The sequence below is a fragment of the Podarcis liolepis genome (genome assembly GCF_965112155.1).
Source record: "Podarcis liolepis genome assembly, chromosome: 11".
Classification (NCBI taxonomy): Eukaryota; Metazoa; Chordata; class Lepidosauria; order Squamata; family Lacertidae; genus Podarcis; species Podarcis liolepis.
In genome coordinates, this window is record NC_139565.1 from 43,358,322 (window position 1) to 43,613,338 (window position 255,017).

General features: G+C 40.8%; 2 protein-coding genes across 8 annotated transcripts; one reads left to right on the forward strand and one right to left on the reverse strand.

Annotated features, from left to right (window-relative positions):
- Positions 1 to 12,738: 12,738 nt before the first annotated feature.
- Positions 12,739 to 28,296, reverse strand: SNX18 (sorting nexin 18). The gene is made up of 2 exons (XM_083465977.1): positions 26,168 to 28,296; positions 12,739 to 13,865 (listed from the first exon to the last, which is right to left on the reverse strand). Exons 1-2 carry the CDS (start codon positions 27,849 to 27,851, stop codon positions 13,612 to 13,614), a joined length of 1,938 nt encoding a protein of 645 aa, XP_083322103.1. The 5' UTR covers positions 27,852 to 28,296; the 3' UTR covers positions 12,739 to 13,611.
- Positions 28,297 to 29,783: 1,487 nt separating this feature from the next.
- Positions 29,784 to 218,422, forward strand: ARL15 (ARF like GTPase 15). Of its 7 annotated transcripts, none has more exons than XM_083466264.1 (6): positions 29,784 to 31,038; positions 46,246 to 46,338; positions 119,484 to 119,628; positions 123,077 to 123,136; positions 126,777 to 126,985; positions 214,421 to 218,422. In XM_083466264.1, the coding sequence occupies exons 1-6, from the start codon at positions 30,991 to 30,993 to the stop codon at positions 214,571 to 214,573; spliced, it is 708 nt and encodes a 235-aa protein (XP_083322390.1). In that variant the 5' UTR covers positions 29,784 to 30,990; the 3' UTR covers positions 214,574 to 218,422. The 7 variants fall into 7 exon arrangements, with proteins under 7 accessions (XP_083322390.1, XP_083322393.1, XP_083322394.1 ...); XM_083466265.1 differs by lacking the exons at positions 29,784 to 31,038; positions 46,246 to 46,338 and adding exons at positions 64,006 to 64,498; positions 80,631 to 80,687; XM_083466263.1 differs by lacking the exons at positions 29,784 to 31,038; positions 46,246 to 46,338 and adding exons at positions 64,024 to 64,498; positions 110,311 to 110,498.
- Positions 218,423 to 255,017: the final 36,595 nt, after the last annotated feature.

Sequence of the window (255,017 nt, forward strand, 5' to 3'; positions counted from 1 at the left end):
TCAGACCATATTTTGCACTCTCCTCTTTCACCCTTATTAAAAGGTTCTTTAATTCCGCCTCACTTTCTGCCATCAAGGTTGTGTCACCTGCATATCTGAGGTTGTTGATATTTCTTCCGGTGATCTTAATTCTGGCTTGGGATTCATCCAGTCCAGCTTTTCGCATGATGAATTCTGCATATAAGTTAAATAACCAGGGAGACAGTATACAGCCTTGCCGTACTCCTTTCCCAATTTTGAACCAATCAGTTGTTCCATATCCAGTTCTAACTGTAGCTTCTTGTCCCACATAGAGATTTCTCAGGAGATAGATGAGGTGATCAGGCACTCCCATTTCTTTAAGAACTTGCCATAGTTTGCTGTGGTCGACACAGTCAAAGGCATTTGCATAGTCAATGAAGCAGAAGTAGATGTCTTTCTGGAACTCTCTAGCTTTCTCCATAATCCAGTGCATGTTTGCAATTTGGTCTCTGGTTCCTCTGCCCCTTCGAAATCCAGCTTGCACTTCTGGGAGTTCTCGGTCCACATACTGCTTAAGCCTGCCTAGTAGAATTTTAAGCATAACCTTGCTAGCATGTGAAATGAGTGCAATTGTGCGGTAGTTGGACCATTCTTTGGCACTGCCCTTCTTTGGGATAGGGATGTAGACTGATCTTCTCCAATCCTCTGGCCACTGCTGAGTTTTCCAAATTTGCTGGCATATTGAGTGTAGCACCTTGACAGCATCATCGTTTAAAATTTTAAATAGTTCAGCTGGAATATCATCACTTCCACTGGCCAGAGTACCAGTGGTATGTTAACATACCGGAGTATGTTAACTCTATTTCTCCTGATTCTTCTTCTCCTAGCTGTTTACCACCCAGTCCTTCCCAACTTTTTTCTTCTGAACTATGTCCCTCTGCGAACCAGTGTTCCAAATCTATACTGTCCCACTGTTTCTGGGAATATTCAGGATCCTGACCAGGAGCAGGGGGAGGGGGAGGTTCCCACCATTCCTCATCTGTGCAGCCTGCCTCAGCACAATCCCTGATATCTGAGCACAACAGCACTGACCCTCCCTGTGGTTCCCAGGAACTGGTATTCAGAAGCATTACTGCCCCCAACCACAGAGGAAGAGCATTGTTGTCATGGCCAGTTACCATTGACAGCTTTATTCTCATTGATTTGTCCAATCCTCCTTTAAAGCCTTCCAAGTTGGTGGCCATCACTGCCTCCTGTAGGAGCCAGCTCATTATCTTATGATAATGAAATCGTATAGTTAAACGTTCCAAATATCTGGTATATTTTTACGTTTAACCTTTACATGCATAAGAGTTCCCAACTTACAGCATGGCTAACACCCTCAAGTCATTACAGACTGTGATCTGAAAAGCTTCCGGGGATGTATTTTAGAAATATTTAATATAGCACTGGGAGATAAGTTGCAATTCCGCACAGCTGAAAGGTTTTTTTTTTGTTTTTTTTTGTCACAGAGATCAATCTCAGTAGATGGGGACTAAGCAGGAGACATTGAAAGAACCAACCCTAAAAGCTGCAGGGTGTCTCCCGAGATCAATGCCCAGGCCTCTAAGTGCTGTCTATGATACTTTCAGCAGATGGTAGAAACAGGTCAGCATGTTGAGAGGAAGAAAGGGTGGGGAAATAAGATCAATAATACGCATTCGACTGCTAAATGCAAGAAATGCCATCCAGTGTAGAGTTTGTGATTTTCTACCCTCGGAAAGAATTTCAATCTCATCCCTTCATTCATCTCAGAGGCTCTGATGGTTCTGTGTGGCCGCAACTCCAGTTTCCTGTTTATGCAGTGCGACTCGTTTCAATGAATCAGCATTTCATCCACTGCTTATTAGACTCAAGAGAATTACACAGCATGTGGCTTCTTTGGACATAATGTTTTTCACTAGCTGCTGGATGTGACCTGTTCCCCTCCCCCCTTAGGGGTTCATTCTGACCCTATGTTTGCTGCAGTTCTTAAGACAGATATTTTATATCTGCATGGGATGCTTTGTCAGGAGCTCACGTTGCATAAAAGCCTTGCTTGGCAGAAGTGTAGCATGGGGCCCCAAATGGAATACCAATTACCACACTGGCATCGCTCTCCTAACCCTACTTTAAGATAGCTTTCAAAGTGGCTCACTCATAAATCTCTTATCCAGCTGCAATCTCTGACTTCACCCAAAGGCTATCCACACAACATTTTATAGATTAGCTGATCTCATGGCTAGATCACCTGAGACCCTTCTTAGTGATCTAACCATCTGCCTGAGTCACATGATAGTTTTGTAAGTCATCCTTGCATGACTGCATCATGCAGTGTTCGCTTTCCCCCCACTTGTTTTAGATAGAGGGAAAGAAAAGATAAAAATATTGTGCTATGAGTAACTGGGAGAGAAGTTAAGAAAGTATAGTACTACTCAGACTACCCTGGAGAGGGGAACTGTTTAATTTGCTATTAAAAATATACAATCCCTCATCTCTTCCGACCAGTGGCGTAGCGTGGGTTGTCAGCACCCGGGGCAAGGCAAGTAATTTGCGCCCCCTAACCCGTGGATTTGCACACCCTAACCCCCATATGTTGCGCCCGGTGCGGCCGCCCCCCCTGCACCCCCCACGCTACGCCACTGCTTCCGACCAAAGGCTTTTAAATGCATAGTGCTGTATTATGTCCATAACTCAGGCAGAAATCCTATGTACACTTAACTGTGAGTAAGCCCCATTGAACACAATGCAACTAGTGAGTAAACATGAAAGAATCACACTGTCATTCTTTGACCCTGTCGTGTCAAGCTGTTGCCTGTAATCTTGCCATGTCCTGTAATACAAGATAGTTGTGGTGAAACAGAAAACAAAACAAGTGGATGCTGTAATGTAGTGACCAATTCTGAAGTACATCCCGTTTTGATTGTCACAGCCATGCCGCCTCACAACCACACGCCTTCTGAGGTTATACAACGTTCTAAGATTGTACAATATAATAAACTTATAATTATACAGCAATAGTAATTAAGGATGCATTGCAATAATCAATGTACATCCCTATGTGTTGCCTTTCAGCTAGATTTACTATGGGCAAATGATTTGGAATGCTCCAATATCTTATTTTGGAATGACTTAACTTCTGCTTCCCCTGAAGTTTCATTGAATGTGACAGAACTTGCACACCATTCTCCTGAAAGTGAAACACCTTCAGGTATCTAAAGGGCTGTCACATGGAATTCTCCTGTTTTGGAGGGTAGGACCTAAACCACTGGTTTCAAGTTACAAGAAAGGAGATTCCAACGAAACATTGGGAAGAACTTTTTGACAGTAAGAGCTGTTCAACAATGGAACGGACTTCCTTGGGAGGTGGTAGAGTCTCTTTCCTTGGAGGTTGATAAGCAGAGATTGGATGGCCATCTGTCATGGATGCTTCACTTGAGATTCTCGTCTTGCAGGGGGCTGGACTAAATGACCCTCAGGATCCCTTCCAACACTACACTTCTATTATTCTATTTTTGAAATCAGTTTCATCTATGTATTAGCCAGGGCACTGTATAGGGGGTAACTTAATATGGTGGGTGGCCACCATGGATGGGAGCTGAGCTTGACTCCTCTTCAAAAGCAGCACTGACACCTACCACTAAAAAGTCTGGCTGGGAGGGTGGTGAATGACCGTGCAGGCTTGTCTGCCCTTTAAGGGGTCCTTCTAATCCCCTGGGGCCCTTGGCAAATACCTAATCTGGCCAACAGCTGGCACCAGGCCTGCTCTCAGCACAAAATATTGGGCCCATTCACATGGTTGACGAAAGACTGCAGTTTGAGATGTAGCAGTCTTGACATTTGTGGAATCAGTCTGTACTTGGAAATTCTAGCATCCAAAGGAAAGTAGTTGCCTTGCTTCCAACACATTAGGGACATTCTTCAGTTGGAAAGGCAGCAGTGCCGCAGCTGTGAAGCTCATCTATTGTTTCCCTGTAAAAAAAGAAAAGAAAGAAGTAGTGAATACTTCTGTTCTGAACCAGCAATTCCTCATCAAAAAGAAAAGGGCAGTCAAAGTTAGTAACAGTTTTAATATTGCTTTGATATTAGTTATACTTTCTACTGTGATCTGCATATGCAAAAGCATTGGCAAAATTACTGGTAGACAGACCTGGGACTTGGAATGCCTCAGGCAGGGCTGGCTTCTGTTAAACTAACCAAACTTTTCATTTAGCAAATTCCCCACTGAGTTCAGTGGGACTTACTCCCAGATAATAATAGTACTGTATCCTTAAAGCACAATCCTGGCTACTTCTACTGAAAAGTAACTCCAGTTGTTTGCTAAGTATTGCAGCCTGAGGCTGCAGTTCTAACCCAATTCCCTAGGAGTAAACCACAGTGAATTCAGTGGGATTTACTTCCAAATAGACATGGTTAGGATTGCGGCCTAAGTAAATCATAAATCTTGACCCATGGGATTGTCTCCCAAACCTAAAATATTTGTTAGGTTCTTTATTTATGTAAAACACTGAAGAAACCGACAACACTTTCTTTTGAAAAGAGAAAAGAAAAAACCAGGATGCAATCTATCGCTTAAATTATGTCATCATAAAAAAAACCCACAGTGTTAACAGGAATGTACGAAGGCAAAGATAAAGGTTTAGTGATTTAAAAGATTAATCTAGTTCTTCTAAGTACTGCAATTTTTCCTTCCTGATTCTATAATCCTACATGGAATAGATCCTCTTTTTACATTCTTTTTGATATCACAAAGAACTCATTGTAGTGCAATATTTATATTCTCCCGAGAAGGTGAAAGCAAATCCTATTGTCTTTTAATGTTATCTCCAAGTGCAACAGAACTGTAATGAATTAATGTGCAGGAAAGGCAGGAAAGTGGTTATTGATTGGTAGTCATCAGGCACAGACTGTCCTGTAGTTTTATTACTTAGCATGAGTAGAGAACCTCTTTTCTGTCTCTCTGATATTGCAGATATATGTACCTCATTTCCATGAGAGCATGGGATTTCATACCTGCAAATGATGCTGTACTTAAAAGTCTTTCCAAAGCATGCTTCCTAAAGGAAGTAAGTTTTGTGTCTGCAGTATAACCATGGTGGTCACACTTTATTTATTGTTAGAACCCTAAAGTCCATTAGTTGGAGCCAGGTGTAAATTAAGGGGTGTGTGCAGACAAATACAGAATTAAGGAATATGCATCTCTGAGCATTGTTTTTACGTCAGAACTGAATGTGCACCATGTTTCATTTCAACAACATTCCTTAGGTCAGGGCCTTGTTTGTTTGTTTTTGCTGTTATAATCAGTGGTGTAGCTGAGGTTGGATCTAGGCAGCCCTATCATTAGGCAGAATGTGCCAGCTGCCTCAGGCATCAGATGCTAGGGGGCGGGGAAGTGTTGAAAGGCAGAGCTGTGTATGCTAGCTTGATTTCTCAGATATGGTGCAGGATGATGCCCCATCACCTGCCTTGAACTATGGTTCCACTGCCAGGCCAATAGGCTTCTGAAGGGTGAGGCCATCATATTTTCTTTTTCCTTAGGTGGTACAGTGATTTGGAGTAGCCTTGGGGCTGAGGTATAGAACCCCCAAGCCCAGAGCCCCATCAGCTGGCTGTCCAGAGAGCAACAGATGATGGGGGAGTGACAAACAGATCCTCTGCCAGCATTTGAGGGCATGGGCCTTCGATGCTGATATTGGTCACTGCAGCATTCTTTCTTACTTACTGAAAAATACAAAACAAAACAAAACACCTTCAGTGGCATGCACATAGTTCCATGTGGTGATCTTATGATCTTTTTACTTTAAACATATATTATCCTCCCCTACCACAAAATGGTGTCCGGGCAGTGAAACTAACTGGCAGTACTGGGGTAACATGATGGTGATATTTGGTTCTAGTGAGCAGTCAACTGGGAGTCAGAAACCATTGCCAATCTACTGCAAGTCACCCCCAGATCTACCTTCTGTCTGCCTTGGAATATGGGAACAGATGGAACAAATATCAAATGCATACAAGCATGTTCAGCTTGTCAAGCGCTCAACCTACTATGTTTACTTATATCACCCCATAGTCAGCATCACTGTGGCTTCCACAGAGATTTGTAAGGAGCAGTTTTATACGATTGTCTGACTTTTCCCATCAGCATTTGAATATAGGATATCAAAAACCAATACAGATTGATGGAAGCTGTGAAATGTTTAGTGCTTAAAAAACCCCCTGCATATTCCTACACTAGTGGAGGTCAGCCCAGTAAAAAGCTGGGTCCTTGCCTACTTTAAATTATATCCTGTTTTTATTTTGTGGGACCACCAACACCAAAGTGTTATTTGTCAAAACGTATTTGGGGAATATTTTTATGGCGCTGCTGAGATTTTAACACACACTGAGGCTCACCAGAAGCTGGGCACAAATGACTACATTAGATATTACATAGTAAATATGAGATTCCCAACAGCAGTTTTGCAGGTGGGTGGTGTTTGTTGCAGGGGATTGTCGCTCAGTTCTATTAAGATCAATATATACCTGTACAATCCCAACCCCATTTACTTGGGAGTATGCCCTGCTGAAATCAACAGCAAGCACTTCTGAGCAGATGTGGTTTGGATTGCACTGTAACATACAAGGTGTGACCGGAAAGTTTGATGAATGGTCACAGAAATCAGAATATTTGAACATACATACCTTACATACAGGCCTTCAAAGTAGCCGCCCTCTGATACAATGCACTGTTGACAACGTTCGTAGAACTGTTGGAAACTTCTGGAAAAGTCCTCTTTTCGTACTGCTTTCAGTTCCCTCGTCACAGCAGCTTGGACGTGTAATTTCCGTTTTGGAAAAAGAAAGAAATCCAGTGAGGCCAGATCGGGAGAATAAGGAGGGTGGGACAACTCAGTAACCTCAGTAACAATTTCATGAAGAATATGCCATTCTTTCGCCATCATTCGGATGGACAAATGCTAATCCCGCATCAATATCTCACAAACTCTGTTGACATTTGCTGCCGTTCTGCTCATTGACGGCCTGCCAGACCGAGTCATCTTTGATGGTTTGCCGCCCGTCATGGAAATGCTTAAACCACTCATACACTGTCTTTCGAGTTACAGCTTCATCTTTGTACACAGTTATGAGCATTTTGTGGGTCTCCGATGTCGATTGCATGTTCAAATATTTCTTGCTGTCCGATTTCCGTGACCACTCATCAAACTTTCCGGTCACACCTTGTATTTAAGTCCCATTGATTTAAATGAGCTTTAGCCTCCCCCCAGCTTTTATTGGATTGCCCACCATTGGCATTAAAGTGTTCTTGAGTTTTACTGTGGCTCATATAATTTCTGAAGCATGAAATGCTGACCATGAATCAGGATGAGGAATGGAATCATTACTTTGGCACAGCAGGACCCCCATAAAGACACCAGAAACATCTCTATTGTTTCATTACATAAACCTGAACTCCCATGCAAACCCCATTAAAATGTAGTCTATAAAAGCAATATAAACATGGGCACACTCAAAGTTTTGAAACCTTCCCATAAGGCTGTGCTGTACATACTAATGCAATACAAAACTATATGACTATTTACTTTGGCACAGGAATGAGGGCTCGGCTGATGTCTACATAGTGAAATCTCAGCAAGTTGGTGTTATTGCAAACACTTCCACAGCCTTGGCTGAAAAATGTGTGAGGCCTGCGATGATTGCTTTGTTAGAGCACATACACACTTGTCTAACCTCAACTAATTAACACAGCAAAGTATTTAAACTGTGATTCTGGATCAACTTTATTTGTTGCACTGCAAAAGCCCCAAAATTTTCAGAGCAAACTGCTGTAATCAAAGTGTTGAGTTTTCTGTTTCGTGTGGGAGGTTGAATTTGGAGAGGTGCCAACAGCAGGAATGCAGGAAACCAGACAGTGTGTTGTAAGAGTTGCTCTTTACTGCAAGGTTAGTGCTAACAAGGTTCCTGGTGCATGAGTAATCACAGGAGAACACAAAACCTCGTGTTCTCTTTAGTCATCAGAAAGTGTCAGCACAATGAAAAGATGTCTTAACAAAGGTCAGCTGTAAGAGGCTTTAAGCGAACCACTGTAGAGTCACGTGCCCTGCTAGTTACATGAATCAGGGAGTGTTCAGATGGTTCTTAGAAGTCTGCCCTGGAAGGTCTCCAGCTTGCCAGGCATTTTTCTATCTTTGCTCCATTTCCCACAGGCTCCGACTTTCCACAACTTCCAAGTATAACTCTTTCCATTTAATATTAGCTGAACTATTTTTTTGGGTTTGGCTACTTCACCATTCCAAGAGATCAAGCTGGGTAACAATGCATTTAAAATAAAACAAGGAGCAGACAATATTGCTATGGCTCAATCAAAACTACAATGAAACTGCAACCTTCCACTTGGGAGAGCTCTCAGAGTGGAACCTTCTGTTTAATGACAACAGTTCAAAATAATTAAGGTTGCAATCCTAAGCACATTGATTTGGGAGTAAGCTCCAGTACAGTTTACTGTCGGACCAACATACATAGGATTCAGCATTTCATTTTGTCCCACTAGTGCCATAAGACTTGAATGGAAAACAGGATTTTTGTGTGCATTTTATTGCTACCAGACAGGCACACCAACTCCTTGGTGCCCTAGTCCCCTCAATATTTTAAATAGGGGGGGCAAGACACCCACAAAGTGCTGAGGTAGCATGAGCACATGTCCCAGTGATGGCATGTGGCCCCAGGCACCCACAGTCATAAGGGCAAGCTGTGGCTGCTGCTACCAGATACGGAGATGTCAAATTAAAGCACAAAGTGTGAAAAATTACAAAAACAAAAAAGACCAAAACAAACACAGCAATTTTGCCACTGCCGAAAAACAACCAGAAACTCCCAAAAGACAAAATCTGGAGTGAACAAATGTTGCTCATTAACTTCTAGTTCACTGGCCATTGCTGCTGTGATGTCACAGATGTCCAAAGATCAGAGTTACTTTGGCTATAGTGCCAGTGTGGTGTAGTGGTTAAGAGCAGTGGACTCGTAATCTGGTGAACCAGGTTCGCTTCCCCGCTTGTCCACATGCAGCTGTTGGGTGACCTTGGGCTAGTCACACTTCTTTGAAGTCTCTCAGCCTCACTCACCTCATAGAATGTTTGTTGTGCGGGAGGAAGGGAAAAGAGATTATTAGCCGCTTTGAGACTCTTCTTCTTCTTCTTCTTCGTGTATTGAAACAAACCATAAATGTGTTTTAAATGTGCCCATTTGAAGGAGGATGTTCCAAGATAAGACAGGGCAAAATGTGAGAATGATAACTGGTCTGGGGGGTATTTTTTTTTTGGTCTTGTGGATTTGTTATTTACCGATGAAAGTTCTTTAATTCTGATGTGCAGGGAGTTCAATTCCACTTGGTCACTATCTCCTGCCACCCCGATTACATTAGAATAAAGATGTCTTCAGGGGTGTTCACACGTTACATGCAACCATCGTACAATCTGTGTACCTGTGTATACTGACATCTGAGCTGTGCACTTGTAGTTATTCACAAATGTACCAAATGTACAGTTTGCATACCTATGTACCCACCAGCTGATCTGTGAAAATCAACAAGCATATTCTCTTACACACGAACACTCATACATCTGTACAGATTGTACCTGTGTTCAGTGTAATGTGTGAATGAGTCTTCTGAAAGACTCAAGGGCTTGCTATAGCATTGTAGCAGGTCAGTCCACTAAAAAGATATAAACACAACTGTCTGAAATCCAGTCTCTCCCCTACCATAAGATGTGGAAACAGCACAACCATGCACTGAATTCAGCAAAGCAAATCGTATAGGCACACTTCAGTGTACTTAAGAAGCCACATCTGTTCTTAGCACGGTACAGTGGTACCTCGGGTTAAGAACTTAATTTGTTCTGGAGGTCCGTTCTTAGCCTGAAACTGTTCTTAACCTGAGGCACCACTTTAGCTAATGGGGCCTGCCGCTGCTGCTGCAGCGCGATTTGTTCTCATCCTGAAGCAAAGTTCTTAACCCGAGGTACTATTTCTGGGTTAGCGGAGTCTGTAACCTGAAGCATCTGTAACCTGAAGCATTTGTAACCTGAGGTACCACTGTATCATTCAGTGTTTAGGGAGAGAAGCAGCTCAACATGAAAAGTTACCCATTTCCCATTAAAAGAAACAAGAAGTTCCGAGCAACAGTTAACTTGTGGTCACTGGCAATGGAAAACATTCCATTGAAAACAGTAACAAGTTGCGGAATGCAACCATATGAACAGTTATCCCTAAGCTAAGTTACATGTTCACTCCCCTTCCCTTGGGTTTTTAAAATCTGACTATCATCCTAAATTTGCTGGGAAGATCCAGTGACAACACTTACTAAAATGAAAGCCACAGTGTTACTCAGTGCCCCATATGCATACATAACTCATGGAACAATCTATTTGCTTGGCCTTTATCACAAGGAAAGTTCAAAGGAGAGTGGGGGAAAGCCCTGAGTTTTTATGCAGAGGGAATGCTGCTAAAGTCCCTTCAAACCTGTTCTTCAGGCCTCTTTCACTGTGTCTGCAGATCTCATGGAAGGAATCTCTTTTCAGCTAAAAATAATGTGTTCCCACTTAAAGGACGGTGCAAACATGTCTGTCCTGGACACTGGAGAACGAAGCAGAGGTTCTGAGGAATACTTAAGGAATACTGACCCTCAACGCTGCATAATTGTATACCAGTTTTAAAGAATTGTCATTTAAGGACTGGTTGTCTTTGTATCAGAATCTTTTCAGAGAACTTTTTCTCACAACTCAGTTAAATTATGAATTTTGCTTCCACAAGATGTTGAAGACAAATTCATTAATGGATATGAGCCACAACTGCTATGCTCTACCCCACTGTCAGAGGCAATATTACTGTATACCAGTTGCTATGAATCCTAAGTGGGGAAGAGAGCTGTTGCTCTAAAGTTGCATGTGGCTTGCCCATAGGTATCTGACTAGTCAATTTGAGAAGAGGATGCTCAACAAGATAGGCCTTTGGTCTGATCAAGCAGGGCTCTTATGTTTATTTTAGTCCGGCCTATGTTTTATTATGCTTAAGGTTAAAGGGTTTTAGTGGCAGTTAATACTGCTGCTACTGATGCCTTTACTAGCTTTGGTTGTTGATCTTATGATGTTTTTATAATTTTGAGTTGTGCCCAAAATGATGGCATATAAAATGGCTGTTATAAATAAAAATATAGAGAGGTTGATTTGTGCACCATCTTCACACATCACAGCAACTTTGGCCTGCTCTGTGTAATGGCAGGCCTGCTAAACATCTGAAAGACATGCACTCCTAGTAAACTAGATTGCCCCATAATCTGTTGGGGGGGGAGCAAGACTAAAGCTTTGGAGTCCGCACATCAGTTTAGCATTAGAAGTTAATTTTCTTCACCTTTTCCCTGTATCCGTGATGAATCCATGAAAAACAGTGATGAAATACAAACATAATATACGTTGGATAAGTGTCCAATAAAAGAGCCAGAAGCTGAAGGATTGTTGCATAAGGAATTAAAGAACCTTCCTCGGCAAATATAAAATCCACAAGACCAAAGAAAAATGCCCCCCAAACCTAGTATGCATGTCTGAGCATGGTAGGTTCAAAGGCTGTGCTTCATCCTCAGCTTGTTGGTCACAGGACAAATTCCTAGTAGTCCAGGTATCCTATATACAGTAGGATGCATAATGTCACATAGATTTGTTTCAGGATACTCTAGAATGGTTTGAAAGTGAAAATATGATAATGCACAATGTACACATATGTATGGAAGTACTCACATTATTTCTTTACTTTAAATCATCAGACTTAGTAGGTAACCCCATTGTGTGATTAGATGGGGAATTTGTCTTGTGACTGCATTTTTTTTCTTCCTTGGTTAAAACCAGGAAATGAAACAAAAAAACAGCGAAACCAGGAAGACTAGTGCCATGGAACAACTACTATCTCATCTTACAGCAAAACTTACAAGCTTGACTTTTGTTATGTCAACATGATGAATTGCCATTACTCACTCTCTCTCTCCCTCTCCCCTTTACACAACATGCACATACATAAAAAATGTAGTTAATAAGAGAAAGAACCTGGTAAATTTTCTTGTATGGGTGATATTGTTCCCACACCTGTGCTACTAGAGTTGCAAAGTTCCATATTAGCAGTTGCTTTAAAGCTGGAAGTAAGCTTGTCCTATGAATGCATGGGGCCACACAACCACAAGGATTTTTGCTTTCTTTTTTGTTTGCAGCAGATCTACTTTTAAAACTGATTAAAGGAGTTGCTGGTGTTTGTTTGTTTGTTTCAGTACAAGTGGTTGTTATTTAAGGAACTAAAATCCAAAGCCCCTTTGGCTTGCAGAAGCAGTTGGGTCCTTCTGTGGATTAGTTAATTACATTAAAAGGAAACAGACCTATAGGATAAAGACAGTATTTCAAAATTATTGTTATTTGACTTAAGAAATTACAATTAGGGGAACTATTTTAAAAAAATAATAATTGTGGGGCTTAGGTAAGTCCTTAGGCACACTACAATGCCGCTGCTGATATTGCAGATGGCCAAGGCATATTATGCCACAAAGCACACTCCTACAGAGGCAGTTTTAGGATAGTGTGACTGGTTTGGCCGCACTGGCAAATTGTGATTTGCAAGTTTCAGTTGACAATGTAACACCAGGTTTATGACCAAATAAATCAGCTGCCATGCTAAGCAATTCTCACAAACAATACATACATACAAATATGAGCCACTGATCCTCTATTCTTATCCCACTGATATACTTCAGTATTCTTTTATTAGATAAGTGGTCCAAAGTTTCTATTCAAAGACATGTTACAGTGAAATATTTTACGTTGTCATGTTAAGAAAGGAAATGCAGCAGTGCTGATTTCTTGCTTGTAGATTTAAGATTCTGGTACAAATAATAAATAGTATTTTTAATCAGCACAAAGTCTAAAATGATTTTAAATCCTGGGTTTTTTCCAGCCAAAATTTATCATAATACCTAGGTGTGCAAGTTACATGACAAGTTATTTTTCAGTCACTGTGAGGTTTGAAATCAGGCCCTATCAGAGGTGCCAACCCTTCATTCAATCAGTCATAGAAATGTGGTTTACTAGAAAATAATAATAATGAAAAACTGTAATTCTAAAGGCACAAAATCGCATAGCTGCTCTAACAGGAATTTGTAAACAGAGAATTGGCTGAATTTAAAAATTCATACCGAAGAGAATTTTAAAAAGGCATCTGAAGCAGGCTTTTATCTAACCAACTTCCTTAAAGACCCAAAAGGTTTTGAGGTCTACAGCATATTATGCACTAAAATACCGTATTTCAAAAAAGCAGTAAGGCAAATAGTATAATCATTATTTCAAAAACATTACAATGGTAGTGTAGGCATTTTGAGTATAACTTAGTTACAATGTGTAGTACAGTTCTCCACTATATAGGCATAATTATGTCCTCCTTAGGCAATTTTAGGTTCAGTTGGACTCCAGAACAGATTACAAAATCATCCTTGTACACCATTCCAAAAGGTGTCAAGAGATACTTGAGAGTGGAGTTTGTATCCGTTGTTCATTCCATCCACAAGCTTAGAAATATCCATTATTTAAAGTCCAAGAATTAAGCATATTAAACACTGTCATACTTGTGAAGAGCTTCTTCTAACTTCTGTGTCACTTTTTGGAAAAAAAGTATTTGCTGTTGTAAGAAATGCTGCATTTGTGATTTGAAGTCTCTCACTCGAATTTTGTGGAAATGGTGAATTTCTGCCAGGGTGGCAAAAGAAATAATGTTACAACGATCCTGAATGCCATCGGCTTTCTGAACCTCCATCTTCCCTTCTTCTACATGCCGCTTACTTTCCTTCACTTTGGTAAGGGCTCCTGCATAATGAACAAAAAAGATATACTGGAATTAAAAGATGACTGGAACAAGTCTAATTAAAAGCTATACTGCTAATTACGCTTGCTGTTCACAGTCTAAAGAATTCTGAAATTGTTCCTATATTCTATGACATAATAAAACCTTTGCTTAAGAGATTTTCTCTGCAATACTTCATAGTATAACCAGTGTGCGTTCTGCATGTAGCACCAAAGTGCTTACCATACCTAGACATGGTTTTGAAATCTTTTTTTTAAAAGATCGATTGTAAGCTGCCTTACATCACTTTGCTGCAAAATACAAGAGATGACTGAACTCAAGGGTGATCATAGCTTTTGTTCTGCATGATTACAGGTTAATAGTTGATGACATTATCCTAAGGTAACACCTTCAACATATATATATTACATTTTCACATTCAGGGGTAAACCAGAAGTGAAAAGTGAAGAAGAGCTCCTGATTGTTAATTCAGCTCTGTTCATTTCATGAAAAGTAATATTATAAACAAGTTTAATGAAGATATGTGAATTCTGGAGTGCTCAGTGTGGCCACAGAAAGTGAGCAAAGAAGTGAGACTACTATTCCCGCAATTCTGTGTTTCTGTAAGACTTTCAGCCCAACAAGCCTGAATTTATAGCCACTGCTCAAGTAAATAAGACAGATCCAATTTTACAAACTTCTAGATTCCAGTTGTAATTTCACAGCAATCTAAGTAATTTAAAGGCAAAAACAGACTTTAGAATTGTCTCCATAACTTACATACAGCTCTCCTTGTAAAACTTTCAGATAAAAAAGGCATAAAAGAGGTTAAATGTTCAACACATTGCAAACATATTTTTGTTTGTTGCAACGGAATTTGTACATTTCCAAAAGGTGTACACTTCACAAAGTTCTGTCCAGGCGTGGCTCAAGTTTTCTTTTCAGCACCTTGGGTGGGAAAAGACACAGGCAACCTCATATCAACAGTGTCCCAGAAGGTTGTATATCCTCACAGAGAATTGTGGAGAATGCTGACAGCATCGGACACGCTGAGGTCAGGGGGAGAGACCATTGTGGCAAATACCCCTTGAAATGGGGACCCCTAAGCAACTATCTACCTCTATGGTCAAGTAAGTCCCATACTAAAACTTTTGTTTTCTTTTTGTACAGTAAGTAGCTACAGTAGGATTTTAACTGGCAGCTCTATACAAGGATGATTTGGCCAGCTTGGTTCAAAAAGGATGCAGCTGCCACCAGATTGGCCTAAGCCACTTCCTGAAAACATGTGAGAACCACATGCACGCCAAATCCAGTTTTAGAGCACTTATTTTAAAGCTTTTAGAATCCTTTCCGCACCAATTTATCTGCTGAAGAACCCTTCCAAATTGCAAGGGATTCTAGAGCATGTTCTCCTATGCACAGTGAGTTCAAAGTACATTGACAATTCTCAAGAGTGCTTTTGGAAAACACACTCAATACTCCCCTAGGGGTATGCATAAAAGGGAAAAAACAATTATGGTGGAAAGTTGCTTTCCAGGGAACTTTGCCATTATTGATTTTCTCACTGAGAAGCCTAAACTTGGAAGGAACCCTAGGGTCCTGAGGTACCAGAACAGTCTGAAAACTACTGCCTTACTGGAATGATAGGACCAAAACATAAATCTAATGAATGAATGAATGAAGAAATGAATAAATGAACTGGCTAGGTCTGGCAAACAAAGAAGAGTCCTAAATCTGTAAGGTATATTCAAAAAAAGCAAACAGACAATGGATGAATGGGTTAGATATCACTTGCATATTTTCCATTACCACTTCTGAGTCGCACGGAGTCACAGAGAACTCACAGGATCTTTAGCGAGACATTACTGAGAGATGTGTAATTTTGAGTCACTTGACTGCTTTAGTTGCACATTTTCAAAACAATTGTGGATCAGAACTTCAAAATCCGATTAACACAAAAGGTGAGCCATCTCCCTGAATAAAAATGTTTGTTTAACTAGTAAAACAGATTTAGGCTACGTTTGACATACATACAACATCTGGTTGTTGTCAGACAAAGAGTAAGCCTTATTTGTTTTGAACTTTTTTCATTTTAAGTAGTAGACATGCATTTCCAATTATTTATGCACAATATGCACAAGTAATGAGAGAATACTTCAGCTAGGATAAACAATGCAAGCTTATGGCCCTACGTACCCTGCACTGGCACACAGAATGAATAAAACTTACCAACTGAAACAATGAGGATTTTATCAGAACTCTACCAACTAACTTAAGCCTGCAATAGCTTTCCATCATGGATCGTGGACCACCTGCTTGCAAAAAGTGAGGCTACATGATGTATACACAGCCAAGACTCAGCTATATGATCATAGTAGAGCTATGAGCAGCATAGGCTACAGTGAAGCTTCTACATGCACAAGAAGAAATGATGCAATTGGCTAAAAATGCCTCCTCTTGGCCTCATGACATTCCTGTTTCCCCTTGGCTGTTGCAAGCAGTGTTCTGTTTTAAGTATTTCAAGATGTATTATTCTTAACAGCAGTTCTCTTTTTAAATAAATAAAAACTAACATCTTTTCTTGTTTTCTGGCTTACTTGATCCTGTAAATAATACTTCTAATAGTTTTCAGACCTGGATATAGCTTGGCTGTATTGCTGTAGAAGCTAAAAATGTTTTGGCTGGCTTTTCATCAGAAATGTAAAAACAAAAGTCCTAATAAATATACTGTAGCAGTGCCATGCCAACTGACAGTGGATCTGAAGGAGGAACTAACAGAATCATTAAATGAGCTTTTGAACTTGCAAATAAAATTGCTATATTTTAAAAATACATAAATCAAGAATGTTAGTATATTTCCTGTAGGCTGGCTGAGGTGACATAACCTGGTTACCAGCACTTACAGGCTGGAGAGTACTACTTCTGTGTACTATAAACTCTCTACCAATCCCAGCAAAAACTTTCTTATGGCAGTCAAGAGTAGAAACAAGTATATGTTTTGGCCCCAAAATGATCTGTTTCATAAATCTGATTTTAACATCACTAGATGCAAATCACAAACTGCAGGACTCTTAATGGATTACAGAGTACGACACCTGCCTCAAGGAACAATTTGAAGAGGACTCTGTGCAATTCTGTTTGTCCTCCATCAGGCATGGAAGTCACTGAATGTTAAAAAATATATAGTAAAGAGTTTCTCTTCCTGAATTCTACATCAAACTATGTAAAAGCAAAATGCAGGTGCATGTATAGGCACACCAGCTGAAGATATGTACTAATCTTACCTCAAGTTATGAATACTTACTTATTAAAAATTTAAAAACAATAATTATTTGATGGAGAACCCCCACTAGTAAGAATCTCTAATCTATATAGTGGAGTAGGCTAGATACAACAGGTCAGGATTTGGACCAAACCGTGGTAGGCAACCTGTGCCCCTCCAAATGTTGGATTTCATCTCCCATTTGCCCTAGTCAGCATGGTTAAGGATCAAGGATGATGGGAGCTGTAGTCCAGCAACATCTGGAAAGCCACAGGTTCCTCTTCCCTGCTGTGCAGCAATTTTATATGACAAACTTTAAAATCCTAGGTCCAAGCAGGCAAAATCAGCCACCTTCATTTAGAATCTTTAAACATTCCTTTAAACCAAAGGAAGAACATTTATGGCTTTAGATTAAAAACACTGAATACTGCTATACAAATCACACACTTTACTTAATGCAGAAATACAGTTAACACAATTGGAAATGGAATCAAAGCTGTGAAGTCAAATTTTCATTTACTTAATATTAAAGGGGTTAAGATCAAAGACCAAATCACTTTGAAATAACACTTCCAGTTAGCCACTACACTGTGAAAAAAATATGCTAAAAGTGACAATCGCTAATGGTGTACCACAGCCTTCCCCAACCTGGTCCCCTCCAGTTGTTGGGAGTACAACTTTTGTCATCTGTGACAATTTGACATTCCAGCTGGTGCTGATGGAGGTTAGAATCCAACAACATCTAGAAGGCACCAGGCTGGGGAATGCCCGTTCACCCACACAACAATTCAGATGCTGCACTTAGTATTATTGAATAGAAAATTCTGGTGCTTCTGCAGTATCCTAGCCAGCTGAATCATAAAGAGCAATAGTCCTATTGTGTTCACTGAGACTATCCATGCCAACTTACAGAACACTATGACTCATACAGGTTTTGTGGCAAGATGGTTACCTTAACTCAAAACAAGTAGGCTTATAAAAATGAAGTTGCAGCTCAACATTAGCTTTTTCCTTCCTTCCTTCCTTCCTTTTTTTTAAAAGGAATGGGAATTGGGAAGTTTCACAAGGATATCATTAATGACAATGGATGACACCCAACTGTGCTGGACCACTTGCGGAGCAGATTTGCTTGCACTACAGGAGTTCCCCTTCCCCACCCACTATGTGATCTAGGTTTGGGGGACCCTGTAGCAGGGATATAGGTGGGGATGGGAGCAGCTGGGAGGAGGGTTAAGTCATGCTGAATCTACTCATATAATGTACTTTATCATTCTAACTTTACAGCATTTTTAGAGTCACTCATTCATAAAAGTTGAAATGGAAGTGAAAAGTCATAGAATAGTTATCAACCTCTATTTGCTACAATGTTATTTTTTCTTAGAGATTTTTATTTCCCCCCCCCTTTAAAACACAAATACCCTTCTTTCTTATTCAGCAAATTTTAAAATATAAAAAACTCAGAGTGACACATTGCAAATTCTACTATAGTGGACAGTTTAGACTGCCATGGGCATATGCAGCAGTGTAAGGGAGCTAGTGTAAAAAAACCCTGTGTTTCTATTTTAATTTTTGGAACAAACACCATCGTAAATTTTTTATCCTGTCAATGCAAGTTTTTAAATGTACAGTGGTGCCCCGCAAGACGAATGCCTCGCAAGACGAAAAACTCGCTAGACGAAAGGGTTTTTCGGTTTTGCGTTGCTTCGCTAGACGAATTTCGCTATGGGCTTGCTTCGCAAGACGAAAACGTCTTGCGCTTTTTTCTTAAAGCCGCTTGAAGAGGCGCAGTTGCGACGGACCGTGCTTCGCAAGACGAAAAACATCGCAAGACGAAAAGACTCGCGGAACGAATTATTTTCGTCTTGCGAGGCACCACTGTACAGGCTTGAGAATGGAAAGCTAAAATCAGTGGGGGGTGCAGCTATTTGGGGTATCTACCAAGTTGCTTTTATTGTAGCACTTCTACTTCAGAACCCTTTCATCACAGAATTCAGAACGTACTCCTTAAAACCCATGAGAGTTCAAAGATCAGTGTGCATAGTCTGTATTTATTATAGAATGTAGTCTGGTTTGAGAATAATTTGACCAATAGTGTACACACACCAGTAGGAGTTTTTCTTTACTTTCCCCAGTACCAAATCCCCCAAAGGGCATTGTCACTGGTGTGCCTGTATACAGTATCCCCACCCTTGCCCCAAGATCCTTTTTTAACTGCTCTTGTGCAATCCCCAACTGCTTTCTGAGCTTTTACAGAGCAGTTATGACATCAGTTTCTGTGTGTGCTCACTCCTCTAGCTACTGGCCACCAACCTGAGCTTTCAGGCTGCAAAGAAAATAATGGTCTTTGATGTTACAAAGTAGGGGCCAGATTACTTGCTCCTTAAAGAAAGCCATTCAGTATAAGTGCTTTTGTAGTTTGTTTTGTCTCCTGATGACTGCAATTAGTGTGGGACACATTATCTGCATAAATCTGAAGGCAGATGTAGAACAACAACCTTGCATCAAACAAAACTCGAGTTTGCAGTCAGGTTCTGTGGATGAAAATTCAGATCAGAGGTTTCCACTTTTGTGCTGAAACCTGATCCATGAAATTCATTATCTTTCAACTCTGGCAAAATGTCACACTGATTTGAACTTTTTAAATTATCAGTTGCTTCAACATATATTCCAGCTTTAGTAACAGACAGTTAAGAATTTGGCTGACAGGTTGTTGTTTTTTAAACAGACATGCACTAGGAATTGTAAATGTATTTCCTAATAAAGTTGTAGGTGGTGGTTTCTGGCTGAAATAAGGAAACACTTTCATGTTACCACTTATGAAGAAACCCCTTTCCTTCACTGCAATACCATCACACATCCTAGTCCACTACTTACAAAACTACACTCCATGCAAGAACAGGTACAAATGCTTAAGGAACCTGACTCGTAGTTACGCAGAAAGAAACAATGCCTGTGGGAAACAATCATTAGGAACTTAAGCTATTTCAAAATTGACACACAAGGCTTTCGTAGGCCCAGTAGCAGAAATGTACTTATTCAACTGGACTTGCAGCTTGTTTCACCCTAGTGGATTGTGATGGGCAACCTGTTAATCCTTTTGTGCTTTTATGCTTTCCATGTGTGGTGGTGCAAACTGAATTTACAGCCTCTCTAGTTGGCAAAGCAGAGCTGGGAAAAATTTCTGCCTAAATCCCTAGAGAGCCAGTTTGAAACCAAACACCAGTCTAAGTTAACAGTGCTTAGTGCAAATTGATTGAAATCATTATCAAGGTACTCATCGTGTTTAGATTTCCATGTTTTTCAATGTTCAAACTACTGCAATTGGCTTACAAGGTGAAAAATCTAACAATTTCCCTCAATGCAAATTATTTTGGTACATAATAAAAACTCACAAAAACAAACATTTCAGGAGTTCATGCCTGCTTTAATTGACCATATGTGAGCTGCTCTGGAAGCTTTTTTGGCTCAAGAGCGGGGCATAAATGCTCTAAATAAATAATTTATTATTATTATTATTATTATTATTATTATTATTATTATTAATTGAATTTATATATCTCCTACACCTGGGGGTCTCAGGGTCTCATTATGAGTAACAGGTGACAAACCAAGATTTATCATGAGAGTAACTTCACTTAACTTACTTCTGAGTACACATGCATACTATTGTGCAGTTGAGAAATTTACCAGACTTTGGGAAAGTGTTTCACCCCAATACATCAAATGTTACTGGATACTTTCTTGCGAAATGTTAGAACAGTATTTTTTCCCAGCTTTTTCACTACACACAAAAGGACCAATGCATCATTCTCAAAAGTTTGTAAATTTTAGTTTAGCTTTCTAGCCAGCCCTGATATATGCTTGTCAATGACCCCTGTGCTTATGTCAGAGAACTTGGAGGACAGGAGCTATGGCACAAAATCAATGAGAGCCATATTTGTGTGCCTTCTGCCTGATACAAAATAGATGAGAGATCCATCTTCCACTCCCCACCCTCCCCCAGTTGGTAAAGAGAAGAGTAGGAGGGTCCACACATGTGGCACTGCGGATGGGAATTCATCCTTGCTGTGTGGGTATATGGAAGGCTGCTCACTTCCATTAATAACATTGCAGGGGTGGGGTGGGGAGTGGAATGAAAAGGAAGTTCTCAGAAATATTTTCACACAGGCAATGCATCACTTTTGGCAAGCTAAAACCCTGAGAGAATGTTTCATTGGTCTAAACTACATTACAGTGCTAAGCATGGGCTTTAAATCAACTTTAGTCTTTAATGGAGTTTGTATCTATATGAATGGGCTACCAGGATAACTGGAAGAGAAACTAGCACATTATCTATTAACCTTTAAGATGCCTCCTATTGTGCTGTCATGTATGTGAGCAAGCATGGCTTGCTTCTCAATTCTATACAAAATTTCATCAATGATTTGATAAACTACGCTAACTTAAAATAGATTATTACCATATTCCATTTTCAGCAACCACATAAACACTTTCACCCACACCACAGCTGGCATTTAAAAATTCATTTAAAGCTGTTTACTTGCTTAACTAACTATACTGATACACCCTGTGACCAGTCACATTTATTGCAGACATAAGTGAGGGTCGTAAGGGAAGCTCCTGGGTACCTGGTGTTATTTCCTTTAACTCTCACAACTTGCACAAAAAAACGGTCTAGCTGTCATGTCCCCTAAACTATGGACAGAGATGCTCACAACAGCATCTTAATGCACAGATACATATGGAAAAGGGTGATCCTTCAACCTTGCTCCTAAGTGTAAAATGTTTCACAGGTCAAAACTTGTACAGTACTTTGAATTGCACTAGAAACAGACTGGAGCATAGTGGCATAGCACTGGCCTAAAATGCTCATAATGCCCAATCCAGTTACAGATAGGTAGCCGTGTTGGTCTGCCATAGTCAAAATAAAAAAAATTCCTTCCAGTAGCACCTTAAAGACCAACTAGGTGCTACTGGAAGGAATTTTTTTTATTTTGACAATGCCCAATCCGTTAGTGAGCTACCAGCCACATTTGTACAGGCAGCAACCATTTTGCACGTGTTCAATTGGCACATGACTGGGTCATTTTGGACCTGGAAAATGGTGTAACACGAGTGGGGCATAATGGGGGGGGGGGCTTATGCATGCTCTGCAGACATGCGCAAGGGCCAGGAACTCTACCCCGGATGCCTGTACTAAGTGCAGGTTCTGTATTGTCTTCAAAGGCAGCTCCACATATGAGTAGTGCATTAGAGTAGTGCAGCTTGGAGGTCACGAGAGCACTGAGGCCATGCTATCTCTGGACAAAGAGGGTTGCAGCTGGCATACCAGCCTAAGTTGGTAAAACTTAAAAGCAACTTGCACTTCTAATGACAAATTTGGATCAAGCAGCACCTGTAAGTGACAAACCTGTCCCTTCAGGAGACATGGGACCACATATAGCACAGGGTGAACACTGCTCCCCTATTTGGTGACTGACTCAATTCAACTGTGATGTCCTAGACATGGTAGATGCCAGCAATTTTATCCTTGATTTGTTTTTTTTAGGTTGTGCTAAGTTTGCAAACACATCACAGTGGACTTCCAAGAGTTTAACATTGTCAGATGGGCAGAATGCCCCACACCATCCCAAAAAACTCCAACAGACAGTAATGTGAGGATATATAACAGTGTTAGAAAAGAACTGCTTCTTTGCTGTCATCACAGACACCAAGTAGACTTAATAATGAGCTCTAACACTGTAGATTCACTTCAAGTCTTCTACCATTTGCACTCTAGCCATCTTCCTACTTGTTTCACTGCTCCAAGGAATACCAAGGAGCTTACTGAGTTCTGCCCAACATAAGTACTATTGCTAATAATAGTAATTATGTGGTCATGAAAGGCTCTACTGATTTTATTACAGGTTGTATTTATTTTATATTTACACACTACCCTTCTTTTAGAAGGGCACAGGGCAGTGTATATAGGTTTAATCCATTTTATCCTCACAACAACCCTGCAAGGGATTTACTCAAAGTCAATAAGTAAACTCAAATCTGAGCAGAGCTCTCAGCCTCTCATCTCCAACTCCAGAGCATTATCCACTATATACACTCCATTTTGATAAACAGCATATGGCTTATATACTTAGAAAATGAAACAAATATTTTTGAGAAATTGTTTAAGCAGTAGCATGCTATGTAAGGATTTGAGTGAAACACTGTAAAATGCTGACAAATTATTGAGGAAGTGGGTCAGACATGCATCATCTGTGACTCAGCAAGCCAAATGTAGGTCGCCAGGCATGTATACTAGCCTAGCAAGATCTCAATAAACCTCCTGTGGGTTTGGACTCAAACAGGGCCTTCTCAAACACCTGGCAGGTCACTAAACATGACCAGTAGGTTGTGCTTAGTTTGAAGGGGCACAGGTTGTGCTGGCATAATCTAAGGTACTGCATCTTGAGATAATGTCAGCAGAAAACTCTGCGGTGGGTTTACATCTAGGCTGATTTACAGTATTTAGGCACACAAGTAATACATGTAAGGTGGCCAAGGAACAGCTTGATAATATCTGCACTACAACTACTTCCATTTTTAACTGGCTTAGTGCCTGCCAACACGAATCCATGGCACACATTAATTCTACTCAAATGGGCTGACTTACAAGCCAATCTTTTCAAGAGCTGGCAGGCATCCATTATTCCTTTTTCCTTCATAAGACAAACCCTTACCCCTATCCATGTAAAATAACTTGTATTTAAATCAATAATCCAGCTACAATTACCGCCCCAAGCGAAAGCACTTAAATGATAGTGAAAATGATAGTATGTTTTCATATTTTAAATGTTTTCTGAATTATGATGATAGTGCGAATGAATAGCATCCACCATGTCCTTTATTGTAGCATGATTGTAAAGGCACACAGCAATCACATTGTCCCTGAAGGTGCAGGCAGCATTTCAAATGAGTTTGAAGAATGGCACTGTAATGCAATACATAGCCTATAACCTGATAGAAGCAGGTATTCCTTCAAATGGCAATTTTTGAAAAGTTGTCTATATAAAGATTAAGAATCATGAAGCACTTGCATGTTCATGGTCCAACTTGCATTTTGCTGCAACTACTGTGAGAAATTAGTGTTCAAATGTGAAACGTAGATTAATAGTATTCTCAGAGTGTCATTATCTTTTATCATCCATCATTTACACAATTGGAAAACCTCGTACTATAATCCATTGACAAAACAAGTCAACCTCTATTAAGGTCAACTGCATTGATTACAATGTATTTGGCATTAATATATAAATGCAACCATGAGAGCATTTATCAATACACTACCATCAAATGCTGAAAAGGTTTATTAGCAATGTATTTATAGGCTCCTAGCATGTAATACTCAAGTTACAGTTGATTTCAAGAATAATTGTATATTCCTGGAAGACCTACCTCAACAGCTTTGAATGTCATGTGAAAATTCCCACCTCTCTTTTCACTGTGTTTTGTTATATTAAGTTTTTCTATCTGGATGAAAAATAGTCCTGACTGGAGTGATAACCAAAAAGGATGACATTTTTATCCTTGGCCCTTGATATGTGGAACACATTAACTGATTAGAGCTGCACAGAGAAATTAGACACCAAGGTGATGAACACACTGTCAAGAATGGGTACTAACTTCACAGCTGTATCTGCACAGAGGAAGTCAAACCTCATCACATAGCTCTGAATTGTATTAGATTGTATTGTATTGTATTAGATTTCATTTATGTAAACTGGCCTAAAATCTAAAATAGAGAAACATTAGATCAGTAGAAAACCAGGTGCAAGGAAACAAAGAGAATCCTACATGCCTTTGAAGAAAATCCACCCTGGAAATGTTAGCTACTTATGTACTAGATGGCTGTACATCTATGACCGAATCTTACAAAGTGGTTATGGGAACAAAGCCCAAGCATCCAAATCTTACAGGGACTGAGAACCTGCAGCCCTGCAGCTTGTTGTTCAACTCCCAATTCACATCAGCTGTACTCAGCAGGGCCAATGGTCAGGAGTGGTGCAAGTTGCAGCTGAAAAATGTTTGGAGGGTCACAGGCTCCTCATCTCTAATGTGAACCTTAAATCCAGACAGAGCAGAGAGTGTATTTGTTTTTTCTAAAAAGCTCCTTTGTGATATACATTAATGTTCATTTAATTAATGATCCAAACAACTCATATGTGGCTTGAAATTAATTAAAGTGTTCTGTGGCTGAATTCGCATTGCTAAAAGACCCTGAAGCTACTCACAAGGTACACAGTAAGCAATGGTCTCTCTGACACAATTAAACAAGTATACTCTTTTAAAATACTGCTCAGTACCTCACTACACTCCTGTTTTACAAACAAACACAAATCCTGAGTATGATAGGCAAGTAGAATTTCCCGCTTGGGGGAGCAGGGTAGGGTAATAACATACCATTAAGGGTTCGAAACAAGCATCCTTAAATGCAGCACTTCCTTAATAACTTGAGTCTATAAATCCTAGCAGAAGAGGCTAACTTCTGAGGCAGAATTGTCTCCAGTGTTTTACCAAAATAAGCATATTGTGCCACCTTAAAGACTAACTATTTTATGCTGCCATAGTCTTTAATAAATTTATGGCCCAATCCAATAATGCTTACTCAGAAGTACTGCAACCAGTGAAGTTTATGGCCAGTAGGTGTGCAAAGGACTGTGGCCTAAAATCAAATCTAGAACCAAATTTGACATGAGGTTATCTTCAATAACTTGGCCCATTATATATACATATTGGTACAAAGAGGAGAAAAAGGCAAACATTGGGGGGCAAAAGGCAATGTAATCCTGATGGCAGAACCTATGACATTCCATACAAAGGTCAAGTGTATACTGTACAAGATTAGCACAGTGACCATTCATTATTCGTCTTTGAGGTGCTACAGGACTGTTTAGTTTTGAGGCAACAAACTAACACGGATATTATACTCCTCTGGAACATTTTACTACAATAACTCAGAAGTCTAACTTCTATTATACAAATTTAATTGGTGAAAGAGGTAAGCTGATATAGTTAAAACTACATTACCTTTCTGGACATGGATTATGTCTGGGAAATTGGCCAGATGTCCTTGATACAGAGCTAACAAATCCATCACTGGATCGAGGTCCTGTCTGGGTTGCTCCGCAAAGAGTTCACCAATAGCATCATAAGCTTCCCCAGTGAAGGCAATGGCCTGATTGAGGCCAACTGAAAAAGCCTGCTGGTCCATCTCAAAGGCTTGGCTGAGGCCCTTGAAGGAATGCCCCACTTTCTGGTACTCCTTCTTGAAGCCAGTAACCTGCTTGCGAGCAAACTCATTGACTGTCTGGTTCAGCTGAATGGTGCTGTCATCCATCTTCTTGGTGAAGCTCTTGAAGCCATCGACTTTACTTTCCACCTCCTGCAGGTCCAGAGCAGCAGGACCACCAGCAGGCACACTAATTGTGAGGAAGAAGTTAGCACCCACCATCTCGTCCTTCTCAGCCTTCCGCTTGCCCTGCTTCCAGGCCTTCTCATCGGTGCTCGGACAGGTGAGGAAATGCTGGAAGGCATCACACTGCGCAAGCACCGGGTGGCTACACATATGGTCCATCCACCAGGCCAGGCCTTTGCGGCGTTTGGAGATGAAGTCCTCCTCAAAGCGCCCCGTGGCCTGCTTCTCCGGCAGATGCGGCACCGAGATGACTGGAAACTTCTCCACCAGGCGCCCATAGAGCCAGTCAAAGTGCTTGTAGCGCCGGTGCACCTGCTGCCCAGTGTGGCTTGGCACCAGCTTGTAGGCGATGTAGCTCTTCATGCCCTTGAATTTGGTCTGCTTGGTGGGGTCTTCGATGGAGCACTGGAAAGGGTAAGGGTTCTCCTGCCACTCAGGCCCATAGGTGCCCAGCACCACGCACAGCTTGTCGCCATCCTTCACAAAACCCGACGCCTCTCCGAGCACGAAGGCCTCGCCACCAGATTTCACAAACGTGGAGAAGCGGTTCAAGTTGCGGCTCACCGTGGCCGAGCTCTTGGCGCCACCGGCGGCTGGGTGGTGCAGGTGAGCACCGGGCTGGCTGCCCCGGGAGCTCAGCGACAGGTCGGAGCGGGTGGAGAGGCGGTACCTGCCAGAGGAACCACCGGGGCCTCCGACCCCCATCCCTGCATTTTCGTAGTCCGGGTACGAGCTGCCCAGGACGCCCGGCTCGTCCGCCACCGTCGAGCTGTCGTCCCAGTCATCGTCCCAGTCGTCGTCGCTGCCTTGGCTGGTCTGATAGGAGGACCCTCCGTAGGAGGGAGGCACCGCTTGGAAGGAAGAGAAGCCCGACGTGGCCGGTGGAGGAGGCAGCAGCTGGAAGGGCTCTGCCGGCGGAGGGAGCTGCTGGTGTTGCTGCTGCTGGTGGTGATGGTGGTGGTGCTGCTGGGCCGGCGGAGGGTTGCTGAAGGCTGTGGCGGGCGACGTCGCCGCCACCACCGCCGCCAGGGGCTCGAAGCCTCCGCCGGGGACATTGGCGTAGCGGGTCGGGGCCGGCACGGGCAGAGGCGCGGGGGGCTCGGCCACGGGCGCTCGGATGACCTGCACGTAGGAGGCCGGGAAGAGGCCCCGGTCTCCGCGGCTGTTGACCCCCTCGAACCAGCCCTCGATCTCCTGGTCGCTGCACAGGCTCAGCACCTCGTGCTCCCGCAGGGAGATCTCGCCCGGGTTCTCCGACTTGAAGTCGTACAGCGCGCGGGCCCGCAGCAGCGCCATGGTCCCGCCGCCGCCGCCGCCCAGCCGGGGATGGGGGACGCGGGCGGGCCGCCCCACAGCGCCGCCAACCAAACGCAGCTCACGCCCCCCAACCCCCCGGCCCGCAGGTCCTGCCCGCCCACTCGGCTGGCGGCGCTGCTCCCTCCGCCTCGCCCGCCGGGACCCTTTTATTCTCCTCACGATTCGCCCCTGCGAGTTCTCTGCCTCTCTCTCTGGGACGCGGCGGCGGGAGCGCCTCCCTTTCTTTCCCAGGCCGTGTCGGCTGCTGCCCTCCCTCAGCGACTGAAGGAGGGACGAGGCAGCCCCGTCACTGGTAGCGCCAGCAGCTGGAGTCCCCGCTTCACCTCGTCCGAGTCGGCTGGCTGGGCGGAGGGGTGTGCGCGAGAAAGGCAGAGGGAGGGAGGGAGAGGAGTGCGCGCGCCCGCGTGTTTGTGTGAGTGCGTGTGTGTGTAGAAGGGGCCGGGCCCGGGGGATTGTCCCACGTCGCCAGTTTTGCTAATCCAGAGCCGAGAGGCAAGGGCTGGGGAGCCGAGCGCAGAGCCTCCGCCCCCATCGATTGGGCCGGGGGCGAAGAGGGAGGGGGCGGGCTGCCGTTTGGGGGTTGTGCTTCCCGTGGCCCCCGCCTGCCCTCTGGCGTTTGCCTTGGGAGAAGCCGCTGCATTCGAAAGGCTTGAGGGAAAGAGAGCGCGCGCGAGAGAGGGAAGAAGGCGGGAAACTGAGGAGATATTTACTTCAGGAAAAGAGAGACCTAAATGAGGCGGGTAAAAAGAACAAAAACAACAACAACTCACCAACATGAGCTACGACCCTGAGTAGGGAATGGCACACACGCACCCCTCAATCCCCCACAACATAGTTCAATTTACTTACGGGTAAATTTAGGATTGGGTTATTTGGCTGAAATTCAGAGTTGCGCAGTCCCACTGAGCGCAGTAGCATTCCCTCGACAGTAAACACTCGCAGGATTGTTTTGCAACTATTATTATTATTAATATTAATATTTGCAGCGTTACATTCAAATTGCTATTTAAATCAATATGCTTACAGTTTCACATTGCTTTATAGAAAATTAGGACAGAAATGATTTATTTAACTAGTTACTGGAGTTATGGTATGCTATACGTGTTATTAAGCTACAATTTTTGAAATAATGTTTAAAAACAAACAATTATAATCTCCAAAACAGCAGAACCTTTACTGGGGGAGGATAATCTATTAGGTTGGTCCTATAACCTCAGTTCCCTCCCAGCTGCCTTCTTACTTATAACCATCTTCGTGGGTCTCCCTGTCTGATAGTTTCCTTCTCCTTGTCTCAGGTTGCCTTTCTCAAACTCAGTAGTGAGAAGGATAGGTAAAGGTAAAGGGACCCCTGGCCATTAGGTCCAGTCGTGACCAACTCTGGGGTTGCGGCACTCATCTCGCTTTATTGGCCGAGGGAGCCGACGTACAGCTTCCAGGTCATGTGGCCGGCATGACTAAGCCACTTCTGGTGAACCAGAGCTGCGCACGGAAACACTGTTTACCTTCCCGCTGGAGCGGTACCTATTTATCTACTTGCACTTTGACGTGCTTTCAAACTCCTAGGTTGGCAGGATCAGGGACCAAGCAACGGGAGCTCACCCCATCACGGGGATTCGAACTGCCAACCTTCTGATTGGCAATTCCTAGGGTCAGTGGTTTAACCCACAGCGTCACCCGCGTCCTCTAGTGAGAAGGATAGACAGAGACAAAGCTAGAATTAGTTGGCTGTGCCCTTCATGGCATCTGGCCCCACCTTCCACTGGTCTCTGTGCTTTCCATCCTCCTAGACCCAAAAGGCACCAGCCACCACTGTGAGTAGGGCATTCCGCTACGAAGAATGCCTTGACTTTCATGGCTACTGGCTACACTTCAGATGACGGGGGAGAAAGATGCTCAAGATGGGTGAAAAGATAGATCAGGGATAAGACAGCCCATTAGGAGACTGCAACTCCTTTAGGGCTGTAAAGAACAAAAACAGCACTTGAACTGGTCTGGAAAACCCACTAGGAGCCAATGAAACTGACACAATGCTGTCGTGTTATGCTTGAAGTAGTAAGCTTCTGTTAAATATTCTTGGTGCTGCATTCAGAACTAGTTTAGCCTGTGAATACTTTTCAAAGGCAGTCCCCCACAGAGCACACTGAAATAGTCTGAATTGGATGTTATTAAAATGTGAGTGAAAATGCACATATCATTGCTAACCAAGAAAAGTTTCAGCTATCATCACAGACCTAAACTGGTAAAAGACACCAGATGCCCCTGGCAGTTGAATATTCACAGACAGCATTAGAGCCAAGACTACCTTCAATCTATGAACCAAAGCAGGCTGTAACCTACTCCTAGATCAGGTGATTCCCCAATCATAAACACCTCTCTTATCCATATTACCATAAGTTTCACTCTATTTGCCACCATCCCTAAATCACTGATCACAACCTTAGTTCTAGTTACAGGTAGGTAGCAGACCAACACAACCTTAGACTCAAGACACTAAATGCAACCCAAGGTGTGATGGCCAAGAGAAGTGGAACCAGGTGTAGATGACACTTTACTCCAAATTTCCTAGGTGACTTCTCAGTGGTTTCATGTAGCTGCTAAATAGCATGTGGACACAATGGATCTGCTCAGAATTGGGACCCACCTTTAGCCCAAACATGAATTTGAGTATGCAGTTCTTAATTGTTTACAATATATGTGTATGGTGGTAGCTGCATAATGTTTTTGTAGTCTAAAGCCTCTGTGGCTGCCTAACCTTCAAGTACCCAGGGGGTTGTGGTGCATCCTAACTGCTTGTTCTGTCTAGTCCCTGCCTAAAGCTAAATCACCAGTTGTGACAATATAAATCGAATACAAAAAATCAGAAATTGTGACGAAGAAGATAGAAATTCAGACCATCAAGACTAGGAGTGGGATCTGGGGAAAATACCAATCACACATACCAGCATAATAGAAAAAAACTTCTTATTTTTCTATATCTAGGCTTGTACATGGGCAAGCATGAAGCCACACTGAGCCTCCTTTCTGCATCCTACAAATGACTGAATAGGAGGAATTTCCTTAGTTGTCTTGCAAGCATGTGCTTCCCATAGGCCAACGTAGGACATAACCAGGATTTCTCATGCACTTTCCCCCACTGTCCAGGCAAAACATGAACTCCCACTTCCAGGTAGGAATTGTTTTCTGTTACTTACTGAGTCTCTTCCAAAGTACAGGCAGCAACCATTTTGTGCACATAAAATTGATGTTTGACTGCCAATGTGTGGGTTTTTTTTAGACCAGGAGGAGGGCTGGATGGGTAGAAAATGTTTGCAGAATATCTGAAGAATCGTGTTAAACATGTTAAAATGTCAGCAGGGTTGGAGTAAATTCAGCAGTTTAAAGTATATGAAAATATAATGAGGAGGGAGGAGAATAAAACATATGGAATAACCAGAATATGCAGTTGTAATGGGTAAATATATAGAGCCATGGAAGGGGGGGGAGTAGGTGATTATGATTGTATGTGAAAAATTTTAATAAAAAAAAGTGTGTGGGCGGTGTCAGTAACGAAACTCATGCAAAATTGTCACTGCCTGTAGTTTTAATAGCAAAAGCTATTAATTATTTACTCTCATCACAGAAGTTAGGACACTTCTAAGTTGGAAGGCCATTTACAGTATATATGTTTCATTATTTTTCTTTAGTTATCATTGCACGGCACATTTTTTTCAGGGGTGGGGGATTTGCTTTATAGGAAAATTGTGGGGTCTGTATTATCTGCATTATACTGTATTATATGATGCTCGGGTTCCTTAAAATTTCCATATGGCAGTACATTGTACCCTGCTTCAGTCCTTGAATTTTCAAGGGTTGGGAATGTGAATTGCTGGTGTTTTGCATTGTATAACACTATGTTGCCTTTAACTGACAGTTTCAGTAGCTGATTATTGGGCTTGTCTGACTCAGCAAGGATTAGGATTCATGCGCCATTATTAGTTGCATGGAATGCTGCTATCAAGAGATACTTTTTTACTGAACACTGCAACATTACAATGATGAGAAAAGCAATACATACAGAACTTTAATGTTTTTAAACTAGGGATGTGGGGTTTGAATATGAGAACTTTTTGCATCTCTAGTTCAGTGCTGTACCATTAAATCTGAAACATGGTTGGGAGCATGCCATCATGACACTGACCTTGGTGGCATACAATATGCCACCTATATGTATTTATTTGGTTTGTATCACTCTGTTCTTCCTCCACAGGAGGTCAGGACATCTTATAAGTGTCAGCTGTTTTCAAACTACTCTCTGGGCTGTACTGTTACCTCTATTTACAAAATAAAAGAAAAAGGAACTAGAAAAAGTTCAGTTTCAGTTCCCTAGTGGCTTGTGGTGTTCAGATGTTCTAAAGGATGTCTTGATTCATTCTATTTTAGTAAATCTACTGGATTGCATTCTTTAATTTCATTTTATAGATACTTTGTCTGAATAAAGCCCGCAGGTTAAGATTTTTGTACAGTGGACGCTTGGGTTGTGAACGTGATCTGTGCGGGATGCAGGTTCGCAACCCGCAGCGTCCGCAACCCGCAGCGTTGTGTCTTCACACGCGCGGGTTGCGATTTGGTGCTTCTGTGCATGTGCGACTTCCAAAACCCAGAAGTAACCTGTTCAGGTACTTCTGGGTTTCGGCAGTCTGCAACCTGAAGAAACACAACCTGAAGCGTCTGTAACCCGAGGTATGACTGTATTTGTTTTTTTGAATGTTGAAATGTGTATATCTTTATTGTTTTAAAATAGATACATTTATGCCAGGAAAGCAAACAAACCAACATACAATCAAATATACAAACTATAAATTGACAAACAGACAGAAGCAATATATGAAACAACACAATTCTTATAACTAACATCCTTTGTACTCCCAATGATGTGAATGATTGTAAAAATTGTAAAACAATAAATTAAAAATGACTTCCAATTAGTCTCGCTGTACTTTATCTGTTGATTATCTTATACCGCAGAGTTACCGGTACATATTTCTTATATAGAGATTTTTGTATTTGTTTACAATTTCTTTTTGTAATGCAAAAATAATTTTGACACTGTTATTAGTATAAGACATTTAATTTGTATTGTATTTTGGAATTTTTATTTTGTTCATCCTCAAAACTCTGGTCTCATATACTCTTCCATTTGTGTAGTAAGTATAACATTGGTTTCTGTGTGCTGCGCTGGTGCTGGCTCGCCAGCTGTAGCTTCGTCACGCTGGCCACGTGACCCGGAAGTGTCTTCAGACAGCGCCGGCTCACAGCCTCTAGAGCGAGATGAGCACGCAACCCTAGAGTCGGACACGACTGGCCCGTACGGGCAGGGGTACCTTTACCTTTATAACATTGGTCACTGTTTCCATATGGCAATGCAGTATGTCCAACTTCAGTCCTTGACTTAAAGGTGGGGATCAGAATATATGCATAACCAGGATAAAAAAGGGGACAGAATGTATACATAACGAAAAACAGTAGTAGAAATTATAGAAATTATAATTGGTTGTGGAGCACAGGAGAATATGTCTGTATTTGAGGATGATTACTGGCAGTAAGGCAGAAGCAACAGCTTGGTTTTACTATCAAGTCTAAGACTCTGCGGTGGGAGAGTGCTTTCTGATTCTGTGCACTTGTACGGTTCCAAGGGTGCCAATGTGGTGGCAACTCTCCTGATTTAGTCTGGATGTACACACGTAGAGTCAGTGCAGTGAAGAGGTTAGTGATGGGTTTAGACTGGGTTCAAATCCCATATCAGCCACAAATCATGTTGAGTTACATGAGCTAGCTACCACCTCTCATCCTAATCCACCGCAGACGATTGTTGTGAGGATGAAATGGAGGGGACGTTGTATGCCACCCTACTTCATTAATACTGTGTTGTACTGTGTAACGGTACAACATAACAATTTCAGAATAGAACTCTGTATGCAATAGACCTGCCTGCGTGTAGATACATAGTTATACTCTGGTTTTTCCCCCCACAAATGTAAATATTGACCACCTTAGAAAAATGTTAGAGGGTAAAGCTGCAGAAATAACTGTGGATTGGAAGGATTGGGTTGGAAGGATACTGAAAATGGGCTTTGAGTTTGCACTCTGTCCATAATATAAATAGGCTTCACTGATATGTTAAAAAGCAACCTATTTTATTTTTTTATATATATTTTATATTGGAAAACCTCAGTAACACCAGTGATATAAACTTGACTGGTCATGTGTTTTATATGACCTTATCATGTGTATTTGCTGTTGTTGTCAGAGCACTCTCATGAGTTTTTTGCTCCAGGGGAAAAATAATTAATGGGCTGCCTGGAAACAGATAAGCAAGTACCGGGCTGAACAGGGGAGCACTTGTTAATTTTGGGAATTTTGTTCTGTGTTCAGCAGTGCTCTGAAAGTTGTGTGAGTCTCAGCAAGATATTTGGTGCAGGGAGAGCTTTAAAATTATGGAATACATACAAAGTGTTTCTATGGAAGGTCTCCAGTACAGTACACCACACAGAAAGTTCAAAGTGTTAAAATCAACACAATATATTCCTTCTGTTTAAAATAAAAATCTTTAAGCTGCAACTCTCAGCCTTCATACTTAGAACTATGGCATTGAAATCAGTGGAATGTAGTTCTGATAAATACTTAACATCTTGCTAGGTGATTTGTGGAGCAAAGGACATTGTCCATCCTCTGCAGAGTTCATTTTAAAACACCATGTAATGAGTAAGAGGTGATAAAAGGTAGGTGCAATAGGTGAGGGAAGGCAAAGGTCAGTGCAACAACAACATAAAAGGTACAAGTGGGACCTGCAACAAAAAGTTGCACCATGGAGTACTTCTGTTCAATTAACCATGCTTTTTTGTAGGCTGTTCTACTCCATTTCCCTTCCCAGTTGTTTTTCTGCCCCCCACCCACCATTCCATTGAACATGCTCATTCGAGACTGGGATTTTTTTTGTTTTCCCTCTCCCCTAAAGTTTTGTGCATTTCTGCAAATCATGGATTCCAGCAAGTCTGCTGATAACTCCCTCTTCTGTCTGGGTGGTAGTGTTCTGCCATTCACCCCTGAGCTTCCAAAATAGCAGGACTGTTAACAAGATGATACCATAAAATATTAATTTGCAATTAGCAGTGAGATATTTAAACCTATTTCATTTATAGAGAACACAAAAGAAATGTTTTTAATGGATGTTCCCAACGAGGTGTCAAGGCCTTTGTGAGCAGATGAAATAGTTTTGGTAGCCAGACTCAGGGTAAATTCAGATTTGTATGTTCATTGCTCAGGGTGGAACTAAACTTTAGTTATTCACATTTTTTGTTCTTGTGTAGATAATAAATAACTTGGGGGCAGCAGCTGGTGATAAACTAGCATGGGACTATAAGGAAGGGGGATTTTAACTCATCGTTTGTGCTTTAACAAAAAATTGGAGCTCCCCTCCCCCAGAAAGAAACCTGTTTATAATGCTACACAGGACCACGACATGGGCAAAGAGTTAAAGCTCCTCTTCCTCAGGACTGGCCAAATACATTTTACTGCCTGAAGCAAAGTAGCAAATGCTACGCCTCCCACCAAATTAAGGAACAGAGCATCCAAGTCAGGCTAGTTATTTGGGAACCTGAGGCAGAAAATCCAATAAGCATCTCTTCCCCTCCTTGACAGCAAAAATACAGTAATAATAAAGCTCATGAGCCAAGACACTACCGATTCATTCTTTCTCTTACAGGATGGCCCTTGGTTTGTAGCCACTAGCTACACTTGTGTGCTACAGTCTTTGTTACTACTGTTCCCTTTCCCCATGTTTTCTCCACTTCACATCTAGCATGTTGCTGGGGGTGTAGGAAAAACAAGGATAAATTGTTGGCTTGAAACATCACTTTATTTACCCGCTTGGAACTTGAAGAGAAATGAACAACCCAAAAGTTGTGTGTGGCTCCCAAGTCGCAGGATAGCTACCACCAATCTGCTATACCTCTGAATTAATGGAATCAAATAATTCATCTATAATATTTCAGTTTTGTGATAGGGTAGTATGTTGTTGTTGGTTAATATTCTGTGATAGGCTACTGTGATAGATGGATTGTGTGTGTGTGTTGGACAAGATCAGTTGGGGAAACCATGACTCTTGTGCAACTGCCTTAATTACTAACCAGTGTCCATTTTTCTGGAGCTGGAGTTCCTGCCTGACTCTTATCAGTGATCTGGACATAGACTTGGGGGCTGCAGGGGCACCAGATGGGGAACCATATCAGGGTCAGAGCCAGAGCTGACTGCTGAAGATAATGAGACCATTGCATCTGAGGCTGTTGGAAAACAGACCCCAGAAAAACCTCCCAGATCACTGGATCTATAGGGCTAGAGCCCAGCCCTGCACAGCCACCTTCCCCTGAAAAGCCAGACGTCTCCCACCATATATCACCACTCCAGCAGTTTAGGGAGTGCACCAGAAGAAAGGCTCTGATACACAGGGAGAGTGCCCGTCTTCATGCAAGAGGATTGGCCCTTAAGGCTCCGGAGTTCTCTACAGGGTGGTGGAGTCTGGAGGAAGTAGTCTGGATACAAAGGCCTCAGGCTACTTCCAACCCTTGTTGGAATGAATTGCTTACTCTGAGCTATCTGTGGTTTGGGTGCTTAGCCTTGCTGCTCACCCCCATCCTTGCTGTGTTCTCTGTGGGATTTGGCATCAAACAAGTATGAAACAGCTCCTCATCCCTGGACTAGATGAATTCAAAGGAAGTAGTGCTACTTAAAAAGAGCATGATTTAAACTTCCAGGAGAAACAAAGTATACTTTCAGTATATTATGAATTGCCTTTCTTTGTTTTAAATTATTTTATTTAGCTCTAATTGTATCAGTATTTCATACAGAACTTTAGAAACTAATGTACGTAATGCCACTAGGGGGCACCAAACGTTTTAGAAAATCAAGCTACCAGGCTAAAAGCAGAGAAAATACCGGTATATACTGCACCGTAATACATGGTCTTTCAGCAATCAGTGAAAATAAATGCTGAAATATATTTGATCACCAGTAATTTTTTATCTTATATACATTTGAATAGAACTTGGATTTTGGGGTTCAGCTGAACATGAAAGTCTTGATTTTGAGAAATAGCTATAGCTATCCTTGTAACTTTTAACTTTCAGTTCTTGTGAAATTTATTCTTTGTGTAAAGAAATGGCTCTATCCTGGTGATACTGCATGTATTGGATATAGAGGCAGGGAACTCAAAACCTCACATGCTCCTCCGCACTACTGCTATTTCTTTTTGCTTCTGCTGGCACTTGATCTTGCAGTTGTAGTGGATAGCCAGAGGAAAATGTCAATGCAGTGTGCAGCAGCTATAAAAGCAATAAATTCTATGTTAGGGATAATCAAGAAATGGATTGAAAATTAAGCTGCCAGAATTATAATACCATTATACAGATCTGTGGTGCAACCATACTTTGAATACTGTATTCAATTCTGGTTGCAAGTGGAGATGTGAAGGAGCAGGAAAAAAGAACAGAAAAACCGAGAAATTTCCCCCAATTTTTCAGTTTCTTTCCCTGAGCCTTCTTCACATGTCTAGCCACCACACCTCATAAAGGATATTGCAAGTCTTGAAAAGGTCAGCCAAAATGATCATGTGATGGGAACAACTTCCCCATAAGAAAAGATTACAATATTTGGAGGTCTTGAGTTTAGAAAAATGGTGACTAAAATGGAACATGATAGAGGTTTATAAAATTACTGATGGTGTGGAGAATGTGGATCAATAGACTTTTCTCCCTCTAATAATACTAGAACAGGGGACATCCAATAAATTTAAATGTTGGAAGATTCAGACAAAAGGAAGCATTTCTTCACACGGCACATATTTAAACTATGAAATGCCCTCTTACAAGATGTAGTGATGAACACCAATTTGTATGCCAGGGAAGAGGAGTAGCACCAGCCCACTCCTGTCTGTCCCTGCAGAAGCAGGGCAACTTGCTTTCCATGGTGAAATCCCACTGATACACACATGTAACATGAAGTCTAATAGTCTAGGCATGTGAGGAAGTATCGCTTTGAGACTGGTGCAAACAACTCCAACAGCCAATTTTAAGAGATTTTATTAAAAGGGTTAAGAAGGCAAAAGGGAATGGATGTATGGGACGGCATGTTCCCATTTCACCACATGAGGCCCTGCGCTCCCCCCCCCCACACTGCTGAAGCATCCCTTACCTAGGTTGTGCAGTGGTGGCATGAAGTGGTGATGATGCTAGCAGGTTCTGGTGAGCTCTCATGAGATCTTGTCTGAAATCAGTGCTGCTGCCAGCAGCTGTGGGCACCCCCAGCTGGGGACCTACAAGGGGGCTGCCTTGGGGGTTTCTGCTGCCCGAGGCAGCTGCTTCACCCCACCTCATGGGTGGGCTGGCACTGGGTGTATGAAAATAAACAAACATTTCAATTCTACCTATCCTAATATTACTACTTACAAACAGTGTTTCTTCGTGGACAATGTAGTATCTTGGGTGGTCAAATGGAGGTTGAGGGACAAGGAAGCTCCCATTGATGCCAATGGAAATGCATCTCTAAGTTTCTTGAACCTTTTAAAAAATGCAAACAGCAGCTGCAGGGCAGGGTAGGGGCAGACAGGCTCAGGATTACAGGGAGAGGGTCAACACTTTCCTCCTTGTTGTGGTCCCTTTGAAAATCATTGCCCCAAAGCAATGGGAGGAGGGAAAGCTGCAATTTGCATCAGGTGCTATTTGGCCCTGAAAACCCTTCTGAGCCAGACTCATCTTTGAGGTGTCAGAAATGAAGTTATGAAACTATTCAATAAAATACATTTTTACGGATTGTAAGCCACCTTGAGTACTGTAATATGAAAAGGCAGTTTACCAGTGAAAAGCAAAATACTATTTTGCAGACTTAGTGCTGACACACACACAGATCATTCCTGAGTTCATTATAAATAATAACTCAAAGTATAGTTTTCACTGTATTTTATGAGAGGTGATTTGCTTTGCTCTAACCACATGCTTTAGAATTTTGAAAGAGTAACAACAGAACATTTCCCTGGAAACCAGAGTTACCGGTTCTGCAGATATTTTGAACTTGGATAAGTAATTTCTGTTGAGAGTTGATACCATGTGTGGTTTTGAGATGAGGAGGGTTTAAAAAAGTGGAAGTACATCAGCATTTCTCATCGTACAGTTCTTCTAAGACAGTTGTCCAGTATCAACTGGTAAGTTGTCCAGTTATCCAGATGAAATACAGATTCTAATGTGATGTAAGAAAGAGGGTAATTTATTTGACTGAATATGAAAGTAGTCAGGGCTTATTTTCAGCTGGAACTCACTTCTGGCACCTCTCAGGTGGGTGCCATTGCCATTATAAGTGAACAAGAGAGACGTTCATGATGAGTTCCAGCATCTCTTTTTCTAAAAAAAAAAAAAAAAAGCACTGAAAGTAGTAATACAGTTAACTTTCTAGCTTAGAAATCTAAGTGAAAAAGAACTTTGTCATGGACTGGTTAGATGCAGAGGAATGATGGGAGAAACCAGCTGGGGAACCAACAAGCGAAGAAGGCTCAGAGCTTGGCAGTGGTGGAGGAAGCCGCTTGGGCGCCTGGGGCAGCATGAGCTACCCATAGGGGCAGGGTGCACCGCGGGGCCTCCGGAGTCTGCCTCCTCCCCCCACTCAGCCGCCCTACAGCTGGGGGGAGGAAGGCAACGGGTGGACCGTTTGGGCAGCGCGGAGCCTGCACTTGCCCAAGCCACCGCGTCTCTCCCAGGACAGTGATGGTGGGACAATGATGAGTGATCATAGGGAGAAGTGGTAGAAGACTGGGTAGACGAGGTGTCAGAAAGCGAAGAGGTAACAGCATTTATAGACCTGGGAAAGTCTGTGGCAGAGAGAAGTCCAGAATCAGAGGCAGAAACTGAAGCAAGGAAGGAGGAAGGTCAAGAGGCAGAGATGGGTCAGGCTGGTGAAGAAATATGGTTCATTTACACGTATTTACACCTGAGTTGAAGGATGGAGTACATCTATCTTGTTGTTGCCCTCATAGTTTCAGCAAGCTTGGGCCCAGAGCAGAAGACTGCCATGCTCCCCAGTCTGTGTGTACAGCCTCTCCCAGCCAGCCCCACATGGAGTTCTGTCTGCCCCCCTTTCCAAAACTCCTTTTTTAAAGGCCAGTTTTCCTTCAGCCTACACTACCACCCACTGCCCACATGGAACTCTCCCTCCCAGGTTACATAATCAAACACTGAAATCCTAAATATGCCCTTTGCCTCTACTCATCATCCCCTCATGGGAGGAGGGGCTCACGCTCGCACAGGGTAACTGTGTCAATTGCCCATTACTTTCCTTGTACTACATGATGGTTTTTCTCCCCAGGCAGTTCCAGGCCAGGAAACTGATTCAGTCTGAATTTTTACACTGCTAAGTTGTCTCACACCTGGGTGAAGACTTCAAGTATTTAGTAATCTTCTACATTTACTAAGTCTAGAAATTAAGGGAGGAGGAATCTGGTACCCAGGACTTCTAGGGGAATCTGCCCCCCAATTCACAACAATATGTTATTAAGTGCATTTCTGCTCACAATGAAGCGTTATATGTGATTACATTAAAGCTAGCAGTAATTGTGTGTGTTGTGGGGGGGGGGGAGTCCACCACTAATCTATAGTTTTGTTGTAAACAAACCTATGTTGATACATCTGTTCTTCCCACTAGTATTCCTTTCATATTTTTTTTCCTGATAAAACACAGTGCGAGAACATACTAGCACATGTCAGAAGGGAATGGTACTATAAGGGAGGTAACACATTGTACATATTAAAATTTTGCTACCTCTGTTGCTAAATTGCTTCATTTGTACGATTGCTATTAAGCAAATTCTTACCACATTCTAAGATTTAAGTTGCATCAATCAATTTCTCTGGGGAACTGTGAGCAGCTGATCTTTCTTAAATGTGAATGAGGTACTGTTTAAAGCTTTTTTAAAATAATGATTGTATAGCTGTGAAATATGTCAGCTGATTTACTTTCATTATCTAAGAATTACAAGCCAAAATGTCTGATGAAATACATTTAAAGTCACTTCCTTTCCCATGCTAATCAGATTAATATGTGAATTTTGCAGATAACACGAGCTTCAGTTCCAAGAATCAGAACTGTGAAAAGGCTTGATTTACTCAAAAATCTGTTGTGAAGTATCTTTCAGTTCAAAGTGCTAAACTCATTGATTCAAATACTTAAGTCTTGTATGCAAATAATTTTGTTTGATTTCTATGAATAGATAGTTAAGTTAGTGGAAGATGGAGAAACAAAACGAAAAACATCTTCTTCTAAGTTATCCACCTTCAGGTTTTTATTCTACCAATGTAGATTTTGGTGTCAGGTTCTCTTTGCCACTCTGCCCCCACTTTCTCCAAGCCAAATAAGGCCATCCCTTGGGGAAAAGGGAGATGGGGGTAACAGATGACAGGAGGCAAGGCTCTCAATAGTTGTGAATAAAATGTGAAACTTTAATTAGGTTAAGTACACAATGTTATGTCTTTTAATTTGAAGGGAAACCTCATGTGATCTACTTCATGCTGAACTTAAAATAGAAGTGCCTTGTAAACATTTTGCTCACTGGGTGGTTTTGGCTATCTAATCTTGCTGTGGATAAGGTTTGAAGGATGATACTTTTGGATGGGGAGCATTATTGTTCATTGGCCTTAAGAACTTTAAAAGAAAATATTTTCAAATTGCTTAGTATAACATGCAGAAAAAATATACTGTCAGGAACAGTTTTTGTGATTGCTTATAAATATAAGCTGCTTAGGAAGTTTAATATGGCTTGATGACATCTGCTTTGCAATGTATACAATGGCATCCATGGGCCCAGGCACTTGAAGAAAGCAAACAGATACTTTCAAAAGACTATCACTGTGTCAGACTGTGCCTTAAACTATGTATGTCATGCAGTGATATGGAACTCATAAAATCTCACAGTACTACTTAAGAGCAATAGTGGTGCTTTTTGCAGACCTCTCATAACTGTGTCTCATCAGATTAGAAAGTGTCACATGTAGCACTTATTCTGTAATACAGGCACATCCAACTCTCAAGAGACTGTGATCTACTCCCAGTATTAAAAAACTGACAGTGATCTACCCATTGTCATTGGAGGGAGGAGGAGTGTGCGTGGGGTGAGTGGATTGCCCAGAGTTGTTGAGCTTTTTTTGGATTAAAAAAAAGGTAAAGGGACTCCTGACCATTAGGTCCAGTCATAGCCGACTCTCGGTTGTGGCACTCATCTTGCTTTATTGGCCGAGGGAGCTGGCATACAACTTCCGGGTCATGTGACCAGCATGACTAAGCCGCTTCTGGCGAACCAGAGCAGCGCATGGAAATGCCGTTTACCTTCCCGCTGGAGCGGTAATAATAATAATAATAATAATAATAATAATAATAATAATAATAATAATAATAATTTATAGCCCGCCCATCTGACTGAGTTTCCCCAGCCACTCTGGGCGGCTCCCAATCAAGTGTTTAAAACAGTACAGCATTAAATATTAAAAACTTCCCTGAAGCCTTCAGATGTCTTTTAAAGATAGGATAGCTGCTTATTTCCTTCACATCTGAAGGGAGGGTGCCTATTTATCTACTTGCCTTTTGACGTGGATTGCACAGGGTTTTTTAGCTCCCCCCCCCCGTAACTTTATGTACACGACAAGGATCCCACGATCTACCAGGATCAGCCGGGGATCTACTGGTAGATTGTGACCTACTGGTTGGACATTCCTGCTGTAATATATCAACCCTTGGAAATCCAGTTGCAGATATTTCATAAAATGTTTTGAGATTATCATTTAATATTGGTCACCCCAAACTGTAATGACTTATGGAAATACATAAAGAGAAACAAAGAGGGATCAAAAATGCCAACTCTGATTTAATCCAGATTTTTCCTTTCTGAAGAAAATAATTTATTTTTTTTTTAAAAAAAGTTTGCTCCCAACTACCCATTTGTGATCTCTCAACAACCTGTTAAGATTAACCTGCAGATCAAGTCCCTGCTTGGAAGCACTATAGTATTCTCTACTGTTTCTTGTTGTTGTTACTCTTAAGTTACTCAGTTGCTTTCCCCATTTTGTATGGTTCCAGATGCATGTTTGCCTTCATAAATTTTGAGCAATTTGCAGATCTTAAACTTAAAATTAACCTGATCCAGCTAATGATACACAAAGAAAGAGGTGTTTATATATGCATCATCCTGCTGGGAGTGTAAAAGGCTGCTGAGCTGGAGACAGAATAGAATTTCAAGGCAGCAATCAGTTTGCAACTGTGGTTCATTCCAAGCATGCTTCCAAATCAGTGACAATACTGATCACCTCATAGATATGGGGATGTAGTCTTGGGGGCTGGTTTAGGCACTCCTTTCTCCTTCCCATCCCCCCAATTAAGTCCTGCAACAGTGCATGTAGCTGATGGCAAGAGCTGATTTGGCATTCTTTTGCATCAACAGTCTTAGTCCAGGTAATTTAATAAAATTAAAAAGCATCTAGATAAATTGCAACAATATTTTATCTTTTAATGTTTCCAAATGACAGGTGCCCGTAATGAGAGCCTGTATTTAGCTTGGCTCTTTCTCCTTTGAATTCCTTTACTATTCATAGCTCAGCAGTCATACTTATTTTAACTACACTTGAAAGGAGCAGACTTACTTACACAGCTGCTGTTCTCCCAAAAGCAGAATGTTGAAGTATTTAGAACAGCATATATAACAAATCTTTGCTGGAGAAAAAACACTTTGAAGATCAATTGTTCAATACAGTATATTAATATATCTGGGACTGAGAAGTTATTGTTCAGTTTAGAAATTGATTTACCTCTTCAGGAGTAGGAGTTGTTATAGTTGCTATAGGGCAAACTTTAAAGAGAGGTCCACCTGTCTGGTTGGTTTACTTATACACAAATTACTTCTTCGGATCATGGCCACAGTGCTAATAATCCAGCAGTTTCCAGCATGAAAATCCTATTTCAATAAAAAGTATGCTCTAGGCTTAAATCTTTTGCCTCTTGAATACAAGTGCCTTAAGATTCCAAATGCAGCTTCCTGTTTCTGCTCTTCTTTAGTAAAACCTTCCCTTTACACATTCTTTTGCATCCATCTTGTACATCTTTTCAAGCCTTCATGCTGTTCTGTCAGATAGCCTTGTTATGAATGTCCGTACATCAGCAGCTGTTGGGAGCAAATACTGTCTTTCACATCAAACAATCAAACTGGGTAAAATATGCAAAGGCTTGTCTTTATCTTCATTGTAAATGCAGTTCTGCATGCAGAGCACCACAGTACATAATTGCTTAAGCTATAGTAGGAACAATATTGTCTCACCAGTAACAAAAAGTCTATAATTCATTTCTTGCTCAGGGTCTTAGTTTCAATAACCAAAATGCCATCATGACAGAAAAGAGCATTCAGATCTTTTGTTTCAACTCTGTCTGGCAATTTGTATTGTCTAGTAAAGCTTCTGGCTATAAAGCCATGTTCATCCATCCTGGGTCCATGCTGAGCTTTGATCAGGAGCCAGCCTTCAAAGGTTTGAATGATAACATCTTCAGGACGGAACTGCACAACATCTAGTAAGACTTGAAATTTAGGCTTTTCTTCATCTGTATGGTTCTGCTCTTTTTCAGCAGTACTCTTGACTGTATGTATATTCTTTGTCTGAGTGGCTGAGGCTGGGCCTGGCAAGGCATACAGAGAGTGGTTTAGTTTGCACGCATCCAAATCTTGATCAGCAAAATGCTCCTGATAACGTATTGGAGTTTCCACCCAATGCCGTATAACTACTCCTTCCATTGCTGAAACAATGTTGATAAAGCCGCTGCTTTGTTTTGTTCAACTGGAACAGAACAGTCTTGAACAGAGTAGTGTACCCTTTCCAGTTGAACACTCACTTACAGACTAGTTTATCAGTTGAGATAGTGTATTATTTTTAGCTCTGGCAGAGCTTATTGCTTCACTGGGTGTGACTCAAATCCAGAGGCATGCTGCATCTTTTGACAAGCTGACAATTGACCACTATTTATAGGACTTGCGCTTGAGCTGCTTTGAAGGCTGTCGTTTTCATTAGTTGGCATTTGTATGGCATTATTCTACACTTTCTCTTTTTTGTTATGATTCAGGGTACATCAGTATATTGTGGTATATGCCCCCCCTATTTATTCTTATTTCTTTTAAAACTATACTGTTACAGTGAATGCAAGTTGTTTATGCTGTTGCATCATGAGCAATAAGTTGATTTCTCTGGATGTTTTCTTCAAGTACAAAGCTTGAATCTGTTTATTGAATGGATGTATAACATTGCCACTGGAGGCTCAAGTGACCTTGATGATGTGGAGTGCCTCTTTCCAGCTCCATCTGATTTGCTAGCTACACCCTCTTTTGGATAGAGGTTTCCTGGTCACTGTAATTTATTATCTTGTAACTTTCAGACTGGAGTATTATAACATGCTTTACATGGGGCTGCCCTTGAAGATGACTTGGAAACTTCAACTGGTCCAAAATTCAGCAGTCAGGTTATTGAGTTTCCATTTAAACTTGCATAACCCCTGTTTTTTAAAAAAAGATATACCCGTTGCTCTTTGCTTCTGGGCCCAATTAGTGTTATAGATAAAAAGCTAAAGGACCTCTGGATGGTTAAGTCCTATCAAAGGTTACTATGGGGTGTGGCACTCATCTTGCTTTTCAGGCTGAGGGAGCCGGCGTTTATCCACAGACAGCTTTCCAGGTCATGTGGCCAGCATGACTAAACTGCTACTGGCGCACGGAGGATTGTGTTATAATCCTAAATAAAATAGGACCCAAATATCTGAAAGATTGTTTCCTTCCCTGCAGAATTTCTCATGTGTTAGAATTGGCAGTGGAGGCTCTCTTAGTAATTCCACCACCCTCCGAAATCTGGGGGCAGCCTAGGAGAGGACGTTCTCTATGGCAGCCCCTAAGTTGTAGAATTTCCTCCGCACAGAGGTGCGCTTGGCACCTTTGTTATATAGTTTTCATCGTATGCTTGACCCTGGCCTTTGGCAGCTGAGATATATATTTTAAGATCCATACTACTTTCTTGACTGTAATTCAGTTTAACTGTTTTAACATTCTATTTATAAATTGTTATAACCCATCAGTCCATTGGTATCAGCAGGGAAATTGGTGAGTTCTTTTAGCCCTAGGAGGTGAAGAGAAGAATCTGTAGATCCACTGAGGCTACCTGGGTCTCAAGCACTACAGGGGAAGCCAAGATTCCAATAATTTGGGGGTGGATAGGTTTTCATCACTAAATGCAAGACTAGAAATACAAAGATAATTTATTTTGCTTCTTATGGTCATTAGGATGATGATGGAGATCTGAAAGGACCTGAAATCCTGCTCTTGTCCTTTGCCAGTCTTCCAGAGCCTTCTTCCTGGCTTCTGAGATTTTGCCAGGTATTTCTACTACATGGGGGGGGGGGGGGAGAGAATAAAATAAAAACCCAAACGAAAAAAACATGCTTGCTAGATTGTATCCTTGCTATCCTCACATTAAAGAACCATGCAATTTATAAAGCTGTGTTCAGGAGATAACAGTGTGTTAATTGCATAGAGGCTTTACTCCAGCTCCTTTGCTCTCAGTACATAGATAGTTTGAACTTAAAAGGCCTGGTGAACCAAAGGAATTTTTACATTCTTATAAAGAAATGGAAAATATTTTCTGTTAACCATTATTTGTTAAATTACCCTGGCGAAGATTTTTGTCACGTCAGTTACCTGGGCTATCAAATGTCACAATCTTATAAAAAGAAGTCCCTTTTGAAAATGTGTGTTAACATTATTACTTACATTAGCTCAGTTAACCGTAGCTTCACAAAAACTGAGAGGTGCCTTTATAAACAAACTGGGAGACTGGTTTGATTCTACAGATACACTGAAATGCATGATATGATTTCTGAGTCATATCAGCAATGTATTAAATCCTATTTTACTTATTGTCGCGGCCATTTGATTAAGCAATAAATCATGTGAATTGCAATCATGAAAACCAAGATTTTCAAGGTTTGCAGGCCACAGGTTGGCTGGACTCAGTCCATACGCAGAAACCATCCCACCAACAATATTGATTTGCCCCACCTAGTACTTAAAAACAAAATAAAACCAGACTTCTACATTTGTAATATATTCATTTAAAGAATAGCTTGTTTTAGAATACAAAAAGTTCTGGGTTTTAAACACCAGCGGTTGCAACCACCTTCCAAAAGTGGTACTGCTCCAACTCCTCTCAACTGACTCAGGGTTGCCCACCAAAGATTTTCCCCTAAGGGTAGATTTTTTTTCAATATCACTTGGGGGGAAGAGGTAATAATTTAAGGAATATGTTAATTGTAAGTAGATAAAAGCTTTTGAACTTAAAATACGTATTCATTTTCAACTTAAATGTTTCTAATGCACTCTTACACTTCAACCATGTGCTTATTTTTCAAAGGTTAAGTCCCAGTGTGTTCAATGGGGCTTACTCCCTTCTAAGAGGATTTTGGAGTTCATCCCAAGGGACAATAATATATATAAATACTTGGAAGTGTATCCAATATTAGTCATATTCAGAGTGGACCTATTGAATAAATGGATATGACTGATTTCTGAATAAAACTCACTTGGATACAACCCTTTGGGTTTGGTGACAGGGTTATAGGTATTTTGGTGTGAGGAAAACACAGATTTTTTTTTACTCCAGCCAGCTGAAAATGTGACAGCCCCTTCCAGTGACATAGGCAATCTGCAGCGCTACTTGGCTGCTTTTTTCACTTCTTATATTTGTTGTTGAGGCAGAGACACCTTTGAAGTACAGGACAGAACTGGTACTTAACATCTGATAACAAATAGAGCATGCTGCATGCTCATAGAAAACTGTAAAAATAACTCTCTCTACTTTTGGCAGTCAGCTTGCTATTTCAAATGTTTTAAAGAAAAACTGTCAACATCAGCACCATCTAGTATGTCCCACAGGCTGTCCCATTATAGGGCTTAATGGCATTTTGAATGTTTTGTCCAAATTATTTTAGCTTGAATATGACAGTGATTGCTCTAATGAACTCAAGTAGCATACCGTCTTGCTGCTCAGAAATCCTTGAGAGCAGATAGCACTCTGGAAATTATTAACGGGCAGGTCTGTGCAGGCCACAGTAAAGCACTGAATCTGGAAGGAAAAGTATCCAGATGCCAAATCTGTTTTGTGTGAGACATATTTCTACAAGCTAGTCATGCAAAGTATTGCAGATTTCAGAGTCTGATCATGAGTTTATGTGCCCTAAAGGATGATGTGATGTAAGTTTCAAAATAAGTTATATACATAGTAACAATACTTTGTACTTAAAACATTTTATGTGCTTTGCATACATTTCAGTAATCCTTGCATAAATGCCGTACTACAGTACTATTATAGCCCTATGCTGTGTGTTGTGAGAGACAGAGAAAAATACAGAAGCTTAAGGCCACCTAGTAAGATATGGAAAAGTTTTAAGCTGGGTTCTAGTTCATAGCTAGTCTCTCAACCACCATTCTCAGAAACATGAATCCTTAAATATATGAATAATGGCAAACACTCTGCATTTCATTTGGGAGAAAGCTCAGGTGATGCTGGAAAGATAACTGCCTAGGTAGGAAAAGTGATCAAAACTTTAAAATGTTACGCCATTAAGTTGGATTTGTGGTGCAGAGGGGTTCTTTTGTGCTTCTTGGTTCAGCACTTTGATTTTTTGGATATTAAGCACTAGGCCACTCTTCCTATGGTGAATAAACTCCACATGAGTTTACTTGTGCTCATCGGTAGCTGCCAGGATTGTGGAGTAATTGATATGGAGATGTTCATAATGGCAGCGAGTCATGGGTTAAATTGTTATGGCTGGAGCAGAGATCATTCAGTAGAGAGGCCACTTCCATTTAGCTGAATTCCTGTCGCAACCAGAAATGCCAAGCCATACATGACAGTTGCTGAATCTAGGATCTCTGATACTCAAGGTGTAAGAACAGGTGGGGTCCAAATTAAGGAGCAAAATGAGTGCACTAGAACCTTATCCCTTCCATAGCTTACCTCCTTGTAGTCCATTGCCTGAACTCCTTCTCCTCCCTCACAGGCTTCAGGACTGGAAGTGAGCCCTTGGAGAGAAAAACATCAAAGATAGTGGGCTATGGGGAAATAAGTTGTGGCTGGTCAGGGTTCATTTTCCCTCACCCATCCACTCATTCCTTCTCCTGTTAAGTTCTCATCCTATCCCACAACACATAACCCAGCATACCTGAGTTTTAAGCACATGAGTCTGCAGCCTTCTTATCTAGCATTAAAAGAAGATTTATGTATTCATGATTGATAAGTCCATCAGTTGCTATTGGTCATAATGTTATGTGGTGGTTATATGGCACTTCTATGTCTCAGAATCCCAGTTGCTGGACAGCAATAGGAGGAGAAGCTATTGTCTTCATGCCCCATTTGTGGACTACCATGAAGCATCACCTTGCTTGCTTGCTGTGGGAAGTAAGTGCTGGACTTGATAAAGCTATGGTCTGACCTTGCAGGACCCTTTATGTTTTATGGATTGCAGTTTAAATGGCTAAACTGGCCCTAATATAAAGCTGAACCGAGAGCTCAGATCTAAGATATTGCAAAGGGATTTTCAAGGCAGTTTAAAATTAAGAATTAAGAATTTTAAACTGAGACAGCAGCAATGAAATATCAATAAAACCCTACTAAAAAGCGCCACCTCAAAAAGAGCAATGTAGGTGTGGTGGTCAATAGAAGCCCTTAAAGGCCAAGGAGCTTTCTAAACATAAAGGTTTTAAGTCTATATAGGGCAAAGTTTATCTCTCTGGGGAGAGAGTTCCGAAGTCTGACTGCTACACATTTCCTTAACTGAGATTTTCAAATGTTCGCTGATATATAAGTGAATTATTTACTTATACTTTCTTGAAACATGTATCCATAGCACAAGTGATCAAGCACATGCCAGAGTTTACTTTCAGTTTCAGTTGATTTCTTGTATTAGGAAGTTGCCAAAGGTATCAGGGAAGGTCAGTTAACAGTTATCCTCCTTAATAATGTGGCACCTAAGTCAGGGTGGTGAGTGCTGCAGGAATAAATAGGACATATATTTCTAAATACCACTCCAATTCTAATAATGTTTGCTTAAAAGTGAAAACTCCTGATTTTCATGCAATTTGGGAAATCATGTGTGCTGAAGATTGTAACTGAATTGCATTAAGGTTTGGGATGTAAAGAAAAATGTGGTTACAACAGAAGCACAATTTATTTGGAGAGTAGAACAGACGGACTCAATGATCCGCTGCCCCAAAATAGCTATAGTAGACATAACTGGTGCTGTTTGTACCAGCTGCCTCAAGGTCCCATGAGCCAAAATGCTACTTGTCTGGCCTTATGAGTGGGATGAAATGGCCCTTGTATGGCTGTGCCATGCAGAGACTAGGGGGAAATACCAGCACACTAGAAGTGTTGTAAGTTATCTCTTTATGCATTTTCCAAGAAAGTGTATTTTTGGCCTGACAACTGGTATTATGACACACACTTATGATATACAACAGAGATGGTAAATATTTGCTTCATGGGCCAAATCTAGCCCGCCAATCCAGCCTATGGCACTCTCCCTAGGCCACATTCCTTCCTCCTCACTGAAGGCTGCATTCTGCCCCCTTCACAATTGTATTAGCAAGTGAAGCTTGTATATGTGTATGTGTGAATAGATCAATGAATGTATAGTTCGATGTTTATGCTTTGACTCCACCATCACTGATACACGACCCCAGTCACTTCTCTCTGAGAAAGTCTGGTCCATAAGTGCAAGAAGGTTCCCCACTTCTAGTGTAGCATTAGACGAGAGACATTTACCATATTTTCCTGTGTATAAGATGAAGTTTTTTTGCTAAAAAATATTAGTAAAAAAATTAGGGTCTTATACACGGATGGTGAATGCACAGGGGTTTGGGCAGGCAGTCTGGGCTCAGATTCGGGCTCAGGCTCTTGAAGTATTGTAACCCTAACTTTGGGTGACCTCTGCAAAAAAAGCTCAAAGTTGTTCTGTTTGATATTAAAAATATTGATTTTTTAAATTTTGGGTTCTAAAAAATAGGGGTTGTCTTATACATGGGAGCATCTTAAACACGGAAAAAAACAGTAAGTGGAACTTACCCTATGAAACTGAATAACAGAATCAGACTGTTAGAAACATCTTCTCTGACCAATATTTGCTGCCTTTGATTGTTTACTGTTCTTTTGTGCCAATGGATTGTAAATACATCACATTTTGAAAATAAAAAAAAGGATTTAAGGCTTAAATGAGAACTGTAGTAGGGCTAGAACTGGGGACTGCAGGAAATTTGAGATAGATACACTAAAACAGATTGACATCAAATGACCTCTGTACTTGTGTATCTCTTGGTATGTAAGCAGTATATAAATAAGTAAATAAATAAATAATACTAACAATTCTCATCTAGTGATGTCATTCTTAAAAGGAATGTATTTTGTTCCTTTACTCAAAAAAAATAGGCAATGCAGATTACAGTTTGGCTCCTCAGCTAAATACAGCCACCGTTCTGCTGCATTAGTATAAGAAACCAATAGAAAAAAGACAGTCACGGAACTGAGAAATTGCACAAAACAAATGAAATACCGTGAAAATCCCTGAAACGAGAAGTAATCGATTAGAAATATTATCTTGTGGAAATCAACTAAATAATAAAAATCAAAAAGCTTAAGGGAAAAAAATAGAAAAACCTAAGATAGAACAAAGCCTTAACGGGATGCCGGCTACAAACCTTGTTTCACTGAACTATTCAGTTTCCTCAGAGGGAAATAGAAAAATCATAAACTTAAAATGACCAAAATTAAAACAAGGGTAGAACCCCCAAAATTCTGATGTATTATAATCCTAGCTCAACCTAGGTAAAGCAAAGCGCAGTAATAAAGGATTAAAGACTCAAAAGTACAGTTTCTAATACTGAATTTACAAAAAAGGTTTGAAAACCTACCGTATTTTTCGCCCTATAGGACACACTTTTTCCCCTCCAAAAATGAAGGGGAAATGTGTGTGCATCCTATGGGGCGAATGCAGGCTTTTGCTGAAGCCTGGAGAACGAGAGGGGTCGGTGCGCACCTGTTGGGTTCCTGCCGGGCTCCCAAGGCTTGCGGACAACAGCCTATATCCCGAAGCCTGGGGCGCGCTGAGCAGATATCCCGAAGCCTGGGGCTTCGGGCAGATATCCGCAAGCCTGGGGAGCCCGCGGGAGTTATAGGGCGAAAAATACGGTAAATGGCAAGTATTAAACAAAGTCAAACTTGAAGAAGGCAAAGCACAATAATAAGGGGTTGAAGACTCAACTGTGAAAATTCTAGTGCTGCTTTTACAAAAAGGTTTAAAAATCTAAATGACACAAATTCAAAGAAAGGAAAACAAGATAAAGCTGTTTTGGGTTTTGAACAAACTCGAGAACAGGGCTGAAACGCTCCCATTGTCTAGATGTTACTGCTGATGATCCAGCACAGATTCAGTTCCTGGAATAGCCAGCATAGCTTCCTGGTGAAGTAATGACCTAAGTATGGGTCATTGAGGTAACAAAGGAAGTGGCTCTGTGCCAGAGAGCAAGTTGGTGGGCCCTCTCCCTCAATTGTCTGGTACTTAGAAAGACAAAAGCCAGTGTTAAGATTTGCGCTATGTTAGCTGGAGGCTGGACAGCTGGGAGACGCAGCTATATCTGATTTCTGTTGGAATCCAAGGCTGTGGCTATGGGAGAAGCAAGGCACTTTTGGCGTTTTAATGCTGTGTAACTAAACCATATATCATAAAGACACCACAGTCTCTGCTGTGCCTTATTCTGAGGAATCCAAACCCAGTGTAAGCGCCTGGAACCCTGGAATCTTGCACCACTCTGAGATTGGGATGGTGTGCAGCAATATGTTGCAGTGCTCAGACATTCTTAAGATAGCAATATGCATGTCTTACTGATGTTACCCGTCAACTTAGAACAGCACTACCAAGATTCCTGGATTCCAGTATATTGAAAACTTGCAGATGCAGTAATGTACTTGAAATGTAGTACAAGTTCTAAAGGGCATGTTAGGATATATAAAATACCTTTATAAGAAAGGATCTGTGGCATACAGAAGAGGCATGGCCTGCAAAAGGTAATAGATAATGAGTCTGTGTTGTTAAATTTTATAGCATTACATTGCTCTGCAGCCTTACTCCTTAAAAAATCAAAACAGAACTGTAAGCATAGACAATACAAGTTGAATGGCACCCTCAGAAATAGAAGTTTATTGAACATTCAGTCTGGAGAACAATTGTGTATTATTTGAAAGTTCACTCTTCGTTTTAATGTTAGTTGGCCTTTATAGAATGTAATCCCAATTTGGAATTTTGATACTGTGGGACCTGTACAGTTACCAAAAATTTTATCTGTAAATTCTAAACACATCCCCAGGAAAATGTATTATACTGACACCTTGTGGTTTGGAAAAAATACCACAGGAATACTTTAGCTTTCAACCTTTTCAAGTCCATGGCTCCATTGACCGAATACATTCTTTCTGCAGCACCCCTGTAGGATTCAGGTGCCCAGTTATGTCTCCCCTTTCCTGCAGAGCTGGCAGCCTCTCACCTTTTTTCAAACACCCTCCCTTGTGGAGTGTTCCCTCAGCCTCCTCTGCTCTTCTTGGGAGTCCTCTGGGCAGCTGCTGCGGCTGTTGCTGATCTCTGAACAGCATTGCTCCCCTGCCCCAAAGAGAGATACCCCTTAGTTACACTGCCCCACATGGGCCTGGGACTTGTCTGTCCATTCCCATCAGCAAGGGCTGGCAGACTAACTGGCTGGGCTCCCTCTCCCGCTTGCTTGCTTGCTTGCTTACTTTGATGCCACATCAGCTCCAGGCACCCAGCATCTGCTGGCCGGCTCCAGACGCACAATTTACCTGGGGAGCTTGTAGCCAGGGCTACTGCAACAAATAGCTATGCAAGCCTTTGGGAGGCAGAGGCACGAGAGGGCATCAGAGAAGGGAGGGAGGGAAGGGAAGAGGGACAGAGGCCAGTGTTGCCTGTGGCACCCCTGACCATCATTCAAGACACCCCAGGGTGCCATGGCACACTGCACTTAGCTGTATCTATTAAATTTGTTTTGTATTTTGAGTTACGCACAAGGAGACACATTTTCCTGTAATAAGATTTCAGTATGGTGTAATTAGGCTGTAGAATTGTGACTTTGGGCAATTTATCTTTAAAAGACTGCTGTGGAGAACGAGGCTAGCAATATCTTGCCATTTTTGTGTGAGTTGCTGCAGCTGCTAGTCAATAATATTGCGGCAAGCCTACAGATACAATTTCATTCTTGCAATTCATTCCTAAAAGGGGGACAGGGTCTGACAAGCACAGAATTAATTTTGCCTAATATGAGAATGGTATTGTGAAATCACAATAGCTTTGCAAAGACAACATTTAGTTGTTGCTGACCTGCCGGTAGGCATGGAAAACTGATTAGCTTTGCCCACAGGCTTTAAAATTCCTAGTAGGTTGCAGTTAGCTTGTGGCCTCCGGTCAGATGTTAGATTCCATCAGCCCCAACCAGCATGGCTGATGATCAGGGCTGATAGGTGTTACAGGTCAGCAACATCTGTAGGAACACAGGTTCCCTACCCCTACAGTAGAGGACACAATGTTGCTACTCTTAAGCTAATTCGACAGTCTTCTTAAAATGCGGTGCTTAGAACTGGACACAGTACTTTAGATTTTGCCTGACCAGCACAGAACTGAGGGCAACTGTTACTGCTGATCTGCAATGTATGTTTCTGTTCATGCAGCCTAAGAGTGTGTGAGATTTTTTTAAAGATAGATAAAGTATAAGTAAAACAAATGCATAAAATAAACTTCATTGGGTTGGATCCTGAAAAAGTTAGTCACACCTAGGGCAGATCCATACCATATATTTAAACACATGCTACACACTTCAAACCATATGACTTCTCCCAAAGAATCCTGGGAACTGTACTTTGTTAAAGGGTGATGTGAATTGCAGCTGCAAGGAGGAAACTTGAGTTCCCAAGACTTTTGGGGGAAAGTCTGGTGCTTTGTATGGTGTAGATCTGCCCTTAGTATGCAATCATATTCAGCAATTTTCATTTCTGCAGCAAGTATGGAACTTAAACAAGTCAAGAGTACAGTTGTACCTCGGAAGCTGACTTCTGAAACGTCCGACTTCCAAAGCGCAGCTTCTGATTGGCTGTAGGAAGTTCCTGCAGCCAATCGGAAGCTGTGGAAGCCCCGTTGGACATTCGGTTTTCAAAAGAGCGTTCAAAAACTGGAACACTCACTTCCGGTTTTTTATTGTTCAGGAGTCGGAATGTTTGACTTCCAAGGCGTTCAGGAGCCAAGGTACGACTGTATCATAGTTTTCATAGATTTTAATGGGAATGAAGTAGGTCTTATGCATGCTTACCTGGAAGATAATCCTATTTCTAAATGACGCATACTTCTCAGTGGATATGTATTGGAGTTCACTAGTCTGGATTGAATCCATTATGTTTTTTTGGGTTTTTTAAGATAAATTTAGATTTATATACCACTTTCTTACAACAAAAGATTTCCCCACTCTTTAGTGCTCATGGGTAACCCTTTTCTCTCTCCCTTTCTCAGAATATCACTTGGGATCCTTCCATTTCACCACTCTAGAATAGCGACACTTTGTCACTCACAGTTTGTAGTGGAAGAGCAGATTGGGGTAGGCCTAATATATGCCATTCCTGAGGCAAGCTTGCTCTCTTGACTCCTAAATTTGCCACTGTTTTCTCATTAATTTGCATCAGTCTGATTTTTGATCTGTTCATTCATTCAGAATTGCTCTTGCCCAGTTCCCAATTTATCTACTCTGTGCTAAGTCTCTTTCTCCCCCTGTTTTTCTCTTCTTGAGATCTCTCTTCTGCTTTTAATGGATCATGCTCTTTTTCACCAATTGTTTAAGTTTCTGTTAATGGTTCTATGTTTCTATTTTCTACTTTTTGTTGGTGTTCCCCAAGGTTCCATTTAAGTTCACTTCACCCTCTTGGCTTTAATACGTTTCCAACACTGAAAATCTTCCACTCTTAATGTTCTTTGCCTGATCTCATTCCTTCCTTAACTAAAGTGTATTATGCTTTTTCTGGAGAATAAATCAGAAATCTAATTTGTATATGACAGGTAAAAAATGGTTATGGTTAATGACATTTATACCATGATATATATTTATTTAAATTTATTATTGGCCATGGTTAAAATCTTATATGATATATTATTGATTTTATAACTTTTGTTTCAGTTAGTAGGTTGTTCTAGTCCAAATGTGAGTAAATCCAAAGTAAAAATACCTTTTCATAGAAAAAAGGAAAAATACACTAAGATGCTGAGGTCACAGTCCAGCAACTCTAGTGCATGTTTGGAAGTGAGCTTTGCATGCACAAACATGTACCGTAATGCCCTCAGGGGCTTACTGTAATATAGGAAGGAAGACATCACATGCACACAAATTGAGAACTGCTGCATGCATGCACACATTTTCCATAAAGAGAAAAGAAAATTCCTGAATGAGAGGGGCTCTAGTTGAGCTATTAAACTAAATTAATATCCAGACATGACTCTTCAGAGTATTAAATTAATGAGATAATTTTCTCAATGTGGCCTTTGCTTCTGCTACAGTAGAAAGTAGCAACTTACAAAATATTGTCCCACAATTAAAAGCTCCTGTTACCTTGAGAGTAGAGGAACAAACCATACTTCCTAGTTTCTTGCCTATAATTGAATGCACTGTGCCTCGTTAACACCCATAACTCACCTAGATGCCACAGTTGTCTGCTGTTCTTGTTTTGCCTAGGGCTGTATTCTGCTTGTTGCTTTCAGAACACACCATGAATTAAAAGACTTTACATAATGCAACAAAAATTTAAAATGTTACAGTAGTCCTTTTATCAACTAGTTTTCAAGGATTCCTTTTGTCCTTCCCCCTGACACTGACACTGAGAAGCTAGGAGAAATAATTGCCCAAATGATGAGTTCTAGTGAGTGAGGTGTCACAACTGGGATGCCGACAATTTCAACTTGGTATCATGATATAGCCAATGTGTCCTAATCAATGGTACTCCACTAACTGGATGCTCCTGCAGGAATAGTTCCATACCCCCCCCCCGCCCAAATCTGCTCTGGAGGATTGTTGGATCATCTGGGAAAGTGTGGTAGGTGGTACAGAGTACAGCAGAATACAGCAGAGGGAAGTGGGGGATTGCTGAAAATTGCTTCCTCTTCCTTCCCACTAGTGAGTCCAGTAAGCAGACTGAGAGGCTCTGCTAGCTTGGAGTTTTATTTACACATGGAAAGTGCCCTTCATTGACAGAGGGAGAAATATGAATACAACCCATTATCTTTGCCACAGAATTTTGACTAATGGAACAAACGTTGGCTAAAGTACTCTGATTTTACTTAATTGATATCAACTGAAGCAATATAACTCAGATAAGCAGCAATGCAAATGAGAATATTTAGACTGCAAAGTAGTGTTCCTGGAAAGGAACAATACAAAGCTAGGCTAAACAATGGAAGGTCTGTAGACTCAGTTCCAGCTGTGTTTTAATTTAGAGTTGCTACTTAGCCTGAGAATGGATGCTGGAATTATTATATTATGTTAGAATGTTGGACTAGTTCAAATCCATCTTCAGCCCTTGTCCTCACTGTGACCGTGACTGTGACCATAAGTATATCTCAGCCTGAGCAACCTTGACAGGATTGTTGTGAAGACAAAATCAGGGTGGGTGGATAAGGCAAAGGGGAGAACAAGGTGTACTATCCAGAGCATTCTTGGGGGAAGGGTAGAATGAACATGTTATTCATAAATAAAATATTGCAGACATTAAATATGGTAATAACATATTCATACATTTCTGAAGCATCAATGAGGACAGATAGATGAAGGTGGGAAATTGAGGAAATGGTGTTTCTGTTACTAACAGGGGGAAAAGATGCTTGCCACTATCCAGCATGGTTAAACATATTTAAAACCATTGAAATAAATAGGTTTAAATGTGCCTAACATGTATGTGCAACAATTCAAAGTGGGCATGGATTCTGATTTCATTAATGCAATCAGTTGTGAAGAACACATAACTTGTTGGTATATTGCCCATTTTATTAATGTTTCAGCAGTGATTTAGATTGCAAATCACAATGTCCTGGAAAAATATTTATATCACCTCATTCTGCCGTGTGTGTATTGTGCATACATGCCATATTTTGGACAAGGAATGAAGATTCAGCTTAAGATATAACTGAAAGTCATTCCACATTGACCTAGTTTCTTCTTTTTTAAACCCTGATTATGTGAATTGGCCATTAGGGAGGTGTCCTAAGGAACATCTACTGCAAATGAAATCTGCTTACAACACAGACATTATGAATGTATCATATGCATCCAGTGTCATAGATGAGAGGAAGTTGAACTTGACTAGCAGCATTCTTAGCTTGACATACAGTTGCTTAATCTGTTTTCTTTTTTCACAATATGTCGAAAATGTGTATAGGAGGCAAGCTTGATGTATAAATAAATACTTTCAAATACTTTCATCAAGTGATTTGAATTTATACACTTTGTTAGGCATTTAACTACTGGAAGCAGATTTTTTTTGTCTCAGTGTTGTTGTCTCAGAATTGCTCTCAGAGAAAACCCAGATGCCTAGATCAGGTTCAGTGGCCTGACTCCAAAGAACATTCTACAAATATTGTGTTGGCGTCCATCCACCAGGGGTGAAGTGAAACCACTGGATAATCACAGCACCTGTTGTGACTGAAAAGTCTAGTAACTCATAACTGCTGTCTCCTGAATTGTTTTTGTTGCATTAGCAGCACCAAAGTGACCTTTCTGGGATGCAAGCCTGGGTAGTATGTACAGAGGTCCTGGGCTGCCTAGATGACAAGACCTCAATGATGTGGCACCAGCTAGGCTGCAGGAGTTGCCAGAAGGAGGCGTACAAGACAATATTCAACCATCTTAGGACTTCACTCCAGATTTTACTGATACTCACCATGAAGTTGTTACAGTAAGTGCCACACTTTTTAACCAAAAAAGAGAGAGGTGCTGGGACTGTGTACTCTTGAGTACCCCCTGAAAAAAGCACTAGGTTTATTCCTTAGCCTTTTCCTTTCCTGAAGATGTCCTACAAGACAGCAGGTACAGATTTTTCCTCTGTGTTTACTCCCAAAGCCTTTGTCACAAATGAGTATAGCCGCAAGGTAGTGAGGTTTAGGAACAGAGTTTCTTTTTCCTAGTGTAGAAAAAAGGAACTGATTTATATTTCTGGAGTATCAAATTGAAAGAAATTATCCATTTATAGTACATATTTCATTCTCTAGTATCTTATCAGAAACGAAAGTGGGTGAAAATGATGTATTATGAATATTACAGACTCTTAAGCAATAAAAAGCTATTTGAGCACTTGCTGGAATTCCACTCTAACACTTAGGAAAGGTATAAAAGTGGGAGATGAGGTTTGCTGACTCAGTCAGCATAACAACCAACAACACCTTTACAAGTATTTGAGTCCTGCATTTCTAATGTTTCTTCATAATATTGTTGCATGCCATCCCAATCTCCATGAGGATCACAGCTGTATCTGCATTTCCAATTTCTCAGTTGAAATGGTAAACTTAAGGGTCACCAATCAAATGACCTGCTAATGATAAAGCCTGAACCAACAATTTAGACATTCATGGGACTAAAACTTTTCCCCAGTTTGTTGAGCAATAACAGAGTTTGATTAATTTGACTAGTGTGCAGACCGACTGCCCCTGGTAACTACAGCAAACAATGCAGTAATAATAGCAACTTGCACTTACTCTTTCTTAAAACACTGGGGTTTATTTTGTATGAGCTGTTCTTCAATGCTAGAATTAATCATTATTCACTTGCTATGGCTGAGTATAAAATCTGAGCCTCTCATATATTTTGGCCTCTATTTATTGAACCCTGTTTTGTTTTTTACATTTCCTGCTGTTATTCTGTTATTAAAGCCAAACAATCACTCCAGGAAATGTGGACAGGGAGGAGGGTAGTTTGAAATGAAAATGCTTTCCAGCTTCCTTTTTTTCCACTTTTCTGTTCTTTCCGCCATACCCTGCCTCAGATAAAAGGGGGGTGTACAAAGCCAGGAAAGTTATGTGGAGATCCTTGTGTGGATGGGATCTGTTTGACTTAGTCTGAGGCAGCATCACCAGAGCTTATCTCCCAAACATGTATTTTAAGGCTAATGCTCAGCCCTGGAACATGATAATGATGTGAGGCATGTATAAAATACTAATAGGTACCCCAAACTTGCCCCACACCTGAGATTAAAGAGTTTCTAAAGCAGTTAAGTGATTTTAGTGCCAATTTTGGCTCTAGTACCTTTCAGAAACTGAGCACTAATTCCGAGGAGAAAAGGAGAGGTTAAGGCAGAGGGCCTTCTTGGTAGTGGCACCCTCCCTGTGGAACGTCCTCCCTTCAGATGTCAAGAAGTTAAAAGAATTGCACAACTTTTAGAAGACATCTGAAGGCAGCCCTGTATTGGGAGGTTTTTAACGCTTGATGTTTTTATGATATTTTTAGATATGCTGTAAAGCTGTCCAGAGCGGCTGGGGAAACCCAGCCAGATGAGCGGAATACAGTGGTACCTCAGTTTGCGAACTTAATCCGTTCTAGAAGTCCGTTCTTAAACCAAATCCATTCTTAAACTGAGGCACGCTTTCCCTAATGAGGCCTCCCACTGCCGGTGCCCTTCCACCGTTCAGCTTCTGTTTGTAGACTGAGGTAAAGTTCACAAACCAGAGCACTAATTCCGGTTTTGCGGAGTTCGTAAACCGAATAGTTCGTTAACAGGACTGTTCACAAAGTGAGATACCACTGTATAAATAATAATGTTGTTGTTATCTTCCTGTATTTGCCCTTGTACCATGACATATTCCATTTTATGGAAATTATTCCTTTACTATTCTTGCATGTTAGAACACATTGAAACACACGTGTAAAGCTTTCTTTAATACTTTGCTGCTCTCAAGTATCCTAACTAACTGCTGTGGCAAGCCTGTCCAAGTTACTTCTGTAAACAACAGCTGTGGTTCAAGTGCAGTCCTATGTCTTCTTGGTAGCCACACCACACCTAATATTGTGGGACTGTCTGAAGAAGGGCCTCAGCTGAAGTTCTTAGCGTATGGGCAGGCACATCTGAAGACAGTCAGTCCTCAAATTATACTGCATAATTTTACACTTCTGATAATTTTTTGTGTCTTTGTGCATACACAGATTTGTAGTTGATGCATGCCTTGGATGTATAAGGTTCCAGGTGTATTCTCTGGCACCTTTCGTTAAGGAGCCGGGCCAGCAGGACTGGGAAAGATCCCCACTGGAAACCCTGGAAAATGAACAATTCTTGATTTTATGGACAAGTTAACAATATAAGGCAGTCTCATCTATATGAAGGGAGCCCTTCCCTGCACTTTTACAGGCCAAGTGCACATTTTAAAAAGGCAGTAATGTAGAATTGCTTAACTCTGGGTGTGTGTTTTAAACAATTATGTACTTTTTGTGCTGCTATTCATGTACATTGCTGCTTTAAAAACATTGCACACTGAATAGCACTTAAAAAAACCAACAACCCACCACCACCACCATGCATAATACTGACTATGCAGCAAAGGGCCAATCATGTATTCTTCCACATACCACTAAATGCAGTGTTAAAATACTCAAATTAGCAGCTGCAAATTAAGGACCTACAGAACTTGAGGCAAGCAATTAACGTCTGTGCCTATCTAATTGCTGCTGATCTTAGCAAGAGAGACCCTACTTATGCATTATGTAATTGATGGTGGAAAGTATTGTCTTCAGCCTACTTAGCAAGACTTTACTGAGAAGATGATTAAGCAGGCAGAGGGTTGCCTGTTGTGACCTTGGGGCTTCTTCAGTGCCACCAGCCCTGGGCTTCTGCAAGGAGTGCTCCCCACATGAATTGTAATCCATAGCCCAGCCTTCATTTTTCAGAGACTATCTAGTGTTTGTAGAACTTGTGACATGAGGCAAAATGCAGGTACTATGCAATAAATAAGAATGCAATTTTTCTTAAGGTGTTTTTTTTTTTGCAAGAAACTTTTGGAGTTTAGGAAAAGCAGACCTCACCAATTAGACCAGGGGTAGGCAACCTAAGGCCCGTGGGCCAGATGCGACCCAATCACCTTCTCAATCTGGCCCATGGACGGTCCAGGAATCAGTGTGTTTTTACATGAGTAGAATGTGTCCTTTTATTTAAAATGCATCTCTGGGTTATCTGTGTTTCATAGGAATTTGTTCATCCCCCCCCCCAAAAAAATAGTCCAGCCCACCACATGGTCTGAGGGACGATGGACCAGCCCACGGCTGAAAAAGGTTGCTGACCCCTGAATTAGACCAATGAGAAGGCAAGAGTGAAACATCCAATGTGTTTTGTTTTTAAGCCTTTTCTGCTGGTCTTCCCTGGTGGAGAAGTAGAGAATAGGGTTACAATGTCAACACCAGTTGCTGGGAATTGCAGATGGGCAGAGTGTTGTTGCACTCAGGTTCACCTGGTTGGCCACTGTGAGAACAAGATGTTGGACTAAATGGGCTATTGGCTTGATCCAGCAGGGCTCTTACGTTCTTATGCTACTCAATGGAAAACAACTCAGATATTCAGGATTTTACTGTAGTTGTGATTGGGAAGTAGTTTCAAAAACGAAAGGAAGCAGCAATGAGAGGTCATGAGCTTTCTTACTCCAGATCTTACGCACATTTAGGGAGAATAGGTAAGGTTCCATTCCCAGAGAGAGCAAGACTTTATACAAAATGTATTGGTGTAAAAAAGTTACAAGACAGACAGTTTGGATCTGCTGCAGGGATCTGCTGCCACAAGCAGGGGATTGATGACGAGTGATGAGTGCTTTTGATAGGTAATGTAATTTTGGGGAGGACTCCAACAGCAGCGCTGCAGGAGATTTGAGGTGCAGCTTTCAGTTTTCTTGTATATAATCCAACTGCCTTGCTTCCAATTCATCACTGGGTCCTGGTCTGGCAGCAGCTCTGGTTCCTGCCCCACCCCAAGCTGCTAAATCCCTGCGCATCTTGTGGTGGGGTGGAGAGAAGTGACAAGAAGTCAGTCTATCACCCTCCAATGTAGTCTCTTTCAAAACAAAGAAAAAAAGGGGAGAAAGTACTGTTTATGATGCCGGTTAACTAGCGGAGGAAGAGGATGCAGAATGTAAAACGGGTTTCCCACTTGCTATTCGCTCTCCTGGTCCTCCATGCAGTGCACTGCCTAAGTGTGTGTGTGTATAATTAAAATAAACTCAGAAGTAAGCTCTTATCAGTTTTTACTGATACCATACAGCCGTATCCCATGCACGTTCATTTCAGTTGAGCGTAATTTGGAGTAAACATTCATAGGACTGTCCTCCCTCCCTCCTGTAGTCTATCATGCCTTCCTCTTCGACCAGCTTACCTCACAGCATCTTCCATCCCTTTCTAAGTCCCTCTTCCATGCCCCTCTTCCTGTTCTAAACCACTCGTGGTATTGCAAAGTCTGTGCCAAAGATCAGGAACCTGTGGACCTCGAGATGCTGCTGAACTACAATTCCCATCAACCCTGACCACTTGCCATGTTGGCTGGGACTGATGACATCTGGGTCACAGGTTCCCCTTTCCTGGTCTGTACCGGCCCAGCTTTGAAACCTGCATCCTCCCCGACCCCCTTTCCTCGCCGCTCCTATTGCATTGCCGCCCTCCCATTCATTCCTCCCCTCTGCCCTCCTGCCGCTTTTCTCGTGCCTTCCTCCCGTCAACTCCCCTGTGCGTCCCTTTGACGCACAGCTTGCCCCCTTCGACCGCCTCCCTCCCTCCCACATCCCGATCTCCCCCTTCAAGTTCCCCCGCTCCTCCTATCTGCCTTGAGTTCCCCCACGCCCCAACCAAGTAGGGAGGCTGGGAAAGCATGTGTGTCCCTTTAAGAGCCTCCTTTCTTCGCCTCACGTGTATGATCAGCTGACAGTGACGCTACAGGGGGAAACTCTCCCTGTTCCTGAAACATCGGGCGCTGCAGCGGGTTGCACGGGCGCCTGGTTGGGCTGGGCTCGTGTTTTGCTTCTCAGTTGTCTGCTGGGTCTGGCTGCAAAAGCAGCGCTGCTAGCGTTGCTGAGTGCTTGCTCGCTGAGGCTGAGCGAAGAGCGAAGCGTGCCGGGTTCGCGTGGGCAGAGACGGTGCAGGGCGAGCAGCGGTACATTGGCAGCCTCGGAGATCCAGTCCTTGCCCATCCAGTTACTGAGACCGCTGACCGAGATCTCCCTGATTTCCGCCCCCCGGGAAGCTTCCTCACAGCGACGGCAACTCCGTACCGTAGTCCCTGAGATTTTTCCTTCCTTAGGAGCCGCTGAGACGACAGCCAATTCTTACCAGTCTCCAGACGTTTTCACCCACCTTGAGACTGCTTGATAAGAAGCAGGCTACTCTGTGACCTATTAACGCCTAATCCCAGTTGTTACCCTAGTTCATGGATTATCTGGTAGGTACTTGACTTAAACTGAATGAAATCGCCCTTCCCAATACATTTCTAGTTTGTTTCCGATTATGCACGTTCCTATGTCTTGATATCTGTATGCTTTTTTTTTTTAAATAATGGTTCATGGTGACAGCACATGCTTCTTCTTTTTTTAATGCTTCATGGTGACAGCACATGATAAAAGGTCTCTTGGATTTAACAGAGAATTGTTTGTGCTTTTTGAATAAGTGAAACTTTGTGGTTCTGTGAAGGTCCTTTTAGCATCAGTTTCACAAACAAACCTGAGTTTCTCTCTCTATCTCTATTGTTGACAGGGTAGGGTGATGGGAAGAGGCTTTCCCTATTGTGTCTTGTGAGCTCTCGATTAGGAAATTGCATTCCTCAGGCTCCAGGTGTTGTTTTTTTTTTTTTATCAGACTTAAAACTATTAAAGGCCAGTGAGCAAGAGTGGTTTTCCTAAAGAGGACTATAGTCCCACTCATTTGGTTATTAGACTTCTAAACGCCTGACCTCTGTCACTAATTTTCCTCCTAAATGTATAAACAGAGGGAACGCTTGAATGCATCAAACTGGAACTGGGCATTTGTAGTTCTTTACCTGACTAGTTTGGTATTCAGCAGTAACACTTAGCAGTCTTTAATGACTGTTGCCCTTATTTGTACAAAAAGAGATTTTATCTCGGGTGTTTGCTCCAAGGTTGAATGACTTTTCAGGTTCATGAAAACACTGGCAACTACAAATCCGAATTGCGGTTACATATGAAATAAGAACTTTACAGTAACGTGTTTGCTTGGATGATTTTTCAAATCTAAAGTAAAACAAAACAAAGTTTAGCTAACTGGTAGTAAACAAACACACATGGTTTGGTTTGCTTGTGTGTTGATGTACTTTCTGTTGCTGGATTTATGACTCTGGAGTATAAATAAGCAGTGATGTTTTCCTGTGCTTTTCAAACAACTCACTTCTTTGCATTTCAGAATATATCTTGCCACTTAATGGTTAACACTCGCTTGCAAGTAATTAAAGTAAATTATAAGCTATTTAGTCATAAAGTGTTAGTGTTCTGATATGCTGCTCCATGGAAGAGGTGTGAATTGCTATGTCTCCTTGGTTTCAGATTCTTATAAAGTGGTTGAGAAGTAAAGGAATATATGAAGAGATGCCAACTTATGTGACCAACATTTGTGCAGACTGCACCTGTGAAACTTACATTATAGTTTCTTGAAATTTCACTGCTTGAGTTCTCAAATTGTCAAATCCTCATAGGAAAGGCCTGTGTGAATAAATTGGCCCATAAAATCTATGTGTAAGATTGGTTTAATTATCCTAGCAGGAGTTAGAATTTTTTTACTTTTTGATATTTTGAGGTGGAATGTGCTTCTGTTTGTGAGACCAAAAATATTTTTTTGGGTGGGTGGGGGCCTGCTTTTAAATAAGAGTTACCTTAAAAGGCTAACAAATATAGTATGGTGTAAGCTTTTGTGGGCAACAGCCCATATCACCAGATGTATGAAGTGTTATGCTGAGTTACAGGTATATAGTAACATATTTGAGAGGAGGGGCAGAATTGTAATTGTGAGCTCAGAAGGAAATGAGATGTAGAAAGTCCAGATACAGCGATAATTATGTAATTAACAAAACTGTAGCTGGTGAATAATATCCTGGTATTTGTATACCAATGAACACATAATAAAAATACGCAATTAACGCTAATAAAAATACAACTACTTTGTCCCAATTCAATTCACAGGAGATGGAATCCACCCAAGAGTTTGCAAAGAACTTAAATGTGAAATTGATCTTCTCACAAAAATATGTAACTTGTCTCATATATCAGCCTCCATACCTGAGGATCAGAAAACAGCCAATGCAACACCAATTTTTTGAAAGGGAACCGGGGAGGATCCTGGAAATTACAGGCCAGTTAACATCTGTCCCATTAAAACTGGTGGAAAGTATTTATAAAGATAAAATAACCAAGCATATAGAAGAGTAAGCCTTATTGAAGCAGAACCAGCATTGCTTTAGCAAGGGAAAATCCTATATCACAAATCTATTCAAGTTCTTTGACAGTGTCAAGAAGCATTTAGATAGAGGTTGACATAGTGTATTTTCAAAAAGCTTTCATCTTGTTCATAAACAATCTAGAGTTAGAAGTGAGCAGTGAAATTGTTCAGAGTAGTTAAAACAAAAGATCACAAAGATTTCCAAAAGGACCTCTCCAAACTGAGTAGTGAAGGACTAGGAATGAGACCAGGGGTCCTTCACTGCCAGTTTAGACCCTGGCATAAGTGGATATGTGAAATTAATGCCCCCCCCCTCCCACATGCATCACTTTACACTTGTTTACATTGAACTGCATTTGCCATTCAGGACAGGTAGAAGAAAGTACTTCTTCATACAACACATAGTTAAACTATGGTGCTTGTTCCTACAGAAGCCAGTGATGACCCCAACCTAGATAGCTTTAAAACATGGAGGAGAGGCTTGTGGAAGGTAACTAGCCATGAGCTGTTAGCAGTAATGGTTCTGAATACCAGTTGCTGAAAATCACAAGAAGGGAGTGCCGTTTTGCTCAGATCTTCCTTATATGTTTCCCACGGGCATCTGGTTGATCACTGTGAGAACAGGATGCTGCGCTAGATGTGCTATCAGCCTGATCCAGGATCCTCCTCTTATGTACTTATTGTAATTTGGCACTTTCATGATCTCCTTGAAGTTTTTTGTTATGATGTTCTGCATTGTTACTAATCTACAACACATACTGGGCAATGGCACTAACCTCTTGCAGGGCTTGCTTCCAGAGAGCTCACCAACCTAAAACAGTTATTCAGCAGTAATGGCAGTTGACAAAACAGAAATACAAACAAAGAAATTAGTCTCTATTTATTGGCCGACATGTTTGCCAACTGTGGCAACACTATTACAGGACATAACAATGTCATTTACAACATTAGGGATTCATTCACCTGCTCGTCTTGCAATATGAGGCATGCCACCCTCTGCCAGCAATGCTCTTCTTGGCAAACAAACCAGTCTTTGTACAAAGGAATAAAGAGACAGAAATCTGTCATCAGAAATGACAATGTTAAGAAACCAAGGTGGGGTGGGGGTGGGGGAGACTTCGGCATCTGGAATACTCTGTAACTGACCTTAGAAGTACCAATCTTTGAACAAAGAAACTTCAAAGAGAAACTGGAATGTGAAAAAGCTCATTCACAGTTCACCAGGAGTTTCAGTTCTATCAATTTTGGACTGAGCTTGTCAAAGGTGTGTGTTTTTTAAAAATTAATGCTACCTGTTTTGATTGGCTTACCAGTCATTGATCACCAATGACTGTTTTGTGAATGATCACAAAATTATCACTTTCAGTACTATCCCACATTTCATTTACCATATTTTTTGCTTTATAAGATGCACCAGACCACAGGACGCACCTAGTTTTTGGAGGAGGAAAACAAGAAAAAAAATATTCTGGATCTCAGAAGCCAGAACAGCAAGAGGGATCACTGCGCAGTGAAAGCAGCAATCCCTCTTGCTGTTCTGGCTTCTGGGATAGCTGTGCAGCCTTCATTCGCTCCATAAGATGCACACACATTTCCCCTTACTTTTTAGGAGGGGAAAAGTGAGTTTTATAGAGCAAAAAATACGGTACCTCTAACCTCTTTCTTTCTTTCTTTCTTTCTTTCTTTCTTTCTTTCTTTCTTTCTTTCTTTCTCTCTCTCTCTCTCTCTCTCTCTCTCTCTCTCACACTCACACACACACACACACACACACACACACACACACACTAAGACACACCAACCTCACCTGTAACTTAGGATCTTAGTTCATGAAGTGAACTGTAGTCTGTGAAAGCTTATGTCATAATAAATTGGTTTGTGTTTAAGGTTCGGCAAGACTCTTTATTGCTTAAAATGGGAGCAGTATTTGACCGAAATAGATTTCTATAGCTTTTTGGTTAGCCTACCTTACTGCATCTCCCTAAAATGAAAACAAAAACGAACAGTTTACTGCTGAAAAAGAATAAAATGGTGAGGTCTGAGAAAGTTTGCACATTATATTTATGTGTAAAGGATTCATTTGTCTCCAAAACATTTGTGTTCAGTCTTTATGCTGGGAAAGAAGATGTTTAACGAGATGGTATGTTTGTTTTTAAGAGCTTAGTTAATGGACCACTAGTAATGAACTTGAATGTTCCAAGAGCAAGCATGCTGCAGCTCCCTGGAAACCTGGAGATTTCTCAAGTGATTTTCTGGAAACTTGTATCTAGATAAATCTGTCTCTCATGTGTTTTTGAAGGAAACATTGAAATGCATGATTTTTGCAGAACTCTGTTGAACACTTAGTATATTTAATTGATTTTGAAATAGGCTCATGTATGTGGGAAATTTACAAAATGCTCTTAGCTGAGCTCAGACTGACCTATTTCTCAGCTTCTTGCTCTTCCCTTCTGCTGTCTTACTGCATGCAGCCTCACTGTTTGCTAATGGTGTGCGTTGTGAAAATATGACATACTTGCTTTTCTTTCTTTTAAAATGTTTTCAGCACCTGCTCTTGCTGTTCTTAAGATGTACCTGTATCAGTTCTTTTTCTGCCGTAACTCACCCAAAGGATGGTACCCTATTATATTTATGATACCTTTTAGGAAATGTGAGACTAGAATTTCAAATCCCTACTTTTTGACATGTCTAGTTATTACGGGTTGGTAGTCTGCTTGATTTGCTATGTATGAAAGGAAAGACAGAAGAATAGAGTTTGGAACTTTAATATGATTTCTTTTCCCACTTCTTGCCAAAAAAACGAAACCCCCAACCTCTTAAACAAAACTAAAATCAGAACAATAATCATAACGTGTGCATGTACATATTTTTCTTAATGATACAGGTTTGCCATCTTTTTCAAAATGGCAGATTCAGCCCGTTGCATGTTCAGCAGGCCGTGGCTTTGGTGGACCTAACTCCATAGAATCAGGTTGCAATAAAGCTAATGTTGGACATATCTAGTGATGGATGACCAACACTTCTAAAATGTTGGTTGCCTAGGCCATGTAAATTGCCTCATTTTTGTTTTAAAAAGCTGTCTAGAAAGCTTCGTGGATAAATCTGTGCTAGTAGTTGGGCTTCAAAATCAAGAAACTTATAATTGCATGAATGATTTACAGCTTCCAATATAAGTTTGTCTATAAAACTGTATTTAGCTATGTTTGTATCTAGAATAATTTAGAGAAGTGGCTTTCAAATGGTCTCTGAAGGGAATCCGAGGTTCCCTTGGAAGCTGATCAAGTATTCTTCAGTAGGAATAATAGTAGTTGGTAACAGCAGCCAAGTATCCCTGAAACATTCCTTGGCTACTGCTGCCAATTTCCCCCTAAAATAATCAGTATTTGGGAAGTGTTGGATATGTTATAGCATATAATCTCAGCTGGCAGATGATGGTGAGGGCCAGTGTGTCACCCTGTGTGTCACAGGGTCCATTTACTTGTGATGGCAATGAAGTGATTTCTTCCCCAAATATTGCAGTTAGCTTTTGAAAGAAAACTCATATTGGTATGTGTGTGTTTATGTGTGTGTGTGTGTGGGGGGGGGATTTCACAAAGATTGTGACTGTAGAGCAGAGCTTTCCAAAGTGTGTGTCGTGATGTTAGTGTGTTGGCTGCAGTGTGTAGGTGTGTCATGCAAACGCTCCTCACACTCCTCCCTGGGCTGGAAAGGGGTTAGTCTAACCTCCAGTTTGCTAGTAAAACTGAATTACTGTGTCACGAAATGATGCATGTCTAAAACGTGTGTCACTGACATGAAAAGTTTGGAAAGCTCTGCTGCAGAGGGTGAACTTTAGCACTCGTCTCCTGGATGCTGCAATCCAGATACTCCCCCACCACTGGACCTGGCTTTTAATTGTTAAAAAGGACATGTTGTAAATGCTAATCATATTGTTAACATCAATTGGTAATTAGACCCTACAGTCGATCACTGTTTTGAGGTGGAGCACAAGGAAGAGAGAGATGCCTGAGTTCATGGCTAGTCTTGTATCCTTGTGGGGGCAGATGACAGGGCAAGTGTTGATTTTGTTCCCCTGGCTATGAGGGATCACTCATCGTTGTGCCTGGGGTGAGTGCAGAGTAGCCCTGGACTCCAGCTCTGTCACCATGGTGATGGTGACATCTACCTCATACTGCCATCAGATATGTTGATTTCATGGAAGAGGAAGCAAACAGCAAGATTAGAGTCATGGAGGAGAATCCCCTGAGCTCTAAAAGGCTTGAAGTTTTGGGAGGGGAAAAGGAGGCTGATGGAGAAGCCCCCCTCCCTACACTCACTAATGTAAATTTGATTCCTAGTCAACCCTCAATAATGCAAGAACAAAAATATATCTCTAATAAAGCCATAAAACAGAGAAAAGTGGCAAATAAAAACCAGGCTTATGACTTGCTTTAGGCCAGGGGTCAGCAAACTTTTTCGGCAGGGGGCCAGACCACTGTCCCTCAGACCTTTTTTTTGGGGGGGGGGCAGGCTATGTTTTGGAAAAGAAATATGAACGAATTCCCAGGCCCCGCCCCACAAATAACCCAAAGATGTATTTTAAATAAAAGCACACATTCTACTCATGTAAAAACACGCTGATTTTTTAAAAAAGGCTTGAAGTTTTGGGAGGGGAATCTGCAGGCCGGATTTAGAAGGCAATTGGGCTGAATATGGCCCCCGGGCCTTAGTTTGCCTACCCATGCTTTAGGCAGTTGGCCCTGAAACTCTTGATTTTTGTTTCTTTCTTAAATAGATCCTTCAAGCCTGAAATATTTGCTCTAGGAGCAATAGCCTTCCCCTTTGTAAGCTGGTTAACATGGAAATGGTTCCATGAAAGTAGAAAGATTGAAAATAGTAAGGCATATTTATTAAATAACAGAAACTTTCTATCAAAATAACAACACCTGAGAATAGGAAGAGTGGGAATGCCCTACAACAATGTAATTTTCAAAAACTTCTCACACGTGGCATACAGTGTGCAAAGATGCTGTTAATATGGCAGAATGACTATATTCAGTGTTGATCTTAGGTTGGTATTATAGAGTGATTTAACCACAATTCAACATTGTTGACAAAGTAAGATGAGTATTTTTAAGCTGCAAGTTGTGCTGATAAAAGGTGTGTGATAGGTCTGGAATGTTTTACATGCTCATACGCATATACTATTCTTGTGATTATATATATGTCAACAGGTCACACTCCTGATAAAAGCTTCCCAGCTATCAAGTTTGGTCTTTTTGCAGGGCTCCTATGTATTTTAAAGCTTCAAAATAAATCTGCAGGCAAAGCTTTCTCCATCCTTGTTCAAATTCTTTAAAAGTACTGGTGATCTGCCTTGGGAGTGGTGGAGGGGTTGCAGCAAGCTTGCTACATGTTTGTAGTTAGGAAAATTGGAGAACTGCAGATACACTTTTGATAGAGGACTTTTCTGAAGAGGGCAGGAGATGGGAAAATGAGAGTAGCATAGTTTGGGGGTACTCCTGGATCCATAACTGTTGCTTGAGGCTCAGGTTGCCTTGGTGGCATGGAGTGCTTTCCATCAGCTTTGGCTGGTGGCCCAGCTGCACCCTTATCTGGACAAAGATAACCTAACTTGTTGTCTGTGGTCTGGTAACCTTTAGGTTAGATTACCTTAACACACTGTATATGTGAGGCTGCCTCTGGTGACAGTTTAGAAATTTCAGCTGGTGCAGAATTTGGTGGGCAGTTTGCTTACCAGGGCCAGATGGTTTGGGCATACATCACTGTTTCTGGCCCCACTGTACTGGCTGCCAATCAGTTTCCAGGCTTAATTCAAAGTACTGGTTTTGACCTGTAAAGCTCAGGACAGCAGTACCTCAAGGGTCCACCCTTCCCCATAAGACCCAAACTAGACCCTGCAATCATAAACCGAGACCCTTCTTTGTGTGCCCCCTCCACAAGAGGTTCGGAGGGTGGCAACACAAGAACAGGCCTTTGGTGTGGTGCCCCCCATTTGTGGAATGCTCTCCCTAAGGAGGCCCGTCTGGTGCCTTCATTGCATACCTTTAGGTGGCAGGTAAAAACATTTCTCAATTACCAGGCCTTTGACTGATTAAATAATCAATGTCCTTTTAAATATGTTTGTGGGGGGAGGGTTATTTGGTGTATGTTGTTTTGGTTATTTTGTGTGTTCATTTTGTAGTTCTGTGTTGTGAACTATCTTGTGATCTTCAGATGAAGGATGGCATACCAATTTAATAAAATAATCATAATCATAAAACAGTATTGGATCATTATAATTTTTGTACACTGAGAACAAGAAAGTCCTGATTTGTAGACAGAGAGCACACCTCTTGAATATAAGACCCAGACGCATGTTTAGAAATACATCAAATCAAGAGACAATTTGACATGTAAAAGGGTAGAGAAGGTCTTAATTCTGACAAACCTTCATTTTTTATAAGTCCTTGATAAACATGACAAATATGAAGAAGCAGACTCAGCAACAGCTCAGAAAATAAGATTAAATAAATTCCATGTAGTATTCATTGAGTTTCTTTGCCCCCCTTCTTTTTCCTCAGCTCTTTTTATAGAAATGATTGGTTATGTCTGCTTCGCACTGCGGAGGCTGGAAGAGACATAATAATTTTCAGAGTATCATAAATAATTTTCTTTTTATGATAATGTTGATTGATTATCCTGTTTTGGATGTCAGGGAAGAGTTCCCTGGGAAGAGATACTGATGGTTAAACAACTCTTGAGAATTGTAGGTCTGTGAACTACAGTTCAGAGATTATTTTTTTTTGGGGGGGGGGAGCCATGACTGTTTAAAGTAGTTTGATAATGCTTTAAATTTATAGTGCAGATGAGGCTTGAGAGTGTGCTGCCTTGCCAAAGGACACCCGGTGAGCTCTCAGCTGGGGACCTCTGAGTCTCATTTGTGTTCAATATACTACTATACCAATTAACAGCTGGATTAGTTTACAGAGGATAATCAGGGTTCATTTGAAGCAGGCTGTATGTATGTTCAGTGCACCTTGGCAGTTGTCACTCTTGGTAACTCCAGCTTCTTCACATCTGTTGTTGACATGGATTATTGAGAGATCACCTGAACTGTGCAATTTTCATGCTTTCAGCATGGAGTTAAATGATACCTAATTTGTTTCCAACACTTAGCAGTCCTTGGTCTCTATGCACTCACACATTTGGCTTCTGTGCCTATGCAGAGCAATGTTCAAAAACTTGTACAATCAAACCAGAAAGATATTTTTGGTGTAGAGGTCTGCCACAGAAGCTAGTGTGCATGCCTGTTAGGGCATGGCCAACATTTTCCTGATGGCTGCGCCTTGAGTTTTTGGTAATTTCCTGCCATTTCTGTATATCTGTGGTGTGTATTACAACACTTTAATCATATGTGCTATACGGTGGTACCTCGGGTTACATATGCTTCAGGTTACATACACTTCAGGTTACAGACTCCGCTAACCCAGAAATAGTACCTCGGGTTAAGAACTTTGCTTCAGGATGAGAACAGAAATCGTGCTCCGGTGGCGTGGCAGCAGTGGGAGGCCCCATTAGCTAAAGTGGTGCTTCAGGTTTAGAACAGTTTCAGGTTAAGAACGGACCTCCAGAACGAATTAAGTTCGTAACCAGAAGTACCACTGTAATATGTTTTTGAGACCTGTCTGTTTTTTGTTTGCTTTTGGCTATAGCCTGCATTCAGACTCTTCTACATCTTGCTGGAGGGAAGGTGGTAAAAGAGGATCATACTTCCACCTTTGTATTTCTTCTCATGCCTATGGCCATTTTAAGAAATGCTAAGGGTATGTGAGCAAATTCCCTATGATGGCCAGACACAATTGATGCCTGTTTTCCCAGTGAAGAACTCTTGCCCACATTGCCAAAGTCAAATGCATACTGATACGAAAATACTGCTGCTACTTTATTACTGATATACCCCTGTGGCTGTTCTTAAATCAGTGCAGCCCTGTGTGATTAGGAATTGCAATAAAAAATCTTTATCTTTTATGCAAGTAAAATTAAATCAAAAGCTTACAGAAATACGTATGTATTGTATATATTTTTTTGTTTTGTTTCTGTTTTTTAAAGTGGAGCTATTTTATAATGGGATACGTTGCAAGAGGAATCTTCAGGTTGGACTTTGGAACTTAAGTAACATTATAGAACAGTAATATTTATCTACTGTTGAATCAAGCATCGGCTTCAGTTCTGTGAAGTGATAACTTAGGTTTTATGTTTGCAGGGGAAACAGTCTCTCACTGGCTCCCTGTGGACACACATTGCTTATTTATTCCTGCATGATTTCTGAGAGCATTCCTTGGTGTGGATAGTTACAATATAGCATCATGACTTAGTTCCCTGTTGCTTGTTCCAAGGCTTTGATTAAGCATCAAATGAAGGTGCCTGGCAGTCTTGAATGTTTAACTTGAAACAACTTGTGAGTGCAAATGTTTTGTTTTCTCTTTCATGCTCACCATGTAAACTCCTTGTAGAAAACTGCAGTAAACTGTAAGTAAATGAAGCTTAAAAATGGCCCACCATTGAAAACTTTGGCTGGTTATTGAACCTTTTCTTAAGAAATCCTAACTGACACACAGCACAATATTCCATTTCAAAGCCTGTCTTTTTGTTTTAAGTTTAGAGCATGCAAGTCCTAAAATATAAAATAAAATAAAATAAAATAAAAGTAACTATAATCAGGAAACAGGTCTCCAATTTCTAGGAGATCTGGTGTCTGAATGGTGCCAGGCCTGTGTAGACTTGTCATCTGTGAATCTTGTATTCCAGGAGAACCCCTCTGTTGTTTCTCAGTGGTAAATCTGCCACAGGTAGACTTGCCATCCAGACAACATATTTCCACCCTCCGCTGAAACTCTTGTTATTTTCTGGCTCTTTTCATTCCTTGTAATCCATAATTAGTTGAACTGCTGCTATACACAGCCCCCCACCCAGGTAACTTTTAAAATATCATAAAGGTCATAAACCTCTAGCATTTTCTGCTGCTTTCCCCAGCAGCATAGCAAGCCTGGGGCAGACCAAAGTTGTTGAACTTTTTTTTAGCTTAGGGTGGCCAGCTATGTTTTGCCACTCCTCCCCCTTTTTATAGTTTCTTATAATCACAAGAGATTTAGACTCTCCAGAGTAGGACACATGGCCACACTTTGTTGGCTTTGTTCACATCATGGCAAGCCATGGTTAAGCAGATTGCTCCCACTTTGCTCCTCTTATGGAGCAAGTGGGAACAACAAAACACAACCCTTGGCTTAACATTATTACACCCCAAACTGGACTTTTGGTTTGTTTTTCTCCAAACAAGCCACAGTTGGTGAGCCATGAGCAGACATTGGCCTTAGATTGTGGTTATTTTGGAGCCCAACAGAGTACAACACCTAGTTTGGATGTGTGCCAAGGATTGTGTTTTGTTTCTTCCACCTGCTCTAGGGGAGAACTGGAGTCGGAGTAATCATGGTTAACCATTAACCATGGCTTGCCATGGCACGCAAACACACCCAATATTTTATGAATTAATATGGTTTTTCATTGAAACCTGTTGCAATTCTTTGCTGTAGTCTGTGGCAAAGGGTACCTTTTAATTATTTGCTGTTTCAGAAAAGTAACTTTAGAAATCTGTGTTGTATGTTCCAGTTACACATGTAAAAATACAGTATACATTTGGATGCTCCTTAATTATAATAGTGGGTAAAGGATTGCCCTGCTTACTTTTCATAACCATACATTTATCCTACCCTTTCTCAATTTTCTTATCATAGGCCCATAGGAATCTCTTGCAATAGTTTTGATAGTCTTCACTCACTTTCTTCATAACCTGCTTAAAATACACAAACATTAAAATATAAATATCCATGGCTAAAACTGCAATTCACACCCCCTTATCCACAGGAATACTTTTAGCAATAAGCATTTATTTGTATGGCTTTCAGACTACCTAAGATCTGTCCTCTGTTGGACACAGTAGATTGCTGTGTGTAATATCTCTAGAAAAGATAAGTGGCTCTTACCTAGGCTACAGTTGGAAGCTAGAGAACAGTCCATGCTGCCCTGAAAGTTGGTCTGTTCTGATAGGTGAGGCCTGTCTTACATATATAGTCTGCGGAGCTGAGGTTACCATATGAGGAACATTAAAAAATATATATTTCCGTAGTATTTAATTGCTGATACGTCTAATTGTTTCACTGATAATACCTGTGCAAATTTGGCCAGCTTTCTTAATGTGTCTTTCCAAAACCATAAGCTGCAGTGGTTCAGCATACCATTGTGAAAATTGACCATAGCAAATCTGCCTGCTGAACAGTAAAAAAATAATTTCTTTTCTATGATGACTTCTCTTTGTTTCTTAATTAGGATTGTGATGCGTAGTTCTCCTGCCCCCCCCACATACATTAGCTGTTTGCTATTGCCGTAGTTCACACTGAAAAAGCCCCCAGGGCTTTCTTATGCATTTTTACAGTATATGCATTGAGAGTGCAATCATTGAGTCAGCCCACCTATGGATATAGTTAGATATTTCTAAGCCGTTTCAGCCACTGTGCTAATGGGTATAGCAGCCACTTGCTGCAGATAAATTGTTAGATGGGCCTGTTTACCCATTTCATAATCTATGTGAACAGTATATCTAAAGTATTTGAAGTGGAATCTGACCCTCTGTATCAAATCAATCTATTATTAACTGTGCTAAAGTAAGAGCAGATACTAAAAATACTGGTTCTTCATCAGTGCTTAAGAATATTACTATTATTATTTATTTCAATATTGAATTACTTCCTATGGGACATCTCCAGGTGATTTGTAGTGCAATGTAAGGTACTTTCTGTTATGCGTAATGGTCCACTCTTCAGCCCAAAGGCTTAGTGGAGCAGATAACAATACAAATGCTTAGGATAGTAAAAACAGCATGATAAAAATGGAAAAGCAGCAAGATAAAATAGAAATGGCCCATGTCATACTGGATTATCTTTTTAGATCTAAATATACAGTATACCTTGGATATGAGGTCCAGACAGTGGTTTTTGCAAGTCCTACAGTTGCCAGGAGACATCTCCTCCACCCCCCACTACACTCGGGATTGTACATGACACAGGACATAGGCATGCCACACTTAGCTATTGATCTGTGAGCTATGTATGGAGAACGATGCTGTCTTGAGCAGGAAGGATTACAGATGACTGGATAGGACAGTAATGTCTCCTGAAAAGACCCCAAATGGAAGCAAAGGTGCCCGTTGACCAGAATTCAAGTGACTTTTCACTTTTATGTTTGTCAATTATATCACTCCTCGCAGAAGTGAACATTAGCATAGGATCAAAGTGACTTATTGAGATGGATCGGTGTTTCCAAACTCTTCTCCTCATGGATCACTTGAAAATTGCCAAGCGTCTTGGCAGACAATGATTTTTCTGCTTCTTTTAGCAGAAAAGATAGGATAGTGACCTATGTCAGATATGGAATACTTTCTATATAAGGCTGAATTCATTTCTGGAGGGAAGCAGCTTTAATAATTTTTTAGCTGTGTGGTTTTTTTTCATTTTTACAAAAATGCTGCTGAAAGCAATAAACTGCTCAGGACTCAGCTATACAGCTCCAAATAAAACGTTTTAAATGAGTTGCAAAGTGCAATATACAAATGTGACACTAGATGGCGACAGTGAGCTATGCAAAATTCAATGTACTTTTCAAAACCTTTTTTTAAACAACAACAACATTTTCACAGCATTTTTAAATATGTGTAGATTCCACCTCAGTTTGTGTTAAGGAGTTACTATAGAGAAGCTACAGTCTTGCTTGTACTTGTTCTTTCAGCTCTCTTGTAAAACTAATTACAAACTTAACCTTTCCCTTTTGTATGTGATGGTTGAATATATTTATTACATTTTCTAGTCTTGTTATTCACAAGGGTGTTGTACAGATACACAGTAAGTTTTATATTTAAGTTACACTCCTTTTGTATTTATCTTGGTTTTGTTTGCAGCTGAAAAGCCTTATTATTGTAGCATTCGCTAAAGGTCAAAAGCAAATTAATTGTGTGCTGCATAAGAATTCAAACTGAAGTTACATAACCTTTGTTGTATGTGTTGGCTTCCCTACTAAAACAATGACTCTAAACTTCTCGTACTAAGCTTCATCATGTTGAAATTTAGCTGAAATTTCCTTGTACTGGAAAATTGAGGGCTGGGAGAAACCTCAGTATTGCATACACTTGCTACATTTTCTTTCTTAAACCTTGTTTAACAGAAATATGCACACCAAAAGCAAGTTGTTTTCTGTGAAGCAAACAATCCAACTAACTAAAGCAATTGCTAATAGTAGCTTTAGAACAACCTAATACAGTTACAATCTGGTTTTTTTCATCCAAAATCAGATGCATGCTAGATACAAGTCTTTAAAGCTCAACTTTTAATTACATTTGGAAGACGGGAAAGTCATTGTCAGTACACAATATAATCTAAAAGTTTTATTTTAACTTATATTTTGTAACTTCGGTTTGTTAATTATATCTTATTTAATTACACACTATCAAAGATGATGTAAAAAGCAAAAAAGTAATTAACATCGAAATATATAGACAGAGGGAGGTAAGCTAGTGTACTAGATAGGACTTTCCTGTCTTGCAAGTACAGTATAAGTTCAGCTTTATAGTTTTGCATCTAAACCATATATCTTATAGAAAAAAACAAACCCAGAGCATAACTGTAGGTGGGTGGTATTCAACTAAGTTTTATTCAGAATGGACCAGCTGAAATGGATGAACATGACTAAGGGTCATTAATTTCAGTAGGTTTACTCTGAGTAAAGATTAGTTGCATACAACCCATTGTTTTTTAGCTAGCCAGATTGTTGTCACAGTTAACAGACAGCTTGTTTTGGTATGCATACAACTGAAAGAGATATTATTTATTGAATGCTTTCAGCGCACAGGAACAGAAGAGAAGGTTAACTCCCTGCTGCAGAAGAGCTAACAATCTAAGTAGGGCTGCAACTTCAAAGGCACAAATTCATTCTGTAATCCTCTGCTCTTGTGTACCAATATATATTGCCCCTCCTCCTTGTCAACTGTCAGTCAGGCAAAATGGATCAAAATACGGTTCTTCCATGATCGATCAGGATAAAAAATGAACCAGTCAATCAGGACCAAAAAGGAACCATTTTTGGGGCCTGCGATATCTCTCACATTTACTAAGGAAGCAATTAGTAGCACAAATCATGGAATCACCAATGCACTGTGCAGGTTTAGTGTATTGTGTGCTGTGCCCACCTATCTGGCCTGCACTCATACATAAAATCTCAATGTAAAACTTTCAAACTGTGAAGGAGAAAATTTTATATTTTTAAGACACCAAAGTTTTCTGCTGTCCCTGAAAGTGGGACATTTCTTAAAAACAGGTCTATCTTTAAGAAATGCATGGTGTTGCCAAACCAGGTTATGAAAAAGAGAACTCATTTATGTCTTTCTGAAATATATTGTTTCATTCATATGACCACTTGAAGCAGAGCTCTAACAGGAATTGGGGGGGGGGGGATGAGGCCATATAAGCAAGGAATATAGTAGCCCTGTATAGGTCTGTTTTGAGCTTCTGATCTAAGATTCCTTTCCTCCTCCTAGGCAACGTAATGGCATATGATGTCTGCATGTGTACATATATATGTTTTTTGTTTGGGACAAACTACTCACATAACACTTCTTGGAATGAACTGCTTTTATGAGCCTGCCTCAGTAGTGCTGTATGAAAAAATAATGTGGACAACTTATTTCTATGTCACTTTTTCGTATTTAGGTGCTCAGGGGTTCACTGCAAAATGTAATCATGAAAGCTAAAATATTTTTATGGGCACAAAACCCTGTGATGATAAATACAGTTTTAAACTTGAATAGGCACACAATGTACCACAAATATGGTGGTACAGTGGGAGGAACTGGAGCCTGTTACTCTGGCCAACCTTTGTGCACTGTTATTAAAAAATTCCTGCAGCCTCCCAAGATTAAACTTACGATGGGAAAAAACATGTGGCATAAACCTGTGTTTCAGAAGAAAAAAAGCACACTTCTATTTCTCATTTCTTCCCTTCCCCCAGCACTAATAATACTTGGTAATATTGTATTTCAATTTCTTTAGAAAATGTCTGGATGTATCCAGCTTTCATATGCTGTTTGTAGAGTTGGCATTTACACGGTAAGCAATATGCCATCTTTTGATGCAATGTATGCTCGAGTCTTGCAAAGTGAATTCTAGTATTTGTGCCTTAGATCCTCTGTTGTAGCTACTCTGTATTTCCAGCCCGTGTATTGTGCTTAAATTGTGTCCTGTAGAATTTGGCTTCATGTGGTGAAGTGTTTGGCTTTATACATTTACACAAGTTCCTTAAGTTGTTGTTGTTGTTGTTGTTGTTGTTGTTCTTCCATCATTACTCATGTATATTCCCTTTTTGAGGATACAAATACTTCCAAGGCAATTCACAACATTTTGACTTTAAAGCTAGGAACATAAATTACACAGCTATAATAGAACCTATCTATAAATCATAGCAGTTATATCACACCCTACAAGCATTGAGCAAAAGGCAAACTAGTGCTGCCCCAGTTATAACCCAAGACATGTCCAAACACATCACAATATTTATAGCTCTGCCAAAAGCACTGATTGACTAGATCTTGCATGTGTTTGATGGGGTGGGGGGAATTATCTGTTGAGGGGACCAAATAGGGTAGCACTGCTTGTAGCAAGCATCCTCGCTTCTGATGACTACACCTGCAATAGGGCATTGTTAACTGAACTGATAGCGCTGGAATGGAAATAGTGTTCCTAAGGTTTTATAGAGTCCTGTTTTTTTAAGGGTGAAAAGCAGCACTATGAATCGATCCTGGAAAGCTAAGTGGTTACCAGTAGAGCTCTTGTAATATTATTGAATTGTATTAGCACTGGATAAAAGCTGTACCACCTCAGTCTAAAGCAACTGCAGTTTTGGACTGTCTTCCAGAGCCGGTCTATGTAAAGTGCCTTACCGTAGTGAAATCGGGCATTTAAAACAGTACCAATGTCCTTATTTTCTGGATGGGGGTACATTTTGGCATAGCACTTTCTATCAGAATCAAGCATCATCAACTATCTGCCACCACCATCAGCACCTGTATTTCTGGATTTCAGAAATACCTCCAAGCTGTGAACTTGTTGCTTTGGGGCAGTGTGTCTTCATCCAGGATAGAAATATCTACTTCTCCAATCGCCATAAGCATCTCTGTCTTCTGTGTATTCAATATCAGCTGGCTCACCAACTATAGACAGACAACTGAATACTGATTCTTATATTACTATGCAGCATGGTTGTTGCTTTCACATGAGAGTTCATGCATTTAAAATGGAGAGACCCAATGGCATGGGTATATCATACAATTACTTTCTATGCCAACATTGCCAGCCTCCTGGAAGGTGAAGCACTGCTGTAGGAAGGAACTGTTCTTGGCCCATCCCATATTCTCTCCCTATTCCATATGTTATCCATTTAGTTTGGGACCAGTCACACATAAGCAGTCAGCTTTGAGACACTGCTGTGCATTGCCTTCACCAGGAGCACTTGTCCCAATTGTGGATGTGGATATTGCCTACACATGATGGTATGCACAAATGTAGTTTGGAAGCAATGTCCACATACTCCTTGTGATTGTTCAGTTTACCTTGGCAGTATTTAGTGCTTATGACCACAGTGCACATATATAATAAAGGAACGTTACAGGAAGGAGGCAGCTTATAATAATAATAAATAATAATAAATTTTTATTTATACCCTGCCCTCCCTGGCCAGAACTGGGCTCAGGGCGGCTAACACCAGTAAAATTACAACAAAAACATAATGGGGGGGGGGGGAAACCAATTTAACATATGGGTTAAAATACAATTTAAAATGCTGCTTCATTTTAATAGTAGCCCATAGATCAAAACCATAAGGGGAGGGAAACATAAGGGTCAGACGGAGTCCAAACCAAAGGCCAGGTGGAACAGCTCTGTCTTGCAGGCCCTGCGGAAAGATGTCAAATCCCGCAGGGCCCTAGTCTCTTGTGACAGAGCGTTCCACCAGGTCGGGGCCAGTACTGAAAAGGCACTGGCCCTAGTTGAGACCAATCTAACCACCTTGTGACTTAGACCTCCAAAGTGTTGTCATTTGTGGACCTTAAGGTCCTATGCGGGGCATACCAGGAGAGGAAGTCCTGTAGGTACATGGGTCCTAGGCCGCATTGGGCTAATTTATTATTTATAATAATTATTATTTATACCCCACCCATCTGGCTGGGTTTCCCCAGCCACTCTGGGCAGCTCCCAACAGAGGTAATGTGTCATAAACGGTGCAGACTCATATTCTGAGGAGGAAGAGTGTAATCCTAGATTGGACAGATGTCCAGCAATTGTGTAGGCACAGGCACATTAAAGGATTACTCTAGATATTGCTGCATCTCAAATTGAGACATTGTACCTTTGTATAATAATTTTCAATGTAGATTCTCCTCCTTCCTTGAACTGTAGGCCTAAGAAGGTCAGCTTCCAACACAACTGGACATTTTGGATGCGAGCTGCTATTGCAGGCTTATCTAATTTGGAAAACTTTAGAAATAATTTAAAAAAGATACTGCAGCTATTGACTTAAAGAACAGTTGTGGGTCCTTAATTGCACTCCAGAATCTGTCTGGTTCTATGGCAGTTTGGCAGAGGAATGCCATATCCTGTCCTCTTTATTGACTTGTCAGTTCATTTTGCTGCAGCTTCCAAACTTCTTTGGAAGTCTCCCTGCTAAATGCTAATCTAATTGGGCTGTGTTTGTCATCTAAGAATTGACAGGTTTACAGCAGGGAGTTTTAAAGCCATAAGGGCAGAGCGAGCCACCTGTGTGTGTTCTCTGCCAAAGGCTGGCCCAGTAACTGTCATGGGGAAAGTGATGAGGGAACATATGAGCAAAGAACTAATGGATGCTTAGGTGAAAGTGTGAATATGTGCAGCCCTTTGTCTTGGCGGAGGGTGGTGTTTGTGCTGATTAAACAGCTGACATCTAGCATTGGACGGAAGGGACTATAAATATATAATATGCACTATTAAGCCAATGACTGTCATTTTAGTATTGGTGCTCTGTCCAAAAATTATATTAACTCCCCTCCCCCCTGTTGCAAACATGGGATATGGCCTGGTTTTATTTAACTCTTTTTGGTTTTTATTTTAAAATGTGCATTGGAAATGAAGAAATACATTTTAAAATCCTGTTTAGTACTGTTCATGGAAAATGCAGAGTACAGAATCTTTCTTTCTTTTTTTTTTTTTTACTGAAAGGGGCTACAGTGGCACCTTATAGACTTTGCACATTGAAGAAAAAAATACATGAGCAAACAGATATTCACCAGAAATACATTATAGCCAAGATTTAAAAAAACCCAGTATATTATTGCAGGAAAGCAGAACTATTTATTTTCAGCTTGCTATTAAGTATGGGCCGTTCCGAATTTATGTATAAGCTAAAGAAGCTATAGCTTAGAGCCCCACTCTCTTGCCCGCCCCCCCCAAAAAAAATTAAAGGGAAAAAACCCGGATGTACATTTCCAAAATATAAGATAAAAAACAAATAAGATAAAACTTACATACAACACAGTGTTTTATGTTGTGTAGGCTCCTATGATGTAAGCAATGGGCCCCGCCTGCTAGCCTGCTCCCTAAAATATCACTGGTTTGCTCATTTCTATATCCAGCCACTCCCACCTGAGGTAGAGCTGGAATTGTTGTGTATATGTATGAGGTTCCGACTGTGGGAGGGGGGAGGGAGAACAAGAAAGTGCTATATGCTTGCATGTCTCGTGAGTGTGGTATGTGTGTACGCCTTGTATATGTATAGTGTGCCTATGCACACTAGCCATGCCAGCCACTGGCAAGTGGCCATCACAGGGGTGGCATCTACTTTAGCATCCTGTTCTCACAGGATGGCCAACCACATGGCTGTGAGATGCCTGCAAGTGGGGCATGAGTGCCACAGCACTGTCCACCTGCAGCTCGCAGCCTTTGGTCGGTGATAGAATTATAATGCTTTCCTTCTAGATTCTGAGAACAGTGACAATCTACTGTAACCAACCTTGTGGATTTATTTCCCCCCAACCACTGTTTCTGTGTACTGTCACACACTGTGATGAACACAAAGACTGGCCTTCTATTATAAGTAACTTGAATTTTTATTATGAAAGGGTACTTCGTTGGTGAAATTATTCACTCATTATAAGCACTTAGCTTATAACAATATATACATATTTATGTAATCAAACAGACTAATATAAAAGTGGCACTAGCACAAAATTAGCAAAAGTCAGCTTAAAAGCCATAGAAAGCAGTATAAAATCAATAAAGGCACTGAAAAAGCTACCACTATAAACAGAATAGTTCTAGATGTAGTGTCAGTCTTTTAAAGCCAATATAATGAAATGCTTTTGGAGTGAACTCATACAGTATGGAAAAGTCTGCATTTTGCTATTTTCCATTGCTTCCCATTGTGGGGGGAAAAGGAAAATAAAATTACAATTTATCATAGCTTTAAGGCTATATCCTGTGCACTCCTCCCTTTCCTATTGTGTGATGGACACAAGCAGGAAAAAAAAACCCCAAATGCATAATAACAGAGGAAAATCATCCCCCCCTTTCATATTGCATTCCACCATCCATCTGTTCGGTCGTAGTTAGCCTTGGTGTACAATGATTTGGCTGGTGATAATAGGATTTTCTCCTGCACCCCAAATTCCTGTGGGTTAACCAATGCATTAAAATTACCTGTGAGAGGTAGTAAATCCCAATGGATACAGTGAGAAACTTGATAAAATCCTGTAGTAGATAGGTAGCCGTGTTGGTCTGCCATAGTCAAAATAAAAAAATTCCTTCCAGTAGCACCTTAAAGACCAACTAAGTTAGTTCTGGGTATGAGCTTTCGTGTGCATGCACACTTCTTCAGATACACTTCTTCAGATGCACACTTCTTCAGATACACTGAAACAGAAGTTGCCAGATCCTTCTATATAGTGAGAAGGTGGGGAGGGGTGTTACTCAGAAGGGTGGTGGGAATGGGAGATAGGCAGATAGCTGGGAGAGCCTGTTGACGACTCTTAACGACTGTAATAGGTCTTACAGGGGAAGGGGTGAGAAATGGTATAGTCATGTATAGTGAGATAAGAATCCAATGTCTTTGTTCAGCCCAGGTTTTTCCATTGTTTTAAGTTTGGTAATGAGTTGTAATTCAGCAGCTTCTCTTTCCAGTCTGTTTCTGAAATTCCTTTGTAGTAAAACAGCTACTTTGAGATCTTGTATAGAATGTCCTGGGAGATTGAAGTGTTCTCCTACTGGTTTCTCTGTTTCTCAATATGAAAGGGGGGGATGATTTTCCTCTGTTATTATGCATTTGGGGTTTTTTTTTCCTGCTTGTGTCCATCTGCCTATCTCCCATTCCCACCACCCTTCTGAGTAACACCCCTCCCCACCTTCTCACTATATAGAAGGATCTGGCAACTTCTGTTTCAGTGTATCTGAAGAAGTGTGCATGCACACGAAAGCTCATACCCAGAACTAACTTAGTTGGTCTTTAAGGTGCTACTGGAAGGAATTTTTTTATTTTGATAAAATCCTGTTTCTGTGTAACTGATGTGTATGCTCAATAGCAATCATTTTGCCTGTCCTTGCCAGATAATAATCCACTTCCTCGTTCACAGCATTGTGTATATATGCTGGAGGCAAGGTAACATTGCAGATTCATTTTAGACCAGGCGTGCGGAACTCCCTTAGGCCTGAAGCTCACACTTCTGGGCAACTCTCTGAGGACCACACACCAAAGGCAAATGTGCACCCACTTTAAAATGTAATATAAATGCTACCTTTTAACAGTAGGCTAGCTTTTACAACTCTCTTGCACAGCTCTCTCTGCCCTCCATCCAGGCAAGCAGGAAGTGTTGCCAGAGGACATATTCCAGCTAGATAAAAACATTGAGGAGGGTGTGAAGCAGGGCCAGTGAGGGCTGTGGCCTGGGGAGGGGTTTTTTTTTTTTTTTTTTTTTTGCTTGGTAGAGTTAGCCAGATAAAGAGGTTTGGGGGACCACATTTGTTCCCAGCCCCTGTTTTAGACTCTTGTTTGAGGCTGAGGAAAAACCTTTTCTAAAAGTTATCTGAGGAACATATGGATGGACAAGAATTTGTAAATAGGTCTTTGGGTCTAAGTGCAACTGATTGTCAACTTGATCATGAAGAACAGTGGTTGAACTCTTGTGTTTCCACAAAATCTTAGCAGAAGCTCCTGGGTGTTATAAAGGGACATTCTTCAATGAATGAAACTTCTGCTTCAGTGACCTTCATCTGGTCTCAACTTAGCATACTCAGCTAAAGAGCTCTTTCGTTTTTCTCCTTCTGCCTGGCAGTAGCAACTGCAGCAGTAAGTGACAAGGAGAAATGCAGTGGCTCTTCATTTTGCTGTTGCTCAGTAGTCATAGTAATGGATGAATTACCATTGCTTTGGTAAGTGAATGAGGTGATAACAAGGTTTTATTTTAAGTTTGTCTCTGATAAGCATAGGGGATGTAAGAGACTGACTAAAATAATCAAGGGCAGGCTAGGTTCTTCTTTCCTTTTCTTTGATGGAATCTCTACTTCATGTTTAGTATGGTAACACTGTTTGCATTACTAATTAAAAGCTAAAAGTTTGCTTTCAGCGGGCTGAAGTCTGTTTAAGCTCCGGGTGTGGTGCTATAAACTCCTGCCGTATGTATAATACTGGATTTTGATGTTGTTTTAATCCTTTCTAGGAACTTCAGGTGAAAGGCAAGTAAGAATTTATAAATAAAATAAAATCATGGGCCAACATAGCCATCTGTGTTTGGATTCTTTTTGAGTATGGTTAGACTTTCCTTGAAGGTGTGTCTGTGGGGGTTGCCAAGATGGGTTCTTATCCTTTAGAATTGTGTAAAAATGGGGGCCTGCTGCTGTCATATGTAGTTTGGGTCTAAAATGATTTCTTGTGTATGAAAACTATGAGCAACCTATGGTTATTAATGCTTCAGTGTCTGCTTTTATTCTAACCACTAAAGTTGTATAAAAGGAGCAGACATTTGTTTTAAAAGTTTATGCATTCAAAAGACAAACTGTTTCTTGCTTGGGGTGGAAATCCGCTTTGTGGGGTGTGAATGACAGGAAGCAAGTGCTGACTGGAGGCCTCCATCAGTAAGAAATAACTCTAGTAAAGAATATACAAAAATGGCTTAAACAGGACTGGACTCATTCTCTAAACAGGATGCAGATATAAATAATCCAATGCAAACTGAATTTGTAGGAACTTTCTCACGCACACCATAAATGTTCAAAGCATAATCCACGCATCTTCCAGCTACAGTGGCTTCTCAATGCATGATAAGGAGCACTTACTAAGCATGTCAATTCATTGACTACATTACTGTAACCTAGTGTTTTCTTACATGTATTATGAAATATGAAGACTTCAAGTGCTTCAAAACTGCTTGTAATGAGGTAACATTAGTGCAAACATTGCATGGTTCTTCAGTATGGTTCTTCATGGTTTTAACATACTAGTTTCATGGTATATAAAACTCCAGGAATGTTAACATGGAAGCAAAAGTCTCCCAGGATATACATCTATGTGCAGCAGTTATGTATGTTTCCAGTGTATATCAGGCCCGGTCCAAATCCCATTATCATCAGGGGCAGAGCCTCTGGTTTTAGGGTAACTGAAATGAACTCCAGGCTTCTGTGAATTGAATAGAATTGTTTAATGGTAATTTTGGTTTCATTGAAAGCACTTGGGTTTAGCCATATTTGTCAACACAATGTAATTCTGTAATTGAAACAAACTGAAAAATTACACCAGCTCAATCATACGGCATATAAACACTTAAATTACTCCATTAAAAAGTTTGTGGAATGTGCTTATATTATGGCTTGCATTATAAAATTGCTTATAAAAATCCATGTACTCAAAGGATTTTTGACTTTTGTGTTTTAATTTTTTATAAAGCAGTTATCTATGTTTGTTTTTTATTAGGACAGAACATTCTTTTTAGATCTTGAGTCACTTCATGCACTTTTTTTTTTTACAGCATTGTTTCTTCAGCAGGGATTTTCAGCCTCTTCATATGCTAAGCCCTCTAGAGCTCCGGGAGTCCAAACTTGTTTGTTTGTACCGTGATAGGTATTTTGTCATGTTGATGCCAGCAGATCTAGTCACCAAGCCAGAAACAGGAACACAGAGTTTCTTTTTGTAAATGTAAAACAGTTATTATCATAGAAGAATTATGATTCTAGTGTTTTGCCTCTGCTTTAGTTTCTTCCAGATAGTTACAATCTTGTGCTGCTGGTGATTGCCATACACATACAATTCTCATCCCTCTTGCTATATTACTCGTATCAAGAGAAAATTAACTGTGATTGAAAGGGCTGGTTTATTCATCCCATTTAGTTAGATTTACTTAAACCAATATTGAATTGGTAAGGAAGAATATGCAGTGGCGTAGCGTGGGTTGTCAGCACCCGGGGCAAGGCAAGTAATTTGCGCCCCCTAACCCCCAGATGTTGTGCCCGGTGCGGCCGGCCCCCCCTGCACCCCCCGCGCTACGCCACTGAGAATATGCACTACCTACATTCTAATGAAGAAAGAGAATGATGTATCTGCCTATTTTATAGGTGTCAAAATCTTTTTTACTTTGCGTGTGTAATAGCAACGGATCGTATAGTGCAGGGATGTCCAACAGGTTGATCGGGATCGACTGGTTGTTTCTCAGGAGGTTCCAGTCGATCATTGTTGATCGAGCTTATTTTCCTTTGCTTTTGCCTAAGAGCATCTGGCTCCACCTCCTCGCTCCACCCTCCATTTTTGCATGATCGCTGGAACAGAAGACGAAGTTTTCACTGTGAGGCAGATGGTTTTCATTGTGTTCTTTTGATGAGCGACTAATCCCCTTTCCTTTTGCCAGAACCTCCCCCTCCCATGGAACTTCCCTCCCTAAAAAAAGCTCAGCAACTTTCACCTGAACCGCCCCAAATTTTTTTCTTCCTGTGAGTAGATTGCAGTCTCTTGGGAGTTGGATGTCCCTAGTATAGTGAAATAATGTACTTGAAATTAATTTAAAGCATAAGTTAATGGTAAGTAATGTGTTCAAGAACTGAATAATCTTAGGTGACTCAGTGCAGACATCATGGAACCAATTCTCATTCAATGGCTGGATGTTTCAGAGTGTCTCCATGGTTGTCTTCCCCCACTCTTCCATGGTTTGGGATAGCCATAGTTTGCTATGATATGGTGATATCGTGTCTGAATTGGGCATAGCTGCCTACAAACCAGGGACTGAAACCACACTTGGAAGTTCCTTGGTTGGTTTGGATTAAACTAAACTATGGTGAGTAGCAAACACAGTTTGTTGTGACATCTTGATTGGGCATTTATGATTATCTTAGACTGTGAAAGAAGGGGAAAGATTGCATGAACCGGAGGAGCAGCTGTAGTCAGGGATGCTGTAGTCATGGCTTTCGCGAATTTACAGGGGTTGGAGTGAATGCTCTTTGATGTCATTCCTTATTCTACAGTGCTCTCATTTTCCAAATAATAGTTGGGGGGGTTGGCTCTATGTCACCTGAATTCTTTTACAAAAAATAATAACTGTGCTTTGCACATACTCAATAGGTGTTTACGGGGAAGGGGAACTCATTTTGTGAATAACTTCAGAACAGTTCAGATTGTACACCACTACAAATCATTCTGCTGCAGTGTCCCTCCTGCTCAATGGCTCGGCCATAGATGTTTGCATTTCTCATTTAAAACTTTCAGGGAAAAGAAGAAAGAGAACAATCTCCAGGAAGCAGCAAACAAAGCTGTAATTCTTCCTGTTTTAGAGCAGCAGGAAGGGCAATCTTCAAATAAACCTATTTTGAGAGCTGGGAGGTAGGCAAACCTCTCAGCATATCCTGGTTTTAATGGTCAAGTGACCTGCTTCCCAAGAGATCAAGCCTTGTAACTTCCCAGCATTCACCAAGATAGCAAATGGTTTGATTGTACATGATTATCCAATCAGAAGCCCTGCAGTTGCAGGTTGTAAGTTTAATATTTAATGCTACATTGTCTAATCAATGTGACCAAAGTTATAGTGAAGAATGAGTGATTGAGTAAAAAGGGCATTATCAGGAAGAAGCAAGCAAGGAAGGAAGGAAAGAGATACAGTACAGTACTACTTTTCCTGGCTGTTGCTCTTTTTCTTTCCAGTAATTTGTAATGCTTTACGTTTTTCAGGTGTTAAAAAGGGTGGCACACATTTGTATATTATGTACTTTGTGCTTATTTTGTTGACCTTTGTCTTTGTTATATTTAAACATCATCGGCAACTGCGGTGGCCTGATGTAGTTGTCTCTGTGAACTGTGTCTCTTCTGTATAAGCTGCTTGGGCCTATGTGCACATTTTTGCTGCTTTAGGTAAGACCAATTGAGATCTTGATTAGAATAGCGGTGTGGAGGGAATGAAGCTAAAAGAAAGGTGACAGCATAACATATTTTTGCAGACCAGTGCTGGAGTGTGCCAGACTTCTGCTGACAGTTGCTCACTTTCTTCCCATTTCAGCTAGATTATAGCAATTCATAGTCTACGTCTTATGTGGGCCCACCAACATGGGTAGTAAAGTTAGTAGAGAATTTAGTGGAAAGGTCCAGCTCCTGACCCCATTACTGGTTGTAAAGTTCTCCTCCTTTCCTGCTACCTGCTATCTGCCTTGCTCAAGATGAAGACTACAAGGACTGTCCTAATGCTCTTAATTGGTAACACTGAATTTTATTGATCTCATATGTTAGGGAACTTAGAATTGTTTTACAGCTAGATGGGCTGGAGCAGGCTTCATCAAACTCGGCCCTCCAGATGTTTTGAGACTACAATTCCCATCATCCCTGACCACTAGTCTTGCTAGCTAGGGATCATGGGAGTTGTAGGCCAAAAACATCTGGAAGGCCGAGTCTGCGGAAGCCTGGGCTGGAGAGAGTTAGGGGATTATATTATTTACACTGGTTGATTGTTTTGTGATTTCTACATATTATATCCAATTGCTTTGTTGCTTTAAATTCAATTCTTTGTAGATTGTTTTATTCTAAAATATTTTATCTTAAAGTATTTTATCTTTTCTTCTATTTCTATACATTTTATTTTCTGTGTAAGTTCTATAAACATTCATAATTCCATTTCATATCATTTTCATAACATTTAATAATACTATTTAACTTTCTATATCAATAAATTGAGTGATTTGTTGCGGTTACAATCAGGAGTCTGTTTTTTTTGTGTTTTTTTGCTGTGTAAGCTGTGCTTCATATTCCACTGGGTTGCTACTTAGCAAAATTCAAACCTTGGTTGGAATCCAGTGCATTGGCTAGGATTTGTTATGGTGTGCACTGATATTGATTGTATATCCACATTAATACAGGCATACAGCTCTGAGCTCCAAGGATTAAGGAAAGGTATAGATGTAACAAACTAAATTGAATTTATACAAATTCCAAGGTATTCTTTAATGATGAAAAATTGTAAAAAAAGAGAGATCTGACCTCTGTCTCTAGATGTTGTGTGATTACATGGAAATAAGTCTGATTGAACTGAATCAAACTTTTATCCAAGTAAACATATTTAGGACATCAGCCTTATTTTCCGCTTACTGGGTGTGTTACAAATAAATATGTAATACATCACAATGCTGAGGAGTACTTTTTTCAAACTGCAGGAAAGAATGAACAAAGAAAGCAAGAACCTTAGGAATTATTTCCTTTGAAACGCTAACCGGAATCATGTAGACTCTAACTTTTAAAATTCAAGATGCAATTTATTTTGAAATGTCTATCCAACAGTATTGAGTTACCTTTTAGATTTTGTTCTCTCCTAGCTCCATCTGAGGTGCCTTTTACTTGGTAAGGGATTACGGTAACAACCTGAATTTCTATCAGCAAGAGAGCATTTAAAATCTTGAAACAAGGCTAGTTGCACAGCTACTTAGAGTTTTTCAAAGTATGCATTGTACCACTAGAGGGTGCAATTTAATCTTTAATGAACTCAATGGCATGTGAATAACTTCTTGCCCAAACTGCAGTACAGTTGTTAGTTAATTGGTGTAAACAGCTCATAATACTTTGACATTATGTGAAACATAGACGTTAGAGTATGTTCACCTGGAAAGTCCCCGATCTTCCTAAACATTACATGGATTACATGGATTACATGGATTGATATAGCATTGTAGGTTGCAAATACATTCTATTTTTTTCCTTTTCTTTAAATTATCCTTTTAAAACTGCAAGTGAAAGAAAATAAACAATTACAGTGGTACCCCGCAAGACGAACGCCTCGCAAGACGGAAAACCCGCTAGACGAAAGGGTTTTCTGTTTTGGAGGCGCTTCGCAAAATGAATTTCCCTATGGGCTTGCTTTGCAAGACGACAGCCCATAGGGAAATCTCCGGGACAGCGGGGAAGCGCAGCGCGTCTTCCCCACTGTCCTCGGACCTCCTCCCGCCGCCGGACATCGGAACGAAGCTCCGATGTCCGGCGGGGGGAACGTCTCCTCCCGCCGCCGGACATCGGAACGAAGCTCCGATGTCCGGCGGGGGGGGGGAACGTCTCCTCCCGCCGCGGGACATCGGAACGAAGCTCCGATGTCCGGCGGGGGGGGAACGTCTCCTCCCTCCAACGGACATCGGAACGAAGCTCCGATGTCCGGCGGGGGGGGGGGAACGTCTCCTCCCGCCGCCGGACATCGGAACGAAGCTCCGATGTCCGGCGGGGGGGGAACGTCTCCTCCCGCCGCGGGACATCGGAACGAAGCTCCGATATCCGGCGGGGGGGGGGAACGTCTCCTCCCGCCGCCGGACATCGGAACGAAGCTCCGATGTCCGGCGGGGGGGGGGGGAGAACGTCTCCTCCCTCCAACGGACATCGGAACGAAGCTCCGATGTCCGGCGGGGGGGGGGGAAACGCCTCCTCCCGCAGCCCGGCATCGGATGGCTGTCCTGAAGACTTGGGGTGGGAGGAGGGTTTTCCTTCCCACCGCCAACATTCAGAATGCTGTTCTGAATGTTGGCGGTGGGGAGGAAAAACCCTCCTCCCACCGCAAGCCCCGGGAACAGAGGAGAAGCGCTGCGCGCCTTCCCCTCTGTTCCCGTACCTGTCCTGAAGGCTTGCGGTGCGGAGAAAAGCCCTTCTCCGCACCGCCAGCCTGGCAAGCGGTTTCCCTAGGAACGCATTAATTGATTTTCAATGCATTCCTATGGGAAACCGTGCTTCGCAAGACGAAAAACTCGCAAGAAGAAAGAACTTGCGGAACGAATTAATTTCGTCTTGCGAGGCACCACTGTATGTAGCAGATACAAGATACTATAGGCTATGTGTAACCAACAAGCCTTTTAAGTAGAGATATATTATCAGATTCTGTCTCTATTGACTAGAAATTATTATTATTAATTTGATTTCTTGCCTGCCTTCACTGCAAGCTCCCACATTGGGTTACAATAATTTAATTTTTGTGTGTGTATATTTTAAATGTTTTTATTTTTAAATTGCTTTGGGGTGTTTTATAGGAAGCTATTCATAAATGAAATAAGACAGAATGCATGTACCGTATTTTTCGCCCTATAGGACGCACTGGCCCATAGGACGCACCTAGATTTTGGGGGGGGGGGGAATAAAGGGGGGAAAAATTATTCCTCCCCCCCAGGCACGGGGCTGGGGCAGGGGAAGCCCGAGCTTCCCCGGACCGCAGGCCCCAGAATGGGAACCAGAGCCATGCCGAAGCTGCGCGCAGCTTCGGCATAGCTCTGGAAACTTGCAGGGCTGGGGGAGGGGCCCCCAGAACGGGACCCAGAGCGATGCCAAAGCTGCGTGCAGCTTTGGCATCGCTCTGGGAGCTTGCGGGGCTGGGGGAGGGGGAAGCCCTCCGCCAGCCTCCACACCAGGTCGGGAGACAGCGGGATGGCGCGCTGCGCCTCCCCGCTGTCCCTGAGTTTGCAGGGCTGGCGACGGGGAGGAGCAGGCTTCTCCCCCCCGTCAGCCTTCTAACCAAGTTGGGGGACAGCGGGAAAGGCGTGCTGCGCCTCTCCCACTGTCCCCCGAGTTTGCGGGGCTGGCGACGGGGAGGAGAAGGCTTCTAACCAAGTTGGGGGACAGCGGGATGGCGGCGTTCCGCCTCCCCGCTGTCCCCCGAGCTTGTGGGGCTGGCGGTGGGGCTCTCCTGAAGCCTGCATTCACCCCATAGGACGCACACACATTTCCCCTTCATTTTTGGAGGGGAAAAAGTGCGTCCTATAGGGTGAAAAATATGGTATATATAAACAGTTAGCCAGAGCCGGGAGAGGCATGTATGTAAATCACTTCCATGTGCTCTTGTGGAGGGGATGGTGGCCAATTTTCTTCCTTTGCAGCAGCAGTCCTTGGGGGCACTGCCGTTATAACGTGAAAGGGGGAATCACCATGGGTGCACAGTGATTTGGGCCCAGCCTTAGGAATTATTTGTTATTTATTTAAGTCATATACCGCCCTTCATCAAAAGATCTCAGAGCGGTTCACAAGATAAAAATACAAGATAAAAGCACAAATAAACAGTTAAGACAGAAACAACAAAACAACCACCACCCTCTCACAAAGACATTTTAAAGGCTGGAATATTAGTAAGCTAAAGGGCTTGGTTGAAGAGCTAGCAAATGATAAGGAGTTACATTGCTTTCCTAATGCAGCTGTGAAGCAGACTACTCTTGTTGGGAAAGGAAGAGAAGCAGAACCTGTTTCACAAACCTCCTTCAAAGTTTGTGAGTGAGAGTGACCATTGGTCCAGAAACTACATAAGATTCGAACCCTAAATTAACTGCCCCCTCTGAAGCACTGCTGCTTGCAACAACCAAGGGCACGAGGGGTGTGAGTGTATTTTCTCCTTGTTTATTTTCTTGTGCCAGCTGTGTCAGTCCTCCGTCTGAGACCTGGACTGGCATAGTATCTAGCATAGTATCCGGAGCCGCATGTGGCTCTTTTACACCTTTGCCGTGGCTCCGGGGCGGATACTAGCGAGGGGAGGAGGCGCATTGTGCGCCCCGACACTCCCCACTGCGTCGGGCGCTGTACTGGCTGTGACGTCGCATGGCGGCGGTGTGTGCATTAGTCACGCACCGTCCCGACGTCACCTTCCCGCCCGCTGTCAGATCGGACATTAAGGTAAGAAACAATATATGCAGTGTTATATTTGTTTTAAATGTCGCAATGGTTTTGCGGCTCCCAGTTTTTTTTCCTTCGGAAACGGGTCCAAGTGGCTCTTTTTGTCTTAAAGGTTGCAGACCCCTGATCTAGCAGATCCTTAGCTGACCTCCCATGCCTCATTTGGGGGGCCTCTGCTGGCTACTGTGTGAAACACTGTTGGCAGTAGTATTTCTTCTACTTTCTGTTGTTGCAGAGTTTCCACTGGATCCTAGCTGGATTAAGGATTAGGGTTGTACCCTTCCCTCATTTCTTTAGATCGCACACACATGTTATGACAAGGGTAATATTTGAATAGACATTTTCCACTGTGGATTAGAACTGAAGGACAACAAGTGTTGATTCTATGGCGAGTGTCACCTGCAGTTTTTTTAAATGCTCATATTAAAGATTATACAAAAGAAATCTGCTTGCTGTGTTATCAAGCTTATTAAATGGTGCCCCGTGTTTTTGTTAAATGCAAAATGCAGGTAACTATGATGGATACATTTTTTTCTGTGCATCTGATGTAAAACATAGAAAGGAAAAAGGGGGGGGACTTTTCATCATATGGTGGGAATGAGAACAAGCTGAGAAGTATTGAATTAAAAGTAATGACTTAATGAACATTTTTGGGAATCAAGTTCCCACTAAATCCACTATTTTAAAAAAATAACTATTGATGTTAGGGACAGGTAGGAGTCCAAAGGGTGGGCAGAGGAGGCAGGAGGCCAGAAAGATGATCCAGTGGAAGGGGCCAGTGATTTGTCAGGTTCTGTACCGCCTATGAGGCAGGGGGAAGAGGAAGATTCTGGGCAGTCAGAGATGGGGGAAGAGGGGAAGAAGTTGCAGGAAGGCACAGAGGTGGATGAGACAGTTGCAGTGGGAGAGACAGCCCCAGAGAGAGTTGGGCCACCCCCTACCCCAGTGTCTCTAGGGACAAGGAGGTCTTAAAGCAACAGGAGCAGCTGGAGCTGCCACTCAGGAAAGTCACCAGTTGCTTGTGTGCACTACGGCAGAATAGGGGGTTTAACTGTGCTGGAGGAGTGGTTGTGCTGTTGTACCAACTGTTTGGGTAGAGCACAAGTCTGAAGAAGGAGATTCCTAGCCAGCTATTTAGCATGAGCAGTGCATGTGATTCTTGCAGTTTAGGAGCTGCTGTAATCTAGTGCTTTGTCCAGGGGTCAGCAAACTTTTTCAGCAGGGGGCCGGTCCACTGTTCCTCAAACCTTGGGGGGGGAGGAGCCTATATATTTTTTTAAAAAATAATGAACGAATTCCCGTGCCCAAAAATAACCCAGATGCATTTTAAATAAAAGCACACATTCTACTCATGTAAAAACACACTGATTCCCGGACCATCTGCAGCCGGATTTAGAAAGCGATTGGGCTGGATCAGGCCCCTGGGTCTTAGTTTGCCTACCCATGGCTTTGCCTATAAAGAACTAAACTTCTAATTGCATGTCTTCACTGAGGGCTGGGTGTGCTTGGGACAATTAAGAGCACAGATAATTAACTTCCTTTATAGTCACTGTGATGAAGTTGTTATATGTTTGCAAACTCTACTTTCAATAAAAGAATGATTAGACAGGCAAGAGGGTGTTATTAATAATTTGAATCTTTTTATTTATAAAATAATTTACTATATTCAGATATGTCATCATGATTTTCAGCATTTTGAACAAAGTTTTAATTTAGACCCATGCATTAAATGATATCATTTAACTTGAGAAACAAGTAAAGTGAAATGGACACAGATGAAATTTGATATTTTTCTTTCGATGAATTTGGTAAACTGATTATAAATATTATGCTAGGTAAGTCCTTTGTAATTGTATCTGAATCTAAAAAATGTAAAATAGCAAAATGCAGACTGTAGCTAGAGAAAATAAGGCGTCTCAGGTTGCTTACAGTGTTGATTGTGTCTTAAACTAACACTACTGTGTGTTTTCCTAAGTTTGCAGTAATATGTTACAAATGTGCAATGTTACCAGGCCAGTAACATTCTAAGGAAAAAGTCTGAACATGAAAAAAGCATCAGAGTAAACATCGGGATGTTTGTATAGATGTACGGAAGAAGGGGGACAGGGGTAATTATTTTCCTGTAGTTTACCTGAACTAGAAAGAGAAAGAATGTGCAGAATGGGGATGGCGAATATATGTTTTCTGTCTAAATAAGTAGATGATCATATCCAGTTAATTTCACATGTCCCCAACCTTGAGCCAGTTACACTCCTTTTCAGTTTAATCACTTCACAGCGTGGTCATGAGAATAAAAGGAGGGTGATTGAGAACTGTGAACACTACCTTGAAAAGTTTAAAGAAAGTACAGTAGAAACATGCAGAATCGTAGCATCATAGAATTCAGAAGGGACCACAAGGGTCATTTAGTCCAACTCCTTGCCTGCAGTGCAGGAATCCTTTGCCCAATGTGGGGCTCAGACCCATGCACCCTAAGATTAAGAGTACTAAATTAAAGAAATAATATGTTGGGATGGCGATCAAGGAGCTTTTTCTAATAATTCCACATGACCTCTGTCCTGAAACTACAGTGGTACCTCAGGTTAAGTACTTAATTCATTCCAGAGGTCCGTACTTAAGCTGAAACTGTTCTTAACCTGAAGCACCACTTTAACTAATGGGGCCTCCTGCTGCCGCTGCGCCGCCAGAGCACGATTTCTGTTCTCACCCTGAAGCAAAGTTCTTAACCTGAAGCACTATTTCTGGGTTAGCAGAGACTGTAACCTGAAGCGTATGTAACCTGGTACCACTGTACATACCTGGCAGGCCTATTTTTAAGCCAAATATTTGCAGCAGGGGGCAGCTATGTATTTTTTTCAAACCATTCACACTGATAGATTCCCTGCAAGCCTCCACTGTGGAAAGGCAGCTAACAACCACACTGTGGTGAAGAAGATGCTTCCGTCGTCTGGCAGCAATTCAAGCGTACATTTCACGGGAGAAATGCACTTATGTGAGCTTGTTTCACTAGACCAGGTGGAGGCTGGATTCCTGAACTGTTTTCTTTTCTTTTCTTTTGGCTGATGCCTGATGGTAGACATTTTACTGTCCAAGTCATTTGAGCATCATTTGCTAAAAGTGGGAACCCAAATATATTCTTTGGAAGCAGCATATGCTGGTATATTAAAATGGTCATGCTGAAAAATGGTTCCATCTTTCCAACATCCCACCACATCTGGACGTTGGTTTTCTAAAAAGGAGGCAATTTCCTTAAGACTTACTGGAGATTAGGATCCATAAAAGAGAAATAGAGCCAAAAAGAGTTGAGATCATAATAGAAAACAAAACCTGAAGCCCTTTGTCTGCAATACGCCTGCTTATTCTAGCCTAAAGAACCTGCAGAGAAGGTTGGGCATATTTGCATGAATGCCTTTTATCTAGCCATCAGTTTTCTTGTGAATAATGGGCCACAGCCAGGGTTGCCAAGTTGAATAAAGTATTAGGGGGCCCCAGGTAAGCCCTGCTCTACATGACATAGCACACACCCACACACCATTTGAATAGCAATGCCTATAAACTTGGGGGACACTGCACCCCTCAAATATTTTATTGGGAATGAAGAAACCTTGGCCCCTAGGAGCTTGCCTAAAATCGATGATGGTCAGGCTATGGCAGGCAGCTTTGCAAATGTTATATGGAACAATAGGGGAAGTGTTGTACAAGGACTGGGTGTGGCTGTTTTTGGTGGTGGTGAGGATGGAGATACCCAGGTAATGGAAAACAAAAATGGATTTCTGAGTAGAAAAGTAGTATGGGAGAACATATCAGATAGCCCTTTCAGAAAAGCTCACACACCATAGTAGATAGCTGATAGGGCTAGTAAAACAGAATAATGTCTTGGGAATTTGATTTCCATTCTTCACATTATTGACAGGGGGAAGGGGAAAGCCACAGGCCGCCATTAGGTCACCATTTATTTTGGAGACACCCATTACCTTGAGGGGACTGTTGTTTGATTAATAATGAGATTCTTGAGGTGTCTGGAGACTGAATTTGTGCTCTCTATGATTTATGGAAAATGAGTGTAACAAAGACACTACATGTGGTGTTTCTTGGCTTTGTTTATTGTTGTTTAAATTTTTAAAATTTTCAAAGAATTACAAAGGCAGTCACCCAACTCTGTGCTTCAGATGCCCCACCCTAATACTGTGAGAAGGAGAAAGGTCTGTATTATCTGTTAAAGTAATAAATATTTTTGTTGCATCCTGATGTTTCCAAGGAATGACAAATATTTGACCAATGCGCGCGCGCACACACACACACACACACACACTCACTCACTACTCATTCAGATGGAGTGGGGGAAGCACAGTTGCTTATATTACATTATCTTATGAGTAGATAATTTCAAGATGGCTGCACTTCATGTCAACTGAATGGATTTGCTTTGGCATTGTTGTCTGCACAATTACCTTTGTCAAACATCAATAGTTGTTTTTAATGGCATTTTGAGATTTTATGGCCTCAGTGATATAGAATAACCAACCACCAAACTAATTGGGCGGCCTTAAAAAAAGCCCTGGTCTCTGGACATGGTTCATCATGATGAGACAATAGCATTGTGTCACAGCCAGCTGGGAAGACTTGGATTTCTAGAATTGTCTTTCAGAGTCAGGCCACAATCCAGAGAGTTGCACAACCAATTCTGCACATCCAGTGGGATCTTCATGTTTTCTTTCTCTTCTTATCAGCTCTTCTCTTCCACATCTCAAGCTGTTTTTTCTTTTGTTTTTTTTTTTTAAAAACTTCAGGGAACTTAAGAAGCAGTTTACAGCAAACTGCAAGGAAATTCCAGTTAGAATGAAAGCCCCACTTGGAAAGAACCTTCCATCTGTCAGGAGTAACCAATATTTCTGAGGTGAGGTGTGTGGCATCCAGAGACAGTGAGTGCCTGGTGTTGGTAGTCTTGAGGAACTCCCCACCCCCGCACCCCCCGGAGGGAATCACCTGGTGCACCTACTTTGTTATCTTCTTGGCACCAGAAGAATACTTTTTTTCTTTTCCCAGGATTTCAAAGTTTCAAGTTCTGCCTTTGAACTTACTTTCTGCTGAAGTCAAAATGTCCCAAATAAATATATATGCTGCCCGTTCCAACCAGTCTGGCTACCTCTTGCAAAAAATAGAAGTCCACAATACTTTCCTATCCTTTTCTTTCACAATCTAGTGTCAGTTGTGTTTCCCTGTATAAGAAGCAAACTGTTTTCTAGCTTCCTGCCAGTGCTCTATGCACAATAAACACATATCGCTTACCTGCTAACGATTGCTATCAGGAGCCAAAGATGGATCTTATATAAAGACCCTTGACCCTTTTCATTTCTGTTGGTTGTGGGAAATAAAGAAGTACATACAGTAGGACAGCAATTAACACAGGGGGTATGTGCTCGGGACTTGCACATAAATGCAAACCCAGAATGGTCTCCAGAACCACCTCCACTCTCGGAGGTCTTCCTGTGACAGTTTCTTCCATTCCCACCCCATCCTTGCTGACACCATAAGACCCATGAAAAGTTTGGCCTTAAGTAAAGTGCTGCGAAACGATGTCTGTGCTACAAATGACAATTTGGAAGAGATCAACAATTTCCATTCTTCCAAATTTCAGGAAAGAACACCTGTAATTAACTTTTATAGATGCAGTCTCCCCCTGTCCCATTCTCTGGAGAAAGTACCTAAAACTGTCTACTTATACTGTGTTTTGGTGCAATGCTACCTAGTTTAGATAACCCGTGTGTATGTCACTGCCCACTAAGATAACCAGACAAAACCCTACTCATACCAGCTTTTTGTGATTTAAAATCTAGTTGATTTTTTTTAGCATAGCAGTTTTCCCCATGGTGTCCTCAGAATTATGGAACTTTAACATCAGTTCCTGTCCTTCACAAAATTTTAGGAAGACTTTTCTATTCAGGTTGATGTCAACTGAATAGAGACTTATAAAAGTATGTTTGATAAAGAAGCTGTGTGCAATTTATTTAATAGCAAATGGCATTGATATCATTTGGAGAAAAGCAGAAGTAAAGGCTGAAGGCGCAGGATACAGAATGTCCCTCTGAATTATAAACCATTTTGCAAACCTTGTGGGAATATTTCCACACATACCCGCAGAATTATGGGAGGTCAAAAGTGTTACTGAGAACTTTAGAATGTGCAGTGCAATGCAGAAAGCCAAGAGCCCACTTTTTCAGGCAAATGTGGACCGGTACTGCTATAATTATGAATGGAGGCCTATTTGGGCATGATTCAAACGTAACCAGAATGGCATTGGAGCCGCTTCTCTGACTTCTGGTCCCACACTGCTCCATTAGCATCTGTAGAAAGAAACCGTATCGGTAAGCAGAATGATTCTTCCCCATGCCAGTGTTTTCAGTAATGTATGAATCTTGCCCCAGTGTCCTTGGTTCTGTGCTATTGGCGAACTAGCAACCAGCAGTCTCTACAGGGCTCACTGGGAGTTCTTAATCCACCATTTTGGAATTGCTTGGTGTAGGAAGCTACAAAAGCTGTTGATTGTTTTGCTGTTTGCATTTGTTGTTTATGCAAGATTTATGTGCTAAGAGGAGCTGGGATTGTTTTAAGAAATGTCCAGCGGGAGCAAGGAAACACTTCTCACTAATCTGTTCCAATGCTGCAATGCTAGTGGTTTCTCAACGGCAATGTTTCTCTGTAATAAGAGCTCTGCTGGGGAAAGGGAATATGTGTTTCAGTAAACCTGGTCTTATTTTTATTTGACATCTTCGTAACTATCCTCCATTTGGAGCCCACTGTCTTAAAGATGAACGTCCCATAGTGCTTTGTCTGGAACAAAATCAGTTGGACTGTAGTCTGGTAAAATCCACATACGCGTTTGCCAATGTAAGATTGTAGACACTTTGTTTTTAAAGAACAAGTTGAGCAAAGTTTATTATATGGGTCAGCAATTAATGATGCCTGGGCCAAATTTTCCTCCTCCCTCCAGTTGCAAACTCAGATGTGAAAGACTGGTTTAGACAAGCCGTGGCCTTGGCAACTGAACTTGCCAGCAGGACATGCTGAAAGGTAGCTGTTTCTGCATAGATTCTGCAACCATGTTCAGCTCTATATACGCTATTTGCAGATGCAATGTGCCTTCTGGGATAGCACTTGTCTACATTACAACTAGAGCATGGGTAGGCAAACTAAGGCCCAGGGGCTGGATCCAGCCCAATTGTCCGGCCCACGGACGGTCCAGGAATCAGCCTGTTTTTACATGAGTAGAATGTGTCCTTTTATTTAAAATGCATCTCTGGGTTATTTGTGGGGCATAGGAATTTGTTCATTATCTCCCCCCCCCAAAAAAAAAATATAGGCTGGCCCCACACAAGGTCTGAGGGACAGTGGACCAGCCCCCTGGTGAAAAAGTTTGCTGACCCCTGAACTAGAGAATTATTGTTAATGTTCAGACTCTTCAGCAGGATTCTTTTCAACTGTCTCATTAATATCTAATGAATGAGATACATAATAAAAATTTGTAAAATTATTAATGATGAAAGAAGTGGGAAGATTGTCTTTCTCCCCTTCCTTCTTCACAGTACCATAATTTGGTGTCACCCAAATTAGTTTTTGAATAAAGTATTTCACACAATGCATCATTGACTTAAGGAATGCAATGTTGCAAGATGCCTTGATGGCTCCCTGTTTAAAGAGGCCTTTAAAAGGGGGGAGGTAGGCCAATCTATGAAATACAGTCCGATGAGTGGCAAAATGGAAACTTCACATGGAATGTTTCTCTGAATACCATATGCTGCCATCAGCAAGAAGGGGTAGCTGCTTTTGTGCTTTTCTGGTGGTCTTCACAAAGGCATCTCACTGGCCACTGTCAGAAACAGGATGCTGGACTTGATACAACTGTTCTCCATGTTCTCATCATCGGAGCATTCTGTACTTGTTGACAACCTCATGTGAATAAAGAGGTCTAGAGATTACATTCCTTTAGATTGGGGTTAGGTACACTTCCAACCTGGACACTCCATTCCCACCCCCCTTTTAACCAGAGCCCTGAAGCTCACTGGCTGGAATAAGACACAAAATAGCCAGTTAAGGAAAGTAGAGTCCTTTGGGCAGGGCCTTTAGGAAAGGTTCATTATTGTATAAGCTTTCCATTTTTCAGCCACCAGTCACTTCTATCCCTGCATTAAAGCACTGAGTTTTCTGCTGTGGACTCACTGATTTGCAGGTAGTATTAGCCTCCCTCTGAAAACAGATCACCCAAGAGAGGGAGAGGACACAGACTATAGGCAGTTTCAATATTTGCAATAAATATGGTCAAGATCAAACATATAAGAAAACCTTCAAGACAGAAATCATGTACCCATTTTGCAGATGGGGTATTCTGGGAGAGAACTTGACCCACCATGCTAATGAATCCATGGCAAGAGACTCAAGCATAACCCACCCCAAAAGCTGCGCATAATCAAAGAGCATAAGGGGCAGAAGACATGCATGGACACATTAAAGGTGGGGCAAGAAAGTTCTGGAGGAACCGCCTGCCACTGAACTTAAGGGTCTGAGACTGAGCAGCTACTGTAGCTTCTCTTACCTTTCCTATCAGGATTCAATCAGGGTTAGCTAAGAGGAGAGTCACAAGCTCACACCATGCCATAATGTGCCAGTGAGCATATTAACATTGTGAATTACGGGGTAGCCACAGGTTTCTGGGCCTCCTCCTCAGTCTACCGCTTCATGCCAGTGCATCATGATCAGTTCCTAATCCAGTGAAAAATAGAGTGCCTACCTAATGCTGGCCTGAAAATTCTGCTAAGCAGCTGCTTCTGCTTTGGACATCACCAGAAGCTGAGAGACCAAAGAACAAAGGCTAGCTGGCTTCTCATTGCCCAGTTCAAATACTGCATGCCACTGCTCAACCCAGCGCATCAGTAAAGCAGTAAGGGCTACAGTGGTGCTCAGTCCTTGTTTCTCATCACTTTGACTGTCCTAGTCAGAGCTGAGTGCAGCCCAGACTGCTGTAGCCAGCCTGACACAGATTGTCAGGCAATCAGCCATTCGTGATCAATCTTCTGCCTGTCTCTACTTTAATTCTGTCTGTATAGCAAAGCCCCATTTGAATGGGGATGTATGTCATTAACTTTAGGTCTGGGCAAAAAAGACATGGAAATTATAATTATTTCCTGCTCCTCTGAGGGCTTTAATTGCTGAACCAGGGCTGCTGACACAATATGAACTAGTGCAAATGTATTACAGTGGTACCTTGGTTCTCAGACTTAATCCGTTCTGGAAGTCCGTTCCAAAACCAAAACGTTCCAAAACCAAGGCCCGCTTACTCATAGAAAGTAATGCAAAATGGAGTAATCTGTTCCAGACTTTTAAAAATAACCCCTAAAACCGCAATTTAATATGAATTTTACTATCTAATGAGACCATTGATCCATAAAATAAAATAAGAAACAATGTATTGCAGTCACACAGTCAATCAATCAGTAGCTGAACTGGGTTCCACACAGTCACAAAAACAAAAACCCCGCAGAAACAAAAACACAAAATAAATAGCGAAAACAGACAGACCTCAGTGTAACGCTCAAAACAGAAGTGTGGCACTCAAATTGGAAGCGTAACACTCAAAATGGAGCATGTTCGGCTTCTGAAAAAAGTTCGCAAACCAGAACACTTCTGGGTTTGCAGTGTTTGGGTTCCAAGTTGTTTGTACCAAGGCGTTTGAGAACCAAGGTACCACTGTATATTATTACACTGTTTGAATTGGTTGGAATTTTGCATATGGATAAGATCATAATCAAGCACAGTATTTAAGAAGGAGCAGTGAACTTTTCTTACATTTTTAATCCGTAGTTGGTGATTGGCATATATTAAATTGGAATTATTCAGCATTGGCATATATTAAATGGGGGTTGTTCAGCATTGACACTGCACTGACCCCAGCAAAAATATTTATTTGTTTGAAGTATCTCTAGGTTGCTCTTTGAGAAAGGGGAGCCCTCCTAAGGCAGCTTCTAAATAGAAAACTACAATATATCATTTCAACAAAACAATATCTTAAAGGAGCATTTCAAGTATTTCACAATTCAGTCTTAGAAATTGTATTACTTGAACCATTCAAGAAATAGTTAGAACCAGCAATGGTATAGCTATTACAGAATAAGAAAATTGGACATTTCCATCAAACATGTCTCTGTTAAAAGCAGCTTCGAAACAAGGCCTGTTTAAAAGCCATACAATATGAAGCAAAGGAAATACCTGTTGGCAGATAGTTCCACAGACAGGAGGCAACCACTGAGAAGCCCTTGCTTCTTGTGCTCATCATTTAAAAGACATTTCTGTACTGTTTCAGCTAGCAAACAGAGTAAGAGCAATTTTGTGGCTGTGTACATCCAGCTTTGAAGATATTAAGAACTAGTGTGATCCAGTGATTAGATACTGAATATATACCAAAAGGACCTGGTTTCAGATCTTTCCTGTACTATACTTTTCTTAAGTAGCTTTGGCTAGCTTTCACCACTAAGAAAGAAGATTGCTTAACCACACAATAACATTTGTGTGTGTGTGTTTTAACTCTCAGTTTCTCACTTTTAAAGAGCTTGATTTGCATAAGTTGTGAGAATAAAACAAGATGCAAGCTTTACAGAACTGTGAACTTTTAAACAAACTTTTGCACCATTGCTTGCAACATCCCACAAAATATTAGGAACCTAGAGTTCATGTGAGGTTCACAGGCTCTTAGTCACTTGTGATTCCTGCTTGTCCTGGGTAACTGGCATACTGCTGGAATGTAGTAGCAACAACAACAGTGTGTTAACTTCTTTAAATTTGTCAACATTTCCCTAGTTCAGTAACTTGAGGAACACACTACAGTACGATGATTCTCCGGTTAGGATTATCTCAGGCGTGACTTTAAATTTAATGATACTGAGCAGTAGATGGCGATGTTGTTCTGCTGTGCTGAAGCTTCTGTAAAGTTCAGCCCTGACTTTAAACCCCACATCCTATTCTTTGCTTCTACTTAGACATAGTTGGGGTTTTATTGAGATCCAAGACCTGGTTACTCAGGAACTGACTTTACGCCACATTTTCTTTCAATATGCTGTGCTATACCTGCATTTGAGACTTTTGACACATAACCCGCATGCAGGACTAAAGTTTAGGTCTTCGTAAACTATGCTGTTTATTAAATTTCACGAATCAAAATGGGTTTCTCTCCGCTGTTTTCTTCCCACTCCCCTTTATGGGTGTATCTTTCTATGCTTGATAGCAGCACATGGGGAATTTAAAGAGAAGTTGTTTACAATATGGTTAGAATATGTGTAGGAGAAAATACTAAAACAGCTTGTTTGCACAAGTTATGACTGGTTATGAATTATGATTTCAAACATATTTTTCTAATAGCTTGAACAAACATTGGTATTACAGTCGGTTTACTTGCATTTGGAAACAGAAAACAAGGAAACAAAAATCCTAGCAATACCCAGTAGCTTTACTATTTTATTGGATTGCAAGAATAGTTTTTCAGATGATGAAATTATAGTGCATTAAACTTCAGCTGGCTTAGAACAGTGGTTCCCACTTTCTCCCCAGCAGACCTTTTTAAAATTGCCAAGGGTCTTTGTGGACTAGTTAATGATTATTCTGCCTGTGGTTGCAATTGTAATGTACTGTGCTAATGCTGTATAGTTTTTAATTGTATTTTTTATAAACACACAGTGGACCACTTAAATTAAGCTTATATCTCACTAGTGGTTCATGGACCACAGTTTGGAAACCCCAGGTTTAGAAATAACTGTATATAGGTGAGGATATTTTACTGTTGATTTAGAATAGTCAAGACATTTTTAAAAGCTTCTTGGACTGATTCACTGTGTAATATTACAGTAATGAAATCTTACTTCTGCATAGTATCGTGAAAATAATAGCTAAATATTAACCTTAACATAAGTTTGATACAACATATAGAATGAAACAATTCAATTGAGACATTTCTGGCATAAAACACCATATTCATCCCTTTACTTTAATAAATAACCAGTGTAACTACCCTTGTGTGATGCACTGTACATGTTAAATGGTACTCATGAGTTTTGGGACTAAGTTCTACTGCAAACTGAACTACACTCCTGTAGTGACAAATGATGATAATTCTGGCCACATGCTTTCTTTTCTGTATTAAATTGCATTATTCTTTGCTTTATGTTTGAAGTAGAAATTGGTATTGACAATACTGGTGGCTCAGGCCAGAATCCAAAGAATTTAGAATTTGTTTGTTGAATCCAGTGGATCTTGAGGCCTTTGCCACATGGCAAACCAGGAGAAATTTCAAAAGCTGTATGTGATATGTAAGAGATTCAGAAATGCACAGAAAACAATGCCAAATTCCTCTAGCCTACCACAATATGCTGCTTTTTTTTTTAAAAAAAAGAAAATTCTACATTGTTCATTAGATCCTCCCCACAGCATTTGAACAGTATTACTGCCACACTTGCACATCATTTGCTAGCTCCCAAAGAAGCATTTTATCTCACATCCTTGAACTATGTGTGTCTTCACTGAACAAGCATAATTTGTCTGTTCCTCTTGAAACTCTTCTCTGAGATTAAATATTCAAAATCAGCATAGTGGGGAACAACCGTCTGGAGGAAAAGGCCATCGCATTCTGGAAATTACCTGTTAGAATCTTGTTGATGAACTGAAATAGTCAGGGCAAGGGTCTTCCGGAAAGTATGGTCTGAATATGTCTTGCAGTAATACAGACACACCATTCAAGTTGGAGGGAAGATTTTATTTTATTTGGGGGTGGGGGTGGGAAAGAAATTGCCTCTGCAGCCAGACTTGCTCTTTACATTTGTAATACTTAAACAAGTTCAATAGGGGGCCCTTGAGGCTTTGATCTAATGCCACAGTACACTTTTTAATGAGAGAAGTTTGGAATATTGTTGTAATACAGAGCAATCTAACAGCTTATTGTAATAAACAGAAGAGTTACACCTAGGAGACCCTTCTTCTCTTTCTGTGTGCTTGGTCCGAAACAGGTAATTACGAAAGGCCTCGGATCAGTTTTGTAAAGGCGGCTCCCTGATGGGTGCCATGACTGAAGTGTGACATGAGCCTTTTCCAATACAATGGGTGGCCTAACATTCCTTTAGAAGGCCAAGCTCATTAAATATTCTGTTCTCTCTCTCTCTCTCTCTTTTCCACCCCCGCCTTTCCCTCTTCATGCACTTAGCTTGAGTCTGAGCGAAGTCTGAGGTTTCTCTGCTGAGGACTTAGGAAAATTGCTTAGAGTTCTCAGATTGAATTTTTTATGTGTATGACTTCATGATGGCATTAGCATGCGCTTTGATCCATGTGTGAATGGCACTGGGTCGGCTCTTATTGCCATATCCAGATGGTGTTACGGGGAACAAACAGTTGTGTTTTAGGATTTCTCAATAGACTGTCTAGACTGGCTTTGTAGCAGACAGATACAGCCACCCATCAAATTAGCGTTTGTCAGATTTATGGTAATGGTTCACCAAAGCCTTCCTGTCACTGACATTAAGATTTACGCCGCCAAGTTATTTTGTTTTCTACAAGATATAGGGAGCCTAATTTATTTACAGAGCCCCCACCCCTTCCCAAACTCGGATTCAATAGGAACCACTTTCAGATGGATGGTTTGTGTTTTAGAAATTATTAAAAATCAGTGACTTGCAGCTGGATGGACTGAGGAAACCTTTTATTTCCCCTTTCAGATAAGACGGATGTGTGTTCTTTTAGTCAGTGTGTCCCATATGCTGCTTTTAGAAAGAAAAACATGTATGTGGATTACTGCGGCTAGAGTTTGAACTTTCATGTTACACTGGAGTAACATGAGCTGCTCCCTTTACACAGTGGGAATAACCTTTTGACAGGCACTATGTCCATTCTCAGTGGAAATGTTTTTCCAAGTCTGGCCAGAGCGCCTTTGATCATACCACCTCAAATGTAGGGGTCATAGCTACTATGCAAGGCAAGAACCATTAGCTGTTGACCAGAGCAAAAGATAAATTGGAGAGTAGGGAGCCTTTGGGCCGGGGGGGGGGGGGAGAGGTTGATGTGTGTGGGGAGAGAGATTTAAATGGAAACAAAACTCCCTGGGACTATCATTCCTTCCTGCTAGAATATCAGGAGTAGATAAGTGTGGGGGTTTTTTAATGGCTTGTATGACTGTTTGAGAATTCTGTTCACACCAACACTGCAGGCTACTTTTATTTTTCCAGGTGACAAAGAAAGGGACTGGCTGTTGTTTTAATCCAAATATGTAATAGTAGATGGTGGATGTATCACTCTTCTCACTTTTTAAAGCACGTTTAGCTTTCTTTTTATGGAGACTACAATTTTGGAAGTATCTTTTTCCTAGTTTCTCCAGTCACTGCAGTGTAAAACAGTGGGATTATTTTTTGTATTTTTCTCCCACATAGCAATATGAAACAGAAAACTATAGTTTATACAGAAAAGTATTGGTTTATACATGGTGTTCATTGTTTATGAAATTACATGAAAGGTAACAAAGGCATTTCCCCCTATTCTCCCATGTAGTGGATACATTTTAAAGGTGATATCTGATCCCAGGACACAGTATGCAGATGCTGATGAAACATACTCCCAATCTATACCTTGTGGAGAGAGGAAAAAAAGCGTGGAAACTCAGATTTTGTCACTGGCAACAAGGTTTCACTTGTCTTATGCACCTGCTTCTTACAGTGGCTTCTAGTACACCAAACCTGGTCAATGAGCTCTCTCATGTTTCTTGTGCAGCCACTGCCAAAACAAGCTAAATAAATAGTTCTCCAGAACCTGCAAGCAGATATGGACACCACCGTGTTTCCATGTGGTAGTCATGTTTTTTGCACTGTTCAGTTGCAGTACCATATGGAACAAAACAGTCATGATAAGGAGTGCTGGAGACCACCAGGAGCTACAAAGAGTTGGTGAATGTGCTGTGTTCTTTGTAGGAAAAAAAACGACTTGCAGAAGTAGAAACAAGAATTACTAATAAAATACAGTTAGCAGAATGGCAGTTGCCTTGCCCTTTCAACACAATTGAAAATAGTATTACTATAGTAATTAGGAGATTGAAAACATCATGGTGTTAAGCCTTACAAGAGATTGGATGAAGTCCAGAACTAGTTAAAGATGTGTAATCTGTTTATATCTGTAAGTTGAGTGCTTATGGCCCATTGATTTCAGGGAAGTTTAGGCTTCTCTGACTTTTCCGTTGCTGGTACCCACCAGGTTCTTGTAAACAGAAAAGATAACTCAAAAAGGCTGGAGTGAAAAAGGTACTTGAAGAACATTCTTAAAATGACTTTAATTTATTGCCTTTCAATCATCTCCTAAAAACAGTTTCCTTGTTTTGCACCTGCTTCTGATTATTGTAATATTTTGGACCCTGCTTCTGGCACTATTCATAGGTCTGAAGCACAAGTATAAGCAAGAGGTAGGTAAAAAGGTAGCATCTAGACATGAAAAAACACATATACAGGTATCCTCATCAGAAAGTTGGTATTGTACACTTGGTGTCAAACCAGAGTGAGTTGTTGCAAAATGTGTGCAGCAACCCTGAATGAATGATTGATTGAATGAATGAATGAATGAATGAATGAATTTTCTGAACATCATGATCTTCAGAGGCCATGCTTTGGGTGCACCTCCCTGCTTTTGGAGGGGGACACAATTAGAGATGGGAAAACGAGGCCTTGTTTTGGTAACCCAACTTTGGAATGCTGTCCCTAGGAAATGGCATTTTGAAACCAGGTGAATACTTTTAAAAAATTTTTCTCAGGCCTTTTAAATATTTTTGCTTTTTAATTTTTCTTTTTTACTCATTTGGTCTGGTGAGATTCCATTTTTGTGCTGCTGCATTTAACTGATTGTATTGTTTTGTTCTTAAATATTTGCCAATTGTCCTGGAAGTCTTCAGACTGAAGGATGGGATATTAAGTGCAGTGAGTAAATAAATAGCCTTGGTCTGTACAAGGAAGTTGTACAACTTCAAATGAAAGCTTTTGGGAGGCTGTTTATTTAAAATGAACTGAACAACGGCTTATCTAAACTCTGCTTGCAAATATAATAGTACATTGCATACAGAATTCGCAGCACTGAAGCCTCATTCTTGCATTTTAATAGTTTTAAACTATCATCAGGATGTCTCTTCACCCTAATCTGGACATGTCAGGTTAAGTAAAACATTGGTTTTATGACTGCCTATAATTTAATTTGGCAGGGCATAATATCTATTTTGCTCATTAGCACCCCCAATCCAATAATATAAAGCTAAATAAAAATAAAAAGGGTAGAATAAACTTTGTGCATCTGTTTCTTTGTATTTTTATAGTCCTGCATTGAACAAGATGTCTAGTCTTCTGTAGCCGCATATGATGTGGTACTTGTCTGGCTTTTAGATAACAAACGAAAGAACAGTGCCCTTTAGAAAACGACAACGTCCTGTTCCTTTCATTTACTTGTCCTAGACGTATTGGAGCTCTTGCTCTATTGCAGAGGGCACCGTGATCTGTTTTCTAAAGCCCATGCCTTTGGCAAATTGTTGTTTTTCTGCAGTCAACATACAATAGTAATCTTAATGCGCAGCACTGTGTGTGAATAAGCAAATATAAAAAACCCCAGGCTCAAGACTGTAAAAATATTGTGTGTTTTTCTAAAGACCAAGACAACAGAAAGGGCTAGTCACTGAAGTGGATAGCGGCTGTAATAGAGCGGAAAACTGGGGTCTCCTCAAAGAAGGAAGTGCTAGGATACACATGCTTTGTAACAACATTGTCTGGCTCTGTTTCTCATAAGGGTTTTTTATTATTAACAATCTGCCCTATTGTGGACAATTGTTGTGAAACAGTCTTCTGAAATTTCAGCTCTTTCCTAATTAAGGAGAGGAATATTACAGGCACAGGAAACCTTTATTCCACCTGCAAAATTCTTGTTGGAAGACACTGGTGCAGTTAAGTAATTTTAGATTGTGCACTTCCTGGTGATATGCTGCCCACCCTTTAAATGGGGATGTGTATCACTTCACTGCTGTGTGTGGGAGCCCTCCTGCTCATTTTGTAGACTGGGGCCCTAGACCTGTGCCCCAGGATCCTGTAACTACATCACTGTTTGAAGAAGGTTTAGACTTGGGTTTAGGGCTACTGTTGAAACTCCTTAATTTATATCCTTAAAAAAAATCTTTAAACCAACCTATTATTCAGGTAGCTTCATACATCAGACGTTTTTAGCTTTATATCAAACCTGGTTGTATATATTATTTGCTAGAGTTTGCCACATACATTTAAGAAAAAAGCCATTTCCTTCCACTTCTTGTGCAATAAAAACTTTGGAATAGAATCATATAATACACAATGGAAAAGTCAAAAGGTAACTCATCACTGACCTGGAGAAAGTTTATTTGTACAGTAGTCTTTAAAAACTGTTAATGTCGTGTGGAATCTCTCTCTTGTTTGGCTTTAGGAATCTCACTTGTAACTCAAAATTTACAGGACGAAAACACAGCATTATGCTGTACAGATTGGTGAATTGGATTAGAACTGAGTTCACATCACACATTCAGAGTTGGCATGGTATTTGCAGGATTCCGTCTTCCTGCAGAAAGATTTGTGTGTTTTTCTACCTACTTTGAAAAAGTCAGTTTATCCCAGTTTTGGGCTTTTTATTCCAATATATGTCTCATATCTGTGGAAATTGTGCCCATAAAACTGGCACAAATGGTAAGATGTGTAGTTTATGTACTGAGCAGTCAACATGTAACAGTCAATAGACATTTTGCATGTGTTAGAGACAAATACAACTGAAGAATCTTGACACATTGAAACTAGATCTCGCCAACTAGTCAATGCAGTATCATCTCTGCAATCATTTCAGAGTTGTATTTACAGACACTTGGCAGAACTAATAAGAGGTTCTGGTCTTATTTTAATTCATTTTGAGAAGTCTTTTCTCTATGGCCTTCTTTTACACTTGCTTTTTTCTTTGCCATATCCTCATTGGAGACTGGGTCTTAATGATGGTCCTGACATGGGTGTCAGTAACAAAATAAATGTATGTGCTCTACCATTTACGAAGGGCACTAATAATAATAATAATAATAATAATAATAATAATAATAATAATAATTGCTACTTTCCCCTTCAAGACATGCAGAGACCTAATCCTGCCTCATTGTTTGTTCACATGTGTTTTAGACATGTGCATTGTACTGGGGTATCTGCAGTTCTCAAGCTCTTCACAGCTGCAAAGGGAAAAAGAGGGAGGGTGTGCCTGTGGCACTGGCTTCCCTTGCCTTAGGTGGTGCAGACTCTTGTGCTGGCCCTGCAAATGATGAAATATTATCATTATTCCAGAAAACAGTATCCTGATAGGCAACTAGTTATGTTTGAGGAGTACTATGGCAAAGCACCTGGGGGTGAAGGGCCAGAACCCCACTTCCTGCCCTCTCCTGTCTCAGTGAGATGCCTCTCATTCACATCCTCTCTTTGTCTTCTAGATTGATACATTTAATTCTAGATTAATACATTTAATAAGTCAGTAGTGTGGTGTAGTGGTTAAGAGCAGTGGACTCGTAATCTGGTGAACTGGGTTCGCTTCCCCGCTCCTCCACATGCAGCTGCTGGGTCTCTCAGCCTCACTCACCTCACAGAGTGTTTGTTGTGGGGGAGGAAGGGAAAGGAGATTGTTAGTCGCTTTGAGACTCCTTAGGGTAGTGATAAAGTGGGATATCAAATCCAAACTCCTCCTCCTCCTCTTCTTCTTCTTCTAAATTAATAATTTTTTCTTCTAGATTAATAACAATCTTGCAGGAGAGTATACCTTAAATAATGTAGCAAATATACCCTTTTTCTAAACTGGTACCAGTTCTTGGCAATTGAGGTGCCCCGGCAGGTGTTTGGTGATTACAGGGCAAATACTGTTGGGGTAGATTAAGGAGTTTAATAGCATTGACACTCAAGCTCTTCCTTAATCCATACTGAAAGAATTCCACCATTTCTTAGGCTGATTCGCACATGATAGTGGCTACATGAAATGTTTGTGTGAGTATGAAATTGCTGCTGGGCTCCTGTGTTGGCTATGCTCACAAGAAAGGGTTTGAGTGAAATGGAATTTCACAGGCTTGGTGTATAACTGATCCTTTTACAAACAAGTTGGGATGGCAGAGGCATCTAAATTAGTTTTAAAATACAGTTAGTAGCCCTTTAAATGTTATTCAAATGCTTGGTTTCTATGGTCCTATGATTGGTTGGCATGCTTCTGTCTCAGGAGACAATGGAAGAGTGAGTGTTCAAATTAATGCTTGTTTAGTTGGTTGTAGTTGGCAGTTGTAGAATATTTATCAATACATCTATGGTACTCACAAAACAGGGCTCAGTTAGCCAAGCTTGTAGCATACTTTATTCATGAATCATATTGAAGAAGCTTTTCTAGCTTAGTTGAAGATCTGTAAAAGGATGGCTTTTAGCACAGCTTTGTGCTCCAGGCTATTGTTGAATAATCTGCGCCCATCTTTCATTTTAACAGGAAATGACAAGGGGAGCTGTTTCCTCAGCTTCTCCATATTTATATTCCTCATTGGTTTCTTGTGTTTTTCCATCAGTGGTTTGTTTTCTCTCTCTTCAGTCTAAGTAATGTTGTCTCTAATGTTGCTAGTTTTGCTTGCTTCCATCTTCTCCTGAGTTTTCATTACAAGAGCTTTTGAGACTCTGTAATTGGTAATCTGGGATTTAGGGAGTATGGTAGTTTGTGTGGCATTTAATGGTTTGTGCAACTTTCCCAGTATTCATTGCCCAATTCCTTAATACTTCAGAAAAAAGAGGCATCAACCAGGCCAGCCCATGTCCCTACTTACTGAAACCATTTTCTACAACAGGTAGGGAATGTGGGAACAGACCACATCTAGCTCTAGGGATGACATTCCTGAATTAATGAGCTATCAAAGGATGAAGCACAGCATCCACTTACAAATCTAGTGACCCTTCTTCAGCTGTTAATTTGAAATCCTAACCTTCCTTCTCTACGATTGGCTTGTTCGGAGGCAAACACTTGGAATAAGATGGTTCGGAGAGAGCCTATTAGATTGTAGAAATATGAAAACATAGAGCGACAAAATAATAATAGATGGAGGCAGAACTGTAGGTAGGAACTGTCTTCTATATTAGACAGTTTTTTCCTACACCCTTCCCTATTGTCTTTCACATTCTTTTGTTCACTTCATGTTGTACTGAAATGATGTATGAATCCCAAAGTGACCCAGCCTACTCGGATCCTTAGCTAAATCAAAGCCTCTGCCTTACAATAATATAAATCATCCATGGCAAGCTTCTTCTGGCTACATATAGGAAGAATGGGGATAAAATGTGTAGCATTTTGTGTATCATATAACAGTGCGGATTTTGTTTGGTACTTGGGAATATTGCATGTTAACATGTACTTTGCTAAAGCAAGTGCTGACGTATAGGGCCTTAATCACCCAAACCTTTTGCAAAGCCATATACCGTACTTTTCCATGTATTAGGCGAGGGGTTTTTTTGCTCCAAAATAAAGTAAAAAATGGGGGCTCATCTTATACATGGGTAGTGCAGAGGGGGGACGAGCGATTGGTTGCATCCGCGAGTAGGATCTAGCAGTTGGGTGGGTGAATGGTGTCTGAATGGTGTCTGCTGCAAGGGCTGTTTTGGATTGTCGGCTGCTTTGTCAATTGTGTGTGTTATTTGTGGATGCATAAGGGGCTGCTTTGGGCTGGCTGCCGCCTCTGCAATTTGGCTTGTTAGTGTTTGCCAGTTGGGTGAGTGATCTTTGTCATTCCCCACCAATAATTGCTCAACAACCATGGACACCCCCCCCCTAAAAAAGCTCAACAACTCTGGTCAATTCTCCCCCAAAAGAGCTCAACAACTTTGGGCCATTTCCCCCCATTTTCTTTAATTTTAGTCCCCCAAAATAGGGGGCGTCTTATACACGGAAAAGTACAGTAAATTACCTTATTTTTAGTGAGATGCCATTTAATATAATGATGATAAGTATAATTCTGCCACATACCTTGCAGCAGGGGCTTGAGCCCACTGTACGCTACCTATCACACACTCTCTTAATAAATGTTTTGGGGATGAAATGTAAAAATAAATATTACATGTTTCATTATACAGACTAATTACCAATATAAAGAAAGGAGAACCATTGAAGAGCCTTGCTGGACCAGGCCAAGTACCCATCTAATCTAGCATTCTGTTTAGTCAGTAGCGAACTAGATGCTTATGGGAGGTCCGCAATAGCCCTCTTCTACTTATGTTAATTTCAGTCGATTGACTCTGAGCTGAACTTAGTTGGATACAACCCATGATCTGTAACGTGGGAAGTAATCTTCAGCTTTGTTCACCAGCTGACAGGTTATATGAAGCTCTGTTCTAATGGCAAGGCCCTGCTCTATATAATGAATCTAGGTAACAAGTTGAGGCGTTTAAAAAAATGCAGTTTATTGTCCCGTAGCTATATTTACTGTCTGGGTCTAACTACAATAACAAATCAACTGTAGTGATTAAGCTAAGAAATACTGTGTTGTATAAACACAGGTGCAGATCTGTTAAGTATGAAGGTACAACCTTTATATAACTGCATGTTTAATGTTCAGAATCTTTTCTCTAAAGCACTATAAACTCCAGCAGCAGGTTCTTGAGGTATTCTTACCACCTTTGGCTCCTGATGTGTTAAGAATTTATTTGCCTTTTGAAATCTATAAAAAAAAAATCCAACATAGTCTTAGAAGGCAAAATAATAAGTCCCATAGGAAAAATGAGGTTTCGTTTTTCAGATGACCAATGGCTTTTAAGATATCGCAAAGGAATAATACATACAAGTATATTGCTATTAATATAGTAATCTTTTTTTGAAAAAAAATAGGTTTTTATTGAAAAGTGGGAAATGATATATATTTTTTAAGAAATAAAACTATATACTGAAGCCACCGAAGCATGGTAGGGAGAATACCATATCAGTACATCACTGGAATGGTGCTGAATTATACAAAACAACAACTATGCCATAAATATATCTGACCACATCTATCTATCTGTCTATCTATCTATCATCTCAGGAAACTTTTAACCAATTGCTGATTATCAGAAATAATAGAATGCCAGTCATCTATAAATGAGTCTGAGTCACCTTGCCCATTATAGGCACAAATTTGTTTTGTTAATGTGGTCATTAGTGCAAGGGATCATATTTTTCTATATTACTGTTCTGCTGTGGAAGAGTCTTCACTCTTGCACTGGTGTTCTTGTTCTATTCTTGCTACCAGCAAAGGAAAGTTAGGGCTCTGAACTTCGTCTCATAATATTTAATATCACTGATTTAGCTGTAGGTACATAATTATGCATAAATGTAACTTAAGCAAGGTTTTGCCTCCAGGACCTGGTGATAGTATGGAATGAACCTTCAAATAGTCCCCTTAAGTTTTAACACTGTTGTTGTTGTTGTTGTTTAGTCGTTTAGTTGTGTCCGACTCTTCATGACCCTGTGGACTAGAGCACCCCAGGCACTCCTGTCTTTCACTGCCTCCCGCAGTTTGGTCAAACTCATGTTGGTAGCTTTGAGAACACTGTCCAACCATCTCGTCCTCGTCGTCCCCTTCTCCTTGTGCCCTCAATCTTTCCTAACATCAGGGTCTTTTCCAGGGAGTCTTCTCTTCTCATGAGATGGCCAAAGTATTGGAGCTTCAGCTTCAGAATATGTCCTTCCAGTGAGCACTCAGGGCTGATTTCCTTAAGAATGGATAGGTTTGATCTTCTTGCAGTCCATGGGACTCACAAGAGTCTCCTCCAGCACTATAATTCAAAAGCATCAATTCTTCGGAGATCAGCCTTCTTTATGGTCCAGCTCTCACTTCCATACATCACTACTGGGGAAACCATAGCTTTAACTACACGGACCTTTGTCGGCAGGGTGATGTCTCTGCTTTTTAATATATCAACTGGCGATTGTATCTTTACAGCAACTTTTATGCTTTCATTGTTTCTTTGAATGAATGTAATGTATATCTGAGGTTTAGTGTCTTGAATTTAGCATCTTGCCTTTAATTTCTGTATAAATGGGAAATATGAAGATGGTTGATAGTTATTCTCACTTGAGACAACCATAACAAAAGATTAAAATAGGAGGGAACTAGGTCATTCAAGCCTGTTGTGTGATTTGGCATACTTGAGGAAGGAATTCAAAAGAGGCAGGAAGGGCTTCCTTCATTAAGTTGTTGGCTCTGTGAAAGGGCATACAGTATAATTTATCAAATGGAGTAGTGCATTTTATGATTAGCTAGTCATGTGATATTGATTAAGTAAATGGATTACTTGTTTTCCTAGTCTAATAAGAAATATGTTGGCTGGGCAACAAGCAATGATCCTAGTCCTCTTTAAAGAGAGTGACATATTTAAGAATGCAGTCTTATGTGTGTAGTGAAATGTAGTGGCTAGAAACCTTTTGAGAAACATACTGAAATGTACCTGGAACAATTCTTTGAATGCAATGATATGGCAAAAACAGGGTGTGCTTTAGGCCCAATTCATCTGTAGTAATCTTGATTCAACATAGTAATCCCATTGACTTTTACCAAAATTCTGTTTGTCTTCTTTCTTGGACATTTTAAACAAAATTATTAATATTAAAATTGTGTGATATTAAATATTAAATCTTCTTCTTTATGCTTTCCTCAACAGTGTTTTCGAGCACTTTGCTGCAAAGGGCCTCCACCACCACGACCAGAGTATGACTTGGTTTGCATAGGTCTCACTGGCTCTGGCAAGACTAGTCTACTGTCTCAGCTCTGCAGTGAAAATAGAGATAATATAGTATCGACAACAGGTAAGCTAATGCTTTATGTAACTTCTTAAACTAGATATATCTTTAAAATTTGTGGCAAAACTATTTGGCTTATTTCAAACCAAAGTAAAGTGTGTGTTTAAAGAATGCTTAACATATTCCATTGGGGTAAATATCTGAATTGTAATTCTGTGCAAATAATATGAAAGTTGCCCATTTGAGTATTTAGTGTCTGTCCATTTAGCTGCAGCTTGTTGTGTCCTTTAATAAATAATAATTCAGATGTGAAGCTGTAGTGATCAAGTATATAGGCAGGATATATTTACTGTATACCAGGAGGCCAGATCTTGTTAGACTACAACTGCCATTATCCCAAATTATTGGCTGTGCTGGGAGTCCAGCATTTGGCTTCCTATGCTGTTTATTTTGCATTTCTCAGCATGCCCCTTATATAACAACTCAAGGATATTATCTACCTATTATATTTGAACTTGCTGTTCGGTGAAACATCTCTATTTCTTTGCATTAAACCTAAAATATGGATGGCCAAACTACACATCATGTGGAATTCAACATCATGCTATTACAAATGTTTCATCTGCACAAGCATATCAGCTTGCCAAGTGAATCGATCCCTGTTCGCCTCCCCCCTCGCACTGTTCTGGGGATTCTTCCTTGAAAGCTGATTTCAAGGTCCGCTGGAGGTGTACAGGTGGAGATGGGTGGAAAGCCCCATTGCACAAGCAGAAATCTTTGTGCAGGGCTTTTGTTGATGGGGTTCATTAGGTGTTTTTAATGTGAAAACAGCTGTTTGTTTTTGGGCAATAGTACAAGAGGAGAAGCTCAAAGCCTTTATCTCTCTTCTTTGGTCTCAATTAAATCCTCTCCATTCCAGGTTGTGATAAGCTGTGAAGGGGGAAACCTGAGAACTTTAAGCCTTTAAGCCTTTTAATTTCCCTTCTGGAGTATATAGCAGTGTTTCTTGGGGGGGTTACTTGGACTTAGCTCTGCTGTGGTCCTGATCCAGTCATGTATAAGACACTGCTGGTTTTTCAGAAAGAAAGAAGGAAAGAAAGAAAGAAAGAAAGAAAGAAAGAAAGAAAGAAAGAAAGAAAGAAAGACATGGAGTTCCAACATCATGTGTAGTTTGACCCCAAGACAGATTTCATACTAAAGAAGCCCTTCAGTTAATTAGTAGCTGCTATAGGAATTTTAGTATATTTTCATATTGTGCTTTAAGAATGCTTATCACTGAAGAAAGTTGTTGGCACCCTTCTGTCTATATGATCCAGTACAAATGCAGGGGGTGCGGACTGAGTATTGTATATTTTAACCAAGCCTTTAAAATAGGGAGCTTACTTTACACACAGTAGGGTTTGTTTATTCACATTTGCAGAAATTGACTGGGATGGACAAATAAGATGAAACCACTGGACACACATGCTCATCTCTGGAGGGGCTGCAAAATGGATACATAATATGTGTAATATGTTCAGTGTCCTACATATGTACAGTACAGAAAAGTATTGTGCTTATCAGAACATCTTAGACAGTGTTAGAAACTGAGATATGAAAGCTAGGAGCTGAATGGCACCTTAAACCTGGGTTATGGCTGCCAAAACGGAATGTCTAGGCACACATTTTTATAACAAGAATACAAAGCTGAAAATGAACAAACTGCAGCTAAAAACTTATATTAATTTTTCACATGGTCTAGTCCGCCTCTGAAGACTCCAAAAGAAAAAGCCATACTTCCCCTGCCTGCCCCCCTAATATTCTTAAGAGGGTCTCTTCTCCAGTCCTCAGAGCTGGAAGTGAGGAGGCAGAAAAAGGTCTACTGTTGTTCCAGCAGTGGCAGTTTTAATCTGAAATCTTAGGCACAGTACTCCTCCCAGAGCTCAGAAACTGCTTGCATTAATGAAATTCCCCTTCGCAAAATGCGCCTAAAACAATGGAAGTTTTGAATGCTGGAGCTTATGTGTACTGACATATAAATTCTGTCTTTGTTTATTTTGATTTACTTTATTAATGTTGAAAAATCAATATAAATGTTTTGGAGAAGAAGAAAATAGCCTAGGCAGGATTTGAGTCTAACCTCTGCATTCTTACTGTTTATTGTGTGAAATGTGCACTGTGGCAGTGAGCAAAAAAATAAAATAAAAATACAATTGGTAAGTAATTGATAATGTTGCCTTGTATATTCATACCCAGGAGAAGATGCAACATTGGATGCATTTGCAAACTAAAGGGATTCACTCAAAACAATTGAAATAAGTAACCAAAGCTGCTTAATTTTAATGATTTCTGGAGGGTTAGGTATGGAAGCACCAGGAGTGGGTCAAATCTATCCCATAGACTCATAGAGTTGGAAGGGACCCCAAGAGTCATCTAGTGTTACTCAGAGCCAGCAGTGAGGTCCCCTACACATCACTGACTACTCTCTCTTCCCATATGGGTAGTAAACTTGTCCTAAAGAAAAACTTGACTACTACAGAGGCCTGTACACGTAATCTGCACTGCAGCTGAAGGGTTCCAGGGAAACTGGGAAAGCATCACTGTAGACTGGGTCATTTGGCCCTGATCCTAGGTACTGGGTAGCAGGTGAATGGACTAACGGAATGTGAGGAAGCAGTGTTTACTGGATTGTCCTCCTGCAGATACCTTTTTAGAGAAGTCCAGCTGCTCCAGTTTAAGGAACTGTTCCTACCTCGCCTGGAGCAGCTGTTTCTAGATTGGCACCTTTCCATCCTTTGTCTTCTGCCACACCCTTAACCCACTCACTGCTTCAGGTTTACTGAAATGCATATCCAGTTCTAATCCTAAAAAAAACGTTGTGCCCCAGGTGTCTCTGAAAATATGTAATGATACATTATTTTTGAGTTTGGGAGGCTCTGAATTTTGTATTTAGATATCAGTTTGTACAATTTCTCATTACAGAGAGATTAATTTGATTTCACAGAGTGGTATGAATTGAAAGAATGTAGAGAGATAAACAGAATTGGAAAGCAACTGATAATCTTCCACCAGCCTTTTGAATCCACTGCTGTTGTACCTATTATCTGGATGGAATAAGGATAAACTTTACAATCAGCTAAAATAGAATATGGAAAACAGAATTTGGAAGCGTGTGTCTCCTCTGCTTCCTTTCCAAAAATAAAAAAAATGTCCCTAATTCTGTCAAAATTATGCAAAATACTGTTACACTGTTTTATTTTATATAACTATCCTGCTTCTATGATTCATGTTTTGAAGTAATTCTAAATATTTTTGGCAGCAAAATGATTCTTGGAGGAATGGAGGAAAGGGAAGGGCCTGGGATTAGGGAAGGGATTAGGGAGAAGATAACTTTTGAAACCTTGCCCAGGCACTTAAAGATCACAAGAGGTTGAAGGCCCAAAGCAGAGAGGAGTACTACTACTATTAACAAGCATACTGCTTTGGATAGTCTCTGCACTGCAAAAATTACTAACTTTTTTTGTTCTGATTTCAGGTTTTAGCATAAAAGCAGTGCCATTCCAGAATGCCATCTTGAATGTAAAAGAGCTTGGAGGTATAACACTATTAATCAACTGAATATCTGACTGGTAGTTTTCCATTTCTTGGTCTTTCTCTCTTAATGATAATAAATAATACTTTATTTAATACTTAACAAGCACCTGTGACCGCTAGATACTAAGCATAAGCTTAAAGGAGTACAATCTAGAGCGGACATGATGTAGGATGAAAGCAAGGGAAATTCAGAATAGCGGCTGAGGTGCAGAGCTTGCATTTCTACTTTGCAGTGCACAACTCCCATAATTTATGTATCTACTTAAAGGGAGGAATTCAACATAGCATTATGGCAGTTCTGTCAGCGCAAACATTTCAGCTTGCCAGATGGAACGACCCTCTCCCTCCACCCTCCCTCAGCATGCTATTCTGAGGGTTCTCCCAGTCAAAGCGGGGAGGAGGGGGGGATTCATGTTGTGCTAGCAGAAGACTTTCTGCTGGCTTCTGCTAGTGGGACTCATTAGTTGAACATGGCCTGCAATAGTGATCTGGCTTTTACTTCTGTCTTATGTCATGTATTGTGCAGAGATGGATTATTGTACTACTGACACTGGTTCAGGACTAGTAAAGCATTAAAAATAAAATCCATACAAATGCTGGGAATGTGGTATCTTGAAAGAGTGTGCACCCAGAGTAAGGAATGAGAAATTTTGAACCTTTAGCCAAGACAGATCCCTGAGTAGCAAAAAACCTGAGAACCTCCTAATTCATATGAATGGTATTGTCAATTTAGGCTACTGTATTGAAGTACACATTGAAGAGATAGTTATTTTACTTCATTTAACAAAACGCAGATACTGCTTGAGTGTAGTAAAACCTATAAGTACAGTGGTACCTCAGGTTAAGTACTTAATTCGTTCCGGAGATCCGTCCTTAACCTGAAACTGTTCTTAACCTGAAGCACCACTTTAGGTAATGGGGCCTGCCGCGCCGCTGGAGCCCGATTTCTGTTCTTATCCTGAAGCAAAGTTCTTAACCTGAAGCACTATTTCTGGGTTAGCAGAGTCTGTAACCTGAAGCATATGTAACCCGAGGTACCACTGTATTAAAATGATCAATTAAAAACAGTTAAAAACAATAAAAAACACTTAAACATAATTTAAAATAACAGTAAAAAAAGACTAAAACATGTCAACACATATGAGCCTGGATAGGCTTAGCTAAACAAAAATGTTTTAAGCACCCCAAAAGTGGTACAGTGAAGATGCCTGCCTGATGCCAATAGACACGGAGTTCCCAAGTGTAGGTGCTACCACACTAAAACTGCCATTTATTACAGCTGCAATTACTTACATCTACTAAGCAGACTCTAGCCAAGATACTAATCCACAATTATTAAATCTCCATACCCTGGTACCTCAGTTGTTGAATGTAATCCATTCCGGAAGACCGTTCGACTTCCGAAATGTTCGACAACTGAGGCACAAAGGAAGGCCGGCAAAGTCAATGGAGAAAAAAGAGGGTGGAAACGCAGCGGAAGCCGTTCGACTTCCAAGGCGCGTTCAGAAATGGAAGCAATTACTTCTGGGTTTTTGGCGTTCGGGTTCCGAAATGTTAGGCTTCCGAGGCGCTTGAAAACCGAGGTACCACTGTATCCATTGTTTCTATACAGAAAACAGTTCTGTATGGTGATGCCCCTTTAATGGAAGTATTGCTCTTAAAAGTAGCTAATGATGAAATGCTTCCCATTTGGCGATATTGCTCAAGTGGCCAAGGGCCCATCTAGTCCAGCATTCTGTTTTCACAGCGGCCAACCAGATACTTGTGGGAACCCTGCAAGCAGGATATGAGTGCAACAGCAGTCTGCCACGCGTGATTCCCAGGAACAGAGGCATACTGTCTCTGACAGTGGTGGTAGAACATAATAATCATGGCCGCCAGTGGCCTCAGATAAAGCAGGAAGCTGTCCAAGGCTGCTGTCTAAGTATTTATTTATTTATTTCATCCATATACTCATGGAACAACTCAAGAAAGCTTATTGGGAACCAAAGGGGAAGAAACAATGAGCTGTTTAGTTTGCCAGTAGTATCTGCCTATTCCTGAACTGAGAATCTTCTATGAACTGTGTCTGAAGTATTGGATGTGATACTGGTTCGAAATCTGGTAATTTTCCCAAGACTAAGTTGCTTATGAATGGAAATCTGAAAGGAAACTCGAAATAGGAAGGGAGAGGCGAGTAGAATCTTGTATATTGATAGAAATCAGGACATATTACGTCTCTGGCAAAATATGTTTGCCGTATTCAGTTCCAAAGCAACTTTAGTTCTGTGGCTATTACAAAAGGCAAATCTTTAAAATTTTAAACTTATTTAATAAGGATATATTTACCTATATGAAATTCTAGCATGTTGGCTTCTGATCACCCTACTGATCAACATGTTAATGATCTCTTTTATGCATTGAGTGTGGCTCCAGAAAAATCAAAAACTTTATTTTCAATTTTACATTTTGAGGAGACTCACTGCATGGGATTAAATTGGTCAGCTGCTAATCTATCTGTTAAATGCTGACATAAATTGCAGATGAAAAAGATTGCTTGAGAAACATGACTCTTCTCTTTTTTCCTTTGAAGAAAAAGTTACTGTTTTATTTAAACAGAACTCTCATTTATGTAAGGCTTGCAGTCTGCTTTTATTTTTGCCGGACGCTGACAGCCTTCTATGAGGACATTGGGTTAGTGCCCAATATGGTGCTTAGCAGTTGCATAAGGGCAAAATTTCTGAGTTGGAACAGACAAATTGTCCTGTCAGTTCATTATCTGAGTAACAGACAGCTGGAGATGTTTCAGGGGAAAGTAAAAATGAATGGAAAAACAAAAGGCAAATTCACTTACCCTTTTTAGTCCTAGGGTTGATAAACTGCTATTGGATGATGATTTGCAAGTTCTATTCTCTCTAGATCAGTTGAAGTTCTTCCAGTCCATATAAAAATTGGCTCTGCAGAATAAGTAGTCTTTAAAGGAGCTGTACGAAGGGTTAAATGCCATTTGGGGGGGAAAAATTCTTAAGTGGTAGGTGGCATTGGATCTGTGAAGACCTCTGGCAGGAATTATGAGAATAGTAGTGGAGTGTCTGGTAAGGAAGGCAGGGACCAGTCCAAAAGAGAGTTAAAAGTGTTTAAAAACCAATAATATTTCTAAATTGGGAAGTGAAGCCATTAAATAGAGCAGAGAGGTATTAGGATGAGTGTACTATCAAGAGATGAAGGTATTGTGATGAAAGTAAAGAATTTTTATTATTTACATATTTTTATCCAACTTTTAAAAAATTCGCAAAACAGGTAACACTTAAAATGTCAAAAGTAATGCCAGAAAGCAGTAGCCATATTGGTATTCGGAAGAGAGAAGATTGGCCATGTTTTAAAGACCAAAATATGTCCCATTAAGTTGATAACACTTTACTGAGAGTGTGAAAGGTTAAAATATGAACATGAGTAGGAGCAGAGATTGACTTCGCTTATTTTTATATACAAGCTGTGGAATTCGTTATTAATTATTATATTTGCATACCACCCTTTATCTGAAGATCTCAGGGCGGTTCACAGCATAAATTAGTTGATTATTTAAATGAGTACTTAATCTTATTGTTCTTTTTGGTCTGACAACATTTCTGTTTTTGTTTTGTTTTTAACTATCATTAAAGGAGCTGACAATATTAGGAAGTACTGGTGTCGTTACTACCAAGGATCCCAAGGAGTAATATTTGTATTAGACAGTGCCTCTTCAGAAGATGATTTAGAAATTGCTAGAAATGAACTGCACTCTGCGCTTCAGCATCCACAGTTATGCACTTTGCCATTTTTAATATTGGCCAATCATCAGGACAAGCCAGCAGCTCGTTCAGTACAAGAGGTATGTTTAACACAGCAAGGTCTTATATGCTCCTAGTTATTTGCTGTGATGGGAAGTGTGTGTGTGTGTGTGTGTGTGTGAGAGAGAGAGAGAGAGAGAGAGAGAGAGAGAGAGAGCGTGTGCACAGACACACACTCTGCACATGGACCTTTTGTGTGATGTGCAGGACCTGTAAGGGTTTGATGAATTCTTCTTTCAACGCATCTTGCTTAAGGGGAAAATGATGCTTTTAACTGACTTCACCAAAAGCTATTGAAAGTGCCTGCCTGCATTGTTTATTTGTTTGTTTTTTAATCTGGGATATTTTTTTTTGCTGTTAGTTTAATCTTGTTTTCATTTTTTGAACAGCCTTAGCACTCTCTGTCCTCCAATGCGTGAAGCTCCCAGCAATATACACACTTCTGTATAAAAGCTTTTCATGTTTACTCTCATGCTAATGGTTAGCGGTTAAGTTGCAGTTCCTGCTCCTAATATTTTAAAAATTTAGCACAGATTTCCAACTCCAGGAGGGTGAGGGTTAATCTTGTATATAATATGGTTACTGTGAGGAATGGGCAAAACTGTGCATTTGTAATTATGGTTCCATAATTTGGGTCTACACTGAATGTTTGATCGTGGCCACCAGCCTGATAAATGGTAGGACTTTCAACAGGTGTTCGTTCCCAAATTGCAATGGAAGGAACATAAGTGAACCAGCTCTCTCAAGTACCCTGGAGTTAGACCTGTTTAAGGGCTTTAAAGGTGAGCTCTAGGACCTTGAAAAAGGGCTTTAAGGACCTGTAATATAAGGGCTCTAGGACCTGTTTAAGGGCTTTAAAGATGAGCTCTAGAACCTTGAATTTAGCCTGGAAACAAATGAGCAAGCAGCAAGGCTCACATAATACACTTCCTGCAGCTAACACCAAACATTAACCTAGCTGTCAAATTCTGGGCCGATTGAAATTTCCAAAACCGGAACAAACTATCATAGATTAAACCTGCTCTATCGTATGTGTAGCTTCATGCAACTGATGAAGTGGTACTGTAGTCCACGAGAAGTTAATCTGCAACAATAAACCTGTTAGTGTTTGTACTTCCCCCATTTCTTTCTTTCTTTCTTTTTTGTATCCTTCACTAATATGAAAAGTTCACAAAAGTACATGTGTCGGTGTCATAGCTCAGTGGAAGAGCATATGCTTTGCATGCAGAAAGCCCGGAGTTAATTCTCTTACATCTCCATGTAGGGCTGGAAAAGACACTTGTCTGAATCCCTGGAGAGATACTGCCAGTTCGATGGACTAATGGTCTAACTCAATGTAAGGCACCTTCTTAGATCTCAGATTAGCTTTTTAAAAGAGTTGACTCGCTGTAGACTTAATCCTTTCACAGAAGAAGAAAGACAAAAACCTAACTCAAACAAGAGTTACACTTCTAGTTAAAGAGACAAATGAAGCCTAGGTGTTCCTTAGTTTCTAGCAGTAGAAAAATCAATTTTCTGTGCTTAATGCAAAACGATGCTCATTAAATTATGCATTTATTGAAAGAGGGATTTAGTGCTGTCTTGTCAAAATACGTGGTCTTTCTTTTTGACATTTCTGATGTGTGGTGGTGGTGGTGTTGAAGCTAGGAGAGTGCAACTGTTGATGGGGATATGTGAATTCAGAAGCCCATACCTTTGCATGCACCTGAATGGGATCCTTGGCATGCAATGCTGATTTCATTATTTAGGTAGATTCCTATTGATGAAGCAGTTCTTAAAGTATCCAGGTCGTAGGCAGTTTAGGAATTTAAAGGTCAACATTATTTCCTCCCTTTACTATATATGCATTGGGTGGCCTGTTTCTCAGATATGGTGACCTATCTTTAATATGGTGATAATAGTGACAGTGGTACCTTGAAGGGCAATCTTGAAGACCACAGAGCATTTTTCAATCTGAAATGTTGTATGACTGCTGATTAGTAGTTCCAAAACCCTTTTGCCTAAAACTATGCAAGAGCCAAGAAGATTCTGCAACAGCTGTTAGTGGTATTGACTTGTGGGAGGTATACTGTACGTTTTCCAAATTTGAAGCTTTTTAAGCAAATATTTTTCTTTATATATGGCATTTTTAAAAATAGCATTGTACAGATTATTTATCCAACCCATTAAGAAGAAAAACACATGTAACTTAATTTGCAAACCAAGGAATCAGATCCATAATTTTTGGTAATATTACTTGCTTATGTGAAAAGCAATGTACATGTATCCATACCCTTAAAGTATGTTAAAAACTTGAGAATTTTTTATAGCTTCTCTATTCTATGGCTTCCTTTTTTGGGGGGTAAACTTTATTATTATTATTTCATTTTATAATATATATAAAACATATATAACAATTATAACTACAGACATAAATTAAAAGATGAAAAACAAAGCTATAAAATAGGCATGTAGAACAAGTAGTTGCATATGAGTTAGAATAACAAAGTCTATGTAAAGACTGTCAACTTTATCGAATCATCAAGTATAGTTCCAATTTTGCCAGGCTTGTGAAAAGAGTTGTCTTGAAAATGATGGTCATCTGCTTATGTCATAAAGAAATGCAAAAACATTAAAAAAGTCTCTGGAGGTTCTAGTCCCTGTCAAAATTTCAAATTAGGTGTGATTTTTTAAATTATAGGTATATTCCAGAGTGGGTGGTACCAAATGCCCAGTGTAAGATTGTGGCTTTTTTCTATTGGTTTGCATGCTGCCAAGATGATATAGAATTCCAGTTCCTTTGATAGTATATTTACATTGATGACTTCCTGTTTTAACATTGAACATTATGCTTTCTTATTTGATCATCTTAACAAATTAAGTTAATGTTTAGAAATGTGCTGCTGCTTCTAAACACATGATTTATACAGGAGGCAAATCACAGAGAAAAACTCATTTAGGGGTCATATTTAATATTCAGTAAGCCAGTTTAGACACTGAGGAAGTAGGGATTTAAAGAAGCATGACTTGCTCACTCTTTGTTACCTGTAGTTGTACAGTGGTGCCCCGCAAGACGAATGCCTCGCAAGACGGAAAACTCGCTAGACGAAAGAGTTTTCCGTTTTGGAGGTGCTTCGCAAAACGAATCTCCTATGGGCTTGCTTCGCAAGACGAAAATGTCTTGCGAGTTCCTGCGGGTTTTTTTCCCTTCCCCCCCTTTTTCTAAGTCGCTTATCCGCTAAGCCGCTAATAGCGCTAATAGCGCTAATCCGCTAATCCGTCAATGGACTTGCTTCGCAAGACGAAAAAACCGCTAGACGAAGAGACTCACAGAACGGATTCTTTTCGTCTTGCGAGGCACCACTGTAATGTAATATCCTAAGCTGGAATTTCCTTGCTTATCCAGAATGATCTGCATGTTCAAAATCTCTGGAACATGATGAACTTCCTGCATTGAGAAGTCCCTCCTTCAGAGGTTAACATTAGAAACAGGACTTCAGAGATATGCTTCCGAATATGCTCTGTCCCTTGGGCCTACAAGTAAACTTTGCAAAATTTGAGGCTATGTGCTTCAACACTCGCCTTCCAAAAAGAATTCACCAACATCACAAAGATAAAACTCTGCCGTATCCAGTAGATACCTAGGGTACAAATAACCAGAAACCTCAACAAACTATACCACCACGATTAGAAACCCTATGGTGACAAATTCACAAAGACCTGAAGAAATGGAGTAATCCTAACTTCACTCTCTCAGCTAAAATAGCCATGATCAAAATGATCAACCTTCCAAAATTAACCTACTTATTTCAAACCCTTCCAATCTGGATTCTACCAACCCAATGCCGCAAGTGGCAGAAAACACTACACTTGTTTATCTTCTCACACAAAAAGCCACGAATAAGCCCCAAACACCTGCAGCTCCTCAACTCAGGAGGAGGATGGGGAATCCCCAACACCCAACTATACTACATTGCCAACCAAGTGTGCCACATAATCCCATACATTCTAGAAGATGAGACAAAACAAGAGGTACACTTGGAGAGAGACATAATCGAAAACACTCCCACAACAGCATACCCTTTCCTCTAAAACTGAACTGGCGCTATTGAACATCTTCCAAGATAACAATGCTCACTCACACCATAAAGATATCATAACCCACCTACTCTCAGCAGCCAGAAACATCATAGCCAGACACTGGAGGGACCTGTCAGGAATAAACATGGAACACTGGTATCAAGTAGTATGGGAAACAGCCTTACTAGAAAAGCTAACCAATAGACTGAAACTGACATGGGGAGAAAGAGAAGAGGACGCCTTCACTCCAGTATGGCTCCTCTTTATCACATACACAGCCCAACAAGACAACAACATGAACCCACCCACAGCATATGATTCAATATGGCTAACTTGACCCAACAACTCGCACCCCACACGCACAAACAAATCCCACTGCAGCCAACCAAAGACAATCAACCACACCCTAGGCCACCCCAACCTCTCTCGCCAACAAAGAAACATAAGAAGTAAATAGAAAGAGAATCTACCCAAGTGACACTGACACAAAAGCCCCACACATACACTAAGTAAAAGAACATAAGCTATACCACCCCACTCCTCTCTTCCGTCCCCACTCTTTTCTTCCCAACCATATACTGTATATAGCACCAGTGTCTCACAACAAATCCAAATGATCTGCAGAAAACACAACCTGAAGAAAGAGACAATGCACGTGCTTCAGTAAGCGAGGAAAATCTTTAAGGAAAAAAAATATTAAAAAAGAAAAAAGAATGTGTTCTGTCCCCATTTGTCCCAGTGTGGGTTTACATATGTGGATGTCTCCACTCTGTTGTTAGAACCCAGATGGGAGCAGCCTAAAGCCATTTTAATAATCAAGAAAGCCTTTATTTACACAAAACCCTTCTGTTCATCAGTGTATGTTGTATCTTCTCTTCAGTACATTAAGTTCCGGCTCTCAATCCTGATACGTTATTGAACAAGCTGTTTTTTAAATAGATTGAGAAACCCCAGTGCTTCTTAAGGGTGACTGAGAAGCAGCAGCCTCTTGGGTCAAATCAGTTTGGCTTTGGTTTATTAATTTGGGGGAAAAGAGAAAATCTTTCCAGTCTTAGCGGCAAGCCTTACCTATTTTCTTGGCATCCAAATAGATCAGTTGATGGGGCTGTATGATGAGCAAAGTGTAGGCTCTTTCCCAGTTAATTAAGCATTCCATTTTCTGCTAATTACTATAATGCTGCCTTTGTTTTGAATGGCGTCCAGGAACCTTTGTCTGAATGGTTCTATAATGCTGTCTAGGAAGCTCTTATAGATACCCATTGAAAATGTACTCCATTGAAAACCCATCTGGGCCTTGTGCTTCCCCTCTTTTTAATTGGCTGTTCAGACTTTTTTTCCTTGTCGACTCACAGTTTTGTGTGTGTGGCAAGCTTGTCCATTCTGTGGAGTTTGATTTTTATCTAGGTGTTCTCTCGTGGGTTTTGTGGTGGGTTTTTGTTTTTTGCCTACAGAGGCTTGTTGGTTGTTGGACCTGATGATATGATTTGCTAGAGTTTGACACACACACATTTGTTAACCATTTGTCTTCTTTGTTACCCATGCATTACCTTTTGCACATATTTGAGGATTTTCATGTGATAATAATGCAAACTAAGTCTGTTTTAGTCAAACTCTTAGTTGCATTTTGGTGTAAATAAATGTGAAGCACCATGCCTTTCCTCCAACCCAGACAACTATGTAGTGAAGAGTATCAGAATAGGAAGTCAGTTACAATCCTGGTATCATCATCCTAACTCAACAGGAGTCTTAAGCCCAGTGGCAAGACTTTGAATTCCCTAGGCCAAGATAAACTACTTAGCAATTCCCTTCATTCATATTCCTTATGCAGCCCTGACTACACCCAAATGCTATACCCTTGATGTCTTGATGGATCAGCTTACTGTGCCACGTGAGGCTCCTGGAAATCAGCAACCTTCTGTTTTAAACAAGTTGTTGGACTACTATTACAGACAATTGAATATAATACGAATTTTGGGCGGGGTGCTTCTGAAACTGTTGGTTTTAAGAGGTTATCTGTACTTACACAGCACAACATTTAATGAAGCTTTCACTTCAGGAAAAAATAGCAGTTCTAACACAAAGTAGCTGCCAGATTTTGTCTGTCATATGCTGGATGAGTTCAAGGTTCTAAACCACGGATGGGAAACCTGCGGCTCTCCAGAAATTATTGGACTACATGTAATTCCCATCTTCCCTTACCATTGATTATGCTGCCTGGTGCAGATCTGGAAGGCTACCCCTGCTCTAAACCACTGGATGCTAGTGTGGTTCAGAGTCAGAGTAGCTTATAGAGGCAATAAGACTTGTCCAAATGAAGAGAACCATAAAACCCACAAAAAGAATTTGATGAACACATTGCTAGAAACATTAAGATGAACAACAAGAAGTTATTTAAATTTATCAATAGAAGGAAGCCATCTAGGGAGGTGGTTGGGACCCTTGGAAGATTTAGGGCGGATCCCAGTGCCTGAACTAACCTTTGTAGAAGGGAAGTCTTAGGAACTGAGGCAGATAGTGGTGACAATAGATGAAGTTCTACGCTTATTAGACAAAATAAAAACTTACAATTCAACGGATCCAGTTGGCACCCACCTAAGAGTTACAAGAAGTCAAGTAGCAGACTGTTAGATTGCCTCAAAGAATAGGCAGTGGCCTGGAAAGCCCTGACCTGTGGAAATGGTGATGAAGACATGGAACTTGATAGTGAGGGACCAAGAGGAAAGTGGGTCTGTATTTTTCCAAACATAGGGCCTAAGGGCATAATGGGATGTGTGGGCTGGTTTCATAAGACATTTAGAATCTTCTGTTAGTTGACTACCTCGTAGTTCAGTACTTAAAATGCCTTGCCCCCTTCCCTTCCTGGTATGCTGCAATTACCAATTGGTTCAAAACAATTTTGGTATTTAAATGTCATTATACCCAAACAGTTAAATATACCTTAGCAAGCTAATTTTATATCCCTTATAAAGCAAACTTAAAAACAATAAAAAGTTGGCCAAAACGATCAATTTAAGGGGGAAATGGCAGTAATTAAAATGCATTATTTATCAAGAAGGCTATATCTTTTCCAGGGATTTCCAATTTTTATTTCCAATAGAACATTACACTATTGCCCAAAATTAATTGAAGGTTAAATATTTCAGCAATGGGTGAGGGGAGATAATAAATTTTTTACAATCATTTATAAAAGTCAAAAGGTGAAAGGGGTTAGGTTATCCCCAGTGCTATTTTTTAAGGAGAGGTGCCAGAACTCTCCATGAATGCCTTTTCTTATTCAGTGGTACCTCGGGTTACATACGCTTCAGGTTACAGATTCCGCTAACCCAGAAATATTACCTCGGGTATTCTTGTACACCATGGATGGCTCTGCCACCCTGGAGAAGCCACTCGTGGTGAGAAGATAGCATGTTCAGCACTGCATTCTGCGATCCATTGATACCTGAATGCAGCTGTGGCAGTTCTTCTTGCAGGCCATTTCCTCAACCTTCTTCCTGTACAGAGGGAATTTTAAAAACCAACCAGCTTTTTATGTTAAGCAGGTTTAGCTTTTGCTGAAACAAGTTGTTTTGCATGCCTATATTTTGGCTACAGCCATTCTATCTGAAGGGCCCCCGTGACATGGGATTCATCAGGGGGTACACGAATTCAAGAGGTATTGATGTGATCATGCAAATTCAGCATTTATGAAGAAAAGAAATAAGATTTAAAAAGCTGTTACTGCAGTCCCAGAAGGATCAAGTGCATATGTATGGGAAATATGTGGAAATTAGTTACGGAACATTGAGGTTCAGCAATGAAATGAAATATTGCAAGAGTTCTGGCCAGGACCTGTCCTAAGGCTGTCATCCTGGCAACTTTACAAATATAGTGCATTCCACTTACACTGGAAATGTATGTGATATACTGCTGCTGCTTATCTGGGTACGTTGGCCATAACCTAACTGACCATTTGTAATGAATAACAGTTACTAAAGCTGATGCATTTGTGCCATTCTCCCAGCATGGTCAGCTAGGTTATATAGTGTGTTCTAGCATAATAAGAGTTTACTATATTATATTTAAATCTAATGTAAAAAAGATACTGGTGTTGCATCTACTACTAGCTTTTAACTTGTAGAAAGAATATGTTATAATTTGTAAATGTTGCTGCCAAGTGGGATGTATTGAATTTTTGAATTAAAGATAATGCTAAGGGCGATGTCTGTTCCATTATTTGTTCTGAAATGTAGTCTGTCTAGTGTATAATGGCACTTTGTTAGAGGAATAGGAAATCATTCTCCCCTCTCATTTCTACAGCGAACAATGATTCAGCAGCAGACAAGCATACACCCTCAGAGAAACGTGACATACCAGCTATCCAGAATCTAGAAACAATCTTTATACAGCTAGAAGCAGAGTAATTAATATAATTAAGTTCTTGTAATGATTATTTTGCCAGAACTGTATTCTATCATTGGTCGTCATTGAATCTGGGGACATAACTGTTTTGTTCAAACACATTATTGGAAGTTTGTTATGTAATATAGCAATACAGTTTTATTCAGGGGAATAAGATCTGGAATACTATTTTGGGACAAAGCAAAACTGATTTTAGCTAACTATTAAGCTTTAACATTTAATTATTTTCCGAAAAGTGTTAGAAATGTGGTAGAACACGCCTTCGACTCTGTAGTCTTAACTAGTAGCCTGGACAATGGCTGCAGTGGAAGCTTTGCTCTGGTATCTGGCTTCAAGCCCTGTACCTGTGACTGTGCTATACAAATACGTCATTTGTCAGGTTTCCAGTTCCCCATAAATATCAAGCTTAGATCCAGACATTCATTGCTTAAAGAAGACCCATTTGAATCAGTATAGCGCTGTCCTATATCTATATTTTGAAATACTGGAGAAAGCTCTAAGTTCCAAACTAGCTTTGCAAAGCTGCATTGCATGAAGACTGGAATACATTTTATGTTCCCAAGAGCAAGGCATTGGAAGTGGGGAATTTAAGGTGACCTTCTTGACGTTCAGTCATCAGCAGTTATTAACGGAGCAATTAAAAGAAATAAAGTGATAACCATTTCAGCAGTTTTAGTTGGCAAGTCATGTTCTGGTACTCTTAATTCTCCAGTCAGTGTGAGCAATGAGAAATACTGTGGGAAATACTAAATGTACACCATAGCTATCCTTTTTTTGGTCTTGGTGAAAACAGAGCCTGACCGCTGCTCTTTGCTGAATATAGTAAATATAATGAATATAGTAAAACAGCAACAACAATTTTCTCATTCAAGAACACAAATGTGAGATTCCAATGCAAGAATACAGGTAGCAACCATTTTTTGTGTGTTCATTTTGTGCATGGGACACTTTGGACCTGGAAGAGTGCCAAACAGGGGGCGTAATGGGGGAGGCTTATGCGCATTCCACAAACGCATATGGGGGGTCATGAATGCAACCCCTGTGCAAATTGGGGGTTGCCTGTAGTAGAAAATCTGCAAAGAACACGTGTGTGTTTGTATTAAAGGATAATACAGTGGTACCTCAGGGTACATATGCTTCAGGTTACAGACTCCGCTAACCCAGAAATAGTGCTTCAGGTTAAGAACTTTGCTTCAGGATGAGAACAGAAATTGTGCTCCAGTGGCACAGCAGCAGCAGGAGGCCCCATTAGCTAAAGCGGTGCTTCAGATTAAGAACAGTTTCAGGTTAAGTACAGACCTCCGGAATGAATTAAGTACTTAACCCGAGGTACCACTGTAACAGAATACAAAGACTGTACATGGAAACTGAACCATTCTGTGATTTGTTCTGAAGCATATTTGACTGCCAAAGAAACAAAACTGCTGCTTTCATTTTTAATACAGTGGTACCTTGGTTCTCGAACGGCTTAGTTGTTGGGACAAATCAGCTCCCGAATGCCAGAAACCTGGAACAAAGTGTTCTGGTTTGTGAATGTTTTTCGGAAGTCAGATATTCAATGCAGCTTTCGCTTGAGTGCAGGAAGCTCCTGCAGCCACACCTTGGTTTTTGAATGGTTTCGGGAGCTGAACGGACTTCCCGAATGGATTGAAGTTCGAGAACCAAGGTACCACTGTAGAAGCTTGTGTCTTTTGCAGTGGAAAGTGCTGAGACAACAAATGCAGGAAATTAATCTGTGGTTCCGCATAGTTTTCTCTAGTATGTGTCTGTCTAATATGGATTCTGGACTATGTTTCTACACCTTTTATAGGGCAGTCAGATAGCATGCTGTTTGCTATTAGCTTCACCCCCATTGTTCATAAGAATTAGTTTGTGGTTTAGCTGTTCTGCCAAGTATGTAGAAAAACACAACTTGCTTACTGTTTTCTTTGGGCAACCTCTTACTATCAAAGATTATTAAAAGCATTTCAAATGTAGAGCTGGCTGTCAATTCCATTTCTCGTGGTTACTTTTGAAGTTGCTTCCAGAATGTTAGATTACTTTTCCTCCTTTGCATAGGTGTTAAATAAGGCCACTTTAAATGTTTCTCCACAAAGTTGATTTTTTTAAAGAAAAAGTTTGACATTAGTTACTGGAAATCATACATTGTTTCAAAATGCTGGCTGGTCTTCATTACCTTGGCTGCCAGTCAGAAAGCTATGATACAATGGCATAATAGTACTCCTCACTTAAGAAGCTGTATCTTGGAATGGAGAAATGAATGAAACCTAAATGTTAATTACTAAATAATTATGCATTATTATTTGGGTCCAAGAAATGGCAAGAAGTGTTCCATGGTGTAGTTCCATGGTTGGCAGTAAGTAGATCCAAGTTCAGCCAGTACCTTGAAAGAGACTGATTCTATGGGCGCAGTTCTTGGGTTTCTGAAGAAAGGCCAATAGACAGATATAATAAATAATCCTTAAAGAAATGGAAAACTGAGAATGCTAAAAAAAGGAAATTGACTTTCCACATTTTGAAAGGGTGAAAAAACTTCAAATGGTTGCATATCAAAATGAATAAAAAGAGGGGAAGGTTGTGTGATTGTATTCTGATTTATGACACAGAATATTTTGGGGGGGGACTTTCCTCATCCTTTGGTCTCTTTTGATCATTGATCTGGGTGACCCCATGCTCAGTCTTTCTTTCCTTCATGTATGGTTTTTGGGTTTTTTTAAGTGTCACTATCATTTGGGAACTCCAGGCAGTTCCATTCCACTAATCTATGATCTAATGAGCAATAATGTAGGGTTACAGTGAGCATTTTGTTTGCTTTGATGGGAGGATGGCTAGACAGAGAGTGGGAGAGTAGTAGTATCTGTGGAGAAGAGATGCAGTGTGATTGAACAGTGTGAAAAAGACTTGTTAGACCAGAGTAGTAAGCCTGGTTTATTTCACGACAGGTCAGGGAACACCAAAGCAAATCTGCTGTTCATGTACAAGGTTTAAAACTCTTCTGTCCAAAAGAATTCTTATTTCTGATACTTTGGGAATTTTTACACAAGCACGTGGTTGGCATCATAGTTCCCAAAGGTTTGGAATGTTAGCTTTATTCGATCATTTTGCTTTAAATGTAAGTATAAACAACCATGCTAATGGTTGACGGTTTTGTGTTGGTAAAATAGTAATTTAAGCACTAATGCTTTCATATATTAAAAAGAATATTGATAATGGCGTGCCTTTTATAACCACTTATTAAATTTTATTTTTTGCCTTGAAACTACATTGGAAGCAGTGTTGAACACTTGGGTGTTAAGAGAACTGAAGTGATGTGTGCATATACTTTTAAGCTGTTGCACTGATAGTCGTTGATGTGTAGCAAAGATTATTTCTGGCCCAGCTGTCATTTACAAAAATGAAAGTGCAGTCTTCCAAGCTATGTTATTGTTCATTCAGGCGTTAGGAAGCCAAACAAATGGATGCTCTTAAACAGTAAGGCACACTTTGTTTTTGTATTCTCCTATAAGTTTAGATAACTAAGTCTTATGCCCACTGGATCACAAAACCAGCTCTGTATACTTTAGACAAGGGTTCTGAAACTAGGATCCATGAGCTTCATTCAGGTAGTCCATGGCATGTCTGTATAAATGCAATTAAAAATCATATGGCATCTAGCACAGCTGATTGCAATGGCTACAATGGGTAGAAAAAACATTAAGTGGTCCACCAAGACCCATGGCAATTTTCAAATTGTTCACGGGGAATTGTGCCATGGACCACCTGAATAAAGCTTGTGGATGAAAGGGTGCTAGGAACAAACCCCCTCTTTCTATGTGCAGGGGAGCTTTGAGACAGTTTTTTCAGGAACCCCACTATCCAAACTGATGGAAGACATCTTCTCTATCAGTTTATGTAGGGGTTAATTTGAAGGGCTGCTGGGAAAAGTAAAAGTTCAGTCCCCACAGAGAAGACCCTTGCCCCAAACATCCCCTGTGGGAAGGAATGTGAACTTTCAGTCCTCAGCAGCACTTTTCCTACTTGTAGGCCTTTTGAATACCAGTGAAGAAGTCCTTGTCATTGAGGCACGCTGAAATACTACGCACATGGCAGGAGATTAAGAGCTGCGCCCACCTCAGTTCTTTCAACTATTTGAGCAGGGATGTTCACATGATCAGAACACTCCTGCTTCAAACTTTCACCCCATCCTTAAAATGTAAATCGCATAAAAATGTGCAAACTGGTCTCCTTGTATTTACCAAACAGATTGTACATATGTGCACCATTGGATTGAATGGTAAGAACGGTTCTACATTGGAACCATTTAATGGAGTGAGGGGTCTCCCACTGGAAAGCTTCAAGAGATGGCTGGACTGCCTGCTCTTGCGGGTGCTTTGCCACTGGGTTTGCTGCACTGATTCCTCTTTCGATTCTGTGATTGTGGTTTTCGCAATACAATATCACTGAAGGCTTTAAAATTTCATAAAAATGTTGTTGGAAAGCTGCCCCTCTCCCCAGAGCATAAATACCATACTTTTGCAGAAACATGAATGCTACCAATGACTTGGAATACCAAAGGATCATGCACGGTAGTCTTTTGCAATATTTATTTGTGTACCCAATCATTGTGTTGCTGCCTGCACTGCTCTTACTTGTAGTACTTCATGGAACATTTCCTACCTGGTAGCATTTAGCTGGCTGTATAGGCTACTTCCAACCCACACCCCTTCTCTTGGAGCTTACTATAGGCACCTGCACCATTTGCATGCTGTTGTAAGTCACTGGAAACTATCCAGTGAAAGTATGAAAGTTTAATTACAATGTTGGCCAGACATCACAGAACTGGGTGTAAGAACAGGAGGTCTATGTTCCTAGCTTCTCTGGAAAGGGGATTAAATTCTTTCCATAAGCTACCCCATATACTCCGGTAATGCCAAATTAGGATTTTATTTGTCATTTTAATTCTTAGTGAGTATGCTATCTAGTTGAGATATTAATACTTTCTCTCCCCACTCCTCACAGACAAAGGGTTTTACATTATCTCACTCTTGTGGTTTAATTAAGTGCCAGTATCTTCAGTGGTGCTTACTTGCTAGTAAGTGTGTTTAGAATTGCATCCATAGTCAAACTATCTTGTACAAAAGTTGTGTCCTTTTTAATCTAATTCTTATTAAAGACTGCGTAATGTTTGAGCAACTGAGATGTTTAATGAGATTTATAGGTATTTTTAAATAGTTCTCATTAGATGCTGAATTTTGGTCAGGGAATTGACCGACCAATGGGGATTTTGAGAACTACTGAATAACAAGAATTATCTGCATGCCAAAAATAGGTAGGATGTCTGGAAATTGGCTATAGGCAAATTGGCCTGCATATGAGATTTTCTAGATAGAAATGGTTAGGCGGATGATTTCTGAGGTCAGAGGGGCTGAGAACTAATACTGAGTTCCTTAATGTGTTGTAGTCACGTTGAATTTTACTTAGGCAGCTGTTTTCAGCTAGAAAATTTTTTCATGAAGCAGCAGATTCATCTTCTTGAGGTTCTCTGCCCTTCTACCATTAGCCTCACAACTGTCTGACTTCCACACTAGTTCACAATCGGAGATCTGACTTTCAAATTAGTGATACTGTGGCCCATTTCCTTAAGACTATAGTGGGCTCATTGTAGTCATTCATGGAAATCTTAGGGTTGTATCCAATTCTGCACAAGCAGAGTTCCACTCATCCTCTCCTCTCCTCTCCCCTCCTCGCTCTGAACATGCCTCCCCATCTGCTTTGGAAGGTTCCCCAACCATTCAGAGCACATTTTGAGAGTGTGTGATAGGCTGCAGAGGTGAATAGAAAGAAACTCCATTGCACAAGTGGAACAGAGGTATTGGTGCCATCCTGTACTCTCCTACTCAGAAGTTACTCCTTCTGAGTGTTTATAGGACTGTGCTTTCTAATTCTGTTGCTAATTAAATGTAAACAGTACATTTGGCCTTAGAAAAATAAGCCTATTCCCTTGGAAAATTCCACTTTTTACGCTTCAGGAGCCTACACTGTTATAACAATACCTCTCTCTTCTTCTGAAATATTTATATGCCAAGTCTTCATGAGATATTTCAAAAGCCTCTTAGGGTAAAAAAGAACTGCTCGGAGGAGGAGCTGGCAGAACTTGTGTTCCAAGTTGGAATCTATATACTGTTTTATGTACTGTATATGCTTTTTTTGTCTTGTGCTTTTTTTGTTCTTTTGTGTTAAAGTCATTAGACATGTCTACCAGCTCACCAGTTTTATTGCTCCATAAAAGAGTGTTTAAAAAGCAATTAATGGCATAGACACATCTCGTACAACACAAGATGTAAGGTTAGCACTGGTTCTCTCAAATAATAGAAGGTTTTGTTCAGCATGTATCATAGTTACTACTTTTAAAAAGACAATGTGAAGACCACCATAGCAGCAAATTAAAGCCCCTGGGAGCAAGCTGCGTGTTACTGAAAGCTTTAGCAGAGATGTCCTTCAAACCTTGAAGCCTTGCAAAATAAGATGTGATTTACTGTAGAAGTCTGCTTTCCTGCTATAATTTATATTGGGACACTGGCTGGAGAAAATAAACTTATTTTCCATCAGAAAAAGTTATGTGGGCAATACCTAGATATATCAAATGTAAGGCACACAACATACAAGGTATGAGAAGGATTACAGCTAATTATACAAATAGCTCAAATGTAGTAGTACAAAAAGTATGTTTAACTTTTAAGCTACTAATTAATTGCTGTTCTTGTTTTAATTGTGTATGTGTGTGTCTGTGCGTTTCTGTGTACATATAGGCTGTGAGCATATTTCTGGCACGTTATCAGATTAAAATTACAGAATGTTCCTGAGTGTAATCAGATGAGACATTAGTTTAAAAGTTACGTTTTGCTAAGTTATCAGCAGTGCCAAGAAAATTCTACCTTGCTACTACAATGTTGTGTCATATTAAAATATATATTACTTGCTACATATTGGTATTGGGAGTGCAGGAAGCTGCTACTGAGTCGGGGCCATTGATCTATCAAGCTCAGTCTACACTGACAGGCAGAGACTCACTTCCCAGGCTTTTTGACGGAGGACATTCCCAGCCATAACTGGAAATGTTATGAATTGAACCTGGGTTCTTATACATGCAGTACTCTTCTCCTGAGCTATGGCATTCCCCTTATAAATTTTCCTGTGCAGACAGTTGATCCAGTGCGTAGTAGGGGATTGCATTGGCTGACCCTGTCTCCCTTCTAATTTTGTAACTCCCAATCCCCTCTGATGGTTGGATGTATAGGATGCTTCTACATAGCGTCCAAAGAACACGTATGCTAGAGAGGTAGGGCTAGCAGGCATGATTCTTGTTACTTATGGTATGTTTGAGCAAATGGCTATGTAAAGTAAAGGAAGATGTGCTGTCCCATATTAGGGCAAAACCAAAGTGTGCGAGCTTTTTAGTTCTCCAGAACTCTCCATCGTAAACATAGCAAACAGAAGGTGGAAAGCAACATTGTGTTAAGACTATTGCCCTGTCAGGCAAGTAGAATGCATGTGTTGATGGAACAATCTCCCTTCTCCTGTCTGCTATTGGAGTTCTTCTGACCCCACAGAGCCAATTTGTGGAGGTCAGAATGGGGGGAGGAGAGGGGGGGGGACCCCATTGTGCTAGCGGCACTCATTGTGCTGACTCTTAACCAGGCCTTCTTTATCTTTAGGCAAAATGCATAGGTTTCTTAGTAGGTGGAAAATGGGAATTAACAAATAGTCTTCACCATAAAAAATAAGACCTTTAGGGTCTCTAGTCTGTTAGAACTCAGCTGTAGATTCGCAGCAGTATATGGAAATGGCATAGTTCCTGAGGTGCAGTAGGTAGTTGGCTCTGCCTCCTGAACTACCAGTTAGTATTTGGTTCTGTCACATACACATCAACTACCAGTTTGTATCTGGCTCCAGTTGGTGCACTGTGGAGTTTTAATAAAACAAAGTAATTATTACTAAAATGCTGTCATTTGTTAATGAGGGTTTCAATATTTTCCTATCTGTTGCTGAGTATTTGTTGACATTTTAAATAAAATTGGCACTTAAGATCCACGGTGTATTTATGCTCAAAGCTCTAATATTTAATTTTTGAAAGCAATTTACACTTTTCATGATATATTTATGAGATATGAATGCATTTCCTCAACTCTGCATTGGTTTCTAATGTTTGCCGAAGATTTGTTTGCAGGCAGCCATTTATATTATTTTTGAGTGATTGACCTCAGAAGAATTTAACTGTCTGCTAAGATATGTTTGTACATGTGCCTGGCAAGAAAATTCGTCTAGCAGTAGACCTTTAGATCTTTGCACTGCTTTCAAATTTCAACAAATGTGTTTTGCTGTAGCAGAGAGTGAGTTTGTTGCATGGGCTGAACGAACTGTGGGGATTACCTAAAAGAACATAGTAATAAAAACAAAACTTGAAATATCGCATTACATTCTTTTGAAATAATAAAAGGGGTGTTAACAAGATTGATGCAAGCTGTAGCTGACAAAAGTTATCCATGGATTCCCTTACAAGTTATTAGCTGTATTCCCATAGCAAAGGTTATGCTGCTATAGCTTATCATAACATTAGCTTACATTGTACACTTTTTACCTGTCTGCAGTCTAGTTTCAGGCTTCCACAAAAGTTCAGTTGTAGGGAACTTATTAAAATCTTTATGAAGGAAACAAGTATTACAAAGCATTCCGATTTGGATTAAATTATTTACTTCAGTATCATTAAATATATACATTAAATATATATATAATATCAAATTCAGTCTGCCTCTGTGTTCATTGCTTTTGGACTACAAAGAACTAATGAGAAGTATTAAGGGATCTGTAGAGATATTTATGGCATAGTCTGGAAGGTAGTGGCTTGGTGTAGTGGTTGATGTTCGTCTAGGACATGGGTAGGCAAACTAAGGCCTGGGGGCTAGATTTGGCCCAATCGCCTTCTAAATCCAGCCTGCAGACGGTCCGGGAATCAGCATGTTTTTACATGAGTAGAATGTGCCCTTTTATTTAAAATGCATCTCTGGGTTATTTGTGGGGCCTGCCTGGTGTTTTTACATGAGCAGAATGTGTGCTTTTATTTAAAATGCATCTCTGAGTTATTTGTGGGGCATAGGAATTCATTCATTGCCCCCCCCCCCAAAATATAGTCCAGCCCTCCACAAGGTCTGAGGGACAGTGGACCAGCCCGCTGCTGAAAAAGTTTGCTGAGAGGACCTGAGAGATCAGGCTTCAAATTCCTGGTCAGCCATGAAGCTCACTGTGTGACCTTAGTCCAGTCACCAACTCTGTACCTAGCATACCTCATAGGGCTGTTAGGGACACGGATAACCATGCACACCGCTTTGAGCTCCTTAGAGGAAAGGTTGAACATTTATACAGTTATCAATGAGAGAAAGACAGGGCCCAAACTGCAAAAGTGATATGGAAGGAATTTTTTTAAAAAAATGTAATTTGGGTTATTACAGCTTGCTTCAGAATGTAACCAACATGTCTGCAATAACAGATAGGTAGCCGTGTTGGTCAGCCATAGTCAAAATAAAAAAATTCCTTCCAGTAGCACCTTAAAGACCAACTAAGTTAGTTCTTGGTATGAGCTTTCGTGTGCATGCACACGAAATCTGAAGAAGTGTATCTGTGTATCTGAAGAAGTGTGCATGCACACGAAAGCTCATACCAAGAACTAACTTAGTTGGTCTTTAAGGTGCTACTGGAAGGAATTTTTTTATTATGTCTGCAATAAATTATAGCTACTGTGTAAAATAGGTTGTATTTGTGATACAGGCACTTTGTCAGGATAGTTGTTGGGTTCTCTGCTGCTGTTGGTAGACACTTTTACTGGACTAGTCCTCTGAGGGGCCAAGCAGGAAGGCCAAGCTGGTGTTTGGCATGAATTTCCAACATTGTGCCATAATCCCCCTCTACCACCACTTCAGTGCAGCATGGATCATTTTGGGTGCTCCCCAGACTCCCAGCTTTCAACGTGGTCTGCTAGGCTTTTCCTTATCACTGCTTTCTTGCAGAGCTGGGAATGATTGTTTTGTTTCCTGAGGGTCAGGATTGCCTTGATGATGTGATGTCAGGTTGTTTGCTGTTTTCACTTTGCCTTTTTCACCCCCATTTTCATACAAGTTTTGTTCTGCTATTTTGTCTATCATGCTGGCTTGTTGTTTGTCATGGCTTGTAGCTGAAGCACAGTGCTGGCTGGGTTACTGGCTTTGAATTTGTTATAAAGACACTTGAATTTACATTTAGAAGCAGGGTGGGTGGGTCTGTTTCCCTGAAGGAATTAAATGGTTCAGTAAAGCATACATTCTTTCCAACTCTTGGATATGTTTTATACGTAATGATTCTCTGTTTTAGAGTAGGGGCAATGCACTGTTGTCTTCAAACACCATACATTAGATCCTTTGCACCCACACCATTTTTAGGTTGGACAGGCTTGTTCTCCATTTTTAACATGTTTTTAAAGCCATCTGGAGAACCTGGGCTGAATGTATATTAGCAGCCTATTTATATTACTTTTTAAAAAGACCTTCAGCTGATAAAGTTTGTCATTGGCTTGGTTTGGTGTATACTTCAATGGTTGCTTTGGAATTGTCCATTCTTTTGTTTTTGGTTTTATGCTAATATTTTTATTTTGTGACTGGCTTTAGATTGTGGGCGTTTTTCATTCTGTTATTTGATCTCTAGGAAATTAGACAGAATAGAAATTTTAAAAAGAACAAGACTATTGCCTTACTAGCAATTGGAGATCTCTGTTTCCTGAAGCAAGGCAGAAACAAGGAAGCCCAATCCGGGCAGCTGGTGCTCTCGATGTCAGTCTGAGAATATTTTGTAGCATTTGTTTGTGTTGATATTTTAAATTGTAATCCATTTTATGTGTTTGGGCAGAAAAGCAGTACGTATATAAAAACAATAACTACATAAAATAATTACATTGCAATCCTAACCCTACTTAGCTGCGAGTAAGCCCCATTGAATTCAATAAGACTTATTTCTGCAGTCTTGCATGGTAATCCACATTTGCCCAGATTTAAATTTTTGCTATACCCAAAAAAGAGCAGCTTAATTTACAAATCATTTTGTTTTGTTTTCTGTTCAGCTCTGCCCTGCAAAATAACAAATATGCTCTTTTTAACATGTGATTCTGTTGTATTTTACTCTATAATAATAATAATTGTTGGCAGATGATATATTTTACTAGAGATACCATTGCTCAGTACTGAACAGACTTTCCAGTTACTGTGCGGATTACCCCTGTTAGTTGTAAAATGTTTTGATCCTAGATTTCAACATACATCAATGAGGGAATAGAATTCCTTTAAATTATGGATGTTGTTGTGTCTGTTGCAAGAGATTTGAAATTCTTCCTGTTTATACAGCCATGGGCAATTTTAGCAATATGTTTTGTCACCTGTTTGTTCTCTTAAGATGATCTGGAAAGTTGATGAAGATTTTTTTTTTTAAAAAAAATTACTTTGAGGCCTTAACATCTTCAAAATAAATGTACATATTGTTAGTGACAGATTGCTAAATTTGGCTGTAGACACTTAACTGTATTTCGTGCCAAAAGTAATCCAGATGTGCATAATTTATCCTGCTGCCATATGTGCACTGACATGTTTTTCTATAATTAACTGTCTGTTTTAGTATTGCTAAACAGTTAAATGTTTATCAAAAATCCTTTGGAGTAGTGTTTTATTTAATGCCATGCAAAGTCTTGTATTCTAAATTGGATGGGGAAATATATCCACGTGAGAGTTTCCAGGAGACAGTTAAGAAAATGCTGAGCAAGCCCAGCAATAATGCCTGGTTGCTGCTTATCAACTTCAGTCTTTGTTTCTGTAGTCATCACCTTGTCCAACAAATTTTATCTCTAATTGTAATTTCTTAGCAGAAAGGTCATACTGTTCAACCAGAACAAGCATGATATAAAACACACCTATTTGCTCGCAGACTGTTGCTCATTACTTTTGAAGAACTAAATATTTCAAGCTACTACAGTTGGAATTAAGCAGCAAAAGGAAGCTTGTATAACTCTGAAAACTGTTTGCATGGAAGGAATTGTTTTATCTTGCATAGTTAGCTGTACACCTGGTGCTTGCTCTCTCGCTGCCTTGATCATTTTATTTTTTTCCAGATCATCACAGCAATTAAGCAAAAGTCTGCCAGTTCGAAGAGCTGAAGCTTTGCCAGACATGTGTTAAAAGAAATCAGGCAGCAAATGAGAGGGCAGGGTGCAATCCTTAATAGATATTCCAAGCACGGTCTGTACTTGGACTTAAGTGCAGAACTGCAGGGTGCCACTAGAGTTCCATCTGCAAAGCAAAGGTGGAGGATCCTAACCTTAAAGATGCAAACAGCTGTTTATTAGTTTACTGGTAAGGACAGTGCTTCTTGGGAAAGGTACTTTCTCTTTTGCCACCACTAACTGATGGCAAAATATAGGTGCATACCTGTATTAGCAGTAGACCAATGGATCAATTGCAGAGTAATGCATCAGCAGATCTCTGGAGCACTTGCTCCTCCCAGACTGTGAAATTAACTTTGTCTCCTATTAGTGATGATAGCTGGTGTGCACCAGTGTTGGCTTTCTTTGTTGTGCTTGCATCTGTCTGTGCTCGCACAGTCACAGGGGAGCTGTGGATTTAAGGGACACGCTTGGAATGTCAGCTGGGCTGGGCACCAGGCTAACCGGTGCTGGGCACAGAGCATTGACATACTCAGAAGTATCTACCAGAACATGTTAGATGAGAATCAGAGATACAGGAAATACATTACACATCCAGGGTGAATACAAAGTGGGTTTCACTTTTGGGTTATGCTTGTATCCAGTGCTGTGCTAAGTAATGATCCCATCAGTGCAAGGATTTACACTTGTATAACGGCATTTCACACACACACCCCCAGCATAGTCATGTGTGCCCTAAATGTGCTTGCCCAGATAGATATCTAGTTATTTATTTCCCATCCTTCACCCTAAGGTCCAAAGGCAGACTACAGCATTAAAAACAATATGAAAAACAACTTTTCTTTAAAAAAGGTGAATCGTAAAAGCATACCAACCTTCCACAATTTCATACCTTCAAGATGTTGCAGACCAATGATCAGGGTTGATGGGAGTTGTAGCTTGCAGGTTTAGGGCAGCACCTGGAAAGGGGAAGGCTAGTTTATAGATTAGGATCCTAGTTTATATTTTCCAAAACAGATGATGATGATGAGATGCGCCTGTGGCCATTTTATGTGATACAATGAATCCACCACACACATTTTATTTCATTGGCCATTCTATATATTAAAATATATGACAAATATTTGGCCCCCTTATTGAAGGAGGGGTCACACTATCATACTGACTCTTCCAGGGTCACCTATCTGTTGAATAATTGTAGGAATGACGTGCAGAATGTGGCAAGTCTTTTGAGTGACACCATGTAATTATGTCACTATAGGTCCTAAGAGCTACCTTTATATCTTAGGATGTCTGGACAATTTTATCCAAAAGTACCTCCTACTGTGTTTCGTTACCTGTGTTGTGTTTCAATCCATGTATACAACATACTCTTACTATGCCAATAAAGGAGATTGATTGATGTGATACAAGCAAGTGGGGTATTGCAAGTTATTATAGGATCTGGAACCAGGGTCTTAATCAGTGGCCCTAAATCAGGTACAAGTTATTCTCACCTCCCCCCATTCAACTGTGCTAGAGCTTCTCCAATCAACTGTGGACAACCCCAGCCAAATAGAAGAGATGGAGGAAGGCATACAACTTGGGCTTCAGCTTGAAGAGAATGGGTTATTGTAGTATTGTTGAAGCTAATCCATAAGATAGGGTGTAGCTGCTTTTTAAATTAACAGATAAGTATGTATATTAATCCTAGGGAATGCAAAAATTCACTCAAACCTGTCCTAGCTGGGCTTGCATCCTAACAGTATTATGAAGAAAGAAATATGGAATAGGCTAAATGCATTAATCCTAAAATGCTCATATAGTTGCCTTAGAAAATCTCAGTGCATCCTTTAGGAGCCATAACTCATGACTTGTACTTAACTGCAATGTTTATATTGCTAGGAGTCTGTGGATAAGATTTTGCAAAAATTTGACTTAGAGAACAAATGTTCACTTGGCTTTTTTAATTGTAGCATTTTTCTGCCATGGCAGTAAAAACCTGAATGAAACAACATCTTGAGCTGGTTTGCATGACATGGTGTCAGGGACTGGCCGGATGATGAGGTGTGGTGGGAGACACCAGCCGGGAAACCCCTAGAGGAGAAAGGCTCAAAGCCCAGGGATTGGTGGTGGGACACTGAGGATAGATCAGAGGGAGACCTGTGGGATGCTTGAAGGGGCAACAGGATTTAGTGAGCAGGAAGAGCCTGCAACAGGAAGCAGTTCAGACTCAGAGGCTGAAGCAGGAGGTTCCAGAAGCAAACAGGGAGCCTGCCTCTCCTACTGTGACAAGCTCCCCTCCCACCTTGTCTCCAAGGACATGGCCGAGTGGTGTGTAGGGCAGAACAAAAGAGATGCCTAGACATAGTTTGAGATTGCTTGGAAAACATCCAGCAGAAGAGTCTTAGAGGGGGTGGAAGGCAGGGACCGCCAGTCCTGGCAACCACTCCATAGGGCAATACCTACAGAGAGTGTTTCTAATTATATGTTCACTGCTTTGAATAAAAAGTTAATGTCACTGACAACTGGCTCTGCTTCTTCAGCTGACCTGCATCTGACTCCAGCCCTGACATATGAAAAGCCAAACTCTGGGTTACGAAGGCTGGATGAAGATGTGTGCTCACAGCCAGTTTGCTTCTTCACTGTCCAGTTTATTCTTGTCCCAAGCTAAGCTAGGCTAGGGTTTGGCTTAGCATGTTGTGTGAATCAGGACTCATGGTTAAGCTCTCTTCTCACTAACCAGGAGCTGTAGGCTAACCAGAGACAAACTGCAAGTCCTGGTTCAAATGACATGCTATGCAAAAGCTTGAGGAAGGCACATAGCTCAATGGTGGAGCATATGCTTTGAATGCAGAAGGTTCCAGATTCAATCCCTGACATCTCCTGGTAGAGGCCTATGTCCCCAAACCCTAGAAAACAGTTGTGAAGTCAAAATAGACAGTTCTAAACTAGATTGGGACGCGGGTGGCGCTGTGGGTAAAACCTCAGCGCCTAGGGCTTGCCGATCGCATGGTCGCTGGTTCGAATCCCCGCAGCAGGGTGAGCTCCTGTCTTTTGGTCCCAGCTCCTGCCCACCTAGCAGTTCGAAAGCACCCTTAAGTGCAAGTAGATAAATAGGTACCGCTTTCTAGCGGGAAGGTAAACGGCGTTTCCGTGTGCTGCTCTGGTGCCGGCTCGCCAGAGCAGCTTCGTCACGCTGGCCACATGACTCAGAGTTGTCTCTGGACAGCGCTGGCCCCCGGCCTGTAGAGTGAGATGGGCGCACAACCCTAGAGTCCGACACGACTGGCCTTCGGGCAGGGGTACTTTTACCTTTACTTTAAACTAGATGGACTAATGGTCTGACTCAGTATATTTATGGGCACTTTCACTCTTGTATTTGCTCACACATAGGCCTCTTTAACCCTATTTCTTCATTAAGCTGCAATTTTTCCTAATCTGCACAAACATTTTCATTTAAATCTTTGAACTTCAGTAGGGGGAAAGCAGGCAGGGAACAAAGTTCCAATCTGGGGATATGAATCAGTTTGTATGGGGACTTCCGGGTTAGCGCCATCGGCAATGGCGGAGTTCCTCTGACCGAGAGGAATCCGCTTCGTGAAAATCAGGTCTTGCCGCCGCGGCGAAGGCGGAGACCCCTCAAAAATCCCAGGCGGAGGAAGCCTGGGAACGTGGGATTCGGCTGACACCAAGAGCACCTTCCCTACTCGCAGGGAAACCCCTTTTCGGGGATCCGAAGTGACGTGGGGTGAGCGGCGCGGTGTTTTGAATCGACCGCTACTTTTACGGAGTGAAGCCGCACAGCCGTTGCCGGAGAGTGCTGACTTTTTTCCTGTGGACAATTGGACTCTAAACAAGTACCCGTGAGTAGAACGGAAAATTGGACTACGAAACATTTTAATTTGGCACCGAAGCGGGAAGGTTCTAAACAGAAAGTCCGCCTTCCGCTTTTGTAAATAGACTGAAGCAAAACTTTGCAAGCTAAAGTCAGGAAAGTCATATATAAAGGACTAAGTTTCCTTCAGTTATAACCATTAAAACCCCTCTTGGAAGCAGGAGAAGAGGGGGGGAATCTTAGATTGTTTAAGCCTGCAGGAGAGAGAGTAAAGAAAGATAAATTTCCACCGTTTCAAACCTGGGAACGGGGTGTCAGAGACAGAAATTTTTGGGGAAGTTCATTGACTGTGAATGGAACGTCTTTTGACAGATAGTTAAAAAAGAGAAACATATTGATTCCAGTGTTGCCTTTTGCATTCAAAAGAAACAAAATATTTGAAAAATGAAAGTAACTTTCTTTTGTTGGACCTGCTTTCAAAAGATGGATACAAATAGAAATTGTCTCCTCTAGAGGGAGCTTGTTAAACTGTTGCTGGAGTTGATCTGGGGATTTCACAGCTGTGGAGATTAAGGATCGTGAGACCAGACTCTGACCTTGGATAAAAATGTGTTTAGAAGAAGTTTTGGTGCTTGCTTTTTGCAAGACAAGTGCTTTGTTGGAGCAGCTGCATGAGAAGATGGATTTGATGACTGTTGCAGTCAAAAACTTTGGACAAGCGGTGAATACTCATATAGAAACCATTCAGGAACCAACCCAGGAATCTGTTTTGACAGGGCAAGTGCAAGGGCAGAAGATAATGGAGGAGGTTGCTGTTGAACCTCAAATAACACAAATGGAGAAACCCGAGGCCCTGCAGGAGCATAAGCTGCTGTTTTTGAAGACTGAACCTGGAGAAAGTCAGACATGGAGAGAGGGAGTATCGTTTGGTTGGGAGATGGGAAGTTGGATGGATCCCCCTAGGCAGGGACGTTTTGGTTTTTGGGATTTGGTTTTGGGCCAGGGGGGGTCTGGAGTTGCGGGGGCTCTTAACTTTGGAGGGACTTTGAAACATGCTTTTAAATACTTTCTGGACTACAGTGCTGACTGTGGAGAATGGGCTAATCTGTTGAGGGAAGACGGAGATATTGTTGGGTTGGAGTCTCCCCGAGACCTACTCCTCAATGAGAAAGGAAAGAAATTAAGAAAAAGATCAACAAAAGACAAGGTAAAGTGCAGGTATAAACAAGAAGAAGATCTGCAGAAGGGACATGGAAAAGACTTAAGAGCCTCGGACATAAGATCACCAGGTTGATGGACTAGATGGAATGGACAGTAAGGACTGACTTAACCCGAGACCAGGAAGAAGAGACGTTGGATGAGGATTGGAAGAAAGTTTTTTTAAAAAAAATATTTTGAGAATTAGTGTAAAATTAATGAGTATTAGGAAAAATGTTGGAATGAAACTATTTGGCTTTAGTAGAAATGATATAAGGAGTTATGTATAAATAGGTATTAAGTTTTAAGTTTTAAGGTATTTTATGGTAAGATAAGGTTAAAATAAATTAAGGTAAATTGAATGACAGAATATAGTGAAAGATGGAAAGGATTTGCTGAGTTTTAATAGGTTACACCGTTAAGATAAATTATTTAACAAAAATTGAGAAAGATGGAAAGAATTTGCTGAAATAATTAATTAAACTAGAATACAAAAAGGGAGGTGTGAGGAGGTCGATGAAACAAGTAAATGAAAGATAAAGATATGGAATATTGGATGTGTGTTTTAATGTTATTGTTCTTTTTTGCTATATTGTTGTATTGGTTTTTATGGTTTTTTTCTTTATTTTTTATGTATTGTAACTTATGTCTTGTTAAAATTTTTTGTTGTTTTCTTCTTTTTTCTGTAATTTTTAAACTTCTAATAAATATCTTTTTTAAAAAAAATGAATCAGTTTGTATGGGGATTCACAGAAATAAATTCCTCAAACCTTTTTAAAGATATTGTAATTTGTCATTGTTATTTAATATCTGAAAGTAGGATAAACTCATTCTAATGTTTGTGAAAACAGTTTAGATGATAAGATCGCTAATTTTCATGCAACCTGCTGTTTCAAGGTGTCATTTTGTCATGAGAAATGCAGTAATTTGGTTGAATATATTGTTTCTGTGAGGCTATCTTGACTGGAAAAGGGTAGCAAGTTATGAAATAGTCTATGTTGCCTCCTTGGGTGAATGTCCCTAACAAATTCTGCAAAAAGTGCCTTTTTAAAAATTCATCAGCCTCAAAATAAACAAAAACCTATAACATACGTTATAGTAAATCATACATATAAATAAAATAGTGCTTCCATAATGAAGAAGGGAACGATGTTAAGGTTCTTTTTGTCTCCTTACATGCTGAATAAATAAAGAGCTGATATTTTAAATTAACAATTATAATGCCATTGCTATAGATATCTCTTGAAACTGTTTTATGTAGCTATTAATGCTGACTAAAGTGTATAGAAAACAGGATCTCAGTTCTTCATATTTTGCACAGATTGTTTTATAGCTGCATTAACATGGCAGTTTATTCCATTTTCATGACTTTTCCTTAACTGTTAAGTTCTGTCTTATATTTGAGCTTTCACACAATATAAAAGCCACTTCTGTAGCTCATATCTGTTATTTGCCTCTAGAAAAAAAACCCATTTGCCAATAATGCGCTATATTCCACGATAGTTCTGGAAATGCCTTTTACACCGTGTGAAATCTCAACTGTAATGTGGAAATTAACAGTTAAGGAAACCTTGTGAAAATGGAATAAACAGCCACGTGAATGCAGCCAAAGATTTTGCTGGATAGTTTGAGCGTTTCATGAACCAGTTTTTATTGTTACTCTCATAATTGGCCAATAACTTCCTATTTCATGATATATTGATGTTAAGGTGAGAAGATTCATTAGTGTTATTCATCTAGTGTTTCTTCATGGAACATTCTTATGAATGTAGATATTGTTCAAAAAGCTAGTGGATGCTGAATTCTGCTAATCAGTGCATGTCAGTCTCAGAAGGAAGCGTTGAAGAAGTCATCTTCAATAGATGTAACTGAGCATTTACTTAGTGTCTAAGTCTTGATATGAATGACTTAGTCCTGTGACCCAAAGCAGCAGAGTTCATCAATGAGTCGATCCTAGAAGAAGCAGCAATTAAAAAAACAACATATCTAATCATTCTTCCAGCCATATAGTTGATAACAGATATACAGATGTACTACGAAACAAATATCAGTCACTGGGACCTCGGTGCTTAATTATGAATTGTACAAGCAAGTTTACCAATTGCAGTAGGGTTTTGGCATGCCTAACTTTCTGTTTGTTGCACAGTCTCTTAACCTGCATATTGCTCCAGTCCATTGTAGTCTTCATAATTTGCCCTGTGAAAATCTTTCAAGCCTTAAAGCTTGTATTTGCATATGTAAGTTCTTGTTAGCAGTACTCCCTTTGATTTTGTGTCGATTCATTTGCAGCATTTTAATGTTGCTTCAAGAAGTATCAAATGCTTCCCTTGAAAGGGAGATTACCTCTTGAAATGAGTAGCAGTGCTAGACTTGTAAGGCAGAGTTCAGGAGGTCATTCCCAGGTGACAGAACAAATCCATAAATCACATTATAGCATCTGTCTTTAAAATGCTTTAAATCTATCTAATTAGTAAGCATAACAAGCTACACCCTTTTGGAATGATCATCATACCAATAGGCAATTGCTAAATTCACAGAACAAGTGTAGGTTAACCTACAATGTCTGACGTGCCCAATTAAGTCATTCCTTTCTATCAAAATCCCACTTTCTTCTCATCAGCATGCCAGTGTTAAGAGTTTTAAGCTTTAGAAACACCATGTTCATCTTTTAGGAGTTTGATGACCACCATTTAAGTCCTATTTAATAAGGCACAGGAAGAAATTTCTGTTTCAAATCACCTGGGTGCATATGATGCTTCTCATCAGGTGCCTTGCACAATTGTTTCTCAAACTTGTGGGCATAAACACTGCAGCCCAGGTCATGCAAGAACTTTTTGGTTAGACCAACTATAGAAGCAGTAGCCCCAAAAGTAGTAATAATAGTGGGAATGGAGGGGAAGTCTAACAAAACCGGAAGAAGTAGTGAATGTGGAAGGAGCAGGTAGGATGAAAGAAGCTGGCAATTTGGGATACAAGTTAAGTGTGACAGGAGATGAAACGATAGGAGAAGAGTGAAAAGTCCTTTGAAAGGCTTATGGAGCAGAAGAGGGCCCTATTAAACATCAGAACCCTTCCAATGAAAGTTAACCATTATATGTATGGGAGAGGGGCTTACAAAGCTATATTAGCTGTACAACTATTCTCTAAACTGAATGAGTGTCATCTGCCAGATACATTTGAGTTCAGGGATACCTTTCTGTGTAAGCGAAGAAGCAATTCTTCAAATATTGATAACACTGTGCCTACTGAACATACCATCTGCACCTGAAAATTTTTCCTAGTAAGTAGCAAGCCTGCTTTGACCAATTGGCTAGGCTACTCTTTGGGAGGGTGGGACTGAGCCAGGGCAGGGTGAAGTAGAAAGGAGCAATACACTGGAAAATTGTCTGTTGTGCTGGTTCCCATTCTTGGCTGCATTTGTATACCTACTTCCCTAGGAGAAATCTTCATTGAACTCAATGGGACTCACATATAGAATTGTTCACTTAACCTCACACCCCACAAGCACATATTCAGTCAGGAAGACACACATATTTAGACAGTCCCCCTGATAGTCTGCTGATCAGCAGAGGAGTGTCAAAGTGTTTAATTCGCATTGCGACACTGGGCCACTGGATAGGAGAGGCTGTTCTCCTATCCCAGCACTGCTTTAGGGAGGATTTTTTTTCCTTTCTTCCCATCACAGTTTTGGGCTAGGAGGATTTGAATCTTTTCTCCTAAACAATTACTATGATGAGGAAGAACCCTATGCTTGCCTTAGGAAAGTGCCTCTTCTCCCTCTGCTATTGCAAGAAGGTCTTAGTGCTCATGTTTGCTTTCCTGATGTTCTAAGACCAGTATTCGAAACTCCCATTCTTCTAGGCGCATTTTGCGACAGAGAATTTCATTAGAACGAGCAGTTTCTGAGCTGTGTGCCTAAGATTTCAGATTAAAACTGCAGAGTGGAAGGAAAGGAGGACCTTTTTCTGCCTCCTCACTTTCAGCTACTATCTGAAGACTTTAGAAGAGACCCTCTTAAGAATATTAGGGGGTGGACAGGGGAGGGACTAGACCATGTGAAAAATGAACATATTATTTTAGCTGCAGTTCATTCATTTTCAGCTTTGTATTCTTGTTATTAAAAAGTGCACCTAGACATACTGTTGTTGCCCCCCATAGCCTAGGTTTAAGGTACCATTTAGCTCCTAGCTCTTATTTCTTAGTTTCTAACACTGTCTTAAGACATTCTAGGAATGGCAGCATTCCAGAGGGAAGAGAGGTACTTTCCCGAGGTAAGAAGCTGCTGGTGGGCTACTAGAAGTTGGGCAAGATCCGGGCTATGAGCAACAGTCGTCCCCCCCACTGCTGTATAGGTAACAAAGGAAATAATGCATAATGTGTACAGTGTGACAGAATAATGCAAGAATGAGACAACATTGAAAGCAGAATTCTATTTAGCTTTAAATTAACATAGTTTAATAGTCAGATGAGCAATGCTGTTTAAGATACAAATGAAGAAGCATCAGTGGGTAAGTAGTAGATAGGTAGCCGTGTTGGTCTGCCATAGTCAAAATAAAAAAAATCCTTCCAGTAGCACCTTAAAGACCATCAGTGGGTAACTTTATTTAAATTGACATTTTTCTTGCTGATTTAAATAACTGATTTCAGTCAATCCATTCTGTAATCTGCTGGGAGTTAAGCCTTGGGACAACCCAGGACTTAGAAACCACATGAACTTGAAGGGTGGGTTTGAGAATGGTGAGAAAACATCTGAGGCACTCACATTCTTCCCCTTCATCATTCCAGTAACTGATGGAACTAGCTTCTCAAAAACCTCTAATAAGCACAACAGTATTTTGGTGGAATACATTTCTCTAGGAAAAACAACATCCCTCTCCGGAGTTTTGAGTGAATGTGTGTGTGTTTGGAAGGATCAGTAGTTTGGGGGTTTTTTTAATGCACAATAATGAGTAAAGTAAGATGAGAGTCTCTTCTCTCAGCACCTCACCATGCAAACATGCCCTGCCATCTAATATAGTGTTCGTGTTCTGAGCCACTTGGGCCCAAAGTGTAACATAAATAACTTCAGTTGAATTTGAAGTGGCATTTTATTGCACATCACTACCTATTAGTTGATCAGACGTTGCTCCTACTCTCCTTCAAAAAAGATTAACTTCCAGAATTCTCCCCGGTGAGTGTAATTGTGTATGCATCTGTGCATCCGCATATATATTTGTGTGTGTGGCTAGTTTTTGTGGGAGGTAGGTTACCACTTTTACTCAGATGCAAGTCACATTATCTACACCTACACAAACTCTTTTACTTCGTGTTTATATTCTTATATTTTAAGTTTAAGCAAAAAAGGGGCCACCATAGATAATGTGCAGCGATGAGGGATAAAAATGTATGGCAAAGAAGAACCATGGTGATATTGGCCTGAGATAGCCAGCAAAGGTGTAAGTATTTTTTTAAATGCAGTGGTTCCTCAAAGAGGAAAAAGTCTGAAGAACTTATATATATGTAGTCATAACTGGAATAATTGTTTTAGGTCATCTTTATTGTTCATATGAAATTAAATGATTAGTTATTCACACCTGTATTCTGTATGGACTGGCAATAGTGAGTGCTTCTGCTAATTTTAATATGAACATAGTGTTCAAATTCATCAATCTATCTTCAGATGCATATCAGGAAGAGTTAAGCCTTTTTGATATTAACGTAGCACCAGTTGGAAATAAACAGACTATGATTTCAGTGCTAGACACTGCCTTAAGGCAAAAGAAATTACACTGTCATGCGGAGGATATGTAGCTGCTGCTATTTTGGTGTTTCATTTCTTTGTTGTCACATAGTTGAAACTGATCCAGATGAGGAAGAAGTGGAAACTAACAAAAGATGATTACCTGCATGTGACTGGCTATAGGATTTTTAGGGTGGGGGTTGGGTGAGAGAGAAAGCAGTCCTGGAAGTTTGTTCTAAACACTTTCCCTTTCCCTTGTACATTCTTTGGGGGCATAAGTTCTGAAGAATCAACACGTATTTCAGAATATGACACACACATAGCAAGTTGTGAAAAAAGTTTTTGTTCTGTCCTGCCTTCTCTCAGAAGTTTTGGCCAGGTGAAATGGTTAAGGTAAAGTATAATGAACAGGTCACAGTGTGCACAGTGAATTGTCCCCAGACGTTGGTACATATTTACTGTGCCATGTACCTCGCTTTAGGATTTACATTTTTCTATGCTAAGCTTGAAGCCTCAGAACTATGTCTGAAGTCAAGAGCACAACATTACAGTAATCAAATCTTGAGGTTACAAAGGCTTGGAAGCCAGGTCTTGAAAAAGTAAGTCTTGCCAAATGTAACTGATAAAAAACACACCTGATCCATGCCACCACAATACAACATCTAGTCTTTGCAATGTAGAGTTTCTGGGAATGCCCCAAGATACAGAATAGACACTGAACGAAGGATAATTACTGGCAGTGTTAGAGCTAACATTACCAAGTACATGGAAGTAGTCAGAGGCTAAATTATATTTATCTTTAAAATTTATGATTTTATTGCATTCATCTTGCCAAGAAATAGTGTCATTGTTGCTAATAAGGATAGTATTCCAAATGGCAAAGCTAATTGACAAATTTCCCCATTTGTTTGGCTGTTTACTCTTTAAAAGATAATATTGCTCCAACAGATGTTTTTGTTGGCTGACTGTGGTAGAAGGAAATAAATCACACAATGTATTTTTGCTGTTAATTAGGAAGTAGGGCCATAATGATTACATAAATTTGTATGATCATTGGATCAGAATGGGGTGCACAAGATCATTACTTTGTTTACTCTGGCTCCTCTATACTTGGAACAGTGCAGAATAGTTCACATAATCCAGAACAATGGGGTCCCCCATCCTACATTTTTGTGCTTCTAGTTCTTGTTGCCTAAGTTCAGAACCTTACATTTGTCCCCATTGAAATTCATTTTGTTAGTTCATTTTGAATTCTGATTCTGTCTTCTGTGGCATTAGCTACCCCTCCCAGTTTGTTGTCATCTCTTCCTTCATCCAAGTCATTTATAAAGATGTTGAACAACAACGGGCAGGACATAACCCTGTGGCTCCCCACTTGCCACTTTTTTCCAGGATGACAAGGAACCATTAATGAGTACTCTTTGGGTTCGGTCAATCAACTTACTACAAACCCACCTAACAGTTGCCTCGTTCAACCCAGGCCCTGGAGATTTAAATTAATTTAAAGTAGCTAGGTGTTTCCTTACTAACTCTTTTCTTGTTTTAGGGCTGCAGTTCCCTTCTTAAGTCATTCTGTTATCACCAGGTTAGGCATCGCTTTCCCTTTGGGTGAAGACAGAGACAAAGTAGGGGTTGAGCAGTTCCACTTTTTCTCTGTCACCCAACAGCATTTCTTCATCTTCCCCACGCAGAGGACCTACCACTTGCTTGTTCTCCCTCTTACTTCAGACATAGCCAAAGAAACTTTTAAATATTATTTTTAACCTATTTTGCAAGCCTGAGCTCATTCTGAGCTTAAGCCAGCCTGATTTCCCCCCTGCAACTGTTGACTACTCGTGTATATTCCTCTTGTATATATGTTTTTTAAATCACAAAATGACTGGAGCAATGGTATCTACAAAGATCAGAGCTAGTTGTTTGATGCTTTTGCATACATAGTCCACTGAGGAATAATTCCCATCAGTGAGCTGCGGTAGAAAGCTGTAGATGGTCACATAGTGGCAACCACTAGGAAGGGAATCTCCCTGCTGGTGGGTATCAAGTGCAGTACCATGCAGAAATAACTTCCTATACCCATAACAAGATTTGCCAACACTGTTTAATATGGGAGATCTGTTTTTGCTAGAATACTGCGATTTTAAGCATGGTATTGTTAATTAAATGAGTAGGTGTGTGATAATCCTTAATGGGGTTATCTTAGCAGTTTTCCTTTAGTGTTTGAAACTCTTGCTAGCACATAATGGAAGTCAAACAAAACTTCAAAAGCTTTATTAACTAAAAACACAGCTGACCTCTATGTATGGTTTGACACTTCATCGGTAAGAATGTGTACATTTACACAGCAGTTATTATTTACAACTTTTACCTGTGGCTGTCTAAAGCTAAGTAATTTTAAATCTGCTAAAGTGGAGATCTGTGTAGATGGTTGTTGTTGTTTAGTCGTTTAGTCGTGTCCGACTCTTCTTGACCCCATGGACCAGAGCACGCCAGGCACTCCTGTCTTCCACTGCCTCCCACAGTTTGGTCAGATGGTAGACACTTGGTAGATGGTAGACACTTATTAACACTGATATTTATGTATTTTTTTCCAGGATGAAATAGATGGTATAGCTATAGCACTTGCTCCAATTAGGCATTTAGAATGATCTTCTGTGTGCTATGAGAAGCTGTGGTATATGTGTATATATGTGGATTTCATTATATAGGGTAAAAAGGATAAATATGAGAGATCTTTTCTTTACTCACACCTGTCAATGCTGGACTCTAATGTGTGGTGGAAAATTGAAAGGCCTATTTCATAGGTCCAAGGAATTCACTCAGCCAGCCTTCTCAAACCTTACACTTCGGAGATGTTTTGACTAGAAGTGCCATTAGCTTTAGCCAGTACGGCCAATAGTCAGGGATGATGCAGGTTGTGACTCAAAACATCTTGGGAGCACCTTCTTGGGGAAGGCTGCACTAGGCTGTGCATTGTCATGCTCATGTTAATTTGACCTTGAGTGATCTTTCAAGGGCAGGTGTGATGAGCACAGTCTTTTCATCTGTGTCTCGGTGCAGAGAGATTTCTATGTCTTTATGTCTATTCCTTGTTTGGTTTTTCTCCAGTTCTGTTGTAATTTCAGGTAATTGATTCTTGTTCTTGAGCATTTTTGTTGGCACCCTAATAATGAAAAGTACTAAACTCTGTTTCAAATGATAAAGATAGGAAAAGATGCAAACATGCTAGTTATTTGTTTGATTGCAATTGTTGATGTCATTGCACCAGGGTACATTAGCTGTACCCTGTTAGTTAGCCTATTTTAAAGTGTTGTGGTGCCACACAGGCATCAATAGAGTTGCTATGATAGTATTTCAGTTGCTGTTTTGATGTTTATTTATAGAGCTGAGATGCTTTTATATGTTGATGGAAGAATTTTAGCATGCTTTAAAGTTATGCCATTAAAATACTGTGAAATATTATGGAAGTGTACCCAGAGTTTCCTCATCAGAGGTTACAAGGAAAATATTTTTCCTCCTTGGTCAATTATATATTTATTTTTACTTGGCCTAAATAATAAGGGTGGAGTAACTTAAAACCAGGCATTGGGAAGTTAGTAACTTGAGAGCTTTTAGGATGCAGGGAGAAACGTTTTTATAGTTGTTGCTTTCAACATATATTTGTATTAAATTCTTACAACTTCTGTTAAAATTATATTTATATGCTGTATTTTAAATGCTGTGTTAATTGAAAAAAACGTAAATCTTAATACTGATTTTTTTTTGTCTTACGAAGTAATGCATTATTTAAGAGCTGCAGTTTAGTTTCAAGATCAGTGTGTGTTTGTGTTCAGTGAAGTTGAGTGACAAAGGCAGTGCATGTGTATAGAGATGGAATTAGAGAAAGAAAACAACACTGTTTGAAATGTATAAGGGGCTTCTGGGGTGAGCCATTTGGAGCTCTAGTTTCCTTTGTCATTATTTGCTGTTGCAAGAATATCCTTGGAGGTTTCTTTGTCCTGGTATGCTATCCATATTTGTGCCAGGTAGGGTGATGAGTTGTACCAGGATAGTATTTAGGTCTTTCTTGCTTAAGCTTCTTTCATTTCATTTTTGCTCAGACACTGATCAAACTAAATGCAAATTCAGCACTTCTTCTGAACAATTAAAGCCAGTGCTTTCCCCCCTAAAAACTGTTTAGGGGTACTCTCATTTTGACTCAAGAAAATCACCATTTTATAGTTCAAATCGGGAAAAATAAACACAGTAAAAGTACAAAGATTCACAAAGTGTGTAGGGGCATGCGTACCCCTGCACCTCCCCCCCGAAAAAAACACTGATTAAAGCCTTGCCATTGCAATGCATTTCGGAGTAGGTTACAGAGCCCTTTTTTCAAAAAAGAAGAGTAAACTGGTTAAAGAAGAAAAAGAGTTTGGATTTGATATTCCTCTTTATCACTACCTGAAGGAGTCTCAAAGTGGCTAACATTCTCCTTCCCCTTCCTCCCCCACAACAAACACTCTGTGAGGTGAGTGGGGCTGAGAGACTTCAAAGAAGCGTGACTAGCCCAAGGTCACCCAGCAGCTGCATGTGGAGGAGCGGAGACGCGAACCCGGTTCCCCAGATTACGAGTCTACCGCTCTTAACCACACTGGCTCTCGAAGGATACTAGAACAAAATTAAGATATAACAAATTGTGGTGTGGTTGTGGGTGTTTTCTTTTAGCCTAAAACTATCTCTGGATTGATGGAAGATGTAATGGCATAGAATCTGTGCTATATTTCTAGAAGAATAGCATATCTCTAACTAAATTGTCCTAGAGTGAAAAATGCCCAAGTAAATCAGTTTGTTTCTGCCTAGAGTTATGGGTAACTTGTATTAATTTCCCAACTATTTCATATTTGAATAGCCTATGACTGTGTGATGATTTGAAGGAAGAGCCTGAAACCAAAGAATGTGGAAGTTCTGTCTTGTCCTAATATAACCCACTAATGTGATGGGTGTGGTTGGAAAAATGTGAGCAATCAGTTGTAAGTTGAATCAGTGCCCATCCTAGCTGGTGAAAATCAGCCAGGAGGATCTGAGACTGTTATCCAGTATGTTAACACATTTGTTCAAAGTTGCATTTGTCAAGCCTTTCCTCAAAAAACAACACCAAAAAACACGATTTTTGTATATCTTTTCTGAACAGTTGAAAACCATCCTGTCTTCTCCAGTCTTCTGTAATGTGAGAAAAGGCACTCATCTTGTAGTGTGACTCAGCTGATGCCATTCTAGCTATAGACCTCCGTATGGTGCTGGGATATCACTTATATCATTGCCTGACTAAGCCTTTTAGAATCATAGAATTGTAGAGTTGGAAGGGACCCCAAGGGTCATCTAGTCCAATCCCCTGCAATGCAGGAATCTCAACTAAAGCATCCATGACAGAGGGCCACCCAACCTCTACTTAAAAACCTTCAAATATGGAGAACCCACCACCTTCCAAGGAAGCCGTTCCACTGTTGAACAGCACTTACTGTTAGAAAATTCTTTCTGATGTTTAGTCGGAATCTCCTTTCTTGTAACTTGAACCCATTGGTTTGGGTCATATCCTTCAGAGTAGGAGAAAACAAGGTTGTTCCCTCTTCCATGTGACAGTCCTTTAGATATTTTAAGGTGGCTATATGTTGCTTGTTTCCAACGCCACTGCCCCAAACTGAGACATCAGAACAGCAAACTTCCTTTTAAAGCTCTACTGATGATTTTGACATGATGGTGATTGAATGCCATAATTATCAGTTTGAGCTGAATTTGGCATAGCTACACGCTGTGTTCAGCACATACATTAACTATTCTAGAGTGTCTTGGCTATAGAAATAGGTATGAGCTGAGTTGCAGACTGACTACATACTAAACCAAGTGCACAGACACATATTGGACTCTGCTTCAGGCTCTGTATACAGTTCAATCATCACCTGCTGGGAATATTTCTGTTTCACCAAATATCTTTATGGCATTGATTGAATACAGTGTTGGCCACTTATTAGGTCTTTTATGATTTTATAATGCTTCTGATGTTTTAATCATTTTATTGTCCACCACATGCTATAGTTTACAATTTACATATAAATATACAGGGCTTACCATCAGTCAGAATCTGAGAGTGCTAAGTAGGATGAAACATTGCCCTGACTTCATTAAAGGCAAAATTCCTCTTGAACATTTCTTATAAGTTGTTTAGTTGAACCTTTTAGTCACCATGTTTTAGTCACTGCGTGAGCTACAATATTGTTACAGACATATAGTCAATAAGTCCATGAACAATTCCATATAATAAGGGAGAATTGGATGACCTGAAACAATTGAGTACTGACAATAGGATAATGACCACAACTGTTATGCAGATCTAGCTTGGAAGCATGTCAGTGCCTATTAGAGCTATCACAAGCACAGTCTTGGTGTTATCTATTTGCCTCAACGAAATGACATACTAAATAGTAGAACAGAAATGTGCCAACTCTAGGGCATATAATCTCATGTTTCATTTCAAATCATACCTTTAATTACTAAAATCTGATAATTTCATACCAGAGTTGATTTAATATATTTATCTGCTTCCAATAACTAATAAATGCATTTGGACCTCTCAGAAGATCTCAGAAAATGTTAATCTGACCCGAGAGGTTTGGACCAAAAATAATGTAAGGCTATGCCTATAGGGGTGTGTGGGTGGCGCTGTGGGTTAAACCACAGAGCCTAGGACTTGCTGATCAGAAGGTCAGAGGTTCGAATCCCCACGACGGGGTGAGCTCCCGTTGCTCGGTCCCAGCTCCTGCCAACCTAGCAGTTCGAAAGCATGTCAAAGTGCAAGTAGATAAATAGGTACCGCTCCGGCGGGAAGGTAAACGGCGTTTCCGTGCGCTGCTCTGGTTCGCCAGAAGCGGCTTAGTCATGCTGGCCACATGACGTGGAAGCTGTACGCCGGCTCCCTCGGCCAATAAAGCGAGATGAGCACCGCAACCCCAGAGTCGGCCATGACTGGACCTAATGGTCAGGGGTCCCTTTACCCTTTACCTTTATGCCTATAGGAAGGAGAATTTGATTGCAAAGTACTCTTCCACACTTGTGATTCCCAGCTACTGGTATTCAGGCACATACTGCCTCCAACAGTTAAAACAAAGCAGAGTCCTTGTGACTAGTAGCCATTCATAGCCATGAAGTTGTCTAATCCTCTTTTAAAGCCATCCAAGTTGGTTACCATCACTGCCTCTTGTAGGAGTGGATTGCTTAGTTCAACTGTCCGCTTTTGTCTGTCCTGAATTTTCAACATTCAGCTTCACTGGATGTTCCTGAGTTCTACTGTTAGGTGAAATGGAGAAAAGCTTTTCCTTCTCCACTTTCTCCACACAATGCATAATTTCATACACCTTTCTCATAATTTTATAGACCTCAATAATTGGTATTATGTGTGATATAATTATGCAAGATGCTGTTAATGACATTAAAGTCTTCAAAAACCTAATAGGAAACTGTTTTTTCTCCACGGCAATGTAGATCATGTTGCTTTCAAGATTTAATTCTTTGTTTATCATGTAGTGATACAATGATTGTACACTGAATGGTACTCTTAATAGACCAAGCTAAACATAATTAATTCCCCCTTGGCAAATACCATGTTCTATAGTTGAGCTAAGTGCATACTGTTTATAGAGCCTCAGGGATTTCACCTGAATTTCATTGAGGAAGTTTAAGTAATATACAGATGAATCTGCTCTTCAGAAGGGCATCAAGACAAGATGGATGCTGAAGGTTTTTCCCCCTCTCCTGTGTGTGTTTGAACCACATTCTTCACAGTTTTTCTGTATAGTATTAACTTGTTTGTAAATAGCCAACACTAAAAAAATTAGAATAAAAGAAAGTATGAAATGTGCCAAAAACTCTGTGGATTTAAAAACTTTTAAAAAAGAAAGATGCCTAGTAAAGATTAAATCAGTGGTTTAATTATCTTTTAATTTACATTTCTTAATAATTCTTCATGGTCTCTTTGAACTCCCACACAGGATTCTGCACCCATAGAATTCCCTGATTGGAAATAATTGTTAGGGAGAATGGGATTTGCAATTTTTATGGCTCCTGATTCCATTTGGGAGGCAAAGGAACTGATATATCCTGTGTTCCCTAGTAGGAAATGATGCTCCGACTCATGCTCAAAAGTGTTTCAGTTAAAAAGAACATTCCTGTTTCCCTCCCTCCATCCCTTATTCTTCTCACAAAGTATGAAATGAAATTAAATTCCCTTGTGTTCTCCTTTCAGTATATTTGTAATGGTAGCTAGTATTTTATTTAGCGGTGTGTGTTTTTCATTCTTTTACTGACCCATTCTTGGTCAGCACAGGGTCTTTTTTCCTGTGATGCATTCAGGCACCTTGGGACTGAAGGGGTGACAGGTCCTACAGTACACACTGAGTGAGAACAGCATTTTCCTGACAGTCCTTCTCCCTGTTTTCTCAGCTGATGCTTTGTACTTTTGGGGGAAGACTCAGTGACATGCTGTAGTCTTTTCGATGGGTCCCACAACACCTATTAAATGGAACCATCATTTCCATTTAGGCTGCACTCCTTCCTCCTGGCCTTCATTGTTAATTGCTGTTAGTTTTTTTCTTCACCCTATTTGGGTGCAGGATCAGAAGGTCGGCAGTTCGAATCCACACAATGGGGTGAGCTCCCGTTGCTCTGTCCCAGCTGCTGCCAACCTAGCAGTTCGAAAGCATACCAGCGCGAGTAGATAAATAGGTGCTCCTGTGATGGGAAAGTAAATGGCGTTTCCGTGCACTCTGGCTTCCATCACGGTGTTCTGTTGAGCCAGAAGTGGTTTAGTCATGCTGGCCACATAACTCGGAAAGCTGTCTTTGGACAAATGCCAGCTCCCTTGGTTTGAAGTGAGGTGAGCGTTGCACCGCCATGGTTGCCTTTGACTGGACTTTACTGTTTAGGGATCCTTTACCCTTTTTTATTTACCTTAGGTGGCTATTTAGATGCTAGCAGCTGCAGTGGCTGTCTTATTTTTGATGGGATTTGCCATTTTTTGGCCCTCTTTCTGTTAGCATCTTCATCCGAGATGTTCAGAATTCACTTTCTCCTTACTGTGAATCCATATGGCCAAAATGTGCTTTTTACTTTCCTGTCAAAGAGTTGCTATCTCATTAGTGACTTCAACTTGATGAACTATTTCTTGCAGCAGCATCCTAAAGTGCATGTATTTGTTAAGCCAGCTGTCAAAGCTTCTTTCTAGTCCTATTCCAGCTAACATGTAAACTGTTTGAACCTTAGGCTTCTTGTGACTTGCATCTCCTTTCCTCAGGAAAGCCTTTCTGGTTGCTACTGTTATTGCATGGCATGCAGGTGAACTCTGTGACATCCTCCATCATATCACTCTCAGGATCTCTCTGTAGAAACTGCCACCATAGATTGGGTTATGCTGCCTTTGCAGTGATCTTTAGGCAATTAACAAGTTAAAATATCAAACCAGGAAATATGTACTTAGCTCCTCCCCCTCCTTATTGGAATCAGTCTTTTTTTATTTTGCCTATATTCAAAATGGCCATGTGAAACTCCTGACTTCTTTGTCTTAGTTGTTTCAGGCTCATGCATTATTTCCGTACTTAGCAGTTCCTGTTTCAATCTTCTTTTATTTATTTGTCAAAACTGCTCCAGTTGGTTCCCCTTAACACACATCTAACATTCATCCCAAAAGTGCGATCTCATTTTCACTGCCAGCAGGAACTGATTCTCCCTTCCCTATGCCCTTCTCTTGTTCTTCCGTGGGCCAAGATGAGGTACTCTCTGGATGTCTGTAGAGAACTGAAGAGCTACATTCTATGGAAAATATATGTGTTGAGCAAGAACAAAATACCATGAATGTGCACTCTTCTAAAAAGTTAAAAGGGAAGAGAGGTGCATATAGGATTATCACCAGCACACAGTGCCACAAGTTTATGGTGAATTTTCTGGTCAGCATTTGATGTGGTAATAAAATGGAGAGAGGAGATCCATGTACGCCAGCTTGAGCTCTTTAGAGGAAAGGTGGGATATAAACGTAATAAGAAATTCAGGGCTTTTCTTAAAGAGTAGAATTTTAAATGGTTGCAGTATTACTCTGGATCGTGATTGATACGGGAAAACCCCATGTGTGAATTATATATTCATATATCCAGCCTTCAAAGCACAGTAAGCCACAAGCATTGCACATCTTTTTGTTCAATTATGTACACTACATACACCTTGCTTCTTGTCCCCCTTGGGAGCCAAGAACAAGTATTCCCTATATTTCTATTCTGTTCATGTTAACCCAAAAGTCAAATGATGGCCAAAATTTATAACATGGAAAAATAGTATTTTGTTCCACGGAGCTTTTGGGTTGTTTATGGTCCAAATCTACAACAGCTCACAGTAAAATTTCCCACTGAGAAACCCTGCCATCTCTTTAGCTACCATTTTCTCCATATCACTACTACTATGAAAAAGGGAGATGGGCTATCACAATGAATTCTGCTGCTCATTCTAATAATATCTTAAATGATGTCCCACTCTGTTATACTGTTGTATGCTTGGTGGCATTTAGCTAAACATTAAAAAATCGGATATGAGAAAAGTAGGTTGCAATGCTTTGTGGAGAAAGTGTTGAGATTGCTATTCAGTGGATAGCTGCTACAGTGAGCCATGTAATGATATTGTTGTTGACATTGTCTCGAGAGACAATGGAGTACACCTCTGGGGGTGAAGTCAAATGTTAGCAGCACCAAAGTGAACGTCTCTGGGATACAAGCCATGTGTATGGAGGTCCTGAGCTGCCTAGACAACAAGACCCTCTCTTGGTCTCGATGATGTGGTCCAAAGGAAAGCAGAGCAGTACATTTGTCACCAGCTTGGCTGCAGGAGTTGCCAGGAAGAGGCATACAAAATTCTATTCAACCATCTCAGGGGCTCCAGAGTTGTATAGGGTCTACTCTTTAGCCTTTTCTTCTTCCAAAGGTGTCCCACAAGGCAGATGGTATGGATTTTTCCTTGGGGTTTACTCCCAAAGCCTTTCTTATGATTTAGTATAGCCAGAAGGCAGCAGAGGTTTAGGATCTGCATTTTCCTTCCCTTAGATGGGCTAGGTTGATGAGTTTCTTCTGCCCTGCCACGTTCTTGATCAATCTGTGGTTCTTTAGAACTTTACTTGGAGTGTTGCAATCTTCTATAACCCTTTATTAAGTCATACTTTGAAATATCTTTGTTGTCAGTACGATATAGATTTTTCAACTCCTACTATTTCAGGAAGCTGCATTTAACAGTATGTTTTAGTGATAAGACACAAGTGGCTAATTGTGACCAAAGCTTTTAAAGAACAAAGAGTTCAGTAAAGCCAAAATAGGCAAGAAACTGATCTCCTTCCTCAGCTAGTTTAGTCTACGTGTAGTATTGGAGTGTGTGCCGTTTATAGTCAAAACAGTACATGAAGCTATAATGACTTTAATACCTCTTCGGTTCCCCTCTTTTTTTTCTTTTTTGAGGAACCTTTTGCTTAACTGTGTTGGTTACATATAGCTTCAGGAACATGGGGTTAGACTTTACGGTTTGTTTAGCTATGAAGGGATGACAGACTTGTGCGGGGGATGGGATGGCAAAGGGAGCTTACTTTTGGAATGTAAATACATGTAGAGCTCGTCTTCTTTTGTTTAGCATCTCTTTAAACTAAGACAAAAAGATCAGTGCATGAATGAATAGCAGCATGGTGAAATACCTAAATGTTTGAGTTAAAATTTTTGGATGTTTGAAATCCTATTTGGATCCTTTTCCCAGATCGTAGTGCATTCATATGCACTCAGCAGGAAACTTCATGGAGATACACATTTGAGCAGAAGGTCTTTGGCGGTGTCTTTTTCTTAACTTGTGTCTTTTCTTCTTTTGAAGAAAGTAATGGCTTAAGTCTGACTGAAGAACAATCTTTTTTTTTTGTACATTCCTTATAAGGATTTACTTATGGTTCACAGATTTTTTATCCACCATCTATGTCTGCAGTCCTTTGGATTTTAAATAGTATATAGCCTACTGCAAACAAGAGGAAATGCCAAATTAAAGATTTAATGGCATATTGCTCACTGATAAAAGGTGACAAATTATATAGCAGCCAGTTAAAGCTGGTCAAACAGAATTTAAAAAATTATCAGGATTTGTTGTGCAAATGAAAAATGGGGGAGGGGGGAATTGGTGAAGCTGCCAAATTTTGAAATTAATCTAAGCATTAGGTTGATAAATAAATGAGTATTTGTTGATAGATGTTCTTAGGCATCATACATTCCAGGGTTCAGATAAGCTGAAAATTTTGAAGCACATGCGTAACTTTAAAGCACTCTAATAATCTTGAATAAGTTTGGTATTGGCTTCTAGCAACAGACATATCTTTTGTTCCTGTGAAGCCAGTGGCTGGGGAAACATTAGCCTTTACAAATGATTAGGCACCAAGTCTAAAGAAAATGCAAGTCTCTTAACCTCTCTCCACTCATTTGCCTTAGTTACACATTTTTATTTTCCACTACCCAGCTTAATTTACAAGGCAGTGAGCAGATTTGTTTATTTTATTTTTTTGTCATTGTACGCTTTACTTTTAGGGGACATAAAAGAAAATGGCTGAAAAGAAAAAAGGAGACAGATTTTTCTTCTTCATGTGTATGTCTAATATGCGTGGTCCCTTATACTGAAGTAGAGGGATAGAAGGCTGAGTCAAAATCAAATCAATGCTAATAATATACAATGCAGACAGTACCTCCATTTTGCGTGCGTGCGTGTGTGTTTTAAGTTCATCTTCCACATCTTTTATTTATTTACCTTTATTTAGTGGAAATATAATATTGTGCTTTTAGTATATAGCATTATTTTAATGTTGCTAGGAAAAAAAACATGGTTTACTGGCATTTTATAGACGGTAAATTGGACGTAACCAAATGAGCCCAGGAGCCCTTCCAACAAGGAAAGGAAACCTTTGGATACAACCCTATATACATTAGGACTTAAATAATGATGGGGGTTTCACTGGGGAGGGAAATTTGGTTTCATATTTTTGTTGGAAGCACAATTGTTGATAGATCCATCTTATAATCTTTGGCTCTTATTGATATAATATAAGATGGATAACATCACTTTTCTAAGATGGGTGTTCACGGTGTATTATCTTCATAGAGTGCAACAATAAGTGCTTTCATGTGCATTCAGTTTGGATGCTCACAGTAGAATTATGAGCTGTTGGTTTAAAGTGTTTGTATTGTCTAGATTCAGAGATTGCTCAAGATAACCTGATGTCTCAAGGGAAACTTGTGTATACTATCCTAATATGCTTCTAACTTGAGAGAAGACTCGGTTACAAACAATCCCCCCCCCCGTCCTCTGTAAGATTAGCTAAATTTATCATTTAAGACTCTCATATTTTGCACTCTCAAAATGATTTTACAACAGTAGTTACTGGAGAAACACGACACTTTTGAAATATGGACAGCTTGTTAAACTTTCTGTTATCTTTAGTCCTATTCAGGTCTTGGTTTCCAAGCATGTGAAGAGGCCAGCAGGAACACATGGGGTTAACCACAGCCCTTCAAAACATACAGTTTGGCAGCATCCACTAGCTCACACGTAATTGGCCCAATCTGAAGAGAGTTCAACTTGCATTGGGTTTCCTCCAAGGGGTGGGGATAGTCTCACAGGTTTCGGTTGGCCTCTTCCTGTATTGGGTACCCATGAGTACTGAACCCCTAAACAGGACTCTTGTTGTTACCTAATGTGTTCTTTTAGGCCAGCATCTTCTGATAAGTCTGCACATGATCACCTAAGGACCGTACTAAACACAGTGTCTTTCACACCATTCGCAACAGTGGAAATGGCTTTTTAAAAAGTACATTGGAGGCATGGGGATGATCTGATTTAATTCTTTACTCCCTGCTGCAGTCCTGATCTGGATGAAGCCTCTTGCATTTGTTGTTTGTACTGGAAGAAAGCTCCAATGGGATCTCCTCCACCCAATGTAAACAGCAAAAGTGGGGACTGGACCTGAATTGGGGCCAGAGTGGGAATGAAGCCTTAAAGCCCCCCTACCTACCAGGCCTGAGTCCTGATCCAGATCAGGACCTTGCACCTGCAATTTAGTTTTTAAAAGCCATTCATGCTTGCTAATTGTGCAAATAGCACCACATCTGGTTTCAACCTTAGCTTCACAGTGCTTCATTGACTGACAAATATTTGGATTTGTGTTAAGCACTGGCAGCTGGTGCCCAGTAGACCTGCTGGGGCTGCTAGGATGTCACAGCGGCATGGCCAAGGAGGTCATGGGGTCATGGTCAAGTTCTGCTTTTCTCCCCACCAAGCTCATCAAGCAGCCACACAGGTTTACTGTAGCAGCAAGTTTCACACGTTTCTCCAGTATTCCATTGGAGTGGAAACTCAACCATTCACCCAGAGTAGTTTATTCAGATGTTAACACTGGAACAATGAGGTCAGTGTGAAAAAAGACTTGCACCCACTTTTTTTAGCATGTCTGATGACACCTAAAGACAACTTTGGGGTGCCTTTAATTTTGTCTGGTATCCCAAGCATCTACAAAATCCTTCTCTGTACTTTGTGGCCAAATCTGCAGGCATTTTCTATTCCATGGTAGGTCCACATGAATGCAGCAGGGGCTTCCCTATTTTGTTTTAGGAGGAAGGGGGATTTTCTTTGCAGACATAGTAGGAATTCCTTATCAGGTACTGGACTGAAGAACAAATGTAGCCTTGGTAATGTCCTACAGAAATTTATGAAATGGAGATCAGAGAACAAATGCTGGAATTTGACTCTTTAAACATTTCCCTTCTTTAATACAAACTATTTCTATGTAATAGGTTGTTACAAAATTCCCAGCTGGTACTGATATTCTGCTTAACAGTTTTTTTAAAAAATAATAATACTTTTATTCTAAGTGAAGCCCTAGTCAGTAAAGAAACACTGAGGTACTTTCCAATAATTGTATTTACCACTCTTTTGTTACATAAAAACTCCATAAGGAAAATGTCTCTGCAGGGTTGCTGCAGTTTGCCAAAACAAAGAAGAATTTTCTTGCTTCTTAAAAAAGAGAAAAAAAACTGTGTTTTCCTCAGTTACATATATCCCAAAATAGGACTCATGCTCTAGTCCCCAAAGGCTTATGGTACAATAAATATATTAGTGCATCAGACCAAACATAGAGAAAATAGGCTAGTAGCACCTTAAAGCCTAATACTTTTCCTGGAACTGGACACAATTTGTTAAATGTTTTATATTATAATTTGCCCTCTTTGTGTGAGGGCAGGGAGGGTTTGCAATATTTCCTGTTGCCACATAAGATGTATTGCTTTGGGGGCATATCTGCATACTCTGGCTTGGATTTAAAAACAACAACCGTGCACTGTGTTCACTGTACAGTGGTACCTCGGGTTAAGTACTTAATTCGTTCTGGAGGTCCGTTCTTAACCTGAAACTGTTCTTAACCTGAAGCACTACTTTAGCTAATGGGGCCTCCTGCTGCCGCCATGCCGCCGGAGCACGATTTCTGTTCTCATCCTGAAGCAAAGTTCTTAACCTGAAGCACGATTTCTGGGTTAGCAGAGTCTGTAACCTGAAGTGTATGTAACCTGAAGCGTATGTAACCCGAGGTACCACTGTACTCACAAAAGCAATTCGAGTAGCTTAAAGAGAGTACACAGAGCAGCCTAGACTGTGCACAGCAATAAAACCACTCACTCATTTGCAAAGCTAAGCAGGGTCCAGTATTGTTTCAAATTGGAAGAGGGATCGTGTGTTGAGATTCCTGCATTGCAGGGGGTAGGACTACATGACTATCGGAATCCCTTCCAACTCTACAGTGCTATGAGTCTGTGATCTGGCTCCTGATGTTCCAGATAAGGGAGTCTCACTGTTTCCCCAACCACTACCACAAGGCTACTCAACAATCATCTTGTCCCTGGAGGAGAGGAGCTAATTTTTAAAAAGTCCCCCCAGTAGCTGTTTTATTATATAGTTCAAATTTATGTTTGTTGTTTTAAATTGTTTTGCAAGGTTTGCCTGAAAGGCCGTTATACAAATATCCTAAATAAATAAACAAAAACCCCACATGAATTATATGGACTGAATATAATTTAAAATATAAAATTATATATACATGAGAGCATTTCAAGACTGGTCTCTAATTATTAGGTATTTTATAGATTTCCCACCTCTAACTATAGTATATATGCTAACGTTTTGAAAAGTTCTGTTCCTGACAGAACATCATGAAACCCTGTCACAATCTTGTTGCACTGAATCTTACGTAAGGGTGTAAATGAAACACGCTACTGCTGTATTTGGTGGCGCCTACGTGTGTTTCGGTGGGTCCTGCTTGAGTCATTCTGAATGTTCTGATGCAATGTCTTCAGTCATTGCAGCTTCCAGGCCTATTACCATAGTGTCTGTCAGTGAACAGAACTGTTCAAGCTAATGGCACATTCTTCCATTGGTGCCACTGATTGTGAAAGATTGTTCGCCCCTATGTAGTGTCTTCCATTCTTGCAATTCTCTTCTGTTTGTTCAAGCAGAAAAGACTAGCCCAGTAATCTGTAACAGAAATGGTTTTAAAGGTGCAGTGGAAAATAAATGTGTGTATATTACTCTCTCTCTCACTCCCTGTTTAAACATATTCATCATCATAAAATCTGGCATGGGCAGAGAAGTAGATAAGAGCCTTCAGAAAACAAGTTGTGGATATGTATATTCAGCTTCTCCCTAATTATAGATAGCAGCTCTCCTGGAAAAAAAAATGGGCATGTTAAGTGCCATTTATCTTCCAGTTGTAACTTTTGCTTTGACCCATACGAATGAAGCATTTTGTCTTCCTTTATATCTCTTGTATAAATTCACATTATAGGGCATCAATACAACATCTTCTGTTTCTGCAAATGCAGTAGAAGGACAGGATAAAAAACAACTTACACAAAAAAAAAATGCGGAGGGGGCTGCAGGGAGAAGGGCAGCCACCAAAATGGTATTCTGCCCCTATTCTGTTGACAAATTTATTTCTTTAGTAGACAGAAAACATTGGATGCAACATTATAAAAATAAACTAATCATTACACATGTTCGAAACTATAAAGGTGTTGCATGAAACTTTATGCTTCCTTACCACCCAAGAATTGATGCTTTTGAATTATGGTGCTGGAGGAGACTCTTGAGAGTCCCATGGACTGCAAGAAGATCAAACCTATCCATTCTGAAGGAAATCAGCCCTGAGTGCTCACTGGAAGGACAGATCGTGAAGCTGAGGCTCCAATACTTTGGCCACCTCATGAGAAGAGAAGACTCCCTGGAAAAGACCCTGATGTTGGGAAAGATGGAGGGCACAAGGAGAAGGGGACGACGGAGGGCAAGATGGTTGGATAGTGTTCTCGAAGCTACCAGCATGAGTTTGACCAAACTGCGGGAGACAGTGGAAGACAGGAGTGCCTGGCGTGCTCTGGTCCATGGGGTCACGAAGAGTCGGACATGACTAAACGACTAAACAACAACAACAACAACAACAACAACAACAACAACAACAACAAACCACCCAAGATATAATTACGTTCTTTTAGGAAAAAAGCAAGGCCAATGAGATCTTCCAGAGGAGCAGTTCTATTCTCCTTGAATCAAAAAGTTCTGCAGTATTTTGTTATGGAGCAGCACTTCTATGCAGATCATCTGCGGCTATGGACAGCCATCAGTGTTAACACTTTTGAAGGTCTGGCTGTTTCTGCTGAATCTTTAACAGTTGCAGTATGGTTTTGTTTTGTTTTTGTTGACACCAGATATCAATAATTGAGGATCTCTTATATTGTGTGGGCTTCCACATGAGCAGATAGAGTGGGTTGGATTCAAGATCTGGAAAGCAGAGTTCTGCTTATGGACAGCATGCTTCTGACACCTGCTAATGGAAAGGGGAAGCTGATTCCCCCCCCCCCAATTTCCTCCTTTTCCCTTCAGAAAACAGTGAACAGTGTGGAAGGGGATGCAGAATTGCCTTCTAACTTTAGTAGAAGTCTTCACTAGAACAGTGTTTCCCAACCGGTGTTCCGCGGCACACTAGTGTGCCGTGAGACACCGGCTGGTGTGCCGTGGGAGGGAGGCGGGCGAGTCGGGCGCCTAGGAGAGAACAAAACCAAGTGAGCAGCGCGCGAGAGGGAAGCGACCCGAAAAAGAAGCGCGTTCGGAGTCCGGAGGCACTTTTGGGGCTGTGTACGAAGGGAGGGGGGGGCACGGACGGCGGAAGGGGGCGGGGCGCGGTTGCAGAAACCCGCCAATGCTTCCACCTCATTGGGAAAGGGAAGGGGTTGGGCCACCTAAAACTCTCCGCCGGGGCCACATCCTGCCTCCCAGCCCCCTTTCCTCCACCCACGGAGGGAGGGATGTTTTTAACACACACCCCCCCGCTCACAACCCTTTGGTAGCGTTTCTCCAATCTGAGGCGAGCGCCCGCCGACGCCCCCTTCCCCTGCTCAGTCGCGCAAAAACCGAAGTCTCCTCCCTACCCCTTATTCCCTCAAACCCCGTTTCCATAAGGGGGGGGGGGAATAACCCCTTCCGTCGCGCGCAAAGCCCAGCTCCCTCCGCCCTTCGCGGTCTCCTCAGCACTTCAGCCAGCCGTTTACACTCTCGGAGCCACTGGGCAAAACTCGCTCTCAGAAGCGCGCGCGCGCGGAGAGAAAGAGAGAGGGAAACAAAGTTAACTTGTGGGGAGAGAGAAAGAGCGAGCGGGAGCTAACTTGTGTCCAAAGGCAGATACAAAGTAGCCCCCCCCCCCGCCCCGAAGGCGACCTCTCTTGCTCTGCTCCTCTGGGGTGGGGAAACCAACTCCACCACGCGGAGCAGCCCCGAGGCGGGGAATTTCGCCCCTTCGTAATGTATGCATGTAAATGAGGCGGGCGCAAGGGGTGGGCGCGGAGAGGAACTCGCGCCTCTGAGGCCGCCGCCTCCTTCTCCTCCTCCTCCGCCCCCCCCTCAAACCCAGGCGGCGGCGGCGGCAGGAGGCAGCAGCGGCAATAACAGAAGCAGCTGCGCTGACAACAACACGTGTTCGCTCGGGCACCATGGAATTCGAGGAGCTGGGGATTCGGGAGGAGTGCGGCGTGTTCGGGTGCATCGCCTCCGGCCTGTGGCCCACGGAGCTGGACGTGCCCCATGTGATCACGCTGGGGCTAGTGGGGCTGCAGCACAGGTAGGGGACACGGCGGTGGGGGGGGAGACGGTCTGGGGAAGCGGGGGGAGGGTGGGTTGCTTGCGAGACAGCGGAGGAGGAGGAGGCCGGCATGTCCGGGCAGCAGCAGCAACAGCAGCAGCAGCAACTCCCGGCGACGGCTCCTCCTCTGCCCGCTATCGCCGCCGCCTCAGCTGCCGCCGTCCCTCAGTCCCTCGCTCTGCTGCCTCCTCCCACCCCGGCAAGGGGAAGGGAAAAAACTTTCACTTTTGTGCGTCCCTCCCGGCGTGACGCTGCGCGCTGACGTCACGGGGCGGGGCTTTAATGGTGGTGTGCCGTGAGATTTTTTTCCGGTAAACAGGTGTGCCGTTGCCCAAAAACGTTTGGGAAACACTGCACTAGAATGAAGGCCTTTGGATTCATGAAAGAACTCTTGCTGTGAGTGAAAGAGCATCTTTGGATCCAGCCCACTGTTTATAGAGCAGGGTTCCTGTATTGGGGCTTTGCCACCAAAGCAACAAAAAAATGGCAGCTTTATGGAGAAAGGCAAGAGAAAGTAGAGCAACAGTAGAATTTGCAAATGCAATATACCGTATTTTTTGCTCTATAAGACTCACTTTTTCCCTCCTAAAAAGTAAGGGGAAATGTGTGTGCGTCTTATGGAGCGAATGCAGGCTGCGCAGCTATCCCAGAAGCCAGAACAGCAAGAGGGATTGATGCTTTCACTGCGCAGCGATCCCTCTTGCTGTTCTGGCTTCTGAGATTCAGAATATTTTTTTTTTCTTGTTTTCCTCCTCCAAAAACTAGGTGCGTCTTGTGGTCTGGTACGTCTTATAGAGCGAAAAATACGGTAATTGTTCTGAAACATTTACCTATCCTAGTGAACTGACACTTGTTACTTTTTACCAAAGGTGGTAGACTTGAGACCTGTTCAAATGCAAGCCCGTGCATCCAGAGCAAATAATCCTGTAATGAAGTATGACAGTGGTCTGTTTCAACATTAGGCAACATTCTATGTTTTCTTAATGATACTGTGGATGGTTCTGACATGCTGAATGAGGTCTGCTATTAAAACAAAAGATGCTTCTGCCTTGTACTGCCTTTATGGGTGGCCGCATTGAGGAGCTGCAAGTAGCACATTATTCTAGCTAATCCTTGATTTCAAATCATCTGTTGTATAGAAAACTGGCCTACTCTTGCACTATGAGCAGGTTAATGAAAGCTAAGTAGCTATAATAATGCTCCCATTTGCAAAAAGAGCCTCTTTAATTGTAACAAAATTCCAACACAGAAAATACTCCTATATAGGATTTACTGTACCTATTTAAACATATATCTAACATGTGATCTTACAGTTAATTTACTGTAAATGGCTATCGGGTGTTGGAAGCTGGCATAGCCCACTCTTTTATAGGATTACCATATTTATGATTTGCACTCATGTACCACTTAAATTTCTGCATGGAAGTTATCCCATGATGTAAGAATCCTGTAATCTGCTTAGCAGACCCAAAACTTTGAGTCTTTGTCAGTAAACTATATAATAAGGTATAGCGATGCTAGTAGATTATGCAAATGGAAGCTTTAGGGCAGGAAACACAACTCCAGTAAGGAACCACCACGACGAGTCAATGTTTCCAGTGCTGCAAGGAAGAACTGGTATTAGTGACAATGAGGGGAAAGTGCATGGGTCAGCAGAAAAAACAGCTGTCTGATGACAGCTGCAAACAGACAATATCATTGACCCTCTTGAAACATTGTCAAAAAGTGTTGTAAATAAAGATGTCATGCTCCCAGTTGGTTTGTCAAGTAGTTGGAAAGTATCCAGTGGATACTTAGTGATTGTTGCCCGTTGTCTCTTTGTTTCATAGAAAATAAAGGTGGAAAGAGTGTTGCATTCTAGTTTCCACATTTTTTAAATTGAGCCATAAAGAAAATTATAATATATGCAGCACTACAATTTATTTAATAGCTACCACAATATATTTAATAGATATGTTGAATATTTAGTTATAGCAGGTAACGTCTCTTTAGTTTTGAGCTACACATTATATACTTTATATTGTAGTATATGATCTAGATGAACTCAACCTATTTTCCCATTCCATTTCCATGCTGTAAACATGGAAAACAAAAGCATAATTGCCTTTTCGACCAGTGATGACTCTGGTGGTTCAGTTTAAGCCTCCTCCAAACTAATGGGAACTTCTAAAACACTCATTGTTAAGAAAAGTAATGCTGTCAGTTTCTGACAGAAAACTTTTCATTCTTGGGAAACTAATTTCTCTTTAAAGCAGGGTTGTTACTCATAGATATAGCTATAGATATAGATACACCAAAAAGGGAAAAAACAAAACAAAAATACAAATAAAAACAGTGATAAAGACAATATTAATTACAAATTAATTTTGCGATAAGAACTGTTGCTCTCTAGTTGTAATAAGTCTCATTTAAAAAATAATTTCATGGGTGGCCTATGAAAAACCTTGATTTGTTATGAACTGTTACAGTTTCCACAGCTGCCTTTTAAAATAGTTTTAAAAACTAGCAAACATTTCTAAATTGCTGATCCCTGGTGTTGTGTATTATTATTTTTTGCTCATTGGCCTCCAAAAATGTTTGGTACATATGACAACAAAACAGCGTAAAAGTTTAGATAAGATAAGTGACATTCTAACATTACCACTATGAGGAAACTCTTCTTGGTCTTATATGAAAATCCACATCATGCACAAAATAGAAATATCCACACATCCTGCTGAGATATAAGTGCCCCTTTGTATCACCATGGTTGAGTGTTTCAGCACATTTTGCCTTGTTCCCACAGGACAGCACAAATATCTATGAAGCTTCTGTAATCAATGACAATTATCTTGAAGCTAACATATTGACACTGTTGCAGTCTGTTTGCTCTGCTCTTGATAATGCATAGTTTCTTAAAGCTTTACTAAAAAAAACACTTGAATGATACATAAGCTGCTCATAAAAGCACACCTTATATATCTACTTTACATGCATGTTGTGTGGAGGAGTTCAAGCCTTTGTGACCTTTTTGAAAATAGTTTTTCTTAAGCTAACTGTTTGTATCACAGCTAACCTAGCAGTGTTAGTTATTAAAACAATATGAGGAACCTGATTTACCATATGTACTCTTTGAGTTAGGAAATGGCATGTGGATGCTAGTTCTGCTCATCTTGTGTGGATTATTTTCACATTTTTGCACCCCCTCCCCCAGAATCTTCTGGTGAAGGCTAGTTAAGAAAAGTTTTAAATAAATACAAATATATGAATTCCATTTTATCTGTAGCCCTGTTCAACATCCAGTACCTAGAATGGTCCCTCATTAATTCCTAGTTAATGCCAGAGCTCTGTGCAAGTAGTTTCCAAAGTAATACTCTAATCTTGGGCTTTCTTATAGTGTTTTGACAATGACAAGCTGTCCGAGGAGCTGGGATGGAAGAAATAGTTGTAGCCAAAAAACCTATTTATTTCTGGGATGAAGTATCCAGTAGAAACCTACTTGCCTGGACAGACATTTAATGTCTAGAGCACTAGATGACCAATGAACTTATGTGGGAGTTGGGGTAGTAGAAAGACTTTAAATAGAAAGTTAAGAGCCTTTTTTTTAAAAAAAAAAAAAGTTTTCCACCCTTATCTAAAAAGATAAAAAAATGTATGTCATAATAGTTAATGCTACAGTTATGTCTTCATTGAAGCATATTGTTACCAACATTTGTATATAGGGATTTTCAGGGTGGGAGGAACAAACACAATGGATTGGATATGAAACAGGTGATCAACATTATCTGGGCAGGGTTTAGCGTGTTATATAAATCTATCCAACAGTTCATAGTGGAGAAATCAATTGGGAATCCATCTCAAACTAAACTATATCCAGTTTGATGGTTCTGTGTGTGCAGGCTCATTATGCAGAACATAATGAGATCTTGCAAACGCATCCAGCAGAAGTTTATGGCAGCTTTGATGACTTGCATATGCAATGTAGTATATAGCAGAGATTTGCACTGAGGTTAGGAGGCATTCAGTCCATATCATTACTTAATATTGTTGGCTCATTGGCCACACCAGTTTAATTTCTTGTTACAAGAGATCAGCTTTCCAGTAATTTCAGATAAGACAGTTTAGCTAGCTGACCTTTTCATATTGTTGGTTGGGAGTTTTACAGTAAGGCTTGTACCCAGAGTAAAACACTCACTCCGATAATCAGGATATATGCAAATACAAGTGCATTTACCCTTTTCTGTATCTTGGTTCTTCAGAGTAAATGACATCCTTGCAGAAAAGATGCAGGATGCAGAAGCATGTAGGTGAGAAATAATGGTAACAACATAAGAAGAGCCCCCTGCTGGATTAGGCCAAAGGCCCATTTAGTCCAGAATCCTGCTGTCACATTGGCTAGCTATGGGAAACCCATAAGCAAACCATGAAGACAACACTCTCCTCATTTCTGCTCACCAACAGGCGATGTACACAGGTATAACACCTCCAATACTGGAGGCAATATACAACCATCAGGGCTAGTAGCCATTGATAGTCTTATCTTCCATTAATTGGTCTAAAACTCTTCTAAAGCCATCCAAGTTAATGACCAGTACTACATTTTTTGGCAATGAATTCCATAGTTTAACAGTGCATTGTGTGAAGAAGTACTTCCTTTTGACAGTCCCGAATCCTCCAACATTCAACTTCATTGGATGGGGCTGTGCTCTGGTATTATGAGAGAGGGAGAAAAGCTTATTTCTAGGCACCTACTCCACACCATGCATACATAATCTTATTCCTCTATCATGTTTTTATTGTTGTCTAGAAGTATATTGTCCAGTACACTGTTCTAAGCATGCTCTTGAACAAGTGTGTACTCACTAGAATTCTTTGTTTAATAAAACTGAACCACAGACTCAATCACAAGCTGATTCTAAAATTCTGAGTTTCATAGTGGGTTTTTTTTTTGGGGGGGGTGATACTGCTATTCAAGAAACAAACATCAAAATTCTTCCTTGGGCATAACCAATGATCTAATAATATTCCTCTATAAACAAAATATTCCTCTTTAAATAACGACGGCAAACGCTTTTGGTTTGATGAGCTAGCTATTATGACTCTTCCTTCTGTCCAAATTTTTTGTGTCCCACCTTTTGTGGGGTGCGGGTGGGGGATCAGAGCCTGAACCTTATAAATGTTTACTCAAACAAGATGGTCCTTCGTGCTTTACTTGAACTCAGTTTTCAAACTTGCAACTTGAAATGACCTTTCTTTAAATGGAGTCAAAATTTCATGGTTCAGTAAATATAATGAATATGTTGGCCTTCATCTGTACTTGGTTTATAAGTTTTATGATTAAGTAAATGCTGGGCTTGGTGCTTAAATTCTTTGGACTGATTAGGAAGTCCCTTTAGGTTTCTTTGTTGGCTGCTTATTTTTGGACTCTGGATTGGAGTTATCTGTTCTGTTGTTATCTGCTTAAACTGTGATGACTTATTATTGGGCTATCAAAACAAAATTAATACCTGAACTTGTTCATCATTTAACATTAATGATTTGTAGTTCATCATCATTCCATGATTCAGCATAGCATTTGTGAAATCTAAGGTTATCTTAAAATGTATAAAATCACCCCTTGTTCACATTGGAAACTGCCCTATATTGTTTAATCTAGCACTGTATTTGTCTACTCCAACTGGAAGTGACTCTCCAAGGTTTAGATTAGGTCTTTCTCAGTCCTGGTTTTCAAGATCCTAAAGATGCCAGGAAATGATGCATGCACTACCACTGAACTATAGCTGTCTTCTGCTCTTATATATTCAGAACTGCTCTACTACTATTACTACTAATTTTATTATTTATACCCCGCCCATCTGGCTGGGTTTCCCAAGCCGCTCTGGGCAGCTTACAACCCATAAAAATTGTAAAACATTAGACATTAAAAATTTCCCAATACAAGGTTGCCTTCAGATGTCTTCTAAAAGTCAGATAGTTGTTTATTTCCTTGACATTCCACAGGGCAAGTGCCACTACCAAGAAGGCCCCCTGCCTGATTCCCTGTAACCTCAAGTTCCCACAGTGAGGGAACCACCAGAAGGCCCTTGGAGCTGGACCTCAGGCTGAATGATGGGAGTGGAGACACTCCTTCAGGTATATTGGGCCGAGGCCATTTAAGGCTTTAAAGGTCAGCACCAATGCTTTGAATTGTGCTCAGAAATGTGCTGGGAGCCAATGTAGGTCTTTCAGGACCGGTGTTTTATGGTTCTGGCGGCTGCTCCCAGTCACCAGTCTAGCTGCTGCATTCTGGATTTGTTATAGTTTCCGGGTCATTACTCAATTGATGTCTCTTTAAGACCTCCCAGTGATGACCATTACAATACTAGAACTCAGTTTGAATTTTGTAGCCTGAAGGAATAGATTGTGGTGATTTTTAAATATTTTCTAGGACCGGGAGTAGCCCTGCAACTCTCACAGCCAATGGTAACGGAAAAGGGGAGTTGAGGTCCAACTTCTGGGAAGTCACAGGCTGCCTATCCTTCCTTTAGGACCAGGAACTCCTGTATATTAGTTTCATTGTGATTTCATTGTGACTACATTATGACTTCCAATTCCCTGATGATCTCCCAGTGGCTTCATATAGAAGATGTTGAATAGCCTTGAATAATGTGTTAGCATGATTTACATCCAATTTGACTCTTTCTAATTCAGCATTAAAAAATGAATCCGTTGTGACCACTGCAAAAGATAAAGTATGATTCTACTCTTAATACAGTGGTACTTTATTTTTATTTTTAAAATAAAAATTTAAAAACATTTTAAATGCTTAGATTTTTAAAAATGCTTAGCAAACACTTAATTGAAAAACAGTTTTTCCACCATATAATATAGTTAATTTTATTTTACCTTATTCCTATTGTGTTTAAACTAGCAAAAAGCTAGAGGAATAGTATCACTTTCCAGATACTGTTGTTAATTTTTTGGCTCTTGCTCTTTCTTTCTTATCCCACAGGATAATCCACAACTCTACAAAAACATGAGTCAAATGCATTATAAATTTCCCTAAGAGAATCAACATCTTTTCCAGCTGTTTGGATGGTCTGTCTAAAACCTAACCAGATATCTCCTCTCCCAGTTTTGTTTGGGGCTCTTATACTTTGATTTGCTTAGTGTTGATGGTCTGGGCCAATAGTTTGTCTTTTAGTTTTCTTTGCAATTCTCAACTCTTATCATAGAATGTAAAATGATCTATTTGTGAAAAGATTGCACTGTGTTCAACTATTTGCATCCATTAACATAAAACCCAGTGTCAACAAAAACCTTTTAAACTTATCCCAAGCCAGTTTTGAATATTATTTATGGAATAAGACATCTCTGAAAGATTATTGCAAATAGATTTAAACTTGTTTTGATCAGATTCAGATAGCTGCACCAAACACTGTAACAGATCCGTATAAAAATCTCTGAGCATTTCTATTTTAAATCCAATCTTGGCCAACAACAATTTTATAATTTATGAAGAAGAATGTATTTGCAATCATTCCAATTAATACTTTCTTCTATTTTCTCTGGCATGTGCATGTGTACCTAGTTGTAACAGCTTTAAGCATTGGCAAGCAATGCAGTATGCTGCCTGAAGGCTGGAACCAGGCCTCTAAAGCTTTCAATCTGAATCGGCAAAAATAAGCTTGTCTCCCTAGCTGTGCTCCCCAGAAGCATTTTATATGGCCTTTATTAAATCTTGACTGGAGAAATAGGCCTCTGACATAATGTCTATTTGTAGAAGGTCATCCCTTAAGTGTGTCATGTTTAAGTTCTGTTCGTTAGGGAAATACGTTATTCATTTAATTATAACTCAGAACTGTGCTTGGAGGAGACATACATCTCTGTTCCGCTTCCACTGAAATCCCATCACTGTCATTTTATATGGATCATATTGGCCATAGATAATTTCATCAGCCAGAGGTCTGATGGGAAAGGGCAGTTTTTGCCTGGTGCCTAAAGCTTTGTAGTGATGGCACTAGGTGAGCCTCCCTGGGGAGAGCATTCCACAAGTGGGAAGCCACCACTGCAAAGACCCATTCTTGTTTTGCCACTCTCCAGGCCTCCTGTTGAGGGGGCACACAATGAAGGGCCTCAGGTGATGATTGCAGGGTCCAAGTCAGTTCACATAGGGAGAGGAAGTCCTTGAGGTATTGGGATCCTGATCTGCATAAGACTTTATAGGTCAAAACTAGCAGTTTTAATTAGGCCCGGAAACTAATTGGTAGTCAGTGCAGTCAGGTGAGGATTTCTGTTATTGTGTTATAAACAGTGTGGTGTAGTGGTTAAGAGCGGTGGACTCGTAATCTGGTGAACCAGGTTTGATTCCCCACTCCTCCACATGCAGCTGCTGGGTGACCTTGGGCTAATCGCACTTCTCTGAAGTCTCTCAGCCTCACTCACCTCACAGAGTGTTTGTTGTGGGGGAGGAAGGGAAAGGAGATTGTTAGCCGCTTTGAGACTCCTTAGGGTAGTGATAAAGTGGGATATCAAATCCAAACTCCTCCTCTTCCTCCTCCTCCTCCTCCTCTTCTTCTTCTTCTTCTATGCTCAGACTATCTGGCCACTGAAATCTGCACCAGCTGCAGTTTGTGAACTGTCTTCAAAGGAAGTGCCATATGTAATGCATTATAGTTATCTAACCTAGAGGTTACCAGAGCATAGACAACAGAAGTTAAGCTATCCCTGTGCAGATAGGGGCATAGCTGAGCCACCAGCCAAAGCAGAAGCAAGGCACTCCATGCAACCAAGGCCACTTGAGCCTCAAACAACAGTGATTGATCCTGAAATACCCCCAGGCTATATACCTACTCCTTCAGAAGAAGTGTAACCACCTCAAAAACAGGCAACCTCCCATCCATCAGGTCTAGGGAACCACCCACTAACAATGAATGGCTGTTTCATATGTTCTGTATCTGTTTCAGCTAAGCAGGGTTGCTTCAGCTCATCCTTTGCCACTGTGATGTTACTGTTTGCAACTCTTTTCTACTTTGTCCTTTATTTCCTTTTTTAAAAATGAAAACACATTCCTTTTTTCCTATGTTCCCATCTGAATTGCTGGCCCAGAGACAGATTTTGTGTATAAAATCTGAACGGAAATCTTTCGGTTGTATTCAGAACTCAAAAGCCTAATACTTGGGAGTTTCAGTGCTGTTTTGCGGTTTTATTATGGCCATGGTATTTATCAAGTCACAATCTCCAGTTATTTTCCAAAGTAAGACACCTGAGCCTGCTATGGGACAGGGGGCATAAAAGGACTGTGCGTTTCAGGGCATAGATAGAAATGGTTTGCAGCTGCCTTGCCCCTCCTGCACAGGGAATTTCCTCTTTAATGTAGGGTAAACGGTTTTCCCCCTGTCTTTCCGTACAGGTGTTCAAATCTTTGCCTGGAGATCTGGCTCCCTAGTTGAGTACATTATGTATTATTACTACTCCAGATTTGCCAGCATGAAAGACTTGTTTGAGATTGCTGAGATATTAACTCTTCTTTTGCTAACTTGGTGCTATGTTCGGGCTATATCTGCCCCATAAATGGAAAACAAATGTATTTCAAAGAAACTTGATTTCTTTTTCAACCTCCCTCTGCTATTTTTATAGGCATGTGTCTTTCCCCCCCTTGCCACATGAGAATGGCAGAGAACGTCTGGTATTGCATGGGGAAAAAACGCTTGTAAGTTCAGGATGCATGTATGTTGATATTTTCATGTCTAATTGCCCTTACCAGAAAACTGCTTTAGGCAATGTTCCAGTCTCTATTATTTCATCATTTTGAACAGTGAGAACTATAGTTACCTACTTTTCTGGAAATACATTCTCTCCACACCTTCCGCCTACAGATTGGAAAAGGCAGTGGAAGGGGGAAGACTTCCTTTCCTTAAGTTAAACCCCTTCAAAGGGATTAGGATAGGGATATTTGTCCCATGACTTATATAATCATTATATTCACAGCTGAAACCATACTATTCCCCCCTCAGGAGCTGTCTTTACTGAACACGGGCATGTCAGTGGTTGGTGGAATAAAGTTATCTTATATTCCATCAAGTAAGCTATTTCAGATAGCAGATGAAGCTTAGTAGTTCTACCAAAGGGCAAGTTCAAACTTCAGCCCTTGTGTTCATTCCTTCATTCATTGGTTTATTAATATGCCACTTTTTGACCCAAAAGAGCACACACACACACACTGGGAACAGATTAACTCAAAACAGCATATGCAACTAATCTCCTAAAGACGGGAGGGGACCCTTCCCCTCTCCCCTCCCTGTGGCAGAGGCACTTAGTAATCTCACCACTTACTGTGCCCATCACTTCATGCAAGAGGGAGATATAGTTGTTGCTGCTGCAGCAGCACATGCACCTAGCACTTCTGATTGCTTTTCTAGCCTGTCTTTCCTGTTCTTTCCTTCTTTTTCTGCCAGACACACCATCACTCTTTGGAGCCCCAAACACCAGGAGCATGTTTAGCACTAGTTCTGTGTTTTTTTGAAGCACGAGTAGAGAAAATAGTGCTTAGGCACTGTGGAAATGGCATCCGTGTACATTGGAACACTATTTTGTGCAAATAATTTGATTGAACGTGAGCTACTAATTCTCTAGTTCAAATCGTATATCTGGCATGAACTAATCAGTGGCCTTGGGGAACTCGCCATCTCTCCGCCTTAGGCTTTTCTCTCTCTCTCCCATCTGCAGGATGGAGATCATAAGACTGACATATCTTACAAGTTGTTTGTAAGGATTACTGAGATAATGCATGTGAAGTGCATTGGACACTCAGAAAGCACTCTGTAAATGCTAAATATTTTACTATGTTGTGCTGTTACCACCATCTTAAAGTGCTATGCATATTTTGAATCCCTGATCAATTAGTTCTGAATAGAGCTGCTTCTTTTTTTGTAAAGTTTCTCTGTTTTGTGCTATATCTTAAAGGTTGTTGTCTCCCCTGCTTTTTATTAATATGTTTGTACTAGCTTTGATTAATTAGTTTGCAGTTAGTTCTGTCTATTACGTATATGTTGTAAACATACCTACTCATGAATCAGGTGAAGGCATATGATTTTTTAAATTTTTTAATGTGCTAAACAAATTTAAACTGACTGGCAGCCATTTGGAGAGAGAAATCTAATAAAATGCAATAGTAAGAAAAGGAAGTTGATACTAGCTCTTTCACATGAAGGCTTTTAACAAAATAAATGCAAAATCCTTAAAGTATATTTTGAAAGTGACAGTGTACATTCTTGTACAGGAATGTGGAGGGGGGGTAGCTCTGCAGTTTGGCCCCTTGTAATGAAGTCAGGGCATTGCTAATACTTTGACAGTTGGGTTCTATTCTGGCTCATGACTTTTCAGAATGTTTTAATCATTTGTACTACCATTTTCTGTCATCATTGGAAGCACCATTTGAAGAATGAGGTTTCACAGCTGTGATGGGGAACATTTAATTTGTACATGTAAACTGAACCTGTTTACTATTCATGTGCTGTTCTAGCTAATCTGGGAAGCTGAGTCGTAGTTTGGAATGAGGTAACATTTTATGTTGTATATCTTTAATGAACAACTGTTTGACAAGCTCAATTTTTCAAGTAATGTGCCGCACTATCCTAGCCATTGTCTCCCCAGAAGTAAGTCATATGAAATTAAATGAGACTTTCTTCAGGTACATATATATATACATACACATTCACTTGGGAATAAGCTTCATTGAACAATGGGAATGCGGTGCACCTGAATTATATTAAAATAAGAGGTATAACTGATGTTAAGTTGCATAAATGCCAACAGCATAGCTGCACAGTGGTTGTTTTGGGAATCATGTGACTGCATATTGCATCTGAAGTTTGTAATCTACATAGCCCTGGGACTCTAGCCGATAGTAATCAGTTATCCACCTTTAAGGGCAAATATGGGTGATACCAAACTGCATCTAATCTAGCATAGTGGCTAAGAGATTGGGCTAGAAAACAGGAAGTCCTTGGTTCAACTATTGAATTTACCATGAACTCACTACAGTAGTTGCTTGTTACTAAGCAAGCAAAAAACACACTCTCTCGACCCCTCCTCCTGCAATATGGTCATAATAATACTGAACTACCTTACAGGGTTGTTGAAAGAATTACAAAATATGTAAATGAAGTACTTTGAACACTCAAAGGCACTATATATATGCTAAATATTACAGTCTTACTGATTGTAGATACATAGGGATGTAGGGAATCTCTAAGGCAAGAATCGATCAAGCATTTTGTTTTCCAACTACTGCTTTTAGTTACTTCTTGGCTACATCCCTGATTTGTATTTGTTTTATTTGTCACATTTGTCTCTAGCCTCTTTCCAAAGTGGTGTAGGCCAGTGCAAGTCAGTACCTTAACTAATTTGAATTTTTTTTTTTTATAAATTTTTTATTGGTTTTACAAAAATTTTTAAGACAATACAAACATATAAAAAGATATACAAACACGTATAATTTCATAACCTTTTTTTTCATAAACCGTGTTTCTCCGACTTCCCCATACCTCCCCTTTCTGCATCCCAATGTCCAAAAGTTTTTAGCAACTCTGAATATATCTGTCAATCCTCTGTCCTCTTAGTCTTTCCTTCAACCTAGTCTTATATCACTGTATCCCTTTCTTACTCAAACCTCGACATTCTAACATTCATCAAGTTTATAATAGTCCTTAAGGTAGATTTTGAATTTCTTCCATTCTTCTTCCGCCGTCTCCTTTCCCTGATCGCGGATTCTGCCAGTCATCTCAGCTAATGTCATATAGTCCATCACTTTCATCTGCCATTCTTCCAGGGTGGGTAAATCTTGTGTCTTCCAATACTTTGCGATGAGTATTCTTGCTGCTGTTGTAGCATACATAAAGAAAGTTCTGTCCTTCTTTGACACCAATTGGCCGACAATGCCCAAGAGAAAGGCCTCTGGTTTTTTAGGAAAAGTACATTTAAGTATCTTTTTCATTTCATTGTATATCATTTCCCAGAAAGCCTTAATCTTCGGGCATGTCCACCAAAGGTGATAGAAAGTACCTTCAGTTTCTTTACATTTCCAACACTTATTGTCAGGCAAATGGTAGATTTTTGCTAGCTTGACTGGGGTCATGTACCACCTGTAAATCATTTTCATAATGTTTTCCTTTAAGGCATTACATGCCGTGAATTTAATACCGGTGTTCCACAACCATTCCCAGTCAGCAAACATAATGTTATGACCAATGTCCTGTGCCCACTTAATCATAGCCGATTTGACTGTTTCATCTTGTGTATTCCATTTCAGCAGCAAATTATACATTCTTGACAAATTCTTAGAATTGGGTTCTAACAGTTCAGTCTCTAATTTTGATTTTTCCACCTGAAAGCCAATTTTCCTGTCCTGTTTAAAAATCTCCATTATTTGGTAATATTGAAGCCAATTTTGTACTTTAGGTTTCATTTTCTCATGACTTTGTAATTTCAATTTATCTCCCTCCTGTTCCAAGATTTCCCAATACTTCGGCCATCCGACCTCCATATTGAGTTTCTTCAATGCCTTAGCCTCCACGGGTGACACCCATCTAGGGGTTTTGTTTTCCAACAGATCTTTATATCTTATCCAGACATTAAACAATGCTTTTCTAACAATATGGTTTTTAAAGGCCCTATGCACCTTGATTTTATCATACCATAGATATGCATGCCAACCAAATGCATTATTGAAACCTTCCAAATCCAAAATGTCTGTGTTCTCGAGGAGCATCCACTCTTTCAGCCAGCAAAACGCTGCTGCTTCATAGTACAATTTTAAGTCCGGCAGGGCAAATCCCCCTCTTTCTTTAGCATCTGTCAGTATTTTAAATTTAATTCTGGGCTTTTTGCCCTGCCAGACAAATTTCGAAATATCTTTCTGCCACCTCTTGAAACAATCCATCTTCTCAAGAATCTGCAAGGCTTGAAACAAAAATAACATTCTAGGCAATACATTCATCTTAATCACTGCAATTCGGCCTAACATTGACAATTTCAAATTTGACCATATTTCTAGATCTTTTTTAATTTCTGACCAGCATTTTTCATAATTGTCCTTATACAAGTTCAAATTTTTTGATGTCAAATAAACCCCTAGGTATTTCACCTTCTTAACCAGTGTCAAACCTGTCTCTTCTTGAAATTTCTCCTTCTCCGCGGCTGTTAAATTTTTTTCTAAGACTTTAGTTTTTTGTTTGTTCAGTTTAAATCCAGCTACCTGGCCAAATTGTTGAATTATCTCCAACACCCTTTTCGTACTAGTGTCAGGCTCTTGTAGAGTCAATACTAAGTCATCTGCAAATGCCCTTAACTTATAATGTTTATCTCCGACCTGTATACCTTTAACCTGCTGGTCATTTCTAATCATATTCAGCAACACCTCCAGAACTGAAATAAAAAGCAATGGGGAAATTGGGCATCCCTGTCATGTTCCTTTTTCTATCCTGAGTTCCTCAGTTACCACATTATTTACAATTAGTTTGGCTTTTTGTTCAGAGTATATTTGAATATAGCCACACCAAGAGTTCTCATTCTCAGTCATGTGTTGGCTATGAAATCTGATTTCACAATACAATAGTAGATAGGCCTGTAAAATCTTTATCCCAGATGGTATCGGTTTGGGATTTGGTTTGATGTGTGTGCAGCTGTTGATTTAAACCATTGTTATATTTATAGTTGATTTTTCTAGTTGTTTTTATATATGCAATTGTTTTTAAAGGTGTAACTTTTATATATGTCATTGTAAATTGCTTTAGGTGGCCTCATGGGAAGTGACTCAGAAATGTAGTAGTAGTAGTAGTAGTAGTAGTAGTAGCAGTAGTAGTAGTAGTAAGCAAGACAAGCCATGATCCTCAGTTCAGACATAATGCTAAGCTAGAGATCATGGTTTCATAGAATCATAGAATTGTAGAGTTTGAAGAGACCCCAAGGGTCATCTAGCACAACTCCCTGCAATGCAGAAATCTCAGCTAAAGCATCCATGACAGATGACCATCCAACCTCCTGTGCATACTCATTGCAAATAGGATCCTCCTAATTGAGGGTCCTGGTTGCGCAAGGGCACTCAGGGCACGCCAAGGGTTAATTTAGTTGGAGGGGTGTAACCCAAGCCCTAGCCCTGGGATCACGCCAGGCTGTCTGGGCCAATCGCCTGGGGGTGGCGTGATCCCAGGGGCTGTTAAGAAAGGCAGTGCAACGTAATTGGGGGTACTTGCTTCTCGCTGCCGAACACCCGCCCCCTTCCCTTGTGTTAGGCAGTGTTGCTTTGGCCGTGTTTTGGTTTGGGTCGCCTGTTTTGGAACAGGGGCTGGGTAGGAATTTTTACCATTTGGCAGATTGGCTGCAGCCACTTGGTTTTCGCCTACCCCCTCAGCAATCGTCACAACTTGTAAGGTGGTGGTGGTTAGGCATTGCATTGGCTCATTGAAATGTGGGGGAGGGGAGATGCAGCCATCATCTGCCCCTCCAGGAACAGGGTATTCTGGTAAAGGAATTTGGGGGTCCTGGATCTCGTCTGAAATCCGCTTGAGGGGCTAGGGCCATGCCAAGACCACAGGAACCCCGGGGTGAGCTTTGGTTGGCCTTCATCCATGTTGCTCCCTCGTGTGGTTTACCCTTTTAGACTACCAATCAGAAAGGTGGAGTCAGTTATAGTTTGGAGCCAATACTGCTCACATGGTTGTATTAAATAAAGTTGTGGCCAAAATATGCCCAAAATTTAAACTAAAATAAGTGTCAGTGTGAAGTTATTTCAAGGGGGGTGGGATCCTGGGGGCCTCGAAGTGCAAACCATTAACTATGGTTTACTGTGAAGTATAAGCAAGACCAATATAGACAAATTTGCATGGCTGGATTAAAACTTTGGCTTTTATATCATACTACTTCTGAGTGCCAACCCTCCTGAACTTTCACAATTAATAAACTAAACTTCAATAAACAAAGATGATTGGCTTCAATGTTTTCTGTGGATGAAACACAACAGTTCTACTATCATGTAAGAAATCTGACCTTGTTTTTCATTCAGTAAGAATTGGGCATCTTGATATCAAGATCTGCCATTAGTAACTATCCAAGCATACATAATAACCTTCCCTAGAAAACATGTACATGCATACAGAGTTTTTCAAGACCAGTCACAATTATGGGGTAGGGTGATAATGTATTATAGACTTGTTGCTAACAAACTTGCAGATTCTGCGAATGGGAAACAATATAATCACATTCCACTAAGTACTTTAAATATCTAGGCCAGTAAGCAGAAATACATTCTTTATGTAAAGTGAGTTTGAAAGATGTATTTTCTTTTGTAACATAGCTATGAGGTGTGGTCATGTTAAACCTAAAGGGCATAGGCTTGTTTATGGTGGTTAATCAGCTTGGCAGACAAATACAATGTTCTGCTTCTACTCTTAGCAATAAATTGTTTAAATCAACTTGTTACTACTTATATTCTTTATGAGCAGGTATCTAAGTGACAAGCAGACATTGCTCCCGGGTAAGAGTGGGAGGATTGAAAATAATTCATTTCTTCAGTATGTAGAGACATTTCAGATTCTAGTATAACACCAGAAACAAGTTTTGCATTTCTTCAGTTAGAGGTCAGTTACAAAATAGAGTTGTGCTTATTGTGCTAAAAACTTCATTTGATTCATTGTGCTATTGCTGTAACATTGTGAGATTGTACACATTCTTCTGTGTACAGATTATTCTATGCAAAGTGTTACTGTACTAGTACTATGGAGGCGTTCAGGTGTGGTTAGTTCACATCTCCCCGCCCCTTGAAGGAGATTTTGTATGTAGCAAAGGGTGATTTCCCACACATACTTTTCCTCCTCACAAGAAGGTGATTTCCCCACCCCTCCACCCCGTGCATGTTTTTTCCTCTTGTGGAGGTGGAGAACAGCTGCTTGCTCTTAGGGGCATATCAGTAAGAGAGATGGTTCCTTTCACTTAGAATGAAGTTTATGAGATTTCTTGATCCCTGTGGTTACATAATCTTGGACCAGCTACAAGAAAAGATTTGTCTTCTTTGCAGGCAGACTTTACCTATGATGTAGCTATCTGTTCCTGAGCAGGCCACCCATGAAACACACCAAGCTCACCAAGTCTGGTTAAGTGGCCCAGATGCCTTCCTTCTCCCCTCCACCCTGCCCATAATCATTGCTTCCATATAGTTGTAGTGTATGCTAGCAGCACAGCTCTAGCTGCTTCTTGTTGATGCTTCTCAATCAGTCATTGGAGGCTATGGGAAGTCTACTTGTTTTAAGTTGGCCTTCAGGGAATTAAATCTGTCCTGGAGCCTGTTCTGATACCTGCTTGGGTTTTCTTTCAGTGATATGCTGTGTTTTGAAACGATTTTATGGCTGCCTTTGATTGTGGGAATTTTAATTGTTTAATTAAGAAGATAGTGAAGTTTTAACTATGTGGCAAGCTACCTGAAGCAGGGCAAAAATCTTTTAAATAAATCATAAAGAAGCATGTGGTGCTGAGCCTAGAGCGTTGGCATCCACCAGAGAGCGGCAGGGATGTAAAAATGGGTGAAGACCACAGAATAGAAAGTCAGAGAAGGGTGATGGCCTGCTCAGTCATTTAACTAAGAAATACTGGCATTATTAGCTTCACTGTACCACAACAGCTGCTGCTGTTTGCTTGTCCTGGGGACAAACTGGATGTGACTTACGAGATCTGTGATTGGATTTCCAAACATTTTTTCCTCCCCCCCCCAACTTAAAAGCAGCTGTGGGTCCCCCTAATTTTGATTGGAACTGTTGTACTGGAGGAGAGGGTGTTTAAACTTTCCCCTTCACCCTTGCACACCCTAAAAAAAAAATTACACATAGTGCCACTTGGTGTATCCATATTTTTCTTCCTCAGCAGAAAAGATTTAGATGGGGGGGAAGTCTGGGTTCCCCAACTTTCTTGAAGTGGAAAAAGTCTGGAGACCCAAGCACAAATAACCCACTGCTAAATTTATTTTAGCCCTTAGTTGACCTGCTTCTGAGCATTGATAACACCATTACCTTGTGAGTTTATACTTTTTTTTTGAGGCCAGTAGTGCACAGAGAACAAAACCTGGTAAATTTCATTCATATTCTATTATAGCTGTTGGAGCTAGAATTTCACAGAAGTAATAGTCATCCAAATTGGTTAGTGGATGAGAAACAGTCAGTAACAACCCCTTTCTACAGAGTCTTCATTGGGAGAGTGTTCATCATGGTGCAGTGTTTAAGGATCCAAATACACCTGTACTGTTTTGTAAAGTAATTCTGTTTCTTACAATAATGAATTGTAGCATACACAGACATACTCATTTTGGAAGCTGCCCCGTACTATGTCAGGTTATTGGCTACACATAGCGGAAGGTATTTTCACTTGCAAATATACTGGAGATCAAACATTGAAATACTTGTTTAGTTTTCTTATAAGAACATGAGAAGACTCTGCTGGGTCAGGCCAATGGCCCGCATAATCCAACATCCTAATCTCATAGTGGCCAACCAGACCCCTGTGGCAAGCCTTCAGGTAGGACCTGAGCATCCTTCAGTTGGGCCAGCTCTTTTGTGGTCGGCTCCTTTTGACTTCTGGAGGTGCAGTTGCAGGAAGGGGCATTCTCTCTGTGAATAAATAAATCTTCAGGAGAAAAAAGAAAATGCATTGCATGTTTCTAATTGGGCACAATAATACAGAAGTGAGCCATTTGACATAGTTTTGCTGACAGGCAGCCAGGAATAGCTAGTGGCAGTCTGTTAATTAGGCTCTGAACCGTTTCGAACAGTCTAGTGTTAAAGTTGTTATGCACGCTGCTCTTTGTGTGCTTAAATGGGGAAAGAACGGTTTGTTGGCATTCTGTGTGTTAATGTTGGTTGAGATTATGTTGTCACTTTTACGTTGATTCTGTGATACAATATCAAATAGTTTGCTAGATTTGGTATGACCTTTGGACTTAAACAACAAAAAGAGTTTTCTAGACATAGCATTGATTGATGTACTAGCTGACACTGTGTACAGTTTTAAGATACTTTTGCTTCATTTTTAACATGTATTGCTTTTTGTTTGCACACTTTACCTATAACAAAGAAAGTTGCTACAGATAGCTTCATTTTTAGCTTATTTCTGCCCAAGATGCCTTGCTTGCAGAACTGGCATCCCTAATCAGGTAGGTCATAGGAACTATTTATTATCTCTCCCTCCCCCTTAAATCTAACTATCCTTGTAAACTTGTAGAACTAATGCATGTATGTGTTCTGTCCATTAGTTTGGCAACTCACTTCTACCTATGTGGTCCTCTTAAGTAACAGGGCACTAAAGCCATTGGAGATGTCAGGTTCTGATGTAATTCCACCTTTGGGTATCTGACATCTGGTCTTGGGCAGCTTGAACAGGGTATACCTGTCCATTTGCCCTAAGAAAAAGCAAAAAGCTCCATATTTCCACATTCCTCACACCTTCTCCTCCTCTTCTGCTGTCTCCTTGCTATCTGTCTCTTCTTGCATTGTCACTGCAAAAAATATCAGAATTCAGCATCAAGTCAAATACAGACAAGTGCCAGTCTTGCATGGCTAAACTCTCTGACTCCAACAGCCAAAGCAAGTGCCTCTTCTATCTGAGTGAATTCCATTTCTGGAAACTTTCCAGCACTGTCTACAGTGAAATTAACTTCATCTGCCTAAGAGAAAGTGGATAATTGGGGAACAAGGTAACACTCACACATTGTTTGCTTTATGATGTTATATTTAATAAAAGAAAATGCTTATCTCTATGTTCATTTCCCACATAGTGGACATCAAGCAGCTCTTTGGAGCAATAGTGCCCCAATTTCATTAGCTATGTGAGGGACCACAGTGGTGTTTGAAATTTGGCTTTGGCTGTGGCTGGTAACTTTCAGTAAGCCTCGTTGCTTTAGTGGGTATGTGTAAAACATGATTATGCCCATTTCAGCTATAATAATTCTAGCAGGCATTAAGTTGGAGGATTTTTTAATTATTATTTTTAAAACCTATCCCAAATCTAGGATAGGCATTAAGTTGGAGGATTTTTTAATTATTATTTTTAAAACCTATCCCAAATCTAGGATATTTTAATTTAAATACAACTGTGTATACTGTTTATATGCTGAAATAAATTTTGTAGATGTCTATATGTGGTAGTACTTTTAATGCGGCTTATGCTTGTTGTGGCATGGACAGTAGTCGGTAAACAAATTTCCAAAACCTGAATGCTATCCATTTTGGTTTATTTCTTCAGAGAATTGGAACATGAATCTCAAGGTTTTTGTTATAAAATTTTATGGTGTTCTATCAAGTCACCTTGGAGGAATTAATAGAGATGCAGTTGAAAAAATACATTGTCTCTGTGTCTGGGAAAGCATTCATTTGGTCCTGGCATCATTGGGGGATAGAGGGCTCATTCTAAGAAGAAAATAGTATCAGGACAAGCCGTGGTGATTACCTACTATGTTGGCTGGCCACCCCTATGTAAATTACCACTAAAAGAAAAATAAGCTAATTACTAAAATAAATCAGCTCCTATAGGTAATAATACTGATTACAAAATATGGTATCCAGTATTAGCCCTGCTCAGAGTAAGCCTATTGTAGTTAGTGGACCTGACTAATTTAGGTTCATTCATTTCAGTAAGTCTACTTTGAGTAGGACCAGAATTGGAAACAACTCCAAGTTAAGATCTCAAATCAATTTGGTAGACTAATTCCCAGGCATGCAATTTAAAGGTGTTAAAAGTTTCTGTTTGTTGGCAGAGAGATGAAGAGGTTACAAATATAGAAGGATCTGTTTTAATGCAAAGAGATGAATGGTTCATTTTTCATAGAGTCTGCTTTGGCTTTCCTGCCACTTCAGACCGTGGCATTAGCCCCTTCACGTTGCTTCTGAGAGTGCTAAACTAGAAGCAGTATTGTAAACAAAGGGAACAGGGAAATGATATATGCAACTGAAGCAGTGCATTACTCAGTTCCTTTCCATTTTAGACAGCTGAACAGCTCCAGCATGTTGCATACTGCCATTTAAACCCACCCGCTGAAAGCAAAAGCATCCAGGAAGACTGTGAATGGTGCCCCCCCCCCATAAGAATAGTTATGTTTCGACCTCCTGGAACTTCTTTTAGTTTTTTTTTTTTTAAAGCAGCCACCAGAAGATTGGTTTATAATAGAAGAGTTAAGGGCATGGCAACTTTCCAAATTCCCATAGTCGGTAAACCCAGATGTTACCTGTCAAGTTGCTCATAGCTTTAACAGATCTGTCACAAGGTCAGACAAATACAATTTCCCCATTACTTTCCTTGGCTCCTTTTCTTAAGTCTTCAGTTAAGATCAGTGGAAGAGTTGAATCACAGTCATTGACCTCATGTATTTAGTTACGTTGCTTTACTCTGATGTTTTAAAAAATTCAGACATATATTGGGCTTTAAAACACAAAGAGCAATATAACATAAACCATTTTGTGGGCTTGTGCCGCATGCTTTAGTCTATTTCTGCAATTGGCGTATGATAAGAGCCTGGCTCCCTTTAATGTGTTTGTGTGTTATAAAATGCAGCTTCAAACATTGTTATGGACATGTATTGATTGATAATTCCCAATGCATTTTTTGAAATATCAGAATTGTAAGAGAGGAAGTGGAAAATACATATAATATGGGTTATAGGAACTGTTGTTGCTTGTCTGTCCATCTCTTGCATAATGTTCAACATCAATATTGGAATATGTATACAAAACACAACTGGCATGATCTAGCTAGCCAACATGAGGTGCTCTTGGTATTTCAGTGTAATTGATCCACAGATGTACTTTAACTTCCTTTGAAATAGATGGAAATTAAAAGGGTTTCCTTCTGAATGGATTAGGATATTTCTAGTATCCAAGTACATTCTTCTTGATGTGAAACTCTTCTAGAATTTGTACTTAAGTATATTGAGCATATTGTTTTACATTCTTTTACATACGTTCTGTTTTCGGTTGGTTAGATTAATGTACCCTGATATCGGGTACTGACTACACTCACACATAACGCGCTAAGCCAAACCATGGCTGGCACAAACACGCTGGCTCCCAAGAAGGAAATTACAGCTCATTTTCTCCTCCCTAGACGTTCTAGCTCAGTGCAGGGACGGCAGCTAAGCTAACATTTGGCTTAGCTTGTCACCCAGACTAGGCTCATGCTTGAGCAAATTGTTTCTTCTTGGCTACAGATCATGGTAAAGAAAGAAGGGACCTTAACTACTATCCCAGGTTCAGATAACATGCTAAGCTAAACCTTAGCTTAGCTGCCCTACTAAAAGGAATCCAAATGCTTCATAACCTTTGGCATTTATTAACGTGTGCATTTATAAGTTGCCTTTATAAAACTAGCTGTCATTGTGTTGTATATTTGAGTAGTGAAATGATTTGTTCCATAAAGGCCTATCATCTAGTCATGGATTTGCCATGACAGTTTGAAATATTCACATACAGTGAAAACTCCTTGTTGTGACTTATTCTCACCCATAATTGCATGGTTTAGAGTAGCCTTTCGATTCTTCTAGGATTTCCAAGCACAGGTATAAATGTAAGACATAAAGGAAAATATCTTGATGCCAAGTCTAGTCAAATTTATTTTCATTTGCTATAAATATTGGGCTGTCTGGAGTCATCTTCACTATCATGTAGCTGAACTCCCAGTTTGCAACACACATTTTAATTTGTCTATTACTAGTCTGCTGCCAGGCAGTAATAAAAATATATTAACTTTCTGATCAAATGTTATGATCTCTCTCATTTTCTTTCTAGATGGTTTATTGTTCCACATTATTCTTTAATTTGTTCATTGTTAATAGGTTTTAGTATCTTATCACATTGATTTGGTGCCAAACAGAAGCCCCAGCTATCTTTTGAACATCTGTTCAGGCTATTAATAGTCTACACTTTGATTTTTCAGACAGTTGTAAATGTGAAGCAAAGGCACAAACCTGGCTCATTACTTTTCAGTCCTTATTTCTTTTTTATGTTTAATTTTTATTGAGTATAGATTGTACATACATATATTCTTGAGTTATTTACAACATAAATCCTTAAATTAATACATTATACAGTACATCTACCCATACAAATCTTTTTCCACCCGTGACTTCCCACCACCTCACTGCAGCTTACATTTCAGTCCTTATGATTCAGTATGTATGTACCTCTCTTAGCTCTTTTATGTGCAGGTCCTTCTACAATAAAGCCTGAAGCTTAGGGAACATTTTTGTTTGAGTGGCTGCAAGTGGGTGTAATTAAACTGATATTGTGGGGACAGGCTTGCAGAATCCGTTTTGTGATTTGGGAGAGGCATCATAGAGCCTATTTAAATACAGTGGAACCCCACAAGACGAACGCCTCGCGAGACGAAAAACTCGCAAAACGAAAGGTTTTTTGGTTTTCGAGTTGCCTCGCAAGACGAATTTCCCTATGGGCTTGCTTCGCAAAACGAAGCTTGCCCCGGGGACAGCGGGTCTTCTCTTTTGAAGCAAGGGGCGGCGGGGAGAAGCGATCTTCTCCCCGCAGCCCCAGGTCCGGGGACAGCGGGAAGCGCTTCCCGCTGCCCCTGGACCTCTTTTGAAGCAAGGGGCTGCGGGGAGATCGCTTCTCCCGGTGCTCCAAAGTGGGGCGGGGGGGCGGGAACACCTTCCCCCACCGCCCCGCTTCGGAACGGTGCTCCGAAGCGGGGCGGGGGGTGGGAACACCTTCTGAAGGCTGGCGGGGGGCAAAAGTCTTTGTCCCCCCTGCCTGCCTTCCCAGGGGCTTTTAAATCGCCCCGGACAGCGGAGAAGTCCTCCGCTGTCCCGGGGCGATTTTAAAATGCCGCCCGCCAGCATTTTAAGATTGCCCGGACAGCGGAGAAGTCCTCCGCTGTCCCGGGGTTTTTTAAAATGCTGGGGGTGGGAAGAAAAGCCCTTATCCCCCCCCCCAGCCTTCAGAAGAGGTCCGGGGACAGACTGTCCCCGGACCTGGTCTGAAGGCGGTTTCCCTAGGAACGCATTAATTGATTTTCAATGCATTCCTATGGGAAACCGTGCATCGCAAGACGAAAAACCCGCAAGACGAAGAGACTTGCGGAACGAATTAATTTCGTCTTGCGAGGCACCACTGTATAGCTATTGAGATGCATTTACTGTATGTGTTGTAACTTATCTTAAACCTCCTAAAAACATACAGTGACATCAACCATATAAGCAGAATGAATGTGGATTTGTGTCATTTACATAACCAGTTGTCACTTGTTACCTTTGCCATTATCTTTGTCATCTGGACCCCCTTTTCCTTTTCTCTTCCACTATTTAAACCAAGGGTGTAAATACTTTATGATGGGAACCTGGATCCTATGTATGCCTTGGAGCACTTTCTTGACTGTTTATACTGTCTGTGCACTCCTGACAACTTTCCAAAGTTCAGAATCACAAGATTCACTTGCTTCCCTTGGAACCTCCATCACAACTGAGACCTTCATAGGAAGCCCTCCTTGTGCTCCCATCTGGAGATATTGGCGGGGGCAGGTGGGACCTTTTCCATGGTTGCTCATGGACTGTACAGCTTTTCCCCCAAGGAGATCTTCCTGACATCTTTTAGTTTGTTTGATGTAATTTAGCTGGGCACAGTCAGTGGCTTAAATTCTTTTTGTTTTCCTTCCGAATCTGGTAATACATTACATTTTATGGCTCTGCTCTTCCTTCTGGCATGATTTCATATGGCTGGTATTAACAATATTGTAATTTGTTGTATTAGTGTTTTATAATGTGTCTTATAGTATCTTAAACTGCCTTGAGTGCAATTTGTAGAATGGGGGCATATATATATATATATATGATAAATAATGCAAACAGCCCTAATCACCTGGCCTACCAACTTTCCCCTATATAAGCTAGTCTTCCCTTCCGATTGAAGAAACATTCAGCCTCACACAGTTATAATTGCATGAGGCAAAGGAATGGGGCTAGGCACATCTACAGTGAAGCAGCCTCCTGAACATAGGCTTGCATCTGATAAACACAACCAGCATCTCTTTGGCTGTGGGATGCAGGGGCTTATGCAGGATGGACAAGTGGACCCACTCACCTGCCTTGCATGGTTGTAGTCACATGAGGCAAAATGCCCAAATAAGGCCAGTGAAGAGCACTTATAAGAAACAAACAATCAGAAGCAAGAGCCTGGTACTTGATAGGCAACTTGTTATAGTTACCAGTCAGACTTTCCTCATGTCCTGCTCCACAGAGGAAAAGAACGTCCCACCATGCAAAGTCAGACTACATAACATGAGAAGTGGCCTCTACTATCTGTATTGTCCACATATTCATGACCCGACTCTCTGTAAACATGCAAGTGCCTTGCTCTCTCCATATGGTTATCAAAAGAAAAATGTGATGTTTCTACTGTGCTCATTCAGACAGTGCTCAATTATACCAATAGCTGCTGCTCACATGAGCAATTCAGCATTTGAGTAGTGATCTGCACCTCCTCTTACTGTAAACAAGAAGTCACAGCTAGTGAACTAACTTGCTGTGCTCCCTTATTAAAGGATATCACTCAAAAAATTTACACTTAAAATGGGTTACTGTATTCTTCAAATGGCTCTTGAGTTCACCTGGCTCTATTGCACAGATTTTCCTTGGCTTCAGACACTGAATCTTCCATCGTATTCCGCCTTTGTAATTTAATCCACCTCACCTCTGTTTAACCTTACAACAACTTAATCTAGATGCATCCCAATACTAACATATATTAAAATGACTTTGTTCAATCCCTCAACAAGTGTTCACCAGCTGTACTACTAAAATAGATAGGGCAACATCAGTATTGACCATATTACTTCAAAAATGCAGATGCCAAGTTTATTCAAATCTGCTTTGCTTTGATGTTATCTGCATCAAAAATAATTCTGAAAATAATTCTATGAAGATATAGAATTCAGAAAAATGAAGTTGATAGCTAAGCAAGAGGGCACTGTGCCATCTCATGTAAAGTAGCAGAGGGGAGACAAACTAACACAATTACAGTAGGAAAAATAATTTAACATTTTAGCAGACTGTCTCTTCAGCATGTATGGTGTTAATATTTAAAACTCATTGAATCATGGCACTTTTTGGCAGAAATTAACGATACATCTCTGTTCTGTTAGCATATGTATATTTGTGTTTCGTCCCCAGCAGTTCTTCCAGGAATGACTTGGCAGCCTCATAGCTACTATGTTAGTGAAGTTAATTGTCACGGCAAAATGATAATATTATGAAGCTAATACTTCCAGGATGTAATGGAGACTTTGCAGTCTCCAATAGAATCAAATGTTACAGACAGTCTGGGTTTTTAGGGTGCATTAATTTTGCCGAGTTGCTTGTCTGCCTTGCATTGACACAAGCTGCAGATAGGATGGCAGATGATCCATGTAAAATAAACCTCCCATTATTCATCTTGGCTAGGATGAACTGAGAAATATTTTTGAACCTCTTTGAAAAGGACTCTGATATGGGAATTGCGATTCTTGCTGTGTGTGTTCAAAACATACGCAAGTATTAATTGTCCTAACTGTTGAACAGTTTCTGGTTCCTTGCCTCTCCCTCAAATTCATATTCTGTACTGCACATCTTTTGCAATTTTTGGCAATCATATACTGTACATTTGTTTAGTCCTTCCAGCTTGGCTACATCATTTCTGATCTGGGCACTCCTCACAGCCCACTCGTTTCTTGTTATATTTTGTTTTTGTTTTATTCCAGCCTTCAAAACCAGACAGGATGCTTCATGCATTTTCTGATGCTGAAACAAACTTCCACCTTAGGAAATCTGTGTAGCCTCTCATGTAAACATACTACAATATACAAAAAAACATACTGCTGTGTTATGACTAATTTATATACTACTTTTTGACCCAAATGTCTCCAATCAAACAATCAAAGCATAGCAAAATCGTAGTAAAACAGCAAAAATGCAATTGCACTGAAAACATATTGGGAACATCTGCAAATAAGCAGAAGAAACATCAATCAAACCAGCCCTGTCTCTCAACTAGGATGTACACATTCTCCTCCCCATCCCTCACTTCGGAAGACGTGTTCTACCAATCGGCTGCAGCTCTGGAGCAGAAACCGCCTCTCTGTCACTGCAACCAACAGACAAGATATTCACTAATCGTTTCCAAAATGCTTACTCTTTTACTTTAATTTTATTTAACTGTCTAAGAAGCATATGGTTCTTGTTCAGTGCTTTTGACACAGTTGTTCATTATTTTCTTCTTTCTTGCTCTAGTTTTAGCACTTTGTGAAATTTTTCTTCTCATACAGTATTTCTACCATAGTTACCATGCGTTCCGCCATCAAGAATACATTCTCCCTTTCCTTTCTTCTGTCTATCAGGGCTCCTCAAGGGTCAGGTTATTTGCTTTTTTATTATCTATCCTTTAGATCAGGGGTGGCGCACTGGCTGGATCAGGTACTCCAAGCCATTTGAAGTGGCTCAGCTGGATAGCTCAGTCAGTAAAACATGAGACTCTTAGTCGCAGGGCTGTGGGTTCAAGCCTCACGTTGGGCAAAAGATTCCTGCATTTCAGGGGGCTGGACTAAATGACCCTTGTGGTCCCTCCTAACTCTATAATTCTTTGCCCAGTCACCCATGCACAGGCTTCCGCTGACACGACTCATTAGGTAAATCCCCACCCATAGATCCCTCATGGTGCTTTTGCACTAGCAAAACACCATTTTCTGCTACGATCACTAAGTGGTGAACATTCACTTGTGTGAATCAGCCCTCAGTAGCTAAAAGTATTTTTAAATTAAGTGTTGCCAGTGTTGATGTGCTCAAGAAGGCTTATAGATGTCTGTCCTAGATAGACTTGGCGTCCAAATAGTCAGAGAATTTGCAGCCAAACCAAATTCTGGGCATCTTTTTTGGTAGCGCCAAACCATGGGAAAGCACAGGCAACACTTTCTGATAGAGCCTAAAGCTATGTGAAAATTAACTTACTAATAGAGTACACATTCACAGACAGACAAACCTTTGGGGCCCTGGAAGTGTGGAAATACTAATTGCTGCCACAATTTGTTTTGCTGGGTGCTGCTTTGTATAAATAAATGTAACAGGGTTATTATGACATTTGGTACAACTGAAGAGATGTTTGGTGTGGTTTACCAGGCAGTTTTTAAAAATACAATAAATAATTAAAACAATAAGTTTATAACAGCAGAACTTTTAAAAATAACATTGGAAAATAAAGCAGCAAGTCAGCAATCCTTAAAGCCTGGGCAAATGAAAAAGGTCTTCATCTGGTGCCAAACAAGAAAATAAAAATTAAAAAAATCACTCAGCACCAGGCAGGTTTCCCTGGAGAGAAAATTCCAGAGCCAGGGCGCCACATAGCAACACAACACCATATAGCACCAGAATGCAACATGGAGCTCCTTCATGTAACAACTGTATGATTCAAACTTCTTGTTGTGTATCTCTAAAACCGTAATTGTGACTTTCTGCAACTTGGTATGTGCTGTTTTTTGTGTGTGTTTGTGTGATTCACTGTTGCTTTAAGGCAACAGGTTTCCACAGTTCCTGACCTGCATAATTGTTGAACAAATCTCCCCTCCCCCTTAGTGTAAGCCCAGGCAATTTGCTCTTCTGTCTTACCTGTACAGTATCTTGATCAATCCTCACACACTTTTTAAAATAATATAAACGTACTTACCAATCGGGATATAAAAAAAGTAAATAGTTGTGCACACTGAACAGAGTTTGGGGCATGAATTTCTCATGCAACAGTACCACCACCTTCCAGTGTTGCATGATAAAACCAAAGCCGCTACGAGAAACACATATTTGAATCCTGACCATATAAATCACAGTTCATTAAAAACTCTGATGCTATGGCCTCCTCATTCTCCTTCATCTCCTCTGAGTCTGAAATCAGAAGAACCATACTCTAGGCATGTACTGGCATTGGAGAATCACTTTGCAGCTGCATTTGCCAATTTGATTTGAATTTTCTATCTTCCCTGTGGTGGACTAGGCACACTCTGAAACAAGGCATTTTTATTACCTCTGTGTAATCTGAAGCTTCATTTCTTGTTGTTCTCCTGACACTTATGCCTGTTTCCTCTTTCAGATTCCAATGTGGCACATTGCCTGTGGTGTGAAAGACAAGATGAAGAGAGATTCATTCCATGAATCTGTCTGCAGCTGGTCTTATTTTAAAAACAAAACAGTGTGGCTGGCACTCTTTGGTGGGTGCTAATCATCCGGTGGCACAACACAGACTAGCCTTTCGGGGTTTGAAATTTGAATCTACTCCAAAGCTTGAACTTTTCCAGTTGGCAGAAGAGTTTGCTGTTACATTATCTCCCGGTGCTAGTGTATAAACATTTTTGTAGCACATATTTATTTATTCTTCACTGATACTCCCATTACCCTCTTTTCAACTTGGCATCTTGCATTTCCAGGGGAAAATGTCTTATTTTGGAGTACAAATAGAATAATAAAAACAATAATTTTAGTTCAGTTGACTTTCTAAGGATGCAAATTACTCATTTTGGAGCTATATGAACTTAACAGTGAATGTGCTCTGAATGAGTGACAGTTTTGCGGCATCACTTCCAGAGGGTCAGTCCTGCTGCTAATGGCATATAAGGGATTTCTTACAAACAAACCTTAGTTCATAAATCCTACACCAGGAACTAGCGGGTTTATGTTTTTTTCCCCAGGCAATCATCTTTACAAGAATGTTAAATGCACTGTGTGACTCGTTTGCTGTGAAGGATCCTAGAGATCTCTCTTGAAGGAAGTGGGAATCATCTCTCTTTTGGGTTATGGAAATATCATATTCTCTCAACCCTAAAACCACAATCTCTCATAGGGAAGATGCAATCTCCCTCCAACCCAGCTAGCACATCAGTTCTAATTTAGTGATGCTTAGAAAAAGAATGTAAGAAGAGCCCTGATGGATGGCGCTGAAGATCTGTCTAGTCGCACATCCTGTTCTCACAGTTGTTATAGTTGTTGTTATTAATTTTATTAAATTTATATACCACCCTTCTTCCGAGGATCACAGGGCAGTTTACAGTATAAAAACATAAAAACACAGTTACTGATCCATAAGAAGACCTCTCCTTTTATTCCATGACTTTTAAGTTTAAGTTTGGTGAGATGCTTTATCAAAAACTTTTTGAAAGTCTAAGCACACAGTGTTGACTGATCACCTCTATCTATATGTTTAACCCATAAAGGGTTAAAGAGACAAGACTTACCCTCACAATGCCATGGTGGTTCTGCTTCAGCCAGACTTTTATTCTTCTCTATATTTGCTTGGTAATATGTTGTATAGGTATCATGGATATCTGATAAATTATGTATATGCGACTTAACTAATGGTGATTAAGTTCTGCTTCATAGTCGCACTCACACAGGTCATTTTGTTCCTTTTCATCTTATTTTTTAAAGAGATGTTTAGAGATAAAGTGCTACCATATTATAACACTTTGAGGTCCCTTGTTATACTCAGAAGCACTGTCGCCCATGAATATTACACCGTATCACGCTTTTGGTGCTTGACTGTGGCCAGGATTTAAGCTGCAAACTGTCAGCCATGCACAGAAATCACATACACTGTGTCATATTCAATATAATAGTATTTACAAGCTGCTCCTACATTTAAAAGATTTGGGTGACGGGCGTTTTCCTCCCAGTGCCTTATCTTATTTTTTCAAATACATTATATTGTATGCCTTTGTGATGTTTTAGAGGGAAGCTGCGTGGTGAAGTAACACTAGACCTTACAGCCCTTGACATGGGAATTGCAGCATAATATACTGGTATGCAGTCTCCTTGGTTCCTGCATGGGACATGGCTATAGTTGATGAGTTTCTCATTCAACTAACCCTCGACCTCATAAAATTGGACCCGTACTTGAAGCCCACCCTTTATAATGCCAGGTTTTTTTCTCATTTTCAGCCCATGCAGTTAACTTGTATCTAGTTTAAAAATAGTCTTTTAAAAGAATCAATTTCATGGTGAATGCATCTAGTCAAACAAGCCATTTAAACAACATATTACTCGTGTGTAGCAGACCATTTTACAAGTACCTGATAGTTTTACAAGCCTGTGTTTCAGACAGGGTAATTGGTTGTCTCTGATATTCGAGTTTGGGACTTAGACTCATTAACTTATTTCAGTGAACAGAATATTGTCCAGTTTTGTTGTATACCAGGTGCCATTCTTAGTGCCACTCATATTTTTTATATAATACAAATAGGATGCAAGAGTAGAGGCTTAACTTTGGGACACAAATAAGCTAATTAAATGCTGTCACCCTTCAGGCTTTTCACTAGGTGTGAGATATCTCACAATATATCTAATTTTGATCTCTGTACTATTTAAGTAAAATTGTCATCATCTCTTACTCTATATGTGTATTTGGCTTTGTAATGCAGGTATTGGCTCGGATCCAGAAACGCCTTGCGCAAACAGAAAGGAACTTCCGCAAGGGACCCCTGCCAAATTCTTCTGATTTCCTCCTCCTGCTCCCTGTGTCTCATCCCTCCTCCCATATCAGAGGGTTCCTTGATCCCCAGGAGTGTTTGAGCAGGTTCAGGGGCTATAGCTCCCATTGCTTGAGAAGAGTTCCACTCATTCTTCTTTGGATCCAACTCGTTGTGTATATGTGTGGTTTTGTGGCTTAAAAAATTTGTACTGCACATAGTAAGATTGCTTTGGGTAAAGGAATTCCAGTATCCATAGTTATCCTACATTTGTGGGTCTCTCCATTCACTGCAATTGAAGAATAATTGCCAAGTGCACAGTTTGTCCCCTCCATGCAGTAAATGCGGTATGCTCTGGATCAAGACAGTGGAATAAACAATTACAATCCAGTTGGGAGCAAATGTTTCAAATGCATGTGCTATTTGTCATTATCTATTAGGTAACGTTATAAAATGGCACTAGCAAATAGAGCAGGGCAATTTTAGCAACGTTGGCAGAGTTAGTAAAACTGGGGTGGTAGTGTACATGTAGTTAAAATGAGAGCTGTTTTACACACTTACACACACACACACACACACACACACACACACACACTCTACAGGAATCCATTGATCTTGCATGCTGATAGCAGTAGCTATACCTAAAGCACTGACACCAGTGGCGGACTTTGGGCTCTCACATTTCAGCAGCACCCTGTGCAGTACCAACATTGGGCGTACCCTCCCCACCTCTTGCCTTCCATTCTAAGTCATTGTTGCGGTGCCCCCCTCTCGGCTCAGTGACCAGTACAGCAAACTGGTTGCACTCCTCTAAATCCACCTCTGCTGGCACCCCTTAACCAGATTGTTGTTACCACACCTTTCTAAGATGATTTGCTGTCTCTAATGATTTCCTTTTATTATTTGCAAAAAATGACTTTTCTTCTCAGAAGTCTTTATCATTCAGTACTGAAAGGAGGAAGTGAGCCATTCATTTGGGGTTTTTATTTAGAATATTCAGTTATGCTGACTAATGGGGACATAGTTGTATGTGCTAGGTCCTGTGGCTGCAAAACAAGTCCAGATAATCACCCCTCCATCACATAGCTGTCAACTTACAGGTTTGAAAATAAGGGACCAGCAGCCTTGAAAATAAGGGACCAGCAGCCCAAATAAGGGACCTGCAGCCTCACCTGTTCCAGGCATTCCAGTCTTCCTGTCCTCCTGCAGTCTGGTCAAACTCATGATGGTAGCTTCGAGAACACTGTCCAACCAACTTTGTAACCAGAGGTTCAACTGAATAGAATCTGAATCACTTGCACCACAAGGCCTATGCAGCCTCAACTTAAGATAGCTCCCCGGCCTGGCTTTGCATTGCAAAGTTTGCAGCAGCACGTGCAACAAAATGGCATCCAGCATTCAAAAAACCCCTCAGCTTGCATTAACTAGCCACACACAAGGCATGCAAGCTCCACCCCCCAGTCGTTCTTAGACTTCTTATTGGGTGAGCAACATAGCCAAGCAACACAGTTGGAGCCTCCCTCCTCCCTGGCTGGCAGGGAGGGAGGGAGGGGAGCTGCTTCCTTTGAAATTTAAGGGACATCATTTAAGGGACATTTAAGGGACATCCATCAATAAGGGACAGCAGCGGGACATGGCGCTGGAATAAGGGACTGTCCCTTCAAATAAGGGACACTTGACAGCTATGCTCCATCACCATGCTTGGCAGTATGAGGTGCTTGTCTCTTATGCTGTGTTTGGTTTTTGCTAAACCTGGTGCTGTGCATTATGGCCAAACATCTCCACTTTGGTCTCATCTGTCCAGAGGACATTGTTCCAGAAGTCTTGTGGTTTGTTCAGATGCAACTTTGCAAACCAAAGCCATGCTGCCATGTTCTTTTTAGAGAGATGAGACTTTCTCCTGGAAACCATTCCAAACAAACCATACTTGTTCAGCCTTTTTCTAATTGTACTGTCATGAACTTTAACATTTAACACACTGAGGCCTGTAGAGCCTGAGATGTAACTCTTGGGGTTTTTGCAATTTCTCTGAGCATTGCACGGACTGACCTTCCTTGTTGTGAATTTGCTGGGACGTCCACTTTTTCCACTTTTGAATAATCTTTCTCACTGTAGAATGATGGACTTTACATTCGTTGGAGATAGCCTTAGAACCCTTCCCAGTTTCATGGGCAGCAGCACTTGCTTCTCTAAGAGCCTTGTGCCATCTTTCCTCCTTGGCATTGTGTTAAAACACACCTGAATGCTCCAGACCAGCAAACTGCTAAAACTTTGTCTTTTATAGAGGTGGGCACACTTGCTGATGATCAATTAAGCAAGGGCATGTGATTAGCAGCCCCTGTCTGCTACTTAGTCTCTTAATTCCTATGGCAGCAGAAAGGGTGTACTTAGTTTTTCACACATTATTTCTCCATCTTTATTTCTGTTAAATAAATTATATCACGGTGTAATATGTCATGTGTCAATCATCTGTGGTTGTATTTACCTAATTTTAAGACCTGATAAGGAACAAATGATTGCTATTATGTCCTGATATGTAAAACCACAGAATTCAAAGAAAGTTCACTTTCTTTTTCTCATGACTATACCTCCAATGTAGCGTGAAGCTGGAGAATCTTTTAACTGCTTTATTGGAGACCTACATATACTACTAATTCTCTTTATCACTGTGGCCAGAAAGAAACTGTCTCTCTCTCTCGTGTGTGTGTGTGTGTGCGCGCGCGTGCGCGTGTGTACACGGTAAAAAAAAATGTTCATAAGAGCAGGGGGTGATATTACTAGAGTTTGGAACATCAAAGACTGTCATGAAATTATTAATTTCCTCTTGTTGCAGCAACTACCATGAGTTAGGTTGTCAAACGTGGGTACTGTTGTCAGATTAATAAAAGCAAAAATTTGGGCTCTGGTTGATTATTTATGTTACTGAGTAATGAGAATGAATGGTGATTGTCTAAAAGGTTTTCTTTTAGTCATTGCTCTCTGTAAAAGAACAAACAAATTAATATTTAGTATTTTCAAATAATGTGTTTGAAAATTCTTAATCCCAGCAGGTAGTATTACTACCTTGGTGAATACAGGCCCCTGTATAATTAGTGAGGCAAAGAACGCTGCTCTTCCAGGAGGGTGTGTGTGTGTGTGCTAAGCATTCTTTACATTAGAGGTTTGTGAAAATCTCAGGTTACTCTGCCATTTTTGTCAGCTTAGCACCAGCTGGCTTTGTTATCAAGTGGCTGCGCTAGATCCGTGGTTTGTTATGCTTTGTACAGCTTTTGCTTCCTCTCTGAATATAGCTGTCAGATTGCGTTTGCTGGAACAAGCCACAGTGGTCGTTCGTTTTGCTTCAGAATATGCGGTTAATGTACTATCATCCATGCAAAACCTTCATTTTCAGCTAGCCAAAATCATAGCATGCATTCCTATAATTATAGTTCAATTCAGCTTCTTAGTAGTGTATGTATGAACAGCATTATGGGATTTATTACCTAAGTGGGTTACATTTTTAATGATATACTATTATACTTCGCCTTAACTATGATAGGAATATTTTTTTGAGAGCGAGAGAGAGAGATCCAAATCCCATTGTCTAACTGTTGTTGCTAATTTAGCCACAATAAAACTGACGTAGAAGGGATAATTTGGTAAGATATCATAAGTGTATAGATAGGAGAAAGGGAGCATATTCTTGTGTGTCTCTTCTAATAATGCATTTTTTCAAGCTGCTTCTAAATTATTATTCCTTAATAACCCAAGGAAGTGGTTTAAATGAATGTTGTTGTTGCCATTTGTTTCATTAGTGTTCAAATTATGTTTATCATAAAAAATCTAAATTTAAATAAAAGTCTTTCTCTTGCCTTTCTAAATGGTAATATCAAGGATTTCATCTGAAGTATGTCTTTAAAGGAAAAATTAAATTCATACTTTAGCTAACAAAATTAATCTTCTCCATTTTAAATCACTTTACAAGTAAATAAATATTGCATATAGATTGTATCTTGGTTATATATATCTTTTTAGGTATATTAGATTTTTATAGATACATAGGTCTGCCATGGGTCTGGATTTTTCCAGACATTACACGGATTTCAAATGCGGAATTGACATCCAGGGGGTATTTCCTGGATTTTAAGCAAGTCAATCGAAATTTCATGGTTTTTTTTTTGGCATTTTTCTAAAAAGAACAACAACTACTACTACTTTGGAGGAGTCCTGATTTTTACTTTTTGAAATATGGCAATCCTAAAATATAGTACTATATATATTTAGATTTTAGTCCTTCCCCCCTCGCATACACTCAGTGCCTTGTACAGATATTTGAGAAATGCCTGCCAAGGCATTATTCTCCTAAATGGTCTTAATCACTGTCCAAAGAGCTTGAAATAATGAAATGGGTTCCTATTGTAAAAAAGATTTTTGGTATCTGCTATTACAAGTGAGGCTAATGAAATCCATTGATATGTTGACTATTGGCCTGAGAATAATAGAATCATAGAATATTGCAGAGTTGGAAGGGACCACAAGGGTCATCTAGTCCAACCCCCTGCAGTGCAGGAATCTTTTGCCCAAGTGGGGCTCGAACCCACAACCCTGAGATTAAGAGTCTCATGCTCTACTGACTGAGCCACAAGTCATTCATAAGATACTTTGATCATTCACATGCAAACTTGTTAGAAATATAATGAACTCTTTTTATTCATTATAGAGTTACAAATACAGATGTTGTCACTACGGCCGTTCATTTTATCTTTAGCTGCTCTTTTGTGTAAAATTAAAAGGTGGGTCGGGGGCTTAAAAGTTACAAGTCCAGAGGAATAACTGAAGGGTCTTATTCAGCTTTTACTTATGATGCTATGACTGTCATCCACACGAAACATCTGATTACGTATGATCAACACCTCCAATGTTGTTGTCAAGGAAATGGGTGCACTGCAAGTTACCATGATAAATACATTTTCTCTTGTTCAATATATTTTCAATAAATATATTTCTCTTGTTGATAAATATTTTGCATTTTTCAACAACAGTACTGCAGGTGAGAAGTTAAGTTCTAATTCTGAAGATGAAATAATGTGTTTCATAATCAGGGGTGGCCTGTATCATAAATGAAATCTAATTCTTTGAAAGATCTTCCTGTGCTTCTAAATGTATTGTTAGAATGGTGGTTCCCAGCAGATCATTCACCCCCAGCAAAAACACCAGCATGTCACTGCATATAAGCTATTTCAAGAACAGCTGCAAAGTAATTCTAAAAAAGAGTGTTCAAGATTCTTCCAACACCTTCTGTCTTGAAAAGACAAGTAAGCCAAAAAGTATATACAAAAACTGATTTTTCGTGTTGCTTTTTTTAAAAAAACAGATCAAAAAGTATTTGGAACTTGAACCACTTGCACGAGGAAAACGCTGGATACTTAAGCCCTGCTCCTTGGATGATATGGAAGCAGTAAAAGACAGCTTTGGCCTGCTGATAAATTTACTAGAAGACAGAGACCTTGAGCCTTCAAGAATGTGAAGAAAACTCAGATGTTTCTCAGCCGGCATTGTTCCTCTTTGTCTCGCCTTCAGCTGAATTATGGTTTGGTATTCAGAAGACTGTGTTAGAGCTTGCAATAAATATATTTTTGCATTTAGCCTGGAAAGCCTGTTTATAAGTTCTGTGAATCAGGTTTGTGGTTCTTTTCAGTAATGTTGTCTATGCTGAAATGGAGAGAACCTTTAGTTTACCAACAATTCTGTGTACCGTATGCCATTTTTATACATTGTTGTTAGAAGAACCTTAATGCAGAATTTTGCTGCATATACAAAATTTAAAAGAACCTGTAACTGGATACTAAAAGATCTAGTGATGTTCCTGAAAAGAAGATATGTTTTGCAGGTCTCTGGCCATTACTTGTGTAATGATGCGGGATGAGCACACAAGCTATCTGGAAATTATAGTTGCTGAGAACCACGGTAGATTCTCAAGCCAAGGAACACATTTTTTAATGCAAAGACTAGTCAGAAGCCTTATTGAATGCAAACACCTACCTTTTAACATTTACAGTTTTAATTCTTTTTAGAGACGAACCATTGATTTAGCAGAAGGTGAGGCAATGACAATAGGCATATCAGTATTTTGTTATCCATCAATTTGGAAGCATCTCAAGTGCTCAAAAAATAGCCTTTGTAAATTGTAGGTGTCAGTTAAGCTGATGATTGTGTAAAATTGTGGTGAAATCGGGGCTAACTTCTAGTACAGATAACGGAGCATGAACAATAAGCAGGTTTAAATAATCACTGGATGTATTCTATATAACTAGTATTATGCTAGAAGTCCTAGAGGCCATGGAATTATTTTTATTTTTAAAAGTCAGTGTCTTGGAACTATACTCAAAAGTCTGTGTTTCTTAAATACCCCTATTTTCAGGGGACCCAAGCTGTACCAGACTGAATGTTGGTAGAAAGCTTTTCACCCAGACCATAGTATGTTTTTGTTGTTGTTGTTTTTGTTATATGTGACAGCACTCCATTTAGTTCCAGGAATGTATACCTTTCTCTCCCCAGGTTTACCTAGTCTTGAAGCCCACAGACTGCTTCAGAGCTCAATACTGCCTTGGTTGTAGCAGTCAGTGGTGCAGCACTATGAAACTGGGCTCTCGGCAGTGGCATTGCTTGTACCAGGGTGGGGGAAGGACAAGGCATCAGCCAGTTTGGAACAGTGCAGGTGCACAGTGGAAGCACCAGATTGGGCCTGCCAGTGGGCCTGCACCACTGTGCCCTCACTGCCATCATGCCTCACCCACATTCCATCCCAGTAGGTGTGTTCATGTGTTGAAAGCCACCCAGAGTGGCTGGGACAACACAGCCAGATGGGCAGGGTATAAATAATAAAATTATTATTATTATTATCATCATCATCAGTAAGTGGCAGTGGCACCGCTGTCAAGAGGCTATTCGCCCCACCAACCACCCCTGCATAATACAGCAGTGGATAGTTTTTCATAAGTTGTGTTTAAATGTTGAATATTATATTCCTCTACCAAGTACGGAGTGGAATAGATCTTGGTAAAATATTGCAGCATTGGTGGTTTTGTAGCATTTGGACATCTTTCTGTATTTTTAGCTTTGTTTTGTTTTAATTTCCAAAGTTAAATGCAGAATATCTCCCACTTGTAATTTTTGTATAATTTACTCTAAGATACTATTGAAAAGTGAAGGGTGTCAAACAATTTCTCAATATATAATGCACTTTGATCTGTGAACCTACGTTTTTTATTTTTATTTTTTAATAAACACCATTGGATTTTTTTGGGTAACATCTGTCATAAGCTGTGAGTTGCTTGTGAAGAATGCCACATGGTACATTATTTAGTAGTCGGGTGACTGCTAAATAGGATTTGGAGCAAAGTGGAGAAAGAGAGCTGAGAGCGATCAGAGGGCCCGAAATTCTGACAACTAAAGGTATGTATTCATTTTGCCATCATATTGTACCTATTTACAACCTGAAATGCACCTTTTATAGAGACTGGAGCTTCAAATATTTTAAAAAGTGTTATGATTTATCTCCGATCAATAGCTGCCTAATTTATTTGAAAGAAATCAGCGGCATGTGAGGTGGGCTATGGTTCCTTGCATTGACCCAGGTGGTTCCTGATATGTTATTTTTGACACAGGTGAGGCTTATGTGTGCATTTTAAAATGTGCAAATAAGAGGGGATGTGCAGACAAAGAGGGAACAATATTCTCACTTGCTTTTTACCCCTTAACTGATCCCAATTTCTGTTAGTTCAAAGGAGTGTCTTCACCAATAGATGTGCCTCAAACTGTTAAAAGGGATTTGCCTTCTAGTTGTACGAGGACCATCCACTACTATTAAGGGCTTCAAAACTATAACAAAAGAAGAGCTGAACTAGCAAAACAGAAAATAAAGCTTTAGCCGCATTGTAGTGTAAATATAGACTAGGCTTGGAATCCCATGCTCACTTTCTTGAAAGCCCCATTGAACCCACTGGGAGTTTCTTATGGTTAAAATGCATAAGGATGGGTTGCAGAACCTTTATGACAATACCTAATGACAGGGCCAGCCCAAGACATTTTGGCACCTGAAGCAAACCATAAAATGGCAGTGCTCCCAACCAGGGAAGAAGGGGTGAGTGAAGATCTACATCAGGAACAAGGGAGGAAATCAAGGTCTACATTGCGGCCCCTGTGGATCCTGCCACCTGACTTGCCTCATCTTGCCCCTGCCTAGTACACAGGGAAATATCACTTATCAAACATTTCTGATGAAAATTCTTAGATAACTCCATACTGCATTTCATACTGCAGGGTGAAACAATACCTCATATCTGCTAAAGGGTGGCAGAGAAGCCCTTTCTTTTTCATTGTTCTTTGGTGGTTCTGTGTGGTAGCTGAATTTAAACATCAGTAGAACTTTGATGCGTATAAACTCTTCATTAAAAGAACACAGTTCATGAACTAATGCCATGTTTCTATCTAAACTGATCTTGAATGTACATTAAACAGCAACACAGTTCTTCAGGCACTTCATTGGCCTTCATCATACAGATGAAATGAATACCATTCCTAAGAATCTGTGGAAATTCATTAAAAAATGAACATTGTCTCTTTTCTTTTATTTACGAAAGATGTTGTGGTGTAAGATCCTTATAGACACCTGTCACACTGATCTATGTGTGTGCATGAGTGTGTGTGTGTGTGTGTGTGCGCGCGCGCGCGTGCACCTGTGCTGGGGGTTTTCTCAGACCTATGACTGTCTATACTAGTTTGACAGTAAGAATATAAACATGATCAATCTGTATCCAAGAGGAGCTGTTTTGACAGGCCTTCTGACAGACATCAAATGCTTTACAACTGTCAGTGACTCCTTGTGTCTATCAATTCTGAGATTCTCACTGTGTTGTTTCCATGTTTAGATCCTGTGCTAATATTTCTGGAAGTGCTAGCCTTTTTGAACATCTTTAATGTGTTCAGTATTCTTTATCCTCCTCTGTATAATGTGTCATGTGTCTCAGCTTACATATACAAATACTGTAAAAGAGAAATACGTGTCGTAATACTGAGCTTCTTGCATTTTATAAGTTATAGATGTTAGCAGATTTTTGTACTTAACAGAGTTGCTTTTTATAATGCCAAATAATTTATATTACCCAGGTTTGTATATTAGTTAATAGCAATGGTTGACACAGCTAACCCACCATATATCTGATTTTATACTAAAAGTACAGCATTGATACTTACCACATTCATGCAGGCAACTTTGATGCAGAAAGAACTGTTTGTGATTTATATAACTTACGCTAACCAAAATGGAAATAAATGCTAACCAAAATGGAAATAAATTCTCTGTAGAACACATAAATATGAATGTTTCCATCAATATTAACATTTAGAAGTGTGTTTCGTTTGTAAAAAGTTCACTGACCTCGTAAGTTCAGGGCTGTTTCTTGCAGAAGCCCTGTTGAAATGCACAAGAGCCCAGCCACTCATTTAGCGAATATAGTGAGATTGCAGCACAGGCAACTCCCTGTTTAAGCAGGGGTTGCATTTCTGGCCCCCACATGCATCGGTGGAATACACATAAGTCCATGCCACCCCCTTTCCCAACCACTTTCAGGTTCATGGCAATGTGTGCACATTCATGTGTCAATGAGACGCACAGAAAATGGTCACTGCCTGTAGTTATTTACACTGTCATTATCTCAATAAAAGTAGTATTGAATGATGAAAAGTTTAATCATGAAAAAATCTGTAGAAAGAACATTTATGCTGGAATACTAGTTCCAGTAGATCTTGCAAAAAGATAAGACAACCAAGCAGGAATCTGGTCTTTAGCTTTCCTGAAAAATCAATGTGGATTCTGAATTTTGACATGCATAAAATCTGTCAATTTCAGTTTCTCCGAGTTTCTCACTTCTCTCATTGCTGTTCTTCCCATTTCCACATTAGTTTATAATTGCTCTTTAAATGTCCGCATGAAAATGCGTACATATTTTTATGTGCATTTCATCTACTAAACACAGTTTTGTATGTAATCTTGCCTAGTGTAATGCACACTAATATAAGCATTGTTTTGGTTGGAGCACTGTATTGCAAAACGTGCAGAAAAGCAAAGTTTTAAATGATTGCTTTTTCTGTTTGTGTATTCATTTGAGAAATGCAAATGAAGTAGCTTCACATTAAAATGCAAACAGAGTGGATGTTCTGTATGACCCCAGAGAGGACACTAACATTAGATTCACATCTATAATACGGGGAGGGAGAATCTATTAGATAACCCGCCTTAACAGTTAGTGTTTCCTTTATAATATAATACCACCTTGTATCTTACAATATATCAATAAAATTTTATGTACATATATAGGTCCACTGCTTTTCAGGCAGTGTATCCTGGGTGTTGAGGGGCCTTTCATGTTTTATGTGCACTGCTGCCTTCACACAACAGCTGGTATAGCACAACTCCCCCCCCCCCAAGTTGAATGCATATACCTAGTTCATATAAATCACTCCTTAAAAGAAATATCAGTTAAAAATAGACAATATCAGCTGTTGTGTGAAGGCAGCAATGCACATAAAGTGTGAAAGTCCGCAGTCCACGTATCCACATGTCCAAAGTCCTCCAGAACATCCAAGCTGAGGTCCATCAACATGGGCCATAGCTGTCAACTTTCCCCCTTTTTTAAGGGAAATTCCCTTATTCTGAATAGGATTCCTCGCAATAAAAGGGAAAAGTTGACAGCTATGACATGGGCAGTTGAGCAGACACAGCACCTCAGCTTTGCTGCCCTTTTATACTTTGCATGCTGATTGCAGCATCTGGGCTTGATGAGGCATATGACCCTCACCTGTTCCAAGCTTACTCCAGCTGAGGAATCACACACTTCCTCATGGAGCTAGCAAGCCCCACCTAGCCAGATAGTGAGCTGGGCTGTGGGCCCTTGCCTGCCTCGGCCTCCTGGTGCTCCCCACCCGCTGCCCCCTACACCCCAGAGCCTACCGTGTTCAGGAAATGGGGTCCTCTCTGGGTCTGGTGATGAGTCCTGCTGCTCTGGTTCCTGTTCACTGATCCCATCTCCTCCATCATCCTGTGAGTACTTCCTACACCAACCTCTCCTTCCCCATCCCCAGTTTGCCCCAGTCTGTCTCAGTCCTGGCTGCACCCCTCACCAGACTCTTCGTCCTCCTCCCTGTTGTCCTGCCAGTTCATGAGACAGTGCTGTGATAGTGGTAGGCCGCTCAGTTTCATCCCAACAATCAGGGTAACATTTCTGATATGGTATTAAAGCTTTCCTTTTTTTTTTTTACATCTCTACTTCTCCCCATTGTTTTGAGATATTTGTTGTTGCCTACTTAAATGTGTTGCTTAAAATGTATAAATAATAAGAATTAGCAGCAATAGTATTGCTTAGTGTTTAATGTGGGGTTGTCACCACTCCCACTCCATTGTGTTTTTTAAAACGGATTTTTGTTGGTATATGTAAATCTCTTGCAGATTTCTGTTGAAATATAAAGCGGTACACAATAATGTAATTAATTAGCGTGTGGTCCTATGCATGTCTTTCAAAAGTAAGTCCTGTTGAGTTCAGTAAGACTTACAGATAAGTATGGATAGAACTGCAGCTTTAATTTATCAAATAAACTTAAATATTGGCAGATGTAATTTTAAAAGTCGTTTTGAATTTAAGAAGGCACAGGCTGTGAACTATTAAGCCTTTAGTTCTCGCTGACTTTTAATTAGGCTCTCTTCGTCAGTGGAATCCTAACAGCTAAAAGTTTGCCTGTCGAATTTGCACCGTGCAAATGTGTTCACTTACTTGCTGCTCTACCTTTAAAGTAATGAGCATGACCTTAGTGTGACAGTAAATAAGGTAACATACAGCTGCTAAAATAATGACATACATTAATGGTATAAGGAATGTTTACCCTGCATTCCTCTCTATTAGTGTCCACAATTAACCTGCTCCACAGCTGAGAAAATAATTCTAGCCAGCAGTGATAAATTGACAACACTTCTCCCCATGGAAGTGGCAACAATATTTATAGAAGTTACTACAAACAAATGCATATCAAGATATAGTACCATGTTTCACTAATTTTAGTCCTTGGGATGTGCCAAAGATACAATATGTATATGCTATTATAGTTAAATATAACTCAGTTCCTCCCCTGCTTTTATTATTAAAACAAGGTTCACTTGCTGAGTATTTTCGCTTCTTTACTCTCATTATGTGTGTTTTTCGTCCTGAAGTATCCGAGTGCCTAAAATTCACAGGGGCTAGGGTAGAGCGAAGAATAATCCCTAGTCTCCTGGCTCCCAGGCATCAGCCAAAACCACAAGATTATTCCTTCTTCCTTGCAGCGTACTCTGTGCACCTGGAGATGTGAAAGTACCCTTGCCAACCGTCTTGTTTTGCATGATGAGGATCTGAATTCACACACAGTTCAGAATAGGCCTGAGGTTTTGGTTCAGGCCCATCTCCAGTGAACAGTGACAGGGCCATGGGAGCCTAGTCTAACAGATTGTAAATAAGCTCCCTCTGTTCACTTAATACTTGATCTAACCTCACAAATGTCATGTGATCCTTTTGGTATGTTGATGCATTATTGTTGAGTTTTTTTTGACCTGGCCATTAGAAGAATCACGTACTGTGGTTTGAAAACCAAGAATTCCTGTCTGTTTTCACTTCTTTTATAATGAGGTAAAAGAAATATCTAGCAGGGACTGTCTTGGGATGCAGCCGGGCTGCTAATAGTATGCTATGTAGTTGCCATCTGGATTTTCTGAATCCTGATTGGTTGGTTGTCAAAAAACAAAACAAAACAAAACGCCAACAAAATTCAACAGCCTCTACATTTGTAATTAAGCTTGAACCAATATTAAGTCAGACGAACTTGACAATGTGTAACTTATATGTAAATTAATTATGTGATGAAGTTGCTGCATATCGTAGCAAAGCTCATCTATAAAATACATTAGGTGCTGTCCACAAACCCCAAAGTCCATGGTTCTTTTGTGATTGGTAGAAAGAAAAGATAAGGTCATAAAGTGAATTTGTGGGGGTTGTGGTGGGGAACAATGACATTTCACACTGCCTGTTTGACAGTAATGGAAAAGTGATACGATCACGGGGGTGTCTGCTTGCCAACTGCAATCATTAAAGCTCATCTGAAGCAAACCATGGGGAAGGGCCATAGCTCTGTAGTGCAGCATCTTCATCGCATGGAGAAGGTCTCAGGTTCTGTCCCCAGCATATCGAGGTTGGGCTGGGATTGTCCCTAGTCTGAAACCCTGGGCCTACGCTACTAAGCTAGATGGGCCAGTAGTCTAACCTGGTATAAGAGAGCTTCCTTTGTTGATTGGTTGGTTGGCATCCATCTGTCTTGGGAGACAATGGAGGAGTGCACCTTTGATGGTGAGGTCAAACTGCTGGCAGGTTGCAGCGCCTGCTGTAGATGTAGAGACCAATGCAGGAGAGACATGCTTTGTTGCAGCTGGGGCAGAGGATGGTGTCCAGTTGTGCTTCTGCAGAAGCACCGTGGTGTTTGTTCTTGCATAAAGGTGACAGCTTATAAAGTTGCCTTCATTAAAGCAAAATCAATGGCAAGTGGGAAGACAGAGTGGTTAAATGGTTGGGCTAGGACTGGGGAGACCCAGATGCCGATCCCCCCTCACTGGATAACCATGAGGCAATCCCTATCTCTCAGCCCAAACATTTTTCATAAGGTTGCTGTGAGGATAAAAGAACCATGTATGTTGCCACAAGTTCCCTGGAGAAATGACAGATTATAAACATAATAAAATAAATACTTTTGGAAGGTCATAAATTCTAGCCTCGCACACACTGAACATAGTCGCTAGCACAAAATAATACATGAAGGGAGCTTACTCAACTTGGGTAATGTCTTCTGGGAAGCCAGTGTTTAAAAAGGAGTTTATGACTTTATAGTGCTGGGACAAGTAACATTGACAAAGGCTGAAGTTGACAACAAGATGTTGTTTGATACTATCTGTCCTGTTTTATTATGTCTACTATATGCTGCTTTGGCTTTGGATATTTTATTAGAAAGGTGTGATATAAATCTTAGTGATAAATAATAATAAACATAACTCTACAGAAACCATCCTCCGCTCTAAATGAGAACTTGGCTCCTACACCATAACATGCTCTCCTCCTTTCAGTGTCCTGCTAGATGCAAGGCTGCCAGCTTGGAAGGCTTTAAAAGAGGATTAAGCAAATATCAGTGGCTACAAGTTACGATGGTTCTGGTCTACCTACTCTGTATGATGTTTCTGCATACCAGTGGCTGGCAATTGCAATTGGGAAGAGTTGTTGCACTCTGTTCTACTGTTCTACTGTTCTATCTACTGGGCTAGATAGACCTTTGACCAGAACCAAACGGGCTTTGGGACAAGCCTCAAACCCGAGTTATGGGACTGTACACATGCAATATTTCTCTTCTACAGCAGCCTTCACTAAGCTGGTGTCCTCTGGATGTTTCGGACAATAGTAGCTGTGCTGACTGGGGGATCTGGGGAGCACCAAATTGGAAAAGGCTGCATAAAGGAATATATGCCACACCATGCTGAGCTACAATGTGGTTTGGAAGCGGCAGCTAGCCCAAGATGCAGCTACCAAGGAGCGTAAGTGGGATGCTCAGCCTTTCACTTTGGACTAAAAGGATGAAAATGAAACCAAAAAATACATAATAAAAAAATCAAAATGTGTATCATTTTATAGATTATTTTTATTAAGAGTGGTGCCAAGGGCACCTGTCATTAAGTGACCGCTGTGGGGGGTGTGGCATAACACACAGTGTCTGCTGTGGGGGCATGGCATAGTACCAAATTAGAGAAAGCTGGAAGATCTGCACTGGCTGCTTTTTAGGTAATGAGCCAAGTTCAGGGTTTTGTTGTTGGCGTTTGCAGCCTAAACAATGTGGGACCAGGAGATCTAGCAAACCGCCTCCCCTAGTACATACCGAGCTAATCTTTTAAGATCCTCAGATGAGACCTTGTTGATTGTTCCAAAACCAGCGAATTGTTCTTAGGGCAGGATTCAACTAAGTTCTTGCATGCACAGAATGAGGTCTTCTCACACAATGGGACTTTCCCTTCCCATCTCTCTGTACCCTGAATCAGCTCTAAGGGATTGGATGAACACCCAGAAAGGGTTTATGGAGCAACTGGGTGAGGAAAGGGAGGCATGCATACCCCACTTAGTGCTATGTTCAACTCCACCCTCAGTGATGCCATGGAAGTGGGACTTCCTGGTGGTAACACGCTCCTTCTGGAATGCCCTGTAATACATGAGGCAGAGGGAGTGATGACCTTTAAGCAGCTCTCAAAGACATAGGGTTACCCAGGCTTGGAGGGGCTGCCTTTATTTTTATTTTATTTGTTACGTATGCTGTTCCCATTTCATTTATGAGATACGTATCATTTTTATCTAGTTTTTGGTAATTTGAATGCATTTTTAATTATGTTTTTGTAAATGGTTAGAGATTGTTATCATTTGAGGTGGTATACAATGGTACCTCCGATTACGAATGGGATCCCGAAAACTTTGTAGCTGGAGGCACCCTTCTGCGCACCCATGCGGCGCAATTGAGTGCTTCTGCGCATGCGTGCATGGCAAAACCCGGAAGTATACACTTCCAGATTTGTCGTGTTTGTAACCCGAAGTTTACGTATCCAGAGGGATACGTAAGCAGAGGTACGACTGTATATATTTTTAACTAAATGTTATGTACTGAGTTGAATAGGATCCAAAATGCAGCAGACTGATTGGTCCTAGAACAGGATTCAGAATGCAGCAGTCTGATTGGTCCACAGGAGCCACCCAATCCAGCTCCAGGTGGAAGTGAATCCACAACCTGATTGGCCTACAGGAGAATCCCAGAATTAGCCAATCACGTGGGGCCCATTGTGTAAATAATGTATATAAAGCAGACATTCTGGGGGGACTTCCATTCCTCCTCACCACTATGAGCTGAATAAAGAGCATGAGATCCACTCTCGACTTCAAGTATATTTCACTAAATAAATATGAACAAACTGTCATTTAGCACTACATGGACAAGCCTGAATGAGTGTGAGCAGAGCGTTGAGTTCACACGCCTCCCTCCTGCCATGGCTGGGCAAAGCTCTTTGGCAGGATTTTGTTTCTGTGTTAAAGAAACCCAGCTGGGTTGTTAAACCAACCGGAGCTTGTTTTGTACTAGGATCCCTGGTTTGAGTGTAACGTTAAGCCAGGATTCTTTAAAAAATAAAAGTAAACTCTACCAAAGCTGTCCACAGGACTGTGCAGGATACGGACTGTGTGAGTCTGATGGCTAAAACCATGGTTTTGTGTTACATATCAGCCTTTTCAGTGTCTTGCATCTGCTCCCACCCCTGGAGTAGTCCCAAGACTGCTTCAATGAGTTAAACTTGCATTTCTTCTGTAGCAATCGCTGCAATAGGCTTCATGTCCATTTTGGTTTACATCAATTCTGGTCTGCAAGTCAGATGACCTTGATTCTTTGATTAAATAATATGAAGATTAACAGTTGGGTTTCTTTGACCTCTCATTTTCATGCTGCCTGAAAAGCTGTGTCTCTAGAGAATCTCTAAAAAATTGGTTAAAGGTGTGGAAAGAAATCAAAGTTGTAGTGATGCTGCATATAACTTAAGATTGCTTTGGGCTTTCTCTTATCCTGAAAGGAATCCTATATCCCCACAGTATTATCCCTTCTAGTTGCTATTTTACATAATATGTTTGGTTTAGTGCCAGTTGCACTGGTTGAGTTTGCAATTTCATCCCAGGGGAAAGGGGAAGTAATGTGAGCAGAAGAATATTGCCAGCACACTTAATCTATTGACATTTATTCTTAGGCACATATCAGCACTGGCTGTTGATTCACACAATACTTCCCTCCCCCCCCTTGCAAGCAGCTGGTATAATTGTTGCTGGAATAATACAAAACGGATGCCAGCCATATCCATAATAGGCTGGTTCATATACACATGACCTTTTCTACGCATGCGTAGTTACTTGCATACATTTAAGAGTATTCTGTGATCCTGCCATTAGGTGTGTGTATGTATCCTCCAAAAAGCTCAGCTGTAAATAACACGTCTCTTTAAATTTCATAAATTATTTGCTAATTTTTAAAATCCAAAAAAAAAATAAACTGATCAGCTGATTGAAGAGTGTTCCTAGGAAGGCGTTTGATTCAGAAGTCTAAAGAGTTCGCATGTTCATAATACAAAAAGCCAAATGTTATTTCAGTTACAGGACAGTTGTTCGTGGGGATAAAGGCAAGAGAATGATTTCATCATAGTTTACAAATTCTGAATTTTGTCACTGATCTGTCATTCTGTTTTTAAAGGGATGGTGTGATTATTAGCCACTGAACATAACTTGATTTTCAGGGTGGGGTTATAAATATTGTTAGTGTCATCTTACAGTACAGTTCAGTAAACAACATGTAAATATGATATTAAGGGTTTTTCCAAAAAAGGGCGCTGCAAAATAAAACCACTCTTTGTGTATCTCTGCTCCTCCTTTTCCTAATTAATTAATTAATTGAGTCAATAGGACTTCTTTCCATTAAATTTAATTCAGGTGGCTACCAAGTAATTTATGTAAGTAATAGAAATGGAGCTTTATAGTTTATTGACAACTTCTTTTCTTAAGAGGTCTAATGTGTTAGCTGGAAGTCAAGCATTAATCCACTCTAAAGTGCCTGTGAGGCAGCTGATGACTCACTGAACAGACTTGAAAGTGTCAACAAAAAAGTGGGGCCCCTCCAGCTGATTCTTGTCTTAAGTCAAGAGCCAGCTTATCTATGGTCTAGCCAAACCCTGCAGCCATGCTGACTAATAAGACCTCCTCCCATAAATGTAGCTACCCATTTCCAGTCAATGGGACACAATTTTTTGATTTCTTTTCTTCACTTTCTGGGATTGTGCTGTAGACTTTTATTGGTTTCTTTCACACAAAAAGGGGGGGGGGAGTGTGCCTCCCTCCCCGACATTTTTGCGTTTTTCCTTTATTCGTTTTCATCTGCTTTACTGGAAAATACTTGGCATTGCCACCTCTTTTCTTCCAGCTCAGGTTGCCTTTGGACAGCCTGCACTCCCCAGAAGATATGTTGCTTATGTGCTTCCAGAGAAACAGATTCGTCTTCAACAGCTTCCCATTCCCCAATACATCTGTGAAATATCTAGCGAGCACATGATGCCAAGACGAATTTGAACTCTTTGGTCCTGGCAGCCTTACCTTGTCAACACTACAGAGCTTTCGACCAAGGTGTACCTCTCTTGAATGTGCTGGCTCAAGCCCAGGCCACTGTGAGCCTAGTGCGGTTGGATGTTTGAAAATCATTTTCTCTTGGTAGCAAAACAGCTTGGAACGAGATGAACAGTATATAGATCATCGCTTGTTTGCTACAACAACAAATGGTAATGGTACAAATCTTATTTTTGGAAAGGCCTGCTGTCTGGCAGACACTCCCCCCCCCCCCTTAAGGTGCTTGTCTGAGTTTCACTGTTGAATGACTGGAACGAAAGTTGTAGGATGGCTGTTGTAATTAACAAAAATGTGTGTACAAGTTGTAAAGTGCTGTCTGAATCCCAAAGGGGGTAGGCTGGTGATGCACGGCACTTACTTAAAAGCGATATTGGCCCCAACCCACAGGTTCCTGCATGTAAAAGCATGCTGGATAGCAGGCTGGTGGATCACCTGTTCAGGGAAATGGAGCACACAGAGAAAGTTGGATTGAGTCCCCACTTACTGCTTTTAACAGCTGGTTGGTGCTGCGGAAGCTGGGCCAACTATTTGAGGGGGGGCTTGCATGGAATTGATCCAAGATGTCTCTCTGTGCCCGATACAGAGTAGGGCCCAATACATCCAGGCTCATTCCTGCTGGACAATGGGTTTTCAAAATACCTTCCAGAAAACATGGTCAGATTGCTCACCAGTCTTTTCCTCTTGCTTAAAAAGAGTAAACATATAGAGATATATTATACAGATCCCTTTCTAATTCAGTATCCTTCCGGTGATGGCATCTGACTGATTTCTGAAATTTCTTGGGGGGGGGTGAGGTTGTGAGAGAACGGAAGAACTTTAAGAACTACAAATCAAGAAAGAGAAAACTGTGCCATTTCCGAATATATTTAGAAAATTATGAAAACCACAAAAAAGTGTAGAGTTCCTGTTTCTGGCTTTGAAAACAGAATGTTGAGAATCAAGGGAAAATGTGAAGACAGACTGTTCTTGGGTTAGCCATTACTTATGAGCAAGAGAGTCAAGATTCTGTGCCAAAAATCCCAAAATTCTACAGGAAGCAATCCCAGGTCGTGCGCCAAGAAAACTCAAATTCACAACTTAGAATAAATAATGCTGCAATGCGTTCATTTCCCCCCTCTTTTTTTCAAGTCTATAAGCTCCATATTTTTACATGGTTTTTTTTTTCTGAATCAAGTATTTGAATTGCTGTAGAACTGTTTTTTTCTAAGTAATGGCGGGAAGAGAGGTAGTGCATTTCACTGATTGCCTGTGGGGTCAAAGGATAGGAGAAAAACTGAGGGGGGAGGAATTAAGGGCAAAAGATGTGTTGGAAAGTGGATAGGAAGTGCCCAGGGCAGCCTTCCTCAACTTGATGTCCTCAAGATGTTTTGGGTTACAACTTGCATAATGCTAACCATTGGCTATGTTGTCTGATGGGGAGCTGTATTTCAAAATACCTGGAGGACAGCAACTTCAAGAAGGCCTGTTTAAACAACCCAAAGCTCCTTACTTTACCCAAAAACTCCAGTAATCATAAATCCCTTCCTCTTGTCTCACCTACTTATAGTAGTAATCAGTGACAGGTGGTCATTGGGGCTGGTGGGGCAGTGGGCAAGTCAGAAAATGGCTAAAGGGCAGTAGTGTAAATGCCACAAACAAACAGTCATTGGTAGATATAGTCACTTTTTTAATTGGTCCCACTCCTTTATCTTTAACAGGAGCCTCACACAGAAATTACATACAGAAAGCTTTCGATGGCATGGCTGTATTAACAGTGGCTTTCAGGCTGAAATTCTATAGATACGCTGAGAAGTAAGGCTCCCTGTAATCAAGGAGATCTAAACTTCAAGTTCCTGGAACCATGTACAATCCAATGTTGCTAGCACAAATTGTATACTTGAGCTCCAGGTACAAGATGATCTCCAAAGAATTTTTCCAGAGATTCCTGATTACAAAGAAACGTGGAAATTTTACACAGCAATGTGCACAATTTCACATTGGCAAGCCCTGTTATAATCAACTAAGGTTGCAATCCTCTATCCACTTATCAGGTAGTAAACCTTATTTAACTCAGTGGGACAAACTTCTGAGTTGGCATGTGCAGGATGTTGCTGTAAATGTATCTGTGAACATGAGAAAAAAGAAAACTCACACGCACTCCATACACCATAGAGGAGGCCTTCAAATGGATGTCTTCTGACAGCCCTCCAGAATAGAGAGTTGCACTTGTAAAGTCGGGCACAGGAACACCTTTCTCCTGCTAGCGTTAGGAGAAAGAGAAGTTGCATACAGTCAAAGCACACAAAAAGGGAAATTGTTTCATCCCCTTGATCATTTTGGCTGCCCTTTCTGAACCTTCCCCAGCTCCACATTTTCTTTTTTCCTTTTTCTTTTTTTGAGATAAGGTGGGCAGAACTGTGCACAGTATTCCAAATGCAGGGACACCAAAGATTTGTGTAACAACTTTATGAGATCGGTTTTATTTTTGTCTCCTTTCCTAATGATCCCTAGCATGGGATTTGCCTTTTTCACCGCTGCTGCACACTGAGTGTGGCAAATGTTGACCACGTGGCTTAGCCTGATGCCTTCAGGTCCAGTGGAAGATTCTAGTCCAAGCCAGTCCAGTTGGTGTTTGTGCACGGAATGGGAGGCGCCATCTTGCCCTTTGCCTCAGGCAGCAAAATGCCTTGTGTCATCTCTGGCAATGATATAAAAATATAATGAGAGGATATATGGTGCAGACATAACTCAGCCTAGTCTGGAGTGTTAATTTAAATATGGGGATGGAAAGTACTAGGTCAGGGAGCTATTTTGACTGAAGAGAAGCACAGTACAAGAAATAAAAATAATAATCCAAGGGCTTTGAATGAATAAGTTAGAACTAGAAAGAAAGAAAGGATGGTTGTGAAATGTTTGTTACAAGCTGGCTGCTATATGATCTTGCTGGCTCTTGCCAGCCTTACTGGAAGCAAATTTTGCTTCGCAGACTAGTTATCTTGCTGGAATCACACTTGCTGGTTTTTTTTGAAAAAAGCAGCTGGCCTCCAAGGCGTCCGATCTCTGAGGAAGTGTTTCCATATGAATACAGCGCCACAGTTTGGTGTTGAGGAGGGAAGGGAGCATTTGGTCGTAGCTGGGAAATGGCAAGTACATAAACCAATGGAGCTGGGGCTTCAACACAGATGCATAAAAGACACTTCTGTGACCTCACAGCATGTGTGCGTGTGTGAAACAAGCAATCACCTGGGCTTATTGCGTCTCCCCACATCCAATAGACTCCCTGGCTAGCCCTCCTGCTTTGGCCCACTTAACATAATGCTCTACATGTGCTTGTACATGTTGCCAGAGCAAAAGTTACCTTGCCAGTGGTTAGTAGTTGTTCCTGTGCATTCGTTCATCTGTGATGTGTGTGTTTCTGTGCTATGGTCTGTTTTAATTTGAAATGGGTCAGGATGAAAAGCGGAAGGTAAGATCGATGAATGGATGGACAGAATAATATCTGCCTCAGGCCAGGAGGCAAAAAAGCTGCTTAAAGGATGGGGTGTTATTCTTCCAAGGTATGCAGTGTTCTTGGAAGGGGAACAGGTCCTCACCAGAAAATGCATCACTAAAAAATCTTGGCACATTTTAGGGAGCACCTGTTCAGAACAGGAGGAGAGGCCCTGCTCAAAAGTCCCCTTCCCACGCAATATGAAGTTAGTGAAAATGTGGAGCGAGTTCTTCTCACTTGTCATTCCATGCTCAAAGAGACTCCCAGCTTCCAGACATCCATAAATCATTGTAGAAGGCAGAGAGCATTTGTCCCATTTTCCTAAAATCTGACAATATATTTCAATTTTTATCCATGTCTGCAGCTGCTTGATGGTTCTGTCAATGGGCATTTGATAGGGCACACTTTCGCATGCAATGCGTTATGTTACATGGTGCCATTATTTATTGTACTTTTTGTTCAAGGTGACATACATGATTACCCATACTCCATGTTATCTAAAGGCCAGGCAAGAAATGTGCCAGATAAATACATTAAATAACAGTGACCTGCCCAAGGTCACTCTGTGAACTTCATGCCTGAATGGGAATTTGACCCTGAGTGTCTGCATCCCTGGTCTGACAGTCTAACCACTGTACAACAATGTCCTTCATGCTACATCTTTTGCTGTACGTAATTGGATTATGGGCCACTTTCCTCAATTTTGAGGGAACTGAGTTTAAGACTTAGTAGACTAAATCCATCAAACATGCTATTTGTCCGACTTAAGGGCTAAGATGTATGAAGAAGTATATTAATATGATGAAGTTCACAAACATACTATATGCAGTAGAGTTTGCCTTCCCAGACGAGTCTCTTGAGAATGTTCCATTGCACATCTAGGCCACCACTCTACAGATCCCAGAAGCCCTTTCAGAGTGACTTAAACAAGTTGAGTCATGACATTAAGATCAATTCACTAAGCCAGGGAGAAGCAACTGCTCAAGGGTAGAGCATATGTTTCAGTGCATCAGTTTCCAGGTTCAGTGGAAGATAGCACTGACCAAAATGGTCCAGTGGTCTGAGAGGCCCTTCTCTCAGTCCCGTCACAGGAACATTTGGTGGAGATGCAGGACAGGGCCTTTTCAGTGGCTGCTCCCAGACTTTGGAACTCCCTTCCTAGATACACTTCCTCCTTGTTCTCCTTCCACCAGCAGGTGAAGACCATTTTATTCCAACAGGTTTTGGGGAACTCTTTTTAAGGAAAGGGCTTTTAATAGTGCTGTGCTGCTTTTACTATCTGTATTTTAATAGGGTTGTTTTTTATATTGTTTTGATTCTATTGTAGTTCAAATACTTTTAATCTTTTAAACTATAGATTTCTACCTTTCTGGGTTTTATCCGTGTTTTGATTTTTTGAAACCTCCTTGAATACTGATTCTGGGGAAGAGGTGGGATAAAATATTATTATTATTATTATTATTTAGATTCATCTATTCATGTATTCTGTGACTGTAAATACACTTGCTGGAAGATAAGCTGTGGGGTTTACTTGTGAGTAAAACAGTGTATCACAATACAAGTCTGCTGGGGGGGGAAATCAGCTTGGGACAACTTCTTTCCTATGTAAATATAGTCCTGCGAATTATCTGATGAAACAGAGCAGCTTTGACAGAAACTTGAAGAAGTCTGTAAAAAAATATATGCCTGAGGTGTTCCACTTTTTGACTAGATGGATTGGTTGGGCAGAGGGGAGGGCGGCCAGAGACTAGGTTGGCAAAAAAGAGCGAGGAGGGAGTGAAAGTCTATGCAATATGAGCAGTTTGGAAAGATCTTAAGCTTTTAACAAACATAATAAATTAGGAGAGCTTCTGGGGAACTTCAGCTATCTCCTGATTATAAAATGAAAACTGGCCATTTATCATGAAAAACACATGGTGAAGAGGTAGAGAACTGCAGGGGAGGGAAAGATTTCTTGGCATGCGCGGCGAACAGGACCAGATTAAACCTCCAGACTTGTTAACCGTCTCTTAAACCGTATATAATCTGCTATGCTAGAACCCAGAGTCAGGAGCCAGACCAAAGTCTTTAAGCAGACATTTCCTTCGACACAGGCTTTGTTTTGAGAGTCTGGCCTCGGGTGATCAGGACGTCACCAAATGCTTGTTTTTCTGTATGGAAAGCCAAACATTTGCCACACCCCACACCTGGGGATCCTCTGAAACAGGAAAGGGAGGGGTGGCATCGGCGAGGAGGGGGTGGCAGGGAGAACGAGGCTCAACCTGGGTGGAGAAAGAGGAAAACACGAGAGAGGTGAGCTTTGAATGAGAAGAGAGTAGCAAAGCACAGTTGCAAGGTTCAGCAAATAATTGGTTAAATTAATTGTTTCGAAAGCTTTTTAGTTGCCTAAAAATTGCTCCTGATTACTTGGACAGCAGATTTTTATTTTTTTTAAAATACCATGTATAATACAAGTGCATCTTAAAGCTACAGGTGGCAAGCACTATCTTAAAGAGGCAAGTCCCTGTCATTCTCACAAACTTGGGAGAGGATGTCTACTGTTTCACATGCATGTGCTATAGAAACAAACAAACAAACAAAAAATAGCATACATTTTGCTTTAAAAAACAACCTTCTTGCTGATAGAACTATTGTTTTTAATCTATGTGCAAATTTAATTTTTGATTAATGAACGATTGACTGCAGTTTGTTTAATCTGGTGGCAGGTCCACAGCAAAGCAAACTGGTGTGGAAGACTGTATTTGCAGTGAAAATTAAATCTGGGTTCAAGCCAGCATTATCACGATAGTAGAAACCAAAGTGGTCTATGTATGGGTGAATTTATTTATTTCATGGATTTATCATTCAAGTATATTTTCCACCAAGCAGCTTACAAACATATATACCGTATATACTCAAGTACAAGCTGACCCAAATATAAGCCGAGGCACCTAATTTTAGCACAAAAAACTGGGAAAACTTATTGTCTTGAGTATAAGCCGGTTCACCACACCACAAACCTGGTGGTGGTGGCAGCGGTAGAGGAAGAACAAGCAGCCCGAAAGGCCTCCTTTTGGGCTGCTCGTTCCTCCGGCACCCACCTCACTTGAGTATAAGCCAAGGGGAGTTTTATCAGCATAAAAAATGTGCTGAAAAAGTCAGCTTATACTCAAGTATATACGGTAAATACCATTCCAAAATAATAATAATAATACCCCGCCCATCTGGCTGGGTTTCCCCAGCCACTCCGGGAAGCTTCCAACAAAATATTAAAATACAATAGTCCGTCAAACATTAAAATCTTCCCTAAACAGGGCTGCCTTCAGATGTCTTCTAAAAGTCTGGTAGTTGTTTTTCTCTTTGACATCTGGTGGGCGGGTGCCACTACCGAGAAGGCCCGCTGCCTGGTTCCCTGTAACTTTGCTTCTTGCATTGAGGGAACCTCCAGAAGCCCCTCGGCACTGGACCTGTGTCCGGGCAGAACGATGGGGGTGGAGACGCTCCTTGAGGTATACTGAACCGAGGTCGTTTAGGGCTTTAAAGGTCAGCACCAACACTTTGAATTGTGCTCGGAAATGTACTGGGAGCTAATGCAGGTCTTTCAAGACTGGTGTTATGTGGTCTTGGTGGCCGCTCCCAGTCACCAGTCTAGCTGCCGCATTCTGGATTAGTTGTAGTTTCCAAGTCACCTTCGAAGGTAGCCCCACGTAGAGCGCATTGCAGTAGTCCAAGCGGGAGATAACTAGAGCTTGCACCACTCTGGCGAGACAGTCCGTGGGCAGGTAGGGTCTCAGCCTGCGTACCAGATGGAGCTGGTAAACAGCTGCGCTGGCCACAGAATTGACCTTCGCCTCCATGTATAAATACTGTATAAAACCCTTTGAAATATCCACTTAATAACGATATTAATATCTGAACCAGCGCAAAAAAATAATACACACAGGTGGATGGACCTCAGCATAAAAACCACATTTTTTAATATCTCCAGTTTACTGCAGCTAGTGATAGGAAGCAGTTCTGAGGAAAACCAGCTGAGAACTGAGAAATTTAAGGCAGAAGACATTCTGAGCTCAGTTGTAATAAGATTGTTATTCAGCTGCCAGGTCTGAGGCTCCCCTCAGCCTGGCCTAAAACCTTTTCATAGCCTGGAAGATACAAAATGCAGGGAAGATGTCCTCCCAATTGCTCCCCCTCACATCCAAGAAAAGGAGCTCGCTGTATATACTGACTGAACCATATAGCAAATCTTCACAGCAAAACCACAATTCTGAGGGGCCACAAGGATTCAGGTTTTGTACACAGATGGGCTGATTCGTGTGTAGTGTATGAGGCCTTGGTAGGCCAAGACAGTGAGTACTTTGGTTGGAAAGAAAGAAAAAAAAAACCCAGAATATTTTGCAGCTTAATCCATTTTTAATCTCTTTCTCCTAATGAAGCGTGTTGGAATACGTTAGAATCCAGGATAAAGTCTGCCATGTTTGTAACTTACGATTACAGCGTCCAGACATTCCAATTAGAAGGGTCAAGGGCATTTGTGGTTTGTTTTTTTAATTGCCTCCGGTTCTGAAATGTCAAAAGAGTGCCGCGCGCCTATATTTGCAGATATTAAAACTGTAAAGTGCAAATGAGTTGCCGGCGGGGATGGGAGATGTGGTAGTCTTTCCTGCAGATTTGAAATCAGATAGCACCACCCACAGAAGTCCCGTATGCAAGAACAGAGGAAATAAGAAATCCTCCCTGTTTGTTTCTCTGCTGTTTTTCAGTGCTAAACTGATCATTTTTCATAACTGCCTAAGTTGAATGAGGGAGCACCTTTTACATGAATTACTGCCAGTACTTCTAATGCCATTGCCTAACTTGAATATATGAATTATATTGGTGACTTGGCATTTTTTTAAAAAAATCTCTGAAAAGGCAGTCAGAAAATATTTTAACTGGTTTTGAGTCCAAATTAAAAAGTTTACACGTGCAGTTAAAATATCTTATTTCTTGGTGCAGCAGACATACTGTAATGCTTTCTCCTTGCATGCCACGGTTTGGAACTTGCACCCATGCCATTCTCAGCAGGAAATTCCCTTTCCCTTCAGTTGTTACACCTTGTTTTGTGTGACACCAGCAAAGAGAGGCTAACCACATTTAAGGCTGACAAGTTCTGCCCTCGTCCCCACAATCTGAATTTGGTTTGCAAATCCAGCCGCCTTTCTAATCACAGAATTGTAAACTTGGAAGGGATCCTGAGAGTAATCTAGTCCAACCCGCTGCAATGCAGGAACCTTTTGCCCTATGTGGGGCTCAAACTCACGGCCTTAGGTTTAAGAGTCTCATGCTCTACCGACTGAGCTATCACTGGAGAGCTGTGCTTGGTGGCACAGCTACATTTCTAGGTGGAGCATTGACAGGGGAGGCACATAGCACCAACCACAACCCTGGCCCTCAGTTCACTGGTGGAGAGGATGTGAACTGGAAAGCCAATGGAAGGGAGAGGCCGTGAACTTCACCCTCCAGAATGGACTATATAAAGGTCATGTTCGTTTTTTAAAAATAGACTTCAAGCCTACAGTGAACAAGGGGTTACCAAAAGCTGTAAAACAAACAAAATGTTCTGTGCTATTACTAAGATACAGTGGTACCTCGGGTTACAGACGCTTCAGGTTACAGACTCCGCTAACCCAGAAATAGTACCTTGGGTTAAGAACTTTGCTTCAGGATGAGATCAGAAATCGCGCGGCGGCAGCGGGAGGCCCCATTAGCTAAAGTGGTACCTCTGGTTAAGAACAGTTTCAGGTTAAGAACGGACCTCCGGAACGAATTAAGTTCTTAACCCGAGGTACCACTGTATTAAAAACTAGTGTGGAGCTTCTTTGCTCAAAAAACACTGCTAATCTTGTATCACAACAGCAGCAATACAGAAAGTGGGGGATGGTTTAGAAACAGAGCCAGTGCACAATATAATGTTTTAGGAAAGGGCAGAGGGTGTTTTCTTTCTAAACTCCTCCTTGAGGGACCTTCTTTCTAGTCTTGCTCCTTACCTTTAGATTTTCCCTTCCTGTCAGACAATCAAAGGAAAACTTTTCAGCTGGTTGCTCTATTAAAGAATAACTAATAGGAAACTGATTGTGGAAAACAACCGGAATTTCTTTTTCTGGTTGCTAGGTTGATTTTTCTGCCCAGAAACCATGAAAAGGCCTCATGCTGAGCTTGCACACATGGGAAAAATCAGAAATTAAGCCTGAGCAACAGCCTAGGTGGCCAGTCAGTCAGGCTAACTGTAGTGTGTCCAGCAGTGTTTGTATTCCTCTAGGGCTGTTCCCATCCTTTGACATCAAGTCCTAGAGAAAAGGTAGAAAAATAGCCTTTGATTGTGAGTATAGTGAGTGTTATGTTACCCAAACTGATCAAGACAATGTTGACCTCCCTGTGCTGCTCCTCGGGTGCTGTAGGGCAATCAGATTCTCATTGTTGGTTGGCAGAATGATAGAGATGACCTGCCTAGCAAGTAGTTGTGTGTATTCCATAGTATGTTACAATAAGGTTACCAGACGTCCCCGGATTTACAAATCAGTCCCCATACAAAATCCATTGATGTTGAAAAGTGTCCCTGGATTCATTGGGGGGAAAAAATCTGGTAACCTTATGTTACAACACAGTAAAATGTTTGTCCGTGTTCACTGGAAGGCAAAGGCTCTTGGACACATTTGTGAAGTGGAGAAACCTGTTGTGGGCACCACACAACACGCACACCACAATCAAGCATGCACCACAACTTATTCTATTGTCCTCAATATACTGCTTCTTTCAGTCCTGACTTCAGTACAGTGGAACCTGGGTTCTCAAACTTAATCCGTTCCGGGTGTCCATTCGACTCCCAGAACAGTTTGAAAACCAAGGCATGGCTTCCAATTGGCTGCTGGATCTTCCTGCACTCAACTGGAGGCCACGTCGGATGTTGGGCTTCTGAAAAATGTTCAAAAACTGGAACACTTCTGGGTTTTTGACGTTCAGGAGCCAAAACGTCCTAGTACCAAGGCATTCCAGAACCAAGATACAACTGTATAGGGAGGAGGCACTATGGGTGACAGGGGAGGGCCCCTGTGGATATGCGTGCCCCCATGGGTGCCACATTGATGACTCCTGCCCTAAGTGGAAAATGTAGCGGGAAAGATTTGCATACAATCGTGCAGCAATTTAAAAATTCCTACTTATCACAGCAGCACACAAAATACGGAAATGTTTGCGTTTCAGATGTTTCCTGGGCTTCTGCTGTTAAATAAAACAGATCCCAAAATTCCAGGGTCTTTGAAGTTGCCCGCTCACCATGTATTCAAAAACATCAGGGGTTGACCGCAGCTTTGTTTTAAAGGGACACAATTAGCTAGGAGAACAGCTGGTTGTTTAAAAATAGGAGGATGTCTGGGAATACCTCTTTTGGAAGAGGGAAAAGAAGGAATCAGGTCTATAATGTTAACACGCTGGTGATCCATCATTGAATTGACAACTGTTCTCTTCACTACCAGAACTATCCTGATAAGAGTATAAACATGGAAGTGGCAGGTGCATATCTTCAACAGATCTTTTTTTTTAAAAATAACTGTAGAAACAACAAAACTCAAAGTTTGATCTTTTTTCAAGGCACAACCCATCTCCTTTTTGCTTATAGGTAAGCATCGCCATAGAACTGGAGCCCTACAAAGGCACTTTTTACTTCCCTTGTGACCTAAGAGGCTCTCCATTGTGAAATAAATAAATTGCATATACTCAATTTCTGCTTAGCTGTGGTTACTGCCACCACCCTTCCTTGCAATATTCTCTTAGATTGGTTTTGAGTTCCCTTAAGCATTATAACTGAGTAGTCTGGGTCAAGGGAAAGGTGCCATAGGAGAGATCTGTAGGGGAGGAATCTCCATTAAGAAGGCACACCATGGGCTTCACTAAATTCCTCAAAATTGAGATTACTTTATTTATAGGTCAGGGTGCTTACTTTATTTGTAGGACAAAGGGAGGGGGTTCACAGATGGAAAACAAGGGTTAACTCAGACATACCCTAAACATGTTACAACCTTTACTGCAGGGGTCACCAACCATTTTGAGCCCCTGGACACATTTGTAAACCAGAAAAACTATCATGGGCACCAGATACCCTGCAATGGACTGCTTCTTTCAAACCGCATTTCGGTTGTACCGGGGATTGGCTGTTAGTAAGGAGGCAGGTACGTGGGGGCTGGCTGAGGGCAGGCTGGCCTTGGTGGGGAAACAACCTATTCATCCTAAGAGATCAGTCTCTTAGTGCATAATAACAACAATAATAATAATAGCCACAGGAAGGTAGGAATTTGCTATACAGTGGTACCTCAGGTTACATACGCTTCAGGTTATATATGCTTCAGGTTACAGACTCAGCTAACCCAGAAATATTACCTCAGGTTAAGAGCAGAAATCGTGCTCTGGTGGCGCGGCGGCAGCAGGAGGCCCCATTAGCTAAAGTGGTGCTTCAGGTTAAAAACAGTTTCAGGTTAAGAACGGACCTCTGGAACGAATTAAGTACTTAACCTGAGGTACCACTGTATTCTAGGTCAGGTTGTTTGTTCATCTAGTTCAGCAGGGTGTCCTTTGTCTGCTGTTGGCTCTCAAGGTTCTCAGTCACAAAGCTTTCCCATCATGTTGAGGTCAATGGCCATCTGCCATGGATGCTTTAGTTGAGATTCCTGCTTTGCGGAAGGTTGGACTAGGTGAACCTTGCTGTGCCTTCCACCTCTACCATTCTATGAGTCTATGTCCCGCCTACTCTTTTTCAAAACAACCACTAGCAATAACAGGGATGGAGCCCGGGACTTCCTTTGCATTCTCTGATGCTGAATGGTGCTCCTGGGCCATAAATGCTGGAAGTCTCATAAAGCGATTCATGGAAAAAACATTACATGCTCTAAATCGCTGTAAGAGCCTGCAGACCAGTTTAGGTTTGGGTCCAAAAGGTCTGGTCTGGTCATCATAAACAGACCCCGAAAGGAAAAGCACACCCTTACATGATTTGCAATGCCCTGTGAGTGAGCGAAAGGACAATATCTCTATAGAAAAATTTCTCTAACTTAGTTGGTTTTTAAGGTGCTACTGGAAGGAATTTTTTTATTTTGACTATGGCAGACCAACACGGCTACCTATCTGTAACTGGATCTATAGAAAAAAACACTCTAATAAGTCAATTCTGGTCATTCCCATCCTCAATCCAAGCTGAAATTTTAGAAAGACTAGAAACATTAAGAAACAGACTGGCTGGGAAAGACACATAAAATGATACCAAGGAGGATGACCTAAAAAAAGGCCAGATTTTCTCCAAAATGATTCCTGCACAGGAATATAACTCAGCCAACTGTTACCCACACAACCTCCAGGTAAAGGCAGAGATAAACCCACCTTTAATTATGAAAGCACAACGCATAAGGGAGGGCACCTGACAATGTTCTGTTTTGGGGACAAGCAAGGATGGTAGCAGCTGAGACCAGAGAGTTAATTTCCAATGGTTAAATTAGTGGAAGGCAGCTCAATCCATCCATTTTTATTTTCACTCCTTCCCCTCTCACTACATCAAGAGTCATCCAGCAGTTCTGAATTATTTCTCCCTTGCCCTGTAGTTCTGTATGCACTGCTCAGCAGACCATGGGGCAGGGGAATGATTGTAGGGGTAGACCGCAGGGAAGGTAAAGGTAAAGGACCCCTGGGTGGTCAAGTTCAGTCAAAGGCGACTATGGGGTGTGGCGCTCATCTCGCTTTCAGGCCGAGGGAGCCGGCGTTTGTCCACAGGCAGCTTTTCTGGGTCACGTGGCCAGCATAACTAAACTGCTTCTGGCACAACGGAACACCGCGACAGAAACCAGAGTGCACAGGAACGCCATTTACCTTCCTGCTGCAGCGCGTACTTCTCTACTTGCACTGGCAGGCTTTCGAACTGCTAGGTTGGTAGGAGCTGGGATAGAGCAATGAGAGCTCACCCCATCACAGGGATTTGAACCGCCAGCCTTCTGATTGGCAAGCCCAAGAGGTTCAGTGTTTTAGACCACAGCGCCACCCGCGTCCCAACTGCAGGGAAGACTGCAGAGTGGAAGAGAAAGACCAATTGTGTGGGCTGCTTCTGCATGCACAACCTCTGGATGCGACCCAAAACCTTTACTATAGTAGCCTCCAAACTCTATAACTTTCTGCTTGAGGGACACTAAAATCTACACCGCTGTTGGGATTTAGAAGAAGTTGTAAAACTTTTGCTTTCCCCCCAGCATGTTGTTTGCTTGATTTTGTTCTGTTCTGTTGCTTCTTTGTATTATGCCATCAGCTTTTTATTTCCACTGTATTTATTCCGCTTTACAGTGGTTTTTATAGTCCATATACCACTTTGAATTTTGGAAAAGCAGTTGATAAATACCTAAAAAAGATAAATGTAACTAGGGACTCCAAAAGGAATTTTGCTTTATCTCTTCCAAAAGCTGTGCTTCTATAAATTTAAACAGTATACAATTGTTGTAGGTGATAGTGGGAGATTAAAGAAAAAGAAAAAGTTTGTCCATTACCAAAATATTATCAGACAGCCCAAGTTTGTCAAGTTGTCACCTGGCATGCACCCCTTTCTCTCTAATATGTCATATAAAAAGGAAAACACCACCCGGACACATGTAAGATGGGCTTTTTATTTTATTTTTTTTCAAAATCCGTGCTCTGGTGCTATTTTGTAAGGCAGTCAATTCTGCAGGTCTTTGTGTCATAATAGTTTGTAAATCTTTCCACCTACAACCTTCCAGAGACTTGTACATGAGGATTCCTCCCCCAACCCCCTGAAAACAGCAAGGAGATATTTTTTGGGATGCAGCACAAATTTTGAAAGCTATTGTAAGAAGGATAATAAACAGGGAATCCTTCTCTTTGGGGGTTAGAGAGGAGCATCCTGAGTGTGATAGTTTCATTGGTTGGGGCAACTAATTATTTTGTTGTCAGAAATTGCTCTATAAAAGGCATAAGAGAGCGATTCAAGGCAGTTTCCTTTTATCTGCCTCACCAATTGATGTCTATACAGAGCAAGCAGGGCTCCCCAAACACGTCAGTCTGTTTCAGATACACAAGATTAAGTAGCAAGTGACATTCAAGACCAATCGGCCCACCCAGAAGAAGTGAAACCAGCGGAAAAGCTGTCAGATTCCCCCTTTTCTCCATTAATCTTGAAGCTTTTCAATGCTGCCAGGTCGCATCTCCATCAAACAAGCTGGGGAGAGTGTCCGGCTATTTTCTTTCCGCTAAGTCTCTCCTCCTATCATACCCCCCTCTCGTAACCCCTTTTGTGCTGGGCCCCAAATTACCTTTACCAAGGGTGGAAGGAACACTCGTCAGTGCAGTCTGCAAACCTTGACAAGACAAATGCAGATGTTCTCTGTGTCCCACGAGTGGCACAAAAATATGTGTAAACGTGAATGGAAGAGATGTGGGCAATTTACACCAAACGCCGTAACTGCGTGTTTCATAGTTTGTTTACACTTGTGGCACTACTTCCCTTCCTCTCTTCTGCCATGGCGTGCAAGGCTTCCAATATGCTTCTCGTTTCCCAAGGGTCATCAGTAAGTTGAAGATAACTTACGATACGTGATTTGTTTGGAGAGGGTACATGCATCAGGGCTGTTTCCTCCTGTGTGAGATTGAAGAGGAAAAGCCATTTTTTAAATAAAGTGCCTGACATCTGCATTTTTAAAAAAAGTATTTATATTAAGAATAAGCATTCATGGGTGCAACCCCAAGTAGCATACAGCTAACCTAAAAATAATCGGCACATTTTTTAAAAGTGTGTCTCAGATTGTACATCTTTCGAAAGGGACAAATGTTTGATCCATAAATTGGCGATGTTCTGACTCCAGCTCATGTTTGTCTGATTTTACTTGGTTACCTTAAAAGGGTTATCACTGTGGATGGGTAAATCTGTATGTTTTGATTTGTCTCAGCTTTTCCAGTCTTATGTTTAGTTCTCCATATTTTCACATCAATCTGTTTATTTTTATTTTTTTAAAGATGAAATGTTTTCAGCATTTAAGTGTGCATTTCTCCAAATGTATGTATTTTTGTATGCCATTTTGCATAATATACACATTTTTGCAAGCAGTTTTCTCTGGTATAATGCACTTCAACACATTATTTTCAATAACGTGTGCATTTTATACACACTTCCAATACTCACAGCTTTGTACACATTGGAATGCTGTATCACAAAATTCAGAGAAGTGCTACTGTGGAAGGATATATGCATTCCAGTTCACAAATAGTTTTGGGAAGTACAAATTAGGTTCACATGAAAATGTTAATTCCTTCCGTATCCCCAGGTACTGCAATACCGAGCGAGTTAATGTCTCTCATATAGTGAGCACTTTAGAAAAAGTAATATATGAGCTCAAAGCTTCAGTGCTGTGCATAAATTATCCAGAGTAAATTATTTTAAAATGTTATTTCAATGTTCTAATGTTTTTTAAAAATATATATTTTAATGGCTTTATTGCTATTGTAAACATTAGAATTTTTAGCATTGCATTATACTGCATTGCTGTGACAACTTCAGAGAGTATAATACACCTAAAAGGCAAGCTAGCTATCTATTAAAATAAACTTAAAATAGATCTCATTGCAATTTCCTTGCAAGTACAGAAGGCATAGGGTTTAAGGTGTACATTGGAGAAAGGAAACGATAAAGGTCACAAACCAAAAAGGGACAGGAAAAGAAACTAATTAGAAAGATCTATGAAATTGTAAAGACAGTTCCATGTATTGAAACTGGGCCCAGACCATCTTCACTGGAGGGGGGTGGTCTTACAACAAGATTACTGCCTTGATCTGAATTTATTGAATTCCTGCATCACAGACTCACATGATATCTTGATGGGTGGAGCTGGGAGCTAACCAGTGGGAGGATGAAGAAGCAGCAATGGGGAGAGGAGGTGAAGAAAGAGGGGATGGAACAGTAAAAACAAGTTCTGAAGTGACAGAGAGATCTTATAAGAAAGGAATGGAGGGAGGGGGAGTGTCCCTGGCATTGAGCGGGGAAAGTATTCTATAGAGACAATGAGAGAGAAATGTTTCTGTCGCATTTCTTCATTTGTTTTCAAAGGCAGACGGTACTCAGTTCCTTTAATTGCCAGGCGCTTGCTATTGTTTGGCGGTATGACATAATGAGAATAAGATCAAATTATGCGTCAGGTGTCATTTCATTTCTCTTCGCATATTTCATAAGTTGTTTTATTATTATTATTATTATTATTATTATTATTATTATTATGCACGTGCTTTTGATTGACTCGCAGTCCACTTCATCAGATTGCGAAATGTTTCAAACAACAACAGCAAGCGTGCCACAGTAGGTTTAAAGAAATGAAAATAAATTGCTTTTGTTTCAAAAATTGTTTTTGTTTGCATTTTTAAAGGAAACTTGAGGGCAGAATCTTTGTCTTCCTAGCGGCATGCCTTGGTTTTGTCTTTTAAAATGTGGGGAAGCAGAAAAGGGTAAATGATGTTTGAATGAACGGTGGCGTGTTTTATCTTCCTTTCTTGAAACAGAGATCCCAAAATATAAGTAGCCCCATTAGTGATTCTGCCAGAACTGTGCAGACAATGCCTCTAATTGGCTCTCATTAGATTTTATGTGCCATAGGCAATGAATGATGTGTGACTCTGCTGCCTGACACGCTGTTGTGTAGAAAGCTCCTTTTGAAAGGGAAAGGACTGCTCTGTGTTTGAAATGCATGGAAGGAGGCCTGTCACTGTGGTCATTTTGCCCAGCAGTGAAGAACAGAAGAGCAGCTTCAGACCAAAAGGCCCACCTTGCCTTGGACTGTATTCCTTGGGTAGCCACTTGCAGATAAACTGTTTACTGTATTTTTCTCTCTATAACACTCACATTTTTTCTCCTAAAAAGTAAGGGGAAATGGCTGTGCGTGTTATTGAGCGAATGTGTGGTCCCTGGAGCAGACTGGCCCGAGTGCAGAGGCAAAAATCAGATCCCGCGTCACGGAGGAGGGAAAGCTGTAGAGGAGGCTGCTGCTTTCCTGCATTCTGCCTCAGGGTCACCCCAAATTCACCATCAGATCACATAGCATGTCTATGGCTACAACCTGCACCAAAAAAATCACGCACCCACTGTTGCCTGGGGCCACAATGGTGCAAAAACGTGGTTACAAAGCACAGATCCACATGGATTCTCAGGATTTTTGCATTGGGCTACCCCAAACTCACTGTCAAATCACATGTCTGTGGCCACAGCATGAAGCACAAAAATGATACATCCACTGTTTCATTCAGAATTTTTTTTCTTGTTTTCCTCCTCTAAAAACTATGTATGTGTTATGGTCAGGTGCGTGTTATAGAGCAAAAAATACGGTAAATAGTACCAGGGTACCAACAGAGTCTCTATTATGGCATCTTCAGTCTAGCGGACACATATGGGGAGCACCAGAATTAGGGATCCAGTATTCTGCTTCAGTGTTTCTGGTCCATGTTTTTGTTGGAGAAGGAAAGGGGATGGGGGATTTGCTGGTTTACTGCCAGAAGACAACCCCATGTGCAAAAGGCGAAGCAAGTCATCAGTGTGATGCAAAAACTGGCTCGTGAATTCAGCCTGCGTGAACAGATTGCCGCTTCCCAAGTCACAGGAAGTCAGTCGTTCCACTTTATTTCTGGTGTTCTAGGTCCAGTTCTGGATTCTGCACATTAGAAGGCAAATTGAACGAGTTCACAGGAGGACAATAGAGATGCAAAGGTATGTGAGATGAGTCCTGCCATGAGGAAAGGGTGAAGGATCTGGGCACGTTCAGCTGAGAGAAGAGAAGACTTCTTTGCTGTCGCAGAAAACAGAACTAGCGTGGTGTAGTGGTTAAGAGGGGTGGACTCGTAATCTGGTGAACCGGGTTCGCTTCCCCGCTCCTCCACATGCAGCTGCTGGGTGACCTTGGGCTAGTCACACTTCTCTGAAGTCTCTCAGCCTCACTCACCTCACAGAGTGTTTGTTGTGGGGGAGGAAGGGCAAAGGAGATTGTTAGCCACTTTGAGACTCCTTAGGGTAGAGATAAAGCGGGATATCAAATACAAACTCTTCTTAATTGACTTACATTGCAAGAGGGTGGGTTGAACATTTAAAACAAAAATGGTATCAGCAGCTTGACAACAGAATTGATTACCTAAGTTGGGAGGTTTTCAAGCCATTTCTTGGGGGTAACCTAAGCCCAATCCTGCTTGCACTATACATTCAAAGCTGTATCATACCATTTTAGTCAGTCACAGCTACCCCCAAAGAATCGCAGGAACTGTGGTTGGTAAATGGTGTTGAGAGCTGGTAGGAGACCCCCTACTCCCCGGCAGAGCTACAGTTCCCAGAGTTCCCTGGGAAGAGGGATTGATTGCTAAACCACTTTGAGAATTGTGGTTCTGTGAGGGGAATAGGAGTCTCCTAACAACTCTCAGCACCTTTAACAAACTAAGGCACTGGAGTCAACTGCTGGAGGCCAAAGGGGTTTTTGCCCTCCTGTAAAAGAAGAAGAAGAAGAAGAAGAAGAAGAAGAAGAGGAGGAGGAGGAGTTTGGATTTGATATCCCGCCTTTCACTCCCTTTAAGGAGTCTCAAAGCGGCTAACATTCTCCTTTCCCTTCCTCCCCCACAACAAACACTCTGTGTGACTAGAAGTGTGACTAGCCCAAGGTCACCCAGCAGCTGCATGTGGAGGAGCGGAGACGCGAACCCGGTTTCCCAGATTACGTGACTACCGCTCTTAACCACTACACCACACTGGCTCCCCCCCCCAAGTTGATGAGCATTGCCATATGTGAGCTCCTTGAATTGAGCCCAGAATCTGGCAATCAGTGTAGCTGTTTTAAAATGGGGATTATATTGCTTCTAAATGGTGATCTGACTGTTTCATCTCAGGCCTGTTGCAATTTCCAAGTTGCCTTCAAGGGCTGCCCCACGTAGAACACATTCCAGCCATCTGAGCGTTAGCAGGGCATGGAATCAAATAACTGTAGAGTTGAAAGGAACCTCAAGGATCGTCTAGTCCAGGGTTTCCTAAACTTGGGTCTCCAGATGTTTTTGGACTACAATTCCCATCACCCCTGACCACTGGTCCTGCTAGCTTGGTTTCCACACCCTTGATGATCTTGATCGCCTTTCTCCGCACATGCTCCGTCTTGTCAACATCCTTCTTAAATTGCGGTGCCCAGAACTGGACACAGTATTCCATGTGTGGCCTGACCACAGCAGAATAGAGCGGTACTATTACTTTCCTTGATTTGGACACTATATTTCTGCTGATGCAGCTTAGAATTGCATTCACTTTTTTATTGCCGCATCTCACTGTTGATTCATGTTAAGTTTGTGGTCTACCAAGACCCCTAAATCCTTTTCACATGTACTGCTAATAAACCAGATGCCCCTCATATTTGTGCCTTTGATGATTTCTGCCTAAGTGCATATATTTTTTTAATAATAATGTTTATTAAAGTTTCACAAACAATAAAGAATTCCAGAGTTTAAACATAAGAAAAACTACTAAGATATAAAAATATAAAAACAAAACACATAAAGAATACACAATAAAAAACAGTTAGCAAAAGAAGAGAAAAAGAAAGAAAAAAAGAAAGAATAAGAACAAAGAGAAAAGCCAAAAGACAAAACAGAAAATAGATTAATATTTTCAAATCTTATATTTCATTCACTAGTTTCTTGACCTCCTCACACCTCCCATTTTGTATTCCAGTTCAAATATTAAATTCAGCAAATCCTTACCCTCTAACATTTATCCTCACTCAAAATATTAACCTATTATAAATATCAATTTTCCAGTTATCAATCCTTATTTACATTTTCTTAGAAATCTTTTTACCAATACCACTTATTTTCCATCAGACATCGTTTTAACATTCCTTAATTTTGCAGTGCTTCTGCAGGTAGTCTTTAAATTTCTTCCAGTCTTCCTCCACCGACTCTTCTCCCTGGTCACGAATTCTGCCAGTCATTTCTGCCAATTCCATGTAGTCCATCACTTTCATCTGCCATTCTTCCAATGTGGGTAGCTCCTGTGTCTTCCAATATTCGCGATGAGTAGTCTTGCTGCTGTTGTTGCATCTGCCTAAGTGCATAACTTCTTTGTCCTTCTTGAAATTCATTTTGTTAGTTTGAGTTGGTAAAGGGATTATCCTCCTTTTCAATGTATGCTTTTTCTTGAAGTGGGTATTCATAGTATAGGCAGCTGCCTTGTACCTAGATCATTGGTCCATCAAGCTGGCAATTGTCTACACCGGCTAGCAGGAGCCCTCCAGGGTTTCGAGTAGGGTAGAGTTGCCATATTTTGAAGAGCAAAAAAGAGGACGCTATGATGACCCTTATTTTAAATACTCCTACTATACGTGGGCTATAAAAGCTGTGAGGGGCAGGAGAAGAGATGAAGAATGTAGTGTCTGGTGGGAAATGAATTGCAGGAGAACAGAAACAGCGCTGAACAAAGGCAGGTCAGAACAGAAATTAGAATGGAAACTGCTGCCTCCTCACATCCCTGGTCTTACGCAGGGCCTCACACAACCTCTTACACAGGAAAAGTGCTGTAGAGTTAAAGCACTGTATATATGCTTAAGAGTGCCTGTAGCAAACTGCCATTTTCTGAGCTAGACCATTGTTCCATGTAGCTTAGTATTGTCTACACTGACTGGCAGCAGCTCTGTAGGGTTTCAGATGGGGGACATTTCCAGCCCTACCTGGACGTGCTGGCGACTGAAGATGGGGCCTTTTGCCACTGTTCCGTGGCTCGTACCCCATTCTAAAAAAAAGAGCAGAGGTAGTTGTTGTACAGTGGTACCTCGGGTTACAGACGCTTCAGGTTACAGACTCCGCTAACCCAGTAATAGTACCTCGGGTTAAGAACTTTGCTTCAGGATGAGAACAGAAATCGCACAGCAGCGGCACGGCAGCAGCGGGAGGCCCCATTAACTAAAGTGGTGCTTCAGGTTAAGAACAGTTTCAGGTTAAGAACGGACCTTCAGAACGAATTAAGTACTTAACCCAAGGTACCACTGTATATAGATTAATATGGAGCACAAGCGCTGTGGTTTTATTTATTTATTGTCCTGCTCTGCTTCCTAATGGCAGGAGACACTGGCACATTTGGTTAGTTTTGTATGCTGACAGCACAGCATATTGCAGATGGGTTGTAAACACATATTTTATTGGTTGTGCACAATTAAACTGTTGAGTCAGAGTTGGGCCACAGCTGCTCAGCCGGTCTTCGAGGAAAAGCCATTTAAAAATAGTTCGTAGGAATTGCTTATTCTTAATGCCAGGGCACAATATGTTACAACCAGAAAGATCCATGCTCAGTGCGTTCCTCGAAATGTTTCCTTGTGCTTCAGCTGTGTTTCTCCTGAGTGTGTCTGGTTGAAGCAAATGTAGCTCTCTTGCATTTATTGGGCGCTTGCTACTTCAAAGCTTTGCAGTACATGCAAAAAAGCTGCATTGGCCACAATGGTTTTCTTTCTTCCCTTTGGCTGAAGGGACACCACTCTGTACATCAGCACAAAGGGATGCATAGCTGTAGCTGCCCTGCTTCCCATTTGCTTGCTTGCTTGTTTATTATATTTATATCCCACCTATCTCCCATACTGGGATGCAGGTGGCGCTGTGGGTTAAACCACAGAGCCTAGGACTTGCCGATCAGAAGGTCGGCGGTTCAAATCCCCACGACAGGGTGAGCTCCCGTTGCTCGGTCCCTGCTCCTGCCAACCTAGCAGTTCAAAAGCACGTCCAAGTGCAAGTAGATAAATAGGTACTGCTCCAGCGGGAATGTAAACGGCATTTCTGTGCGCTGCTCTAGTTTGCCAGAAGTGGCTTAGTCATGCTTAGACGTCTAGAGCGTTGGTGGCAGAAAACTCACTCTGAATCTGACCGGACACAAGTTAGAGCTCAACGTCGAGCCTACCAAGTGGCGATAGCGACGGGGAAGAAGACTTTCTTCACCGCCTCTATTGCATCTGCGGAAAATAGTAGCAGGAGACTCTTTCAGGTGGTTCGCAATTTAATGGAACCACCTTTACCACTGGGGCCTTGTAAAGACCCCAAGATCTCCTGCAACAATTTTGCAAAGTTTTTGCAGATAAAATCACTCATATTCAGAAGGAGATAGACACCACCGTGGGAGCAGGGCTGGGGTGGGAGAGTGCTAGAGCTCTGTCTGGTCAAGTTGCATGGAATCAATTTCAATCCGTTACCCCCGAGGATGTGGACAGGCTGCTTGGACGCATGAAACCAACCACCTGTCTCCTTGATCCTTGCCCATCCTGGCTAATAAAAGCAAGCCGGGAAGGGCTGGGCGATGGGCTCAGTGGGGTGGTGAATGCTTCCATCTGTGAGGAAACATTCCCAGATCCGCTGAAAGAGGCGGTCATTAAACCGCTTCTTAAAAAAACATCTTTAGACCTGGCCAGTATGGCCAACTATCGCCCAGTCTTAAATCTTCCATTCTTGGGCAAGGTGATTGAGCGCGTGGTTGCTGAACAACTCCAGGCACGCCTGGAGGATGCGGACCATTTGGATCCCTTCCAATCGGGATTCAGGCCTCATCATGGGACTGAAACTACCTTGGTCACGCTGGTTGATGACCTCCGGCGAGCTAGGGACAAAGGTGAGAGTTGTTTCCTAGTTCTGCTGAACCTCTCAGCGGCCTTTGATACAATCGACCATAACATCCTTCTGGACCGTCTAGAGGGGCTGGGAGCTGGGGGCACTGTTATACAGTGGTTTCGCTCCTTCCTCCTGGGCCGTGTTCAGAAAGTGGTGGTGGGGGATGAGTGTTCAGACCCCTGGGCCCTCACTTGTGGGGTGCCTCAGGGTTCTGTCCTCTCCCCCATGCTTTTTAACATCTATATGAAGCCGCTGGGAGAGATAATCAGGGAGTTTGGACTGGGTGTCCATCAATATGCAGATGATACCCAGCTCTACCTCTCTTTCAAATCAGAACCAGTGAAGGCAGTGAAGGTCCTGTGTGAGTGCCTGGAGGCGGTTGGAGGATGGATGGCGGCTAATGGATTGAAGTTGAATCCTGACAAGACAGAAGTACTGTTTTTGGGGGACGGGGGGTGGGCTGGTGTGGAGGACTCCCTGGTCCTGAATAGGGTAACTGTGCCCCTGAAGGACCAGGTGTGCAGCCTGGGAGTCATTTTGGACTCACAGCTGTCCATGGAGGCGCAGGTCAATTCTGTATCCAGGGCAGCTGTCTACCAACTCCACCTGGTACGCAGGCTGAGACCCTACCTGCCCGCGGATTGTCTCGCCAGAGTGGTGCATGCTCTAGTTATCTCCTGCTTGGACTACTGCAATGCGCTCTACGTGGGGCTACCTTTGAAGGTGACTCGGAAACTACAACTAATCCAGAATGCGGCAGCTAGACTGGTGACTGGGGGTGGCCGCCGAGACCACATAACACCGGTCTTGAAAGACCTACATTGGCTCCCAGTATGTTTCCGAGCACAATTCAAAGTGCTGGTGTTGACCTTTAAAGCCCTAAACGGCCTTGGCCCAGTATACCTGAAGGAGCGTCTCCACCCCCATCGTTTTGCCCGGACCCTGAGGTCCAGCGGCGAGGGCCTTCTGGCGGTTCCCTCATTGCGAGAAGCAATGCTACAGGGAACCAGGCAGAGGGCCTTCTCAGTAGTGGCGCCCACCCTGTGGAACGCCCTCCCATCAGATGTCAAAGCAATAAATAACTACCTGACATTCAGAAGACATCTTAAGGCAGCCCTGTTCAGGGAAGTTTTTAATCTGTGATGTTTTAGTGTATTTTTGGTTTCTATGGAAGCCGCCCAGAGTGGCTGGGGAAACCCAGCCAGATGGGCGGGGTACAAATAATAAATTATTATTATTATTATTATTATTATTATTATTATTATTATGCTGGCCACATGACCCAGAAGCTGTATGCCAGCTCCCTCGGCCAATAAAGCGAGATGAGTGCTGCAACCCCAGAGTCGGTCACGACTGGACCTAATGGTCAGGGGTCCCTTTACCTTTATCTCCCAAACTGGGAGTGCAACATTTAAAAACAGCTTTAGAAAACACAAAAGCAAACAATGTCACCAGCAGCCGTGCTTCTGCTATAGATGGGGCTAAGAAGATGCTCACCCAAGGATGTTAGCACCTGGGCAGATTTGTTGAGGAAGCCTGGACCCAAGCCATGTGAATTAATTAATTCTGCATCTCGGCTTTCCTCCAAAGAGCTTAGGGTGCTTACATAGTTTGTCTCCCTATTTTATCCTCACAAAACCCCAGTGAGGCACTGACCCAAGATCACCTATCGAGCTTCATGGCTGGGTGTGAATTTGAACCCGGGCCTCTCAGGTCATACAGCCCAGCACACTAACCACTGTGCCACACTGTCTCTAAGTGACGGGGGAAACTTCCATGTACACAAGTCCTGTGTGTACATTGGCATGCACCTTGAGCTCAGTGTTGTATCATCTACTCTCCAGCCTGTCCCACAGTCATTTGGCAAGCTCACATTTCAGAGAGGTTAATGTAGATTTTAAAAGGAAATTATGAAACCTATGTATTGGGAGGGCGGGGAAAAACCTGGCTCATTGACTGATTGCATACTTTACCTGCAGAGAGCTCCAAGTTCATTTGACTGGAAGGAATCTGCAGCAGAGATGTCACAAAGATTTAAGGGCAAACAGCTCCCCCCCCCTTCAATCGTTGTGAGCAGAATTGGATGTGTAGCCTGCTGAGAATAAGGCTCTGCAAACACCTATTCCACACACACCCCTTCTAAGGTGAGGAAATTACATTGGGGTACAGGGAGGCAGCAGCAAGGGTGGCTCTGGGTACTCACAGGCGAGCATCCTGACCTCTCTGGGAATTGGGCTACATTTACACCATAAACAGTATATCACTGTAAATAGTCATGGCATCTCCTAAAAGGAGCTGTGGTTTGGTAAGAGTTGGGCTCCAAAACAATGCAACCAAATTTGGGACACCATCTTCCAGGTCTGAAAAAGTGCTTTTTTGAGGCACATGGCGCACTACACGAGACCAACCCCCCTTTCTTCAGGGCAAAATCACTTCAGAGCAAGGAACCCCATATGGCCATTGTACTCTTGCAGGAAAAACAGGATGTCCTGAGTTTCTGGGGCAGCTGACAGGTTTGCCCTCCCAGAGCTGCACTTCACGGAGTGGCTTAGTAGTCAGGGAATGGTATATCTGGGAGGGGAATAGTTAAAGGTAAAGGGACCCCTGACCATTAGGTCCAGTCATGACCGACTCTGGGGTTGCGGTGCTCATCTCGCTTTATTGGCTGAGGGAGCCGGTGTACAGATTCCGGGTCGTGGCCAGCATAACTAAGCCGCTTCTGGCGAACCAGAGCAGCGCACGGAAACGTCGTTTACCTTCCTGCTGGAGCGGTACCTATTTATCTACTTGCACTTGGATGTGCTTTCGAACTGCTAGGTTGGCAGGAGCAGGGACCGAACAACGGGAGCTCACCCCATCGCGGGGATTCAAACCGCCGACCTTCTGATCGGCAAGTCCTAGGCTCTGTGGTTTAACCCACAGTGCCACCCGCATCCCGGGAGGGCAATAGGGGTCTCCTAAAACCTCTCGGCACCTTTCACAATCTACAGCTCCCAGTATCCTTTGGGGGAAAGTCATGACTGTTCAAAGTGGTATCATAGTACTTTAAATGTATCGTGTGAATGTGACATGGGATGACCAGTCCTATAACCTTTGACAAGATGTTGCAGGTCATGTTCCCACCAAGGCAAAGATGGTGCAGGTTGTGTTCCCAAGTTCCCCTGGATTCTTTGGCAGGTGTGTGTGTGTGTGTGTGTGTGTGTGTACGCGTGCACTTTATATGTTGCTCTACACAGCCTTTGTTTTTCTGTTTTGGTTCAGTGCTGAAAACACAGGTGTAGGCGATTCCTAGTTCCAGGTCCCCTCATTCTACAGCTTGTATTTGTAGAATGTACCTTCTGAGTGTTTTGGACTACAACTCCCATCAGCCCCAAAGAGCCCAGCTGTGGTGGATGAGAGGAGTTGTAATCTGAAACACTCGGAAGGCGCCAAGTTGGGATGCCTGAACTAGGGCTTCAGGCTGATCAATGAAAGGGAGAAGGAGATGATAATATGCTACTGGGGCAGGAAAACAGAAAAGGGTGATCATATATCACAACTTGGAAGTTTGAGCTGGTAGAGCCCAGAAACATTGAGATTCTCCTAGAAACCCTTTTGTCTGAATTGGGCTGAGGTGTCCCTGATGGAAGGCGATCACATCAGACATTTGAATGTGTGACCTTAGCCATGTGATTTTTGCTCACAACTATATCCTTACATCACTACTAATGTTCATTAATCCTGGATGTCAACTCCAAAGAAAATATTTCTTTAGTGCTCAATTTGTCTTTTAAGCAAATACTTTTTTTTTGCCTTTGACTCAACTGAACAAGACTCAACAAAGGAAATTTTCGCAGCTTGCATACCCTCCTCACTTCACAACTGGCGTAATTACAATTATGTGAAGATTAGAATTGCCTACGGGGCTACAACAGTCTATGTGCGGAACAGCAAGTTTACTAGTCCCCGAGAGAGAGTTTAACAATGGTGGCAGACTTCATTACCGAGGTGTTTGTGTGGTTGGCAGAGAACAGATCTTTAAGAATGCTCCCGTCTTTGTTAGTTTTAATACAACGTGCTTCATTAGCATTATTCATGATGCTATCACACACATTCAAATGTTTCCTGACTCCGCAATTGGAAATAATTTTATTTAGCTCTGAAGCAGTGCTCCTTTCCCCCCCTGGAAAGTCTAATAGGTGTGTTTGTATATGTATGTATGTATGTATATATAAAGTTTTAGTCTCAATGATAATATAATGTGTAAGTAATATAAATAATCTCAGTCTCTGTATTGGCTACCAGGCTTTGCTGGCGCTTCTTTCAGACTGGACATGGAAGAGGGCAGAAGCCGTGGTGGTTCACCATTTAACTAGAAGCACTATCATTTAGGACGGGGGGACAGACCTGTGGCACTACAGACATCAGCACTCATCCATCTCAGATGGCTTGGTTCATGTCCTGGGATAATTACAGTTTTAGGTCAGCAACATCTGAAAGACCACAGGTTCCCCATTCATGGTTTAGGACAACACTGCATTGGGTATCACCCATAGCTGTCTTCACCC

Bases quoted from the DNA above. Each gene is read 5' to 3' on its own strand.
- ARL15 (XM_083466263.1), top strand. From the start codon at position 110,352: ATGCAGATGCTGATGAAACATACTCCCAATCTATACCTTGTGGAGAGA. The intron at 110,499-119,483 runs GTCAATGAGCTC...TTTCCTCAACAG, and splicing joins CTTCTAGTACACCAAACCTG to TGTTTTCGAGCACTTTGCTG. The intron at 119,629-123,076 runs GTAAGCTAATGC...TTCTGATTTCAG, and splicing joins TAATATAGTATCGACAACAG to GTTTTAGCATAAAAGCAGTG.
- SNX18 (XM_083465977.1), bottom strand. From the start codon at position 27,851: ATGGCGCTGCTGCGGGCCCGCGCGCTGTACGACTTCAAGTCGGAGAAC. The intron at 13,866-26,167 runs GTAATGTAGTTT...TTCATTATGCAG, and splicing joins CATAATCCATGTCCAGAAAG to GAGCCCTTACCAAAGTGAAG.